This window comes from Hippopotamus amphibius, chromosome 8, assembly GCF_030028045.1.
Source record: "Hippopotamus amphibius kiboko isolate mHipAmp2 chromosome 8, mHipAmp2.hap2, whole genome shotgun sequence".
NCBI classification, from domain to species: Eukaryota; Metazoa; Chordata; class Mammalia; order Artiodactyla; family Hippopotamidae; genus Hippopotamus; species Hippopotamus amphibius.
The window spans coordinates 109,505,844-109,794,201 of record NC_080193.1 but is presented as its reverse complement, the minus strand read 5'-3'; positions in this window follow the sequence as shown (position 1 = coordinate 109,794,201).

The following is a 288,358-nucleotide window of genomic DNA, read 5'->3' as shown; positions in this document are numbered from 1 at the left end:
TGCAATCGCGTTAAAATCAAATCTCATAAATGCTAGCTGGGTGACTCACAAACTGGAGAACAGTTATACTGCAGAAGTCCACCCACTAAAGTGAGGCCTCTGAGCCCCATGTCAGGCTTCCCAACCTGGGAGTCCAGCAACGGGAGGAGAAATCTCCAGAGAATCAGACTCTGAAAGCCAGCGGGATTTGATTGCAGGACCTCCACAGGACTGGGGAAAACAGAGACTCCACTCTTGAAGGGCACACAAAAAAGTGTGCTCACCAGGACCCAGGGGGAAGGAGCAGTGACACAATAAGAGATTGAACCAGACCTACCTCCTGGAGTTGGGGGGTTTTCTGCCAAGGTGGGGGGCAGCTGTGGCTCACCAAGTCAACAGGGGCACTGACAACAGGGGTTCTGAGAAGTGCTCAGTGGTGTGAGCCCTTCCACAGTCTGCCATTAGCTCCACCAAAGAGCCTGTAGTCTCCAGTGCTAGGTAGCCTCTGGCCAAACAACCAACAAGGTGTGAATACAGCCCCACCCATTAGCAGACAAGCAGATAAAAGCCTGACTAAGCTCTGCCCACCCAGCCCTACCCACCATCAGTCCCTCCCATCAGGAAGCATGCATAAGCCTCCTAGACAGCTTCCTCCACAAGAGGGCAGATAGCAGTATCAAGCAGTATCAGCAGTATTTCATCTTGTGGAACTGAAAACCACAGCCACAGAAAAACAGAGAAAATGAAAAAGCAGAGGACTTTGTACCAGATGAAGGGACAAGATATAACACCAGGAAAACAATTAAATGAAGAGGAGATAGGTACTCTTAGGGAAAAAGAATTCAGAATAATGTTGGTGAAGATGATACAGGACTTTGAAAAAAGACTGAATGCAAAGATCAAAAAGTTTACCAAAGACCTAGAAGAATTAAAGAGCAAACAAACAGAGATACGCAACACAATAACTAAAATGAAAAATACACTAGAAGGAACCAATAGCAGATTAACTGAGGCAGAAGGACGAATAAGTGACCTGGAAGACAGAATGGTGATAATCACTGATGCAGAAAATAATAAAGAAAAAAGAATGAAAAGAACTGAAGACAGCTTAAGATACCTCTGGGACAATGTTAAACGCACCAACATTTGCATTATAGGGGTCCCAGAAGGAGAAGAGGGAGAGAAAGGACCTGAAAAATACTGGAAGAGATTCTAGTTGAAAACTTCCCTAACATGGGAAAGGAAATAGCTCCCCAAGTCCAGGAAGCACAGAGAGTCCCAGGCAGGATAAACCCAAGGAGAAACACACCAAGACATATAGTAGTCAAACTGACAAAAATTAAAGGCAGAGAAATGTTATTAAAAGCCACAAGGGAAAAACGCCAAATAACATACAAGGGAACTCCCATCAGGTTAACAGCTGATTTCTCAGCAGAAACTCTGCAAGTCAGAAGGGAGTGGCATGATATATTTAAAGTGATGACAGAGAAGAACCTACAGCCAAGAATATCCTACCCAGCAAGGATCTCATTCAGATTCCACAGAGAAATCAAAAGCTTTACAGACAAGCAACAGCTAAGAGAATTCAGCACCACCAAACCAGCCCTACAACAAATGCTAAAGGAACTTCTCTAAGTGGGAAACATAAGAGAAGAAAAGGACCTACAAAAACAAAAACAAAACAATTAAGAAAATGGTAATAGGAACATACATATCGATAATTACCTTGAATGTAAATGGACTAAATACACCAACCAAAAGACACAGACTGGCTGAATGGATACAAAAACAAGACCCATATATATGCTGTCTCCAAGAGACCCACTTCAGACCTAGGGACACATACAGACGGAAAGTGAGGGGATGGAAAAAGATATTCCATGCAAATGGAAATCAAAAGAAAGCTGGAGTAGAAATACTCATATCCGGTAAAATAGACTTTAAAATAAAAAATGTTACAAGAGGCAAGAAATAACACTACATAAAGCTCGAGGGATCAATCCAAGAAGAGATAACAATTGTAAATATATATGCACCCAATATAGGAGCACCTCAATACCAAAGGCAAATGCTAACAACTATGAAAGAGGAAATGGACAGTAACACAATCATAGTGGGGGACTTGAACACCCCACTTACACCAATGGACAGATCATCCATACAGAAAATTAATAAGGAGATGCAAGCTTTAAATGACACAATAAATCAGCTGGATTTAATAGATATCTATAGGACATTACATCCAAAAACAGCAGGTTACACTGTCTTCTCAAGTGCACGTGGAACATTCTCCAGGATTGATCACATTTTGGGTCATAAATCAAGCCTTGGTAAATTCAAGAAAATTGAAATCATATCAAGCATCTTTTCCAACCACAACACTATGAGATTAGAAATCAATTACAGGAAAAAAACTGTAAAAAAACACAAACACATGGATGTTAAACAATATGTTCCTAAATAACCAACAGATCACTGAAGAAATCAAAGAGGAAATCAAAAAATACCTAGAGACAAATGACAATGAAAACAGAATTATCCAAAATCTATGGGATGCAGCAAAAGCAGTTCTAAGAGGGAAGTTTATAACAATACAATCCTACCTCAAGAAATAAGAAAAATCCCAAATCAACAATCTAACCTTGCACCTAAAGAAACTAGAGAAAGAAGAGCAAACAAAACCCAAAGTTAGTAGATGGAGAGAAATCATAAAGATCAGAGCAGAAATAAATGAAATAGAAACAAAGAAAACAATAGCAAAAATCAATAAAACTAAAAGCTGGTTCTTTGAGAAGATAAATAAAATTGATAAACCTCTAGCAAGACTCATCAAGAAAAAGAGGGAGAGGATTCAAATCAATAAAATTAGAAATGAAACAGGAGAAGTTGCAACAGACACCACAGAAATAAAAAGCACCATAAGAGATTACTACAAGCAACTATATGCCAATAAAATGGACAACCTAGATGAAATGGACAGATTCTTAGGCAGGTATAACCTTCCAAGGCTGAATCAGGAAGAAATAGAAAATATGAACAGACCAATCACAAGTAAAAAAATTGAAACTCTGAGTAAAAATCTCCCAACAAACAAAAGTGCAGGACCAGATGGATTCACAGGTGAATTTCATCAAACATTTAGTGAAGAGCTAACACCCATCCTTCTCAAACTCTTCCAAAACATTGCAGAAGGAACAATCCCTAACTCATTTTATGAAGCCACCATCACCCTGATACCAAAACCAGACAAAGATGTCACAAAAAAAGAAAACTACAGACCAATATCATCAATAAATTTAGATGCAAAAATCCTCCACAAAATACTAGCCAACAGAATCCAACAACACATTAAAAGGATCATACACCAGGGTCAAGTGGGGTTTATCCCTGGAATGCAAGGATTCTTCAATATATGCAAATCAATCAATGTGATACACCAGATTAACAAACTGAAGGATAAAATCTACATGATCATCTCAATACATGCAGAAAAAGCTTTTGACAAAATTCAACACCCATTTATGATAAAAACTCTCCAGAAGGTGGGCATAGAGGGAACCTACCTCAACATAATAAAGGCCATATATGACAAACCCACAGCAAACATCATTCTCAATGGTGAAAAACCAGAAGCATTCCCTCTAAGACCAGGAACAAGACAAGGATGTCCACTCTCGCCACTACTATTCAACATAGTTTTGAAAGTCCTTGCCACAGCCATCAGAGAAGAAACAGAAATAAAAGGAATCCAAATTGGAAAAGAAGAAGTAAAGCTGTCACTGTTTGCAGATGACATGATACTATACATAGAAAATCCTAAAGATGCCACCAGAAAACTACTCGAGCTAATCAATGAGTTTGGTAAAGTTGCAGGTTACAAAATTAACTCACAGAAATCTCTTGCATTTCTATACACCAACAATGAAAGATCAGAAAGAGAAATTCAGGAAACAATCCCATTCACCATTGCAACAAAAAGAATAAAATACCTAGGAATAAACCTAACCAAGGAGGTAAAAGACCTGCCTTCAGAAAACTATGACACTCTTGAAAGAAATCAAAGAAGAGACAAACAGATTGAGGGACATACCAGGTTCTTGGATTGGAAGAATCAACATTGTGAAAATGACTATATTACCGAAAGCAATTTACAGATTCAATGCAATCCCCATCAAATTACCAATGGCATTTTTCACAGAAATAGAACAAGAAATTTTATGATTTGTATGGAAACACAAAGGACCTCGAATATCCAAAGCAATCTTGAGAAGGAAAGACAGAGTTGGTGGAATCAGGCTTCCCAACTTCAGGCTATACCACAAGGCTATAGTGATCAAGACAGTGTGGTATTGGCACAAAAACAGAAATATAGATCAATGGAACAGGATAGAAAGCCCAGAGATAAACTATGGTCAACTAATCTATGACAAAGGAGGCAAGGATATACAACAGAGAAAAGGCAGCCTCTTCAATAAGTGGTGCTGGGAAAACTGGACAGCTACATGTAAAAGAATGAAATTAGAACACTCCCTAACACCATACACAAAAATAAACTCAAAATGGATAAAAGACCTAAATGTAAGGCCAGACACTATAAAACTCCTAGAGGAAAACATAGGAAGAACACTCTTTGACATAACAGCAAGATCTTTTTTGATCCACCCCCTAGAATAATGGAAATAAAAACAAAAATAAATAAGTGGGACCTAATGAAACTTCAAAGCTTCTGCACAACAAAGGAAACTATAAGCAAGATGAAAAGACAACCCTCAGAATGGGAGAAAATATTTGCCAATGAATCAACAGACAAAGGATTAATCTCCAAAATATATAAACAGTTCATGCAGCTCAATATCAAAAAAGCAAACAATCCAATGAAAAAATGGGCCTAAGACCTAAACAGGCATTTCTCCAAAGAAGGCATATGGATGGCCAAGAGGCACATGAAAAGCTGCTCAACATCACTAATTATTAGAGATATGCAAATCAAAACTACAGTGAGGTATCACCTCACACCGGTTAGAATGAGCATCATCAGAAAATCTACAAACAGTAAATGCTGGAGAGGGTGTGGAGAAAAGGGAATGCTCTTGCATTGTTGGTGGGAATGTCAATTGATACCGCCACTATGGAGAACAGTATGGAGGTTCCTTGCAAAACTAAAAATAGAACTACCATATGACCCAGCAATCCCCCTACTGGGCATATACCCAGAAACACCATAATTCAAAAAGACACATGCACTCCAATGCTCATTGAAGCATCATTTACAATAGCCAGGTCATGGAAGCAACCTAAATGTCCATCAACAGATGAATGGATGAAGAAAATGTGGTACATATATGCAATGGAATATTACTCAGCTGTAAAGAGCAATGAAACTGGGACATTTGTAGAGACATGAATGAACCTAGAAACTGTCATACAGAGTGAAGTGAGTCAGAAAGAGAAAAACAAATATTGTATATTAACACATATATGTGGACTATAGAAAAATGGTACAAATCAACCAGTTTGCAAGGCAGAAATAGAGATACAGATGTAGAGAACAAACAAATGGACACCAAGTGTGGAAAGAGGGGATTGTTGGGGGAGGGGGATGAATTGGGAGATTGGGATACCAAATTGTATACTCTAAATATATGCAGTTTATTGTAAAAAATAAAAAAATTAAAAGTTGAAAAAAAATAACTATATGGATCTTTTGAATTACAATGTAATGTAATTCCTTTAAGATAATAACTATGGATATTTAACTAGATCATTAGGAGACTATCTGATGATTGTAGTGCCTGCAATTATAGCAATATATATTATTGTCTTTTCCACTATGTTTACCTTTATAAATAACATCACTGCATATATATCGGTGTTATATTATTTTAATACTGTGTTTCTACATCTGCACTCAGCAAAATATCTGTATTTGTATATTTCATCCAGTTCTATTTGGAATTTACACTTGGTAGAAGTGCTAACAGGCATGACAAAATTCTACATAAATTCTTTGTATCACTAATTTTACATATATTGAGAATCAAACATTGAGAGTCAAATATTTATTTACCACAGTGTCTGTTCCCTTACCTCAGCATTGATGTCTTATTAGATATTGTTTCTGGAAGCTTCCTATCCCACTGAATGATTAAACTGAGGCTTACTTTGCATTACGATATATTTAAATCCTTAGGGTACAGCTTCTTAGAGTTTATAATCGGAAAACATTTCCTGGATGCACTTTATATTCATTATGTATAGATTACAATGGATTTCCAATAAAGAAAGCTAAACCAACCATTAAACTCATGTATGACAAATACAAAGCAACTGTGCTTATTCTAGCTGCAAACCATCACCACTTGTCAAATGTGGGTGCTGGGCTGGTGCAAATTCCTTGTGTGGTGCACACTAATTACAGTAACTCTGAGCTCAAGATTTTTGAGAATAAGCTTATTTAAACCCTATATACATTACAAAAATATCTGCTCATGTTACATCAAGTCTTTTGTTTTAGGTTGGCATACTTGTCACCAAGATACATTTTCTTAAAAGCCATAAATTTACTCCATGGGTCTTACTTATACTTTATTGAAAATATCAAAATTATCTATAAGTTGGTGATAAAAATGTTCATAAATCTAAATATACATATATAATTGCAGATGAACTTAATAAAACAAATCCTATAACTCTGATTTCTGAGAAAGTTATTTTAATCAGCAGAGTCTGTGTCTTTTGAGAATTATTCCCAGACAATGCAGTGGTACCATGTACAATCTTTTTAATTCCCCATAATGCTATTGCAATTACATCTCATTTTTTAATAGATGCATAGTCTGAGGGTTAAAAGATTCAGCATGATGTCTAAAATCACAAAACTAATGAATGATAGAATCAGGTATCAAATCAAGTTCTGCTGATTTTTAAATTTTTTATCTTCCCCCATGAACCTGCCTCTCAGAACTGAAAATGTAACCCAAAATTCATTCACATCAGCACTAAAGTATCTTCAAGTAAGGTACAGATTATCAAAAAATTGCCAACACTAGTGCTTTGAGTATATTTAAAGAATTGTTCCTCTCACATCCTGGCTTATTGCTGGATTTTTCTCCTTTAAACACAAAGATCTATGCTCCTTGGCTGCAAGAGATTTTATTACAAAACAATCAGTAAAGATATCTTGATGTGCCATCTGGAATTAAAGAGGACTGAAGGGAAAAAATGAGGAAAGGTTAAAAAACAACCAAATCGATGCAGTGTAGAAAAAAAATTGCTTGAGGTGGGATGTAATTGAATAAAGACCTACATAGTGTAGATAATGTCAATGCAAGTTATTGCTTTTTCCACAATGTGTGTGATAGTTGAGAAGCCACATACATAAAGTAAATATAAGTTCGAGTGAGACAAATTCTACACAAGAGTGGCCTTTAGTCATTCTGGGTTAATCTGTTTTTTAGACTAGCTTCTCAAATGCTACAGAGCAATTAGGATTTTAGCTTGCCTGTATAATGAAGTCTAATCCTTTGCAGCAACTTAAGCCACTGCATTAAATAACTATCATCATTTCATAGGATTATTTTCATATTAGTCTATTAGACACTGAATGTAAAACTTTAACAGATTATTATTTAATGTAAATTTTGATATGGTTATATTAAAAAGCCCTTCATTTCTATCTTATAAATATGTCAAAATGTAACTATAACAGTACCTTTTTGGTGGTTGTTTCAACCACACAAGGGTGTGCACAGAAACTCTTGTAGGTGATCTAGTTTTACTGCTTACTTTCAACTTCACAGTGACTTGAAAAATTTGATATTAATTATCTCCATTTTAAGATGGAAAAAAAAAAACTTCAGGGATCTTAATAATTATTCCAAGGTCAGATAAATATATATTAATAGTGTGATTTGAATCCAAGTTTATCTGGCTTCCCAGTCTACCTCTGTTCTTTTCAGGCTTACTTTAATTATAAAATAATGGCTGTAAAGGCATGCAATTAGTATGCAAATTCTAAATTAAATTCTCACCAATGGTTTATTAGATTAGCAATGTGTCTAGTACTCGGATATAAATATGTTCTCTTCTTGAGAATATAGGGAAATATGCAATATTATTTTCATTTTTGAAGGTCTCACAATCTAGATTGGAAAACATAGTAATTAAAAAAAAATAAACAATTCAATACAAAGAATCATGTAAAACTTCCATACAGTGGAGGCTGGCATTATGTGCAATAAATGTGTGGAGCTTCCAGGAAAATCTTTTTTTTTAAGAACTTTTATTGAGATACAGTTAACAGACAATAAACAACGTATATTTAGAGTGTACAATTTGGTATCCCAATCACCCAATTCATTCCTCACCAACCCTCCCCGGTTTCCCCACTTGGTGTCCATATGTTTGTTCTCTACATCTGTATCTCTATTTCTGCCTTGCATTTCCTCTTTCATAGTTGTTAGCATTTGCCTTTGGTATTGAGGTGCTCCTATATTGGGTGCATATATATTTACAATTGTTATCTCTTCTTGGATTGATCCCTCGAGCTTTATGTAGTGTTATTTCTTGCCTCTTGTAACATTTTTTATTTTAAAGTCTATTTTACTGGATATGAGTATTTCTACTCCAGCTTTCTTTTGATTTCCATTTGCATGGAATATCTTTTTCCATCCCCTCACTTTCCGTCTGTATGTGTCCCTAGGTCTGAAGTGGGTCTCTTGGAGACAGCATATATATGGGTCTTGTTTTTGTATCCATTCAGCCAGTCTGTGTCTTTTGGTTGGTGTATTTAGTCCATTTACATTCAAGGTAATTATCGATATGTATGTTCCTATTACCATTTTCTTAATTGTTTTGTTTTTGTTTTTGTAGGTCCTTTTCTTCTCTTATGTTTCCCACTTAGAGAAGTTCCTTTAGCATTTGTTGTAGGGCTGGTTTGGTGGTGCTGAATTCTCTTAGCTGTTGCTTGTCTGTAAAGCTTTTGATTTCTCTGTGGAATCTGAATGAGATCCTTGCTGGGTAGGATATTCTTGGCTGTAGGTTCTTCTCTGTCATCACTTTAAATATATCATGCCACTCCCTTCTGACTTGCAGAGTTTCTGCTGAGAAATCAGCTGTTAACCTGATGGGAGTTCCCTTGTATGTTATTTGGCGTTTTTCCCTTGTGGCTTTTAATAACATTTCTCTGCCTTTAATTTTTGTCAGTTTGACTACTATATGTCTTGGTGTGTTTCTCCTTGGGTTTATCCTGCCTGGGACTCTCTGTGCTTCCTGGACTTGGGGAGCTATTTCCTTTCCCATGTTAGGGAAGTTTTCAACTAGAATCTCTTCCAGTATTTTTCAGGTCCTTTCTCTCCCTCTTCTCCTTCTGGGACCCCTATAATGCAAATGTTGGTGCGTTTAACATTGTCCCAGAGGTATCTTAAGCTGTCTTCAGTTCTTTTCATTCTTTTTTCTTTATTATTTTCTGCATCAGTGATTATCACCATTCTGTCTTCCAGGTCACTTATTCGTCCTTCTGCCTCAGTTAATCTGCTATTGGTTCCTTCTAGTGTATTTTTCATTTTAGTTATTGTGTTGCGTATCTCTGTTTGTTTGCTCTTTAATTCTTCTAGGTCTTTGGTAAACTTTTTGATCTTTGCATTCAGTCTTTTTTCAAAGTCCTGTATCATCTTCACCAACATTATTCTGAATTCTTTTTCCCTAAGAGTGCCTATCTCCTCTTCATTTAATTGTTTTCCTGGTGTTATATCTTGTCCCTTCATCTGGTACAAAGTCCTCTGCTTTTTCATTTTCTCTGTCTTTCTGTGGCTGTGGTTTTCAGTTCCACAAGGTGAAATAGTGCTGATACTGCTTGATTCTGCTGTCTGCCCTCTTGTAGAGGAAGCTGTCTAGGAGGCTTCCTGATGGGAGGGACTGATGGTGAGTTGGGCTGGGTGAGTGGGGCTCAGTAAAACTTTAATCCGATTTGGTGGGTGGAGTTCAGTGACACTTTAATCTGCTTGTCGGACAATGGGTGGAGCTGTGTTCCCACCCTGCTTGTCATTTGGCCTGAGTCGATCCAGCACTGGAGCTTATAGGCTCTTTGGTGGAGCTAATGGTGGACTGTGGAAGGGCTCACACCAATGAGAACTTCTCATAACCCCTGCTGCCAGTGCCCCTGTCTCCTCAGTGAGCCACAGCTGACCCCCACCTTGGCAGGCAACCCTCCAACACCAGCAGGTAGGTCTGGTTCAGTCTCCTATGGGGTCACTGCTCCTTGCCCCAGGTCCTGGTAAGCACACTTTTTTGTGTTCCCTCTAAGAGTGGCATCTCTGTTTCCCCAGTCCTGTGGAGGTCCTGCAATCAAATCCTGCTGGCTTTCAAAGTCTGATTCTCTGGGGATTCCTCCTCCTGTTGCTGGACCCCTAGGTTAGGAAGCCTGACATGGGCCTCAGAACCCTCAGGACTTCTGTGGTATAACTGTTCTCCAGCTTATGAGTCACCCACCCAGCATTTATGGGATTTGATTTTAACGTAATTGCACCCCTCCTACCATCTCATTGCAGCTTCTCCGTTGTCTCTGGATGTGGGGTGGTTTTTTTTGGTGAGTTGCAGTGTCTTTCTGTCGATGGTTGTTCAGCAGTTAGTTGTAATTCTGGTGCTCTTGCAAGAGTGAGAGAGCACATGTCCTCCTACTCTGCCATCTTGATTCTCTCCCTTATAGTTATTTAGACCTCGACTATGGCTTATTTAAACATGCTGTTACTTTATACTTTATTATTTTTGGATTTAACTGTGAGTTTTGATTCTTTAAGGAACTGGAAAGATTTTAGCTCTATCAATTGGGTTGGTAGGCTATTCTATTATTCCTCACCCATGTTGTCACCTGGTGGCACATTTGAGTGCATATCTTGATGTTCCAATCAACTTCAGTGAAGTTCGTAGTGCAGAGAAATCCATGTATTGAAAGCAATGGTAAAAGTGAATGTCATGTACTGGGGAAAGCATTTGAGAAAAAAAAATCCACATCTGGTGAATTGATGATTTGTAAAGATAAATTTTCAAGCAGATCAGAATTCATCATAAAAGTTATTTAAACTTAAACACAACTATTGATTCTTTTGACAGATTAGGAGGTAGAGGCTAATTATAAAGCTAGTTTAGGATTAGCAGTCTTTTTTATGAGCACACACATCACAAAAATTGGCTGACTATAAACTTTTCCCAAATGCTGGGTTACCTAACAATTGACATCTTTAGATTCCTTACTTTAAAATGATGATGAAACTGTTATTAACTGCTTTTGCTGTTTAATGGCTCCCCTTTGCCAAACTTTCTTAAAATGATTTATGATGTTGCATGACCAGCCTACCTTCTGTCCCTCCAGCCTCTCTAGACTCAGAATTATGAAACTCTGTTCCCTGTATGCAAACATGCCTTGTGCCTCCAAGATTTTATTTGTTCAAGTTCTTATTTTTGTTCCCTCCACTTGTTCACTATGCCCCATGGATACAAAATAAAACCTGATTCAGATGTTATTGTTTCTGTTGCAAGATTCCTTCCTTTATCCTCTCTAATCCTTGAAAACATAAGTGTATCTGCAATTGCGCATATGTCTGATGCTGTTCTTACTTTACACATTGACATTTTAAGATCATGCCCTGGTATCCTCTAGGCCATTGATAGTTAGAGTACAGAGTATGCTTATTTATCTTTGTGCACCTTGTACCTGACATTTGGAAAGTACTCATTTATTATTTGTTAAATTTTTGAAAGGAATGCATCTTTATATTATCTTAACTTTTTTTTCTTCAGTGAGATTTTTCTCCTCAATTTCGTGGTCATTTTTAATTTTCTTTATCACTTGCTCTACTTATCTTAATATTATTTAATCATTTAATCTTCTTTTCCCATAATAACATTTAGAAATAATACCTTAGACAATGACTTTAGAGTAATAGTAGTAAAGATGAATCCTGAAAAATAAACAGCTACTAAAAATTTGGAAAAAAATTTACTTAAAAATATTTTGGTCACATGTATGCTATTACCACAGCATTATGAAATAGATTCTTTAAATATGTATTTTAGTGATCAATCTACTTCTGTTAACTATATTAGCTTTATATATATTTTAGTATATTACAAAATGCCTTTTTTTTCCCTAAATAGAGGAAGAATATCCTCTATGCTAATGTTTTCTCAATAATAAAAGCACATATGTATAAGGGTAAATTTTAGCTAACCTCCATAATAGCTATTTTCAATTATAAACTTAATGAATCCAGACTTGAGATTTTGCTATTGGGTGTATACTACTTGTATGATGTCTTGGGGATATTTGTGAAGAATAATGTAACTCTAAGAACTATAAAATTATTTTAAATGAATCATAGGCATAGAGAATTAAGGAGGTTGCTTTCAAAGAGAAATCTGTGTTATACAATATGTCAGAACTAAAGATAGACTCCTGGCAACTCAATTTTATTGAGTTGGAGTCTGGAAGAGAATTGATGATGATAGAGCCTGTGTGAAGAATTGAGGCAGACTATGGTCTGGCAGAGAAGATAAATATACTGCAGATAAACACTGAAACAAAATATAGATTTATACACATAGGCATCAACTCTGGGAAAAGGCAGCAGCAGACATATCATGCTATCATAGGGTCATCTCAAAGGAGCCTATGATTCATTCAGTCTGTGAGGCAAAATGCTGCTTCTAAAGCAGCAGTTGGTCATGGTCTTGCAGTAGTGGCTATTGGTGGCTGAATACAGACTACATGTGTACACTGGGTGGAAGAAGCCTCAGGTAACAAATCAGTCCGATCAACATGTAAACAGGACAGCAGCACAGACAGTTCTTGTCCTTACACTTATATATAAAGGATAGCATTGTATGAAATATAAAAAAGGTACCCTGAAATTCCTAAATGAGGTAATATTAAGTTTGCATACCTATCACACGATCTCCTTAAATTTTTATTTTCATATTTCTAAAATTCAAGACAAAGTTTCTAAGAACGTTATATTTTAGAGGATCGCAAAAGCTTTGAGGTAGTTTTTACTAGTAAACATCCGCAGAATTCAACTGTATCACAACTGTATCACATTTCCCCAAAATAATTTTGGTTCATTTTTATACACAGAGTGGTGTGTGCACATAAAGTGACATTGACCATATCCCTATACACAGGCTCATCAAGGGAAGGGAGTTTGTATTAGGAGCTCTCTGAACTTCAGAGACTTCAATCATGCTGTCTACAAATAATGTTTTGGTAATCAATTTTAAGCTATGAAAGCAATTATGCATGGATTGTCAATGAGACTTCCAATGGACTTAGATTTAGGATATGGTCACAACATGTTTTGGAAAACTCAGGAAGTGTACAGAATGTTTATGAGAAAGTGATTATTTAGATTTAGTGTATACTCACCACTTTTAAGTGCAAATACATTAAACTATTTGCAATTACATTTGTGTGTAATTATCCATAATTAATATAGCTACTTGTTTACAGGCTATTAACTACTTGACAGAGAGTTTGAAGCAGAAAACTGAAATTTTAACAGTCTCTGTCAATTGAAAAATAGAGTCAAATCATCTTTTGAGTTATGCACTTTCACTATAAAATATGACTAAATTTACTAAAATTTCTTTACGCCTGCATTTTCTTTCATATGTTTCATGCAAAAAGTGCTATCACTTCTTTGTATCAAGCAAAAGAGAAAAGGTACCTTAAACCTTTAATAAAAATATATTCAATACAAATATATTATCTATTAAATACAAGGTATTTGACGGCCACAGTGGTAAATTCAGACACACATAAAAAGTACATAGTTAATACTTTATAGCAGCTTGCTTTCTAGCAGGACAAGTAAAACATTTTGCCCAGATTATCATAATGTAAAACAAAATAGAGATATTATATTAAGATGAATCAAAGAAAGGTTCATAAAATTAAAATGTAGGAAGACATTATTTCTTTTGATAGAATTGAAGGAAATAGATAAAGGTGGAAGCAAAACTTTAATCTTTATTATGGGAAAAGGTATTCCTGGCTTCAGAACAGCTTAATTCCAGAAGACAGTGACAATTCTGGGGGAATACAGTCACTCGAGTGTTGTTAGGCACAGGGTCATAGGAAAGGAATTTGATGACAAGTTTGGGGTTATCCAAGCTATAGTTTTGATCATTGGTAATAGAGAACTATTGTTTTTGTTTGTTTGCTTGTTTGGTTTGGTTTGTTTTTTTATAAGTGATATTTATTATTCAGTTCTAGGCTTTGGAAAAAAATGTCTTTGCATTCTAATTTGAAGATGAAAAATCTGGAAACATTAAGTACAGTCAGAATTTCATTACAACTCTCCAGGTAATAAAATAAATAGACAGGGACAGACAGGAGTTGGTGGAAGGAAACTGTAGAACATGATAACAAAGGGATGAAGAAGAAGGAGTATTCAAGGATAACTTGATATTTCACAGTGAATATTAAATGATTTAGGGGGAAGAGAAAGAGGACAGGATGCCAGAGTGAATGTAAATACAGATCTTGGTCTTTTAAATAGCTGCAAGGGTCAGGATCAGACTCAGAAAGGATATGGATTTCTGTTATCTACATGGAAAAAAGATCCAGGAAGGTTTAGTTTTGCCACTTGTGAAGCCAAAATGGGTGCCTGGGGAGAGTGAATAATTTCAGCAGTTTTGGCTCCATTTTTCAGTATTTTCCTTCTTGCAACTTTTTTTTTTTCATATGCGAACACATTTACCTCCAGAAATCTTTCATATCTCTCTGCAGCTACTTCAGAGCATCCTTGATTGCTTCCTCCTTATTAAGAAATTCCAAGATACACATTACCAAAGAATTCCCTTTGTCTGACAGAGGAAAGCTGCCTGGAAAATGTTAAGATGCCCTGCCTTTGCACCACAAACCTGTGAATTTTTGAAACTCTACTTTTGAAAACAATACTGGCAATAGCCTGGCCTCCTTGGCTTCTCTCCTGCCACTTGCTTCACCTTAGTTTAATCTGAGCAGACCTGGCCTGGTTCCAATCCATCACAGATGGCCAGGTCCTGAGCTCCAGTCACAGTGCCCCATCAGTTGTTCCTTTTGTCCTAGACTTGTTAGAGATCCTATTGTTGCAGATGACAAAGACCTTGTTTGGGTTTTTTATCGACTATATAATCAATTTTCTCTATTAAATGACTTTCATTAAAAATAAGTTGAGCAGTTTCTGAAATTTTTCCAAAATGTGTAAAACTATTTTCATCAAGGGCTATGCCACCTGTCATGAGAAAGAAACAGTTAATCCTTATAGAGAACCAACACAAATTTGATGGACTGTTTAGAACTGAAGAAGCTTGAACACTTGATATCCAATCTGCTTATTTTACAAATGATAAAACAGGTAATGAGAGTTCTATTTGCAGTTATAGGAGAGATCTATGCCATCTGTCAGAGGGAGAATTTTTCTTCATTTAAGGTGTATTGATTTAGTACTAGAAACCAAGAATTTAGGAGGACATTTGTCAAAATGCAACTATATTTCTAGAGGTTGGGGTGAGGATGCAACAAATATTGGTAAAAACAAATTGTTCATTAAAAAGTTTTTTTGTGCATTGGTGTGTTAAGAAAAATTAAGGTCTTAATTTTAATATTTCTAAAATATAATTAGCTAAACAAGCAAACAAAAAGGATAGCTTAAGCAGGCACAGCCTTGAAGGTACTGCAGAAATTTGTAATTAATGGCTATATAAAGTTTCAATATCTGGATATTTCATTGGATCTCATTAAATTTATGTTATAGAATAACTTGGCTGGAAGTGAAGACCAGCAGGTACTATTACAGTCATTTTCCCCACAAAATTACATCCTATGTATAATGGCAGTTTATTCAGAGCGAGTGTATTGACTCTATAACCAAAAGTTCCGTTAAAACCATTATGAGAGGTTGTAATTTTGTATTCAGAGATTCTTTAATAGTGCTTATTGACCCATGAGAATGTAGTCATTATAAACTATAAAGATTTCTTTATCATTGTAGTTATGGTTTTTTTAAAGGAGGAAAATACTGGACAAGGAATCAAAGGAACTGGTATTGACTACAGCTGCAAAAATTAGCCAAGATAGCAGCTTGAGTAATGCATTTAACTCCTCTGACCATCACCATCTTATCTATGAATTGGGGCTGACATCTATTCTGACAACCTCATGGAGCTGCTATAAATATAAAAAATAAATAAATAAAAAATAAGACAATTTTATACATTATATATAGAATTATATATGGACACTGTATATAGTTGTGTATATATGTATATCATATATTATAATTATGTAAACTATATAGATATTTTGGAGATACCATTATTGGCATTATTATTTTTTAACAGTCTCCTTTGTATTTACTGAATAGTTTTGGCATTATTATCGACATTATTATTAGCTTTGGTAAGTATAAGGTTGAAGTAAAAACTTTAGCTTCTGATTATAAATTTCTATGCTGTATCTGAGACTGCTCTATGGAAGAACTTTGACTAAGATGTTGAATTTTTTTCCTTTACTTCCTTTATTAAAACAAGTTAACAAATAGAATAATGAAAAGATAGGCAATAAGAAGGATGAGTGAATATCAAAATGAATTATTTTCAAAATAGTAAATCAGTGAGAGATTTATGAGAAGTTGACAGGATTGCACTCACACCTTCACTGTTTTTATCTGAATCTGCTGTTGCATGATTTGAGCAGTCATAGATTGTGAAGCAGAGGTATGCTATCTCAGTGTTAAATGATTTTGGATTTGGTTGCACATTCTTGAATGTGGTATTTGAAAAGTTGAGGGACAATGAGGTATCTGAATCCACATGTTTTAAACTAGTTCTATACCATTATTATTACTCATTTTATATCAGTTTGATACTGACACCTTAAATATCTCTTATATTCTCCTTAATCTCTTTTATACTTTTCTCATTGATTTAAACACTGTAAAAATTAAATAAGTTGTCATAAAGAATTATAGTGCATCCAATACCTTTTCATATCTGAGCTAAAGAGGAGGTTGACATTTCAAGGTAATTGTGTAGGGAACATATTGGAGAAAATTGCTTCTCTTTCTATACAATGCAACTATAGTGTAGAAATTTAGTGGCTATTCAGAAAAATGTTGAATCATCACATGCTCTCACATTATACCCTCTGACAGTATGGCTTTATGAGACTATAGGTTGGGAAGGGGTTCAAAGTGATGACTAATATAAAGCCCCAAATTAGAACAATCTGTCCTACTGTGTACTTTTACTCCAAGAATGTACAAACTGCTTGCCAGTTTTCTTCTCCAAAAAAAAAAAAAAAAGAAGGAAGGAGGGAAGGAAGGGAGGAAGAAAGGGAGAGGGAAGGTTGATTAACAGGAAAAAAATCATTTGTTCAGGTAGTTAATTTGCCATATATAATATATACATAATCTTTTTCAATGGACTCTGATATTCCGCAAAAGGAAGGAAAGGAGGTTCTGTTTGCAAGCAGATAATGAGATTAAATGGCCTGACTGATCTTGGAGTCCTAATATAGATTCAGAAGTCCCTAAGATACAACTCCAAAATAATTTATGTACTGGGAAACTAACATGTGATCCCATGAATTTAGTATAGCAAACCAAAATAAAGTTTTCAGTTTTAGTGTGTTATTCTTTCAGAACTTTGGATATTAACTATTTACCAACTTTGAAAACAGAGTTGAAATTTAAGCCATTTACTTTTTCTTTTATAAATTTGAAATTACTAATCATCTATCCTTTACACTTAAAAAAAATTTCACTTCTGTATTTTTTGTGAAGACTGTTGATAAATAATAGATCCTGAAAACTCAAGAATTATGTTGCATTTAAGACTATTCCATTTCTTAGGCATAACGAATAGTCTGAAAATACAACAAAACTTGTTGGTTACAACTTCAGGTATAACAGTGAATCCAGAAAAACATAGAATATAACAGTTTTAGTGTGCATTTTGTTTGGACTCTTTTAAATAACAAAAGCAGTTTTAAGTGATATTGGTAATTTTTTAAAAAGTTAACTACCTAACCAGCTCCTGTAGAAACAATGGAGGTATTGGATATTACCTGTTTACCAAATTATTTAAATTTATTATTTCTTCTTTTTAAAATTTGTTCACTTAACAAATATATTAAGTTCTTACATCCTTACCCAGGCCATATGTTGTTCTTGGTATTGGGAATGCGACATTGAATAAAGGACAAATGTCCCTGTCTTTATGGACAACAGGTCTTCTCATCAAAAAGCAAGTGAATGGCACTTTGAAGAAAAACAAAGTAGAGGAAAGAGAGTGTTGGGAGTGCTATCTTAGTGTTTAGGTGGCAAATTTTAAGGAAATGACAATACACATACTTATCAAAACAAATTATGGTAGATAATTTTCATTATCATTGCTAATGGAAGCAACAAAATGATACCACCCACAACAGTCATCCAAACCTATTGAGGCAATCATTGATGAAAGGAACTGAGAGATGTACTTGCTCTAATTTTGAGCACCTTATCTTATCTGTGCATTGGGAAACAAATTGATTAAAATCTCAATATCATGGATTATGATTTCTTGTTTATAAAATCAGGCATTTTCCCTTGAAATATTTATCTTGACTGCCATTGAAATGGTAAAATACAGTCTTCACCAAAAGAATTTCCTTCATTTTACTCATCCATTTAAAAATATATATTATATGTAATATGCACAATATCATTTAAATAACATACAATATTATAGCTTCATGATAGTTCAACTAAATCAAAATCAATTATTCCTGATGATAAACTGAAATCATGAACAGCTGTATGATCAATTTCCCGGTCAAAATTCTATGGTACTTTCAACTTTCCATACCCTAAAATAAATGTGATAGATTGATTTTGTTAATGACTCTTTCTAAATTTCTAGTCCTCAGGTGTACTTCTTTACCTTCCTTCAAACTTCATGAGGAAACTGGTGGAGAACATGTAGCTATTAGGTAGGATGCAATAAATTTAAAAAAAAATCCTTACTTATTAGGACACCTAGTTTCTGTACTAAGATAGTTGTGTCATTTTGGGGGAAAACATAACTACAAATTTTATTTTCTAAAATTAAATTGAACAAATAGCATTATTTCTTGGTAGAATCTCAGTAAAAGAAATAAAGCATATACAATCAAGCTTTTAAAAATTATGTTATAATAAATACATTAGTAGGCAATAAACAGTCAAAAAATATGAATATTTAAGAATTACATAATAAAAGTGCCTTTTTTACTGTTTTTGGTAAGGTGCAAGATATGTATTTTAATGAGTAAACACTTTTGAAATGTATTGAATTACAGTCTAGAAAACTAAGTAAAAGTACAGATATAAAATTGTCACATAAAGACAATTATTATAGGCATGATTTTCATTTCTAAAAACAAATAAAAAACATTTTTATACCCTTAAAATTTTCTCCAGGATAATATTTTGAGACAATGAATCATTATCAGAATAACATAAACAGCATTTATATTGATTAAACCATTTTACAGTCTTAGCAAGGCTAATAATTTTAATGTCAAATGAATAAAGCATAGCAGTTTCCAGTGAGGAAATGGCCTTAATTGCTATTGCAATACAGAGGAACAATTACTAGACACCCACCATCACAGTGACCAAATTATTTTTGATGATAAAAGTGATGATCAAATGGACTGTTTACCAAAGTATGACTGCATTAAATGCTGTATATTGATCTACTTATACATAGGCTGTCATTTTAAAATTAGAAAAATAATGATTAAAACACCAATAAAAATCTTTGTTTTTCCCTGTAAGTTTAAATGTTAATGTTAGTCTGAAAATTGGGTAGTCATAAACCTTAATTGTCATATTCATGTTTTTTGTATTATTTGTATAAAAATCAACTTCATATTATTCTGCTTTTTAAAGCTATTTCTTAGAATCCATGGAAGATTACTGAACTTTGGTTTTCATCATGCTTTTAAACACAATAGTATTAAGCTACAACTAATTAATAGCAATCATTTTTTGCTAGAAATGTAATTTATTACTTATCATATTTAAGTAATAAAAGTGAAACATAACAAAAATCATGGACTTTCCAAGACTGCATATGCATATGCATGTGTCCCAGGAGCAATAAGATAACCACGGACTCCAGACACCTGATCCAAAATGTCATTGATGGCATATACATCAGAACTACATGATGCTATTGTATGTCTTCTTTGATGAGCCTGATATGCAATTACATTGAATTTCAATATTTTGTATTGATAAGATACTCCTTTAAAATGTGTTTGAATAAACTCATTAAGTTAAATGTCAGATTGGTTATGATGACTTTTAGAACATTTATAGTTTACAATATGTCAATTATAAAACTTAGAGAAAAAGGTCTTCCTTATGTATCTATTGCTATTTATAGGGAATGCAGTTATCTACAGAAGCTTAGAGCAATAAAAGTAGGCCATTTTTAACATCATTTTTTCCTTTGAATTTGAATGTTTTGAGAAGGAAACTAATTGGCCTAAAGGACTGAGTATTGTACAAACATTTGACAGTTTCCTGTCATGCTCCAGAATCTGGAGAGTTTCTACTTTTAAGCAGCCTAAACTGTTTGTCATTAATGCACAAAATTTTTTGTTTAGTTTATTAGTTGAACAATTATTCTCTACCTATTCAAAGGGAGTACTACTCTAGCACTTCAGAGGGATATGAGAGACCCATCCAAAGGTCTCAGTTTACTCATTTATAAGTGAGCATTGCATCATTCCTAGAGTATTTCCTGTAGTGACATGACAAAAAGAGAGTTTCTTATGACATTCCTGTATTGAGCTATCTTAGTATATTTTTTCCTGGAGGAAAATGTCCAAAATATTGTGGTGTTTTAGGATTGTGCCCTTCCAGGAGTTAGTGCCTCTCCTGCTAGACCAAATTCATCCCTAGTAATTTGTTTAAATTACCACTTAATGTTCCTACCCATTTATGGCTTCAGCAGCTTTTGTTCATTCTAAGCAAATCTCAGTTGTGGTATCTCTCTAAGATGAGCTTGTCTCTAGGTGAGCTTGATGAACTTGTCTCCAGATTTCTTGCTGGTCATTTCCCCTGCAGCTTGGTTCTCTGATTGGTTGAAGAAAAGTCATTGATTTTCAGTTTCTTCAGTTTTTTCTTATTGTAAGATCAGGTGTGAGGAATTCCCTTTATGTGTCTAAGTTGAAACTGGAAGTCCCACCTATTGTATATTTTTATATTTAGCATGTTTTATTGAATATGCTTATGGGTCTACATCTCCAACAAGGTTACAGGCTCCTCAAGGATACCATATATTTATCTTTGTATATATAACACAAAAGCCTAGAATAGAAGCAGACATATATTTTGTACTCTAATTCTGTTTGATGGGAAGTTTTAAATATTGGCTTCAAGATATATGGCATTGAAAAAAAAAGATAAATGGCATTGGATTTGACTGAATGTTTTCAGCAACTAAATAACCCTGGTGAAAATGGTGTTTAACAAAGATCATTCTGAAGAGTGGATATATGTATATGAATAACTGATTCACTTTGCTGTACAGCAGAAACTAACACAACATTGTAACTCAACTATACTCCAATAAAAATTAATATTAAAAGGTGGGGGGAAACAAAGATCATTCTGGCCATAATACCTACCGTATATTTTAAAAAAGGAAGGTTATTGTAGTAATTGAGAGGTGATTGGTGCCTGTACAAAAATAGACACATTGGAATTGCAGAAGAAATGATCAGTTCAAGAGTTACACTTAAAGGTTAAAAAAAAGAAAAGACAATAACATGCTTGTTTAATAAATGAATATTTATTGGACATGGTCTATATCAGGATTTTAGAAACTTCTAAAGAGATAACGTGAGATTATACATTAGTTATCAACAAACTGATCTAGAACCAAAGTTGAATAAAGAGAATTGGAAGGACTTCAGTAAAGACAGGGGTGAATGAAAAAGTATCTGTATGTTATAGATGTGTTGTTGTTTTTGATATTTTGTATCACTTGATATAAGGGAAAATAGTTTTAGGTTGTTAAGGATCTACACACACAGTCAGTTTACCAAATCCATTTCTCCCACAAACAATTTATTGAGCATCTAATACATAGATGACTCTGTACTATCTGAAGGGATTTAAGAAGGAAGAGGAGTTGAAGAAAGAGAAGAGGAGAAATACACAAGGAAAGGAGATGGGAAGAGAAAGGCTCAGCGCCTGCCATAAAAATCTTATATCCCAATCCATAAGAACACACTTTAAAATAATTATAAAGTAGATTAAATGCTTCTGGCTTTACCTTAGACTGTCACAGAAGATGTTTTAAGGAGTTGATGTTTAAAGCAAGTCTCAAAGGATGAGTGGAATGAACATAGAAGGATCCAAGCTAGGTGAATTGAATGAACAGTCTCAAAGGCTAGACATACCTTCAGATGTAAATAATCACACATCATTTGAAGTAGCTGGAATGTAAACATCCAGTTGCTTATGGAGGAAGTTGAGACTGGAACCCTGAACATGAACTGGATTATGGAGAATATCTTACGTCATGATAAGAATCTTGGATTTACTTTTTAGGCAAGAAAAGAAAAGGATTGTAATGTTTTTAAAAAGGGAGTGACATGATCAAATTTGAGCTTTAGATGGATCATTTTGATAACTGTATGGTGACATATTGAAGGAAACAAGGCTGATGGTAGGGAAAATAAAAACACATTTGATTTAGTTGTCCAAGTGAGAGGTAACAGGAACCAGAAACATTTATTTCTTGAGCACTTCTTTAATTCTCTCCATTCATTCTCATCCAATATGTAACTTCTAGTAGATTTATTATTATGTTAGTTCCATTTCAAGAATTCTGAAATAACTGAGTTAGTACCTATTAGTTGTATTTTCTAGAATGACATTACTCCTTCAAAAGATACTCTATTAAGACAATATGAAAGTAGGTGTTTGCTTTGTTTTTCCATGTATCTTTGTTTACTGATTTATTGGAGAACACTTTAAGCATTGTATTACTTTAAATTTAATTATTTTTAGTGGCTCTTGCATGTTTCCATAAGTATCTTTTACAATTTAGCATTAATGGACATTCAAAATCCTTTCAGCAGGCAGCATTCTTAAAAAGTGCTATTTTGACATTAAAAGCGTATAGTATATTGAATATTATAATTTAGTTTATCAAGAATATCAACATTATATACATAAAAGTATAAATGGTTGCCTTATATTTAGAGATTGATATATAACTCATATTTTATCTGAAATGCATAGGTGTATACAGTATCTTGAATGGTGCTGATGAGTACAATTATAAATAAGATGCACTTGTAGATTTTCTGAGAGCAGATTGTTCTGAATAAAATATGATTAATATTTAGTTTTAGCTTGAAAAGTTATACTGTATTATGTTATTTTTATCTAATAAAAATATAGTGAAATAGTGAAAATAATAAAAGGATCTTATTTTCTTCCCCAAAGTTGAAAACAAATAGCACAGACAAGATACATATCACATTTACTCTCTGTCCCTCCATTATATATAAATAATGTATAGGTTTGTATATTTTAATCTACATGACAAGTTTGTGAGAATGATACAATCTTGCATTTAATAAACTGGTCTCATGAAATTTGGATTTTCTTGTTTTATTTTATTATACTGTGTACGCTTTTTAGAAGGAAAAATCCTCATACACATTCATTACAAAGTTAAGTCTTTTAATACCTATCATCAAAGACTTGGACACTAGTTAGTGCGAAGAGACTTCAGTACGCTTCTTCTTTGATCTCTAAATCCTTCACTGACTTACATTAACTTTTCTCTCCACTTCTATTTCACATTAAATAGTGTTTCATTATTCAACAATAAGTCTTTTGAATGTCGCTGTAAATCAGATACACATGCTTTTGATAGTGCCATCATTAACAGGGATATTACTCATTGACATCTATGAACTTGAATTTACACAGTGCCCCAGAATATCATTACAGCAGCCATGCAAATCATTATATACTCAAGGCCTAAGGGAAATAAATCTGAGTCTTAATAAAATTAGTCAGCAATTTGAAGTCCTTCAATGGCTGCAGACAGCATTCATCATAAAACCCAAATTCTTTACAGAAGACCCCTCATGATTTCAACCCTATCTGTCTAACTTCATCTCTTTCATCTTCTTTCCCTTTTGTCTAGCCTTAAATGACATTCCCTAATACTCATGGGCTTTGCACAGTCCTTCCCTCTGCCTAGAATGTCTCTCTCAACTTTTATTCCATTTGGATAATTTTTGCTATTCCTTCAAAGGTCCACACAGAAGTAAATTTTATTGCAAAATAATAATAATAGTACTTATGTAAATAATCACCCAGCACTAGGGATATTACAATGAAAAAAATACTCTGTCTTCGAGTGGCGATTCACTGGTAAATCTTTTGACTCTTCAGTCTGTGACAGATGCCCTCCTTCTGTTCTCCCAGAATAACTTTTGCATATTTCTATGGCAGCTCTCAATTCCTTAATTATAATATTCATCCACTTGTTAGAATCTCTGTTAAATTCCAACCTGCATTGTAGTAGAGAGTAGCTTTCATTCTCATATCCCAGAATCTAGCCCTGGCACTGGCAAGCAGTAGGTCAACTCCAAATATTTATCAAAAAGATTAATGCATAAATTGGGGTGTCACAATAAATAACCAGTATCTAAGGAGATGAATATATATACACATGAATTTTTAAAAAACTACCTTATTTACAGGCAAACATTTTTACATTTAACCATTTTAGATGTAAACATTTATAAATTCCTTTCATTGTAAGTGTAGTGTTTTCCACTATAATGTAACCAGGTTTTTATGTCTTTATTTATCATTTGTGATGATACTTTCTGTATTCAACCAGTGAAGGCTTTAAGGACATTGGAGTTAGTAGGTTATTTATATTTCCATTTATAATCCCAGAATGTCTTTACTTCTTTTGAGATATTGGTTGAAGATTTTTAAAAAATAATCTGTGCTATTTCCACAATTACAGTATGAATGGGGCACTTGCTAATTATGCTGATGAGCTCCTAAAAATCTTCTATGAATTCAAATATATATATATATATTTTCAAGGTGTAAATTTTGCTGACTGAGAAAGCACAAAGGAAAGAACTAAATAAAGTCTTGAAAGGAACTCCCGTTATTTAACACATGGAAAAGGCTCTACTCTCTGGAAAGAATTTTTTGATTTCTATATTCTCCCATGCTATCTGACATGTGACATTCTAGGATGACACTTTTTCATAAGATAGCTGCTAGCCACATATAACTATTTAGACTAAAATTCATTAAAAGTAATTAAAATGTAAAAGTTAGCTCTTCTGCTGCACGAGTCACATTCCAAGTACTTGATAGCCACCTGTGACGAATGGCTACTCTATTGGATGGTACAGAAATAAAACATTTCCACTATAGTATTTCCATCCTATTGAAAGTACAAGTTATTTGATAAGTGAAATGCAAATAAATAAAATGCTGAAGCATAAACTAGAGCTCTCTATATTTTTGTATTTTATCATAATATATATGAGTTGTACCTTTTATACTACCCATTGTTTCATATGGGCATAACATTTTGTTTGAAATCACCCATTCAATGACTCATCTCATAATGTATAATGCATAATAAGCATGTGAACTATTAAAAATGAAGCACTTACCAAAATCAAAAGATTCAAAGTAAGTGGAATCAGATCCAATTAAAGATTAAGAATAGATTACTAATTTCCACTTAATAAAAAAAAAGTCATGCTTTAACTTCTTTCTCTAGTGTGTAATTCATTTTGTTTTGAAACTATGTCATGTGTATAATATAGTATACTTTTTATGTACCCATAAAGTTATTTAATTTTCAGGCTTGATTTTATAAAACTTTCCAATAAGTGATATAAAAGTGAGTATACATCCTTCCAAAATACAACTTTATTATTTCAATAACATTGGACATATCAAAATATAGTATAACATTATATCAGTTAAGTTCATTAGAGCTGCTGGGCTATGTAGTAAAGGCAAACATTGATCTGGTTTTCAGATTATTGAGAGAAGTTTTGAGAAGCTTATTTGTGCCCTTTGGTTTATTCATTTAAGAAATACTTATTAATGTGATAGGCTTTTGTTGCTGTTTGTTTAGGGGATCAGTAATGAAATAATCAACATTCTCTGCTTGTGAGATTTCAATCATGTAAGATACAATCTCCTCCTCTTTCATTGTCTTCATGAAAATTTGATATGCAAATGAAAGCCCAGAAAAAATAATCACTTTGCTCCTAGTCTAAGGATTTTTTAAAGCTTAAGTTTGTTCAGTTTAAGGTATGATATAAGAAAGAATGTGAAACATAAAAATTCTTTACATGCTTTGTATTTGGTAAGCAAAAATCCACCCCTACACAATTAATATAATAGTGGAATATGTTATGATGAAATAGTCTCCTTTAGCCTATTACATCATTCCTTTATAGTTGGAGGAGAAATAAAATGAAAGAATAGAGGGAATAATTCCCATCTCTGAGTCTCAGTCTCACACTCTGTGCCAGCTCCACATAATATCTGTGACTATTGTTCAGTTAACATTTTTCTTTAAATTGACTCTTTTTTAAAAAATTTCTATGTAAAGAAACCTTATATCTCTACCACATACAGAAAACTAGCATCATCTCTGATTTGGGATCAAAAATAAATCTGTATTAAAAAAAGAAAGAGGGAATAAGATGAAGAAAGGAGAAAGAAATAGAAATGAAAGAAAGAACAAGAAAAAAAGAAAGGAAGAAAGAAAGAAGCAAGGGGAGGAAGGGAGGAGGCAGGGTGGAGGGTTGCAGAGAAAAACAAAGAAAGCATTTCTGAGAGTGATAAATTGCCTTCATCTGAATTTGAACCATTTTGCTGGTGATCACGATAAATTCTCACAAGGCCCTCCTAAATACACGCTTTAAACAACTTGACAAAACATGACAGGTTGGATCCTCCCACTTGCTGCATAGGTGTTTGCAATGAGAGACGTGATGCCACTGGTTCGAGCTGTACTTATGCAAGCTGAAGAAAAGTGGCAGCTTGGCATAAAATCAGATGGGGTTAATGATAGTGAAGCTGGTGGGCTGACAAATGTGGGCAATCTGTAAGCAGCTCGTTGAAAGGTTGGCTGCTGAAATGGTAGGCAAAGTGATTCATTTGCTAAAAAGGAAAATAAAGTATAATTATTTATACCAAATTATAGTTAAGAAAAGAAAACGCCTTTAGAAAATAGATTCCATCTTAATTTGCAAATCTCTAGCTTTCAGAAGCAAAATAAACTTCTCCAAAGTAAATTTTTGTCTTATGGGTTTAGCATTGCCACACGAGGATAATTAGATCCAGGTTTTTTTTTTTTTTCTCTGTTCTATAAATTATATGGTTTTTAATTTGACCTTTAGCTGACTTTTCTACTCAAAATGCTACATAGAAAACAATAAGAAAAAATAGATTGGCAATTTACATAAAGTGATGCGTATTTTGTTGTTCTGTTTAAGCCAGTACATGGTAAGTTTTACAGTGCTTCCCTAACATATATTTAAAAGTAATTGGACAGTTCTACCCAGATGAAATTGGTTGTACAAGCATACCAATACAGAACACTGCTGCTAATTGTGCTACAATCATCCCTGAGTGAGTTAGTTGGGTTTATTCGGTTACAAATCATGTGTTGTTGCTTCATTTTTGTATTATAGGGGAAACATATTCACAAATATTCAAACCATGTAAACTAAGAGAAATTCATGTGAAAGGTAAAATAGAGAAAAGCAGGATGGAATCTCATAAATTAGGCCCACCCAACATTTGAAAGTAATTGTTCATCTATTCAAAGATGGTTGTTTCCTAAATTTTAGCTTTTGAGTAGTACCTTCTACTAAGAGAAGGTTATCTATAACTGGGAAATAACATGGCAACTCATTAATAAGAAAACTATATCTTTAAGGAAATGTCTTTTTTGTGTGTCTTTTTCACATAAAAATTAGCAAGCATAATTTTCCACTTTATGACTATCAATCATTTTGCCTAAAAAAATTTATTTTGCCACTGCCAGCTAACCCTGTATCACTAAGCCTACTAAAACTGTTAACTATCTTAAAAAGGAGCCAGAGATAGGAATAGAAGTTATAGCACTGCATCCCTCACTATTTCTAAACTCTGAACTGATAAGTTATTTCCAATTATCCCCAGTGTAACAAAATTTGTCAGAAGGACATGATAGGACATTGATTTAAATAGTTTTTGAAGCATATTTTCTCTACAAATAGAAATATCCACATTGGGAATTTCAAAAAAAAAACTTTAGTGACTAGAGCTGAGAAATAAATTAGTGTTATTAATGTTTTTCAGAAAGTTCTAGTGCTGAATACTAGTAGGTTAGCTAACTTCCAGCCTTGACTTGAGCAAGAGATTTTAAAATACATAAATACCAAATCTTCAAGTGTGTATCCTGGTGGGAATATATTTTACCAGGTTTTGCAAAATTTTAAGGAAACTGATGTTCTGTATGCTAAAGAGCAGAAAGCTTGAGCTTTAGAATTCTTTCTGGATGATTCAATGGAATGTATTACCTCTTCCATTTTATTCTAGTCCTTACATTCAGTGTCATTTGATTTTCAACAAGGATACTAACACAATTCAGTTGGAGAAATGATGCCTGATTTAATGGTGCCTGGGCAAGTACATATCCACATGCGAAATAATGCTATGGAATCCATTCCTCGCACCATACATAAAAATTAACTCAGAATTGATTATTGGCCTAAATGAAAATTTAAAACTCTTAGAAGAAAACTTAGGTATAAATCACATGACCTTGGTTGAGGCAATGTTCCTGCAGATATGACACCCAAATCCCAGTAAATAAAAGGAAAATAACCCAATAAATTGTGTTCCTTCAAAATTAAAACAGTTATGTTCAAAGGATAAATACAAAGAAACTGAAATAACTTACAGGATTATTAGAAGAAATATTTGCAAATTACATATCTGATAAGAGACTTGTATCTAGAATATGTAAAGAATTCTTGCAACTCCATGATAAAAGGACAGATGACTAAACTGAAAGTGATCAGAGGATTCGAATGTACATATCTCCAAAGAAGATATAAAAATGGTGAACAAACACATGAAAAGATACTCAATATTTTCAGATATTTGAGAAATGCAAATCAAAATAACAATGAGATACCACTTCTTACCTACTAAGATGGCTAACATCAAAAAGAGAGACAATAGCAAGTAAGGAGATTGGAAGCCTACTGAATTTATTTGGAAATGTAAAATGGTATACATACATTGGAAAATAGTTTGGCAGTTCCTCAAAAAGTCGAACATAGAGTTATAAAATGACACAGCAATTTGACTCCTAGGTATTTATCCAAAAGAAATGAGAATATACGTCCACACAAAAATTTGTGTATGAGTGGTTTGTAACACCATTATTCGTAATAGCCAACAAGCGGTAACCCTACAAAAATGCCCATCAACTGATGAATAATAAAGAAAATGTAATATATTCATACAATGGAATATTAGTAGGTGATAAAAGGTGATGGAGCACTGATAGTTGCTATGACATGAATGAACCTTGAAAACATTATGTTAAATAAAAGAATCCAGCCCAATAGAACACACATTGTATGATTCCAAATATATGGTATACCCAGAATAGGAAAATCTTTACACAGAGGAAGTAAAATAGTCATTATCTAGAGTGGAAGGAGGGAATAATAGAAAATGATTGCTAATGGGTACAGCATTTTTGGGGGGTGCTAATTAAAACATTTTAAAATTGGAGTTCTGTGATGGTTGTACAACTATGTGATATATTTGAAAATACTAAACAGTTCATTTTAAATGGGTGGATTTTTTTTTCACATGTGAATTATATCCAAAAAAGATGTTAAACTGAACAAAATAAACACATATGCATACATAAAGTTTAAATTTGAGAATATAATTTAACTATAAAAGTTAATATTACATAGGGTTCATTTAAATCATAAAGAAGGAGTGAAATAGAAAACAAAATCTTTTACATGTGTTATCCTTACAGCCATGGAGGAGTGGAGAAAAATATTTATTAAAGTAACACACCATACTATACAAATCTATTCAAAATTATATCATTTATGTTTTTTAAGGAACCTCCAAACTGTTTTCCATAGTGGCTGTACCAACTTGCATTCCCATCAACAGTGCAGGAGAGTTCCCTTTTCTCCACACCCTCTCCAACATTTATTGTCTCTAGATTTTTTGATGATGCCCATTCTGACTGTTGTGAGGTGATACCTGATTGTGGCTTTGACTTACATTTCTCTAATGATTAGTGATGTTGAGTATCTTTTCATGTGTTTGTTGGCCATCTGTCTGTCTTCTTTGGAGAAATGTCTATTTAGGTTTTCCACCCATTTGTGGATTGGGTTATTTGCTTTTTTGGTATTAAGCTGCATGAGCTGCTTGTATATTTTGGAGATTAATCCTTTGTCCGCTGCTTTGTTGGCAAGTATTTTCTCCCATTCTGAGGGTTGTCTTCTTGTCTTGTTTATGGTTTCTACCATATGATCCAGTAATCTCACTACTGGGCATATACCCAGAGAAAACCATAATCCAAAAAGAAACATGTACCATAATGTTCATTGCAGCACTATTTACAATAGCCATGACATGGAAGCAATCTAAATGCCCATCAACAGGTGAATGGATAAAGAAGATGTGGCATATATATACAATGGAATATTACTCAGCCATAAAAAGGAATGAAATGGAGCTACATGTAATGAGGTAGATAGACCTAGAGTCTGTCATACAGAGTGAAATAAGCCAGAAAGAGAAAAACAAATACTGAATGCTAACTCATATATATGGAATCTAAAAAAAAAAAAAAAAAAAAAAGTGGTACTGATGAACCAAGTGACAGGGCAAGAATAAGGATGCAGATGCAGAAAATGGACTGGAGGACACAGGGTTGGGGGGCAGGGCCCAAAGGGGAAGCTGGGATGAAGTGAGAGAGTAGCATAGACATATATACACTACCAATTGTAAAATAGATAGCTAATGGGAAGTTGCTGTATAACAAAGGGAGATCAACTCGATGATGGGTGATACCTTAGAGGGCCAGGACAGGGAGAGCAGGAGGGAGTCATGGGAGGGAGGGGATATATGTATAAATACAGCTGATTTACTTTGGTGTACCTCAAAAGCTGGTATAAGAGTGTAAAGCAATTATATTCCAATAAAGAGCTTAAAAAAAGACTTTTTAACATGTTCATAAGAAATATATATTTTTTCTTTGCCAAAAAACAATATTTTAATATACTGATTTTATCTCACTGAATTTGAATGTGTAAATTGAAGTGCATTTTTTCTAAAGAACTTTTTTCCAAAGAACTTGATTACTTTTTTCTTTTTTGTGGCAAATCTGATATTTTCTTTAACAATAATGAATATGAATCTAAATTGCCCATGCTCTTGAACATTCAATTTTCTTTTTCCAGTGAAAATATAAAGAAAAATGCATATTATCACTTGTATTCATATTTATTTAATTGTAATTGATCTTAGTAATTACAGGAAGTAACTGACTCATGAATAAAATAGTCAAATATACACATACAAAGCGAGAGGAATAAAGATATTTCATTGTATTATCCTTTCCGTTTTAATATCCTTTAAAACACTGTTTCTGAAGCTACCTCTTATAAATAAAATATAACATTCTAATTAATAGCTAAGCCTTGTGGATTAAAAATTTGAAATATAATTTTCCTCTTATCTGTTTGGTACATGCTTGACAAATGATGAACAGTGCTCAATCATCCTAATTAACTGTCTCTATCACTATCCATATGGAAAAGAATTTCTCAAGTTGCTTTTCTTGGTTAAATAAAGAAAATGTTGGGAATACTAAGAACACTACATTGATTTATCATTATTTATTCCAGATTATGGATAATTTCCCCTTTCATTTTCTTTTCATGGTAGAGTATGAATTTTATTAATATTGAATTACAAGGAAAGTAAAAATTTGAGTTTAATGCTACCTTTTTCAATTGGAAAAATTTCATTGCCTAATCTATTCTCTCTGACCCTACCTTCACCCATCTCTCTCATGAAGGTAAGTTAAAAAATAACTTTTTCTTTCACCCAACACATTTATTTCACCTCTTATATCACTTGCCCATAGTATTTCTGCAAAGTTTCAAAATGTCTGATTTTTCTATTCAATGTTTAGTTGGTCATGACTTCCATTTCTCTCATCAGCAGTGAATACATTTTTATTTTCATAATTGGTAGTCCTCAAGGAGGGCTGTACCTTCTGAAGGGTGAATCTGTCAGCTCAGATTTCTACTTGATTTCCCAGAAGGCTGACAAATTTGCCCATTTTGTCTTTTCACTCTTTTCATTTCTCAGCTTTTGTTTCAAGTTTCTGTCTTACTGGCCATTAAAGATGTTGTAAAAGGCATGCCATTAACAGCATTAGTAACGTATGCTACTGAATGGGAAAGCAGAAGACAAAGAATTTGTATTCTTCTTTTACTTTCTGCCAACAACTGACATGTTCGGTGGTAGAGATGCTTATGGTTTTATTCTACTATTATTCTCAATATGCTGAGACATGATATTCTGCTGTGAAATCTATTCAAGACAGTAACACATTCTTGCTACAGTTAAACATACATAAATTAATCTTGCAATAAATATTTATAAAGATTTTGTTATACTTAAATATATCTTAATCTGCACAATGTTCATTTTGTTAAATGAAATAAGAACCACACCTGTGAACTCTTGATGAACTGGAATATTGAAAGTTGATTCTCCTTTTTTGTGATATGTTTACACTTTTATGATATTTTCAACAATTATTTAATGAGTCCCTATTATGTTCAGTAAAACAAACAAGATCCATGCCCACATACAATTTTCATTAATTGAGAGTGATTAAAAAATAAAGAAGCAAAATGTTTAGTGTATCATTCTAATAATTAGAATGATAATGTCATACACCTAAGCATGAAAGAATACATTATTTAAAAACACAACCACATGAAATGAATTTATGTATAAACAAGTGTGGAATGTATCTGTGAGTGTGAGAGGGAAAGGGGAGAAGGGTAGGGGTGGGAGAGGTTTGTTGGGGAAAGGGAGGTCAGAGGCAGCCCTCATTTACTGAGTTTCTATATTGATACATGAAAGATTTCCTGGCAAACAAAGCAACCCAATCAGAAACAACAACTTTTTTAGACAAAATGAGTAATATTGATTCTTTTTTAAAAAATGTATATTACAGTGTTGTTTCTAAGTACAGAAAAGACTATTGAATATAATTTTAAGCTCCGTAAAATATCCTCCTTTTTTACTCATATAAGAATGTCTAAATATGTGCCATAGTTGCATTGTTCTCTTCATTCTCATGACTTTACTTTTCACATGTCAATCATCTCCTTGGATTTTCTTCAATTTTCCTCTTTTAAAATGTCATCTTGCCATAGTGCCTTGTTGACTGTGACCTTGTTATCAACTCCATTGCCACAAGAAAAGATCTGATTCAACCTCCGACTGAAATGCAGGTTAATTCCCAAGCTCTTTCAAATGTGTTCTCTTCTAGGCCTGCTAAAAATATAAAATTATTTATGTCTAGTTTATAAACTTAATAGTGAACTTATTTCCTTTCTTTCAAAACTTCTTGAGAATTGTGCCCCCAAAATATTTAGACTATTTTACACCTCATAGAAATCATAATAAATTTAGGTAAGTTCATACTATTGGTTAAACTAAAAATAATTGTTTGGAGAGCTTTAAATACACTCAAATGAAAAGTAAAGGAATATTACACTCTGTTTTTTAAAATTAAATCGCTGCTAATTTTGAGTTCAACTTCGAAATATTAACTCAAGAGCAATAATAGGCTCTGATATGATGATAGTTCAAGCTGTAGGCAAAATAGAAAGTAGGTGACATTTTTTCCCCTTTTGGTACTCTACTTCTCCATGAGCCATTTCCCCTATTAAAACTTACTAAATTTGTTCTGTATCCCCTAACTCTGTAAAACATCAAATAGCTAACTTATACATGAACCATGATAATATATTAATGAAATAAGGCTAGAGATCTGCTTCCCAGGCTGCATTTCATTGTTTATTTTAAAATACCACATTTTCCTTATTATGAAAGTGATACGTGTCCATTATAAAATATTTAGAAAGCAAAGAAAACCTATAAGAAAAACGTAAATGATTTATAATTCAACCAGCCGTCATAACCGCAGCTGGAGTTACCAAATGAATAATTTTCATATGCCTATGTAGAAGCATTTTATTCAGAACACCTGCACAGCACTGAATATACTCCCATATAACATTGTGTTGGCATGTTTCCATTTAGTATTATCTAATATTATTATTTTTAGAACTCATTAACATGAAATTATATGGATCTAAAAAACTTTATATAATTAGTAACATTAGATTGTTTTATTCTAATGTGGCTATAAAGTATGTCATATAATTAATAACAGTGATGTTTGTTCTAATCATTTCTCCTCATATGTTGCTCAGAGGTAAGTGCATTATATATCAACAGTACATGTCGATTTCATCCAAGAAATAGAAGTGAAAAACTGTATAATCTATGGTTTTTATTTTTTATACAAAATTCTACAATGTGTTCAGATACTTCTATATTAGAATGCAACATAAATGACACTAAATAATACACTTCATTTTAATCTTTGACAATCTGGAGACAAAATATATATCTTTGCTTTTCTAATATTAAAATCAAACATTTTTATTGCTTTATTTTTTATTTATTAATTTATTTTATTTATTTATTGGCTGCATTGGGTCTTCGTCACTGCACACGGGCTTTCTCTAGCTGCTGTGAGAGGGAGCTACTCTTCATTCAGGTGTGCAGGCTCCTCATTGTAGTGGCTTCTCTTGTGGAGCACAGGCCCTAGGCACATGGGCTTCAATAGTTGCAGCACATGGGCTCAATAGTTGTGACTCAGGCTCCGGAGCACAGGTTCAACAGTTGTGGCACACGGGCCTAGCTGCTCCGCAGCACATGAAATCTTCACAGAGCAGGGCTCGAACCCGTGTCCCCTGCGTTGGCAGGAGGATTCCTAACCACTGCGCCTCCTAGAAAGTCCCCATTGCTTTATTTTTATTGCTTATTTTGTTTTGTGAATTGCCTATGCATCTAGTTTACCCATAGTTTACTTAGGTGTCATTTACTCATTGATCTTGAAAATTCTTTTATTTCATATGTTAATATCATGCATATTTAACATTTATTCCCAATTTAATGTCTCAGTTTTTATATGTATCAAACATAGCATAATTGCTTTTTTTTATAAATACATTGTTAACTTTTTTTTAATTTAAGCTTATTTATTTATTTATTTATTGGCTGCGTTGGGTCTTTGTTGCTGTGCATTGGCTTTCTGCAGTTGTCCAAGCAGGGGCTGCTCTTCCTTGGGGTGCGCGGGTTTCTCATTGTGGGAGCATGGGCTCTAGGCACAATGGACTTCACTAGTTGTGGCTAATGGGCTCTAGAGTGCAGGCTCAGTAGTTGTGGCACACAGGGTTAGTTGCTCCACAGCATGTGGGATCTTCCTGGACCAGGGCTGGAACCCATGGCCCCTGCATTGGCAGGTGGATTCTTAACCACTGCACCACCAGGGAAGTCCCAGCAAAATCACTTTTGAAAAATAATGTATCAAAAAAGCCATGAGTATGACTACAAAACAATCAAGTTGTACCAGACCGAAAAACAAACCAAACCAAAACAAAACAAAACACAACAAAACACCAGTTAGAATCCCTTACTTAATGACATGATTATAGCTATGAATACACCTAAAAATTACTATCTTTATCTATCTAGTTATAATCTATTTTTTTGTGTTTTGTGTTTCATTTATCTAAGACATCTATCTTGAAAAGAATATTTGGAAGACATGACCAGCTAAAGCCATATGGGTTAGAAGACAAAAAGTTCTGGAATGTTCATAGCAATAATAATACTTATGCACAATACCCCCCCCCAGAACATTTATAAAAATATTGAATTACTAAGAATGAATATATATTTAGAAATAAGCCATCATCACTTTTGCTGTTTGTTTCAATGAAGTGATTTTTGGTTATCGGAAAGACAAATTTATATGGTATATCTCATTGCTTGTTAAGCTTCATTGGAATAATCAATATCAAAAAACTAAAGAAAATGGTTTTCTTTTATATCATTTCTGAAAAAATGGAATAAACTTCTTTTCTTCGTTTGGAATAAGCTTCTTACAAAGAAAACATGAGTTTGAAAATATAGTTTTTAATGCTAATCATCATGATACATTGGATATTTAAGTTAATTACAAGCTTCATTTTATTTTTATTTTGCTTTTTTAGACTTTAATAAATAATAAAAATAAAGAAATGATCTATGCTGAATTTTTGTAGCTCTCTGGCTCATTATAACACTTCTGTCACCAGTGAACTAGAGGTGAAGTTGTTTAGACATTTGTGCCCTCATATGTATTCTTACATTTTCTGTATGAACTCTATATCATTAATTCATTCAATAAGTATTTCATGGGTATTTTAAAATATCCATTATTTTGTGTGCTTCTGGGAACAACAGAGAACAAGAGTGAGGTCTTATATTCATGGATTATATGGGTCAAAACTGGTAGTAAGTAGATAATCATGTTAACAAATTTATAGTTGTTCACCTGAACTAAGTGCTCTGAAGGAAAGACACAGGATCTATGTGAGCTCCTAAGAAAGCAGCATTACCTACATTGTGCAATGGCTCTATGTGGGACCCAGAGGATGCTGAGGTCTCAATGGTAAGCTCCTCATATGCAAGTGTTACCTTATGTTTATCTTCATATCTCCAATGACAAGCACTGTAACTAGGCATGTACTGAGTAATCAAAACTGTCAATCAACTGACTTTCTGTAACAATAAAATTTTAAATGACCTTATGTGGTCAGCACTACAAAAAGACTGCTATTATTGAAATTAATTATTGGCCCAAAATAAGCTAGCAAAAGAAAATATTTCATTGTTGGTAAAATATATTTTATTTTATAGAGACTATTTAAAATGAGGTAACATACACGGTCTCCAAAATGTCAAGAAAATATTTTTTGCACCTAACAAGCATAAAACATATGATTTTTAAAGCATGACCAGAAAAAAATCTTATTTAGCATTTTTCTGCCCAAATTTAAGCAGTAAATTTCATTGCACTCATGAGAACACCAATCTCCACATATGAAGATTAATTACAGCTGAAATTTCATCTGTGCTAATCACATGCTGCTCCTGTAAATAGTTATAGGATAGATTAATGAATGAGGATCACTGGTTACCCTGTAAAATATGACAAATAATAGTGACTCACCCCACTCCATTTCAGTATACAATCTTTGGGTCAATGTTTTCCCTTCTGTAAAGTTTAACAAAATAGAGGACAGTCAGAGAAAAGCAAGTATGTTGTTGTGGATTGATTTGTTTCTTTTATTTTGTTTGAATAGATAAGTGGTAGAAACTGAGTACTATAGATTAGGTAACTAGGTTACTGTGATAGCCTACTTCCTTTACATCATTTTGCTATTACCATCAGTCACTTACGGAAATGTAGCCACAGTCAGAGGAAGTTAGGAATCACTTAGCTTTAATGGAAAGGATATTCCCTATGGGGAAAGGAGTTGAGAGGAGTGGGAGGGAGTAGGAAGGATCTAGGGGAAAACTATTTCTTTTATGCTGTTAGATTAATGAATATCACCTGCAGACCTCAGGCCTGGATTCAAAAGCTAATGGGCTAAAAGTGGGAGTAATTTGTTCAAATATTAACAAACCTAGAAGATTGCAGGCACATTCAGGGGTGCATTTTGTGGTATTACATATTGGCCTTTTGCATCACTTAAAGATATGTTAGTTGTTGAAAGATATGCTATTCATACCCTTTTAAGATGCTTACAATTGTTCAATATCTCATCAACATCTTTAATAGCCATGTAAGTATATTTTCTTACAAGATATATTTACATAATAGTCGCAGTTTAATTTCTGCAGTTTCTTATTTCAAGCGCTGCTAATAGGGTGTTAATCCACATTGCATAAATTGTGTTCAGTAAAATCACTAAGCCTATTTTTTAAAACAATTGAAAAGGAAATATTCAAACAGAACAAGAAAACACTCATAAATTCAAGCAATGGTGAATTTTCATACTGATTGTTGAGCCACTGTTGATAATGGTGATGACTGACTTAGAGTTCCTTTCTTGATTTCAGGAAAATATTAGTAATGTAAAATACATGACTTGTATTTACCAAAAATTTCTGCAGGACTTCCCTGGTGGTCCAGTGGTAAAGAATCCTCTGCCTTACAATGCAAGGGACATGGGTTTGATCCCTGATCAGGGAACTGAGATCCCACATGTTGGGGCAACTAAGCCCAAGCCCATGCACCACAACTGCTAAACTTGCATGCCTCAGCAAGAGAGCCTTCATGCTTCAAACTACAGAGCCCACGCACTCTGGAACCCGCACACCACAATGAAAGATCCCTCATGCCTCAACAAAGATCCCACGTGCCACAACTAAGACCTGATGCAGCCAAAACCAAATTTAATAAATAAATAAATAAATTGTTAAAAAATTCCAATCTTCAGTTTCCATTTACATGTTTCTGTCTATAAAGATAGGTTTTGTTAGACCTTTAAAATAAAAGGAATTTTTATTTAGACATGTTTATGTTAATTGTTATCAAAGATTCCATAATAAAGCTCTACAGGAGGTACTTTTCAGATTTTTTTGCTGTATAAATTTATGAAAAACATTTATGAAGTCCTAAAATTGTTGATGACTCTTGGATGGTTGCATATTATCTATGGGAGTCAAATGAAATCGGTAGAAATTTTGTCTGCACAAAGTTAGAAGTTAAACTTCAGGCTTGGGCTGAATGTGTGGGCCTTTCAGTTTGAGTGTAAACAATAATATTAGATCATATAAGGTTAAGAAATATTCATGGAAACAGTAAAAATGTTTCCCTGTCTTTCTTCTTTTGATGAGGTATTCTTTCAGAAAATGTTGAAAGTATGCTTTCTCATTCCTTCCATATTTGATATTGTCACATAGAGATAATCTTGCTGGAGCAATGTTATTCTAGGTGGTTTTCTTGTATCCAAAGTATATACTAGTTCCCAGTCCTTTGTGTTTTTTTCAAATAGGACTGTGAGAGTTCCCAAAAGTGAACTGTATTTATTCTGCTATAGCTAGAAGGTTTGGCAAATGTCTTCTAATATAATATTATAATATACCTTATTAGGTTTCTAACTAAAAAAAAAAAAAAAAAAGATGGAGATCTGGAAGAATAAGTCAAAGGAATGCCTTATAAACACTTTAGCTTGATTTTCTAGTAAGGAAAATGTATTAGACTTACCTTTTTAAAATATATGAAGATAGGGATTGAACATTATTTTAATAAAACTAATTTCTCTTTGACAGAAATTCCCTCTGCATATTAGTTGCTCCTACTAAAATAGTCAGTTGTGAAAAAGCATGATACAATTTGTTTTCTTACTAGGATACACTGATTTTTGATATTTTACATCAATTTGTCCTATTGAAATAAAAGGAATAAAATTTGCACTTATTTTACCTGTGAATACTGTAGGATTCTTGGTGCGAATCTACCCAGACAAATTTCTCTGGACATCCAGCACAGGAATATCTCCCACCCTAACAGTCTTATTTCTATGAGGAGGCCCACTTCCCAAGTTCTCAATTGACTGAGCCAGGGTTGGAGACTTCCTTGCCTCCCCAACTTGAGCTGTGTCAATCAGACTTTCTCGCCCAGGAAACTAGAGTCAGAGCTCCGAGACTGGAGTTTGCCTTTTATCTGTGACTGAGCCTATTGCTTGTTACCTTGATGCTGGTGATACAGCCTGACTTCAGGAGAGAACTGGCTTATTTCTAACTTTAATGGAACCAGGAACAAGCCTATTAAGTTTTTTGTTGTTTTTTTTTTTTTTTCTTGGCTCTGCATTTACTGGATCACTGTAAACTTTTGACCATTTTCTTGATTTATTACAAATTTGATTCTGACAGATTTTGCTTCATTCTTCGGTAATTTTATGGAGGGTCAGATCTTCAGAATTATCTACTCTGTCATTTTCACTGATGGCGTACTATCTGCTTTTGTACTTTGTATTATTAGTCGCACATGAATTGAGAATTGAAATATTTTCCTGCCTGATTCACATTTTTATCATTTTAGAATATATATCCTCATCTCTAGTAGGACTTCATAAGTTAAAGTCTAATTAGTCTATAATATATTCATCAGATTTTTCTTTGGCTCATGTTTGCAGAGTATAGCTTTTTCCATCCTTTCACCACCAAACTGTGTCTTTATATTTAATGTGTGAATTTTCTATGCATCATATTTATTTGTAGTTTATCTTACTTAATTTAAAAAAATTGCATTGAAGAGGAATTAAAGGAGATCTGCATAAATAGTAGGACCTATTACATTAGTAGATTGGAAGACCCAAAATTGTGATGTTATTAAGTCATTCCAAATTGATTTTTATGTTCAGGGCTATTTCATTAAAAATCTGAGCATGAGAAGAGGAAGGAGTTTAACAAATTTATTTTTAAAATTTCATTTTTTTCTTTGGTTCTTAGGAATTTTGCTATGCACATGGCCAAATTTGTGTTTATCTGTGTTTATCCTGCTTGGGGTTCACAGAATTTGTTGCATCTCTGGATTTATGCCTTTCATTATCTTCATTTTTATTTTTACTTTTTTTGGCCACACCACATGACTTGTAGGATCTTCATTCCCCAACCAGGGATTGAACTGGGCCCTGAACAGTGAAGGCGTGGAGTCCTAACCACTGGATCTCTGGGGAGTCCCTGTACTCTTCATTACCTTTAGAAAATTTTGTCCTGGTTGACTTCAAGTGTTTTGCTGCCAAATTCACCTTCTCCTCACCTTCTAGTGCCCCAATAATCCACGTTATGCCTTTTCACTGGTTCCCATGTATCATTTTTTTTGCTATGATTCAGAAGAAATATTTTTCATTGACTTGTTTTCGAGCTCACACATCTCTTTCTCCTGTTAGTCTATTATTAAAACTCAATACTTTACTAATGGTACTGTTTGTTTCTGGCATTTCCATTTTCATTTTCTATTTTCTGTGTAATGTTCAACCTTTCTAATTGAGCATTTTGCATGATTCCATTTTCTCTCCTTTTTTAGCATATGATTTATCTTAATTTTTCCACTTTTTTTTAAGGAGGTTGCTCTAGAGTTTGCAATATATTTTACAACCAAGTCAAGTCAACTTTCAAGTAATATTATGCCATTCCACAAGCTTGTGTAAGCTAGTGCAACTCACAGAATGATGACTATCCCTCCCTCTCATCCCTTGATCATTGCTATCAGTTTTATTTATTCATAAACTATAAGGCTATAATCATCAATACATTATTGCTATTATTTTAAACAAACTATCTGTTAGAACATTTAAGAATAGGATAAATAAAAGTTTTTATTTTACCTTCATTTATTACTCTTCCTATGCTCTTCCTTTCTTGTATATATCCTTACATAAATCTCTCTCCCTCACTCTGTCTCAGCAATGATCCTATAGGTAAATGTACAGAAATTAAAAGCTGAAATATTTAACTCTACTCTGTATATGCATTATTTTTTGATAATTTAATCTTAAAAATATTGGGAACTGATTCACTTTTTCTGGCACTCAGTTACCTCTAGGGGAGTGAACACAATTCTATAATGTATTTGTTTTTTAATACAACACATGCCCAACTGTACCAAGAAAGGTTTAGGCATGGTTCTGGTTGGTTTACTTTCAGTGTCTGTGATATTAGTCTGATGGATTTTTTTTTTTACCTCTGTTGTTAGGTTCAAATAGAGTCTCTGCTACTTACTAAGAATCTCTGCATCTTTAAATAATTTTAATACCTCCTTAAGCCTACTTTGTACTCCACAAAATGGTGATAATATTACCTATCTTACTTGGTTTTCTTAGTATTTACCTAGATATAGTGCATACTGCACACTGCTTAATGTACTTACTACACTGCTTTGCAAATATGAAACACAATACATGATAAATTTATGAACAGTACTGTAATTATATTCATTGCTAATAGTAGATGAGTTTTAGAATCATTTCATCTCATACCTTAGAGAAAAAATTAAACATGACATCGAAATAGAGTTGATCAGTCAGTTTTACTAACTTAAAATGTGGGTTACCACCCATTTTTTAGATCTAAAAAGATGGGTAAAATTACTCTGAAATAGTCTGCATCTGAGAACATTCAAGGGTTTTAATATCATAACTTGTGTTTTATGCCAGCTTGGATTACCATAACTAAGCAGTAACAAATATGTAAATCCTTTATTACATAGTTTGCTTCTTCTTTTCATTCTCTTTACTTTTTTATACAATGCCCAATTGAATGAGCTATTTCTGTCTAATTGACAAATGTAACAGTTTATTGGGCTAAGTGCTTAGAGGATTGCGATGAGGGTTTTAAACATCAGTGTCAAGATCCTGTTACTGCTGTAGGCTACTCACCTCTTTTCAATAGCAAGGTCACCCCAAGGGTCACTTGCTTTCTTAGATGTGCAAACTTTGTGGCAGAAAAGGGGTTTGGAATCCTCATAGCTGGTCAAGAGGGACAAAGTATATCAGTATTCTGCACATAACACTCACACAGGCTTTTTTTTTCCTACCCAGCTGATTTACAACTTCATTTCAAGTAGTCTTGTTACATCTGCCTCTGCCAATATTTGTCCCTTGGCTGATTGGCACAAGAGACCCCTGTCTGTGTTTCAGCCATTCCCAGACAGGGCACATACACAGTATGATTTCAGCAATGTATTTGAACAAAATTTACATGTCCTTGTTCTTACCTTCGCTTACAAAGTTTTCTTGTTTTTCATTCATCTCTATGTTGTCTTTTATTTCACTTTCTGCCACACAATTTTTTTCTAAGCAAATATATGTGTAATCTGTCTACAAAATACACGTTCTCACTTGTCAAATTATCACCCTTTATTCATTATTTATGTTATAAATATTTCCCAGATGTGATTTTCATTTTTGAATGTGTTCTTAAATGTTAATGGCATTATTATTAATAAAAAACACAAGCATTTAGGAAATGCACTAAACTAGACAGCCTAGAGATCAAAGAAGTATTTTTAGCTGGCCCTTTCCTCGTATTTTTAAATATGAGGGAACTAGTACCTTTAGTTCTCAGGCTTCAACTGTTTGGCATACAACACAAGCATCAACTGGCACAAAGTTAAATAACAGCTTCAGCTTTATCTGCTTAATGAAGACTGGGATACGTCTTGGTGGCTGAAGACCCCCTATTTTGTGGATCAAGTTTAAACTATATTGCAGATCCTTAGCCTTTGGTTTCCAATAACCTCCCTCTTTATCCCTTTTGTTATATTGAGTCAGGTTATCATCCGATATTTCTGCTTCATTTTTCAGTTCCTTAGCATGATAATTCCTCTTCAAAACTGCAACTTATCATGAACCTCGGCACCAGTGGGAAGAAAAGTAAAATCTCTCTTCCTCTTTGGCACAGTTCAGTTTAGGACTTTCTTGACTCTTGGGAGGCTTTAAGTTTCCTAGTTGTGGGGAAGAGCAACTTTGGGATGCTGGCTCAGGATGTGACACAAGAGGACAGTGGAAATAAGGGCTATAAGCTAGGAAATGTTCCAAGAAATTCCAAACCTGGAAACTGATTCAGACTGTTTGACACAAAGAAAGAGGTTGGGTACAGCCAAGGCTGCAAGACTCACCCCTGTGTGGCTTGCTCACTAAGTCCCAGCTTCCCAGTGCTTTTCAGGTGTGAACTTTTTCACTCCTCACAATTACAATAGACACTATTGTTCTCCCTGTTTTACAGTGAGTGAATCAAGTCACAGAGGGGATAAGTAACTTGTTTGAGTTTGTGCAACTAACAAATAGTCAAGGCAGAATCTGAATCCTGGCAGTTGCCTGCCCCACAATACATGCTGTTAACCACTTTTTATGTCAATATGTTGGGAGTAGTGGCAAAAATCAGACGCTATAGCAACAGTGAGTAGGAAGGAGAAAACTGTGTGACATAGCAGTGCTCAGACTGAAAAGTTACTTTCTATGATAGCTGTGATGGTTAAGACACAGAAGTCTGCATCACAAACCTCTGAAAAGGGGGGGAGGGGCAATACAATTTATCATCCAAATTTAGGCACTTTTAAGAACAAAAAGAGGGCTATTAATAATTATCCTGAGACTGCAGGCTTAATTCAGGACCATCCTAGGCAATCTGAACATGTAATCACTAAATGCATAATGTCCCCAATATCTCAGGTGGTCAAAATGGGGTCAATGTAGAAAATTGCTATGTTGATCTGGCCAGTGGAAGTGAGCCAAAAAAATCACTGTTTTGTACTAATTTTTATGTAGACATTTTGTGCCATAGGTGGGTTACCTACTACATCTATTACAGGTTCTCAGAGAATAATATTACACTTTCCAGAGTATCTCTTCCAAAATTTCACTTTAATGCTGCTCCCTTGATTTCTGTTTCAGGATATGACAAGAAATAACCATATGAAATCTCTTTCTGCGCCTGTTTAAAGATGAGTTTGCGACAAGTGTATATTATATTACCCAGTATCCTTGCTAAAAATGTCACACTTGAAATATTACATTTAGAAATCGATATTAGGAAAAAACTATTTCCTCTAAAATATAGCGAGGTTTGCCTTTCTCATGAATATTATGTAACTCTTTATTTTAATTTGGCCTGTAAACAATGCTGACTGTTGTAACCTACATAGTTGTATTTGCGTGTACTGGGTCTTCACTTTCTCTGTATATTTATATTTCTTTTTGTCTGGATTTTCTTTTTCAATTTTATATTTTAAAAATATAATGCTTTTTTGCCAACAGCTTTAGCTGTTTCCTGAAATGAGATTAAATACAGTATCATAAGTGCCTTTCAGTTGTAGCCAACTAGTAGAATCTGAATACACCTTTCACAATTATTGTCCTGTAGACAACTGTTGATAATGTTCTTATTTTTTTTAATTTCTTTCCAGGGAATTATCTAAAATAATGCCCACTGATTGCATCATTAGTGTTTCTGTATAGCTAATTTACCTATACTCGGTCCTCTAAATCAGAATAAGGGTAGCCTTGCTCAGAAATGCTTCAATTCTTGCCACTAGCTCCCCTAAGTGGGGAAGGGTGGCATAACACTGATCTGAAAATCATGTCAATTCATCTTAGCACAAAAGTCAGCAAGAATCGTCTCTACCCCAGAGATTTATTTTTATACCTCTGTATAAATATTCGTGACCTCCACTCTAGATGCAATCTAGATTAAAACATGCTGGACACAGGAGAGAATAGGTCTTAGTGAATTTAGTGTAAAAATTCATAGTTTGTGTCAGAAAAGGAATTTTGTGAGGGTTGAAATTTGAAAGAGCATAGACCTGTGTCTGAGTGAATGTGATATATATGAAACTGAAGTGAACAAAGAGTTGTCAACTGCACCTACACATTTATACCATACTAAGACATGAGTATAAAGACCATGACTTCAAATATAATTAGACAGAAAAGGATTGGAGGGCAGAGAAGAGATTAAAGTGCTCCTTGAACACTGACAGAAACTCTGTGTGTGGGGGTGGGGGTGGGGAACTTAAATGATCTATTCTTATTCGAAGGAACATAAATATGAAAAGACAAGTATGGATCTCATAAGTAATTTTGCAACCACTGGAAAAAGAAAAGTGGCCCTGAAGATCCAGAGAAAAAGCACACAATTTTAAAAAAATGCTTTTTGTGGCAAACATAAAAATATTATGATAGCAATATTTTCTTTAAAGATCCTGAGGACCAGGGTAAGTAAATAAACATAAAGAGAACTTAAATGAGAAATATTGGGTCCAAACAGATTAGATTTAAAGTATAGATAAATGGAAAGTAGGTGGTAGTTTATTCAGAATAGAGAAGTAACAACAATTAAGGACACATGCATCTTCTAACATGCTTTCAAGATATTTTTATCGAGGTATTTAAACTAATTGAAACATACACTACATGACCATATTGATCTTAATTGAAAAGCCAATTCTCATTTCAAAATGAATCATTCATATCATATTTATGGTGAGAAAATATCTGCCCTCATTTTTCAATTTCAATAAACATGCTAAAGTGTGTCCCTGAGACACTCAACTTCTTTTTTTTTTTTTAATTCTAACTCTAGTATTTTATTAGGTAGATTAGGTGAAGATAGATAGATAATAAGATAGGTATTTGGATGTATAGGTGGATAAATGACAGATAGGTAGACAGATAGACAAGATAGAGCTGTGGCTTGAGTTGTGTTCCCCCAAAAGGTATGCTCAGGTAACATTTGAAATAAGGTCTTTGCAGATTTAATTCAGTTAAAATAAGATCACATTGGATTAAAGTGGATCTAATTTATAAGTTTATAAGAAACTGCCAAATTGTTTTCCAAAGTGTCTATGCCTGTTTACTTTCCCCACCAGAAGTGTATGAGTACTCCACTTTCCCCACATCCTTGTTGTCACTATTTCTTTTTAATTTTAGCTATGATAGGTACATAGTCATATTTGATGGTAGTTTTAATTTACATTTGGCTAGCGATGTTGATATACCTTTTTATAAACTTCTGTGCCATCTGTACAACCTCATTGGTGAAATAACTGTTTATGTCTTTTGCCCAGTTTGTAATTGGACTGCTTGACTTTTTATGGTTGATTTTTGAGAATTTTAAAATATATTATTGATACTTCTTCTTCATTTGTTATGTGGTTTGCATACATTTTATCCCAGTCTGTTGCTTGTATTGTTATTATCTTTACATGGTCTTGTTCAAGAGAAAAGTTTTTAATTTTAAGTACAATATATCACATTTTATTACATAGGTCATGCTTTTGATGTTAATTTTAAGAACTGTTTGGACATCGTTAGACCCCAGAGATTTCCCCTGGAGTGTTTTTTATAAAATTATTAGTCCCTAAGATCCCTAAGACTTTTTAAAATCATTTTATTTTGCTTTGTTTTTAAATAAATCCTATTGCTCTTTTCTTGAGCTCACTGATTCTATCCTGTCTTCTCCATTTTATTATTGAGCCCAGAGAGCAATTTTCTTACTTACCGTATTATTTTCAGTTCTATGATTTTTATTTCATTCTTATTATAACTTTTCTCTTTCCTTAGATTTTCTATTTTTCATTTGTTTGAAGATCATTTGAAATTGTTTATTGAAGCATTTTTATGATGGCTGCTTTAAAATCCTTGTCAGGGGCTTCCCTGGTGGTCCAGTGGTTATGACTCTGTGCTCCCAGCCTGGGTTCAGTCCTTGGTCAGGGAACTAAGATCCTGCATTCCACACAGCATGGCCAAGGGGAAAAAAAATGATTGGATTAAAATCCTTGTCAGATAAATCCAAAATTACTGTGGCATTGATTTCAATTGATTATCTTTAGTCTATTTGTGATTTTTGTGATGTTGTTTTTGCGGATACTTCTTACCAAACAGCCTAGACATCTTGGGTATTATGTTAGGAGATTTAAACAATTTATTCAGAAACCAGTCCACTTGTATAGGTTTAGCGTGCAGGTCTAGGTGTACATTTGTGAGCTGTGATTTCAATGAAACCTAATTTTCAGAGCCTTTGTGGTTATATTTTCATCTGCTTGGTTTATCTCTTGCTGGTGGAATTCCCATTGCTTCTTATGGGTACTGTTTGACAAGACAGATTTTCTTTTCAGTCCAGGCTGTCTGGTGCCTCTTGGTGGAGAGAATGTGTCACCAGCCTGGAGAACTTAAGAACTCTTCCCAGATCTGGTGCTGGTTGTAGCATGATCTCTCCTACTTTGGGGGGATGCAAAGTACTTCCTAGGCTGTGTACCTGTGACTAGATCAAGCTTGCTGGTACTGCTTGCTTGCCTGGTATCTCTAATTGAGTAAAAAGAGTCTCAGGTTTATGGGGACAAAGAGAATTCCTAGACTGGGCACTCATTGTGGCTGCAACTTTCTTGCCTGCCTATCCCACCACCACCACTGCCTTGTGTCTCTTGGTTGGGGAAGGGATTCTCAAGATCAGCAGAAAACAAGAGTGCTTTAAGAGCTGGATTTGCTTATTGTAGTGGGAGGTCCCTCATAGGTGCTCCAGGACCACATGCTGTCTCTGAGTGTGGGAGGTGAATTTCAGTCCCAGAAGTGAAGAACTGAACTTTTCCTAGCTTCTTCTTGTCAGCATGGGTTTCCATTCTCTCTACCTTGCTGGTTCTTGAGTACTAAATTCTAGTTAGGGAGGGAGAATATACACTTTAGAAAATATGTAATTAGGAAAATCTGCTGAGGCACATCATAGCAAATAAATAGTGTACTGACTCCTATTAATTAAAAGTTAGAAATATAAGGATATTTGTGTCATTGGATATAAGTACCTTCATATAGTTCAGTAGACTCCACTCCAGTTCCTTTTTAGTACATGTAGATCTATCCAAATATATTAGAGCTCACAAACAAAAACAATTTGATACAGCTCAAATTATACATGATGTCTGAGCATTGAGGAGATTTTCAAATAAATCAATTTGTAGAGTAGTTCATTTTGAAATTTTTAGTTTGTTTCTTAGTAAGTACTAACCTTTAAGATTATTCCTTAAAAAGGTTGTAAACACTTTATATAACAACACTTTTAGGTACCCTTCTCAACACAGTAACTGAGAGCTACATGTATTACTTATTATTCTAAATATATTATAGTAAATAATAACAGTAAAAAGTTATTGAGCTCTTATGGTGTCAGTCACTCTTCTAAGTATTTCATATGAACTCAATTCCTATATCAGTCTTATGAATGAAATACTAATTATCATTCTTTGTATATGAGAAACCTAAGGTACAGGAGTTAATTAAATACCTTGCCTCAGGTCACATAGCTGATAACAGAACTAGGATCCAAACACAGGGATTCAGACTCATATTCCTGTGGCTATTGCTAGTAGTTAACAAACAAACAAAAAGCCAACCAACCAAACAAACAAAAAAAAAAAACACAGCAGACAGTAATTACCAAATTCAGACAATTTCTGGGGCAAAGAGAATAATATGTGAATAATATGGGTATACCATATTTAAGAAAAATTATACATTTTGACATAACTATTTTGTTACATCTCTTTCTTGATACATGAAAAAGGAAACACATATACTGATTTGCCATGTTAAGGCAATTTTTCTTGTTAATGTGAGCATGAATATTCTGTTTTGTCAATGCCAAGAGTGTTTTTGCATTTTGAGACAGTTTTATATAGGAAAGAGGACTTCTTCAAGGGAGCTGTGATGTCCTCTTTTACAGTAGTTATCCTCTTTGTTTGCTCAGACATCCTGTGCTCCCTCACAGTCAATGTCTGAGTATAGTGCATTGTTTGTCTATTTTCCGTTATACATATCATCTTCGGCCTCTTGAAATTACTCATATGCCTATTAAAAAATGAAAAGAGGGATTTTTAAAAAATGCTATCCACTTTGATAACATTACTCTAAACCTGTCCAAGACCTTATGATGTTCTACTTTTGCATTGAAACTGTATGAGAGTATAAAAGAAAATTTAAAGATACTGCTTATTGCCACATTTTAATTTTGTTTATTTTCTATTTTCTCATGTTAATTTTATAATCCAGGATAAAACAATTTTTTGTTGTTGATTACTAGTAACTGACAATATTATCAAATCATATTGAATCACAGAAATGTTGCCAAGCTGAAATCACTTGTGATTATTTGGACTAATCTATGTGTTCACTGATGTATGTAAAACATTTGTAAGGAAATAATAAATGCTGTGAGTTTGTGATTATTACTGTGACAAGGGGCAGTACATAAATTAGTAAAATTCTGCACTGAAGAAAAATAATTTAGCTAGAAAAATGCATAATTAAATGTAAAATGATAACCACAGTCTTATTAAAAACATAGGTTCCTTAGAAAACGTTTTACCAAGGAAAAGTCATTTAAAGTTTAAAAATTATTTTGCATTAATGAAATTAATAAAGATAAATTAATAAAATCAATTTTGAATTTTATTAACTAAACAGTAATACTATACAATTAATTGTTTTCATTGAGGCTACTTTTGCAGGCATGTATTTTTGGCACTTCCTGTAAATTTCAAAGAGGAATATGGGGAAAACTTTTTAGGTTAGTAAATTCCATGATATCTATTTTTTGCAAACATTGCCTTCTTTTCTTGATGAATCTTTGACTAATTGTGTAACCATACCTCTTTGCATGTAGGAAGAGGATGGCAGGGCACAAATGATGTAATTCACAGCCCTTATATATTTAAATAAACATTTAAAAAATGTAACAGATTACTGAAATAAAGAGGGCCATTTTCATACCTGCAATATTTCCACCTCTAATAGAATTTCATTATTCTTCCAGTTGTGGACTTGAAATCATAAGTGTTTTTAATGAAAATAACTTTACAATCCTGTTTCATTTGTTCTAAGTCAGTTTGTGAAACACCTTTATTGTTTCATCTAAAAGCAGCAGGTTCGTAATATACTATCATCACAAGACAGAAGAAATTTTTCTTTGCTCAACCATGTTGTATTTTCTTGTGCTCCATTGTCATGGTAAATAATTCCAGTATTTGAAATTTATTTTTTTAATTTATTTATTATTATTATGTTTTTAATCTGTTTATTTTATTTTTTATTTATTTATTGGCTGCATTGGGTCTTCATTGCTGCACACGGGCTTTCTCTAGTTGCTGCAAGTGAGGGCTACTCTTCATTGTGGTGCTCAGGCCCCTCACTGTAGTGGCTTCTCTTGTTGTGGAGCACGGGCCCTAGGCACATGGGCTTCAATAGTTGCAGCACATGGGCTCAGTAGTTGTGGCTCACGGGCTTTAGAGCACAGGCTCCATAGCTGTGGCGCATGGGCTTAGTTGCTCTGTAGCATGTGGGATATTCCCAGGGCAGGGCTCGAACCCGTGTTCCCTGCATTGGCAGGTGGATTCTTTACCATTGCACCACCTGGGAAGTCCCCAGTATTTGAAATTTAGACTTTGCTTTAAAAAGGGTAGTTATTTCAAGTTATCAGTATAGCCACAGCTTAAATAGTAGGAAATATAACAAATTAAATGTCATCATCCTAATATAAAATTTAAGTACAATTTTGATTGTAGTACTAAACCAAGGGCAACTAATATTTAAAATTAGTTGTTTATTACTCAATTCAAAAATATAGGAAGAAGGTAATTGACGAGAGCTAATGTAATAATAGTCATATGGAGCTATATCTGGTATATTTGTGGAAAACAGTCTATCTTTCAAATACTCAAAAGTAAAGTAATTGTACTGCACTATTTATGGCAAGCCCTTAAATTTTTGGTTACTCCAATCATTTCTTATGTTAAAGTTTGATTAAAGACAAAGAATTAATAGATGGAAGTTTATTATGCCAACCCAGCTAATTCACACTTATCTTTAAAAAGTGTGGTTATTTCAATCCACAAATGGGCAGAAGACCTAAATAGACATTTCTCCAAAGAAGACATACAGATGGCCAAAAAACACATGAAAAGATGCTCAACATCACTAATCATCAGAGAAATGCAAGTCAAAGCCACAATGAGGTATCACCTCACACCAATCAGAATGGCCATCATCACAAAATCTGGAAACCACAAATGTTGGAGAGGGTGTGGAGAAAAGGGAACTCTCCTGCACTGTTGGTGGGACTGTAAGTTGGTACAGCCACTATGGAAAACAATCTGGAGGTTCCTTAAAAAACTACAAATAGAACTACCATGTGACCCAGTAATCCCACTCCTGGGCATATACCCAAAGAAAACCATAATCCCAAAAGAAACTTGTACCATAATGTTTACTGCAGCACTATTTACAATAGCCAGGACATGGAAGCAACCGAAATGCCCATCAACAAATGAATGGATAAAGAAGATGTGGCATATATATACAATGGAATATTACTCAGCTATAAAAAGAGATGAGATGGAGCTATATGTCATGAGGTGGATAGACCTAGAGTCTGTCATACAGAGTGAAGTAAGTCAGAAAGAGAAGGACAAATATTGTATGCTAACTCACATATACGGAATCTAAAAGTGGTACTGATGAACTCAGTGACAAGAACAAGGATGCAGTTGCAGAAAATGGACTGGAGAACTCAAGGTTTGGGAGGGGGCGGGGGGTGAAGGGGTAGCTGAGACGAAGGGAGAGAGTAGCACAGACATATATATACTACCAACTGTAAAATAGATAGCCAGTGGGAAGTTGTTATATAACAAAGGGAGTTCAACTCGAGGATGGAAGATGCCTTAGAGGACTGGGACGGGGAGGGTGGGGGGGACTTTAGGGATGGTGGGGGGGAGTCAAGGGAGGGAGGGAATATGGGGATATGTGTTTAAAAATAGATGATTGAACTTGGTGTACCCCTCAAAAATAATAAATAAATAAATAAAATTAATAAAAAAAAAGTGTGGTTATTTCTGGTATGGACAAGATGGTATAGATTGCTTAGTAAAACTATAAACCTCAGAAATAACACAAAAGACAAGCAAAGGTGATAAGGCAGGGGACTCCAGGGCTGGAAGAACAATGGTGCCAGAATGTCTTCACATTCACTGCACAACAGAGAAAGAAACCCTGGCTTGGGATTTCCTGTCCCCCAACCTCCTACCTAGAACAGAAACCAGCACAGGTAGGATCATTGCTCTCATGATTCAATCAGGAGTCCCTCTGACAACACTAGGAGAATCAGAATATATATATATATATATATATATATATATATATATATATATATACACACATGTATACACACACTCACACCCACACACACACACGTATACACTGGAGTTACAGTAATCAAGACAGTGTGGTATTGGTGGAAAGGTGATAGATCAATGGAGCATGGTGGAGAACTCTAAAATAGACCCACACAAATATATCCAACTAAATTTCAACACACAGGTACTAAAACAATTCAGTGAAAGGAAGAGTATCTTTTCAACAAATGGTGTTGGAAGAACTGAACATCAATAGGCAAAAAATATGTACCTCAAGGTAAATCTCAGACCTCATACAAAAATTACATAATTTTTCACCCAGACTTAGATGTAAAATGTTAAACTATATGTTTTTTTATAAGAATAATATAAGAATATATTTGAGATCTAGGAATAGGCAAATAACTCTTACTCCTGTATTATTCAGAATATTATTCACCCTTGAGAAAGAAGGAAATCCTGCCATTTGTGACAACATGGGTGAAATTTGAGGATATCATGTTAAGTGCAATAAGTCAGACAGAGATAGATAAATACTGAATGGTGTCATTTATATTTAGAATCTTAAAAATGTTAAACTCAGGAAACAGTAGGAAAGTGGTTTCCAGGAGCTGGGGCAGAGTGGGTGAATAGAAAGGCATGTATTTCTTGACCACTTATAGCATTCAGAGTTAGTGACTGAAATAAAATTGTCTCTAGATATTTCAAGAAGAAAGGACTTAATGCAAGAAATGAGGTCATGAAAAAACATAGGACAGGGTGAGAGGAGCAGAAGTTAAATAAACTGTTGGAATGTTGGTTTTGACATCAGTTACAACCGCCACAAGCCAGTGGCCAGCATGCTGCTGCTGCTGCTGCTGCTGGTGTGCTGGGCACTGCCAGGACTTCTCCCAACATGAAGGTAGTGAACAGGCATTGGCGTGTGCAGTCCAGCCACTGAATATTTTGAGTCTGTCAGAATCTGTCACCAATCGCCATAGTAGGAAGATGGCCTCTGTCTCACTTCCGCCTTCTAAATCTGTTATGGATTTATGTCCTTCTCCAAACCTTATCTCATTTAGGACTCAAAAAGCAAAGTCTTCTGAGATGTATGTTTTGAGCGTGACAGTGCCAGCAATTCATGTGTAAAATAGAAGGTGTGAAGGATGCCCCTTTATTTAATGTCCTGCCTTAGCCTACTCTCTCTTATCCCATTATTTTGTATACTATATACTTTATATCATAGTGTTTTTTTGTCCATTATAAGTTGTCATGTTAGCTATCAATCTTCCCCACTAACATGCTGCATGAAAACAAAGATCTTTTTCACTTGATCATTACACACAGAATGAAACTGAAACAGACATATGATAGTTGCTCGGTATACATTATTAAATAAATACATGATTTTTGATTAATAACCCCAAGTTCCCTTCTCACCTCACATTCACGCATCAGGGAAGCTTGCTAATAGATTAGTAACAAGAATCTATTTTCCCCAACGTCACTACTTTCTGCCCTCCCATTTAGCTCCTTTTCTTCTTAATCAGCAAATAGTAGTAAGATTTTGCCGACTCCCAAGAAGTCTACTATTTTGTGAACCAAGAGAGTGGTTTGGTTTTCTTTCAGTCCAACTTGCCAGTGCTATAATTGTGACATATTTGTCAAATTTTCTGGGTTTTGTGCACCAATATTCCTAGTTCAGAGCATCACAGCATGTTCTGTCCTCATTTCAGTTTTTTATGTCTTATAAGAATATGGACATATTAGCCTCTTAGGGGCATCTCTTTTGTTTTGTAGAGCATAATTCATTATGTGCTCAGTACCAAAAAAATTTTCTCACATGTAGAAAGTAAATAAATATTGGTCAATTAATGAATGAAAAGACATATGAATAAAATGAATGAATGAATATAATAGGAGAATCATACTTCCTTGGCTAGGTTGCTTATCTTTCCAAGAAGCTTACTCCTCTGATGAAAGCCTTAAAGTCTTTTGTCTACAGAAGAGGAAAATTAAACTTTTAAATTTTTAAATATTTTCCTTTCTGCTCATTACCTATTGATATTTATAAGAGATTATTTATGGTGAGTGATTGCTTGCTTGACTTACTAAAAAAAAAAAAAAACAAACAAAAAACCCCAGAAAATGAAAGGAATTGTATAGGGTATTTACAATGAAATACAAATTAATTGTAAATATTATTTTGTAGGCTAATATTCTTTAATAAATTAATGATTAAAGCCTATGTTTTAGGCTATAATATTTAATTATGATGAAATCACTCTTCACCCAAGCCCAATGTGTAATGTGAAGTAAAATGAAAAAGTCTGCTTTACTCACTTTATCTGAGTTAAAAACCTGGAAGTCAGGGGTGGCAGGTGGCAGTGCAAGGCCTTTGTGAGATTTCATTGCTACTGAGACTGGTTGGGCAATGTCAAAGACAGGGAGATTGCTGGATTTCAGCCTCACATATTAACTGTCTTTCTTTTTTCCTGGAATAAAATACACAATGTGGTCTTTTAATAATAACCTGAAAAGGTAGGTAAGTTAAAGTTACATATAACCCTTTTAATGCTTCTTGGCTTAGTTACAACTTGCTTACCATTGCTGAGGTTTGAGAAGAAAATCATTCTTGTTAGTCCAGATGATGTTTTATGTTTTTATCTTCCAAAATAAAGAAATAATCTACCTTCCTATAATCATATTCATAATGGCTTAGTCTGTGGATTAAGAGATTTCCACTGTGAAATCAGTGGCCTCACAGTGCAAACAGATAACTTAGAGTGTAGTAAAATGCCAGCCTCAGACATACATTCACAGCTTGTGATTATTTTAATGGAAGCGGTTTCTTTGTGCTACTTGTGGAAACCAAAATTTAGCTTATTTTCATTTATTTTTTCATTGCCATAGAAGCAAAATCAAGATAACCAGGATCTCTCATTTATGCAACTTAAGATATTTACTTATAAAAACCATAAGGTTTTTCAAAAATATGCAATAAAAATCTTAGCTAACTTTCAGAACATAGAATTTTGATTATATTTCTAGACTCTAAAACTGTTTTCATTGTATATATATAATATATATGCCAAGCAAATATTACTTTTTAAATTAGTTATCATTGTCTTTTTAACTAATTAAAATAAAGATTTGATGTAAAATTATTTTTCTTATATTTGAGAATTTATCCATAGACTCAATTCCACCAAATTTTATTACCTTCAAAATTTTCCGTGAGATTTGTAGAAATTATTGATGATTGTCCACTTATACTCTTACTAGCAGAAAAAAGTCACAAAATGAACTTTTAAGTATCTCCCATTTTATTATAGGTGAATCTTTCTTTAAGTAAGTTTTATTTGAAATGTCACTGAAAAGTGTAACAAGTGAAAATGAAAGAGAAACAGCTATTTGTAACAACACTAAAATAACATCCAACTGTGGAGTCAGGGGGTCGCAGTTCAAGAAGACAGAAAGAATTATTTTATATAATCAAAATTTCTGGTATTAATTTTAAAAACATTTCCTTTTCATATAGAAGATCCTACTATCAAGTGCTTACAAAAATAATTCTAATAGAGTGGGAAAATCATTCCCACCCATGACTTTATACTTTCTACAAATGATTTCTTGTGCAGTGTGTGGAAATAGAACTCCACATGTGTTGGAACCACATATTACAAATGTGGAAATATAGTAGTTCCCACAGTTTAACTGCAGTGAACCTGACATCTGGCAGCTACACTGCTGGGACTCTCCACTTGAGAGCAATTCTCTGCTCATTTTTAGGTTAGTGTAACATTTTCCCTGTGCAGTAAGTTGTTGTGGCCATAGTATAATTTGCTCTGAGGAGAATAGAAAAGCCAGACATGAACTGATGGCAAGGTGAGGGAGCTCACAAATAACACCATTCTTCCTTATTCTTTCCCTCTCTCAAGAGGAGCATATGTTATATACAGCAGATCACTGATAAAAGGCAGGGGGTAGGAAGGATGGCAAAGTTTTTCTCATTTATTATAGGTTATAATATGTTCTAGAATTTACTACTCTTTGATTTATTCTATATTTTTATAGTTTGATTATCATAAGTTGTTTTAAATAATTCCAGAAAGCTATAAATGAGTAAACCAACATTCAAAGTTTCTAGTTGCAAAAGGTACTGCATGAGTTAGTTTCACTGAGATGAAATAACCTCAGAATATTCTGCATTTTATACCTCTTTTTGAAAATGCACAATGGCTATTAGCATAACAAAAGCTATGAGAAAATCTAAGTTAAATTTTCACTTGTTTTGTTCACCAGAAGTTTATAAATTCAATGGCTCTTTTGACATAGATTTGTTCCACACGGAAGAAGTTGGAAAACATTGGAATGAATGATTTGATTAATGAATAATCAAAAAATGTATAGCCATTGCAATAAATTTTAACATGATAGATTCAATTCTTAGTGAAATTTGTACAAGTTTAATAAGGGTAGTAAATAATATCAAGTGATTTCAGGCCATCTGCTTTACACGACATATCCATGGGAAATGCTGGAAGACAGGCTGATATTTTTACTTCCCATGAATATTCTCTACAGGTATGGTCATTATAGTGCATATTAAACCAGATGGAGTCACAAGATACATAATACTAGCTATTTTTTTCAAATATTTTGAATACAATATGCTAGTGTGGGCATAGATTAAAAAAAATAATCATCAATATTATGGAGCTGTGTGATGTGTTATTCTCAAGATCCAGAGGCAGAAATCTTGACTTTCTCAATACTGGGATGCACACATGCAATTTTGAACAGCAAGAATGTCTTTCAGTAAATTGTGTGTTCCATCTGTCACAGTTTCCACATTTTACCATTGATAACATTTGTGATGCAATCTAAGAAATTGTTCCCAGCAGGTCCCATCATATTGAATAATAGTCTCTTTTATATGAGCAGGTTGTTAAATCAGCAACACTCCCAATTTCAGAATAGAAATGAAAATCAACTCTAAACTTACCAGAGGAGTGAAACTGATGGTTTCCTACAGAGAACTATATGCGTGGATTCAGAAATGTAGTTAAAGCAATACAAATCATTTAAAGAAAAATAAAATAAGGATGGGTTCTTCAGATTCTCTATCAAAATCTGATTCTACCGTAGAAAGGAAAAATGTGACTTCCTGCTATGTATCTTACTAATTTTGATAATTAACTCAATACATCTTTTGGTTGGTTCAAGCTCACTCCAATCTCTAAGCCAAATATAAGAAATGTTGCAACTGATGCTTAGTTTTGGTTATCTCTTGCTCCATAACAAGCTACCCCAGAATGTGGTGGTTGAAAAATAGTAATTTTGTTTTAGTGGTATTTTTGTAGGTGAATAATCCAGGCAGGTCTCACCAGGTCTACTCTCCTGTATGTGGTATCTATAGGGGTCACTCAGTAGATTTGGGCTAACAGTTGAGTGGTGTAAAAGGTCGAAGATAGCATCACTAGTATGCCTGATGCCATGGTGCAAAGTCTGGAAGGCTGTGCTCGGATAGGCCTGTTTCCATCTCCTTGTCATATCATTGCCTCTCCAAATGGTCTATCCAGCAGGATAGTCTCACTTCTTACATGGACTCCAAAGTGAAAAAGAAGAGGTTTCTAGTCCTCTAAAGAGCTAGGTCTGGAACAGATTTATTCAAAGTAATCTTTGAACAAACCCAGAAACACAGAGAGGGAAATTAGATCTTAATTTTTGATGGAAGGAGTATCAAAGAATTTGTAGACTTTTAAAATCTACCACAGTCTACTACCCAGTCACAAAATATTTGCCATATGCAAAATATACTCAGCCATTCCTAAGATTCCTGAAGATTCATCTCATTAGGAAGTTGATGCAAATTCCAAGATATCATCTAAATCAAGTCTAGATGCTGATTAATTGCCTTGGTTGGGGTTTCTCAAGTACAATTTCTCTCTTTCAGAAAATGGGAGAAAGGTAGCATTCATTGGTCCATATCAGTTCTGAAATCAAGCAGAGGACATGATGCTAGTTCCTTGATTAGGGCATTGTTCTATTTTGTGAGTGGTTCTTCAATGCTTTCAGTTCACTTTCTGGGATCTTGTCTGCAATCTCTGAACTACATTTTCCGTAAGGATGGTCTGTGTTTTTGGATGGGCTGAGCAATTTCTCAGTCTCTTTTGTGCCTACAGAAGGGTTGAGGCATTCAAGGTTGTTTTCAGTGCTGTTTCAAACCAAACTGATAATACTTTTGCAAGGAAAATTCTCCTAAGTATCTGTGGATGGTATCGAGAGTTACTACATTAGACAAAACTCTATACACAAATCTTTTCAGACAAGCCCAGTTCTGCTTTGATCTGAGTTACACACTGTGGGACAATAAACTTAAGAATCTTCAAAATCCTGAGGCATTTTCTTCATTTTTTCTCAGGTGTCAATAAAGTATCTTGGACCTATACCCTTGGGATATCTATCTTTATGCTATACAATACTGCAAGTGCCCTGGATTTTATCTTTTTCTTGAATCTTTCTTCCTTTGCAAGTCTTTCACCACATAGAGGGATTGTGACTTAGGAACAGTTTTATTTTAAACAATCTGGCCACTCTGGATCTTTTATATTTTCTTTAGATTTTGCTCAACAACTGAGTATTCCTTCCTTAGCACATTTCTTGTTTCTCATATTTTATCACAGGAAGTTAGAAGAAGCCAGTTGGCACTTTGTACTTACTGTGTGGGAATTTCTACAGCCAATCCATGAGTTAAGTAGCTTTTCTATTCTTCATGAAACTGAAAGTCACAGTGTTTACAAATTGTCTGCTACTACATATCAAATGTCTCTTATACTTTCCAGATTCCTATAACAATTTTTGTCTTTGTCTCCTCAAGACTCTCTTTGCCTTTATAAAGCTTCCTAAAGGTCCTTGTACCTCTTTCCCATCATCCCACCCCAAAGTCAGTGTCATAAGCTTTAGGTTTTTGATCCAGAAACAAATTACACATTATCTGGTCCCAAAACCATACCACATGCTCACTGACTCAACAGTGATTCCACTTGGCTTTGACACATTCCCAATAGCTGCTTTCTTGCTGCTCTGACAAATGCAGTTTTGAGTTAGGTAGAGTTCTCTATAGAATAAAGTCACATGAGTTGATCTAGGGATATCACTTTGATTGTGATAACACATAATAATCTGTAAAAGATAAGAATGGCTGTCATACCACAGATTATAGATGAGACTAACTGCTTTGGTATTTCCTTCTTTTAAGTATGTTTCCTTTCTTTCTTTTTCTGATCCTTAACCCATAGGAAGGAAGAATAAGATGTTGGTACTGTGTGTTTCTATTGATAGTACATGATATAACACATTTCACTAGTTTCTTCTCTGTCTCTACTACATTCACTATAAAAAAATGACTCAGGCCAATGGTTGTATATAATGACTAAACAAGGAAGTTTACTTAGATATATTTGAGGCATGCTGTTATGGAGTGAATGTTTGTGTCTCCCCATAATTCGTATGTTGAAGTCCTAACCTCCAATGTCACTGTATTTGGATATGGGAACTCTGGGAAACAATTAGGGTTAGATGAGATCATGAAAGTGGGGTCTTTATAGTAGGATTAGTGTCCTTATAAAAAGATATACTAGGGATATCACCCTTTCTCTCTCTCTTCCTGTGTATGCACTAAGGAAGGTCATATGACAGGGTTGGCACCCTGAGCTCAGACTTATCAGACTTCTCCAGAACTGTGAGAAATAAATGTTTTTTGTTTAAGCCACCTAGTCTACGTCATTTTTTAATGACAGCCTGAACTGACTAGTATAAGAAGGTTTGGTTTTTCACATGGGTATTTACAAATTAAGTTGTATTGTGCAGTAATTCTAAGGAATACTTATGTGATGTGCTTTTAATTATTTTTCACTGATCCTAATTTATGGGAATCCTATTTATATTGTTTCTATGATTATTATATGAGGATGAGTCAAAAATTATCTGCACTCTGGTTATATTAAAACTTTTGTTGGCTGCACTGTCTTATCAGCACTTTCTGTTCAAGGCTACAGTCTCCCCAGTCACTGCTGTGCAGGTGTGAACATGTTACATCAGTTCATTTGTAAGTGTGGTGCGAGCAAAAATGGATGCCCTGCTTATGACTTGCACGAAAGAAGGACAGCATGCAGTGATTTGTTTTTTGTGGTCTGAGGGTGTGCCTGGTGCTGTTATTTATCAAAGACTTTGTGCACAGTATGGAGAAAGTTTTTGGTTGTGAAGAAATGTATATGAATGGATAGAGAAGTTCAATGAAGGTCGCACAAGTGTTAGCCATTCACTTCTAACGAAGAAGTGAAGACAGCAGTGCATTCATAGCTCACAGCTCAGCCTAAAACATTTGTTTTTAATTTATTTTTTTATTTTTGGCTGTATTGGGTCTTTGTTGCTGCTCACAGGCTTTCTCTAGTTGTGGAGAGTGGGGGCTACTCTTGGTTGCAGTGCACAGGCTTCTCATTGTGATGGCTTCTCTTGTTGTGGAGCACAGGCTCTAGCTGCATGGGCTTTAGTAGCTGTGGTGTGTGGGCTCAGTAGTTGTGGCTTGAGGGCTCTAGAGTGTAGCCTCACTAGTTGTGGAGCACAGGATTAGTTGCTCCACAGCTTGTAGGCTCTTCCCCGTCCAAGGATCAAACCCATGTCCCCTGCATTGGCAGGCAGATTCTTAACCACTGCACTACCAGTGAAGCCCCCTAAAATATTTTTTAAATGAGGGAATACTAAAACTTGTTGAGAGATGGACAAAGTGTATTGAAAAGCAAGGAGATTATACTGAAAAGTGATGTACTTGTCTTTCCTAAAAGTTAATTAAGATAAATTCTACAGCCAGAATGTGGATATTTTTGACTCACCCTCGTATAATAGTCATGGCTCTCAAATGGCAAAGGTCTTGAGTACGTACTTTATCCCTCAACTCCAGCAGAAATTTTGGTTTGGTAAACAAGGAAGAATAATTCTAATTAGAGGGACCAAAAGTATAGAGTATTTGGATATCATTCTCTGAGAAGGTGTTAAAGAATGCACAAATTTTTGCACTTGAAGGAAGCTTGAAGTGTACCAGTTTCCAGATGTATGTGCAGATGATAGAGGCTCTATAGCTTTTTTCTACCAAATAGAACAATTGAACTACAAAGGAATTTTTTTTAGGATATCTTAAATCATGGTTTTCACTAAAAATAATTATTTTGTGAAATGTTCTAAGGTTAAGATTTATAACTTACACTTAATGTTTTAAGGAAATCCTTTATTTTCTGTTAGCACTACATTTTTGATGGTAAAGAAATGTATGGTACCCCTTCCTCTCCTGGATCTTAGCAATAATGAAAAAAGAAGTCTGAATGTCAAACCACAATATTGATATGCAAAATCCATGTAAAATACTTTTTTAAATTTAATTTTTTCCAATACAAGGCATCAATTAAACAAAAAAACAAAGTATGCAAACCCCCATTGAATGTGTTTTTAGTTTAGATAAAATTCCACTTAAGGCAATAATAGAAATAATGTATTAATTAGAGTTAAGTTTGATAAACTATAGAACCATAGAAAAGTAAAGAGTTCAAAATGCATATTGTTAGAGCCAAATAAAGAAATCTCCAATAAGAACAAAATACAGCACAATCATCTTCAAGAACTGCAGTCCTGTATGCAAGGTTGTACTTCTTGAGCATGTTGATACATCAATATATTTCAGTACAATTCCACTTATAGTCACAAAAAACATAAGAACTATACTCCATTTTGTTGTTGTTGTTGTTGTTTTTCTTTTTTACTATTAATCTTCTGATACAACTTGACCTCTCAGGAATGTCCAGTTAGAATAAGTCAAGCTGACCTTATTATTCCAGTTAAATGATAGCAATATTTTCTAGTGAAAAATAAGAAGTTGGCATGCTGGTGTACGTCCTAATTTCTGTGAGCTTACTTAACATAATTCTCCCATGGAATCACTTTTGTTTTGCCTAACAGAGCTAGTTTCGAAGTCACTTTAGTGGATAGTAAAAGAGGAAAAGCAACAAAAGATATATTTTTCTTAGTTATTTTTCTTTTACTTATCATTTTATAGAAAACATAAGTGAGTTAATTGTTTTTATTACAAGATAATCATAGTAATACATATTTATGTTTTTAGAGCAGCTATAAATGAGGAAAACACCAAGTAACACCAAGTGATATATAAGTATTTCTACCTACTCTACATATGTTAATGTGGTTGCATCATGTTCCAGAAAGAAGGTAAAACAAATTGATTATACAATCCCTTCATTTATTTTAATGTGGAATTATTTTAATATAGGATTTCTATGTAAAATTATAGATTTACTTCTGTTATCTAACTCCAAATATCAATGACATTTTAAGAATTGTGATACACATAGTAGAAACTTTTCTAATTGACTTTCCCCTAACTTGACAGACTATTGCTTTCAATTATCTTAAAGTAAATACTGAATACTTAAACTGAATGTTTATGGTTAATTGGCCACCCTCTAGTCTGCATGTGTATTTACATGTCTAGGAATTGAGTTAATTACATTTGTATCCAAATCAACTATTCCAGTTATACAGGTTTACTATATAATTTTGCTTACAACTAACAAGACTGAAGAAATAAGTGTAAAAATATATCTGTGAGAATATTATTGAATATTTGGAAACAGTAAATTAAATCATCAATAGAAAATTGCTATGTAACTATTGGTAGGCAAGACATCTATAAAAGATTGATAAAAATTTGAAAAACATCCTGAGGTTTCACTGAAAGTGACTTTAGGACAATTTTAGGTGTTTGATATGAGATTTTGTAGCCTATGTAAATAAGTGCATTTTTGTAAGAAAAAAAGAAAACAAAGCAGAGATAGGCTCTAATTAAGAGTTCCCCATACAAAGAATTTATAGACCAAAAAAAAAAAAAAAAAAAAAGGTGGTTTTGGTCCTGCACCTAGGAGTTGATGAATAAACACATTATTTGCTTTTGTCTAAAACCGTTAATGTAGGAATGTCAAATACTTAATTAACCTACTGATCACTGATCCAGATCGTCAGACAAGAGGGCTTCTAGTGTTGCCAAATTGTCCTCCTGAAAGTTTGAACAGATGTACACTCCCAGGAGCAATACAGGAAAGTGGGTTTCCCAGTCCACTGCCAATTCCCAGTATTGGCATAGTTGAATATTTGTGGATTGGATGGATGAAAGATATCTATCTGCTTTATTATAAATTTTATTTACTTTTAATAAAAATTCACATTAATATATGTGTGCATAGACAATCATAGTTTTGAATTGCTTATTAATTTACTCTAGCAGTATTTTTACAATTATTTTGATCTTTCCTAATATTTATGAGCTAATTTTATATTAAACCTTTATAATAAAATATTTCAGGAATAAATAAATTATTATTTTTTAAAGCTTTATTGAGATAGAAATGACATGTTACACTATGTAAGTTTAAGATATACTGTGTAATGATTTTAAATATGTATTTATTGCAAAATGTTTACAATAATCAGGTTAGTTAATACATCCATCACTCCCCATAGTTACATTTCTGTGTGATAAGAATTTCTACAATCCACTCTCTTAGCAACTTTCAAATATACATGATACAATAATGTTAACTATAGTTACCATGCTGTACATTATATCCCCAGAATGTATTCATTTTACAACTGGAAGTTTATTCCATTGGACCACCTTCACCCATTTCCCCCACACCCTGCCCCTGACAACCACCAATCTGTTTCTATGAGTTTACGTATTTTAGATTCCACATGCAAGTGAAATTATATATTATTTGTTTTTCTTTGTCTGACATTTCACTTAGCCTAATGCTCTCAAGAATCATTCATGTCAAAAATGGCAAAATTTGCTTTGTAATATATTTTGAAATCAGGAGGTATGATATCTCCAGCTTTATTTTTCTTTCTCAGGATAGCTTTGGCTATTTGCAGTCATTTCTAGTTCAGAGCAAATTTTAATATTTAATATTTTTTCTATTTCTGTAACATTGCCATTGGAATCTTGATAAGGATTGCATTGAATCTATAGATGACTTTTGGTTAGTATGGACATTTTAACAATGCCAATCCTTCCAATCCATGACCACAGGATAACTCTCCACTTTTTGTGTGTATTCCTCAATCCCTTTCATGCAAGTCTTACTGTTTTATGTTGAGGTACATTTCTTTTATACCCCATTTGTTGAGAAATTTTATTATGAATGGCTATTGAATATTTTTCAGTGCTTTTCCTTCATCTATTGAGATGATCATGTGATTATCTTTTATTCTATTAATGTGATGTGCCACATTGATTTATTTGCATATGTTGAATACTGCTTGCACCTCAGGGGTGAATCCAACTTGATTGTGGTGTATGATCTTTTCAATGTCCAGTTGAATTCAGTTGGCTAGTTTTTTGTTGAGAATTTTTGTGTTCATATGCATCAGGGCATTGGTCTGTAGTTTACTTTTCTTGTGGTATCCTATCGACCTTTAGTATCAAGGTAATGTTGGTCTTGTAAATCATTTGAGGAGGCCCCTCCACTTCAATTTTTTGTAAGAGTTTGAGAAGGCTTGAAAGTAATTTTTTTAAACATTTCATAGAGCCATTTGGTTCACAGTAAAACTATTTGGTCCTGGAAATTTCTTTGTTGGTATGCTTTTGATTACTGATTCAATCTCTTTAACATAATTGGTCTGTTTAGATTTTCTATTTCTTCATGATTTGATCTTGGTAAGTTGTATGTTTCTAGGAATTTATCCATTTCTTCTTTGTTATTCAAGTTGTTATTATACAGTTATTCATAGTGCTCCCTTACAGTTCTTTGTATTTCTGTAATATCAGTTGTAATGTCTTGTCTTTCATTTATAATTTATTTATTTTGTTTCTCTCTCTTTTTGTCTTGGTTTTTCTAGCTAAAAGTTTGTCAATTTTGTTTATTTTATCAAAAAGGTAAGAGTTGGTTTTGTCAATTTTTCCCACTGTTTTCCTATCCTCTATTTTATTCATTTCTGCTCTAGTCTTTATTATTTTTATTTTTTTCTCACTTTGGGCTTAGTTTATTCTTATTTTCTAATTCCTTTGAGGTGTAAAGTTAGGTTGTTTATTTGTGATCTTTTTTGTTGTTGTTAATTTAGGCATTTATCACTATAAACTTCCCTCATAGAACTGCTTTTGCTCCAACCCATAAGTTTTGGAAAGCTGTGTTTTCATTTTTGTTTGTCTCAAAATATTTGCGTAACGATATGGATGTACCACAATTTGTTTAGCCTTTCACTCATTGCTATATACTGTGTTGTTTCCAGGTTGGGTCTGTTATAAGTCAATTACTATAAACATTCATGGCTTTCTTTCTCTGAGCTAGTAGATTTTTTCTGGTCTCCAGTTAAGGCGTAGTTATGTTTTGTGACTTCCAGCTTTCTTGGTAGGTAAGGTCTTGCATCCAATGAACATAGGTGTATAGTTATAATTTTTCTTCCTCCCCAAACATTAAACTCCATCTCCAGCTAATAAGGATTAAACATATCCCTAATTCTCTGATGAACTTCAGCAAGCACACTCTTCTCTGATGTTGTTATTTCTTTGTATTTGTTAATTGGGAGATTTCTATTTCCTTGATCTCATTCAACTGGGAACTCCGACTTCATTAATTTCATCTAGCATTTCTATGTCTTTGAAGCAAATGAAGTTTAATATTCCATAACAACCAAATGCCTCACATTTGTTTCCATTATAACTGATATCACTATCTGATATTCATTTTTATTAATTTATTATTTTGTGTATATACATCTTTTCCACTAGAGAGATTTATAAATGCCAAGACCTTATATACCTGGTTCTCAAATACATATATATATGTATACATACTCACCATTTAGAGGAGTTCCTGATACATAGTAGATAATGAATATTTGCTGTTACTTTGGTTATTATTCATTGTTAATTTTATCAATAGCTTTATAAAAATCATCATTTTTGCCTTAAAAAATGCAAGTTGAAAATTAATTTTTCTACCTTGCCTTTCTTTATCATTTAGAACCATTAGTTTCATATCAGATATCTCTTTTCTTGCATTCCTTTCTTGGAATATTAACAAGATAAATATTTTATTGTTATTAGAATTACAATTAATGTTGTAAATTATAATTAATGTATATAAATTTGGTAGATCTCTTATCATGTTTCTATTTTACTGATGTTTACAGATTTATACATACATTATTATAATCAATTTACCATAGGTAAAGTACAAAATATGTACTTAAATCATTTTTTAAATAAATTTATTTATTTATTTATTTATTTATTTATTTTAATGGCTGTGTTGGGTCTTTTTTGCTGAACGCGGACTTTCTTTTTAGTTATGGTGAGTGGGGGCTACTCTTCGTTGTGGTGCGTGGGCTCCTCATTGCCATGGCTTCTCTTGTTGCAGAGCACGGGCTCTAGGCATGTGGGCTTCAGTAGTTGCAGCACATGGGCTCAATAGTTGTGGCTCATGGGCTCTAAAGCGCAGGCTCAATAGTTGTGGTGCACGGGCTTAGTTGCTCCGCGGCATGTAGAATCTTCCTGGAGCAGGGATCGAACCTGTGTCCCCTGCATTGGTGGGTGGATTCTCAACCACTGCGCCACCTAGGAAACCCCTTAAATCATTTTTATTACATATAAGGTGAATATATTATCTTTGCATTATTAATCTTATAAATTTACTGACTGTAAATCACAGGAAAAGGCAAATAAAGCTCTACAGTGATTTCTGAAAAGGAATTTGAAGAGAAACAGCAATGAAAACCTGAAGAAACTATCTTTTACCCTGTTTCAAATGCCAGAAATGATTGTGACTTGCTTGTCAATTTTAGATTACCTGGAAAGTATATAGTCACTGTGAAGTCATAAATTCCTGGAGTGAAATTTCTACAGAATGACTGAGGAACATGCTTCAAGTGAATTGGCTCCAGTCCTAAGAATTATCTATTCAAATACAAGAGAGAGCAAGTTAAAATATTTCATATGTATCTATTATTGTTTTTTACAAGCACCTTTCATGATCATCCTTTTTTATACAAATTTATGACATCTAATACAACATTATATATATATAATGTTTAAAATATTCATGAGGATACTAGAGATCACTGTATAGTGATAAATTTTGTATGGAAGTTAGAGCTAATCAACCATTTTTTCCAGGGCTAACCCCTTTTTTTTTCTGTATCATTTATAATATATATCAAGGGGATAAAGATAGTGATGATTCATTACTTTTTGTTCTTATAAAATTTTTACATGTCACCTATCACATCTTAGACTTAAGAATTTTAAATTGTACCAAACTAGCTATATTATAACTGCAATTCTTGGAATAAAAAATAGAAATTCATGGCACTAACCAATTAAATTTTTAACACTTTCTAGGTTATTTGGAAACAATAAATATATCATAATAGGCAAAAAACAACTCAAGCTGTTGTGATTCCTATCAAGGCTGTTCTTCCTATCTTTTCCTCTAGGAGTTTTATGGTTTCTGGTCTCATATTTATGCCTTTAGTCCATTTTGAGGTTTGTGTGTGTGTGTGTGTGTGTGTGTGTGTGTGTGGTGTGAGAAAATCTTTTAATTTCATTCCAGAGACTTTTCATGATTGTCTTTGTTGATTCTGACCAGCTGTACCATCAGAGCAGATTCATGAATTGTAGCAAATGTCCCACTGTTGTCAGGGATTTTGATAATGGTGGGGGAAGCTGTGCTTGTAAAGCAGGGGGTATACAGGATATCTCTGTACCTTCCCCTTAGTTTTGGCTGTGGATCTAAAAATGCTCCAAGCAGTAGTCTTCATAAATTTACAACAACAACAAAAAAAAGTGATAGGGAACATGTACATAACGACTCTATAGCATTAGGTGAGTAAATTTTGTGGCCAAATATTAAAACTGAAACTGGTTTTATCTATCAGGGAAACAGGAAGTGAAGAGCACCAAAAGGAATGGCCAGTTTAAAAGCAGGATTTAGGGGAAATAAGGGTAGACTTAACATTTCAGAGGTGGAAAATAATCAAATTGTGGCCATTAAGAGAAAGATTTATAGAAAGATGGAATCACTAGTGTGATTGTAACACTCTTTTCTAAGACCTCTGAAGGTGTCTAGTGGATATTTCTGGTGCACAAAATAGCTCCCAGAAAGCTTAAGAACATTATGCTACAGGAACTTAAGGTACAGAAATTACTCATAAAGTAAGTCTAGAGATAAAAAAACTAAACTGTCTCTTAACAAAAAAAAATTGTATGTGTGGTTCTGGGACATGAAGTTGACTTCAGTGGACTCTTATACTCCTGGGTTTTGCCACAAGAAGATGACTTGGGGAGATTTTGTTTCAAGGAAGATAAGACACATGGGCAGAAAACCCAAATCTTATCTGCACTTTTGAGCTAAACCCAGGCATACTCACCTAGATTAAGTGACTCCAATCTAATTTGAAAGTAGGAGAGCAAGAAATAAATGTTTGCTGCTGTAAGGCAGTGAATTTCAAGTTTGTGTTTTACAAAGTTGTAATCTAGCAATTGCCTCCTGGCATAACAGCAAAATCAAAATTTATTAAATAACTGCAATATGCCAAGTTTGTGTTCGATAATGTGGATATAAAGATGTGTGAAAAATTCTCCTTGCCTTTGATGAGATTTTAATCAAAGAACTAATGATATCAAAATAATATAACATTCATTTCATAGTAGGATTTTTGAGAAGAAGGTGGCTAAAGAATTAGGTTCCTTAATGCAGGTCATTTCTTCCCTCAAACTAGTTATTGTCTGAATGTGCTTGTCTCAATGTTTTTCCCTTTCTCTAAACCTGTGATTTAGCAACCCCACTCTGAACAACATGCTTTTAGGCAAGTTAAGAGTTTATATGTGGTTACAGTCAAATTTTGATGAACAAGTAGACATTATACACATAAAATGATTTGTGTATAGCAGAGATCTCGTGTTATGAGCAAATTGATAGTTTGTCACCAATGTGAGGAGTATTTTCTTTCTAAAATCCTTGATTGAGCAGGACCTCAATGTTCTTTGAGGGTACATAAATACACAAATATGTTACTCTAAATATGAATACATAAATAAAATGTTTAAAAATGCAGAGTAACTAAACTTACATATGCTGTATAATTAAATCTTGTTAATTTGCTTACCTGTTAGTGCACTTTGTGTGGTGTTTTAGGTTCTCAAGATGAATTTTAATAGTATAAATCCTAAAAAAAAGAGAAGAATGAACAAAAGTAATATATTTTCTATTACAATGATATAAAACTCTTAATAGACTTTGAAATAAGTAGCTGTTGTATAAGTGCATTAAGTATATATATATATATATGTATATATGTGTGTTTTGTCACCTTTATTAATATATATTATCTATTATATAAATAACATATATTATTATATATATCTTTATCACTCCAATAAGTGATTTTTATATAGTGACTAAAACATAAAATCCAACTTTCATTTCAAAGGTTTTATTTATCTTTTCAAACTTATTTTCTTTAATTTTTTGTTCAGCCCTCATTGGCAATAGTTACCTATTTGAATAAATAGATGAAACTACCTCCTGAAAATTATTTTGGTGAGTTATAATGGAGCATATAAGTAGGACATTCTTCCATTTTTTAAATAGGATGAGAAAAAAATTATACTGTATATACTTTATATAATTTATACTTTATTTTAGACTTTAACAATCACATTAGAAAATATGCATCATTTTTAATATATTAAATCATAGATAGCCATAGGACGTTAAGTGAAAAGGAAAATGAAGTTATTTAACAATTATCCCAAACCTTCAACCTCCAAGTTTTTAATGCTTTCTTTTCAAAGACAGGATAATCAAGATACTACTCGTAATATATCAGTGTCATTTGCACAATTAACTCAGTCTCAAGTTTCTAATATATTACTCATCTTCATTATTTGCCATATATTGTACAGATTTACTTAGCTTTCTTTTATTACTAATTTTGCATTATATTCTTAGTCATTTACAGTTAAATATTCATAGTACTTTCACATAATTAATAATACATTATAAATCATTAAATAAAAGCCATATTTAATACCCCTAAATTTCAATATATTAATTAACAATTATAGATTGAGTATTCCAAAGAAGAGGATGACAGTTTAAAAGAAAGATCATCATTGAGTAGTAGAGGAATCCATGGAAAATAAGATTTCTTATGACTTTAAAAATGACTATAATTAATGGCCCACTCTCTTGAGTGGACAGTTTAGTTGCTATCTGGATTCAAGTTGACTGACATCTTTATTGATTAATTTTATTTTGTCAAAATACATATGTCCTGAAGCTATAAAAGCTTTCATATCAGTTAGTCTGAATTACTATCTGAAAACAGCTACAGGGTAGAATGTTTAAAACAAAATCAATATTGAGTTGCCTGTTGTTGATAAATAATACTTTGCTGACCTCCACCACTCTGAATGACTTTTTTTTCCTTCTTGGCAAATAAGGCACAGGGGCTAAGGATACTCACTGTCAAATACTCCTTGGTTGCTGGAGGTCAACAGAAAAATGAAGGTAGTCAAAGAGATGCCACCAGTTTACGTGCCAGACTAGCAAGATTCCAGATTTAGGTTATGTTTATGTGACATTTATCTAATAAGGAAGGCCAAGCAGAATGATAAATGCTTTTCACTGTGTCTGTGCAGAAATGGGTTTATAAACAAGCACCTGCCATAAATCACAGAAACAGCTTTGTCAAAAGTAACTAGAGACTAGATGCATCTTTATAATTACTCAAGATATCTTGTGTCCTGCTTTCATATCTTCCACTGTTCCCTTAGATCAACTGTTTAATCCTGCTTTAAACACAGATTATTTTCATTCTATTTAATACATGGGTTATGGCCAGAACACTTTTACAGCAACTCTTGATTATTCTATTAGAATCTATAGGTATGTCTGGATATGGTGGTTAGATGCCAATAATAAAATATCACAGCTGAACCTGCCACCTTCTGCCAATTTTCCAGTTCTTTCTACCTCACTAGACATCAGTCTTTCCCTTAACATAACATTTGATCATTTCATGTGTTTGTAGTAAGTCAGTGACTTCCAGATTTGAAAAGAGAAACATTCAAAGAAATCAATACCTTATTCAGGATAGTGGCCAAAAGGTTATATTTGGAAGTTTTAATTGTGTTAAGCAATATGTAGCAGAATAGAACAAATGAATACTTAATAATAGAAATGACACCAAAAAATTTTGTAAAAGTGTGATACATTGAAAAGTAGTATATCTAGTCCTAGCAGTTTTTCACTCTACAGTATTATCAACCATCAAGAATTGGTCTGAGCGAAAGAAAATACTCAATTCTTAATAGATATTTGCAGCACAAAGAATAAAAGATTAGAGAGGATAGCAGCTTGAACATAAGAGCAGATTGAATTTGACTTCCTTTAAAATTTTATTTGTGTTTCCTCCTGTGGCTACAATACTTAATTGATGCACAATTGCCCTAATAGCTTTTCTTCATATTGGTTTAGAAAAGAGCTTTGCAGTACTCATAGAACAGAAAGTGCAGAGCTACACAATAAATGTCTTAGCACTTGGGTCAGCCCATTTAATTTCTCTTTCAAATTCAATTGTTCACCTGCTGTGCTTATTAAATACAAGCATACTGTCTGTATTTGAATGCACTGGCTGTGTTATTTTGGCACAGTCTACCTACTGCCTTTGCCATCTCTAATGAGAGCTGCCTCTGTCAGAGCAAATCCCCAGAATTTAAATTAGGTATACTTTTCCACATGCATTTTTTAGTTATTTAAATTACCATATAACTAATTTATAATCATGGCATTGCTACTGGCTAATGAACTTATTATTTTTATAGTAGCTTGAGGAACAACATACACTGCCAAAGGGAAAGTTTTAAATTAGCCAGGTTAGTGAGTTATGTGAGTTGCTTGGTTATTATGAATAATTAGGAACGTTTTTGGATTTCACTACATTTAATGTTTGGACACTCCAATATTTGTTGATAGACTGATGGAAATAATATATAAAAAAGAACTATTTTTTATTATAAGCTGGTCAGAAACAACAAAGACAATCATTAAAGATCTCTGGAGAGTGATAAAAAGGCTTAAGTCAAATTGGGATATATTTGTTTAACAAAAAACTACTGAAACTTTGTAAGAACTGTGGGAGGTTGTAGCATTCAAGCTAGAGGCTGCACACATTCCTCCTTCCACCTCACCCACCAACACACCTGTGCCCTATAGCAGGACTGTTCTAGAGGGCTCAGAAGCCATGTGATAGTTTCTTTCTCCCTCAGCTCCCTGAAATGGAAGAGACATTCTAGATGGATTCACCAGCCATTGAATAAGGACATATCTTGCCTTCCATAGTTAAAAGGGAAAGGAAGATTTTCAATAAATGATGTGAGAATAATTGGATATCTATATGCAAAAGAATAAAACTTGGTCTGTACTACACATTACATACAAACATTAATACCCAATGGATCTTAGACTGAAAGCTAAGAGCTAAAGCCAAAGCTATACTATGTAACTTTGCATTAGGCAGTGATTTCATAGATACAACACCAAAAACACAAGTGACAAGAGAAAAAATATAGATAAATTGGACTTCATCAAATTTTTAAAATTGCTCTGAGAATAGAACAACCAAGAAGGAAAAATTTAAAACACAGAAAGTGAGAAACATTTCCAAATCATTTATGTTATGATGGAATTGTGTAAAGAATATAGAAAAATTCTTACAATAATAAAAGAACAAATAATCCAACTTACAGATGGGCAAAAAGTGCAAATGGATATTCTCCAAGAAGATATACAAATGTTCAATAAGCATATAAAATTTGCACATCATTAGTCATTAAGGAATGCAAATCAAAACCATAATGAGATACCAATTCACATCCACTAAGATTCCTATAATAAGATAGGCAGTAACCACTGTTGGTGTTATGAGATGAATGTGTCCCTCCCCAACTATATGTTGGAGTCCTAATCCCCAGCATTTTCAACTACACCTTATTGGAGACAGATCTTTTAAAGAGTTAATTGAGTTAAAATGTGGCTAATCCAATATGGCTGTTGTTCTTATAAGAAAAGGAGATTAGGATGCAGAAAACACAGATTGAGAGACACCAGGTTCATGTGTGTAGAGAGGGGCAACCACGAGAAGAGGCAGCAAGAGGGTGTCTACCAGCAATCCAAGAAGAGAAGCCTCAGGGGAAACCAACTCTGCTGGCACTTTGATCTTGGGTTTTGGCATCAAGAACTGTGGGGAAATAAACTTCTGCTGCTTTAGCCACCCAGTCTGTGGTATTTTTTAATGAAAACCTTGTTAAACTATTATAGTTGGTAAGGATGTACAGAACCCTCACATACTGCTGGAGTGAATGGTACAGGCAGTTTGGAAAATATTCTAGGGAATTCCTGGGTGGCACCGTGGTTAAGAATCTGCCTGCCAATGCAGGGGACATGGTTCAATCCCTGCTCCAGGAAGATCCCACATGCTGTAGAGCAACTAAGCCTGTGTGCCACAACTATTGAGCCTGTGTGCTGCAACTACTGAAGCCTGCGTGCCTAAAGCCCATGCTCCACAACAAGAGAAGCCATCACATTGAGGAGCCCGCACACCACAATGAAGAGTAGCCCCTGCTCACCACAACTAGAGAAAACCCATGTGCAGCAATGAAGACCCAATGCAGCCAATAAATAAATAAATTAATTAATTAAAAAAAGAAGTGAGGGAAAACATTTTAGAACTTCCTCAAATTCTTAAATATATAACATTATTATCTGTCACACAATTTCACTCCTAGATATATACCCAACATAAGTGAAAACATATGTACGTGTACATGCCCAAACATATACATCAATGTTCATAGCAGCCTTATTCACAATAGCCATCAACTGATGAATAAGGAAACACAATGTGATACCTTTATGCCATGGAATATTATCCAGGATTGGATTAAATGATACATTTAATAACATGGATGAAACTCAAAATGTTATACTAAGTGAAAGAAGCCAGTCTCAAAATACCATGTAGTATAAATCCATCTTTATGTAATTTTTAAAATAGGTAAATCTGTAGAGACAGAAATTAGATTAGTGATTGCATAGGGGTGGAATGGTGGCTGGGTTTGGGGGCGGGTTTGGAGTGTTGTGATGAATATTTTCTAAAATTAAATGGTTATGACAGTTTTACAACACTGAATATACTAAAAAACATTAATTGTACACTTTCAAAAAGTAACATTTATGTTATAATTTTTATATCTTAATAAAATGGTTGAAAATTACAATATTTGTCAAAGTCTTTTCAAAGGTATTAAAAGCAATTCATTCATATTTCAAATGTTGACAAAACTTTATTTGCTCTGAATCAGTGGAAAATTATTAGTATAAGATCTGAAAGAAGAAGAAACCTAGAGATTTCAGCCCATTACTTGAGACTAAGAAGCTGAGACTTTAAAGACCTCATGATTAAGAAAAGAAAATGCCTGTCATGGCCTGCAAGGAAAATGAGGAAAAGTAAACATTCCTCCACCTGAGTTGAGACCTCATGGCTATACATGATATGTACTTATAAAGCTGTACTAAAAATTGACCAGCTCTCATAGTGAGTAAAATTCTTGTTCAAATCATGTCAATCCCTGATAAGATTAAAAAGATTTGGGAATCCTGTTATCTTAGCCTATCCATCTTGCAGAGCAAATTTAAATCCTCTTTGGAGTGAGACTTCACCATTCAGAACATTAAATTGTATGTAATTTGCCATACAGTGTACTGACCAAAAAGAAAGAACACACAAGAGAAATAATCAAAGGGGATCCAGAGGATGCAATTACCAAACAAGGACTCTGAAATAACTATTCTTTCAATGTTCATTTAACTAAAAGACAAGGATAAATAATTTTAGCATAGAATTAGGGCACAACAAAATAAGAAAAATAAACTGTAGAAACATGTATTAAACTCAGTGAATGACTTAGTATTTTAGTCACAGCTTGTGAGAAAATGAGTGCTTGATGATATCAGAAGAAAAGGCCTGGACAGACACACAAAAAAGGATAATACAGAAAAAAGCACAAAAGTATTTTTTGAAACATCATGAAGCATAACAGTATATATTTACTTAGATTTTCAGGACAAAGGGAATAATAGAGGTGGTTGATGGAAATCATGAAGAGATAAAGGCAGTGATGTCAGCATCATGGTAGCTTGAGATGTCTTTTTTGTCTCTCCCCTTCAATTCACCCCTAGCAAAATATCCATAACTACTCAACTCACCAGGATGCCGGAGAGATCCATACATCTGTACATCTGAAGGTGGGTAGATTGGAACATATGGGGAGGCAGAACCTAAGGATCATCAAAAGCAGTACCCACAATCCCAGTCCCCAGCTGTAGCAGCTAAGCCCACAGCCCCAGCAAACCTGGTAGTAACAGCAGAGGTGGTGCTCACAACCACAGCCTCCTGGTCACAGTGAAACCAGGTAGCAGGGCTCCTAACCCTGGTCCCTCCAACTGTGGCAGTACCTATGACTCCAGCTGCCTGCCAGTGGCAGAGGTGCCTGTGAAGCCAACAACCCCATACATGGTAAAGGAATCCATGACTCCAGCTCTGCCCCTACCCTCTTCATCCCCCAGCTACAGCAGCAGTGCCTGCTACCAAGGTGACTTCAGATGCAACAGAGATGCCATCATTCTGGTGCTCCTAGTAGCAACACCAGTGACAGCAGTGATGGCAGCAGTGAGGCACCAGTGACACTGGAAGCACAAGAGTGATGATGAGGGCACTAGAGATGGTTCTGAGAGAGGCAGTGGGGGGAAGGAAAGTGCCAGTTCTCAACTATAGCCAGTCAACTTAGGAAAAAACAAACATAAACTTGTGCTATAGCTCCACCTACTGAAAAACAAAATGAAGGCCTCTAATTATCAATCTATTGAATTATTAGAATCAAAGTAAACAAAGCTTTACCTAAGTAAGAAAGTTGTTTGCTACTTCAAATGTGTCAGCAGAGGAAGAACTCATCAAGCATCATGAAATACCATGGTAACATGTTACCACAAAAAAGAAAATGACAATTATCTAGAAATCAAAATTAAAGTCATGGAAGACTGTGAACTAACTGACAGAGAATTTAGCATAGCTGCCATGAAGAAACTTTATGAGCTACAAGAAAACTCAGAAAGGGGGCTCAGTGAGTTCAGGAATAAAATTAATGAACAGAAGGAATAATTTACCAAAGTATATGAAAGAACCAAATAAATTCTGGAGTTGAAGAACTCAATACATGAGATTAAGATTGCATTAGCAAGCATTGGAAATAGAGCATATGGAAGAGAGGATTAGCAATCTCAAAGACAGAAATGTAGAAATGAACCAGGTAGAGGAGGAGAGAAAACAAGATTTCAAAAATGAAGAAATGCTGTGAGAACAATCTGACTCCATTAGAAAAATCAACATAAAGATAATGGGTCTCAGAAGAAGAAGAGAAGAAGAAGGAAGCAGAAAACTTATTTAAAGAAGTAATACCTGAGAACTTTTCAAACCTAGAAAAGAATAGGATATACAAGTCCACAAAGTAATGGAAAACCTAATTATCTCAATGCAAAAAGATCTTTCATAATACATGTTATATTAAAACTGTCAAAAGTCAAAGATAAAGAATTTTAAAGGAAGCCAGGAAAGAATCTATAATCTACAGAGTTACCCTCATTAGGCTATCAGCAGATTTCTCAGCTGAAACTCTGCAAGCCAGGAGAGAGTAGAATGATATACTCAAAACATTAAAAAACAAAAACAAAAAACCAAAAAAAAAAAAAAAAAAAACCTGTCAGCTATGACTACTTTATCCAGAGAAGTTATCTTTCAAATGTAAAAGAGAAACAAAGGCTTTCCCAGGCAAACAAAAGCTGAAGGAGTTCATCAACACTACACCTACCTTACAAGAAATGTTGAAAGGATCTCTTCAGGCTGAAATGAAAAGGCAAAGGTACAAAAAACTTTGAGTAAGATGATAGACAGACAGAATAAAAAAATTGCAATTGTATATTAGAATAGATATTTGAACATTTAAAGCATAAAGGTTAAAGGGAAAAAGCATTAAAACTAATGACAGCTACTTCAATTGGTAACAAACACACAACATAAAAATATGCTACAAAAACATTAAAGAGGAAGAGGAAAGGGACAGAAATTATATAGGTAAGTGAAGGTAATATGCTATCAGCAGAAAAGGACAATTTCATCTGTGAGATGTTTTATATAAACTTCATGATCACCACAAAACAATAATCTAGAGAAGACACAAAACATAAAAAAGAGGAAACTGAGAAAAACATAAGAAAAGACCATGAAACTAAAATGGCAAATAAAAACAGAAGGAAAATGCAAATCAAAATCACAATGCAATATTACCTCATATACAGTAGAATGACTACCATCAAAAAGACAAAAACAAAAAGCAAAACACAGAAAAACAAGTGTAGGTGAGAATGCAGAGAAAAGGGAACCCACTGTTGGTGGGAATATAAATTGGTGCAGTCACCATTGAAAAGTTAATAGAATTACCATATGATCTAGCTATTTCACTTGTGGCTATTTATCCAGAATACAAAAACATTAATTCAAAAATATATGTGCACCCCTCTGTTCATTGCAGCATTATTTATAATAACCAAGATATGGAAACAACTTAAGTGCCCACTGACAGATGAATGAGTAAAGAAGATGTGTTATATACATACAGTGGAATACTACTCAGCCATAAAAACAATGAAATTTTGCCATTTGTGATGCATGGATGGACCTTGGATGTTTTATATGCTAAGTGAACTAAGTCAGATGGAGAAAGACAAATGCAGTATGACTTCACTCATATGTGGAATATAAAATACACACACAGACACAAAGTAAACAAAGCAAAACCAAACCAAACACATAGATACAGAGAAGAGATTTTTGGTTATTAGAGGGAAAAGGGGGTGGGGGAAGATGAAATGGGTAAAGAAGTTAATCGCTTGATCATGGATGGCAACTAGGCTTTTGATGTTGAGCATAATGTAGTGTATGCTGAAGCTGAATAGTAATGTGTACATGAAACTTATATAATGTTATAAACCAATGTTACCTCAATTAAAAAAAGTGAGAGATAATGGCTGCAATTTTTACAAAATGAACATGTCATCAAACTATATATTTAAAAGCACTAGGAACTCTACACATAGCTCTTAGTGGAGAGAAAATATGTATATGTATAATCATTGAAGAAATGATAGTGACAGATGACTTGTCAATGGAAACAATAAGGTCCAGGAAAAAATGGAATTTTTTTCATGATAATTATAATTGCCAAACTAGGAAGAAATAAGAACTTTTTCCAGGAAACAAAATTAAATTAATTCATCACCATTAGAACCATATTAAATAAAATACTCCAGAAAAAAAGATTGTTGACAGAGGAAAAGATATTATAGTAAAAGAAAGCTCAGCAATTTAGAAAATAATAGTAATGGAAGGATAAAATATGTGAGACATTTAAATGTATATTTATTGTATGAAACAGTAGTGATATTTTTGATGTCTAAAATATGTAGTGTTAAAATATGACTTGAACATAAACCAGAATGGTATAAATAGAATCTATGTGTTCTTTCTTTCACTATATTGGAATTTGTGAAAGAATAATTTATATTAACAAGAATGAATTATGGAAATTATTCAGTACTGTCTAAAAATAGCAAAAATAGGTATAACTGAAAGAATAGTAAACAAGTATAAGGAAAAGGAAGATATAACAACATAAAATAAATCAGTTGAATGAAGGCAAGAAAATAGAGCTAAAGGAAACTAAAGTAGCTGGGATATATAAAAAAGTAAGTAGTAATGTGGAAGGTTTAAATTCAAATATATATTACATAATTGATTGGATACTCCAAATAAAGGATGAAGACTTTCAGACTGGTTTAAAAATTAACACTTACAAAAAATGTTAAATATAACATATTTAGAAAGTTTCATAAGTATAGAAAGATTTAAAGTAATTTTGATACAAGAAGGAATCAATCCACCAGCAATATGTAATAATTCCAATTTGTATGTATACAGTAATATAGTGTAATTAACATGAAGCAAAAGTTGACAGAACTTAAAAGTTAAAGACAATTATAGCAAAAAGTTTTTAACATAGCCATATTAATACCTAATAAAAGAAGACAGTATTGTATAACAATAAGTTCAAAAACTAAAGTGTGTATTATTTTTTAATTTATGTAAAACATACTCAAAATGTAAAATGACAACATGCTGGGCCACAAAGCAAGTTTCACTACCTTCAAGTGATTATAATCACAGAATATATGTTCTATGACCATATAATTTAGCAAAAATTCATAGCATAAAAGATAACTAGGATCCCCTGAATATGTAAAATCTAAGTACATTGTTAAATAACTGCTGGGGCTTCTAGACGACAATAACATGAATTGTGTATAAGCCGAAGATTTCTCAAAAAGGAAACAAAAAACACTAAGCAAAAGAATAAATGATTTAACTAGAAAGCATGGAAGAAATTATCTTCCTAAAAATAAACCGATAATAAATAATGATCATAAGGCTCACAGATGTAGTGGATTGAAACACTTCAAATTTGTTTTAAAAACATCTGACATTAAAAATACTAATTAGACATTATTGGAAAGTGTCACTGAACTGCTGAAATGCATCAATATTTTAAAAACTGAAAGATGAAATAGTTAAGTATTCTTTCTACTATATATAAAAAATTCTATTTTGTAATGAAAGTGTAAATGTCAGTAAGTTTCTCTTCATAAAATAATTTCAGCTAAAAAGTGAAGGCATTAGAAAATCACCAATTTGTAATCCCTAATAAAATAATGGACTAGGCATTGGCCACTAAAAATCACTAAGATAATAAGAAGAGAAACAAGCCTACATTTATCCCTGTGAGCAGCTTGATGTGTAAAGTACAATATTCGATGCTTCATATTTTTATTTAGATATGTTAAATTTTGATAGATCATATTTTTATAATATTCAGTGTACCATTATTTGTAGTCAACTGAAAACTGTTTAGATTTTCATCAGCAGTAGAATAAATATACATTTTGTATTATATTCATATAATGGTACACTATTAAAAAATATACATGAATCAACCATAATTAACGATGATATTTAGAAATGAAAATCAATTACAAAATAATGTATATATATGTGTAATTCACTCACATAAAGCTTACAAAAAGGTAAAAATGTAATAAAAGATAATGGTTACCTTTGCGGTGAAATGGAAGACAGTGATTGGTCAAATGTAGGAGTGAAATGGATGACTGCACCTTGTAATAGTTTATTTTTAATTTGTACAATTTTCTTAACATATTTAATACTTCAACGAACTTACAGAATAAATAATTCCCTCTATTATATTAATTTTCATCCACGCATATTTTTGCTTTGGTTTTGAAGTTACACAATCTTATTTGCATTTCATTTTTTAAAGTTTAACTAACAGAATTTAATTTCATATGTAATCCATATTTTAACCATTTGCTAATAATTTGAGAAATTTTGAAACCTCTTAATATTTTACGATGTATCCTTATAGAATTTAAGGTCATTTCTCCAATTTAAAAAATGAAAAATAAGTGATAAACATACTTTTTTTAGAGTTTTGACACTTTGAAAAATGAAATCATCATAATACAATCGACTGAGATTAAAAAAAAAATAGTAGCTTTCCTCTGTCCAGTTCCAAAGATGCATCAATAAACTTCAGCTGAGAATACAATCTATCCATGTATTGTATGTCTTGAGTATACTATAATTATCTACATAATATATTTATCTTAACAATTGTTGTAATTTATTTTTAGACCATTTCAATTCTCTACAGCTGTTGCAATAATTGTATTTAATAGCCATCATACAAATAATTTTTCAAGAGTAAGGCTATGAGAATGGGATATTCTTGTTCTATGCTTTCATTTAATTCTGTACTGTGGATGAGTGCCAGAATTTGAGAAAATTACATATATTTTTGGCTGTAATCTTAATCTGAGTAGTTTTATTTAGGCCTAAACAACTCTTTGAATGCCCATGACTAGTCTTATAGCCATAGAGCCTTATAATAATTATTATAACAAATACTACTAATAATTAACATATATACAGTACTTACTCTGAACCAGGCAGAGTTCTAAAGGTTTGCATATCATCTCACCCTCACAGATACCCCACAACTATTATGATGCTCATTTTAAAAATGAGGAGGCTGAGGCACAGGAAAATTAAGTAACACCTCTATGGTATACAACCAGTCAATGTCTAAGTGAGATTCTAATTTAGGAAGGCCCAGTTCAAAATACACTGCCTTTAGTTTCTAATCTCTCCCTAACATTTAAGGAGTGGTAGACACTGTATGTCTTTTAAAAATAGTGTTGAAATGCCAATGTATGGTCTGGCAGAAAGAGCAATTAGTTAGCACTCCCATGTCTACCCCTTTTCAAGCTAGTTGATGGGGAATAGTTTTTAACCTTTTAGTTTCAGCCTTAACAGTCATAGGGACTCTGGCTTTTGTAGAAGACACCAAGAATACATCAATTTCCAGGAGGCATGTGAAAAGTTACAAGGTGGCTTATAATTTGCAAATGAAATGCCCAAGTGTGTTTGGCGCATCCATTATTAGATTTATGAATCACTAAGGCTCAGTTTTGGAGTTGAGAATCCTTAGATTCAAGGATATTTGGCAGAATTTAGCAGTCCAAAAGCTCATGTAGCAGGTTTATCCACTGCTGCCTATTGAATGTCTAAGTATTCCCTTCTCTGTCATCTGCTATTCATTTGTTCTACCCTTCTGTGGCCATACTCTTTAGATTTACAAAATACTGATGGGAGGGGAAGGCTTTTAGTCTCTCTGGAAGAAGTCTGAAGACAGCATATAATATATAATAGAAGGACATTACACTCCTTCTCAAATGGAAATTGTCTCATTGTCTCCTGGGATGTATCTTAACACTAACATTAATGGAAGTAGTCAGCTTTAAAACCTAAGTTAAAAAGAAATAGTGAAATGGGCATTATCATACACAGACTAAACATAGATTAATGGAGACCTTATTTAAACACTGATTCAGCTTGTGTTCAGAGCACAAGTAAATTACAAAAACATTTCTACCACCTCTACTATGTAGTGCAATCTTAAGGAAGCAGAACTTAAAAAGGGGGATCGAGGCAGGAAAAGCAGGAGAACAGATGTGATGGGGTACATTCCTGCTCCTGCTGTAGGTAGAGCAGATTGCTCCATCTTGGGGGGTTATATAGAGACAGGCTTTATGAATTGCTGAAAAGTCCATCTGGATGCAAGAAGGGAGAAAACAATCCACCAGTATCCTGCCTTTCCCTGCCTCCCTTGGGTTCAAATTTGCCCTACAGACATCCATTCCCCACAGTTCTAGATTGTATCACCTGGCACCTACTGGTAGCAGCTGGGGAAGCCAGTGGACAGTGGGGAGGTGCACATGCTTGGCTCTGCTTTAATGAGAAGAGTGCACAAAAGCTGTCCTTGGGCCACTTCAAGCCACAAAGCAAGTGACACACACACATCTGTGATGGTAATTACTGAATACCACACACTAGAGCACAACCCTCCAAGAAAGAAAAAAGGATAGGGTACCTCTCCAAGAAAGGAAAGGGTAGAGAAAAGAATATAACCTATCTCTCTACAGGTCTTCTGGAGAACAGTCAACTATGAAGACTCAGATTTTCCTCTTGTGTTCAGGGTAGAACCAAGAGGCTATGGAATCAAGTGAAGGATGTCCCTCACCTCATGCTGGTGTCACAGTGCCCCCAGACAGGTACTAACAGGATCAGCTTTCAGTATCTGGTATTAATCCACCTTACAATAAATTCACTTTTCAATTTGTCCACCTAAATCCTGACTACATTCCATCTTCTTCCTTATCTGTCTGCACAAATAGCAGATTCTACTGTTTGACTTTAACTTAATTAGAGCTTAATAGCCCAATAAAACAGGTCCCCCCAAATTTGCAACTAAATCAGAAAACTTTTCTTTTTCCTTACAAACCTCTTCTTTGAGGTTTAAAAAATTATGAAATGGAAAAATCACAAAATTATAAATAACAACTACACTTATGGAAATATATTCAATCTCAGATGTAATAAGGAATATGTAAATGCAAAAAAATATAAATTTTTGCCCAAAAGTTTGCTAACAATTATGTCAGGAAGTATATGGTGAGATGGGCATACTTATTCATGAGGATGTAAAATATTAAAGCATTTTTTGGAAGAATCTGGCAGCATACATGAAATCACAGAGACAAATCCAAGACCATGAGTATTTGTGCATGTGTGTGCATGTATACATTCAATGATTATTGAATCATTATGTAATATTGATAAAATAAATTGAAATATCTTATATAGCCATTAATAGGTGGATAATTATATCATACTTTGGAAAACTCAGCATGCAACAATTCATAATAATGGGACAGATCTATATGACTTGTTATGGAAAATCTCCAAGAAAGCCAGTGACATGCTAAAAGCAATTAAAGTAAATTTAGAACTTCATTTGGGTTTTAAAAAAAATGCATAATTTCATTTAGAAAAAAATATATAAGCTAAAAATTGCATCCCTTTTGGTGATTACAGATATATGATTGTATGCACAGTGTTTGGATAGAAAGAGTTACAGAGGAATTCACATTATGCAATATATACTTTTATATCCATTTTTACAAGAAATATAAATTCATGTCTTATTTATAGAATATTAAAACTGATTAATGCAAAAATATTAGAATGAAAATAATGCCATTTACACTCCTGACAGCTATAGAGAATTATAACACCTCATTTGATATTCTGTCCTTTTGTAAGTCTATGAAAATAATAGATTATTGAGGTAACCAATTGTTGATACTCAGTGCTTTGTACTTATGAGGGGAAATAAAACCTCCAGGTGAGTTTCCTGGGGAACAGTAACCTTAACCAAACAAATATAGTCTATTAATTTTCATCATATTATTAAATATATGCTTTTAAAGTTAATGTTATATGAACTTTAAAATAAATATTAAGTACACAAATGTGCACAAACAACCTTGTATTTCTGGGATAATGGCAATTTGGTCATAAGATATAATCTATTTTACATATCACTGGGTTTGATTGATTAAATTCTATTAAAGATATTTATTTATATGTTTGAGAGTGATTGGCCAAATATTGCTTTCTTGAAATATCCTTGTTGGTTTCAGGGTTACTCTGGCCTAATAATGCAAGTTGCCATATGTTCCATCTTTTCCCAGCTTCTGCAAGTGTTTGTGTAAGCTTCCTATTATTCCCCTCTTAATGTCTGATGATATCAACAAAGTCATACTAGTTTGGAGATTTCTTTTTTGTAAGGTTTTAAATTGCCAATGATTTTTAATAGATGCATGAGTGTTCAGGTGTTTTGTTTTGTTTTTTTCTTTCTGTGTCTTTATTTGTTAGGTTTTTTAAAGGAATTTTTTTATGTCATGTAAACTTTTAAATATGTTGGCACAAAGTTGTTCATTTACATTATCATCAATTTAATGTCTGTAAGTGTGGTAGTATTCTCTGTTTTTCATTCCTCATATTGTGGTTTGTACCTTCTCTCCCACACTTTTCTTTATCATCTATTGTTGTCATCTTTTTAAGAGAACGTCTCACTGAATTTTTGAATTGTATATATGTTTTCAATGTCATTACTTTCTGCTCTTGTTATTCCTTCCTTTTATCTTCTATAATTTTAATTTGCTCCATTTTCTAATTTCTTGGAAGAGGTACAAACATCATTGATTTCAGCATTTTTTCTTTTATATTTCCATAGGCTATGTATTTCCTTTTAAGGATAGATTTAGATGAATCAGACAAGATTTCCTAGGGACATTTCTTTACTAACATTTAATTCAAAATATTTTGAAATTTCTGTTGTAATTTTTCAGGAATTTTCTAGCATTTGGGCATTTTGTGGTTATCCTTGCTATCCTAATTCCACAATGATGAGAAAATGTATTTGCTAGTACTTTTTAGATATTTTTTGGCCCATTTTGTAAACAATGTAAATGTTTCATATAAATTTAAAAAGCCTGTGTTTCACCATAGTCTACTTGTTGAATTATTTACTAAGAGAGAAGCTATAAAATCTTCAACAATATGTATGGATTTTAATATCTCACATATATATTGAAGCTGTGTTATTAAGCATATAATTTTTAAATATATTCCTCTTGATTTGACTCTTTATAATTACAAGTGTTCCTCTTAATATCTAGTAATATTTCTTGACTTAAGGACTATATGACCCTTTTTTGATAAGTGAATACACATGGTAATATGTCATCTTTTCATGTCTCTTACCTTCAATATATTTGTATCTTTAAAGTACATCTCTTATAAACAGCATATAGTGGGTTTTTTGAAAATTCATAAAGAGAAAATATTAACCCACGGACTAGAAGGTAAGTGTTCCATAAAATAATTAGATCAAAATCTAACACAGTAACGTTCTTCTATTTTACGGTGAAATTAACATAAACAGTTAGTATGCAGTTTAATAAAAAACTCATAACCCTAAGGTGAAGATTCCAGTTCTGGGGACAATAAATTAAGCTCTCTGCAGCATTTCTCTCCCAATGATTATAACTAAAACTTTTGTCCAAATGAAACATATCACACACACACACACACACACACACACAATGCCTGAAGATTCTCAAAAGTAAATAATATCAGGGAAATTAGGAATGAATGTAAAAATTTGAAGAAAGATATAGTGAAGGAAGTGAGTTTTCTTTATTTTTATTTCTTTTTTGCCCTTTTTTATTTCCCAGCTGGAAGGAGGGGCCTCCCAAAGGAGGACAGTCTTTCTGGACCACAGGCAAGGAGAAAAGGTGCCCATGAGCCAGAGTGTGAAGAGATAACCCATGTTATTTCTTTTTCTTTTTCTGTTTTTTTGTCCTGAACCAGCTCTGAAGGCTGTTTCAGTCCCAGATCTGCCCTGCCATCGCCATCTTGCAGGTGCAAACACCTTAGAGAAAACTATGCCTCTGGATCGAAGAATCAGAAAAAGAGCCCTTGTTGTGTAAAAAATATGAAGAAAGAGTCCTGTTATGGATTGATTGATTTAATGGTTGGATGAATTTCTTTCTCTCACTGTTCTGCCCTGACGATAGCCTCAATCATGAGGAAATGTGGGACAGCGCGAAATGCTAGAACTTAAAACTCTAAGAAATATCAGTATTTCCAGTCCTAACAACTGGTGAAAGATATCCCTTGCATGCAGAGAATGTGGAGGAGAGCCCCGAGAGGAGGGCCCTGGAAAAGGAGGTCTCCTGGTCTGTGTATGAATGAACACATATATCAGGATCAGTCCCAAGCTGCAAGCATGCAGAAGTAACTCAAAGAACTATAGCAAAGGCTTTGAGAATTGAATTGCAATAGAAACACTGTTGACTCCTAAATGGACATTTGAGTAGAGCATAGAGGGGCAAATTCAAGTAGCATCTGCAAACACTTTCAAAACTCAATTGCTGTTGGAATTACCACCGCAGAAAGTCAGATGGTAGTTGCATTCAGAAACTGATCAGCTTACCTGCCTACTAAAATGAAACTGGTAACATCCCCAGAGGACTCTAACAGAACCCAAAGTCTCAAAACAACTATTCACAATGTCCTGGTAAGAGGCAATAAGCATATTTCACCTATGTTTTCCCACTGGGGGAAAAAAGAAACAAACTGTAAAACCAGGACAGAAGTTGTGGGGAGAAGCTTATTTGAGGAAACTGAAGTGAGCACTGTGGTGCTGACAGGGAAAGCTCATGGACAGGGTTTTTAGTTCTGGCTCAAGAAGCAGAAAAGGGAACTCCTGAAGTTCAGAGAGAAAGTGTGGAAATCGACTCCTCTTTCTAATTTCTTCTCTTGTTTTCCCTATTGTCTTACAACTCATCACAGGCAATCCCTCACATTCTGTGGCAGTGGCCACTGAAAGGGGCAGCAGGAGCCATAATTCTGACAGAGGGAAGTATGACCCTCCATTTGGTTGAACTGTAGGAACAAAAACCAAAATAGGCAAAGTCACAGAAGCACAAAGGTCCTTAGTTTGTCTTGAAAAGACAGAAAGCTCAGCATGGTGACAAGAGTCAGGCTGGTTAAAATGAAAAATAAACCTCAAAAGCAAATGACCCTGTGTATCAGGAAATGGAATAGAGACATTATTCTGTAAAAATTCTGTAATGAACTCATGACACCATCTAAAAACTCCAGGTTAATACAATAATCGCATGCACAAAATCAATATCTGTGTGAAGACAGAAGACAGAATAAAGGGCATTGAGTGGGACAAATAAGATTTACCCGCAAGGATGAGAGAAAAAGGTGTCAAGTTTGTAAAAGCCCAAAAGTAAGTTTTAGTCCTATGAGAAGCAGATGCCAAAGTAGGATGAGTTGTGCAGGAGACTTATTAGAAGGAGTGAAGATAAAGGATAAAATGGGAAGGAATAGGTGTGGGTAAGGACAGCTTTCCCACCATAATGAGGCTTGATATTTGTAAAAGGAGAGAAGGACCAAAGGATTGGGTAGAAAGTTATTCAGACCACACTTCAGTTCTGAAAAATTCTCAGCTGACTGGTACTAGAATTTAGAAAAAGGGGGTTAAAAAGTCTAACTACAATCCACATAACTGAAATCAGCCTCAGGGTTACAACGTGTACTTATCTCTCCTTCCTGCAAAATCCATTTGAAACTCTCCCCAGCTGTCAACTTGGCAGGACGTGAAGGTATAACCTAAAACATTATACCTGAAGGCTCAGAGATCTTGGGGATTATATTTATGTCATGGTGGTCTCTGGACACAGAGTCCAACATGGCCTGGTAGAAGATGTAGCTTGTAGGTCCATAGGACGATTACTGTATTTCCTGGTAAGATGACACCACCTTTGGGCATCCTGGCCTCTAACTAGGCAGAGTGCAAAATCTCAGGGAGAGGAAGCACAAAGGTCTCTAGTCGGAAAATAATGTATATAATTAAAATAATGTAGGTCAAAATAATGAAGTAGATCATTCCTTCTTTCATCGTTGGTTCCCAGACTCATGTATTCTTCCAATAGGGAAAAAGCTTATAAAGAGATATCTGGTTCAGTGCCTGTAATGTGTCTGAGGGTTGGCACTCCATCCTTGCAGGGTACTGCCTATGATCCAGCGCTACAACTGTGCCTTCAGTAGTTCATTCTATCCAGTTGTGAGGCTAGTTACCCCTGGATGGAGGAGGGGCATAACTTTGAGTTCATTTTTGTTTTTAAAATTTGTGATTGTATAGAATTTGCTTATATTTTTACATGCATAGCCCATGTATAAAAGCAGATACACAGAAAATTGTATAATTATAACGTCTGTAGACCAGGTAAAGAACAAATTATCTGTCCATCTATCCATCAAGCACATGATGTATTATTCAGAAAAAAAATTTAGTAAGTGGGGTACTGTATTTTCCACTGAGTAACTCATGACACCTCCAAAAATAAGATTATTGGTAAATTTTTATGAAAATGCTTTTTGTACTATAAGTCATTATATATATCAGTAATTTTAACACTCCTAATATATAATTTATCAGCTACAACATAGGTGAAATTTAAAAACATAATTGCCTGTACAAAACAGTGTATAGAGCTTTATATTGATTTCCTTTATTGATTCTACAAGGAGGTCAGTTTCCTCTCTGTTTCTATATTTCTAGAGAAGGCAACACAGAGATTGCCTAATGAATATATTAGCTGCAATTTGAATGGAAGACTATTACAATAACAACAACTCTAACAGCCAACACCACATGGATATCTACGGTAAACATTAGCTGTATTGATATCTACATCTAGTCAATCACTGAGAGCATAAGTCCATAAGTCTACAAGTTCTAGAGAGAGACATTTAGAGGACAAGGCAACAAAAGCACTACCTTGATGTTGTTTCTGTCCTCATTTTTGGTTGCTGGTGATCTAGGCTGGATCTTGAAAATTCCTTATACCTTAACTGAAGCATGTCTAAGCCCAACCACACTCTAACTCAAAGCAAATTACCATTTCTCCCCATCTTCAGAGCTTGTGTTAATTCTCTAAATATTACTATCTTTCTCATAAAGAGAGTTAAGAAAAATAAACTCAAAGAAAGGTGCACTGAAAGAAAGATCCAGAAGGAGCATTTCTTCTTATGGCAACAGCAGCAGAGCTGAGACATCTGCTACAAGATTCCTTTCCATAGTACTCTGCTCTCATTTTTACAATATGTACATTACCTCAAAAGATTCTATCAGTATTTCTCAACCCTGAACAGCATTAAAATACTTTGAGGAAATATATTTTTTTAATTTCATTGCACAGACCACACCTAAGGCTGGCAATTTGAGGATATAATATTCTGTACACCGATAGCCTTCATTCAATTGTTCTGACACTCATTGGTAATATTCGTTTGAGTTAATAATTTCTTAGGAATTGAAAAATGATGGTTTTTTAATTTTATTATTTTTCTTCCTACATTTATTATGTGAACTTCAGTTGCAAAGAAGACATTTCCCCACTTTCTATTTCTTCATGTCATTATGTACCCCCAAATTCTTTTCTACTATTCAATATAATTCATTACCATCACTATTATGCTGATGTTCAAATTATGCCAAATTTGGCCAGTGAATTACCTTCAATTTAGCTCCTGTGTTCCTTTGATATATTCAATAGGATCAGAAACAAGATAAGAATGCCCACTACCTCTATGACCACTCAACATTCTATTGGCATTAACCAATTCAGTTAAATGAAAGAAAGCAATTATAGGCATAGGAACAGAAAAAGGAGAATTTAAATAACCTCCATTTGCAGATTATATATTTTTCAAACAGAAAATATTAAAAATAATTGAATTTACAGTTAAATTTAAGTAGACATAAAATGATAGATTAAAACTAAAGAATTTAAGGAAAAATATTAAAATAAAAAGTAGAAATTAATAAATAGAAAAAAATGAACAAAAGGGTTCAATAATACATAGGCTATTTTTAAGATGATCAAAGAATGGCAAACTCTAAAATATATCTTAGGCAAGTATGACCTTGAACCTGCTGTAAGGATATAATATGGAAAATTGTTGTTCTTCCCTACTCCCGTCTCTTCCTAACCCCTCAGAAAGGGGCTGAGTTTCTTGCCTGCCCTTGGCAATAGAGATGTAGCCAAAAACTTCAGAAGCAATTGGGTAGATCACAAGGATAAGACAAACCTCAAGAAGATGAATAAAAGATCCTATGTGATCCTCACCAGGATCAAGCTACTGGGAGTCTTCATGGGAATTTTATCAAGATGTGATTGCTTCTCTGTAGCAGGAATTATTGCTAAGTCTTGAGTGTCCTCTTTCAAATGGTTAAATTGAACACTTTACCCACGATAGGATAACTTTCAGTCTTTCTTTCATCCCTTACCATCATTCTTGTGCATCCTTTCAAACTTTTAATAGATTTTATCAAGAAAAAAATATTTAGAGGATAATTAGATAAACAATCCTAAGCCAGCTATAGGTGATTGTTAATTAATACATTGAACAACTCTATGCTAATAATTTTAATGTGAAATAAATTAAAAAATAAATTTATAAAGATGAAAGATAAAAATGAATGTATAATGAATATTAAATATGAAATAAAATTCCATACCAATAGAAAGGTTATATATCTTATTTCTTTTGAGGATGAGTTAATCTTGATATCAAAACTCAGCATGGAGAGGAAGAACGAGAGACAAATTTCAGACTAATCTCACATATAAACAGAGATGCAAACATTTTAAATAACACATTAGCAAATCAAATAGAGCAGTTTTTAAAGAAGTAAATAGTGAATAAGTATGACATATCAGAATTCAGAATCATTTTAACATCTACATGATAGTAAAGGTAGTATTGGTGTGTACAGAAAAAAGTATTTGATAAAATTGTACCTTAGTTCACATATTGAAAATAAAACAAATATTAGCAATCTAAAATTTTAGCAATCTAAAATGTTAAGGGAACTTCCTTAACATGATAAACATCTTCCACAAAACATTATGGCAAGCAGCATAGAAGCAATAGGACAAGTAAGACAGCTATAGTGAAAGGCAAAGATAAACTATCCATATTTGCAGATTACAAGATTATTTATGCATTTTAATATAGAAAATATAGAGACAAAATATTTCATTCATTAAGAGTATAGTAACATTCCTGGTTGCAAGATAAAAGTGATTGTAATCACTGCAATTTTATTCCTCATAAGGGAAGGTAACTCCAGATGTCACTGGAGGCTCCTTTCCTCTCTAATTTAAAGTACTTCATCAGTTTTCAGTTTTCTGAGTCTTGTCTAGGCTGCATCAGCACCTAAACTTTGTAGATTCCTTCCTAAGAAGGCCATAGCCTAGATGAGGAAGTTTCTATGTGCTCCTCTCTGCAGCACTGTTCGAGTAAGCTCCTCTCCTAGAGTATTCTCTGTGGTGTTTCCTGATAGGACTGGCCTAAACACAACTCTTTCAGGATAATGAGAGTTTGTGGAATGGTGAGTTCTTTGTTGCTTCTCTGCCTGAATATTTACCTAATATAGCTTACTTTACATTTAAGTTGTGGAGTTAGTATGTATCAGTGATCCTATGTATGATACCATAATTATGCATTTATAGAATAAAATAGGGAGAAATATACATACCATTTCAAGAGCAAGTCTATAAATTACCTAGGAATAAACTTACAAAAATATATGCAAAATCTCTGAAGAAAATTACAAAGTATTTTGAAAAATAAAAATGAGGCATGAATGCATGGATACTAACATTCAAACTGCAAATTACAAAAATGTTCCCATATAAATTTATAAATCTATAAATGAATTAACCTAGAAATTAATAAATTATTTTTCCAAAATGAATAAGATTTGAGTTTAAAAGTCAAATATTAATTTTTTAAAACTTGGTCATTGGTATATAGATGCTCATTATATGCTTACAAAGATTTCCATACATTTGAGATATTTTACAATAAAACATTTTAAAGAGTGATGGTGTGCCAACTGAGGACAAATTTTACATCTGAGATTTAAAATTGAGAAAAGAGAACTAAATGATGCAGGTGTTTTTTTGTTTTGTTTTGTTTTGTTTTTTAGAACCATTATTTTAGAGCAAATTTAGTAGAGAAATTGAAGGCAACATATAGAGACAGCCCCTCTGTCCTGCTGCCCCCACACAAGCATGACCTCTTCCTTCATCAATGTATCCCACCAGAGTAGTGTATTAAAATTGATGAGTCTACACTGACACATCATTATCGCCCAAAGTCCATAGTTTACATTACAGTTCACCCTTGGAGTTGTACATTCTATGGGTTTGACAAATGTATAATGATGTATAGCCACTCTGGTGGTCTCTTAAACTCAATAAGAAATAATGTTTTTTTCTGACCTAGATCTCCTTATTTCTTTCAGGCCTATAGAAGACACACTGAATAATATAATGATATGTAACAATACAATATAGCAGTGAATGAGAACAAAATCTGTGTTTGAGATTTAAAATAAGGCAAAAGGAAGAAGAGAAAGAACTACATGAATCTTATGGCTTTAATATTATGAATATAGATTGAATACTAAATCAAGATTTTCCTGACTGAATTTCCTTGAGGACTCCAGAAGACACATTGAATACCATAACGGATAATATTCTCAATAGGAAATATAACCTCCACACAAATTTTGCAGAGGTGAACCATTTATGGCTATATCACATTTCACCCTTAATGAAATCTGATTGTGTAATTGTCTTAAAATACACTTTTCTAAAGTAGGATTTAGATATTAGAATTATTGTTAGCTTTGGATGTGACTTTTTGTTGATCTTTAAAGGGTAGAGCTTGTAGAATCTTGAAAAATATATATTTAATAAGTCATGAAAACTCTTCTCAAATCCCAGCCATTTTTGCAGACTTGACAGCTGCTGGAATGTAGCCAAGCTGCCAGAAATGAAGTAATGTAAATTCTATTGAACACACCAGAGGAGTACAGACACTGCATGAAAAAGGGCATCCAAAAAGTTACTCTGTAGGGATTATTCTAAGCCTTTGCATACAGGGGTGATAGATATACAGACATGACTAAAGTCCAGTGAAATTACCTTATTATTAATATTGGATACATCACTTTAATGGGAAACAAAAGACCTTTGCTTTCTCTTCTCAATATTATCACTGGCAATTGTTTTTATTTAGGTCACTATACATAAATAAGATTAAACCAGTTATGTTTTTACTTCCTATTATTCAAAATAATATTAGATCCTAATTACTTAGGAGTGCTGTGGCCAGAATTATTTCTGCTTTAGTTTATTCTTTAATAATATTTCATACAAGTTTTTTTGGATTAATAAATTGATTTACCTATGCCCACAGTAACAATAATAACAAATATAATATTTTTATTCTCATCCAGTGTGTGTGTTTCCCAGTGATAAAATCAAGCTAAATTGAAGAGAGTGATTTGTTTACATTCATGTTTAGCATTTTTGAAAAATCACCAAATTCTGTTTTGTAGAAAAGCTACTTTTTTGAGCCACTATTCTATGAGCTGGCACATCACCTAATCAAGAAAAAAAAAAGAAGGTGGAGGAGTCTGCCATGTATGTTGATATACAAGATTTTGATTATTCTTTCTAGCAGCAAATACACGACATTACTGAAATGTGAGAAAAATTGTAAATACAAGTGATAGTAATTTTTGCTTTATTTACTATATTCATTCTTCTAATGAAAGAATAAAAAGATTTTTTTTTTTGGTCTCTTCATAAAAAGGTGCATGTTGGTTTATGAAAGGCAACAAGTGTGTTTGTTAGACTCTTGCTTGGGGGGTAATTAATGATTAAGGATGTACACAATAAAGGAAATTTTTTGTGTGTTATTGCCAAGGCAGCAAATTCTGCCTGACATTTCCACAGCAGATCCTCCAATTAAGAAGGCAGCTGTCATATCGACTGAATTGATCACCTGTTTCTATGTCACCAGAGAATGAGAGGTTTCAAGTTTAGAAAGTAATGTTTCCTTGGATTTTTGTCAGTGACAACAAGAGAAATATTCATCTCAATTTTCTTTCTGGCTTTGGAGAGTTAGTCTTGTTTTCTGTAGGTCTGAATTATTAATACTGGTATAGGGCAGGAGTCTTTTAAAAAATACAATAAAAATAAGGATTATTTATCTGTCATTTGCCCTCAATGAAGACAAAAAAAAAAAGATTGAGATGTCTGATAAAATGGTATATTTGAATGAAAATGTCTGTATGAAGTCTTGTGAAGTTTTAGTCATACTAAAGCTGATTTTAGAAATTGAGCTAAAGTATTAATAGTAAAGTTTACAAATCCTTCTACTATAGGTAGAACATATCTTCTCTGAATGGGTCCCCAAATACTTTTAGCCTGTGTCTCCAGGTTCTTCACAATACCTTTGCTACTAAACATCATGTCATATAACAGAAACACACACACACATGCATATAGACTGAGAAAAAAATCAAGTTGTCCATTTTTGTGTTTTATAGTATGTGCAACATTAATCTCTGTACCTTTCTGTCCCTTTAAAAAAATTTTGTTAGTTTCAAATCTAAATGTTGACCTGATGACAGAGTGCATCAGGTAGAATAAAATACAAATGATGGGAAATCAAGTGAGAATGTGGAGAGGAAAAGTGAGAGAGAAGTACAAAACTGGATAAAAGAGGAGGAAAGAGAAGAGGAAGCAGATAAAGAATGGGGTAAAGAGGAAAAGAGAGAACAGAAAACAAGAAATGTTGAAAATCTGCATACTTTGAAGACCCTTAGTTGGGGAACATAATTTAGAAGACAGTTGAAAAACTTTAAAACTAAATTTTAATTGGTTTGGAAAATTCATATTACTCCTACTTATTCTCTTAAAATATCACTTCTCTTCATATCAGTTTCCACCATTACAATTTCTCTGTATTCTGCCTATCACTCATTTGAGCTACATCTGTCTAATATAAACATTTTAGATCTTGGCAAATACCAGAATTGCAAATGAAAATCAGTTGAAAATTCAATCCTAAAATTAAGGTATATGTCTATTTCTGGGACAATGTGAGAGTAAAATAAAATATTAATTTACACAATAAAATAGTTTACAAAACTTAAAAGAAAAAAGATTCCAAAAGTGTAATCAGAACTGGAAAGACATTCTCATCTATGAACGCTGGAGGTTAGACCTGTCATGAAGCGGTCAGTTTGAAACTGAGTATAATGCTTCCCTGCTGCTATTGTTGAATTCAGCGGTGAGCAGAAGGAATGTGTCATAAGACACCAAAAGCATCTGCTGCAGGAGTTAATAATTACTGCAAAGGTGGTTAGCCTGAGTAGCTGGAAAAATGAAACTTCAAGCAGTTGAAATGAGAAAAGGAATACATGGGGCAGATTTTTGGACAGAGTGAGTTTAAAGGCTCTACTTTTGTTCAAATAGAGAAACAGTCAAATAAATCTGGATATATGCAATTAAATGTCATCAGCAAGTTAATGATATGTTTTGATAAATAATTTGATTCTTTTTCCTTAATGCTATCCATCCATTCCCCAACTCTTTAAGTTTTACCAATCAATTGACAAATGATGGCATTTTTTATATCTGAACTCCATTCTAGACTACCTTGAACTCATCCCTATTCCTTGATTTTGAGTTTTCGTTTCAAAATCTCTCATGTTATCCAGTGAAAAATTCCTGGCCTTAAAGAACCCTATTCTTTGGAATGTTGCAGAGTAGGAGGACATGCACTCACTCCCTCTTTCAAGAGCACAAGAATTACAACTAACTGCTGAACAATCACCGATAGAAAGACACTGGAACTCACCAAAAAAAAAAAAAAAAAAAAAAAAGCCCACATCCAGAGACAAAGGAGAAGCCGCAATGAGATGGTAGGAGGGGTGCAATTGCATTAAAATCAAATCCCATAAATGCTGGGTGGGTGACTCACAAGCTGGAGAACAGTTATATCACAGAAGTCCTGAGGGTTCTGAGCCCCACATCAGGCTTCCTAACCTGGCGGTCCAGCAATGGGAGGAGGAATCCCCAAAGAATCAGACTTTGAAAGCCAGTGGGATTTGATTGCAGGACCTCCACAGGACTGGGGGAAATGGAGACTCCACTCTTGGAGGGCACACAAAAAAGTGTGCTCACCAGGACCCAGGGGAAAGGAGCAGTGACCCCATAGGAGACTGAACCAGACCTACCTGCTGGTGTTGGCAGGTTGCCTGCAGAGATGGGGGGCAGCTGTGGCTCACCAAGGAGACAGGGGCACTGGCAGCAGGGGTACTGAGAAGTGCTCAGTGGCATGAGCCCTTCCAGAGTCCACCATTAGCTCCACCAAAGAGCTTGTAAGCTCCAGGGCTGGGTCACCTCAGGCCAAATGACCACCAGGGTGGGAACACAGCCCCATCCACTGTCAGACAAGCAGGTTAAAGTGTCACTGAGCTTCACCCACCAAATCAGATTAAAGTTTTCCTGAGCTCCACCCACCCAGCCCAACCCACCATCAGTCCCTCCCATCAGGAAGCACTCAGGAGCCTCCTAGACAGCTTCCTCCACAAGAGGGCAGACAGCAGAATCAAGCAGTATCAGGAGTATTTCATCTTGTGGACTGAAAATCACAGCCAGAGAAAGACAGAGAAAATGAAAAGGCAAAAGACGTTGTACCAGATGAAGGGACAAGATAAAACATCAGAAAAACAACTAAATGAAGAGGAGATAGGCACCCTTTCAGAAAACAAATTCACAATAATGATGGTGAAGATGATCCAGGACTTTGAAAAAAGATTGGTTGCAAAGATTGAAAAGTTGCAAGAAAAATTTACCAAAGACCTAGAAGAATTAAAGAAAAAAAAAAAAAAACAGAGATATGCAACAGAATAACGGAAATGAAAAATTCACTGGAAGGAACCAATAGCAGATTAACTGAGGCAGAAGAGTGAATAAGTGACCTGGAAGACACAATGGTGATAATCACGTATGTGGAAAAGAATAAAGAAAAAAGAATGAAAAGAACTGAAGACACCTTAAGAGACCTCTGGGACAATGTTAAAAGCATGAACATTCGCATTATAGGGGTCCCAGAAGGAGAAGAGAGAGAGAAAGGACCTGAGAATATACTGGAAGAGATTATACTTGAAAACTTCCCTAACATGGGAAAGGAAATAGCTACCCAAGTACAGGAAGCACAGAGAGTCCCAGGCAGGATAAACCCAAGGAGAAAGATGCCAAGACATATAGTAGTCAAGCTGACAAAAATTAAAGACAGAGAAATGTTATTGAAAGCCACAAGGGAAAAACGCCAAATAACATACAAGGGAACTCCCATAAGAGTAACAGCTGATTTCTCAGCAGAAAGTCTGCAAGCCAGAAGGGAGTGGTACGATATATTTAAAGTGATGACCAAGAAGAACCTACAACCAAGAATACTCTACCCAGCAAGGACCTCATTCAGATTCGACGGAGAAATCAAAAGCATTGCAGACAAGCAACAGCTAAAAGAATTCAGCACCACCAAACCAGCCCTACAACAAATGCTAAAGGAACTTCTCTAAGCAGGAAACATAAGAGAAGAAAAGGACCTACAAAAACAACAAAACAATTAAGAAAATGGTAATAGGAACATACATATTAATAATTACCTTGAATGTAAATGGACCTAATGCACAAACCAAAAGACACAGACTGGCTGAATGGATACAAAAACAAGACCCATATATATGCTGTCTACAAGAGACCAACTTCAGACCTAGGGACACATACAGACGGAAAGTGAGGGGATGGAAAAAGATGTTCCATGCAAATGGAAATTAAAAGAAAGCTGGAGTAGTGATACTCATATCAGATCAAATAGACTTTAAAATAAAAAATGTTACAAGAGACAAGAAAGGACCCTACATAAAGATTGAGAGATCAATCCAAGAAGAAGAGATAACAATTATAAATATATATGCATCCAATATAGGAGCACCTCAATACATAAAGCAAATGCTAATGACTATGAAAGAAGAAATCGAGAGTAACACAAAAATAGTGGGGGACTTTACACCCCACTGAAACCAATGGACAGATCATCCATACAGAAAATTCATAAGGAAACACAAGCTTTAAAGGACACAATAAATCACCTGGATTTAATAGATATCTATAGGACATTACATCCAAAAACAGTAGATTACACTTTCTTCTCAAGTGCACATGGGACATTCTCCAGGATAGATCATATTTTGGGTCATAAATCAAGCCTTGGTAAATTCAAGAAAATTGAAATTTTATCAAGCATCTTTTCTGACCACAATGCTATGAGATTAGAAATCAATTACAGGAAAAAAACTGTAAAAAACACAAACACATGGAGGCTAAACAATATGCTACTAAATAATGAACAGATCACTGAAGAAATCAAAGAGGAAATCAAAAAATACCTAGAGACAAATGACAATGAAAACACAATGATCCAAAACCTATGGGTGCAGCAAAGGCAGTTCTAAGAGGAAAGGTTATAGCGATACAATCCTACCTCAAGAAACAAGAAACATCTCAAATAAACAATCTAACCTTACACCTAAAGAAACTAGAGAAAGAAGAGCAAACAAAACCCCAAGTTAGTAGACAGAGAGAAATCATAAAGATCAGAGCAAAAATAAATGAGAGACAAAGAAAACAATAGCAAAAATCAATAAAACTAAAAGCTGGTTCTTTGAGAAGATAAATAAAATTGATGAACCTCTAGCAAGACTCATCAAGAAAAAGAGGGAGAGGACTCAAATCAATAAAATTAGAAAGGAAACAGGAGAAGTTACAACGGACACCGCAGAAATAAAAAGCACCATAAGAGATTACTACAAGCAACTATATGCCAATAAAATGGACAACCTGGATGAAATGGACAGATTCTTAGAAAAGTATCACCTTCCAAGACTGAATCAGGAAGACATAGAAAATATGAACAGACCAATCACGAATAATGAAATTGAAACTGTGATTAAAAATCTCCCAACAAACAAAAGTCCAGGACCAGATGGATTCACAGGTGAATTTCATCAAACATTTAGTGAAGAGCTAACACCCATCCTTCTCAAACTCTTCCAAAACATTGCAGAGGAAGGGACAATCCTAAACTCATTTATGAAACCACCATCAACCTGATACCAAAACCAGACAAAGATGTCACAAAAAAAGGAAACTACAGACCAATATCACTGATGAATTTAGATACAAAAATCCTCAACAAAATACTAGCCAACAGAATCCAACAGCACATTAAAAGGATCGTACACCATGGTCAAGTGGGGTTTATCCCTGGAATGCAAGGATTCTTCAATATATGCAAATCAATCAATGTGATACACCAGATTAACAAACTGAAGGATAAAATCCACATGATCATCTCAATACATGCAGAAAAAGCTTTTGACAAAATTCAACACCCATTTATGATAAAAACTCTCCAGAAGGTGGGCATAGAGGGAACCTACCTCAACATAATAAAGGCCATATATGACAAACCCACAGCAAACATCATTCTCAATGGTGAAAAACCAGAAGCATTCCCTCTAAGACCAGGAACAAGACAAGGATGTCCACTCTCGCCACTACTATTCAACATAGTTTTGAAAGTCCTTGCCACAGCCATCAGAGAAGAAACAGAAATAAAAGGAATCCAAATTGGAAAAGAAGAAGTAAAGCTGTCACTGTTTGCAGATGACATGATATTATACATAGAAAATCCTAAAGATGCCACCAGAAAACTACTCGAGCTAATCAATGAGTTTGGTAAAGTTGCAGGTTACAAAATTAACACACAGAAATCTCCTGCATTTCTATGCACCAACAATGAAAGATCAGAAAGAGAAATTCAGGAAACAATCCCATTCACCATTGCAACAAAAAGAATAAAATACCTAGGAATAAACCTAACCAAGGAGGTAAAAGACCTGTACTCAGAAAACTATACGACACTCATGAAAGAAATCAAAGAAGACACAAACAGATGGAGGGACATACCATGTTCTTGGATTGGAAGAATCAACATTGTGAAAATGACTATACTACCAAAAGCAATTTACAGATTCAATGCAATCCCCATCAAATTACCAATGGCATTTTTCACACAACTAGAACAAGAAATTTTATGATTTGTATGGAAATGCAAAAGATCCCAAATAGCCAAAGCAATCTTGAGAAGGAAAGATGGAGTTGGTGGAATCAGGCTTCCTGACTTCAGGCTATACTATAAGGCTACAGTGATCAAGACAGTATGGTACTGGCACAAACACAGAAATATAGATCAATGGAACAGGATAGAAAGCCCAGAGATAAACTATGGTCAACTAATCTATGACAAAGGAGGCAAGAATATACAGTGGAGAAAAAGCAGCCTCTTCAATAAGTGGTGCTGGGAAAACTGGACAGCTACATGGAAAAGAATGAAATTAGAACACTTGCTAACACCATATACAAAAATAAACTCAAAATGGATAAAAGACCTAAATGTAAGGCCAGACACTATAAAACTCCTGGAGGAAAATATAGGAAGAACACTCTTTGACACAAATAACGGCAAGATCTTTTTTAATCCACCCCCTAGAATAATGGAAATAAAAACAAAAATAAATAAGTGGGACCTAAAGAAACTTCAAAGCCTCTGCACAGCAAAGGAAACTATAAGCAAGACGAAAAGACAACCCTCAGAATGGGAAAAAAATATTTTCAAACAAATCAACAGACAAAGAATTAATCTCCAAAATACATAAACAGTTCATCCAGCTCAATATCAAAAAAACAAACAAACCAGTAAAAAATTGGCAGAAGACCTAAACAGGCATTTCTCCAAAGAAGGCATATGGATGGCCAAGAAGCACATGAAAAGCTTCTCAACATCACTAATTATTAGAGAAATGCAAATCAAAATGACAATGAGGTATCACCTCACACTGGTTAGAATGAGCATCATCAGAAAATCTACAAACAGTAAATGTTGGAGAGGGTGTGGAAAAAAAGGAACGCTCTTGCATTGCTGGTCGGAATGTAAATTAATACAGCCACTATGGAAAACAGTATGGAGATTCCTTGCAAAACTAAAAATAGAACTACCATATGACCCAGCAATCCCACTGCTGGGCATATAGCCAGAGAACACCATAATTCAAGAAGACGCATGCACTCCAATGTTCATTGCAGCACTATTTACAATAGCCAGGACATGGAAGCAACCTAAATGTCCATCAACAGATGAGTGAATTAAGAAGATATGGTACATACATACAATGGAATATTACTCAGCTGTAAAAAGCAATGAAACTGGGACATTTTTAGAGACATGGATGGACCTAGAGACTGTCATACAGAGTGAACTGAGTCAGAAAGAGAAAAACAAATATTGTATGTTAACACATATATGTGGACTATAGCAAAATGGTACAAATCAACCAGTTTGCAAGGCGGAAATAGAGACACAGATGTAGAGAACAAACATATGGATACCAAAGGGGAAATCAGGGAGGGTTGGGTGGGAAATGAATTGGGAGACTGGGATACCAAATTGTACACTCTAAATATATGCAGTTTATTGTAAAAAATAAACAAATAAAAAGTTAAAAAAAAAGAACCCTATTCTTTGACTTAGTCCTGCTAGATTACCTATAATTCGAGTAGATATAAGCTCTAGGTTTGAGATTCCATATATCTATCACTGCTGCAGAATACATATATGTCCAATTTTTGAGCTCCACTTCTGCCTAAAATTTAGATCCCTGTTATCAGTCCAGCTGGGCCTCCTCTGATTGTCAGACATGAACCCCTACTTGTATTTTATTTTGCCTATTCTCAGTTCCCTGCCAATGGTTCTGACCAATGCCATCTATATACTTGGCAGTACATTATGGATGATTGGTCATGGAATACAGGAAGACCACATTTACCTAGTGTTTAAAAACAAAACTCGATTTCAGCCATTTTAAATGCACATTTTGTTTTATACAAATAGTTTGCGAATTCATACTTCACCTTGTTTGTCAGTAACTGATTAAAATCTTATAATTATGTAAAATAAATAAAATTGTATAAACTCAAAATGTTCTGATACCTGCATAATTGAATCCATCTTAATATTTACACATAATAAATCCCACATTTACAACTCTATTAACATAGCATTAGTGTTTAAAAAATCTTAGCTCTAAAACTTTTCATTCCATTGGCCATTTTACTCCTATAACTTGTCATCTCTTAATTGAACTAAATGAATAACACAATCTAAGTAGAATATCAAATAATAAAAGCTTCTTTCAAAATGTTGTAGTATCCTATTGCAAGAAACTAGAAATTGAAGACCAAAATAAACCCAAAGCAATTGGAAAGGAGATAATAAAGATGCTAGCCAAAACCATTTTTTGTTGAAATTAGGAAAACAATAGAGAAAAATCAATGAAACAAAAAGATGATTCTTTGAAAGGATCAATAAAATTGATAAACCTTTAGTAAAACCAACAGCAGTATAAAGAGAAAAGACACAAATCACAAATATCAGGAGTGAAATAGGGCATATCACCACAAACACTGAAGCCATTTAAAGTGATAAGGGATGTTGTACAGCAGAAACTAACACAACATTGTAAAGCAATTATACTCCAATAAAGACCTGAAAAAAAATGATAAGGGAATACTACAAGCCATCACTAATAAGTCAAACAACTTACATGAAATGGACAAATTCCCCGAAAACCACAGGCAACTAAAACTCAACCAATTTGAAAAGGATCATTGAATAACCCTATAATTAGTAATTTATTTCAAGATATAAAAAGCTCCCAGAAAACAAATCTCCAGTTCCAGATAGTTTCATTAAAAAATTCTATTGAACATTTAAAGAACAATTAACACAACTTCTGCACAATCTCTTCCAGAAAATAGAAGAAAAGAGAATATATATTAGTTTCCCATTGAGGCTGTAACCAATTTTTTATAAACTTAGTGGCCTAAAACCACACAGATTTATTCTCTTATAATTCTGTGTCTTATGGGGCTAACATCTAGGTGCTATCGGGGTGTGTTCCTTCTGAAGACACCAGAGGAAAATTCATTCCTTGACTCTGAAGGCTTCTTGTGACTGCCAGCATTCCTTAGGTTGTGGTCATGTCACTCTAATCTCTGCCTCCATCTTCACATCTTCTCCTCCAAGTGTATCTAATATCTCTCTACCTTCCTCATACAAGGGCTCTTGTGATTATAAAATACTTAGGTATATACTTAACAAAACATGTGCAGAGTCTGTACATTGAAAATTACAAAATGTTGGTGAAAGAAAGCAATGAAGATCTAAATAAATAGAGACATACTATGTTTATGTATTGAAGTCTCCATATAAGAAAGATGTTAATTCTCACAAATTGATCTATAATTTTAAAGCAACTGCTATTAAAATCCCTATAAATTTTATTTTGTTATTTTGTAAATAGACAAGCATACTCTAAAATTTATATGGGGAGACACTGGTCCTAGAATAGCTAAAACTATCTTAACAACAACAGCAATTTAAAAAAAGTGAAAAATATCACTCTCCCAAATATTAAGGCTTATAAATCATCATAACAGTGTGGTTGTGAAAGCAGGTTAGAAATATAGAACAATGGAATAGAATGGAATACACAGAAATAGATCCTTAAACATATGTTCAACTAATTTTTGACAAAAGTGTAAAAGGAACTCAGTGGAGATAGAAGAGATGTTTTCAACAAATGACACTGGAACAAATGAACACCCATAGGCAAAAACAACAAAAAACAGAACCACATAAACCATTGATCATGGAGTCAAGCATAAAATTGTAAACCTTAGGGCAAAAAAGAAAAAAAAAACTTTAGAAAAAACCTTCAGGATAGCTAAGCAAAGAGTTCTTAGATTTGACACCAAAACCATGATCAATAAAAGGAAACATTGATAAGTTGGACTCCATGAAAATCAACACATTTGCTCTGTAAAAGCCTGTGTGAAAAGGAAGCAGACAAGATACAGACTGCAAGAAAATATTTATAAGCCACACATATGACAAAAGACTAGTGTTTAGAATATACAAGTCACTCTCAAAATGTAAATATAAAACAACAAAAAATCCAATTAGAAAATGGGCAAAGGACATGAATAGATAGTTTACTTTAGAAGATACATAGATAACAATAAGCACAAAGAGAAGATTTTTAACATTACTACCCATTAGGGCAATGCAAATTAAAACCACCATGAGATATTACTACAAAATCTATCAGAATGTCTAAAATCAAAAACTAAAACAGTAACACCAATGATATAGAAAACTGGATTACTCATACTTGTTGGTGGAAGACAGTTCGACAATTTCTTTTAAAACCAATCGTGTAATTACCATATGACCCAGCAATTTCACTATTGGACATTTATCCCAGAGAAATAAAAAAAAACTTTTGTTCACCCACCAAACAAACAAACAAATTCCAAAGTCAAAACAAAAATTAAAGTAAAATGACTTGTAAAATAATATTTATACAAGCTTTATTTGTAATGTCCCAAAACTGGAAAAAACCTAGATGTCCTTTTTGTTTGGTTGGTTGGTTCATTTTTTGTTTGTTTGTTTCCACAAAAAGATATATTTTCCTATGACTTTCATATAACCTTTCATATAGCCAACTGAATGGTTAGGGAAACTGTGGTACATACATACCATGGGATACTACACAGCGATAACAAGAAACAAACTGTTGATCCTCAACAATTTGGATGAATCTCCAGGGAATTATACTTAATGGAAAAGATTTATGGGTAGTGGTGCTGGTGGTGGCAGTGGCAGTGGTAGAGCGAGGACAGAGAGAAGTGAGTGTGGTTATAAAAGGACAGCAGGAGGAATCCAGAGGAATTCTTGTAATGTTGAAACTGTTCAGTATCTCATTGTAGTGGTGGAGACACAAATCTATACAGGTGATAAATTGTATAAAACTTAATGTAGACACACATACACACACACACAAGTACAAATAAAATTGTGGAAATCAGAATAAAATTAATGAGTTGTATCAATAGCATTATTCTGATTGACTAAAATAATTTTTCAAAATATTACCATTGGAGGAAACCTGGCAAATTATACAAGGAATTTCTCTGTCTCATTTTACAACTGTACAGTAATCTACAATTATTGCAATAAAATTTTTATTTTAAAAATGCTGTAATACCTGGAATGAATATTTAATGAAGAGATTTAATAATCTGTGTCTCTTTTAGCACCTTACTCTAAAATTGTCTATTTTTACATGTAAATTTCTCAATGACTATCAGAGTTAAATTATTGCTGTATAAATTAGATTGTATCCATCTTTGATAGCACAATCATTTAACCTGATGCTTTCTTATACTGTATGTTCTTACTGGTAGAATGATAGATAATGACTAGTTTCTACATTTTTATCTGTTCTTTCTGTTATAAAGCTTTATGATATTCACTTAAAGCATATTCTTGGAATTGCATTATTTGAAAATTTAGTCAACATGTAACTTATACGACACTTAGATCATCTCTCAGAAATATACTTTACTTTTTTTGCATTTAAATTATCTTATACATTTGTGTTTCAAAGTGCACATACTTCATAAATGATTTGGTCTTTCACTTTATTTTTTCAAAGTTTCTTCAGAGTTAAAAAATAAAATATAGAACATAAGGAAATTTATTTTCATCTATGAAAGGTAGCAACTCATTAAAATCATATAGGATTAATTAAAAATGCTAATTAAGCATAGTTCAAGAACAGAATAACATTTATTCCAGTAATATTATACTAATATTTCATAATTGTTCACTTGATACTGGTAACACAAAATAAATTATTTTAAACATGATACTTAGGCAATTTATTTTCAAATGTATTCACATCAGCTCTAAATATATATGTATTAGCTCTAAATATACATTGATAAACCCATTTTTTTGAAGTTTGTATAGTGTAAAATTCCCTAAATATCTGATTCTATGACAGTGCCATTCTGTATCTTTCTGTATTGGTGACATATTGACTTCTAAATGAAACAGACAATTTCGTTTACCTATATTTTTATTTGCAAGTGATTCTCTAAAGATGTGGTTTTCTAAAGATGCTCGGATTAATATCTCTAGAAGCAGATACCAGAACCAGTTTTGAAATGCAAGAGACCATCTGTGAAAGATAAAGTATGAAGGGGTAGGAGTAAGCAGAGAGAGAAAAATGGCACCTGTTACCTATGAAAGGAGAGAGAGTAGGAATGATTGGATAGAAAACAGCTCAAATCACAGCTGAGATATTAGAAAGTTTTGCCCAGGTAGATGGAGGGTCTCAGTACAGTTTCCATTAGAGGAGTCGTCTTTAGAGCAGGAATGGACTGGCAGCCTCTGTTTTGCTCATGCCCAGTTGGCTAGGAGCTGCTTGGGAAAAGTATGGCTTGGTGTGAATATAACATAGGGGTAAATTTAAGTTGTATTAGTTACAGACTATCAATCAGCTATGCTCACCAAGAAGGTGCCCTTGAAAAAAAAAAAAAAAAAAAAAGAAAAGAAAGGTTGACCCAGCAACAAAGACCCAACACAGCCAAATTAAAAGAAACTCTTCCTTTGTCCAAAAGTATAACTATGTTGTTATTAGAATAAATCTTATTTCCTAATTCATATCTTCATTTAATTTTCAATATTCTCAATGTCATTTTTAACTTACCATCCACCCACTCAAAAACACAAAACTGTTGGAATTTATTACAGACATCCATTTCCCTCAAATTCCATATCCATTACCTAAGTCATTATCAGCAGTATTACTTACATTGTTAATTATACCTGCTTGATATTTTTCCTGTTATTATTCTTCCCTCCATCATCTTAATTGTGGCCTTAGGGTCTGCATCTTCTTTTTTTTTAATTTGACAGTACTATAAACAATTCTCCCTGTCTTCAGCATTTCCCCCTTCAACTTACCACACTGCCAATTAAGTAGTCTTTGTAAAAGAGATATTTTGCTTTAAGAGCTCAGTGGCTGTCCTTTGCTAAATGTATTCTCATGGAGAAAATATTCTTCATTGACAGTGACTTTTCTATCTCCCTTTATAGTTCTACAAGATACCACACTGTTTCATATTTCTGAACCTTTGTAGATACTATTCCTTCTTCCTGGACTATCTCTCCCACCCTGTTCATTTAAAGCATTTGAGCTTTATACATTCTTACCTTTTTTAAGACCCTGCTATAATCTTTTCTACACTTAGAAGTCTTTCTTGATCAAAGACCTAATTCCTTAAGAGGTATTCATATCTCCTTTTTGAAACCACTCTTGTTGTCTATACTTAATTACAAGTCTACCTCTTTCATTTGACTATAGAGATATTTATAAAAGAATCATGATTTATTCAGATTTATATCTCAAGCACTTAGCCCAGGGTGTAGCATGTAATAGATATATAATAATTATCTGCTGGGGAATTTATAAACAAATTTATATTCTTATGAAACAATGCTTTATTTTATGTGCTCTTTTACTACTTGATCATGGGATTTATAGGGGAACTAGAAAAGGCATTAACCTTCTTCTTTCCAGGTGCTGCACTCTTAAAAGCTCACATCTAATTAATTATCAGAATTCTCAATCTTTATGGCTTCATCTCTAGTGTGGCTTCTATACAGATGCATAATATACTAATGGGAAGTGTAGTTTAACTTATTTTACAAAACAATGTGGAAGAGGAATATTGGATGACGAACCAGAAGCACAGTAACTCAGAAAGCCACTTGGTTGACATTTGGGCTATTCTTTCCTAATTTCACAGACATAAATTAATGTCACATCTTATATTATTGAACTGTTATGAAAAGAGTGTGATAAGTTGTACAGAACTCATTTATGATAATTTTTCTATTTACTTAGAAAGCATCTACCTTTATTTAGTGGCCAAAACTATTAGACAAAACTATGTGTTAATGCAATATGTAATTTTTTTTAGCAATCTGGCATATTGTTGGCTAGACTTAATTTAGTATTTGTAAATGCCAATCATAGCACAGACTCTCCACTCCAATTTCTTACTTAGTATTTTCCTTATGTTTAATTTATTGAATGTTCTGTGAAAACATTTTCAAGAAGAAATAATAACATTGGATTGTGTCAGAGAAATCCTAACTGCCTTGCCATTTTGTCACAGATTTCTGAATAAAAATGCACTAACTGGTTTTTATATTTTCTTAACCATTTAGAAGTCTAAATTTTCAAATTTTCTAATTCAATGAAAACACCACTCATTGTGGCACCTGACCCACATTACAAGTATCACAGAATAATTTGCCTTTTAGTTAAATGGCTAGTAGGTTACTTAACCAAAGGCTTAATTGTTGAAATTAAACTCAAAACAATAAGCATCAGTACACTTATTAGAGAGTAGTTTTAATTATAGTTGGCTATATTAGCTCAAGCAAGAAAATAGACAAGTTTCTCTGAAATGCAAATATTTAAAGAAAACAAATATAAGACAATTTAATAAAATTAACTACTGTGTCAATTTGGTTTTCATTACCACAATGCTCGTTAACATGCTGTAGTGTAGTTAAGAGTCTGATAGACTATTCACATAGACTGTTATTTAGAGATAATTAAAATAGAATTTCAAGAGGGGAAAAAGGACTTTTTTTAAGATAAACTCTGGATATAAATTTTTATCACTATAGAGAGAAGCCTTAGATATCTACAACTACTGGCCCAATTCTCCTTAAATCCAACATTCATAGACCCCAAAGTACCTTATTTAAAAAAGTTACTTCATGCATTTCTCAAAATTTAAATAACTCAATGAGTTTTGCTTTTATTTTCTGTTTTAGGGAAGGAGAAAGGGATGGCTTGCTTTACTTTTATGGCAAATGAACACATACTGTTGCTTACACTTTATGTATATTTGTACATTCTGATATTAAAATATTTGTAAGCAATTTAACTATTTCCAAATTTCTAGCAAAGTCTACCTTAATTAATAGGAGGTTTTTAAAAAAAAATTAGAGATGCTCACTATCATCTGCATTCTGTATTTTTCTTATTTGATAATGGAGTTTCTGGTCACATAGTTTCTAATGAAAACAAATTAATTGAATTTCCTAAACTGTCTTTGTAGAATTCACACACACACAAAAAAAGAAAATGGAGATAAAAACTGGGTTACACATATTTTGAAGACAATTTGTCATTAAGACATTTGATTCTGTCAAGATTCAAACCACCATAGCATAAGGGAACAACAATGAACTTATAATCCTCTAAATGACTATAGACTGAGAATACGTGTAATTTTTAAATGTATATTAGATGTGAGAAATTTGTGTGACTAAAGATAGGATTGAAAGAAATAATAGAAGGGTAGAAATATAATCAGAACTCTATAAATAAAGGTATATTTAGGAAATTGTTTGCATTATACCAGGATTACTATAATATTTAAAGGTAAATGATGCAATAATTTCAGAAATATGTAGTTTAAACTACATTCTCAATGGTTTTGTTTTTCAATGAATGAGACCAATGAGTGATATGAATATGTAAGATTGATATGATATTTGACTAAATTCTACTCTCATTTACAGTAAACTCTATGTATTATACACTTTTGTACACAATTTTATAAATGGATTAGAATAATTAACAGTTGCCAAAATTATTACAGATTGTAAATGACAGAGCTGAACTTGAAATCATGTCTATTTGATTGCAAAGTTTGTCTTTTAACTTTTAAATTTTATTACAAATTTTGTCTTTTATATAAAGGGAGAATCAATATTAAACTTTAAAAAATATCTTAGTAATCACTAAGTAGTGACAGTCCTGTAAAAGAAGCAGTGCTGTTTATAGTATTGGTACAAAGACCTCATTAATAATATTTTGTTATGGATAAAATCAAATGTGAGCAACTTATTTACTTATTCATTGATTCTAAAATGTCACTATTCTTAACTTAAATCATTGTTTCCATAACATTCCAAATATATACCACAAGATAAAAGCTGCAGGATTATTTAAATTTTTGTGTGTGTGAATTGCATTCGTTCTTTTTAGCACTGTTTTTTTTTTTTTTTTCCTCAGCATATGTTCTATTTATTTAGTACAGGTGAAAAAAAGAATATTAGAAAATATTCAGAAGTCTTCAAGATTTCCTGTATATTAGTGCAAAAGCAAACTACATAAGCGGTTTCTTTTGCCATGTTAAATTTGAGATTAAATTTCAATCTATTAGTTTACTTCTAGTATAGCTAACTTCTTTATTGATCCTATCTTCCACAAGTAACACCTCTAAAATTGGATAGAGTTAAAACATTTTTTAAAAAAGAAAAGAAAAAAAAGAAAAATGGAAACAACAGCAACAGCAACAAGGAAAAAAAAAAAAAAAAACCCTGACGTCATGGGAGAATGCATAAAAACAGGAGACAAATTCTGGGGGAGAATAAGCAATCAGCATGGCATGACTTACTTCTCTATTTCCCTTTTTGACTGATGGAAAGCCAAGTTAGTACAGCATAAGGAGACTGAGATTTCATTAGAAAATCTGAGGCTTCCTGCCCTGAAGAAGCACTGCATGGAGCTGGGACACCCATACTTGCTGGATAGTGAGGTGGCAGCCAAGGAGAGGAGACTCACATGCTATATATAAACTTTGCCCAAAACTTTGCATAATATCGACCCAGGCACGCATAGGCCAGAACACAGATGATGGTAAAAGAACACAACTGAGATTTTAGCCACCAAATAAGATATAGAAATTGAAGTTTGAACCAAGTTAATTGTCTATTTAAAAAATTAATCAACACACTTCAAAAAATATAAGAAATCTAGAGTTTCTACAATAAACAATAAAGATATCTGGGATAAAATCCAGATGTACTCATACAAAGAATTTTTAAATGTGGCAATTCTCAAAGAAAAGACATTGAGTCTCAAGATGACATATATATTTAAATTAACAGGCACAAATTTTAAAGCACCCACAAAAGCTATACTCACAAACATAAGTAAAAATATGCTCATAAGTTAAACACTAAACACCACTATATATTGCTATGAAAACTTTAAAAGACCTATATAAACAGAGAGATATTCCATGTTCATGGACTGAAATAGTCAATATTGTTAGGATATCAGCTCTCCTTCAAATGACCTATAGATTTAATGTATGCCTAAAACAAGTATAATATTTATATGGAAGTGAAAATATTTTAGTATCTAATCTTAAAAAGAAGAAAAACATTTCAAAGTTTACATTATCTTGCTTCAAGGACTGTAATCAAGATAGCATAACACTGATAAGAAATTACAGATATCAATGCAAGAGTAGAGAGAGACAGAGCTGAAATAAACCCAAATTTAGAAAACCATTTACTTTTGGATAATGATGTCAAAACCATTTAATAGAGAAAGGAAAGCCTTTCCAAAAGATTTCTGGAATAATTGGGTAACCATAGGAAAACATAACCTTGACTTTCCCTTACATTATACTCAAAAATTAATTTGAATAGATCTAAATTTACAAGCTAAAATCATAAATAATTTAAAGAAAAATAAAAGATAGATAATACTGCATTAAATAGATAGCATTGAGGAATTCAGCCTCATAAACTAAAAATTACCCAAAGGTTTCCTAGAATAGTACTACTAAAATATGGACTATATACTTGTGCTGATTCATAAACTGCTTTTATTTCATATCTGTGACAAAGTAAGTTCAAACATTGAAAATAAGTGTTTTGAAACTTTATAGCAGTATGACGTTACCAAGATATTATCCACAATTCTCCTAGAAGAGATTCCTGGAAGTTGCCAGGAAATTTATCCTAGGGTCTTCCAGAACAGCACCTCAAAAAGTGTGGTCTGTGATGGCCCAAAAGAATACATGCACCCCAACATTCATTGCAGCCCTGTTTACAATAGCCAAGACATGGAAACAGCCTAAATGTCTATCAACAGAAGACTGGATAAAGAAGATGTGGTCTATGTATACAATGAATATTACTCAGCCATTAAAAAGAATGAAATAATGCCATTTGTAGCAACATGGATGAACCTAGAGATTGTCATACTGAGTGAAGTCAGACAGAGAAAGAGAAATATGGTCATAATATCCCTTACATGCGGAATCTAAAAAGAAATGATGCAAATGAACCTATTTACAGAACAGAAACAGACTCATAGACTTAGAGAATGAACTCATGGTTACCGGGGGAAGGAAGGGGGGAAGGGACAGTCAGAGAGTTTGGGGTCAACATGTACACACTGCTATATTTCAAATGGCTAACCACCAAGCATATACTGTATGGCCCAGGGAACTCTGTGTAATGTTATGTGGCAGCCTGGATGGGAGAGGAGTTTGGGAGAGAATGGATACATGCATATGTATGGCTGAGTTCCTTTGCTGTGCATCTGAAACTATCACAACATTGTTAATCAGCTATACTGCAATATAAAACCAAAAGTTAAAAAAAAAAAGTGTGGTCTGTGGATAGATGCTGATTCATGATTTTTTTAAAAAAAACTTCTCCATGACAATGTAAGCCTAGTCATTGAAAGTAAGTGCTGTAAAATTTTGATAGCAATTTGGCATTGCTAGGATATTGACTGGTGTGTAGATCAGTTTGGGTTTGTTGAATTTGTATGGTGTCAAATGTGGGGTAACCTGTATACTAGTGAGAAACAGAAGGATTACATTACAACATTGGTTATTTTAAGGGTAGTCTGTTAGATGTATCCCCAAAGCATGTGAAAGTGAGAAAATGCATTTATTTTTAAATATAATTGCTTATTTTATAATCATTCTAAATTTAGAAGCTTTCTTTATCATTAAAAACAATAGATAATTGTTTACTTTAGATCCTAACTTAAAAAAAGGCTACAATCCACTGGTATTTTTTGTCAAAGGGAAAAAGAGGAAAAAAGAAATGGATTTCTGAGTGTAACAGTAGCAGTAAACAGGACATGATAGCAGTGATTTTGAGAATATGGAGACCAAACTGTACTGGTTTTATAGAGAATGTGATAACACATATTGTTCCATTTTGTAATCATAAATGAAGTGCTAAAACCAATATACATTTTCTGTCAGACATGTACTAGCTAATGATGTAACAAAGCCATCAAAAAATTCAGCAAAATTTAGAGGCAAATCATGAAGAATTAAGTTCAAAACAAAGCAATAAAAATTATTTGAAATAGTTTTGAATTTAAATGCTGTAGTAGCATACACGCAAGTACTTTACTGGCCTGTGAAAATATTAGTTGAAGGCAGTATCAAAGATGTTTCCTGAATATTTGGTAATGCTGTGACACTGCAGAACAAGCCCAGTCATTGTACAATCTTCATTTACTCTTCTTTTTGTCAAATTGCCAAGAAAACAAGCAATAATGGTTGTTTAGATTAAAATTTTTAAATGCATACCTTTCCATATAAAATGAAGCATTTATGATAAAATTCTAATAGTACTTTTCATATGTTGATTACTTACTACCAATAAATTCAGGGATCAGCACTCTGCAAGTATTGTCTTTTAATTTTCCTATTATGCTCACAACTGGGCAATCTCTCTCTTCTCTCTGTCTCTGTCTCTGTCTCTCTGTGTATATATACATATGTATATATACAGATATATATGTTAGACTATTATATATTATATAATCAGACTATATTAATAGAAATATGTAATCATAAAATACATCAATATTTGAAATGTATGTCTATACTTATATTTCAAACTACACATATATCTATTTCCAAATATTTATGACTACAGTGTACCTACATCTTTATGAAAGATTAAGTTCTACAGTAATCATACCCAAGACTGTTTAATTTCACTGCTAATGATTCTATTACCATTGTCTTTTATCTCCTGGTAAGAAATATTTAAACATATCCAATAAACCACATGGCTTTTAAGTTACACTTTCAATGCCAAGAACAGGTATCTCCCCTTTTTGAAAGTTTGCTTTGCCCTATTTTGCTTTTACAAAAGACCTACAATAGCACCTCTTTTCATTACAAAAGAAACTGAAAGAGGATTTTTGCTTTTACAAAAAAGGCAAAAAGTTAAAATAGCAGTCAGCTCTTGTTTTGCAGCAGCTGTTACAGAGGTAGCAGGTACCTTGAGCAGAGTAAGTGGCACCACCAAGCTCCTTCTCCAGGAGTTGTACTCAGCATTTCAGCATCAAGCCATCATAGCTTTGAACTGTGTCTGTGGGCATCTGTGCTTTATCTCGGTTTATTTTGCTCATTTTTTAGCAAGATGTACATAAGGTAATTGCTTCTTCACTTTACACCATTTCAGCTTAGAAAAGCTTTCATAGGAATGCTCTGCTTTTAGGTAACAGGGGAAACCTATACTGCCTTTCTAGCCATTTTGTGTATATTTTAAAAACATGCTATGAAAGATATATAGCTTAACTGCAAATGCTTTGTATACTCATGAAAATAAACAGATCCCAATAGCAACTCACTGCCCAGTGTGTGTCTACCATACTGTGGAGATTTGTCTTTTTTATGCTTTTGACACAAGTAAAGAATGGGAAATATAGCAATCCCTAAAGCTCTAGCCTTAAAGACTTCAGGGTTCACTCAACAAACCCTCATAAAATTCAACCTCTCAGTAGGTGAGACTCATGTACAGTAAGTTAGGAAGAAAAATAAGGACACACTTATCTTGGATGTAGCATCTGAAAGCCAGTCCTGGGATATTCTTTGCATTCTACAGTTTTAGTCTGTGTTATGCTAATACATTAAGCTGTCACAGTTTCATGAGTTCTTTTGTTACTTTGAGGTATTTGTTTGGCTATTTCTGCTGTTTTATACTCAATAAGATGAGTGGTTATAATTGCAAGATCAATGAAAAAAGTTGAATTTCTGAAAAGAAAGGACAGAAAAAAATAAATAGAACACAGTTTTAAAAAATTATTTTGTCTACATTCAGTACTTGTAAAAAACAGTAAATGTTAAAATGCTAGGATAAAAATTGAGTTTACTATTTTTATTAGCCAATTATATTTGGCCGCAAATTAAATTCCCATGATTTTAATATAATCTTGGTATTGACCTTCATTATAAAATTGCAGAAGTACCTGATCAGACTAAAATTCTTTATGAGAATTAAATATCATATTAAGGTCAGTCAAAGATTTTCTTGAGGAATGATAGTATAAAGTGTTGCTATATGCAAAATTTTGTACCCCTGCCCCCAATCCCTATGTTGAAGTCCTAACCCCGCAGTGTGACTGTGTTTGGATTAAGAAAGTAAGGCTAAATGAGGTTGTAAGGGTGGGGCTCCCTGGATGGGGCTCTTCTTATAAGAAGACACACCCAGAGAGCTTGCTTTCTGTCTCTGCATGCAAACAAAGGGGCCATGTGAGAACACAGCTTGATGGCAGCCAACTGCATGCTAAGGGAAGAGGCCTCAGAATGAAAACTACCCTGCTGGCACCCTGATCTTAGAACTCTTAGCTTCTAGAAATGTGGGAAATAAATATCTATTGTTTAAGTCACCCAGTCTATGGTATTTTGTTACAGCAGCTCAAGTTAATATACTGTATCTGTCAGAAGTAATAGTTTACCTTGCCTTTTTAATATTTTCAGCATTTAGTGTATTTTTAAGATTTTGGCCTCCACTTTCTAAGTTTGTACTCTATTATGGGTTTTTAACTGATAACAATTTTTGCACTTAGAAGATTATTTATATATATAAATATCCCTCCAAAAGCACATGGATTACCTCATACAAATTGGTGCTAAGAACCATCAACTGCATATTCCTATAGACAGAATAAAATGATTATGGTTCTGAAATTCACCATGTAGGCTTAAACTTGAACCCCTTTCTATAATACTGTAGACTCAATTTTATATTTTGCTCTGTTAACACTTTATCATGTGTTTAGCATATTGTAATGATACTATGCTTTTTACTATTGTTCTTTAGGATTATTATATATAAACTAATGTTCAATGATTATAACTTTTCTTAACTCTCTTTTTAAGGTTAAATATTTAGAAATTTAATATTTTTATTATTAGAAATGATACTGCAATAAAATTTCCCCACATTTAGCTTTTCTTTATTTTGCATTATTGTATTAGGAAATGCCTGGACTTGTGGTACAAAGTGTTGTGTTACTGCATGATTCTGAGCAACTTTGGAACCCACCAGCAGTACATGAAAGTAATTGATTTGACTGTAAATCACCAAAATTTGGTATTATTTTCCTTAAAATATGTGCATACGGTGTCTCATACATGTAAGGCAGAGTGAGAGAAAAATAACACACTTCCTGATTTATAATAACTTCACAATACAAAACAAAAATGTAAGCAACCAAACACATCTAAAAACTATATTGCAATACAGAACACACAATGGAGAGATAAACATTTTTAAAAAGCTGAAGATCAATGAAGAAAAATTGTGCATCCACTGAGAATATAACAAGGATTGGATTTTTTGCTTTTGTGTTTGATAGAATAGGATGAAAACAGTCGTGGGAGTGAAACAGTACAAGTCATATTTAGAGAGAATTGAATTGTCCAGAGTTAAGTATTATGGGATGTTTAGAATCAACCAAAGTTAGGTGTTTTTGCAATGAATCATACCATAGAGGGGATGAGGTTGATAGCCTGAAATTCTTAAAGTAAAACTGATACAGCAGTACATTTATCCAAATTCAAATAACTGTTTAGTTTTATTTTTCCAATATTTTTACTATAAAATTTTTCAAACAATAAAATTGATACTATGAAACTCTATATGTGCTAACTAAATCAAGGTTAACTTTTTTCCATATTCGCTTTATATATATACACTTTAACAAATAGAAAATACATTGCAGACATCAATGCATCTTCTAAAAAGAGAAGATGGTGGTTTAGAATCACCCAAGATATTATTTTTAGCTGTGCTTTTCAAACAGGATCCTATCATAGTTGATGCACTGCATTTGTTTTCTGAGACTCTTATATCTCTTTTAATAGAGAACAATACCACTTTATTTTTTATGATCCTGGCTTTTTAAAATAATTTGACTGATAGTGCCTATTATATAATTTAAATTGTTCCCCTCATCTGGATTTTGCTATATAAACTGAAAGTTATGTCCAATGGCATAATTAGATTCAGGTTAACAGTTTTTTGGCATGAGCACTTCATAAAGTATTCCACATTTTATACCCCATCACATCAGCAGATGCTTATGGTTAGGATGTACCATTGATAACAGTGATCATTTGCTTGAGATAATGACAAGAGAATCTCTCCATTGTAAAGAAATGGTTTTCCTTTAAAATTAGCAAGTTTCTGGGGGTAATATTTTGGCAATGTTGGAATATCTTATTTTTCAAAGTGTTTCACCAAGTGATTGTAGCGTCTATTGATTCTTTGTGCCTGAATCAATTACAATAAGTCCCCTACAAATGAATGAGTTGCATTCTGAGAGCATGTTTGTAAGTCCAATTTTTCGTAAGTCCAACAAAGTTCACCTAGATACCCAACTAATACAATCGGCCATATAGTACTATACTGTAATAGGTTTATAATACTTTTCACACAAATAATACATAAAAAAACACAAAAAATAAAGAAGATATTTTTAATCTTACAATACAGTGCCTTGAAAAGTACAGTAGTACAGTACAACAGCTGGCATATGGGGCATGTTCACATCTCTGAAAGTTCACAATATGAAGGTTTGTATATAGGGGACTTACTATACAGTTGCTTCTGCTATTAACACATTTTATGTGTTCATAAAAAACCTCATGATCTGAAAAATGATTCATAAAATATAATAGCCTCATGTTTATTATTCTTTGAAGTTCTTTGGAATGTTCTCATCAAATAGCTAAAAGGCAATTGTAATAAGGTAATTGAAACAGATGTATGTCAGCCAGTGTTTGCCCTTAGCCGTTTTCAGTTTTGCTAGTATGGTAATTATCACATTGTGATTTCAATTTTCATTTCCTTTACTAGGCTGAGTGCATTTTTAGTGTATTTACTGATCAATTGGTTACCTTTTTTTTTTTAACATTTGATTGTTTATGTTTCAGCAAGGTCTGTTCTATGTTGACTTCCCTACATATACGATATATCTTTTTTATATATCAATACATATCTTCTTTTATTTTGGGTAGAATTCTTGAGCTTGAGTTTTTAAGATATCAGAATGATGATTTTGTTGCATTGTTTTACTGTTTTTCTCAGATATTTCAATTATACTTATGTTGGACTTTTTTACCTGGTTATATATTACCATTTTAATGCTAAACATTTTTTAAATTTTAAAAACATTTTTTGGGTCTTTTATTCTTATCTTCTACATTCTTTGATAATGCCTATGGTTTCACCTAATATCCCTTGTGAATTTTTTTTAAATTTATTTGTTTGGGCTTCCTAGGTGGTGCAGTGGTTAAGAATCTGCCTGACAATGCAGAGGTCACGGGTTCGATCCCAGCTCCAGGAAGATCCCACATGCCATGGAGCAACTAAGCCCGTGTGCCAAAATAAAAAAATAAATAAATAAATAAATAATAAAATTTATTTGTTTATTTTTACTTATTGGCTGCATTAGGTCCTTGCTGCTGCACACAGCTTTCTCTAGTTGCAGTCAACAGGGGTTACTCTTCACTGCAGTGGGCAGGCTTCTCATTATGGTGGCTTCTCTTCTTGCAGAGCATGGGCTCTAGGCACGTGGGCTTCAGTAGTCATGGTTCATGGGGTTAGTTGCTCCATAGCAAGTGGATCTTCCCAGAGCATGGCTTAACCCCATGTCCCCTGCATTGGCAGGTGGATTCTTAACCCCTGTGCCACCAGGGAAGTCCCAATCCCTTGTGAATTTTATAATTAGTCTTCATTGTATATTAAAACTGTGATCCAGGTGCAAAAAATAATTTATAAAGGTAGGAAGGTGTCTAGGGATTCAATAATATTGAACTTAAATATAAAGTTTTACTTTCAAAAATAAGTTATTTATAAATAATGATGCATAAAAGTGGTTTGAAAGTAGCTATGGAGAGCAGCTTCCCCTTTATCTTTTGTGTGTAAGTTAGGCAAATAATGGGAGGAATAAGTTTCAATGAGCATATAAGAAATACGAATGGCAAATTAAAGAAAAATCAAGTTCATAAACTTAGGAAAAAGAGAAGGTTATTGTAAAGGAAGTGGTGATAAAATGATTTTCTGTTGTCAGATAATATAGAAAGGAATAGGATAACATATTCACTCATAGGAGGACTATAGTGAATTAAAATGAAGAAAGAGAAGGAAAGGGTTTGTAACCAAGATATATTGTCCACTGGGTTTCTGGATATTTCTTCATCCCATTGCTTTAGATCTTTGCATTTCCTAAAACACACTGAGACAGAAGGAATGATTCTAGAAACTGTTAGCTGTCAGTTACACTGTAATGTGATTTTATTTCATATTGTTTTGGAGAGAAAAAAATTTAAATATGGAGACAAGCCACACCGATGATGGAAAGTTGTCCAAGACTGGTATCCTAGACTAATCTTTCACTCACTCAAAAATTTCCAACATCTTCTTTAATAAAATATGCACAATCAGTTTTTATTTAAAACAATGTTGTCAATTGAATTTTTGCTGTATCTCCTTTTCTTCTCTTTTTTTCCTGAAAAACTATTTGGAAGAAAAATGAGCAATAGCTAATGTAAATGTTTGTACAATTTGAGCATTTGTCGACTCCCACCAAGTGATTATTACTTGGTTTAAACAGCTATGATGTGTTTGGGTAAATCACTCAGTTTGTACTCCTGAAAGGGAAAGCTGACAAATATCAACATTAAGCCTATCAATTCTAATTTACCGCCTTTTGAGACAGCACTCTCTTGGTTAGTGTAGATTAGAAAAACTACAAAGGGACCAGCATTTCATCACCCAGAAAGGGATGACAGCTAAAGTCACCCAAGGATACATAAATAAACACAGAGCTGTCTTAACAACTTGACATAAATTAATCATATACCCCCTTTCGTTATTCAAAGAACAAAGTATCCAAAAGTAGCCTGTGGAAGAACATTGAGAAGAGGCAAGTATGTAGAGTGCCATTTGGAAAATATTTATCCTCAGCAAGCTATGAAAGAGTGTTGCTCCATATAATTGGGACTAAGGCTTCAATACCTGGGCGTCCAAACAGTGAAAGTTAAGGTAATATGCATTATCACCAATAAGAACATGATTCGTGGCTCATCTCCAATATAACACTTCTATGTCATTGGAGAAATTTCTAAGTTACTTTTGCCTAACCTGTAAAATATGAATAAATACAATATCTTGATACAAATTTGTAAGGATTAAGTGACATGGAAGAGCACCAATTATGTAATTGGCATGTAATAGGTTTTCAATCAAGGTGAGTTTCTTTCCTGCATTATATTTTCAAGTAACCTGTTGTTCACATCTTGTGATGTGACTCGTTCATATCTTATGAAACTTAACAGCTATTTGCAATGAAGAAAACCGATCTTAGATGTAATTATAATGAAATGTCACTCTAATAGTAAGCAATGAGGTACACACATTTAATGCCACACTTTAAATTGTAGGTCCGGAAAATAAGCCACTTCATTTCTTTATGCATATATGTGCTTTTATTCTGTTAATTCAGTTTCTCTTTTGAATGTTTGTCTTATAGTGCATTTATATTAGTAGATAACCACCTACAATTAATATATGTACATATACTGTGAGTGTGTGCTAATATTTTATTTTATTGTGAATAATAACAATTTTAAAGATCACCAGTTCAGTTAGTATTAGCAAACGCAAATGCTGGGAGTATTTGCAAGGTCCTGCATAGAGGTCTATTATACAGTAAGTTGAAATTAATTGCCAAATTTCTGTGTTAATAGAAATTTATTTCAAGGATGAGGAAATCATTTATGAAAAGAAAACAATTAATAAGACCACACACACACACACACACAGAAAACAAACACCAAATAATCCCTGCCTGAAACTGGTTAAACTGCTGACAAGAAGAAAGCAAATTAGATTGCTCCAGGGCTAGAATGAGAGGCATGTCCTGAAGAATAGTAAACCTGTCTGCAAACGAGCAATTTTCCACTTGACCTCCTTGCCATATAAAGTAAATATAGCAAGGAAAATGGCTAAACTGCAGGCTAATGTTTAGAGGTTACCTAACATCAATATTGGACCCCTCTTTTCACTTTGAATCCTTTTTAACAAGTTATTAAACTTTGATGAAGTTTCTTTTTGCAGAGCCAAATCAGTAATATTTTTGTTTGTATGTTTTTCAGGAGAAAAAATATTGCATTCAAAATAGAAAATACTATAAATTTTTTTTTTAATTTTTGTCCAATATTCCTCCTTGGATTTCTCTCCAGAGAAACATATGGAGCTAACATTTTTCTCTTCTGTGTCTCATTAGATATATCAAATCTCCAAACCAATGATGTGCCAAAACCTCTAAACAAAATAAAATAAAATAAAAAGTATATTTCTTTAGGATTTATGAAAGTTCAATACTATCAAATAAGAATTTATTACCACTGATCAAGGAAAAACGTAACAAAGGCAGCAATTGTGTTTTCTTGCATTATCTCTAGTGGTGAAAATAATCTTTTTGTATTCTTCATGTTAATTCCCATTGGAATTAAAAATGGCCAAATGAATATACTTTTCTATGTTCCATGGAATGTTTTTGGTGCTCTTAGAACTTTTCCTTCTACCAATTATAGGTACAACAAGATAGGTAGATGTCTTTTTCTTAAGAAATGCTGTGCTCTTCTGGTTTGCACAGTATTAAATACAAACTGAAATAATATAATTTGCATATCTGAAGATAGATGAAAGATAGGACAAATTCTAATAATGTCATAATTATTTATGTTGGCAAATAGCTTCTGTTTAGCTTACCATATGTTAGTGATTTTAATGCCAGTATAGTGCCATGTGCATAGACTCAGACATCACCTCACTGACAACATATAATATAAATGTAAAAGTGCCATCACTTGAGGAAAAAAGAAATTATACAGTGAGTAGCATAGCATCTATGATGCCCCAACTTTTATTATCCCAGAGAAGGGTGCTTAGTCCACACACATCAAAATGTATGCATCTTGGAATGGGCTTTAGAAGAGGGTGCCTGTCCCATGAATCTCCCATAATTGTTACAAAGAAGGTTGAAGGTAACCATGTATCAGAAGGATAAATCTTTTTGTTCAAGAAAATACCCTGGTTAAAAAGGGGAGCCTCCTGAGCACAGTGATGCCTCATTCTGTTTTTCACTTGATTTGATGAGACTGAGGCTCCAGGGTATGTCTCTCTTAAAACAGCTGCTCTTAAATAACTAGAACTAGAACTATCCTCATAATGCTGCTACCTTAAATTTAAACTCCAGGAATCAAGAGTTGGAAGTGGCTTCCACTTCCACGTTCCAGCTAATGAATACCAATTCTATGAAGACCATTTTAGCAATTTATAGGATATTCTAAAGTTTCTTTAATTAGGAGTAACAGGAAGTTCTATAGACAATTTTATCTCCTTGATTCTACATCAAACTGCATTATACATTTGGAGGTTTATAAATTTATCTTCTAATTTCTTCTGTCTAAACCTATATAGTGTGCTCAGATATCTTAAGAACATGATTTAAAATATATAAACAGTTACGTTTGAGAACCAATGCAATATGAATTGTTTAAAGCTTGTAAGTTGCAATGCATTTCATATTAATCTGCTGATTAGTAATGCCATGTTTTGAAAATCTGTGAATTCAACTGGCTTTGCTTTCTTTGATTAATTTATTACAAATGTATGTGATTAAAAAAGTAATGTTAAACTTCATGAAATATTTATGGAGATGAAAATAACTTTTCATATCTCTTTTTTTACAAGTATTGCAAAACTTTTAGAAGTCAACAGTGCTGACAAGTAAAAGCAAATCACTCAATATTATAGAGATAAAAGTATGTTTCAAAAATAAATAAGTAAACACAAATATTCATGAACTCATATTTTATAGTCAAAGACTTTTTTACATATTTTTGCAATGTCAATCCCTAAATGATTGATCAGAATCAATCATTTTCATGGTTTTAATAGTCTATTACTGTAATAGATTAAATGATACCCCCCCCCAAATTCATACCCACCTAAAGCCTAAGATTATGACCTTATTTGCAAATAGGGTCTTTGCACATGTAAATAGTTAGAGATATTGAGATGAAATGATATGACTCCTGTCTTTATAGGAGAAAAGAGGGGGAGCTTTGGCAACAGAGACACAGATACACAGAGAAGAAAATAATGTGAAGATATAGGCAGAGACTGGAGTGATGATTCTACAAAGCAAAGGACACCAAAGATTGCCAGCAGCTACCAGAAGCTAGGAGACAATCATGGAACAGATTCTCCCCCAGAGTTTCCAGAAGGAAGCAACCTTGATTTCACCTTGATTTTGGACTTCTGGCTTCCTAAACTGTGAGAGAATACATTTCTATTATTTTAAACAAACCAGTTTGTTGTAATTTGTGTAATTGTGTTAGGACAGCCCTAGGAAACAAATACAATTACCTGATACACCCTATACACCATACCCTTATTACTTTTCTACCTGATGCCTGTTCTTGACTTGTCAATTCTGCAACATGTTAAATATCTACCATGTTCCTCATTGTCATAAGGATTTTCTGTTACCAAATTACTGTTTTCTGGTGGTTGAGAAATAATGACTCACTTTAGAGTTAACAGTTCCCCAGTGAAAATGAAATATATGACTTAAATAGTCCAACCTTTTTCTGTATATAAATTCTAATATCATTTGTTCAATACTGTTGTTCTTTAAAATATGTAAAAGAGAGTTGCTCTTATTTAAAAAGATAAAATATTTAAAATATAAGGAAGTAAATTAAAACCTCCCATAACAAGAGAAAGAAATGCTAGATGGATAGGTAGACAGATAGATAAACATATAGGTAGACAGGTAGATAGATAGATGGAAAATTTTAGTTTCCATTTATATTCTTTCAAATTTGGGGTCACCTAGTGTATACTGTTTTATATCCTGACTGTTGAAAACACACTGTATTGAGAACATTTTTCTTATAATTAGATTCATATTTTATGGGTCCAAAATATTTCCATCATGTAGCTAAATCTTAACATTCTAATTACTGTATTCTTTTTTTAGGATAAATAGAACATTTCATAGAAAGCATTATTCCTGTCTGATTATTTTCAAAGATAACTACCAAGAATTAGAATTACTTAATCAAGTGGTAGAAAACTGAGTAATATTTTAAAAAGTTATTTTGCTTGTGATAAACTTTATCTATCACTGATAGAATAGTCAATTGCAAAGGAAGTCTTCCTAATGTGATCTTCAGCCAATACACTAAATAATCTTATGATTGATGATACTTAGGCCAATTCAATTTTGTTAGATGAGCCATCTTTCAACATTTCTTCTATGTTAGCTATTTTTAGTGAGAAGGTGGCAACATGTCTCTTTAGATAGACTTCAGTGTTCACAAAGGTGCACAGTTTGTACATATCCCTTCCATATTCATCCTGGCCCCAAGTTTCCTCCAGGTTTGCCAACCCTCACTTAGCTAGTTTGAATACCCTCCTATGAGGCAGAGACTAATATGATTCTTTTCCACAGCTGTCCACAATTTCAGGATACAAAGTACGGTTTCCACAGGCTCTCTCTATCCCTAGGCATAGATATTTTTGTTTATGGGTATTTTTGTTTGCATATTTTAATACTATGTTACTACATAAAAATTTTTTTAACAACTTTGTGTTCTTAATGTTAAAAAAATTTATTGTATTTTATTGTATTGTACAATACAACTTATTGTATTGTATTGTTTTGCTTTTAGGGGTCACTAATTATTCATTCTTATACCATCTACTTTGGAAAAAACTAACATCACCCTAGCATAAGGTGTGGTCATGTAATCTAATGGAAAGTAATCAATTTATGTTATTTTTCTGGAGACAATGATTAGCTCAGAGAGTGGCTGATCAGTCCAAAAAAAGCAGAGGAATCCCAATTTTACTACTTTTTAAAAAGCTATTTGGAAATGTGTACTTTCTTAATTACAAGACCTGAATCTAGAAATATAAAGCTAATACTTTGAAATCAACAGAAAAGATTTGTTTTCGGGAAAAAATAAGCTGATAGGGTTACTTTTTCCTAAAACCTGGTAGAATGTTTTCTTTATTAGCCCTGTGGTTTACAAATTTAACCAGAATTTATGTACCTTTTTATCTGACCTGACACTTAGAATTACTTCCAAGCTGTGAAGAAAGCCTGAAAAACAATAAAAGAAAATGAAATATTATATGCTAATATTTCTTTCTTCATTGCTCAACCAGGATCTGTGGCATACAGGAATTTGACCCACTAATCTAACTTCAGTGTCTACTCTTCCACAGTTTATACTTTTGCTTTGTGACATTTTATAATTCTTCAAGACATCCCCAGTTTCACCAGTGCCCATTCTGTTCTTTATCTTCTCAACGTACTTTTAATTTCAAAACATCTCTTTTTTCAAAGAATTCGATCATGTGCTCAGAATATTTCATTTATATGAGTAACATCTTAAATGTCATTAAATGTGTGTGTGTTGCTGTTTTTAAAATGAAATTTGCTTTAACATGACTCCTTTTTCATAATTGTTCTGCTTAGTACCTTTCCACGACTTTAAATCAGAGTTGTTTGCAAAACTGGCAGTTTACTGGAATCAACTGAAGTGTTTTCAACAACTCATGGCCTGGCTGTGCTCTGATTAATTGATTTAGAATCTCTGGGTGTGGGTCCCCAGGCACCACTATTTCTTTAATTCCACCAGATGATTCAGTGCTCAATAAAGTAGAGAATGACTGTGCTGAATGGTTAGTAATCTTTCTTTGACCACATATTTACTTATTCTCTCATACTGAAAATTTCAGATGTGTTATGCTATTTATCTTTCAAAATTATATTCATGATTATTTTATATTGCTTTTTGTTTATTTTCATCAGGACTAATGTTAATTCACCTCACATTAATCTTTTGAATGTTAGTTCAAAATAAGGCATAGTCATATTTGATCATTGTTAATAGACTAAATTTCATGTGGAGCAGCTCTGTTAAATCCAGAGGAAATCTGTATCCCCACAAATACATTTAGCATTACTTATACCTTTGTTTCAATACTGAGGAATTAAATTTCAGAAGCTATGCCTCCTGCAGAACTATATTACTGTCTGTCTTCTCATACCTGATTTCTTCTAATTTTCCCTCTCATAAAGTCTGTAAATCTAAGAAACAAGAACCTAAGTTAGATAATACAGTAATTGGCTCAATGAAAAAAACAAATACATTGAGAGATGGAGAAGAATGGTTGTTCGGTATTTCTATAGATAATGGAAGAAGGATGTGGTATTTTTCACTTTTTCAGGAGCTCAAAATTATTTTATGCTTTTTCCTTCAAGTCTTATCACCCTCCAAGTTGTCATATATTCCTTTCAACATATTACTGATACTGAGCAGGATGCTGTGGGGCTCCTGGGCATAAAAGCCTTTCTGTGTCCCTCATTTCTTGATTATAGGAAATAGACTTCATTCAGCCTCCATGACCTTCCCTGAGTTCCAAAGGGCAGGTTCAAACAGATGCTAATTAGGAAATGGAGGGGTTGTGGAGACAAGGGAGGAACAGTCAAAAGAAACAATAGCACAGACTTGGGGAAGAGTCCTGGTTCCCCCTCAAAGAATATACATAATAATAGCTTTGAACTGTTTTGCAGATACTGAAACCCTCTGCCAGGTATGGTGCCAACAAGCACATAGACACAAAACTGGTTGGAACAAGAAGGTTGATGATGCTGACTCCCACTTACCTCACCATTAACCAATCAGAAGAATGTCCACCAGCTGATCACATCCTCTTTGAACCATTACTATAAAATTTTTCACTACCCACTCCAGGTCAGGACACAGTTTGTGGGCGTTAGCCCATTGTGGCCCCCTTCACCTGGCAAAGCAATAAAGCTATTCTTCTCTACTTCACCCAACACTCCTTCTCTGAGATTTAATTTGGTTTTGGGGTACAGAGGCCAGATTCAGCTTCATTACCTATTTATTTTTTGTGCTGATGAGAATTTTGTTTCATTTTTTTAAGATAATTTGTGATGATTTTAAATAAACTATGACAGGACTTGATATTTGGATTATATTTTTGCAAGCAGGCCATGGGATATATTAAAAAATATATTAAGATGTATTAGTTACTGAATTTAATAGAACTACTACAATAGAACTACTACAATGATCTTAAAACAGTATTCTTGATTCATCATTTCTGTTACAGATTAGCAGTAAACAAAATGAGGTTAAAATTTTTCAAAACTTAGGCTTTATTTTACACAGGTAAAGACTAACTATCAGTAACTCAAAAATATGTATTTGCACACATTTAATAATGGATTAAATATTTTAAACACAGCCATGCATTAGAAAGCAGTAAGATATTTCTGTAGATGGGAGCTCATCTCTCTCTCTCTGGCAATTGATTATTTTTCTTTCCTAAACTGGTACTTTCCCCCTCACATTTCTCTAATGAATTACTAATGAATTATTTCTCTAAGTTACTGTTTGACATAAGTCTTAGAAAAATTTTGAAGTGCCCCCTCCATTTTTTAATTTGTATATGCTAAAAACCTAATTGTATCTAGCCACTCTAGATAAAACAGATTATTTTGAAATTTTGAGTTAAATGTCTTCTATAGTTATTATTTCTTGATCATGGAGTTGAATTATGAGCAGCACTTAAGTTATTTCTATTTCTAAATAGCAAATTGAAGTTAAATATTATACCAAACACAATTTGTTCATGCTTATATTGACCTAAAATAATGCACAATGTGAGAGTTGCGAGTTGAGTTTATTTGGGGCAAAATGAGGACTGCAGCCCAGGAGACAGCATCCCAGATAGCTCTGAGAAACTGTTCCAAAGAGGCAGTGGGGAAGATTAGTATATATGTAATATTGGTGAAGGAGGAGTACATGCAATCAAACACATATTTTTGTAAGGGGTTTCTGCTAGTCATGAGGAGCAGATATCACCATGCAGGGATTTAGTGCTTTTCTAGATATGAGGAGATGCAAGTGTTGGGCTCATAAAATCAGCTCTTGAAAAAAATCTATCTGAAGACCTGTTCTGCCCATTTTCCAAAGCACAGAGTGCCTCATTCCTGGTCTCCCCTGAATTCCCTTCAGGGGATGTTGAAGGTCAGCAACTGCAGCAGCACACATGATTTAATCTTTGTAGAGGTAGATGGCAAGTGCCAATTTAAGTTGACATAGGTGATCAGTCAATATTCTGTTTCTACTTGTATTAGCATAGACACTATGAAGGAAATAATGCAATCTCAAGTACTCATTGTATGCAGAAAATGATTTGTATGCAAATACCACTCCTGTTTTGAGAGTGATTTCTTAAGGAGCAGAGTTCTGAGCAATTTCCAATTAACCTTTAGTTAGAAAAAAAATTGAAACAAACTTTTATAAGATATCAAGAATATATAGTTGCTAATTTGAAATAAAAGTACTGTGGTGATGAAAAACTTTTAAGACAAAGTAAAATTTGAATGTATTTTTTTTTTAAAGAAAAGCATGTAAAAGAAATTCAATTTTGATTTTTTTAGCAATAAGTATTTTTTGTTTAAGTAATTCCCTTTTTTGCCCAATGATGGAAATATTAGAGAATAAATATATAGTATATATCAGAGACCCAATATACGGCATTATTATATGAAATTTTACACTCTAAGAATTTTATAACTACATTATGAGAAGGAAAATATTTAAGGTCCAGAAAGAATTTTTGCTTACATTGAGAAATTTCACAGTAGATATAATTGTCATTTTTTATATTTCCACAGTGACTTAAATGTCTTCTGAAACACACTAAGGCAGGAGACAGATGGGTCCCCAGGGCAAACAGTCTGAGTTCCTTCCCTGTAGAGCAATACTCAGGACAATTGGGAGAGGAGTCTGGGCCTTGCCCAGATAGAAGATAAGAGACAACATATTCCTCATTTTTGAAGTCAGGAGACCTCCCCCGACTACACATGCACACAAAGACTCCTTGGAGGTCAAAAGGGGAGTGATGCCAAATGGCCAAACCTACTCATAGGCATCTTCAGTGGAATCCACCTTGGCTAAGAAATGCATGCACACATGGGAAAATCCTGAGATACACCAAATATGGATGCTGAACCAGGCAAATCAAAATGATTGGTCAAAGGAAACATGGAAGAAATGCCCCACATAAGTGATTCAAACTGCCACAAGGGTGCATCTCCCTCTCTGGGCCTGCCCGTGTTCTATCCAAGTGTACTTTTTTTCATAATAAATATTTTACTTGTTTCAGTACTTTCTATCTTTGTGGGAATTCTTTTCTGCAAAGCTGTAGGGCCAGGGCCTTGTCACTGACCACTGGTCTAGTAACTAGAATTCGGTACTCTCACCACTGAGACCCAACCTCAATCACTGACTGGGAACCAAAACCCTGCTTCAAGCTTCTGTGGGCCAAGGCCACCCAAGACCAACACTACCTTTTAAAATTACTGGTTTAATTGCTACCAGACAATAAGGTCTACAATAGAAATTATTACTTTTCTATTTTTCATTTACAATGACCCAATGAGTTTGGTGTATATTTAGTTCCATTTTACCTGTGAAGAAGTTGAGACACAAAAAGTTTAGTAATTTGCCCAAGTTAATGTAGCTTGGTAAATGACACAGTCAAACCAAAGCAGTTTTAACTTTCATCTAGGAGTGTCTAATATAGTATCTGTTGATTAGTGGATCACTCTGTAGTGATCCAATAATAAAAAGTCAATAGCTACTTTGTCTTACTGTTAGAATAAAGTACAATATTCTATAGTTAATATCAGTTTTCATATTATGTTTGTCTTTCTGATCAAAACTCTTTATTGAAACAATTCCTTATATGACTTTTAAGCATACAAAGCAACTAAGGTTTTTTTCTTTGTTGAGTTTAAATTCCAAACTTGTACCAGAAGAGGAAAAAAAGAAAAAAGACATACAAAAGAATTCCAAGCTCAGCCTCAGTTTTAACAGAGCTATGCAAGTCCAGTTACTGGGGTGAAAATGTGCAGTAAAAGGGCTGTGTTATAAGCTTATTGAGTCTTTGAAAGGAAATGTAAGTTTTTGAGAAAAAAAGCAGCAATATCTAGAGAACTCCGACAAAATTAGAATCCTTCAGGTTGGGTTGTTTTCTTTAATTTTCTGTAACACATAAGTTTTTTTCTTTGTGTCCCATTGGTGTTTGCAGCCACAATATTTATAGGCACAGTGGCTTACGAATACTGGTTAAACTTCAAGATATCCAAGTACTCCTTAATCCACAGTGATCTAGAAGTGAGATTTTAGACAATCAGGTTAAAGACTCTGGGGCAACATTCATTCAGATTCGTAAGTTGCTCCTTCATTGGCATTTATTAATTTTTTTCTTTAAACAAGATTTTATTGGATAATAGCAAATAAATAAGAAATGCATGAAAACATATCTCTTTAAAAAGCAGAATATTAAGAAAGTTCATCTGCAAAACTAAAGTCTTGGCTTAGAATTATAATGTACTCTGAAAAACTGAATTAGACTAATCTTTTCTCTCAACTGAGGTACCTTTCTCTATGCTATTTTATTTTTCATAGCAACAAGAATTATAGAAACTTAACTCCTTCTATTTAGGGCAAAATAAGAAAATTCAATATAGTATTTGAAAGTACTTCAGTTTAGTCTATCTACTACTTGAATGTACAATGCCTCTGATATTGTTTTGCTCTTAGCCCTAGTAGTTAGCTAGGTCATGGTTGACATGATTTGAGTAATGTTAGAAAAGGTTACCATTTCTCACAAATTATTTTTCCAAAGTGTTTCTTTTACCCCTGAAATCCATAAAGATTTACTTCAATTTATAACTAGTACATATATTTAGTGGCTAGTTATTAAATGTTAAGTGAGCGAATCAGGCAAATATTCAATACTATTTGAGGTAACACATCACTATACTATTGATTATTAATTCAATTCGAGACTATCAGATATCTATGAGAAATTATATATCAGACTGTCATGATTTTCTCAGAAGAGGTGAGTAGATTAAAGGAACTGAAACACTAGAATAATGGTGGGAACAAGAAGTCTTTTAAAGCCTAAAGTATGAATAAGAAGGATTGACATTTTCAAAAGTAAAGGAAGGGGATTAAAAAAAAATGGATTAATACTGAACTAAATTTAGGTACTTCTAAATTTTAACATGAGCTATTATTTACCATCTGCAAGTATTTGGAGAACAATTTCTATTAAAAAAAAAAAAACCCCAAAATTGCAGCTCAGTGCTAAATTTCAGAAAAATTCATAATAGGAAAGTAATTTGATAGATTCCAAGAATGGAGAATTCTATGACTAGCATTGCAATCCAAGTCTCTGCATATATCTTATCTAAACAGAATCTTCTCTGGAATAATTCTTCCTGGGAATCTCTGAAGGTGAGAAATTTGTTTAAGCCCAGCATGGACGATTAAAGGCCATTTTGTGTACTTTAGGCACAATTATGTGAAAAGCCTCTCCAAAGTCACTCATAGAAGATCTTGAGGTAATTAATTGTCTTACCACTTCACAGCCTTGAAAATGGCAATGAAAAGGAAAGAAAAATTAATAAAAGAAAAAAAGAATAAAATCACTCTATTATATTCTATCATCTATCTATCTATCATCTACCTATCTATCATCTATCTGTCTATCATCTATCTATCATCTACCTATGTCTGTAGAGATAATAGATATCTAGCTATCTATTGCTGAGCAACAAATTGTCCCCAAACTTAGCAACTGAAAATGACAAATATTTATTATATCACAGTTTCTAGAAGTCAAGAGTTCTCCCATGACATGGATTAGCTGGGTGCTTCTGGTTCAAGAACTCTTATGAATTGCATCCAAGCCATTAGGCTGGGGCTGTGGTCTCACCTGAAAGCTCAGTTCAGGGGGATCCACGTTCCAACTCACTCACATGGAGGTTGGGAGGTCCATGGTACTGGCCACAGACATCAATTCTTTGCCAAATCAGTCTCTCCAAAGAGCTGCACTTAGTATGGCAGTTTGCTTCCCAAAGAATGAAGAATTCAGAGAGACAGAAAAAGATATCCCTCAAGGAAGAAGCCACAGCCTTTTGCATAACCTAATTTGAGAATTAACATTCCATAACATCTGCCATATTCTATTCATTAGAAATTAGTTACTAAACCCAGATTCAACACCCACTCAAGAGGAGGAGATAACACAAGGGCATAAACATCACAAAATGGAGATCATTGAGGGCTATCTTATTAGAGTCTGCCTACAATACTCACACACAATAACACAACATGAACTGTTGGGCTATTGAAATCATGCCTTTGATATATGAGCTTTTATGTTTTGAAGACTTAAGAAGAAAAAATACAGATTTTTAAAAACTGCTTTTGGGGTCTAGAAATATTTTCACCTTTTTTCTCTGCTTATTTCTAGGCTTCCTTGAAAAAAACTTGCACGTGTGATGAGCTCGACATACTGCAATCAGAGCATTTTATCATGGCTTTCAGAAAGAAATTACCTCTAAATTATGCAAATTGCCTTAATCAACTGGATAAATATGAGTGTGAACAAAACGCAAAGTGTTGTTGGAAATTCATTGATATGCATGTTATCATATTCACCATTCTTATTGTTTGTGAATGGCCTGTGAGAGCCCCAGGAAAATATGGGTTTCCTGTTCCAGTTTCTGTTCTCTGCTATTTATCTATGCTTTATTGTTTTATTATTGTTACTGTCAGTCAATTTGACAACAATGTACATAAAGTCATGAAAAAATAAGTGGGTGTAATGTTGCTTGTTGACTGATTATGGGAAAGAGCAGTTTGATAATGTTTGGAGTTTTTTCAGTTTTACTGATAGCGATGTTGACCTAACTTTCTGTTTTTTGTATTAAAAGCAGAAATACACACACACAAACATTTTCTAAAAAGGAAAAAACACGCTATAAAATAGCAATCTAAATATTAGTAAAAAAAATACTTTCAAAATCATGAAAATATACTGACTCAAAGATACAAATAGAAAAAGGATATTGTTTAGTCTTATGATTGTACAAAAATAATCATTGAAATTGGAAAGGATGTTTGCTTAGTTTTATTCATTGTTATTCCTAATTGAACAAGAATGAGAAGTTCTTGAGATTAAGATTGCAAGATTATTTATGGCACATCCTCTCTCCCATCTCAGAGACAGTGTATTACCCAAAAATATGCCCCGAAAGGATGGTTGATTCTAACATTTATTTTTAAATACCCTCTCTCATGCATATAGCTAAATTTTGATGACAAAAATTTTATTTCTTTCTGAATTTCACATGTTGATCTTTCCCAACCTTTTAACTTAAAAATGTTTTTATACAAAAGCCTTTTATTTTACACAAAAATTTGCTTTATACAAAAAACAAAATTTCACAAGTATATATTTTCCTCCCAAACTCAAAATTTCTAAATATTAAGTCATTTTTCATAGAGACTGTCCTACAACTGCTTTTGTTTCCCTATAGTTCCTATCTAATTACTCCACAGCACATCACTAGTATTAACATGTTTTGACCATCCACAGGGAAACATAGTACTCAATAAGGACTTTGAAGTTTAAAAAGTTTGTATGTATTCTTGACCCTGAAGGAAAATTCTAACTGCATTTAGAATTCTAATAGATTTTAGTTTGATATAATGTTAGCATGCCAACAATACTCCTACAGGTTGTAGTAAGGAAGGGATAAGATGCATATAGGGTCAAGAGGTAGAACCTGAAACAGAGGAGAAGAATGCATCTGGAGAGGATTTATTAATTGCTCTCAGGTTTCTGTGTGACTGGCTTAAAAATCATTTTACTTCAACCAGGGTTATATATTGCCTACATAACAAAATCATTTCTCCTTTTGGCAAGAGCTCTCAAATATATGTCTTTCATGAAGTAACCATCATGTGCTACTATTGCAATTTATGTATTACACAGACTGACAGTATATTCAGAGATAGGGGCCTTGTTCAGCAAATTTTGCCAAGACCTCAGCACTGTATAAATTACCATGCATCTAAAAATTATTAGTATTGGGTCTGCTTCTTGGGAGTGTGTTCTTTATATAGTTTTTGATAAAGTATTCTCTCTGGGAATAGTCTTGTCTTTCCTACTTTGAGACTTAAATTGAGTATTCCAATTACTAATGTAATAAAATAAATAATAAAGTAGATGTGATTTTTTAAATCAATGTCTTATACTATAAAATATAACCATACACACGAATATTTTCTCTCTCTGAAATTTTATCAGACATAATGCAATAACTTAGAAAGAGAAGAAATAGCAGCATAAGATGAAAAGAGCAGCAAACTTATAAAGCAGAATTTATGAAAGACTGCACACTTTCAGTTGGTTCATGAGTAAAATATATTTTCTGTTAAAGATCAATTTGGATTTTGAATAATTTAAAAATTGAATCTGAAGAGACATAATGAAAACACTGTTATTGATTTATTCATTCAGCAATTTGCAGTTTTCCAGCAGCATTTAACAAGTGCTTCCTATTTTTCTGGATTGTCTTAAGCTAACTAGTGGAATGAGTGTTTACAACCTTGTGAGATGAAGAGCCAATAAAGATGGTTTTGAACTTAGGACAATTCCCAGATTTGTAGACAAGTCACATGGGATTGTGAGCAACTAGAGCTGTCTTCTCTAAGACCTAGCCCACTCTGGTGTTGTTTGTAAGCACTCAAACGGAGCCTAGTTTCCACATGGTTTCAAGACTCTGGCCTTGGTTCCTGGGTTTATGACTTGCACTTTACCTGCTTGACCCTATGGGATCATGGGGAGGTAATGCCTAATTGTTAGCACAATGTTCTCCCCCATCTCCCACGTGTACCTCCAGGCCCTCAGTTTAAAAAACACAAATTAAGCAACCAAACATTCAATCTCTAAAGCAGCCACCTTTTCGTAGGACTCAGATTAAGTAGGAGGTACTGGCACTATCACCTGCAGCCTTCCAGTCACAAAGACCATGTTGGTCTCAAAAAGGCACTCCCATTGTGTGGATCCTTTATGAGGGTGCTGATGACTGGATAGAGTTGTGATGGGAGTGACAGCTCTTCAGTTCAAGCCCAAACATTTCTTGGGCTCTCAACTTCATAGCTCATTTGAGGGGAAATACAAGTGAATGGGGACTAACAGCATCATTTGGACAAGATGCAATTGCCTTCACATTTTTATAGACTTTTTACTTTTCTACCCTCAGAAATAACCTTCTTTCAGCTTATAACTGATTGCAGGGAGAGCTTGCTCTATCAGAACCAGGGTGTCACTTTTGACTGATTTTTTACATATAAACCTAATTCACTTTAAGCAGGGGACTATTTCAGATCAACTACTGCTTTATATTGTTTACTAACAATAAATCAAAGACTAAAAACCAATATGAACACTTTTAGATCTACTTTCTTAACTCAATAATATATTCAAAGCTAAATATTTTAAAAATTTTGCATCATTACACTTGCCTGAAGAATATATAGCTTTGTTGTTTTGAAGTATGCTTGGTCTAAATGCTAAATAATGACTCAAGAGATAGATTGTTTATCCTGGCATGTTTTCAATTGAATTTGGAGTTAGTTTCTTACATGGTTGATACATTAGATGAGATAATGTAAATAAAATGCTTACCACAATGACTGGTATGTAGTAAATGCTCTTTGCATGATTGATTTGATATTAAATGATAATCCAAGAAGATAATTTAAGGAATCTCTCTAGAAATTAACACTCTGATATTAATTTTAATATATGTGTGCATGAAAAGCCCACATACTTTAATTCCCTAAAAAATTCTCAACTTCATGCCTAATAAAACAGTTGACAGCTTTTGCCTCAGAAAGTTGGCAATCCTGAGAGTATAGTTGGGCTAACGTGGTGCCTGATTGCTTGTGCCCTCTGCAAGTGAAGGCAGGGTGAGGAGCATTTTTCACTCTCCGAACCTCAGGAAACTCTGACTGGACTCTCAGAATGGTCTTTAATAAATGGCAAAGTAGCAGGATGGTGTACTTGTAGCCTAATAGAGCACTGTATCTTTTAACACTGAAAATGCTTAAAAATAAATCCTTTCCCACCAATACATCAGCAAACCATTAGTTACCTTTAGTTCAGCAAAGAGAAACTAAACAATTTATTTTTATAAACTTCAGATTCTATCTGGTAGGATTTGCTGCCTATAAGAAGCTCATCATTGATGAACCTGGCCAGAACTGCTTGTAATCTTTTTTTTTTTTTTTTTTGGTGATTTTCACATTTCTCTGAATAATTTTCCTTTTGTTGATGTCATTGACTTTAGGATGAAACCACTTTATATAATGATAAAATCTTACTATGCATGATATAAATAGTTTATATTTATTATAAATATTTATTTATATGTCCTTTAAATTTTCACTCCTAGAACTAAGATTTACAAAACTTCATCAGAAGCAAAATTGTTTTTGAAACTCATGGGCATTATGGCTCTTTGGGGTACGTTAGTAGCAAACTTTTATTTAGAAAAAAACCTCATGATTTCTAAAGGAGCAGAGTTAAGATCAAGAGAGAAAAATTAAAGGCATGCCTCAGAGATATTGCGGGTTTGATTCTAGACCACCAAGATAAAATGAGTCACAAGAAATTTTTGGTTTCTCAGTGCATATAGAGGTTATGTTTACACTATACTGTAGTCAGTTAAGTATGCAATAGCATTATGTCTAAAAAAACAATGTTCATACGTTAATTAAAAATACTTTAATGCTAAAAAATGCTAACTATTGTCCAAGCCATCAGGGAGTCACACTCATCTTGCTGCTAGAGGGTCTTGCCTCAATGTCGATGGCTGCTGACTGAACAGGATGGTGGCTGCTGAGGGTTGGAGCAGCTGTGGCAGTTTATTAAGATGAATCAATAAAGTTTGTCACATTGACTAACTCTTCCTTTCACAAATTATTTCTCTGTAGCATGCAATGCTGTTTGATAGCATTTTACCCACAGAGAGCTTCTTTCAAAACTGGATTCAATCCTCTCAAACCCTGCTGCTGCTTTAACAACTAAGTTTATGTCACATTCTAAATCCATTGTTGTCATTTCAACAATCTTCACAACATCCTCACCAGGAGTAGATTCCTTCTCAAGAAACCACTTTCTTTGCTCCTCCGTAAGAAGCAGCTCCTCATCTGTACAAGTTTTATCCTGAGATTGCAACAATTCAGTCCCATCTTCAGGCTCCACTGACGATATTAGTTCTCTTGCTATTTCTACAGCAGTTACTTCTTCCACTGAACTTGAGCCCTTCAAAATCATCCATGAGAGTCAGAATCAACTTCTTCCAAGCTCCTGTTAAGGTTGATATTTTGATCTCTTCCTATGAATCACAAATGTTCTTAATGGCATTTAAAATAGTGAATCCTTTCCAGAAAGTTTCCAATTCACTGTGCCTGGATCCATCAGAAGAATCACTATCTATGGCAGCTATAGCCTTATGAAATATATTGTTTAAATAATAAGACTTGAAAGTCAAACTTATTCCTTGATCCATGGGCTGCAGAATGGCTGTTGTGTTAGCAGGCATGAAAATAACATTAATCTCTTTGTACATCTCCATCAGAGCTCTTAGGTGACCAGGTGCATTCTCAGTGAGCAGTAATATTTTGAAAGAAATCTTTTTTTCTGAGCAGTAGATTTCAACCATGGGATGAAAATATTCAGTAAATCATGTTGTAAACACATGCACTGTCATCCAGGCTTAGTTGTTCTGTTTATAGAGCACAGACTGGGTAGATTTAGCATAATTCTAAAGGACTCTAAGAGTTTCAGAATGGTAAATGAGCACTGGCTTCAACTTAAAGTCACCAGATGCATTAGCCCCCAACAAGAGAGTCAGCCCATCCTTCAAAACTTTGAAGCCAGGTCTTTTCTTTCTAGCTGTGAAAGTCCTAGATGGCACCTTCTTCCAGTATAAGAGGCTGTTTTGTCCACATTGAAAATCTATTGTTTAGTGTAGCCACCTTCACTAATTGACCAGCTGTTTGGCACAAGAAGCCAATTATAAGTAAAGCTGTAATGGGAAAATTCCTATACAAGTCTTAATGCAGATGTGTATATAGTTTTATTTCTTTAGGGTCAATACCTAGAAGTGGAATTGGTGGATCATGTAACATCCTGCCAGCAGTATGTGAGAATCCCAGTCGCTTCATATCTTAACCCATTGTTGTATTATCAGTCTTTTAAAATTTTGCCTATCTAGTTGGTGTATAATTGCTTTTATTTTCATTTTACTGATACTAATAATTTTGAGCTTATTCTAATTGCTTTCAATTCATGTATCACTTTTGTGAAAGCAATTGTGCTTTCAATTGTTCTGTTCAGTTTTATTGAATTGTTTGCATTCTACTATTAAGATATAAGATCTCTATATATTCTGCATATAAATGTTTATCTTTTCATAGATCATCTTAATTTTTAATTTAATGAACTCATCTTTTTATTTTAATTTTATGGATATGCTCTTGGCATCAAGTCTAAGTACTCTGTATGCTCTCCATTTCCTTTTCTTAACTTGTTAAGCTGGCTAAAACTCCTAGGACAATGTTAAAGAGGAGTGGTAAGAGAGGACATACTCATCTTGCTCCTGATCTTAGGGAGAAAGCATTCTGTCTTTCATCATTGATTATGACATTTGTGTAGGTGTTTTGTGTATGTTCTTTATCAAGTTAAAAAAGTTCCCTTTGAGTCCTAGTTTGCTAAGAGTTTTTATTACTAATCAGGGTTGGATTTGGTGAAATAATTTTTCTACATCAATTGATATGATCATATGAGTTTTCTTCTTTAGCTGGTTCATGTGATGATTATGTTGATTGATTTTTGAATGTTAAACAATGTCAAACAAGATTTTTAAATAACAAAAATCTCCCTTGGTCTAGTGTATAATTCTTTTTATACAAACTTGGGCTTGATTGCTGATATTTTGTTGAGGATATTTGCATCTATGTCCATGAGAGATACTGGTCTGAAGTTTTTCTGTCTTATAACACCTCAATCTGGTTTTAGTATTAGGATTATTCTGGCCCCATAAAAAGAGTTAAGAATACAGACTATAAGAGGTTTTAATTGTATTAAAAATGTACAAAATAGTTTCACTAAAAGTGGTGGGGGAAAATGTGCCGACTTAAGTAATTTTGGAAATGAATGGAACCTGGAGTCTGTAAGAAAACAGTGAAAAGGAACAGTTTATAAATCGTGTATACTAGTCGGTAAAGTTTTCCCACAGGGTTTAGGGACAGCAATTCTGATGCTCTCTATGTGTATACTGGAATTGAATAATTGACTACATAGATGGTGGATCAGATTTCTCATTATTTCTCACTGTTGAGGTGGAAATTTACTGATCAGCAAAATGAGTAGGCTAGAATGATCCATGTGGTAATAGATTAGAGTTGGAAACATCAATAAGAACTCATGTTTAACTTAATATACGTATATGTGTATGTGTGTGGTATATGTATATTTTATATATATTAATGGCTACATATAGAAATAGTTAAAGATACATGTATATACATGGGTTAATATTTGCACATATACTTATTGCCTCTGTTAGCTGAGACCACTAAAAAAATGATACTCCAACAAGCACATAGAGTACCCAGATCTTTGTTTATAATACCAATCTCCAATAAAAGAAAACAGGGCTCCTTAGGGAAATGGACGATTCTAAGAGTGTGGCTGGAAATATATGTAAGATGAGCCTAGAGCATCTTGTAGTGCCAGAAAGTAAGAAAGTGCACCAAAAAAACAAAAATATTGTTATGTTATGTCAAAGGGGCACAGGAGCCAACTAAAAGAGTTTCCAAGGTTCAAAGATGGAATAATTTGAGCAAACAAAATAAATAACATAGTATTGGATTATAACTCAAATTATAAAATACATATTCATGAATACATATCTATATAATTAAATGAATAAATGAATGGGGTAAAACCTCCTATGCAGAAGAATTCCAAATAAATTATGTAGACACTCCATGCTAAAGAGGGAGGGCACAATTCCTCACATCTTAAATGTGGGATATGACTTCCTTCTAAAGAGCACAGCATGGAAAGCAGAAAAAACAAGAGTAATTTTGTGAGAAAAACCTGACAAACACCATTTCAGCCAGATATTTAAGACTGATATTAACAGTCAGAAATGACATTGATAATAAGCACCCTTGATACAATGTGATGAAAAAGCACTTTAACCCTATGATTTTCCTCCCTCAAGCTCATACCCCAGTCTATCAATAAGAAAATCATCAGATAAATTACAGTAAAATGAAATCCTAAAACATATCTGACCAGTACTTCTCAAAACTGTCAAAGTTATCATAAACAAGGAAAGTCAGAGAAACTGTTACAGCCATATGGAGCCTAAAATGTTAAGGACAATTAAATATGATATGAGTGAGATCCTGGGAGAGAAAGAGGATAAAACTAAGGCACTATGAATAAACTATGTAGTTAAAGTAATAATATATCAATATTGCTTCATTAATTGTAAGAAAAATACCTTCTAAGATATTAATAATAGGGCAAACTGATTTCAGAGGCATATACAGGAATTGATTACACTATCTGCTCAATGTTTCTAATCATAAAAAGTATCATGGGATTGGCTGATTACTTTTAAGTCAAATCATATCAAAGTGGAGCAACACAATGTATGATAATAAATTCTAAATAAATACTATAAAATAATTTTTCTTAATGTATTGAAATATTTATCAAGGTATATATTTTTTCTTATTGGTTGGTAGTTACTGTCAACAAAGTTAATTCTTAAGGCATCAGCATGTATTTCACTTTCTGTATCCAATCACATTTTCCTCTCAAGCCCATAGTATTTCCAGACTAAAACTTAAATCAAATCAGTGCCTTAGGTAAGCTTAGTATTCAGGGTTGTTTCTGCAAGTTAATTAAAAAGAAATTAACAATAAAATTTTATTTAACACTTTGTTAAAATTAATCACTCTGTAATTAAAATATGATTTGCTGAAAGAATTTTTAAAATGAGACTTTGAAATAGCTAAAGATAAATCTAAGCCCTTCTACACCTAATGCAACAGCTTTTGTCAAAGCTATAAATGTGGCGTAATATTTTTGTTGTTTCACTTAAATAAAACCTGTAGGGTATATCTTCCATCTAAAAAAATCACCATATAACCTGAATATATTTTTATGAGCAATCAGGCCACTTTTCAGATAGTTATTAGCACTCTGCAATTATTAGACTATTTTTCATAGAAACTAGCAGAAGCTAACTTTTAGTTCTCAAGACAATTAACACATTTCAGTGTGTAAGTTTAATCTACAGTAAAAGATATCACAAAGAGCAGAACAAAATTTAATTTAAAAATGTATTGTTATTGTATTAGTTTACTAGGACTGCCTTAACAAAACACCAGAGACTGGGTGGCTTATACAACAGAAATTCATTTTCTCATGATTCTGGAGAAATCCAAGATCAAGGTGTAAGCAAATTTGGTTTCTCCTGAGAGCATTCTCCTTGGCTTGCTGGTGGCTGGCCTCCAATTACAGTCACATTGGGGATTAGAGTTTCAGTATATGAATTATGGAGGGACATGAGTACATTCATAACAGTTATCAAAATGAAAATGTTTTACCACTTTAAAAATTAAATGGATTTTGATGATTAGATTTATCAAGGAATTAAACAATGATTGTGGTATAATTTTGGAAAGTCTCTATAGGTGCTATAGGCTGAAATTTGTGCAACTTTTGTTTTGCACAAAAATTTGTGAAAATTGTTATTTACAGGAAAAACATATATTTGGTCATTCAGGTGATATATGAGAAATATATGCTTTGTCTTCATCCACAGTTCCTGCCTCACAGTTCCCAAAACCCTTGGAATTTCCTGAGCAATAAAAGCAATGGGTTAATATTTGTCCTTTTGTGCATAGTTTGTTTCTTTCTTTCTCTTTCTTTCTAATAAATTTATTTATTGGCTGCATTGGGTATTCGTTGCTGCATGCAGGCTTTCTTTAGTTGTGGTGAGTGGGAACTACTCTTTGTTGTGGAGCACCATCTCTAGGCACGCAGGCTTCAGTAGTTGTGGCATGTGGGCTCAATTTTTGTGGATCACAGGCTCTAGAGTGCAGACTCAGTAGTTGTGGCACATGGGCTTAGTTGCTCCATGGCATGTGGGATCTTCCTGGACCAGGGATCCAACCCATGTCCCTTGCATTAGCAGGCAGATTCTTAACCACTGCACCACCAGGGAAGTTCCTTGTGCATAGTTTCTGAAAATGCTTCAGGGATAGATTTTTGGATCCCACCCAAGGGTGGGAGCTGGTTGCCAGGAGAACCAACCATGTGATGAAAGGATTGGAACTTTCAGTACCACCCCCTGATTTGGAAGGGAGTAGAGAGGGGCTGGAGGTTGAAGTAATCACCACTGACCAGTGATTTAGTCAATCATGATTGTGTACTGAAGCCTCCATAGAAACCAAAAAGAACAGCTTTTTGGCCCTTTTTCAAAAAGTTCCCATTTTGGGAAACCATTAGCTTTCAGGGGCCATCATTCCAGGCCCCATGCTCCAGGAGGACAGAAACTCCTTTCTTTGGGACCTCTCTCTATGTATCTCTTCATCTAGTTGTTGATTCCTCTCCTTTAGCATCCTTTTACAATAAATCTTTAATCTAGTGAGTAAATGGGTTTTCCTGTGTTCTGTGAGCCATTCCAGCAAATTAATCGACACTAAGAAGGGGGTTGTTTGAACCTCTGATTCATAGCCAGTCGGTCAGAAGCACAGGTAACAATCTTGTGACTCAAGTCTGCAGTGAAGGGATTTCTTGTGGAACTGAGCCCTTTACCTGTTAAATCTGATTCTGTCACCAGGTAGATAGTGTCAGCACTGAGTTGATTTCTTTGACACTCTGCTGGGGGTTGAAAATTTCTTGTCGGTTTCGGAAAGTTTCCACACACATATTGGAATTGGCCCAGGAAACCTTTGCTATCTGTGTCTCCCCAAATTTTATATGTTAAAATCTTAATACCTAATGTGATAGTATTGGAGGTGGGACTTTGGGAAGTACTTAGATTATGAGGGTGGAGACCTGATAAATTTATGCCTTTTGTTTTTCTCTTTTAAATTAGTTTTATTTATATTTATTTATTTATTTATTTATTTATTTATTTATTGACTTTGGATAGCTTAACCTATTATTTATTTATTTATTTATTTATTTTAAAGCTCTTTATTGGAATATAATTGCTTTACACTGTTGTGCCAGTTTTTGCTGTACACCAAAGTGAATCAGCTATATTTATATATATATCCCCATATTCCCTCCCTCCCATGACTCCCTCCCACCCTCCCTATCCCAGCCCTCTAAGTCATCACCCATCATCAAGTTGATCTCCCTACGTTATGCAGCAACTTCCCACTAGCTATCTATTTTACATTTCATAGCGTATATATGTCAATGCTACTCTCTCACTTCGTCTCAGCTTCCCCTTCACTCCCCCCAATCCAGTGTCCTCAAAGTCCTCTGCATCTGCATCTTAATTCTTGCCCTGTCACTGGGTTCATCAGTACCATTGTTTTAAAGAGGCCTGAGAGAGATCTTTCACTGGTTTCTACCATCTGAGGACAGGGCAAAGCGGTTGGCTATGAACCAGAAACAGGGCTATCACCAGACCATGATCATGCTGGCACCTTGATCTTGGACTTCCGGCTTCCAAAACTGTGAAAATAAATTTCTGTTGTTTATAAGTCATCCTGTCTGTGATACTTTGTTATAGCAGTCTGAGGGACTAAGTCTCTGTCCAGTTATTTTTCATATATAAACTGCATTCTATATCTCAGATTTTTGGGGGGTAGTAAATGAAGTCTTTCAGGAATTGACAACTCTTTAACCAGTTTGTTTTTGATGTTATGTCCATTGATGTTAGTATTTTGCATCAAATTAGCAAGAAACAATATTTTTCTAATGTTTACATATAATCCAATATTCATTCACAAATGTATCTCATCTTTAATGAATTACTACTTTTTGTTTAATATAAAAATGTTTCAATTAGCTCCTCAAAGTCAAAATAATTCCTGTTTATGTTTTTGTTGATTTTATCACTTGTTTCATATTTTTCCCATTACATTTTTATTTGAAACTTTCTCTCAGTTCTTTCACAAATTTAAGTGTAATAATAAATGAAAATGCTACCATCTATAAATAACAAATCAGAATTTAATTTCTCAGTTTTTATTGAAATATTCCAAAGTTCTTACCAAATTGATTTTAAAATTTTTTGAGTATAATCAGCATCTTGAATAAACATTTTGTATCTCATTTGAATTTGAGTTTCTCTTCCAAATCTTTAAAAATAAAGGTTAAAGTCTTTAAAATGTTGCTTTATGCATATTGTAAGATTTAGAGAACTTCCTAATGTGCAAACTATATCATTATGATTACCCACTAAAAATTCAACTTCAAGTGTGTTTAAAATACTCCATCTATCACTGAAGTGAAAATAACACATAATTATTTCAAAATACCAACTAGTCAACAACTTCAGGAGCTGTGCATTTTCTTCAATAAGATTAAAGCAATGAGCTGTGCACAACACGTTATGCATAATTAAGATTTTAAAAAGTCCATCAGCCCTTTTTCCTCACCTTTCAAAACAGCTTTGTGTTACTTGACTGGCACTAAATATTGTTCAAAAGCAGGATACAGTCATCCAGAACTCCTTTCACTTGGCTGAATAAAGTCACGGATAGATTGTTTTCTTTAATGAAAATTTTTAAAATCACTCACAGAAATTTCTGTTATAATGAAAGGGCACAAATTTCTCTAACTGGTCAGTATTTTTGTGTCCAAGTTCATTTTATTGTTTATTTTACCTTGTATGTTAATTTATTTTATATTTTTCAGTTATTTTGATTACTTCACTATTTTCATGGAAACAAGTCACTTTTTTCATTTTAATAGTTTTTGAAATACCTTTGCAACAATTCATCAGCTTTGGCTTTTATTTAGATTAAATTTCTGTTAATTTGAAAAGAAACACTTTTGGAAAAATCTCACTATTAGAAGTGAAAAAATAATCATTGCAACAACTATTGCTTTTTTCAAGCTTTCAAGATAATATTGAATATTTTTTTATTTGTCCTTAAAGATATTGATCTACTGAATTGTATTTGATTAATGTAAAATCCAAATAAGCACAACATTCTGTGCTCTAAGGAATCTTCATGTTTTTTGAAGGTTCTTACCACATTTATTCACTCTGAAATATCACTTGAAATATTATCTGTTTTGTTAAAATCTATTTACAAGCTCATTAAAGTTTGGAAACTGTATTTTTTATTTTATTATTTTTTAACTTCGTTTGAAAAGCATCTATTGTTTTCATTGAATATCTTGTTTGAGGATCCTTATTATAATCACTAATTTTAAACAAGATATTTTTCATTAGATAGTGCTGTACAAATTATCATTCCTCATAGTAGGCCATCATGAAAGAATATGCTACTTTTCAAAGTCATCACACATCAAAATGAGGCTACAGCTAATATTCATGCATTCTCTACTGACTATCAACTGTGCTTTTCTTTACAATCTTGTAAAATTTTTGTCGTCTTAGAGAGTGTCCTCGTTCTTACAAATTTTTGAAAATTTCTTCTATTATCATTTACATTATGCATATTTCTTTTTTTAATCTTCATGTATTTAGCATTTATAGTCAATTGTGATAAACAATGATTTTTTACATTTTCAGGGCCTATTAGTTCTTGTTTAAGCTTACATTCTTATATTTTCCATTGAGATAGTTCTGTCATAATAAAAAGTAAACTAAAATTTAGTCACACACACAGTCAATTTAAATGAATTTCAAAAATTGACACTACATATGTCATATCAGTTCACTAATGAATATGTGCAGTTTTACAATTGTGACAATTGTTCCTTCAGGTGATTTTTACTGTATTTATCACAATTGTGTGGGGTGTTTCATCCAGAACCCTAGATTGCTTAGAGAGGATTCATCAGACACTAAAGACCAATCCAGTGTGTTGGGATGCATAAAACATGAACCTTCCCAATTCTATATTATTGCATATTTTCCTTTTATAGACACAAGAGTATTGATAAATTCTCCTTTGCATGATCCCAACAAAACTTTAAGATATTTGTATGTGATACTATATATTACATTATTAAGTAAATTCCTCTGAGGAGAAGACCTCTATTTTAACTAAGTGTATAATGTCTGCTTACAATTTTGTATGTCTGTTGATAAGAAGCATTTCCCACACACTAGGATTATTATTCTTTCTCCTCCACTATCCACATAGTTCCCATACTAGGTGGCTGCCATAAGGCATGTGATATTGAGAAAAGACCAATGGCCCCACTTCTGCCAGGATGCTGGTGAGTCTGAATGAGTCTATATTGTGTGTAAAGTACTTATAGAAGTCATTCCTGCTCAAGATGTTCACCAGTAAACCAAATATACATGGAAGGTATTAGGAACCACACCAATATATCCTGTTAAATCAACTAAACATATTCAAAACCTTAATTCTACTTACACATGTCAAGTGATGGTGGCTGCTTCAACCATGCCTGATACAAAAAGGAAATGTGACAGAAGTCAGAATGGAAAGGGACAGCACTCTAACCAAGACATTTCATTAAATTTGCAAATTTTACAAAAACTAACACATGGACATGCTTTTATGACCCCTCTCAGTTCTTTACAAGAATGGTATAGGACACAAAAATGAGTAAGAGAGGGTAAATGAAACTGAAGCTTCATTATTTTCAATATAAATTCTCCTCAACAACAGGGTTGTCAATAAAGTGTTTATTGCTAAGGAGAGAAATAAAATATTGTAAATGACAAAAACTGATTGGATAATCAGAAAAGACCTGAGTAGGAGATATTGTAATGCTCTCTAAATGATGAAGCAATGTCAGTGATGGCTAATATCTGTGGAAGCAGATGGAACAGGCAGTGCAATTACCCAGAGACTGTCCTCAAATCTAAAAGTATGTAAAGTCTAGAGAAACTAGGAGGGAGAGAAGAGACTAGAAGATGGATCACAGTGATAGACCAGGACAGGCATATGTCAGGTTTGGTGACCCACATGAATGAGTTTAGGAAAGACAAAAGTGATAGGGTCAGAGAGCTGAGGGACTTTATAAAAGTGTGATAATAATGATGGACCACAGAATCCCAGCTACATTTATCTGTTAAAGTTACTAATTTTCTAATTTAGTTCTTAATTACTTTCAACTGGAGTTGTAGATAAAATGTAAATGAAAAAATAAAAATAAAATTGAATATATATTTTTGCTGTTACTATTGTTACTTTATATGCTTACAAGTTCTTTTTCAACAACTTAAGCATGATTTTATTCACTTAAAGTGTTGATTTACTCCAAATCTATATTTATGTAATCTCAGAACTATATATTTGGGAAAAGTGATAGATGTATTATGAAGTTAAACATTCAATAGCTAATTATAGATGGTATCTAGTCTTTTGTTATAAAATATTTAAACAAAATAGGCAAATTAAATTTGAAAAGAGAATGTATGAGACAAAGAATATTAACTTGCATGCTTTCACTGTACTAACACCATATTCTCCAAGGTAATCATGTGAGATAAACAAAAACTGGTACAGATTTATCAGTGAATTGCTCACTAGGTAGAAAGTGTGTGAGCAGACACCTGCAAAGAGTGTAGGAATGATATATGAGGATCACTGGGAAAGACCTCTTAGACACAAGGATCAGCATATATAAAATATCTAAGGTAGAAACCCACTTACCATGTTCAAGGAACAGTTAAGAGATGTGTGACTAAGTCAGAAGGAGAGAAAACCATGAGACGAGTTAAAGAGAATAACTGCAGATTACACCAGCAGAGAGAGCATCACAAATGCTCTGCTACATTTATGCATTAGAACTAATTGGAAGGTCAGATCATGTTTGTTCTTATGAAATATTTTAAGGGCATTAGTTCTTACTTTAGACAAGTGAGGTGCTGTTGAGGATTTTGAGCAAAGGAGCAATGATACACTTTAAAAGTATAACTCTTTTAAATGTAGACTCTAGAAGCATCTCAAATAATTTATGTTAATGCCGGGAAAAAAAATGGATGTAATTCTTATGTGATAAACTATGAATTTTTGAGAAAAAAATTACAGTAGTGGTAAACTACCTATTTGATTATGAAGTTCAAATATATTAGTAGTATTCTAGTAATCTGTTTTGTAGATTTTTGTAGTTTATTATATTATTAACTTTTGTAACAAATTTCTGCAGTCTATAATTTTTATGGATTAAATATCTCAAATAGAACTATTCTTAAAATAACTAAGAAATTATATTCTAAAATAAGTAATATTTGATATGAGAATTTGCTAAAGATATTTATTTGACTGTATTGACAACAATTGAGGTTGCTTACTTATTTTCATACTTCAGAAAGCAGACTATTACTTGGACATATAAAGATAAATAAATGTGTTAAAAGCATCAGGGAAAACATGAACTTTCATTTAATTACATAATCAAAGTATTTTGTTATTTGACAGTGCTTTCCGTTAAGGCTAAATTGAGAATACTGCAGAAGTTTACACATCTATTCTTTGCAAATGCGTTCGCTACCAAAAACTAAGAAGAAGAACAAAAAGCATTTAAAAAGAGAAAAGAAAAATTTAAAAATATATACACAACTAAATGAAATCATTTATATATACATAATGCTGTATACATATATACTATACATGTACTTTCTTAGCTCATGTTTATATCCTAAAATTTTGTGGTTCACAGTTTTTTTGCAATGTAATGTTCTGGTTGAAGGTAGGATTATTTTTAAAGTGCTTAGTAACTAGGTAGTAAAATTTAGAGCTTGAAGTTAAAATATTATGGAATATTTACTGAACATAAAATAGAGGACAAACAGGTATGCTTCATCTATTACAAGGGAGTCATTCAGTCGATCCCACAATCAAAGGGAGGGGATTAAAAAAAGCAAAAACACCAGGAAGTAGAGAGTTTTGTAAGGCACCATGGAGGCGCCATTCAATGGGAATGTTTTTAGAACCTTCAGGCCAAAACATTTAACAACTCAGAAGAATAGACACATTTTTGAAAAACCCCAAATCCTTTATGTATTAAATAAATTAAATACACAAGTAAGAGCTTTCTCCAAGAAATCCTAGTACAAGATGGTGTCATTGGTGAATTCTTTCAAACATTCAAAGATGAAATGATAAAAATTTTACAGAAATTATTTTCTTTTTTCAATTAATCAATTTATTTTTATTTATTGGCTGCATTGCATCTTCATTGCTCTATGCAGGCTTTCTGTAGTTGTGGTGAGTAGGTGCTGCTCTTCATTGCGGTGCACAGGCTTCTCACTGCAGTGGCTTCTCTTATTGCAGGGCACAGGCTCTAGGCACGTGAACTTGAGTAGTTGTGCTACTCTGGCTCAGTAGTTGTGGCCCATGGGCTCTAGAGCACCTGCTCCGTAGCTCTGGTGCATGGGCACAGTTGCTAAACTGGCATGTGGGATCTTCCTGGACCAGGGATTGAACCTGTGTCCCATACATTGGCAGGTGGTTTCTTAACCACTATGCTGCCAGGGAAGCCCCCACAAATTCTTTTCAACTTTTCAATTCAGCTTTTAATATTGCATATCCTTGATTGTGAGACAAAAGCATTACAAGAAAAGAAAAAGAGCAGTATGTCTCATTAATAGTCTTTCAATGGAATAATAACAAAATTTAACCAGTAAAACATGATCAAATTATCCCAGTAATCCAAGGTTGCTTTAATAGTTAAAAAAACAATCTTTGGGAGAAGAGATACATCTCCTTGGCAGAAGACTTCCAAATAATTCAAGTAGATCTTTTGCCTTCAAGGAAATGAAGCATTATTCCTAAGTGTGGGCTGCACGCACTTCCCTCTAAGAGTGCAATATGGAAAGGGTACAAAAAAGTAACTTTTCAGTGGTGAAACATCACAAAACTATCTTAGCTAGGTACTCAAAGTTAACATCCGGAGTGCTGTCATGTTGATAATGTGTACTCTTGTCATTATGGGATATAAATGGCACTTTACCTATGTGGTCATCCTCCCCAAAACCCAAATGTCAACTAATCATGAGAAAAACATTGAATAAATACTAATTGGTGTCATTTTACAAAATACCTCATAAGTAGACTTCAAAACTGTCAGTGTCATAAACAATGGAAATCTGAGAATATGTTCGAAGAAAAGGAGCCTAAGCAGACATGACATAAAGTGTTGACACAAAGGAGAAAAAAAAAAAAAAAAGAATTGACAACTAAATGTAATATGGTATCTTAGATGGGATTCTGGAAAAGAAAGTGATGTTAGATACAAACTAAGGAAATCTGCATAAAGTATGTATTTTAATTAACATAATATATCAAAATTTGTTCATTAATTGTAAGAAATATACTGTAGTAATTTGAGATGTTAATGTTAATATGGGAAGCTGGGTATGGGGTATAAGGAATCTCTATATTATCTTCATATTATTTAAGGAAAAAACTATTCTAAAAATAAAGTTTATTTAAGAACAGGTATAATTTACCAATTAAAGGAATAAAAATAAAAAGTTGTGAAAATGGATTTAACAACCTTCAAAACATATTCTAATAAACGTCATAAAATAAGGTGACAATTTGAGAAGATTGTACTTGACAAATCTACAGCTAATATAAATCTAATGCTAAGATAAATCTAATGCTAAATGAAGTATCCTTTTCACCTAAGACCAGGAAAAAAGCAAATATTCCCACTTTCAGAACTAATGTTCAATATTTTACTGAAGCATTTGTCTAGTGCAATAAAAAAAATAGAGATAATGAATAGGAATTCAAAACTCTCCTTATTCATGGATGGCATCATTTGTATGTAGAAAGTTCAAAGAAATTAAAACAAACAAATGAAGAAATCTACTAACTCTAATGAACGAATTCAGCAAGATTGTAGGATGCAATGTCAATTTTTAAATATCAACTGTGTTTTTATACACTTGAAATTAAAAATTGGAAAATAAAATGAAAATATCTTTTACTAGAGTTTCCAAAAATGTACTATAACTAAGAGTAAATTTAACCAAGACGTCTACCCTCAAAAACTATAAAGCTTAGGTGAAAGACATTGAAGAAGATTTTTAAAATTTTGACATGTGTTATTTTCAAGGATTAGAAACATAATATAGTTGATATACAATTTACCTCAAACTGCAATCCCAAACAAAATCCAAGAGATTTTTTAAATTGAGTAGTCAAATTATAAATTTTATATATAAAAAGGTATTGAATAAACATTAAAAAAATTCAGTGAAAACTGGAAACTTCTTTTCATCAAAGGATGCTGGAAAAAGTGGGTAACTGTGTAAATGAAAAATGAACACCTTACAGAAATATTATTTTGAGGTGGAAAATAGACCTAACTTGTAACAGCTATAATCATACAATTTATAGCATGAACAGAAGAAAATAACCATCCCAATCTTTGGGAAAGCAAATGTTTCTTCTGACAGTTTAAGTACTCTTGTAGATGGAATAATGGCCACTCAAAGATGTATTTGCCCTAATCCCTCAAATTGTGAATATGTTACTTTACATGAAAAAGGTGATTCTGCAGCTGTAATTAAAGATATTGCAGGCTTATCTGGCCAGGCCCAAAGTAATCACAAGGGTCCTAATAAAAGGGATGGGGGAAGGTCTGACTCAGAGTAGGAAATATGACAAAAGAAAAAGGAAGACAAGGAAGACACCACCAGGTACAGAAAGCAGGTAACCTCTAGAAGCTGGAAAAGTCAAGGAAATGGATCTCTCCACAGAACCTCCTGAAGGAAAACAGCTCTGCCCACACCTTTTAATTCTGACTTACAAACCCATAAAATAATAAGTTAGTGCCACTTTAGGCCAGTCAATTTGTGGTAATTTGTTATGGCAGCAATAGGAAACTAATATAAGTACAAACCATAAAAGAAACACAGATGGGTAAATTTCACATTAAAAAAAAATCTGCTCATTGAAAGACATCAATGAGAATATGAATAGGTAAGTCACAGAAGGGATAAGATAATCACTGCATACTTTTATATGTATATAACATCAGACAAAAACTCTCATTCAGAACATAAAAGAATTCCTATAATTCAATAATAAAAAGACAAACCAATAAAAATGAGCACTATAACAAAGAGGATATTTAATGGTCAATATATACATGAAAATATTTTCAATATTATTCATGAAAAGAAACATATAACTTTGAAACCATAATGCAATACCCCTGCCAACTCACATGTTTGGCTAAATTTAGAAGTTGACAGCAACCAAATGATGATGAAAATGTGGAGCTACTAGAAATCTAATTCACTGCTGATGTAGTTATAAAAGGTACAATTTCTTTGGAACACTGGCAGTGTACTACAAATTCAAATTTACATCTGTTGACTTAAAAAAAGTGCACAACATGAGAGTTGTGAGTTGAGTTTTGGGGCAAAATGAGGACTGTAGCCCAGGAGACAGCATCTCAGATAGCCATGCCCATGAGGTGAAATTGTTGTGGAAATTGAATTGATCTGTGGAGAAATTAAGCACCACACTTGGAGGGTTGGAGAACTCAGGTTTATTAAGCTGGCAGTCCCAGATGAGCTAATGCTCTAAAGTTCTGGGGCCCCAAGCTTAGGGTGAGCTTTACTTTTATAGGGGTCTGTGTACAAGATTACAATTAGCATTGGTTGATTGGTTACCTGGTTACTATAGGTTATAGGCAGTTACAGAGCACGGGAGCTGCTATGGGTTACACGCAGGGGGTTTCCAAACAGAAACTTGTAGGAGCAGGAGCAGAACATTCCATACTTATCAGAACATCTTAAGGTTAGAGTTGATTGCTAGGTCATCTTGTTCTTATCTCGGCGCAGCAAGCAGATTTTACAGAAGCAGAGTCAGCATGAAGTTATTTCTAGCTGAGTACAAACTTCTAATTTTCCTCTTCAAAATATCCTGTGGAGGCCCTGGTTGAAAGATACCAGGGAAATACCCACCCAGTGGATAAATACTGGGTGGGGGGGGTGCTCGGTAGAAAGATACCAAGGAACACCCATGAGGTGAAAGAACCTGTGGAGGCCTGGTTAAAAGATACCAGGGGAATACCCACCCAGTTGAAAGATACTGGAGGGAGCTTGATTGAAAGATATCAGGGAAAACCCACCTAGGTGAAAGATCCTGGTGGGGGTCTGGCTGAAAGATACCAGGGTTTGCTCAGTTCTAGGAGACTGAGTGGTCTTGGCTTAGATAAGGGGTTAGATAAGGGGCTGATCTGATGCTTTTCCTCAATTCTGCTGCCTTAATTGAATTTGTTGGAATAAAAGTGAAGCTATTACATGAGAGCTTTGCTCCAAAGCCAAGGGACAAGACTCCTCCCAGCCAGTATGGCTCTCTCAGGTGACTGAGAGATTTCACAGGAGTGCTGGAGGCACAGCCCTCATACCGTGCAGTGGTCCCATAGGGAAACCCACTCATTAATTAAAACACTTGTTCGTCAGGGGTCGCAGAATAAGAATAGGCCATTCAGTGAACTGAGCAGCCACAGTGGTCTTAGACTACCTAAGGGAGGACCAAGGCATGTAAGAGAGCTGAAACAACTCTGGGGTGATGCTTAAAGGAGTTAAGCTCACAAGCAGCACACTGGCCCACCACACAATTTCACCAGTGTTTTTTTATCCCAGAGAAATTCAACTTTAAAATGGGAAATAGAGCCTGTCACAGAAACATGGGGCGTCAGAAGGCCAGCTTCTTTCTAACACCCCAGCCAGGTTTATGTATGTACAAAATACTTATATTTGCAAGTACCTACTTAATTGGGAGTTATACTAAGGGAGATCTCAACCTAAAATGACCAAATTGGGGGGGTTCTTTTGATATTACAAAAAATGTTTTTGTGCCCACAGTTAGAAGAAGAAGAAAAAAAAAAAAAAAAAAAAAAAAAACAAGCCAGCCATAAGATCAAAGACTGAATGGAATGCTTACTTTCATTGTTATCCAGAAGCTTCTAAAAGAGGAAACCAAAGAGTAACTTCTTTGCAGGAAACCTAACAATTAATTACTTGAAATTCTATCAGATCAACTTTTGAAAACCATTTTTAAAAATAGCAAAAGGGGGGTATCTATGAAAATTATGAAACTTCCACTGCATCAATTAAGTACACAATGCCAGTCAAAGCTTTAATTGACCCCCATTTAATTCCCAACCAGTAGAAAAAGCTAGCTTGAACAAAAAAAATTCTCTGCAGAATTCTGACCGTAAGGAAATATAAGTCCTACTACAGAGAGCCTGATTTTCTCTCCCTCCACCTTGAGACCAGAGCTCTCAGGAACAAATATCTTATCTAAACCATCTCTAATCCTTGAGATTGAAAAGGAAAAAAAAAAACTGGAAGGAGCCCTTTAAAATTTTTCTTATTTCAACTGTTTATAAACTAGTGAGTTTTTATATTGTAATATCTAATTCATGACTAAGTTTGGAAAATGAAGCTTTGAGCTCTCTCATTGTGTCTGGATATATGTATATCTCAGTGTGTATCTGTCTTTGGATATTGATTGTTGCTGAAATTAATTTGATTGGCTTAAGGAAAAATAGGTGCTTACAAATCAAACAATTCTAAGTACAAGAGAAATTAAGTTAAATAAATTTCAGGTTCACCTGAACTGGGAAATATTTAGTATCAAATTAATAACTGGTATTAATGTTTGTTTGTTGACCTAATTTTGGCTCCAAAAATAATCCAAAGTCCACCAATTCTTTTACCACTCCCCAAACCTTCCCTATTTATGTTAAGAGGCTTATAAGTATTAAACAAGGGGAAACAAAGTCATCTTAGGTGGAACTTGCTGTACCTTTGAGAGATAAATGTCTTATCTGATCATCTAAGGAATGGCTAATCTCTGCTATCCTTTTAAATGCAAAAAAAAAAATGTAAAGTAATTTAAAACTTGACTTCTTAAGGATAAATAGAAATCCTAAGTGTCTTTTCTGTAAACAGTAAAAGGGTTTAGCCATCTAGATAGGTGACCTCTAGATAGGTGACCTCAATATGTTCCATCTGCTAGAAGCAAATTTGAATCCATCCCCTTGTGACTGATGTCTTTTATGTTGTACCTGACTCAGTGCTGACATTTTGAAATGAGAACTAAGAGGCCTGTGTTTGTTTGTCTGCTCATATGTATCTATGTTTGCTGTAGGTGTATAGTATTGCCAAAAAGGAATTCATAAAAGAGTTCTAATTGGCTTTAAAAAATTAATTAAGCACTTACATAAATGCTCAGAAATAGAAAATAATCTGGCCAGAATTAATTTCAGGTTCATGACATTCTGGAAAATTCAGTACTAAACTGATATCTGGTATTGAAGATGGCTTAAGCTTGTTGGTTTGATTAATATAGACATGTTTTAGAGTTATCAACATTAAGTATGATTTTTATATATATTTTATTGTGCCTAGGTGTAATATAAGCTAAATAAAATCTTGTTATGTCTGTTACAAATTTGTCAGCCAGGAAAGTAACCTGATGTGAAGAAACCTCTAAGGAAATAAAATGTAAATAAGATAAGAGCTTTTAGACAAACTCTGTCAAGAAGAATTGTGCTTTAGGAATATCTACCTAAAATAGTCTCTCCAGATCCTGGTAATTGAAAATTCTGGAATTGCCCTAAATTAAGTGATGAAAGCTTATTGACTAGCTAGATCATTCCCAAATAAGATAGGGTACTGAAACATTAATTACTGAACATTGTCCTCCTTTTACAGAGAAACCATTTTTGAGGTTTTTTTTTTTTTGACAAAAACTTCCTAAAACAAATTCTGATGAAGTCCTTTTGACCTCCAGCTAACTTTGGGATGCTTCAAAGGGTCCCTGAAACATCCCAAAGAGAGATACAAACTAGGTTCACTTGGTACATTAAGTTACATAGGAAGTATTGTCAAATGAATAATAAATCTTAGATTTTAGTGCATGGTAATTGTTATTAATATAGATATTCTAGAAATTATATGGAGTCCCTAAAATTCTGATATGTCCTGCTAAAATGTTATCTTAAAGTGTTGTATGTCACAACAGTAACCAAATTGATGGCTTCATAAGGTGTTAACAAAAAATATGTTACATAGGACTGAGTAAACTGGTGAATAAATGGTCATAAATTGTATGGTTTCTATCTGAAAAATTAGTGGTTTAAGTTTGTGTTTTCCAGGTGTAAGGAAAAGCTTCCCTTGAAACTAATTATAATTTACAATAATTTGGTAAATTGTACATTTGTAAGCAGGATTGAAACATTTATCTTTTCTAACTGTTCCCTCCAGACACTGGAAACTCAGGTTTCCAGCAGCTTTATCAGATAAATTATAAAGGCTACCTCACTAACAGGTATAGAAAACTCAAGGTATTTTGGGAACCTTGAAAAGAGAGGAATTCACCTACATCTGTTAGGCAAAAATCCGTGATAAGCCCAAGCCCTTGGCATGGCTTTCCTAGCCCTGAGAGGTCTTTTAAAAGTTCAGTCTGAGACTCCTTATAAAGGTTTCAACAAAGCAAAAGCCTATATGATCAATTATAGTTACATAAATTATCAGGCCAAGTTTCTTTTGAGATCAGTCTTATTTTGCAAACAAATTAGTCTTAATTTGGTTATGTTGGGTAAAAATGAGGCTAATTTTAGAGAGAAAAAGATTATATTCCAATGAATATTAAGTGCCAGTTTTGCTGATGGAGGTTTGTATTTACTGAGATTCACTCCCTCCATAGTTCTTTGCTATTACGCTATAGTAATGTAAAGTCCATCTGAGTTTTTAAAAGGACACTCTGTTTGTTTCTGAAGCTTATCTCAGTAATCTATTTTTGGATGAAAATCAGATGCCCAGCAAACTGCAACCAGGGGATTATGCATACTAAAAAAGGACATAATTTAAAGGACAATCTCCAACCTAGATGGAAGGACACATCAAAGGAGAAACTACACTCACACCAGGATGAGAAGAAGCTGACATCAGAAGCAGACAGCTAGCCCAAGATGATGGACCTGACTCATATGAGCATTTACAATGTTTCTTGACTTCTTGGACCTTTACATATAAATCAAATGCTTTTCTATCATGGGCACAATCCTATGCTAATTTAAAAAATCAACCCAATTGTTGGGTTTGTGGCCAATTACCTGTGACTAGTACTTTTGGGTTGCCTTGGTGGATTTCTCCCTCTCCCCAAGGCTCTAATTGGATGGCCCTTAAGAAATTTACTCTAGAGAAAGAGAAAAAAAAAATTTTAGTCCTGTTCAGGGGATTCCCTCACCTGGTCAGTTAATAATACCTGCTCTGACCCTGGCCATAAGTTAAAATTTTCTTTTAAGGTCACTCAGGCTCAATCAGAACGACAGCTAAGTCTCAAACAAAAACTGTTACCTCTTGTCTATTAAAGGGAAACTTCCCACAAATTATGGGATGGATTTATATGGTTAACAACAGGTTATGATCATTTAAGTTTAAAAACACCTTTGTATTGGGAACTATTAAATCATACTAAGGATAATCAGCCCATTTAGATCAGGAAATTGGGCTGGGTGCCTTATGAACAATGCCTACATGTTATTACCCTTAGAGACAGTGATTGGTATGGAACTGACTGAGTCACATGACCAGAGATTCACTGGGTTGCCTCTAATGGAACTCACTGGATTTGTGGTACTAATTTATGACCTTGGCTTCCACTGGAATGGGTGGGAAGATGTACCCTAGGATTCCCATGGACTCAAGGTCATTTATGTAACAAATTAGAGACCATTGGTATGAGCTGATGGGTCAAGAGATCTGCATTCTGCTGATATGATCATTAGCAGCTATTTTTGCCATATCTAGTCATAGTGAAGCCTTAACAAAATTCACTCAACAGGCCTTAAGTGATAGTAACCAGGCTATTAGCCTTTTGAATTCTGAACTCTCTATGATGAGAAAAGCAGTGCTATAAAACCGCATGGACCCTGACATCCTTACAACATCTCAGGGAGGCACCGGTGCCACAATTCAAACTAAATGCTGTGTTTTCATACTTGATGAATCCTCTAATGTAACACATTTAATGAAACATGAAGAATCATATTTCTGCCTTAAGCAACCCCTTCCCAAGTCTCGACCTCTTCAAAAACTGGTTTGGCATTGGAAGCTCTTGGCTTAAGTATTTACTTATAACTCTATTAATATTATTAACTATATTGTATTTTGCCTGTTTCATAGGATTATTGTTTTTTGTATTACCAAATGTGTGACTGAACAGCCAACAAAAATAATGATGACTAGGCTACTTAAAGCAGTTGTCGAATATATAGTTCTGTATGTGATCAATGATTGTAATAGTGTAAATCTGGATATAGGAAGATGCAACAAGAGGGAATTTTTCCTGGACAATAACAGTTTAGTAATACAGGTGGTCCAGAGAACTTTGACTTTTGTTACAAAGACCTAGCCCAGTACTAGCACATTGAGTGGCTTATCAGTAAAACCTTCATCAGACCTAGGAATGAGCCTTCCTAGCACCATGGGATGAAATGATCATCAAATGCCTCCCAAAGCATGGTTGAATTTATGACCATGAGGGGGCCCTGTTAACTATAAATTGGAACTTACCATCTGCCTATACAAGAATTAAATCACTTTGTGCTGCTATAGCTACTGACTTCCCACATCCCCTGAAGGAAATTCAGGGTGGAGACCAGAAATGAGGCACTCTATACTTTGGAAGATGGGCAGAACAGGTCTTTAGATAGTTAGATGTTTTCAGGAGCTGATTTTATGAGCCCAACCCTTGCATCTCCTCATATCTAGAAAAGCACTAAATCCCTACATGGTGACATCTGTTCCTCATGACTAATAGAAACCCCTTACAAAAAATGTTTGATTGCATGTACTCCTCCTTTACCAAGAATACACATATACTAATCTTCCCCCCCTGCCTCTTTGGAACAGTTTCTCAGAGCTATCTGAGATGCTGTCTCCCAGGCTGCAGTCCTCATTTTGTCCCAAACAAATGCAACTTGCACCTCTCATGTTGTGCATTTTTTAAAAGTCAATGCATCTATCCTATAACCAATAATTCCACAGCTAGCTTTCTAACCCAGAGAAACATAAATGTATGTCCTCAAAAACAACCTAAAAACAAAACCAAACAACACCTTTTCATAGCATCTTTAATCTATAACAGCCCAAAATTAGAAACTAGCCAAATTATATACTTACAATAAAATATTACACAACATTAAAAAGTAGTGAAAAACTAACAAATACAGTAATGAATTAATCTCAAAAGCATTATATTGAGTGAAAAGAATACCATAATTTATAATTCTACTCAGATGAATTTTAAGAACAGAGGCAGAAGTATGTTGTAATAGAAATCAGACCAGTGTTTGCTTCTGGAATACTGGTAACTGACTGTACAGGGGAGGAAAAATAACTTTCCTTTTACCCTTCTAGATTCTTGGCTGAGACCATCCTGCAATAAAAGGGAGATTAACAAGAGAAAAACAAGCAGAAGTTTAATAGCACGTCTACCTCCTGTGTATATATGAGACACCCAGGAAAACTGAGTAACTAACCAAAATGGCCTAAGCCTCCCCTATAAATACTATCTCCCTCAAAAAGCAAAATAAGATGTAAGGGAGTGGGGGAGCCAGTTACAGGCAGTAATTAGGGAAAACACAGTAAACAAGGGTAATGTTGTTAATCAGATTTAGGTCATTGCCTTCTCCTTTGATAAGTTTCTAGAGCTTTAGTCATTCTTCTCTTCCTAGTACAAGGAGGGAGACACCCTTACATATGGAGATTTCTGTTATAAATGCAACTGTCTCTTACAAAAGGGTATCTTCTATTCAATTTTAAGAGCTTATCCTATATCTGCTGTTTGTTAAAACTAATCCTCATGCAAAAAGGCATGGTTTGGAGTGGCAAATTCTGCTCCCATTCAACTGTAAAGAGTTGTAAGGGAATTCTCTCAGGTTGATAAAATGTTCTATATCATGATCAAGAAGTGGGTTTAATGAGTGTGTGCATTTGTCAAAAACTCACTCAAATGAACTTAATATCAATACATTTACCATAATTATTTAAAGACAGAAAGAGTAGGTTCTTCTTGGGAAAATGTTTTTGGAATTGTTTAGGTTAGAGGAGAGAACTGATGCATTTTATTATAAATCTTGTATTACTCGTATTTGTAAACTATTCAATATTTTTAATTAAAAAAGAAGATTAAGAGGCATGTACAAAGCATAGCATTAAAGTAAATTAAACATGAAGAATAAAGTCTTAGGCAGATGTGATGAGCCTTTAAATAAAGCACTCTAATAGAAGCAATTGATTTTAAAATTACATGTTTTCATCCTCCTGCTTTCCTGAGTGTCTGGCCTTCGCCCTGGACTACCCTAGGCATCCATCTGCTTAGCAGAAGATTAAAATTTGTTACAGCTGTTGTGAAAAGAGAAATGCTGAAGCAATATTAATTTTTTGACTTTCAAATTGGATTACGCACAAGACAATAGTTTGGCAAGACAGGCTATTATCTTGAGAATGGATTTTCCAAATTCCTTTATTCTTCTTTCCCATATCAACTGTACTCCAGAGAACTCAAAAAACTGAATTTCCTTAAGGCAAGGAGAGGATGCAGGATTCACCTGTATCAGCTAAGCAAAAAGAACGGAGGAAGAGTGAGAGTAAATTCAACTCCTTTCCCAGCTTGAAGGTATTGGGGACTAGGAGGAGAGACAAGTGAGTATCTAAAATATTGTAGATACTGATTTCACTGTTGACTTAAAACACACACACACACACAATGTGAGAACTGTGAGTTAAGTCTTACTTGGGGCAAAATGAGGACTACAGACTGGGAGACAGCTTCTCAGATAGCTCTAAGGAACAGCTAGGAAGAGGTTGGTGGTGGGGAAGTCAGTATATATGTGATTTTGGTGAGGAGGGATACTTGTAGTAAAGCACACATTTTGGCAGAAGGTTGCTGCTAGTCACAAGGACCAGATATCTCCAGTGATGATTTTAAATTTATTTATTTATTATATTTATTTATTGGCTGCCTTGGGTCTTTGTTGCTGCACACGGGCTTTCTCTAGTTGCTGCAAGCAGGGGCTACTCGTCATTGTGGTGCACAGGCTCCTCATTATAGTGGCTTCTCTTGCTGTGGAGCACAGGCCCTGGGTGTGTGGGCTTCAATAGTTGTGGCACATGGGCTCAGTAGTTGTGGCTCACAGACTCTGGAGCACAGGCTCATTAGTTGTGGCACACAGGCTTAGTTTCTCCACAGCATGTGGAATCTTCCCAGGGCAGGGCCCAAACCCATGTGCCCTGCATTGGCAGGTGGATTCTTTACCACTGTGCCACCTAGGAAGTCCTCCAGTGATGATTTTAGTGCTTTTCTGGATATGAGAAGATGCAAGAATTTGGGCTCATAAAATCTTCTAAAAAGATCTGACTATCTGAAGGACTGTTCTGCCTGTTTTTCCCAGAGTGCAGAGGGCCTCATCCCTGATCTCTTCCCTGAACTCTTTTCAGGGTGAGTTGAAGGTCAGTGACTGCAGTGGCCAGTAACTTAATCCATTTAGAGTCTGATAACAGGTGACAATTTTTAGTTGGCATCACACTTTTTGGAAAAGAGAGTGGGGAGACAGTTCAAGATGGTGGAGTAGAAGGATGTGCGCTCACTTCCTCTTGCAAGAGCACCGGAATTACAACTAACTACTGAACAGTCATTGAGAGAAAGACACTGGAACTCACCAAAAAAGACACCCCACATCCAGAGACAAAGGAAAAGCTGCAATGAGATGGTAGGAGGTGCACAATTGCAACAAAATCAAATCCCATAACTGCTGGGTGGGAGACTCACAAACTGGAGAACAGTTATACCACAGAAGCCCACCCACTAAAGTGAGGGTTGTGAGCCCCTCGTCAGGCTTCCAAACCTGAGGATCCAGCAATGGGAGGAGGAATCCCTAGAGAATCAGACTTTGAAAGCCAGTGGGATTTGATTTCAGGGCCTCCACAGGATGGGGGGAAACAGCGACTCAGTTCTTGGAGGGCACACAAAAAATAGTCTGTGCACCAGAACCCAGGGGGAAGGAGTAGTGACCTCACAGGAGACTGAACCAGACCTACCTGCTGGTGTTGGAGGGTTGCCTGCAGAGGTGGGGACAGCTATGGCTCACTGCGGGGACAAGGACACTGGCAGCAGGGGTTCTAGGAAATTCTCATTGGCATGAGCCCTCCCAGAGTCCAACATTAGGCCCAGCAAAGAGCCTGTAAACTCCAGTGCTGGGTAGCCTCTGGCCAAACAACCAACAGGGAGAGAACACAGCCCCACCCATTGGCAGACAAACAGATTAAAGTTTTATTGTGCTCTGCCCACCCAGCCCTACGCACCTTGAGTCTCTCCCATCAAGAAACATGCACAAGCCTCTTAGATAGCTTCCTCCACAAGAGGGCAGACAGCATTATTAAGCAGTATCAGCATTACTTCATTCTATGGAACTGAAAACCACAGCCACAGAAAGATAGAGAAAATGAAAAAGCAGAGGACTTTGTACCAGATGAAGGGACAAGATAAAACCCCAGAAAAACATCTAAATGAAATGGAGATAGGCATCCTTCCAGAAAAAGAATTCAGAATAATGATGGTGAAGATGATCCAGGACTTTGAAAAAAGACTGGATGCAAAGATCAAAAAGATGCAATAAAGTTTAACAAATACCTAGAAGAATTAAGGATCAAACAAATAGAGATATGCAACACAATAACTGAAATGAAACATACACTAGAAGGAACCAATAGCAGATTAACTGAGGCAGAAGGGCAAATAAGTGACCAGGAAGACAGAAAGGTGAAAATCACTGATGTGGAAAAGAATAAAGAAAAAAGAATGGAAAGAACTGAAGACAGCCTAAGAGACCTCTGGGACAACGTTAAACACACCAACATTCACACTATAGGGGTCTCAGAAGGAGAAGAGAGAAAGAAAGACCTGAGAAAATATTAGAAGAGATTATAGTTGAAAACTTCCCTAACATGGGAAAGGAAATAGCCACCCAAGTGCAGTAAGTGCAGAGAGTCCCAGGCAGGATAAACCCAAGGAGAAACACATCAAGACACATAATAGTCAAACTGACAAAAATTAAAGACAAAGAAAAATAATTAAAAGCAACAAGGGAAAAACAACAAATAACATACAAGGGAACTCCCATAAGGTTAACAGCTGATTTCTCAGCAGAAACTCTGCAAGCCAGAAGGGAGTGGCATGATATATTTAAAGTGATGAAAGGGAAGAACCTACAACCAAGAATACTCTACCTAGCAAGGACCTCATTCAGATTCGATGGCAAAATCAAAAGCTTTACAGACAAGCAACAGCTAAGAGAATTCAGCACCACCAAACCAGTCCTACAACAAATGCTAAAGGAACTTCTCGAAGCAGGAAACATAAGAGAAGAAAAGGACCTACAAAAACAAAAACAAAACAATTAAGAAAATGGTAATAGGAACATACATATTGATAATTACCTTGAATGTAAATGGACTAAATACACCAATCAAAAGACACAGTCTGGCTGAATGGATACAAAAAGAAGACCCATATATATGCTGTCTATAAAAGACCCACTTCAGACCTAGGGACATATACAGACTGAAAGTGAGGGGATGGACAAAGATATTCCATGCAAATGAAAATCAAAAGAAAGCTGGAGTAGCAATACTCATATCAGATCAAATAGACTTTAGAATAAAAAATGTTACAAGAGACAAGAAAGGACACTACATAACAATCAAGGAATTAATCCAAGAAGAAGAGACAACAATAATAAATATATAAGCACCCAGTATAGGAGTGCCTCAATACACAAGGCAAATGCTAACAACTATAAAAGAGGAAATCGATAGTAACACAATCATAGTGGGGGACTTTACACCACACCGAAACCAATGGACAGATCATCCACACAGAAAATTAATAAGGAAATGCAAGCTTTAAATGACACAATAAACTAGCTGGATTTAATAGATATCAATAGGACATTACATCCAAAAACAGCAGATTACACTTTCTTCTCAAGTGCACATGGAATATTCTCCAGTGTAGATCACACTTTGGGTGACAAATCAGTCCTTGGTAAATTTAAGAAAATTGAAATCATATCAAGTATCTTTTCCAACTGCAACACTATGAGATTAGAAATCAATTACAGGAAAACAATGTAAAAAAACACAAACACACGGAGGCTAAGCAATATGCTACTAAATAACCAAGAGATCACTGAAGAGATCAAAGAGGAAATCAAAAAATACTTAGAGACAAATGACAATGAAAACACAATGATCCAAAACCTATGGGATGCAGCAAAAGCAGTTCTAAGAGGGAAGTTTATAGCAATACAATCCTACCTCAAGAAACAAGAAAAATCCCAAATAAACAACCCAACTTTACACCTAAAGAAACTAGAGAAAGAAGAGCAATCAAAACCCAAAGTTAGTAGAAGGAGAGAAATTATAAAGATCAGAGCAGAAATAAATGAAATAGAAACAAAGAAAACAATAGCAAAAATCAATAAAACTAAAAGCTGGTCCTTTGAGAAGATAAAATTGATAAACCTCTAGCAAGACTCATCAAGAAAAAGAGGGAGAGGACTCAAATCAATAAAATTAGAAATGAAACAGGAGAAGTTACAGTGGACACCACAGAAATAAAAATCACCATAAGAGATTACTACAAGCAACTATATGCCAATAAAATGGACAACCTGGATGAAATTGACAGATTTTTAGAAAGGTATAACCTTCCAAGGCTGAATCAGGAAGACATAGAAAATATGAACAGACCAGTCACAAGCACTAAAATTGAAGCTGCGATTAAAAATCCTCCAACAAACAAAAGTCCAGGACCAGATGGCTTCACAGGTGAATTTTATCAAATATTTAGAGAAAAGCTAACACCCATCCTTCTCAAACTCTTCCACAATATTGCAGAGGAAGGAACACTCCCTAACTCATTTTATGAATCCACCATCACCCTGATACCAAAACCAGACAAAGATACTACCAAAAAAGAAAATTACAGACCAATATCACTGATGAATTTAGATGCAAAAATTCTCAACAAAATACTAGGAAACAAAATCCAACAACACAGTAAAAGGATCATACACCATAATCAAGTGGGGTTTATCCTGGGAATGCAAGGATTCTTCAATATATGCACATCAATCAATGTGATACACCAGATTAACAAACTGAAGGATAAAAGCCACATGATCATTTCAATAGATGCAGAGAAAGCTTTTGACAAAATCCAGCACCCATTTATGATAAAAAAATCTCCAGAAGGTGGGCACAGAGGGAACCTACCACAACATAATAAAGGCCATATACAACAAACCCTCAGCCGACATCATTCTCAATGGGGAAAAACTGGAAGCATTCCCTCTAAGATCAGGAACAAGACAAGGATGTCCACTCTCGCCACTACTATTCAACATAGTTTTGGAAGTCCTTGCCACAGCCATCAGAGAAGAAAAAGAAATAAAAGGAATCCAAATTGGAAAAGAAGAAGTAAAACTGTCACTGTTCACAGATGACATGATACTATACATAGAAAATCCTAAAGATGCCACCAGAAAACTACTCGAGCTAATCAATGAGTTTGGTAAAGTTGCAGGTTACAAAATTAACACACAGAAATCTCCTGCATTTCTATGCACCAACAATGAAAGATCAGAAAGAGAAATTCAGGAATCAATCCCATTCACCATTGCAACAAAAAGAATAAAATACCTAGGAATAAACTTAACTAAGGAGGCAAAAGACCTGTAGTTAGAAAACTATAAGACACCCCCGAAAGAAATCAAAGATGACACAAACAGATGGAGAGATATACCATGTTCTTGGATTGGAAGAATCAACATTGTGAAAATGACCATAGTACCCAAAGCAATCTACAGATTCAGTGTAATCCCTATCAAATTATCATTGGCCTTTTTACAGAACTAGAACAAAAAATCCTAAAATTTGTATTGAGAAATAAAAGACCCCGAGTAGCTAAAGCAATTTTGAGGGAAAAAAGTGGAGCTGGAGGAATCAGACACCCTGGCCTCAGACTATACTACAAAGCTACAGTGATCAAGACAATGTGGTATTGGCACAAACACAGAAATATAGATCAATGGAACAGTACAGAGAGCCCAGAGACAAACTACGGTCAACTAATCTATGACAAAAGAGGCAAGGATATACAATGGAGGAAAGGCAGCCTCTTCAATAAGTGGTGCTGGGAAAACTGGACAGCTACATGTAAAAGAATTTAATTAGAACACTCTCTAACACCACAGACAAAAATAAACTCAAAACAGATTAGAGACCTAAATGTAAGGCCAGACACTATAAAACTCCTAGAGGAAAACATAGAAAGAACACCCTTTGACATAAATCACATCAAGATCTTTTTTGACCCACCTCCTAGTGTAATGGAAATAAAACCAAAAATAAACAAATGGGACCTAATGAAACTTCAAAGCTTCTGCACTGCAGAGGAAACTATAAGCAAGACCAAAAGACAACCCTCAGAATGGGAGGAACTATTTTCAAACAAATCAACAGACAAAGGATTAATCTCCAAAATATATAAACAGTTCATGCAGCTCAATATCAAAAAAACAAACAACCCAATCAAAAAATAGACATATATATGCTACCAATTGTAAAATAGATAGCTAGTGGGTAGTTGCTGTATAACAAAGGGAAATCAACTTGATGATGGGTGATGCCTTAGAGGGCTAGGACAGGCAGGGTGGGAGGGAGTTGTGGGAAGGAGGGAATATGGGGATGTATGTATAAATACAGCTGATTCACTTTGGTGTACCTCTAAAACTGGTACAAGAGTGTAAAGCAATTATATTTCAATAAAGAGTTAAAAAAAAAAATAGGCAGAAGACCTAAATAGGCATTTCTCCAAAGAAGACATATGGATGACCAAGAGGCACATGAAAAGCTGCTCAACAGCACTAATTATTAGAGAAATGCAAATCAAAACTACAGTGAGGTATCACCTCACACTGGTTAGAGTGAGTATCATCAGAAAATCTACAAACAGTAAATGCTGGAGAGGGTATGGTAACCCTCTTGTGCTGTTGGTGGGAATATAAATTGATACAGCCACAATGGAGAGCAGCATGGAGGTTCCTTGCAAAACTAAAAATAGAACTACCATATGACCCAGCAATTCCACTACTGGGCATATACCCAGAGGACACCATAATTCAAAAAGACATATGCACTCCAATGTTCATTGCAGCACTATTTACAATGGCCAAGACATGGAAGCAACCTAAATGTCCATCAACGGGTGAATGGATAAAGAAGAAGTGGTACATATATACAATGGAATATTACTTAGCTGTAAAAAAGAATGAAATTGGGACATTTGTAGAGACATGGATGGACATAGGGACTATCATACAGAGTGAAGTGAGTCAGAAAGAGAAAAACAAATATCTCATATTAACACATATATGAAAAATATAGAAAAATGGTGCAAATCAGTTTGCAAGGCAGAAATAGAGACACAGATGTAGAGAATGAATATATGGACATCAAGTTGAGAAAGTGGGAGGTGGGGGGTTAGGGTGGAATGAATTGGGAGATTGGGATTGTCATATATACATTACTAATAAGAAAAAATATCAAATTGTACACTTTAAATATATGCAGTTTATCGTATGTCAATTGTATCTCAATAAAATTTCTTAAAGAAAACAGAAAGTAAAGCGAGTGATGCTTCTAATGAGTAAAAGAACTTCTGAGAGCAAAGAGCAGTGCCATGGGCCCTGCTGTCCATTTAGGATCTGAAAAGAGACCCCTCCCTTCACAACAAATAGTATCCATGGTGAGTGGGACACAGCAATATTTCAGCAAAGCATGATCAGGCAGAAGTAAGGTCTAAGGCTTAGAACTCTTTTGAGTTGCCTTTGATTCTGTTGTAATATAGAGAGACTGCAGAACTCCATGAGAGTCAGAAGGGATCTCCAGCAAGGAACTAAGGTGGCACCAGGTCAGCAGGGGAATGGAAATCTATCCAAATGACTAAGAATTTCTATCCCAATTAGACAGTTTGCAAAAAGAATTAATTGAATTATTAATTCAAAGATAATTTATAATTTGCAGAGTCCAACATTATTTCTCTCCTTGTGACCCAGTAGATGGATGAGGGTACAGGCAGAAGGACAATTAAGTCATAGAAAATTTGTGTTTTTATAACAATTTTCTGAACATCTGACTTTTTATGGAGGTAAATTTTGCAGTCACTATATTCCCATTTTTAACCTCATTTCCCACTACATATTATTTAGATTTATAACCATTTTTTTGACCTTCTGTTTATATTCCTCTTGATTTCTATTCTTTTCCTGTAATCTGACTTTTGATTATTTACCCCTCTCTAGAGTCTCTCAACACGTTATCCAAAAGAGAAGAGACAAATTTTTTGGAAATAAAGTACTTGAAAGTAATAATTTGAATATGATTTTATTTTCCCTTGTTTACATTATTTGTGGATTATTTTCTTCTTGTTGATTAGATAAAATATGCCAAGACATTTTTTTATTAGTTAAAAAAATGTTGTCCTATAAGAGTCCATTAAAATCTGGTATCCAATGTATGTAGTCTTTAAATGAGCAATACTGAATTCCAGGTTCCTTACACTCAGTGGTGTGAAACCCCAAAGTTACTGATTTATAGTCCTTGACAAATTACAGAAAAAGAAATAATATCAAATGAAAATAGTTTATTCATGAATTTATGTGTTCCTTTGTAAGGTTTATGTTCATTTAGTTTTAAGCATCATCATTAAATATCTACACAGTTAGAAATACACGAGACACTAACACAGGAATCCACAAAATACCCCTACTTGAGTCAGGGATTTGTGCTGGTATTTTTTTTTCAAAGTCAATATAAATTTAACTTACACTGAGAAACTTCACTAACTGGGTTTAAAAATAAGTAAAATATTTTGTTATAAACTTACTCTGACAAGAATGCCCCAATTTCAATAAATTTAACCACCTCCTCTCCCTCCAGCCCTAAGCAGAATCATGTCCCCCTCAATTATCTTAAAGGTTTTATTTCTCGTGTGTGTGTGTGTGTGTGTGTGTGTGTGTGTGTGTGTGTGTGTATAATCCTCAGAAAACAATCTATCATTTTTAATAATCAATTTGTCATGTTTTTTATCCTCCTTTAGTTGTCACATGTTAATAATTCCCATTGATGAATTTCCTTGAAGACATTGTAACTGCAATTTTCAAAGGCTATCATCATAAAAAATGCAAAGTCTGTGCAAGAATTGCAATCCAGATGTTCACAGAGCCACCAGGGTGCCATAAAATAACTTAGATCCATGAAGAGGCAGGCAACTTAGTCACTTCTATAACTAAGGACACACTTTGTCACCAAACACCAAAATAGTATCGCACAAAATGTCACCAGCTTTCAGACCTTGATTCTTCAGAGATAAGAAATTGAATGGAGAACCAATATCAAACCACCCAAATCTATTGATCACCTTGCTTTTCAGTTTTGTTCAGTTTATCTCGAATAAAAACATTTGTTGGGATTAGACTTGTCATGTCTTCAAAATCTGTGTGTGAGTGTGCAAGGCTGTGGGTGTGCTTAGGTGTGTGTGCATGTTCTCGCATACATGTATGCATGTGTTTTTGTGTAATGATGGAGGTAATGTTAGTTTTGTTTGTTTTCCTCCTCTCCAAAGCAGTAGTTGAAATCCCTGGGCTCAATTCTGAAACATTTTCATTTCAGTTTGTTTGTTTTTTTCATGTCTGGAAGAACAAATTGTTGTTTTTCAGGGCACCAGTTTCCTCAAATTAAAAAAGTTTCTATCACTATTAAAGTAGAAAACTGTTGGATGCTTTACACATTTCTCTGTTTTTGTTTTGTTTTGTTTTCCTTGTACATAGCCCTCCTTATAATAGCAAAGATCTTAAAACTAGGTTTTGGCCAAAGATAAAAAAATGCATACTTATTCCATCTTCAACGATCTCTTGAACAACTATTGTCCTTTCTCATGTTTCACAAAATATGAATAAATGAAGGTTTTTTCTTTAGTTTTGGTAAAATTTATTTTAATAACATTATCACTAGGCCATTCAATGTACTTAAAGTAATAAACATTGTTATGAGTGGTTTTAGGTTCACAGCAAAATTGAGTAGAAGTTCAAGAGAGTTTTCATATATGTTCTGTCCCAGCCCCCTGCAGTCTCCCCCAATTTCAACATCCCTCATGAGAGCAACACATTTATTACAATCATTGTACCCATATTGACACACTTTATCACCCAAAGTCCATAGTTTACTTTGGAGTTCACCCTTGTTATATACTCTATGGATTTGACAAATGTACCATGAAAGGTATCCACCATTACAGTATGATGCAGAATACTTTCACTGCCTTGAAAATCATGTGTTCTACCTATTCATACTTTTCTCACTACAAACCTCTGGCAACCATCAAGTCTTGGAAATTATGAATAGAGCTGCTATAAACATCTTTGTACAGGTTTTTTTTTTTTTTTTTGTGGTAAGAACGGATAACATGAGGTCTTCCCCCTTAAAATTTTAAATATACAGTACAACATTGTTAATATAGGCACAATGTACAGCAGATCTATAAAAGTTATTAATCTTACTTAATTGAAATTTTATATCCATTGCACAGCAATACTTATTTACCCCTACCAGTAGGCCCTGTCAACAACCAATTTACTTTCTATCTCTATGAGTTTGACAATTTTAGATATAATCTTATGTGAGTGGAATCTTTCAACAATTGTCCTTCTGTAATTGCCTCTGCATAATGTTCTCAAGGTCCAACCAAGTCATGTATGGCAGGATTTCCTACTTGTTTATGGCTGAATAATATTCCATTGTGTATATATATGTGTGTGTGTGTGTGTGTGTGTGTGTATGTATACACACATTATATTTTTAATTCCTTTTCCAGTGATGGACATCTAGATTGTTTCCACATCTTGACTACTGTGAGTAATGCTGCAACAAAAATGGGGTGTGGGTGTTTATATCTCTTTGAGATCCTGATTTTAATTCTTCTGGATAAATACTCAGGAGTGAGATTGCTAAATCATATGGTAATTCTAGTTTTAATATTTTGAGGAACCTCCATTTGTATAGGTTTTGGTGTGAGCATAAATATTCTGCTCATTTTGGTAGATACCTAGGAGTGTGGTTGTTGATCACAGGGTAAGAATGTGTTTAGTTTTGTAAAAAAAAAAAAAAAAAAAAAAAAAAAAAAAACTGCTAAACTGATTTCTGAAGTGACTATTCCATGTTGCATTCCCACCAACAATGAATGAGAATTCCCATTTCTCGACATCTTCACCACAGGGTTATGGTGTTTTGGGTTTTTACTGTGTTAGCAGGTGCGTAGTGGTATTTTATTGTTTAACTTACAACTCCCTAATGATATATGATGTTGAACATCTTTTCACAAGTTTATTTGCCATCTTTATATCTTATTTGGTGAGGTATCTGTTCAGATCTTTTGTTCAGCCCTATTCATAAGTAGTCACACAACAAAACTCAACCAAAATTTGTTATCAAGAGAGAAGTTGTTTCTTTGGAGTTTTTGATTAGTTTTAATTGCTTATGACAATTATATTTATTGGAAAGAAAAGTCTACTTAAAGAATAACTCGCTGCCATCTCTTTTGCATATTAGGAAAGAGAACAATAAACTCTTAGTAGTAAGATGATAATTTATATGGAGTCGACAATGGATCTTGAGTGATGAAAGGTGAGTAGGCTATTGCCTTCCCGAGATACTGTTCTCAAAAGAAACTGAAACAAAAAAATGAGCTGAATCATTTAATTTAATAGATACAATGGATGTTGAATTTCTGAGGCAACGTAAAGACTAAAGGATAGTAATGTTTGATAGTAATATTTGGGATACCAAATTGTACACTCTAAATAAATGCAGTTTATGGTATGTTAACTGTATCTTAATAAAAGTTCTTAAAAAAAAAACTAAAGGATGGTAATATTTGAGGGGAAAAATGTATGTGGATAGAGAGAGGAGGGAGAGGGAGAAAATAAACTCTACAGAAAGACTAAGTCAGTGGAATTTTACCTGTGGTGTGCAATGACTGCAGTTTTATCTAATATGAAAATGTACGCTTTTTGGTATTATGTTAATTTTATTAATGTCATTTCAATAAATGTCTAATAAAAACAATAATTCCTGGGGTTCTGTATTATAAGCTAGTAAAAAGAAATGAGGTAGTGCAGTGCAAAGATGGCCAAAAAGAGAAAATGTTGGACACAGGTACTGAAAAAAGATGACAGTGAGAAAATAGGCTGCGGTGTATGTGACAAGAGAACAGAAATCTCTTAGAAGAAAAAGGGAAATCCTGACCAACAGAGTAAAACTCTCCTAGAGGTGTGCTGGAATATTTTTTGAGACATCCCAAAGTTATAACATGGAGACATGAGGCATATTTGTGGATAATAAAAATTATTCCACAGCTGGCTGATTTGTTTCATATGGATTGGAGATGTAAGTTATTTTCCCCCCAAATGCTTAGCCATAGAAAGTTTCCAGTTAAGTTAAATATTCATACATTCAGCTTCAGTATTTGACCTATTTAATTCCTTGACTTTTCTTTTTTATCTGATATTCTTAACAACCTGCATATGAACAAAGATATAAATTATAATTTATAATAAAATGTACATGATAGTTTAAAATATATTGTAACACAATTTCCCTTTGTAACTTTCTTCTTTGCCTAACTATATTAATAGACAGGTTTAGTTTACTTTTACCTTATACTTTGCCTATATGAAATGTACTTTTTTTAAAATTTGAACTATGAAAAAAATAAACATACATTTACCAAATTTAAAATTCTTTTAACTTTAAATGTTTTTGCTTCCTACTTTTTAATTTTAATTTTTCTTCTTCACATATTTGCTTCCACAATATAGGAATTGAATTTTATGTAAGTGAAGAATACTGATTTCCTTGCTAGGTCTTTGTGATTATATTTAAACCCTTTCTCTCCAAAGCATTAGAAAAAAACAGATCATGCAAATATTACCTGCTTGGAAAAATAAACACATAGTCACCCAAATGAGTGAGTTCTAATGAATTGACTCTGGTGACTCAATTAAAGTAACTAAGGGATTGGGGACATCCCTGGTAGTCCAGCGGTTAAGACTTTGCCTTCTAGTGCGAGGGGGTGAAGGTTCAATCCCTGGTCAGGTAGCTAAGACCCCACATGCCTTGCAGCCAAAAAACCAAAAAACAAAACAGAAGCAATATTGTAACAAATTCAATAAAGACTTAAAAAAATTAACTAAGGGGTTGAATATTGCAGTCAAGAAAAAAAAATACATGTTAACATGTTTATAAAAAGACTTTATAATGAAAAGAAATCTTTTACATGATCACACTGCCCCTGAATTGTTATTAAAAATGTGGAAAGGAGGTAAAATTAACATCTCCCTCCACATTCCACAGTGGATATTTTTGGAATGTAATGGACTTTTATATAGTGTTCATTTTCCTTCATAAACCTTGAATCATACTTGATTACCCCTTCATCACATTCAATCAGTCATCAAGTTTCCTTGATTCAACTAGTGAAATATCTCTCTCTCCTTCCTCAGTCATTTTCTACTTCTTTTGCTCCATTTGAGGTGCTTACCGTATTTTACCACAGTTGAAATAATTTCTTTACTAGTCTCCAGATCCCTTGTACTGCCACATCCCAGTCTTTCATATAATGGGAAAAAAAAGCTGCATAAATTCCAAATACATACTGTTATAACTTAATTCTCAAATAGATTCAGTTCTTTCTAAATGTCTACCAAAAAGTAGCCTGATTCCTTTTGCATTCTATCATAGCTAGGATAACATCATCATCATCATCATCAAATATTCTGTAAGGCCACTTTCTTAACTCCTGAATCACTTTCAAACCAAGAGACTTTAAGTCCTCCTTCCATTTAATAATTTATTAACAAGTCTTCTGCACTGTGCTGTGTTTTATGCTCTGTGTTGAATCGCGCAACCACAATGGTAAACAAATTCCAATTCTGTCACTGAGGATCATGCAGTCATGAGACATACGTGTAAATAGAAATTTAACAACACAGTTGATGGCAGAGGGGTATAGATACCAAAAGACCTGAGCTTGGAGAGTATTTGGCTTATCTGGAAACAAAGCCAAGTTAGGAGAAGTACTTCAAAAAAGAACACAATTCAAGTGCCCAAGAACTGTATTGAATCAGAATTCTGGTAAGTCAGCAAGCTCAAATTACTTGCATCTGGCACTTGGCCAGCAAATTTTCTGCTCTTTGTAATAGGATCTTTGCACCATTTGTACCAGAGCTTTTCACTACTGTCTAGCCAATGACCATGAGAAGAGTCTAGTCCATAGTTTGATGCCCTGATCCACCATCGTCTACTTATTTAGTTTGTTACAATTATAACAATGTCACTCAAAATAAAAAGTTTTTTAAAAATTCCCAAAGGGACCCCTGTACACTCAGCTGCTATACACAACTCCTATACACTCCTGTACACTATAACTTTAAGTAGTGCTTAAAACTTCCATAACTATATTACATAATCAAATACAAATCAAAAGAAAACAAAACCCTCAAAGCTGGGACAAATGGCTGAGCAATGCATTCACAAACAAAAAAGCAATAAGTATTTTCACCCAATTTTCAGAAAAAATACTGTGTCATGGGCATCTCCTAAACTCACTTTTGAAGATACTTAAAAAAACTTGACACTTACTGTCTAAAGACAATGTGAATGATTTCAGTAAGAAAGTAATTTCATTGTTAAATGAGAAAGAATGATGTAATAATAATATAAAATGAAGTATTTTAAAAGTGTCTCCCAAGATTATGCAAAGGTCACATGCATAAACTTGCTTTGTCAAGTAATCAATAATATATGGACTGTTTGCTTTTACTACATAGATATTTGAATAGCCTGGAGAACTCTCTATTTAAATAAACACACAGTCAAGGTCCTTGACTACAATTTGAGGTCATGGCCTTTAGATGTGAAATGTTAAATAACACATGAAAATCAATTCATTTAGCCAGTCATTTGTTTATTCCCTCAACAGATGCCACAATTAGAAATATGGAAATGATTATCAGTCCATCACATCCAGTTTCTTCTAGAAAATTATAACATCATACTAAGCAGCTTGTGTAAAATGACGCCCAGTGAGGTCATATAAAAAATAAAGTTTCCCAGCCCCTTCTATATAAAGGGTGAAGGGAGCAAATCACTTTGGAGCACTTTTTTACTATTGTGGGGCAAAAATCCTCTGAATGCCTTTTGTTTTTAAGCCAGAAGGAGTCCAAGAGTCGTAATTCACCTTATTTTTAAAGCTGAGAGCTGGTCATTTTGGAAAAGAGGAGTAAATTTACATGATCCAAAGAGCTCCTTTTGAGGAAAATGGGCTAGATTTTAAATCTTGCTTCTGTTGGGATCAATATTAATAGAAACTTAGTGATGGACTAATGATGGTATAAAGAATCACTGACAGAAAAACACATGGAGGCAAAATAAGGTAACATCATGAGAGAAGATGGGAGTTGGGTCATGGCCCGAAGTTTCATCAAGGAAGATTAGCACCAATTCATCAGTTACCTGAAGCTTGAAGCCTCAAGAGTACAAACCACAGACAACTCTATGTTTTCAATATATTTTGAACAAGGCACAGATAATTTGAAGACATTTAGACAGTTTACCCAATATGTTAAACAAGTTGTTCTTAAAAAGATTTTTTTTTTTTTTTTACTGGTTAGGTTACCCAATCTAACTAGTTTATGCAGATGTATATTACCATAGGAAAACCTACCTGATTAGCCAGTAAGGCAATAATGGATTTCTTCATATAGAAGTGTCCCATTACATGGCTATTTCTAACCCAAACAACAATTCACTATGTTACATAAATGTTATAACTGAAATAAATGGCGGTTCTGAGGGTTAAAAGAGAAATGCATGTATATACATCCCTAAAATGTACACTTTATATATTCTTTTATTGACTGTTTCTAAATTTACATGTTTTTGTTTGCTTCTTGACCCAGTAATGTTTTTAATACATGACTTAATCACCTGGTTATAGATATCTAACAACTTAAAACACTCTGATGGACTAGTAGTGGATTATGATTCTTTTAAGAGACAGATAAGACATACATAATAAGAAATATACTTTTTAGAATGTTCTATAATTTTAGATAATAAAACTGATAAAATATCAGTGTTAAATATCAGTGGTTCTTGCAAAAATAATGTAACATATAAAACTGGCACTTTTAATTGACTGCCTTGGCTTTACCCTGACGTATCTTAAATGACTAGTAACATTAATTCAAATTATAAAGGACAGATAGGGATTCTCTGATATATTTTATTAAAAATATAATACTATTGAATCAAGTAATTGGGATATAGGCATTGTACTGAATTCTGCATATTCTTTTAACTACATTAAAACTGACTGGAAGAGATTTTATAGTACAGCATGTTAATAGGAAGACACTATTCCAAGTACATGGTTTTTGTTGTTCATGATACTGATTTGAAAGTAGACTTGAAGAAGGAAACATGATCAGATGTCTTCCTAACTAATAACATAAAATATGTTAGAAAAATCTCAAAGTTTAAATGTAGAGAAGTTTAGCACAGTAACTATCACACTGTTTCTTAGAAAACCAGAGGAATTATATTTTTTCAATTTTTACTGTATTTCCAAACCATCAACCAAACCATGCATTAATTTACCATATGCATTTTAGATTTATGACTTGGATATTTCAAAGTTTTAATGAAGAATCAGAACATATTGCTGATTCCACAAGATTCCAACTCCTAGAGTTCATTGTATGCTCTAATGAGTCCAAAATTCCCTGCATGTTTTACCCTAGGGAAGCATCCAGCCACTGGGAGACATACATCTTGTGCAGGGCTAAGCTGAGGAAACTCACCTGTCTTTTTATGAAAATACACAATTGTAAAATTAAGTATGAGAGTATGAAGGGACAGTAAGTGAAAATAATGAAATAATGGAATCACTATTAATTCTTGGCAGGATTTTGTCTTACTATATATTCTAAAATCATGGGGGTTATATTTAATTTAATATCAATGAAATTAAGAGCTTTAATTTCCTTTGTCTGGTTCAAAAATTTAACTTAATCAATGCTGTGGTTCTCATGAAAATTTTCTTAATGGAATAAAGTCAGAAAAATCAACTAAGTAAACACAATTTTTCATGATATTTCATTTTATTGCCTATCCTCAAAGGTGATTAGTTTGAAATAAGAAAACTTTTTTGAAAGTAATAAAGATTCTCTTTATTATGACAATATTAAGGTAATCTTTGTAACAACCTAAAAGGAATATGTTATTATATCTAGATGAAGGGGAAAAAATGTTAGTTCAGAATATGTTATTTTCCCCAATCTGACATTGAATGGTTGAGTATGGATTTAGTGTTTTGCCCATGTTGTTTGACAGGGCTGCCACCTACCTGTAAGGTTTTTGTTTTGTCTTTTTTTGTTTTTGTTTTATGGAAATTATAAAAAGTTGCCTCCTCTGAGTGAAAATTTATAACTGTGCTTTTTGTTGGGGGGGGTAGTTTTTAAGAGCTGATGCAACCCTGTGCTGTAGACTGGATTTCAGTCCTCAACTGCCCACCTATCTAGAGCCTTTGTGCCCTGAGTTACCACACCTGGAGGTCCCCACTATTCCACTACACTATGCTGCTCTTGTAAAGAATTTATCATTATTATTTTGAAAAAAAAAATTTTAAAGAAAAGCACAACAAATAATATTAATGAGAAACCCATGCATCTACTACTCTGAGGTAACAAACATTAATTTTAGCATAAGAACATTTTTTTAAAAAGCACAACATTATTACAGATATATTTGAGGTCTCTTTGCTTTCCTTCCTTGGTACAATTTCCTTTCTATAGGAAAGTCTTATTGTACATTTGGTGCAAATTTTTCTATTTCACTTTTTATGGTTTCACACACATACATATTCGTAGCTGTATACATACATGCACAAAGTTCATGGAGACAAATATATATATATGTGTGTGTGTGTGTCTCATGTATTATTGATGGACAAATATATTTATAGATATATATTTACACATACATACTATGAATACAAATATGTATATATGTATCCATAAAAAAACTTCCAGATTTAAACATACAAAGTACCAAAAACATCCTATAGTGAAAGACTTGCACACATCCTGAAATGTAGGATTTTTCAAAGAAAGAGAATCAATAGGAGATAGAGATGATAGAGATAGAAAGAAAGATATAGAGAAGGTGTATACATATATATATAGAGAGAGAGATTGAGAGAGACAGAGAAAGACTGAGAGAGGGAGAGAGAATTGGTTTTCATGGAATTGTTGGGGCTGGCAAGTTGGAAATTCGAAAATTCATCGGGCAAGTTGGCTGGCTGCAGCTTCAGGTAAGAGCTGATACTGCAGTCTTGACTCAAAACGTTGAAAACTCAGGAAGAATTTCTATGTTTCAATGTAGATGTGGAATTCCTTCTTCAGGAAACCTCAATCTTGGCTCTTAAGATCTTCAGCTGATTGGATGAGACCCACCTATGTTATAAAGGATAATGTGCTTTGCTAAAGTCATTGGAAATTACACTGAATTTGTAGGCTTTTGGGGTAGTATGAACATTTTCAAATACTAATTCTTCGAATCAAGAACAGGGGATGTCTTTCCATGTATTTTTGTCTTTTTCAATATCTTTTATCAACAACTTATAGTTTTCACTGTACAGGTTTTTCATCCTTTGTTAAATTTATTCCACAATATTTTATTGTTTCTGATACTGCTGTGCATGAGATAGCTTTCTTAATGTCTCTTTCAGGTAGTTTGTTGTTAGTGTATAGAAACACACACACACACACACACACATGCACTCCTACTGATTTAAATGTTAATCTCACCTTAAAAATACATTCATAGAAGTACCTAGATTGATGTTTGCCCAAACAATTGTGCACCATAGCCTAGCCAAGTTTAGACATAAAATTAATCATCACAGCTCACTTTAAATGTACTAAGTATCTGTAGGAACTAATGCAATTCTAAGTCATCCTTTGCAGAATTTTGTCATTTACAAAAATAGACACATCTATTTAGGTTATAGTGAGGAAATTCTCTTAGGAGAATTTGAGGCTTAGAAGTAGACAAACTCACAACAGATGCCAAAGAAAATGTATTACAGTTGTAATAAATTGGAAGTGTATGTGATGTTTTAGTGAATAGGTCTTACTCTATTTTGAGCTCTCTCCGGAGTGTGGCGTTAGGACCAAAATTCATGGAGCTTAATAATTGAGACAAGCTTTTACAAGAAATCAAAAGATAGTCTCAAAATTGACACAGAGGGGCTTCCTAGGTGGCACAATGGTTAAGAATCTGCCTGCCAATGCAGGGGACATGGGTTCAAGACCTGCTTCAGGAAGATCCCACATGCTGCGGAACAACTAAGCCCATGTGCCACAACCATTGAGCCTGCACTCTAGAGCCCATGAGCCACAACTATTGAGCCCATGTGCTGCAACTACTGAAGCTCACGCACCTAGAGCCTGTGCTCCGCAACAAGAGAAGCCACGGCAATGAGAAGCCCGTGCACCACAACGAAGAGTAACCCCCACTCACCACAACTAAAAGAAAGCCCACACACAGCAACAAAGACCCAACACAGCCAATAAAATAAATTAATTAATTAATTTTAAAAAATTGACACAGAGACCTTTAACAAAGCAGTCATTGCCTTATAAGATTTGTTTTTAGTGATCCAAAGCAATGAATCAGTAACCTAAAGTTTACAGTGAAAATCTGCATTCATAGAAGAAGATGATGCTGTGGGGAGCAGCCCGGAGAAAGGGGTCCTGCTCCCAGGACATGGCCCTGGGAGCTGCCTTAATTCAAGGATTTGTGTAAAACAAACATGGCTCTCTGTCCCGCCACCCTGACCTTGAGTATGTGCTTAAACAAAAAACATGTGATTCCTTGAGCTACAGTATGTGTTCCCACAGACTCCTTATCGTATAAGAACATCCTGAGACCATGTAGGGTACAAGCTACTACGCAAGTTCCTGGTGCCCTTGAAGAGATAGAACAAGTTACAACAAAAAAAGAGTCATTTCGTTTGATGACCCCCTTTGTTCTAAAAGTGTATTAAAGGCCACTGCATAATAAAAAAGTTTGTCAGTTGCCCTAGAGGCTTCTAATCCTCTCGACCCCATCTTTTGTCTGTCTTTCTTTATTTCCTAGCCATGTCGTGTTTGCCTAAGGACCTGATCGATTTTGCCGGCAGGCTCTGGCATGATGCCAGTTTCATGGGGTACAAAACCCCAAAGTCCTGGAGCAGACTTGGGCAGTAAGTTTGGGAGTTTGGGAAACATCTATTTCCTATGAGCAATTCTTAAGACAGTAGGATAGCAGGTAGGATAAAAACAAACAAATGAATGAACAAACAAACAAAAAAAAGTGAAGGAAGTATGGAATATCACAGAGTAGATTTTGATTTAAATTTGTGACAGTTTGTTGCTTTTTTTTTTTCTATTGAGATGTATTTTGGATTATTTCTTCTAATATTTTGTGTTTTATTTTTAGCATATTTCTCCTATGTCTTTTTTTTTACTCTATTCTTGCCTTCTTTTGTGATCAAAAGGTTAGCTCATTTATGTTTTCTGCTACTTTGGGAATTGATAGCCTTTATGTTGTATTTCAGATAATTTTAATTGTTAAACCTATATATCAAGTTTTTACAATGAATAGGACAATATTTTGTAAGAATATTTTATTATTTAAAATTTTAATTCACTGTCTAACCAAAATAAAACTAGCTATTTGTATTACTATTACTAGTGTGGTTACTATTGCCATTTTTATACTATTGATAGATAATAAATTTGCAAACTAATTTGAACATTTTTTGGACACAATTTCTTCTTACACATCACTTTGTCTGGGCTCACTCCTTGATGATTTATTTCACTTAATTTCTACAGTGATAAATGATTGATTTCATTTTAACCACTGCCTTTGAAAAAAGTAAGTGTAAAATTCTACATTTAAAAGCATGTATTTCTTCTGGTTGTGTTGTTGTTGTCTTTTCACCACTATTATTGTTGATGCAAAATCTGCTGTCAATTAAAAAGCTCAATAAATAAAATATAATTTTAAAGAATGCACTCAACATAATGCATTGTAAGATGACATTTTCATTGGTGAAACATAATGGGAACAATATTGCTCTATCAGTGCTAAATTAAAGCCCCACAAATGTATCATTAGGCAGTTGTGGGACTAAGCCATGAGATTGATATATGAAATAATAATCTTGGACCACTAAAAACCCTCAATCAAAATGATCTGGCTAGGAGTAGTCCTGCGAGGAAGAAAAATGGCATTATATAGACTATGTAGAATTTTAAAATAATAATAAGCTAAGTAAAATACAGCCTGCTTTTTATTATCATTATGTGCCTGAAATTCTAAACAAAATATTTTATTTTTCTGAGTTCTAAACAATCATTGTGGTTACTATTAATTTTTAATAACATGTAAGTATCAAATTGTCACATTTTATTTCTTTTTCTTTCATAAATTTTATATTCTACATGGAATTAAATTCTAATAACTGTCAATTATACAGGCTATCCCCAATGCACACAAACTCAGTGACGTATTTGTTTTGAGATTAACTTCAAAGAGATTGAAATTGCTGAGCTTGCTTTTAGAGAAATGTGGGTCTCCAAGCTCTTATGATTCTTTTTATTCCTGATTTTAAGCTGTAGTTTCAAGATAAACAATGATAGCACAGTGATTGTAAATGCAGAGGACAGAACTTGATTCACTTAAATGCTGTCATAGTCTGGGACCACATGAAATTTTTATATGTGTTTTTAATTTAAAACCAAAACATTATTTAAACTGTAAGAGATCATCTTTGTTTTTAGTATTTTCAAATATTAGTCCATATTTGAATATTAAATAATAGTTTTAAAAGCAAAATCTATTCTTTTAAATAATTGCTTTTAAAATAATGAATCAAGAGCATGTTTATTATTATTATAAGATTCTTCTGAAGATAATTTTGCTGTATTGAAGAAGGGGAGTCTTAAAAAAATATCTACTTCATGCTAGGCATGCCACTGAAATTGTCATTCTGAGACACATACACACACATGTAATATCTATCAAATATTAAGTTTCTTGGACAAAAAACCTGTGAATCACACATGAATCATGGCAAATTCTCCAAAGCAAAAATCATCATGTAAGATGCCTTGGTAAATAAGCAGTTAACTCCCCTGGGCAGCTGCCTGACTTTCCCTTGTCCCTTTCCTTCATAGTCCACCAATTAAAAGATGGGCAAAAGATCTAAACATAAATAGGCATTTGCCACATGAAAGAAGATATACAGATAAATGTGAAAAGATAAACAATGTCATATGTCATTACAGAATTTCTATTTAAAATAACAGGATACTACTACACACCTATTAGAGTGGCCAAAGTCCAAAACACTGACCATAGCAAATGCTGTTGAGGATGTGGAGCAACAGGAACTCTCGTTCATTGCTGGTGGAAACATCAAATGGAACAGTCACTATGGAAGACAGCTAGGCAGTTTCTTACAAAACTACACATACTTTTACCAGGAACTGTACTCCTTGGTATCCACCCAAATGATCTGAAAAATTATGTCCACACAATAACCTTCACATGGATGTCATATTCACTGCATTCAAAACTGTCAAAACTTGGAAGTAACCAAGATGCCTTTCAGCTGATGAATGGATGTGTAAACTGTGGTTCATCCAGACAACAAAACATTATTCAGCACTAAAAATAGATGAGTTACCAAGCCACAAAAAGACAAGGAGGAACTTTAAATGCATATTACTAAATGAAAGAAGGCAACCTGAAAAGTCTATATAATGTATAATTCCAACTATAGGACATTCTGGAAAAAGCAAAAAGTCAGTAAAAATATTAGTGGTTTCCAGGTGTTAGAGAGGAGGAAGTGCTGAATAGTCAGAGCCATTGGATGTTTAGGACAATGAAACTATTCTGTGTCACACTGTAATGGTGGATACATGTCATTGTACATTTGTCAAAACTATAAAATATACAACACCAAGGGTGAACTTCAGTGGACTTTGTGTAATAAAGATGTGTCAATACACTTTCATTGATTTAACAAATGCACTGCTTTGGTGAGGGATACTCATAGAGGAAGAGGTAATACCTGTGTGATGACAAAGGCTATATAGGAACTCTACTTTCTGTTCAATTTTGCTGTGAACCTAAAACTTCTCTAAGAGAAGTTTATTAATTTTAAAAATATATAAATAAATTTTTTAAATGTCCACAAAAAGACATTTTCCGAATGTCCCATGAAATTATGAGCAGCACTTGGTTTCAGCATTTTAGAGAACCAGGCTCACTTACAGTGAATATAGTGATTTAGAAAATGAAGAGAAATATAGTGTTTTCAAAAAGACAAAGGTGGTGACTTGCTCAGAGTTGAGCTGCCCGTGTTGAGACTGCATGGAGCCTGCACACCAATTTCCCCCTACTGTGGTCTGCAACTAGCACCTCTTCTCTCTAATCACAGAATTTCATACACACGTGAATTTTTCTGTCACCAAATGGGAACTGCAGCAGGCCTGTCATCAGGGATAAAATGCTCTAAAAAAACGTTTGGATCTAGTTTAAAGAAAATTATTGGATACATATGATTTTATAAAGGAAAAATAAAAAGAATAAAGGGAAGAATAGGTTCAGGGAAACAATGGCAACAGCTAACAGGTTTAGATAATGTGCCCTAAGAAAGAAAGAAAAAGATTTTTCTCAGGGGAAGAAGAAAGCTAGTAAATACATTCTTATGGACTTGTTAGAAATTGACATTGTTACTGTCCATAAAGGAAGGAAACCTTATTTTTTTTTCTAAAAATGTTATAGGAACCAATCCTTTTCTTCTCTGCTCATAGCATAATGATAATTCAACTAGTTCTGTTGGAAATTAATTATCTGACATAAACTATTTCCTTCTAAAATAAATTTTAGTGTTAAAATATCTCTGTTATTTCTTAAATAACGATTTTTTTTTGTATTATCAGTTTGAAATATTCAACAGCTTATGGGTGCAATTATTTTTTCCGGACTAGAACTCTGAAATTCTTTCATGAATCTCTCTCAAAATGAGTAACTTGGAAACTAATGGCTGACACTGATTTCAATATATTCATTCAAAACTAGACACAAGCACACACATTCACACACACACACAGAGCTGTGGACTTTGTCCTTTAAAAATATTTCCTCTAATTCTATTTTGCAGTTTTCTCCCTTTTACTCAGTATCTTCTGTTTTCAGATTTCAGGAAGTCATATCTTTATATTTGAATTTTTGAACTTGTCATTTTCTAAACATCCTAGGTCATTGTATATAATTTCCTATCCTCACTGGCATATGCAAACACCTAGCAATTTATTTCATTTGGAAATCATTATCACTTACATCAGAATATAGACACTTTAAATAAAAATTGTGTTGCCACAAACCAACTCTCCTTCCAAATTATCTGCCTTGATTGTCTTGCAAAAGTTGCAGTAATTACAACAATGTTTACATTCACTCAAATATGTGTGTATACAGATATGTGTGTATACAGGTATGTGTGTGTATACTAACCTGTATTTTTTTTTAATTTAATGGAAACATCATTCTCTTCTGTTCTATGGGTGTAACAAAACAACCAGGATACAATTCTTGGTCCATAGGACCTCTGGAATATAGCAGATGGTTCTGAATGTGTACTCTGGATCTTGATGACCTAGGCTTTCAGCCTGGCTCCTGCCTTTACTAGTAACCTTGTATAAGTTTCTTAAATTACCTATATTTTAATTTCCTTATCTGAAATAGGGGTAATTTAGGATTAATGCTTTACTCCAAATAAAATACTATGAATACTTATGTGGGGGGGGGGACAGATGAAAATGAAGATGAATAGTTATGGGGAGCAACATAGGAAGGTCCTGAACTCATTTCCTCCCATGAACACAACAAATCTACAACTACATATGAAACACTTGCCTCTGAAAAAGACCTGGAAAGTGGATGAACAGAGCCTTCATAACAAGGGGGAAAAGGCAACATCGAGATGGGTAGGAGAGTCAGAGACACAATCTTGCCCCCAAATACCCCATTCCACATATGGTGATCCACAATAGGGTGAGATCTCAAAAATACAGAATTTTTCTTAAGCAGCAAGAGGTTTATGCTCCACATCAGGCATCCCAACCCTTAGATCCTACACAGAAGAGACAAGTCCTCAAAATGCCTGGTTTTGAAAATCAACTGGGATTACATCCTGAAAAACCATAAAGCTATAGGGAATAAAGAACTCCCTCCACTCTTAAAGGGCTCATGCTGAGACTTACTCATCCCAGTGTTTAAAAAAAAACAGTCTGAAAAACAATAGCATGGCTGAGACCACACATGAAAGAGACAATTTACTAATCTTAAAGTATATGCCAAAGAGGCAGGAACCTGCTGAGACTCTCTCCAGGGATGGAGACACTGGAGGGTATCATTTTAGTAATCTCATTCTACCTTGCTAATGCCGGCACTGATGGCTACCATTGTGGAACTCCTCCTCCAACCTGCTAGTACCAGGAGTCATGCTCCACTGAGATCCCTGCCCACCTCAAAGCTGCAGTTTCATGCCACAGCTGGGTGAGGCAAAAGCCCCACCCACCCCTGCTCCACAGTAGGTGGGCTTGCCCAGCCCAAACAGGGGACATCCCTTGAACACCTGTCTTTAATGCCTGGTGGGGGAGAGGATTGCACTTCTGGGTCCCACGGGTCATTTCTTACACAAGTCCCTCCTTCGAGACTGGGAAAGGTAGCTGATTGGCCTAATGCATAGGAACAAACACAGAAAGTCAGGCAAAATGAGGAGACAGAGAAATATGTTCCAAACAAAAGAACAAAACAAAGCTTCAGTAAAAGCCCTTGATGAGATGGAGATAAGCAATCCACCCAATAGACTTCAAAGTAAAGGTCATAAAGATGTGAACCAGATTCAGAAGAATGGAGGAACACAATAAGAGTTCAACAAAGAGACAGAAAACATGAAAATATCATACAGATGTTACAAAGCTAAAGGATACAATAACTGAACTGAAAAATACACTAAAGGGGGTTCAACACAGACTGAATGAAGTAAAGCAGAAAAACGGATCAGCAAGCTGGAAGACAAAGCAATGGCATTCACACAGGTGGAGCAGCACAAAGGAAAAAAGTATTTTAAAAAGTGTAGATACCTTAAGGGACCTTTGTGACAATGTCATGCAGAATAACAACATTTGCATTATAGGGGTTACAGAAGGAGAAGAGTAAGAGAAAGGCCCAGAAAATTTATTTCAAGAAATAATGGCTAAAAACTTCCCTAATCTGGGGAAAGAAACAGACATCCAGATCCAGGAAGCCCAGAGAGTTCCAAATAAGAGGAACACAGTGTGATCTATACCAAGACACATTACAATTAAAATGGTGACTTAAAGATAAAGAGAGCATCTTAAAAGGAATAAGAGAAAAATAATTTGTTGTGTACAAGGAAATCTCCACATGGCTTCAGCAGATTTTTCAGAAGAAACTTTGCAGTCCAGATGGGAGTGGCATGACATATTCAACGTGCTGAAAGGAAAAAAATTCCAACCAAGAATTCTGCAACTGGCAAAGTTGTCATTCAGAATTGAAGGAAAGATTATGAGTTTTCCAGATAGGCAAAAGCTAAAGGAGTTTATCACCACTAAACTGGCCTTACAAGAAATGTTATATAAACTCTTTAAGCAGAAAATAAATGGCACTAATTAATAACAAGAAAACCTACCAAAGTAAAAATCTCACTAGAAAAGATATATATATAATAAAGGTAATAGACCAATCACTTATAAAAGAAGTATAATGGTTAAAAGATAAGAGTTGTAAAATTAACTAAAACTATGATCATTAGTTAAGGGATGCATAAAATAAAGATATAAAATGTGACAAATTATAAAATATGATAGGGTGAGTAAAAATGTAAAGTTTTGGAACGAGTTCAAATTAAAAGTGCTACCAACTTAAAAACAGACATTTAAATACACAGGATGTTATATGTGGACTGCAGGGTAACCACAAAGCAAAACCTTATAGTATGAGGGTGAGTCAAAAATTACCCACACTCTGGTGGTAGAATTTATAGAAGTTTTAATATAACTGGAGTGCAGATTATTTTTGACTCACCTTCATAAATATACAGAAGAAAATGAGAAAGGAACCTAATCATATCACTAGGGAAATCCATTAAGCCACAAGGCAAGAGTGAATACTTACTTGGGACATAGTAAAATTAATTCAATAAATGTTAGTTCTGTTATTGATTATTATTAAGTATGGGTTAGAAGAAATAATCTAGGAATGAATTTAAGAACATGATCACATTGCTGGCAATAAACTTTACTTTTTCAGTCAGGCAGCTTAAGAGAACAATTCATTTTGGACTATGTCTCTCAGGGAAGGAGGCATATTTGCAAATGCATCAGCTCCTTGTTGTTTAGGGGCTCTGAGTTCAACCTAACTTTGATTATGTTAACAGGTAAAGAAATAGCCACTAAGGCCCCAAGTGTCATAGCAGAGTCTTTGTCAAAAGAGTTGTGCAGAAAGGAGTAGGTAGAGATGTCACAAATCCCCTTTCATAGAGACACTGCATGTCTTAAGGAAGGCTGAAGACAGGCAGATTGAAAAGCAGAAGACCTGCTGTGGAGAGAGATGGAGTGAGATTTCAGACAAGAAGCGCTATACTGATGCCCTTGATGTCCGAATTATCCAGCACTACTGATAGAGGATTCAAAAGTTTGGTATGATTTTAGGAGATTGTCTTTGTAAGTAGAAAGATGATTGCTTATCTGGAAAAGTGGAATCCCCATTTTTTAGACAGATATGTCAATAAACTGATACATAAAAGTTCTTAAAAATGATCATGAGAATTTTTCAGGCTGTTCAACTTACTAAATGAATATATCATAGAATTAAGCTTCTGTACTTCAAATTTTTTTCACATTAAATAATTTTTATAATGTTATGTCTATGTGTATTAATTACTGCTCCTGGATGAACTGAACAACACTGAAAATCAAAATTAAAAATTCTGCTAAAACTAGAAATGAATTTAAAATATTATCATTTGTAAAATTGTAAGGTCTTCTACCAGAGTAACTGCAACAGAATAGAAATCTGATTTCATGTTTTTCTTTTACGGAAGGAGCTCCATACATTTCTTGCCTGTTGCTTATCACAAAAAAAAGAAAAATATTTATACATGTTAAATATGATTTAGAAATAAACAAAAAGTAGTTTATCTTTTATAGCAGAGAAACAAGTTTAAGGAAAATATATTGATTGAAATTTTTCCTTGTCTGAAGTATTTCAAACATGAATTCACTTGTCTTTTCATTTCCCTGTCAAGTTGATTTTTACTTACTGAAAATCAACTTCTTTATTTCCAGCTCCCAGAAGAACTTAATGATCTGGTTGAGAGAACTACATAAGCTCAATTCAAAATCTAACTCTCTTCCAGTTTCAAAATATGTTTGTAAGAAAGTCCAGTATCATCAGAATCAGGATGACAATAAGGAAGGAAGGACAAGTCACTACTGGACCTGCCATCCAGAAGATGACTTTGATGAAAATTTGCAGTTCACTCATGGTCATAGGAGGATGTTATGGTTATCACAACATACAATTTCTCAGATAAATTTATCTATAAAGCTAAAGAGCTAAAATCAGGTTAAATGTGAATATATGTTTTCATTAGAAGGCAAAAATATATAAAATGGATAAAATTTTCAAAATATTTTAAGGTTGATATATGTTCCCTAAATGTTTTGTTATTTGCATCCTATACTTTTTAATCTTTAGAATTCAGTGCTCTTAACACAGGGCCTAAATCATAGCTTAATAATTATATTTTAATAAATATACTGTTATAAATGTATTTTAATTAAATAGTTTAATGAATATTTTAATTAAATGTTCCACAGAATTGAGTATTCATCTATACTTATGTGAGTAGCACACTCTCTTAATTACTGTAGCTTTGTAGTAGATATTGAAATTGGAAAGGGTGAGTTGTTCAACTTTGTTCTTTTCAAGACTGTTTTTTGCAAATCTTAGTAGGTGGCATTCCCACATAAATTTTAGGATCAGTTTGTCAAATTTTTTTATAGAAATTGTGTTGAGTCTACAAACCATTTGGGGGATTATTGCCCTCTTAACATTTAGTTTTCCTTTCCATGGATATGGGATATTATTCAATTTATTTAAGATTTTAGTTTCCTTCAATATTGTTTAATAATTTTCAGAGTACAAAATCTGCATTTTTTTTTGTTTTTAAATTTGCTCCTATTTATTTTATTCATTTTGAAAATTGTATTATAAGTGTATAAAATGCATTTTTATATTGACCCTTTTCATGTAATTTTGTTGAATTCATTTACTAGTTCCGAGGGGTTTTTTGTTTGTGTGTATTTTCAAGTTTTTCTATATATAAGAATATATCATCTACAAACAGGTATAATTTTATTTCTTCCTTTACAATCTGTATGATTTTTTATTCATTTTTCTTGCTAATTGTAACTTTCAGTACAATATTAGGCATAAATGGCAAGAACAGTTATCTTTGTATTGTTCCTAATCTTAGTGGAAAATCAACTCATCTTTCACTATTAAGTATGATAGTAGCTATTGGTTTTTAATAGATGTTCCTTATCAGGATGAAGAGGTTTCTTTCTATCCTTAGTTTTTTTGTTTGTTTGTTTGTTTTTCTTTTTAGCGTTTTTATCATGAAAGGGTGTTGAATTTTGTCAAATGATTTTCCTGAATCATTTCTGGGATAAATATTTCTCCATTTATTACATGATATTAAGACAATTTCCAGAGACTAGAGCAGTGTGTGTGTGTTTAAATTTTCATGTGTTATAGTTGCTTTTCTGGGGAGAATATCCAGGAAGTTCATCACATTACCAGAATGTCCCCCTTCTTGCATGCTACTTCTTTTATGACATCATTATTTATTTATTTGCATAATTATCTAAACCTTTCATTAATGTATGCCTTCTTCCACAGGTAGATCAATATTATGGATCTACTAAGTTATACAAGATGTACAGTTTGGAACAGCATTTGACCTTGAGAATTAACTCACATCCTTTTCCTTCTTTATAATCCACTGGCTTTCCCACTAGTTCATACTTCATGGTTTAGAATATAATTGGAAGTGAGCTCTGGCCCAGGCCTACATTTACAGTGGCATTTTTAATCTCTAGCTTTCTTTTTTTGAGTGTATTTGCAATTTTTTATAGCTTAGTGCTTCTGGAGATATCACTCCATTGCCTGGCATGCATTTCCTCTATGTATCTTTAATCCCCCTGAACTTTCAAACTTCAATGTAAATATAATTCTTTAAACACTGACTAAGTTTATCACCATCTGATTAACTTTCTCTTTTCTGAAATTTTATATGATGCTATTGAGGAATAGCTCTATCACTTTTCATAGTTTATCAAAATCTTTGATTCATTTTGTGTCTCATTACTAGACTATAGCCAAGAGCATTTTGATCTTACAGTTCTATAACTCTTCATTTGACCTCAGTGTTTGTCATTGTAGGTGCTAAAAATAAAACAAAATACAAAACTTATTCTCCCCACCAAACCCTTCTATACACATAGACCCTAATGGTCCTCAGTGCTTATTTTAATGCAGTACTTTTTCCATCAGTACAAGAGACCAGACATTGAAAAGTTATGGAAACATAATTACTTTCTTTTTGGTTGTTCAAGTTGATCCTTGGTTCCTCTGCATCTGCAGATTTAACCATCCATGGACCATGTAGTAATGTATTATTTACTCTTGAAAAAAATCTCCCTATATGTGGACCCAAGCAGTTTAAACCTGTGTTGTTCAAGTGTCAACTGTATAAATATAGAATTTTATAATTTATAAATAAATTTATTTTGAACCACCTCATTTGATCCTTCACTAGACCTGAAGGATTATTGTTATGGTCTGAATATTTGTGTCCTCCCAAAATACATATGTTACAATCCTTACCCCTTAAGGTGATGCTATTAGTAGGTGAGGGCTTTGGAAGGTGTTAAATTCATGATAGTAGAACTCTCTTGAAAGGGATTAATACCTTATAAAGGAGTCTCCATAGAAATCCCCAGGCCCTTCCATATATGAGGATACAAGGAGCAGTCTGCAGACTAAAAGAAGTCCCTTACCTGACCATGCTGGCACCCTGATCTTGAATTTCCAGTCTCCAGAACTGTGAGAGATAAATTTTCATTGTTTGTAAACTACCCAGTTTGTATTGTTTCATTATAGTAGCCCAAATGGACAGAGACATATAATTTTTAGTAATTATTAACCAATTTTATATATAAGGATATCAAAATTCTTAGGGATTAAATGACTTTTCTAAAGTTTATGACAAAACCTATCACTGTACTACTCCATTATAATAATACTCACCAAAGCATATCCCAATCTTTCTTCATCAATATTGAGAATATCTATTTTCTTCAAGCTCTATCTTTTACATTGCAAAAGAAGATAACAGGGAGAAATGACAAATTAGAGCAGTGGTTAACTGATATAATAAATCTTATTTTTCACCTACTGGGCTTTCTAGCATGGAGGGAGTCCACTTGGTTTAGGTTTGTTTGACACATTTAATGTCATCTTTACATTTTTCAAAAGCCAGCATGAGATTGTTACTAGGAAAGAGATAGCATCTCCCCTTCACAGCAAGAGACATTCTTTTAGATAATCCTTAAGACAAGCTAATGCTGAAAAACCTGATGGCATGAGGGAAGAGACCCATGTTGGAAAGGGAATAGGGTTTGTTTACTAAGGGAAGAAATGCCAGTATCAGGTGCAACACTCATCTAACAGTAGGAATACTTGTTACATTAACAAGATTTACTGACAGACTCCATCTGTGTCTTCTCACCAAACAAGGTCACTCAGTCAGATACTATGGAGCCTAATGGAGGGAAGTGCCAAGTCTCTGGAGTGATAATGTAGGTTCACTCTGACTTACGCCTCAGGCACTGGCAATATTTTTAGGTCTAGAAAATAAAATAAGGTACAGAAAAAGGTCATAATTTTTATCGAGCTGATCCACCTTGAGACATAGCTGTGCATGTAACTGAGTATGTTTAGTATTTTTTTTTCTCTTTCCTGAGACTCAAGGTTACTTTTCTATTCTTCTTCAAAGTGGTCCTTAAGGGTTTTAATACTTTACCTGAACATTAAATTTATAAATGTTATTGGGATAAGGGTCTCTTCCACAGCTTTAAAAATTTTTTTATGTCTAAGAAAGGAACTATCTACAAAATGCTAAGGGGCTGGTTGTATTTTAGGAGGGCTTTTTTTTGGGTGGGGGGGGTGGAGTGCATGTAAAATATTATTGGCTCTTTTTTGCAGAAAAATTCCCAAAAAACTTTTCTGTGCTTTGGGTATCACACTTTTTTTAAACTTGGAAATTATATACCTGGATTCACGTCATAGTGATGGCTTTTAAACAGCTTTTTGACTTGGGCAAAATAGCTTACTCTCCCTGATCCATCATGTCCTTAATGGAAAAATAATGGATTTAGAATAAATAATCGTGGAGGTCCCTTCCAATGTAAATATTCTCCAGACTCATTAGGTATACGTGACTTTATGTACTCTCAAAAGAATTTCAGCTCACTTCTCCAAATATACATTTTATTTAGACCTGGTTTGTTCACAATAACTTCATGATATTAGAACATAGCTGACTTCTTGATCTGTTTTTATCATCCTTGCACTTTATCTCCATGCCACTTACTAATTTATTGTTTCATATATATTTATAAAAACCTTGAAACATTTACTTCAACTTTATTAATTCCAAATTTCATAATAAAAATTTTAAAAAATACTTTTCTCAAACTGCCATCTACTTCAACTCTTCTCAGATAAGATTCCTTCATTAAAAGCGAACCAAACAAGTAGAAACCCACTTTGATATTAGTCACAAATCAATCAATTGCTTCATTTGCTATAATACAATCAAAGAACACTAAAAGTACTTGATTTTAAACTTAATGGAAAGGAAGAATTTTTGCAAAGACTAGATCATAGATGATCCAGATTTATCAAAAACAAATCTAGACTAGTGAATTTGCAGACCTACAGCAGTTCAACTGAGTAGAGATCTCCATAGAACAATTTGAAATTTTTTTATTCAGCCAATATTTCTGAAAAGCTACTGTATGTCTGGTTCTGTGTCAGGGGAATCAGGAAAGGCAATTAGTTTTAAGACATTTTGAATCTGAAGTATCCTTGATCTAGAAGATACCATAGAGTTTGAAGGAGAAGTGACAGATTAATTGTATTTTTTATATTTTTGGACCATTTCCTTGAAATTATGGTGCTAATAATCTTGGCTTAAAGAAATAAAATGCCTGAAGATGAAATAGAATAATTATTAACTATCATATATTATGAAGGAAACAAAATGATCAGTGATAGAGAATAAGTGGTTAATGAGAGGGGACAGGCATGAGGCCCTACTTACAGAAGGTGGTCAGAAAAGCCTGCCTAAATAAGTGAGAATATACCGAAGCATGGTGGTTGAGTAGGAGTCAGTCACGTGAAAAATAGTGAGGAGTAACCTCTACAGAAGTGAATGTGAAATTCTAGTCAGGAAATAATATAGTAGGGACTATTTTTCATCTAGGGGACTTTCTAAAAATGTCACATAACAAACTAATTGTTTTGATTGAATGAATTTATAATTTAATTTACACAGATTCTCTTGGGATAGCTCCCATTGTGTTATATAAAAGTTAAACTCTGTATTTCTTACGTCCATAACAATTATTATTACTACAAGAAGCATCTCAAAAGTCAGCATTCTGGGGACAGAGTTTCACGGACTTCTTTTTTGTTTCCGTACCTTAGGCAAAAACACTTCATTCTCTGTACTCTTCATATTTCATGATGCAAATATATATTTTATTAATTTTCTCCAACCTTCCCACTCCCAATTCCTCCATATTTAGACTCACACATCCTAAGCTATTATTGCCTTCAAGGAATGACCATTTCTGGAATATGCTGTTAATTTCAAGGCTCTAGCCTACCAGTGTTTTTTAAAGAGCACATTCTTCTTTCCATTCTTGATTCTTTATCCTTCAGCACTAAAGTAGGGTGAATCCCTCCTTTATCTTGGTATGTTGACCATAATTCTATTGTCCACGACACATTTTTTCATATTATTTTCCAAGAGCCTACATCTAACTAGGAGGTAAAATGAGGGCACCCCAGAATCATAAAATATCTCATTCACCTTTTTCCACCCAGTGTTTATTCCATTCATCTCTTTATTCTAGAACCTCATCAATAGCAGTTATTAGTAAAAGTTTGTTAAGTGAATGAATTTGCCAAAAAATGTGAAGAAATATGAGATAAATATCTTGTTTATGTGTCATTTTGATTTGACCATGCTTTTTGAAAATGAAGCAGTCAAATCACCCTAGATAGCTCAAAATTCATTATATTCTTATGGAACCCAAGGAGAAAGACCTTTCAGCCCTATGTAGAGAAGTGTTTTTATTTCTCTTTAGTCACAAAGTATTTCAAATTTAATGCAGGAATTTCTTCAGAAAATGATCCCTCACTAGGGAAATATGATTAATGCATAAAGTACAAAAACACTGGCATCCATATGGAAAATAAGCATGAAATATTTAGGGATCAGATTTATATTTTAAAATTCCAAGGTCACTTGTTAACTGTAACATGCTATTTCCTCAAATATGTGGCTGTCACTTCAAATCCTTTTCTACAATTAATTGAGAAATTAATTGTCAATAAAATGTATGCAAATGCACACAATTAATTTAGAAAAGCTTGGAATAAAATAACAGGAATTGATACCAAATTTAAGTATAAATAATTATAAACATATATACGATCACAGAAAGCTGTTGGGTTATGCATGATTTACTCAATAGTGTCTGTATGAGTCTAACACTGATTGAGTTTTCTAGTTATTATGAATAGTGTAAGAGTTTTGAGAAAATTTGGTACTCCACTTCAGCAAATATTTATTGAATAAGAAGTCTGGAATTGAAACTGTTCTCCAGAATTGTTTTCTACAAATTGGTACATAATGTGAAGCACAGATAAATATTTTAGCTTTTGTTTTGTTCTATAGTTTTTCTTCAGAGTAAAGCTATAAAAAACTTTTAAAAATCCAGTGTTTACAGAAGTAATTGGATATGACAATTTTCACTTGGACTTATGCAATCTAAAATATAACAGAGAAATACTAAATGTTTTTATTTCTAATTTAAGTTTCTATTTCATAAGGTTATAGGCTATTGCATGGTTAAGAGAGTTCCAAATATCATACAATTGTTTTCATAACTCTAAATGTATCAAATGATGAACGTTTGAAAATATTTTAACTTTCCAGATTTCTAATTAGAATTAACTACGTACATATTAACTAATACATACTTAAAGTATAAAAATTAAATTAAATTAATTGAAAATTTGTGCAATCTTTTTTTTTTTTTCACACTTTGGGAAAGGGCATTGTTTGCATATTGTTTTTAGAATGGAGAAATAAATGGTACCCAAATCAATCATTACAATCAAGGTTATTCCCAGACCAAACTGTAAAAATGAAGTTTATTTTCACATTTAATGCCTCATTTTTGTCTACTTGGCAATTGTTCATTCTTGCACAGACCTTTCTAAATCAAAATTTCCAACTTTTCTTTGTATAAATTATTCTAAGAGTTTTTGGCCACTATATCATAGATAGATGATATCATCTAGGTAGATGATATCAGTTAAAGCATTAGTAATCCAGATATAATTTGCCTTTTAAATAGGACTTTCTAGGGTTAAAGGCTTTATCCGAAAGTAAAATGGGAAGCTTATGGTATAGACTACTTTTCAGAGACTCTTAAGTTAAAAAATCTAAATGGTAAGACTAATCTAGAGCAGGTTGATATTTCAGTGTAGTTAATCTGTGAATGTATTTTTACTTGTAATTTCAGAATATATGAGTAAGAAAATTGATTATTAACCTTTGTAACTGTAACTACTTAAACTGATTAATATTTATAGCCAGATTGTTTGTTTGTATAAGAACTAGGAAGGAAGAAAGGCTGGTAAAGAAAAAAGGAAAATTTTAAAGAAATTTTAATATAAAAATAATACATTATTATTAATGTTTTTGAGTATATGAAAGTATGTTGAAGTATTTACTTTCCTAGTACTTAGAAACCTACAATAATAACTATGAATGTGCTTACAATTCTGTAATTCCAGCTGGGCTCAGCAACGTGGTTCTTCTGGTGGTTCCCCTGAGGTTACTCACCAGCTGCAGTCTTGTGATGGTTCCTCGCAGCTGCAGAGTTCACCACTGTCTCATTCTCACCCACATCCCTCAAGTGATAGAAAACCAGTTCTGACTGTGGGCCAGACTGTATCCCTTCTCTTCCATGTATCTTCTATCAGAATATTCAGGTCTTTATGTGGCAGTGGCATGGACCTAACAAGGCAGGAGAGGAAACTGTGATGTCCTCCCAGGTGTTTCTAAGAAGTGACACTAGAGTACTTATGCTACATTCTATTCATCAAAGCTACTCACAAACCCCATCTCAAAGGGCAGGAAAACAATCTATATCTTTTGATGGGAAGAGCTATGAGGTAGCTGTGATTTTGTTTAACCCAAATATTGACTATATTTCTTTTTAAATTTTATTTTATTTTTAAAATTTTTATTGAAATATAGTTGATTTACAATGTTGTGTTAGCTTCAGATGTACAGCAAAGTGATTCAGTTATACATATATATGTAAATATATGTTTTCTTTTCTGAGTATATTTGTCATTCTTGGCTCATTAGGAAATTTTTTTAGAATTTTTATTTTCATCATAAGTAAACTGGGTTTTAGAAAAGGACAAATTATCTTTTGAGGAATGTTCATTTGCCCTCCAGTGCATGAACTACCTATTTCAGAAAATGTCATATTAAAAAATCTCACATAAATTATTATGATTTAAAAGACATACTCTTTGACATTTAAAATTTTCCTTTATAATTGCTAAATTACGAGGAGAGAAGAGATTCTGATGAAGTAACATTATTTGCAATCTATTACTTAATCAGTAAATCCTTGAATGTCATCTAAATAGAGTTAAACATCTTTTTAATTAAATATTTCAGTTTCATTCTGTTTTTCATTCTGGTGTATAAAAGATAATCATAATAAAGACAATTTAAATCTTTAAAGTGAATAAGAGAAAAAGAAAGTTCTCCATAAGAGTGGGATAGGGGCCAGGTTAAAATTTTTGTCCATAAGTTTATCTAAGTTACATAATGGTCATTAGGATTATGGGCAGAATTTGGAAGATTAAAAATATAATAAAATATTAAAATATATTCCCATTATGGACTGAAAGTACATATACATATACACACATATGTATACATATATAATATTGTGTAAACCATTTTTAATAATCAGGATTCACATAATCTAAGATAATTTTTATACTATAGACATTCTGTTAAAACAAACAAAACTCCAAGAAACCAGTTTTTGAGAAAGGAGGTGAAAGGAAGTGGAATATAAGGCCTGTGACAATAAGACTGTTTTATAAGATTTGTAGATTTGCTGGTTTATAAACTGTATAGCACTTAAAATCTGTAAATAAAAAAAAAATCACTTTGATTCTTGATTCTCTTTTATGAAAGCACAAGACACAGATTAATCTTTGACCTGGTCATACAGAATCCTAACAGAATGGCTCTTCCTCAAGTAATTTTTGAAAATCAGGTTAGTCAACCTGTTGGTGCAATTAGGAGGGTATTGATTATATTTATGTATTTTGGGCCTCTCCGGGTTTGTATGTATGGTTTCCACCTGTGATATCCCTAGTCAAGGATACTGATGAGGCAAGCAATTGATATCTCTAACTCATCCTAAGAACTGTCATAAAATAAAACTATTTTAAACTGTAAGATACATGGTCATAACGAGGGCAGCTCAATGTCTTTATTAACATACAACTATACTCGTGTAAGCACATGTAACATATATTTTATTTAAGACAGAATGATTATTAGTGTGAGATCAGAGACTTTTTTTTTTAAGATGCACTGTAATTTTATGTCGAGGCATGGTCCTGGACCTTGCAAAGCAGTCTTAAACTGATGGAATTCAGTGATTAAGTTACTCAGCTCTGCTTTTCTCCCTTGATTCTTCTTGTTTAACTCTGATGATTCTTGAATTTGGCTTTCACTCCAAACCTTAATTCTTGAATTGACCACTTTGGATTTGGCAGATTTGCCCTACAAGGGCTGAGTTGAGGAGCAAAGCTTATTAGCAAAACCCATTCACACAATTATGTTCTCTCAAGTCATTTAAATAACATTTCATGCTTGATATTCAAAGCACTAAGCATTACACCTAGTAATTGCATCATTAAGTACAATAAAGGTCTTATGCTTGGGTTAAATGTCATACTATATAATGATTAGGGTAGTTCACTGTCTCTACAATCACATTCCATTTGTATTGTTAAAAATGATACCCTTCCAACCTTCCCCCATGATCATATTTTATAGACTACATCAAGTTTTTTGTGTTATTTTCACCCAAATCTATTTGTTATTGTCCTAATAACCTCAGTCTTGGCCTGGATCATCTATAATCCTGACCTCAGTACTCCATGTGAGTTTACCCAGGGCCATCATAATTATTTATACAACAATTACATACTGTCAGTGCATTTTTTTTTCATGGCAGCCTGTAACTCAGTAACCATGAACACTGTGAGATTCACTAAACAAAAGTTAAGGTAAAAAATTTGGATTATATAGGGTTTTTAATAATTCTTTTCTAATAATGGTAATAACGTGTTTTAACCATATGACATTTAGAATAGCATAAAAAGTAGGCAAAGATGATCCTTCTGGATATTTTGGATATTTTTATTTCTTTTAAGGGAAATGATAAAAATTAGCTAATACTAGTACTAATAATAACCATAGCTGTAATTTAATGAGAAATTTTGAATGTTTGGCACTTTTCTCAGTTTTCTGTATATTTACTTTTTTAAACTTCCAAATAATACTCTAATTAGGTATTGTTTATCTCATTTTACAGATAAGCTAATGATCAGAAAATTTAAGCAAATTATCACAGGGCACAGAATTATTTAGTATAGTAGTCAAGATTCAAACCGGTATCTCTTCGATTCCCAAAACTTAATATATGATCACTATATTTTAGCAAAATAATGGAATGATTAATGACATATACTTTTAAAAATTATTATAAAGAAGTGAGGAAAGTTGGAATGAGGAGTAAAAAAGACAACAAAGAGTACTGCTCTAGGCAAATGGGCTTAAATCTGCAGAGGACTTTCTGGGCACATATGTAAGCATTAGGTGGCTCAGGATACAAGTTGGTCAATATGCAAGGGACAAGTCACCCAGTATATAACAATCCCCTCTGCGGTGGAGGTTTTCTGATGAACACTGATATGTCTCCAATTACCTAAACACTTTGTGCCCAGTAACATAGGAATAGCCACATGGTTGGTAGGCAGAATAATAGCTTCCTCAAAGAGGTAAGTTCTAATTCTTAGATCCTGTGAATACATTAAATTATACATCAAAAGAGAATTAAGTTTGTTCTTCAGATGAGCTTAAGATGAGGAGTTATTCTGGATTATCTGGGTGGCCCCAATGTAATCACAGAGTACATTCATAAGTGGAAGAAGAAGGCAGAAGAGTGTCAGAGTGAAGCAATGTGGGAAAGACAGGAATGGCTGTTGCTGGTTTTGAAGATGGAATGGGACAACAAGCCAGGGAATGGAGGCAGTCTCCAGCAGTAGAGGAGACAAGAGAAACAATTCTCCCCTAAAGCCTCTAGAAGGGATGGTAGCCCTGCTAATATTTTTATTTTAGACCAGTCATATTCATTTCAGACATCTGACCTCCAAAAATGTTGTGATATACTTGTGTTGTTTTAAGCCACAGTTTGTGTACTTTGATAGAGCAACAACAGAAAACTAGTACAGCATGACTTTCCCTCAGATCTCCCTTTTTTCCGATCATCTAATCATATTTCCTTTAGACCCTTGACATACATCTAAGCCATCAGCTAATCCTCAAGCAGACCACAATTCTCTCCATACCAAGATAACAACATGTATTACTTCTCTGCTATTTTGGTCCAGCCTTGAATTAGACTGTAGTGAGGCAACAGTTTATTTTCAGCTCAGCATCATATCAAGGTGAATCCATGAGCTGGTTTTGATTTTTTTTCTTCTTCTACCAGCTTGCCATAGGAAAATTCTCCATGGGGCCATAGGTTTGAGCTGAGTAAAAGGTGTTAGTGCGACAGAAGTAAATGGCATGGTATTAGAACCACCTATTTGTATAATTTACTTAACCCTGTGGACATGCTCAGGCCAAATCCTGAATAAGATTTTGCCATCATATTACAAACTTTTGACTTGACTGATTTAAAAACTCCAGCTCATGAAGGTTAGTACCTATTATGTAGTCACCAGATAGTTCATGATTAGCTACTATCTCTAGTTGGGCCTAGTATCCCAGGAGAGACTTTTCTAGTTCTAAGTAGTTCACTGCTGCTCAAGGAATTTGTCATGAACTCCATAAACATCTATATCTAGAATCCTGGGATCAGCATGGCCTGAATGGCAAAATAGCTTGTGGGAGAATCCCAACCTGCTACAGAATGCTCTCTTCCAAGGGCACCACTCAAAACTGCAAGCCTTTTAGGCCATAAAATATATGCTTAAAAATATTTCTAACAGTGATATAGGCTGTAACTTCAATGTATGGAATATGGTATCTCCAAAATCTAAAATGGTTCATCAGATAGTGTTTTTACCTTAGAGGGTGATTTACATTCTGGCATAACAAAGATCATTAAACTTCTGAAAAAGTGCATCAATTTATACCCCTGAATCTCAGGTTCACAGCAAAGATTTTTTGATTCATTTCTCTTACAAGGACATCCAAAGTATGTGCCCTTTTCTTCACATTAGGTCCAACAAGCACAATGTCATCAATAGAGTGATGTTTGCAGAATGTCAAGTCAATCAAAGGTCCCTTTAGACTATATTGTAATAGGGAGCAGAATTAACATAGCTCTGGGATAACCTAGAGAATATGAACTGCTCCCTTTCCTATGTGAATGCAAACTATTTTGATCTTTCCTGATGGGGATTGACAAAATGTGTTCACCAGATCAGCAGTCACATACCAAGTTCCAAAGGCTGTGACAGTTTGCTCCAATGCAGAAATTATATCAGCACAGCAACTATGATTAGAATTATCACTTGGTTACATTACTAGGAGTCAACTGTCATTCTCTATTAACCATCCAGGTTTTCCAGTGGTCATCCTGGTGAACTAAACAGACTATGATGAGGACCACAGAGCCTAGTAGGGTGTTGATTGTTTCTGCAACCAGGATGAAGTGTTACTTTTGACTTAACTAGGCTATGAGGGATGGGGGAGGGGTATTTGTAAATATTTTCCCGAGCTTGCATTTGAGCTTTCTACCAACGTGGCTTTTACTCTATAGACCGCAAAACTAATGTGAGTGTTCTACATATCCATTCTGATTATGCTGTCAGGACCAGGAAAATAACCATAGGGTAGTCCTTAGATCCATTGGACCATTAGTAAATTTTTTAAACCAGAAATCAATCTGGTATCTTATTATCTCAGACTCTGTATCCACAGCTCTGAAAGGATCTGAATATCCTTTTTTCCCCTGTATACAGTTACTCTAGCAAATTTCCATGGGTCCATTTGAGAAATGAGTGAGGAATGCAGCAATACTTCAGAGTCCTTGTTCAAAAATAAAGGAGCTTCTCTTCATTTGATGGCCTAGGTCTGAAAAATGGCTCAGATCTAGAAAATTAGGTGAGAAATTTTCTGTTTTGGTGGCCATCACCAGCCTTCTATTCACCAGATTTTGATAGATTTTAGTCATATAAATCAAGGAATAACCTTATTTGCTGTCAAAATATCCTGTCTTTTGAACATCATGGTCTATTAGTCATTGCAACAGATTTCTGAAGGCCAGTGTTCCCTAGTTGCCATTCTTGTCTTACTGGCTATTATGGTAAATATGTCACTTTCTTGCTCAAGTTTAAATCATGTCTACTGGCCTTTGCTCTTCCAGATTCCTATTACCATTATTAAATGTAAAGAACCCTTTTCATGGCAACAAGACCTAACCTCAACACTGACAGTAAAGATAGTCATCACTGAGATTCTCAATGATGCCATTAATTCCTCACTAGTACATACCATAATGCTTCACTGAAAGAAGTATCCTTAGGTTATTTCTAGGAACCAGTCAAATCAAAAAATAACCTATTCTAATACATTCACATCCACCTCTCATAGGCACCAGACTTTTTTTTTTCAAAACTTTGTCAAAGTGGTTCTGACAAGTCCTCCTTATTTCCTCTAAGCCACTATTATGACCAAGCCTTCAAGGTACTACCCGCCAAATCATGGTAAAGAGCCCCCTTGCCATAGCAATAGTATCTAGCCTATATTTTGTTTCTCCCCAGTGTTTCTCCCTCAAGATCAATACTCTTTTTGTTTCCCTTGTTCTCATTATACATATTAGCCAGGTCTATAGCTCTTTTGTTGAATAAGTTATTTCTGTAGAGGGACTGGATTTCTCTACTCACATCACATTGTGACAATTATAACTATTAGAGGCACAAAATGTAGGCATGAGTGGAACTTGAGGGAAACAAACATCATCTTGTGAGGCTTTTATCTCACAAAGCCTTTGAATCTTCTCCAAATAATGGGAGGCTGCTAAAATCTTATGAGATGGAAACAGCAATTTTTATTGGTCTGAAGGGAAGAATAATCTGTGGCCTCAAGTTTATCAGGTACATCCATCCAAATGCCCTTATCCTATTTCTCTGGGACTCACTCCTTTTCCCACAGCCTTAGTTTAGCATGGAATGCCTTCCAAGTTTGTACCTTCAGTAACATTTATAACTCTGTAACTTTTAAAACCAAATTTTGGTCCTGATTTGTCATACAGTCTTCAGATAACTGGTGCGTTAGACCTATATTGTCATACTGGATGTTCAAATCATAAATTAATGAAGGCAAGTGCTTACATCACAAATTCCCTTAATGAAAAATGTTCCTGTAGGCACCTCTTAGTGAACATACCATGTAACTTACTCAGATTTCAGGACATTTCTAATAGGTGACTGAAATCTTTCCCCCAGTCTTCTGCCTGACTCCAGCCACCTGGTTCCAACCAAATGTCAATCATGCAAGGACACATTTCTTGACCTTTCCATCTAAAGAAGGACTCCTAAGTTTCTCTCTCTCTCACATTTAGTGCTTTTTAAAAATAAAAATTTTCATTAATTGAAATCCCCATTTATATCTTATTTGCTTATATTAGTCTTCTTTCAATGAGGAATAATGTCATAAGATCAGTGATTTTTCCAGCTTTTTTTTTTTTTTTTTTTTTTTCATTTTTCATTTCTGCAACTTGAATTCCTGGAACAGACTACAACATACTAGGAAATGTTACTTGCTAAAATCAATAATAAAATGTACCTCTCTGAGACTCAGAACATCTGCTTTTCCTGAAGGTTGAAGTTTTGTTAGTCATAAGGTTATCTATAGAAGAAGAGTCAACTGGAGATAAAAATATCACCATTAGTCATGATTAACTGATTGGAAGATATGCAGACAAAGCGTTGGCTAACATTCCCTGATTTAGAAAAACTCATCCACTGAGTCTCAGGAGCAACTGGACAAGCACAAAATTCCCCTCAAGTGCAACCTTTCAACTTTGTAGCAGAGAGAAGTCTAGAATGAGCCTTCTTTATCTATAGGCTGAACTTAAAAATGAAAGAGAGACCAGAGGGCCTTAGCCTTTCCTGATCATTTTCATGAGAACAACCAATCGTATATGCTAGCCTTCATCCAGTGCAGAGGTGAGAAGAAAGACAAGGAACTTTGGAAGTTGGTAGAGGAATGAGTGTTCTAATCAAATTATAGTTTTAGAACAGCTAAGACTTCATAATAAATTGAACATTGAAATGCTTTATTGAATCCCCAGTACACTAATCATAATTACAGTGTAAACTTGAATAGATTCAGTAATATTAGTCCTGCCTGATTTTTCTTTTGATAAAATCCCCATTTTTCTACCTCTAACTGTTGCTTCTTGATTTCCTTCTCCCAGAAAAAAACACCTGACATTCCATTCCTCCCTTACAACCTCATCCAGCTTCCTTGGTCAAATCAAAACTGAGCTCAAAGATGACTCTCTGTATTCAAACTTTCTTAACCCTACTTGTGTTAGATTAGTCCTGTGTATTGCCCTCACTTCACTCTCCTGTTCCTTGTAAGAGCATTACATTCTTGCCTGTGACCCTGTGATTTTCTGTGATGCTCATGTGGGAGTGTACTTCCACTCCTCATTCCCCTTGGGCTTAGCTGTTTGCTTTGGCCAATAGGATATGAGCAGACCTGATGTAAACCATATTTTAGCAGATAACTTGGAGCTATTATATGGTTGGCTGTTCTCTCTTTCCCTCTTGTTTAGTGAAAATCATGTCTTAAATAGGAGATGTTTCTTATCCTGGGTCTTGGAATGAGAAAACTCATGGAGCAATCTAGCTGATTCACAACCACTCACATACAATGTGTCAAGAAATAAATGTGTGTTGTTGTAAATCACTGAAATTTGAGAGCTTTTTGATACCATAGGAAAGTTGGCTAATAAAATTGCATATGGACATGTTTCATTTTATTTAGGTCTTGGAACAATCTGTTTGTGAATATGATAAATAATATATTCTGTATGATTTACCTATTTTCATCTGTTTGTGTATGATCAATGTTTTTTATCCCCAATCCTTTGGGATATGCTTTTGGAAAAAGAAAAAAAAAACACACATCTCTATTATGTCACACATTTTTTAGATAAAGATTTGAAAATCAATCCTAAAAGGAGGCCTTGTATAGCAGTTTCAGATGTAGTACATTTTTACGTGGCATTTTTCCATGCCTCTAAATTTCCTATGAAATTTGCTGTGGCTAAAGACACTCCATTTACAGATAAGGTGTTGGGAAGCTGATAAAAAACAAAAAATTCTCCTTACTATTACTTTTAGTTCTCAAGCTTACAGTTCCAATCAAGAAAGACACACTAACAAATAAGCACTGGTATAAGGAAATGTTTGATATTAGACCTTTCTTGTTCTAGGGTCAAATTTAACATCAGCAAAAAAACACATCATTATCCAAGAAAAAGGATAAAAGGAAAAGTCAGTTTTCTAACATCCCTGAACATTCCTGCCTTTTATGTTTAATTGGCCCTGAAAGCCTGTATTCTTACAAAGACTGATTCATAAAAGGATTTGACCCAGTATAATATGCATTGTCTCATCAGTTTCTGAATTTCTGTGCTCCTTGAAGGAAAGAATCAAATCTTATTCTTTCTTGAATATCCACTTAGTGCCTAACCTGTTGCTCCCAAAGCACTGGGTATTTGGGAAATGTGTGTGAATAAATGTATAATGTTAGTTTAATATTGTTTGTAAGCACAGTTAATATCTTGTAAGAGAAGCAATAATAACTAATATTTTACATATACCAAACTAAAAGGATGGTTAATGAAATAAAATTCTGTATTATGCCGTATATTAGTAAAAGCTGTTTGAGTAGCCAAAAGGCTGGGTCTAGAAGTTATACAAAATTATGGAATGGAATTTTCTTCAAATAATAACTATGAAATTTTAGAAAATATTCCAATGGTGAATCAATACAGCATGCCAATGTGCAACAATTTTGTGGAACTACCTGTGCAGACAAATCTTCAGCAAAGAAAACACTTTCCTGCAGTTCATAATCGTTGCACTTAAACATGAATATTTCTCTCAATAAGGATATGGGTCATAAATTATTTTTGTGGCCCTTGTGTGAATATGCATTCAAACACTGTCAAGTATGAAAGTAATCAACAGAGTGACACATTTGGATAAAGGAATATTTCTTTAGAAATCCTGTGTTCTCTATGATGAAATGGTGCTACATCGGCATAGAAAAATAAAAATTAAGAAAACTAATACAATTTTCTTCAGTAACAGGATGATGAAGGGAAAAGAAAGTCATTCTTATTAGAAATGAGAAAGGATGGGTGGGCTGGATAGTTTTAAAATTAATACAAGAGCTCTTCATATTTTTAACCAAGTGCAGAAGCCAAAGGAATGTAAGCTAGAACTTTTCTGAATTTTTTTCCCACAGATAACTCCATTGATACTATCCTTATTAAAGGAGAGTAAATTGCACATCCCCAGACATTTTTGATTAAATAACCAATAAAACTGAGATTATTGGCTACCTCTCTGAGGCATTGGAATACTTCTAACAGACTGAAAATTAACTCCCCATTGGAAAGGATATTCTTTGTTTTATGAAAGCTTTGTATAAAATATTGCTACCTGATATTTTATTTATTTCTTCATCCTTACTGTCTACTTTAAACACTAAAGCAGCAACCTGAATTGCTATGGCATGTGGCAGAAAGCTTTGTTTATCACACACTGTTAAAATATTACTCTATTTTTTAATACGTGGTAGCACTTACTTCTGTTTTATTTAATTGTATCCTTTCTAGTCTGCTTGCTTACAGATTTACCATTAGATAATGATTAAACTGTGATGATAAACAGCATTTAGTATACTTTGAAGGGAATACAAACTATTGAATATCACATAATCTAATATTAACATCACTATTATTAGAAAGAGAAAATATGACAGAGAACCTCAAGTCAATTTAAAGTTAAGTTGCACTTACTCTGCTATTATTACTACAAACTATACATAAACAGAAGGATATATAGATATAAATAAATAATTGCAATTCTAAAAATGTGTATGGAAAATACTCTATTTTTACTTATATCTTTGATAACATTTCATTGCTGTTATATTGTCTTCTCAAAGATAACTTCCAAGTAAATGCCAAATAATGTATATTTAGAATTCTTTATGCAGGCCAATTATTACTTACATATTTTATTCTTATATATTTGAATTCAAGTGTAAGGTAATAAAAGTATGTCAACTCTCACAGAGTAGTCTAAAACATTGAATTTGGAGCTGATAGGAAATAAATAGATAGCTGGTATATATGCCTCTGATATTAGAAATATTCATTTGTACTTTGTCACTTTTTAAAAATATATTTTAGTGTGACATACTTAAGTATACAATTAAAACATTTTAAGATAGCATGGGTGATTACATAATATGACCCTCTCTTCTTTTACAAACTTTTGTTTCTATTTTAACCTTTATTGTTTTATCAAATAAAGCAACTGGGAACACAAGAAAAATATTTAGAATACTCTTATTTTACCATCCTCTTGTCTGCTACAGTGGATAACCAGAATTTAGGAAAGAAAGCATATTTTAAGTATGTATTCAAGACAAGTACCTTCATTATGTCCGTGATAAAATGGCCCAGTCACATGTCTATTTTGCTCTTTCCTAAAGTGAAAGCTATTATCTCAGCACTACAATTTCATTACCTTCAGCTTGTGTTTAATTTAATGTTCTCCCTATTGGTCTGCAAGGCAATATCTGCAGCATTTTATGCAAAAATATTTAGATATACAAGTACACAGATATAGAATTTTTTTAAAAAGTTAATATCATGAATAATGATTTCAAATAAAAAAAGGAAATAACCACTTCCCTATAATCTGTGTGAGTTGTTTCTTTTCTTTTCTTTTTTCTTTTTTCTTTCTTGAATAAGAGAGAAAATCATTCAGTGATTTCAATTTATCCTGTGAAAGTAAGTAGACTAAATTACACTTTATTACTTCCCTCAAGTAGTTAATTAAAGTAGGTTGCTCACTGACTCATTATTGCAAAATGATGTTTTATTTAAATGTGAATGAGCAAGAATCTTTAAACTACAAAAACCAAACAAATTCAGCTTAAGGACTTGAGCAGTGTTTTGTTTCCTTCCAAGAGACTCATAAAGAGTGGGCAAGATAAGACATTTTAGAAAAAATTAAATCTTAATAACTTCTATTACATTAGATGACTAAAAAATATTTATGTCTCATATGCTTTTTTCATCAGTAGAAGACAAGGATTGGGTACTAAGGCTTCATTGATTAAGATGCGGCAGTCTTGATTTGTCATTGGCAGTGACTGTGTGTTAGAGTCAGGAAATTGGTGGGATTTGAAAATTTTGAAACTTGATAAATCAAAGCTACTGTCATTCAGAGAAAAATTATATTTTTTCAGTGGCCCCTCTCACACCAGAAGCCAGGGTAGATACATATTAAAATATTTCCCTAAAACAAAAATAGTGACAAAGGATAGATGTTTAATTCTCACCTAAGCAAAATGCTTATTCAGTATATTTTATTGGTGGATGGCTCTCTTTACAAGTGGTGATTCTGGGATCAAGGCCACTGCTCTCATCGTGGGCATGTGAATTCCAGAATCTCAATTTGTCTGCAGTGAGCCAATTCGCAAGAAGGAAAAAGCATGGAGAATTGTAAGTGGGAGTTTTTTTTTTTTTTTTACAAGACCACAGCTGGGTACAGTGCACTCTATTTCTATTCACATTTTATCTGCTAGAACTCAATCACATGGCTCCTAATGACTGCAAAGGAGACTGGGGAAATGCAGCCATGTACCAAGAAGAACAAGAAATGGGTTTGTTGTACAGTTACTCTCTACCTACAAAGACTTATATTGTGTTGTCTAAAACCTCATAAACTAAAATTTAAAAGTAAAAGTCTGATTACTAATTGCTCAATCATTTTTCTATTTATTAAGGAAATAAATTTAATAAATTTCATAAATGAAAATGTTCCTTGATTATTTACCACTAACAAACTATTCTCATTTTTTATATATTCTGAGGCAAATTATACTTATTAAATAACTTTATGTCTCATTACAACCTTTGTTACTATTTTTGTAAGATGAGAAATACATGAATAGCTAAATACTTCTACAAAGCTTACTATGTTCCAGACATTGTTCTAAGTGTTCTACAGGACTTAGCTATTTAATCTTTACAACAATCCTCTGATGTAGCATCTATACCATCTCCAGTATATAGATGTGACAATGGCCCCAGAGAAGTTAAGTGATATCTAATAAGTGCAAAATCTTGGATTTTGAAGCAAGGATATCTTGCTCCAGAGTCTATACTTTAACAACTTTATTATAAGTTCAGGAAATTAATACTTTTCTTCTTTCTTTTTTCATTTTGACTTTCAAGGTTAGTAATTGTTCATAGAATATTTCAGGTAGGAGACTTGTGAATCACTTAGAGACCACATTAGCTTCAGACACTACTACTTGTTAAATATACTGCACATTAAAAATGCTTAAAAATAATTTGTAGATCATTTCCTTACATACTTGTGGAGCTACATGCAAACTTTAATCTTAAGATTGCTATTTGACTTCTTTACAGAGTTGCATTTTGTCATGTCCTAGAAGATACATCATCAGCACAGCTACTTGATCCCAAGAAGTTTTAGATGCATAAGCAATGTTAGCAGACCTAAGTCTATACAGCTGGCAAGGCTCTCTGGCCTGAGGAACCCACAGTTATTCATAACCAGGGACTCAGTCTTATCATCTCTCCTATTGTCAGGGAAAGACACCTTGGAAGAAACAAGAGATGGCCACTAACCTTATTTTAGGTATCACAGAGGGACTTTTGTCAAGCTGCTTGTCTCACAAGAAATAAACACATTTTTCAGAGTGTTTTGATTTAGTCCCTGGTAAATTTTCTGTGATTATCCAGACACATTCATTTTCTTGCCAAGTTTTATATGGTATGTATATGTCCGTGGTCTTTTCTTCTCTCTTCAATATGTGCCAGTGGCAAAGCTAATTATTTGTGAAGTTATAAATTTAAGGACTTGCCCAAAGTTTCTACTAAATATGCCTAGTTTATTTATTATTTTTATTTTTTAAGGACGCTTAGTTTAAATATCAGATTTATCAACAAATCCTTTAATAAATCAAATTTATTATTTGCAAGGTAGTATTCTGTATAAATCCACAAGATGATTTACCCACATCTCTTTTTTAGAGCTCTTCCACTGCCTACCATTATTAAGACTAACATTAATGACAAAATAATAATTATATTAATACAAACATTGATGTGTCTGTCAGAATGTTAAGCAATTAAAAATATAGATCCTGTATAGCTTTAAAATGGCTAGGACAGATTTGATGGAAAGTAGACATTTCTCTTGTTTGTTTTTACTTTGGACATTGCTATAGCCCAATGTTTCCACACAAAAAAATTCAAGAGAAAATTTATGTCTGAGAGAATAAGATGGATTAAACTGTTCAAATGTTAGGATTTTTTTTTTTTTTTTTGCTGAGAAATAAGTAAATCCTTTTATTTCTGGCATTAAAGATGAAAATTACTCTTGCTTTGCATAATGGCCGCTTGAAAATAAAACAAATTTTCACTTAAAAAAAAGTTAAAATTTTCTCTGTCATAATTTGTACTTTGATCACTGTCATCTTTTTGGATAGCAACACTTCTGAATTCTTTTTAAGTTAATGACTATATATATGCATTATATATATACAGCATACAAGCATATATATATAACATGCTTGTATGCTGCTGGTCGCAATTATGATTGTAGTCATTTTGAGTATAAATGCCCCTTGCATCTTCCCCCTCTTATTATTCCTAAATTGATGTAAGTTAGGAAATCTGATAAACATATCAGTTTGTAAAATAAGAGTAAGATGGGTATGAACTGGAATCTGATAAACTTTTTCATGATTATTTTGTATCAGCTTTATCAGACAGGATTTTGCCTGTTTAATTTCCTTGTCTGGGGAGACTCAATTCTTTGCAGGTGCAGTAATTTAACATAAATGAATGAAGTGATCCTCAGTAAGACAAAAGATTCATGCCATAATTGTATTACATGAAATAGCAATGCCTAATTATACTGCTTTTTAAAACCCTTTTTTGGCATTGTAAAACAATCAAACAACTTGTATCATCATATATTGTCCGTAGTTTGCTACCTTGGAATAGATGCTTTGTTTTAGTTTCAATTTGTCACTTATATGAGTAGGTGATATTGCTATAAACCAACCTCCAGTTAAAAAGCTTAGAAGCTAAACCCTAAAGCCAAGCTTGTTGTTTAAATCCTAGATCTACCATTTGCTTGGTGTGAGACTTTGGGAAAATTTATTGACTACCGTCTTTGCATGTTATTGTGAGGTCTGATTTACTACATATTGTATTTAGAACAGTACATGGAAAACAGTAGGTTTCAAGGGAATGGGAGTTGTTTTAAGTACATGTAATTATTTTTTACTAATATTCCTTTTAGGGTGATATATCTTTCTCTGGATTTTTACTTTCAAAATGACATCTTTGATTTGTGTGGATATTCTGTATTTCCTTTATTTATTATAAGGACTTTGAACATATTTACTTCTGCCATTGAGGACATTAATGGTAACAAGCAAATTTTGAAAGAACAAATTACTAGGTTTTCTTTAGTTTAATGCAGGCATCAAAAATTGGTGATTCTCATATACCATCAGACAAAATTGTAAAAACATTATTTCTTTCCAAAAGCATGAAGGGGGGATAGCAAGAGATGTTATTAGTGATTACTATATAAGTAAGTGTACACCTGCAGATGACCTTACACAGTACATGCATGTGTTCCTGTAACTGTTAGTGTCTGAGTTAAGGGAAATTATTAGACTTGAGGATATGGCCAAATGACAGAAAAAGGTTATTTTCATAACGATCTATCTGGATACACATCATCATCTTGCACATTTACTTGTTAAAAGAAGGAAGAAAACATAAACATTACTTACAACTTTGAAAAGAAGCATATTTTATTTAAAAATATGTAAAAAATATTGTATTCAACTCAGTCCATTGTCATTATAGGCCTAAATAAACTTACACAAATAATAGAACTAATGGTTCAGAGTGAAAATCTAAGAATCTCTCCTAGAGTGCATGATGAATTCAAATCATTTAATTTTAAATATGAGAGAAGATATTTATATGAGTTAGTGGGAAGGAAAGTGCTGCAAAACTTACTCTAAACAATACTGTCCTCATACATTTTCAGTATTTAGTCATAATGAGACCATTTCTATGGAAATGAGGCTATCACTTAGTAGTTTCTTGCAATTGATTCATTCATAATAGTTCTTTGAGATCAATGATATATTTTAATGCACCTTCTCAGGAACTTCCTTTGTCATAAGAACCAAAGGCAGCAAAGAAGTATATTACACAGATATAATTCACCATGTTCTCAAACCACCTTTATATTTTCAGATTGCATTAGAAAGTTTAAAGATGGAATTTTATATAACTATTATAAGAATTAATAATAGTAAATACCTCCTGGGACTCAACATGTTTCTATCATAACTCTCTATACAGAGTGTACTCCATATGTCTGGGTATCAAAATCAGAACAATAACAACATACATATTGACCTTCATCAACCTCATACTATAGTTATGGAAACTCATTTAGTATGAAATGGATGGGCAGATTCTTTTAAATCAATATTTTGTTTATTTGTTTCTGTCAGTATCAGTACAGCAAATGTTTAATAAAATGGGTTTTTATTCAGGTAGAATTGGATTTGAATTTGGCTTTATAAACTCTTCACAGGAAAAAATTCTGAATGTCCTTTTACCTTATTAATCTTTGTTGCACATATAAAATCTGGTTCATAACACACCTCCACTATGGGTTTATTTCTGGGACTATATGCCTGAGAATTAAATGAGATAATGAGTCCAAAGTACATACCAGAATGCCTAGAATATACTAAGTGCTTGATAAATTATATTTTATTAGTATTTATTAGTATACTAAGATGACGTGTGTATTCCTGTTTTCAATCCAGAAAAATATTATAAAAATAAGACAATTGTCACTCAATTCAAATTCTCTTTTCTTGAATAAATTTTCATTAAGGAAAAAATATATAAATCATCCAACTCTCCTACCAATAAAAAATAATTTCAAGAAATGTGTTAATAAAATTAATTATTTAGCAAAAGCCTGGGAGGGATATCTTAACATGCAGCAAATATAGTCTCACCTTCTTATATCCATATCCTTTAGTCACTGCAGGCCCTCCAAACATAGAAAGACTGATTTAAATGAGCATATCAAATTGTTTCTCTCTTTCTCATAGCATTTGGAATTAAAATACAAAAATATAATTAAAATGTCCACTTTATGTTAATACTCTGTATCAATTTAATAAAATTGAAAAATACATTCATTAAAACTGTTTGAAGGGGGGGATTGTATGAAGGTAGTCAAGAGGTACACACTTTCATTTATAAGATAAATCAGTGCTAGGGATGTAATTACATCATAATAAATATAATTAACACTGTTGTATGTTAAATATGAAGGTGGTTAAGAGAGCAAATCCTAAGAGTAATCATTACAAGGAAAAAATTTTTCTTTTTCTTTTATTTTGCATCTGTATGAGATAATGTATGTTCACTAAAGCTATTGTGGTAATCATTTCATGATGCATGTAAGTCAAAACACTATGCTGTACAGATTAAGCTTCTACAGTGCTGTTTGTCAATTATATCGCAATAAAATTGGAAGGAAAATTAATTAACTAATTAATTAATTAAAGCCAGTTAACATCCATTTAAGAAGATAGTTCATTGTTAAATTTAGTCAAAACTCCATTAATATATTTAACCATAGTATTAGAAGTATTTTTCTATATTTCACATTAAATTATTTCACATTAAATTTATATTCAATATTTACATTAATTTAGTCAGAGTACTATAGAAAAGAAACTTTAAGCTGTAATACTGCATAGAAAAATACCCCAAATCCAGAATTTGTACAAAAATTTACATTATTATGAATAAGGTTGTACAGAATTGGTTTAGTATTGGGTAGCATGACATACATGCAAATTCTCTCATTCCCGTGCTCAGTTTTTTAGGAAACTGTGTTTGGAACCAACATTAGAGCAGAATAATTCCACTTTTTGGTTTTTATCCCATTTCTGTTAATCCCTTCTTATATTTTATGAACCATTTAAACACTGAAGATTCTAGGCATTTCTCTTATGTTTGACCTAGTATTGGGCATAGGGAAAATATCCAGCCCTCCTCATTCTACAATCCCAAGCTGAGAGCCACAATTAGGTCTGTTGTTTCTCTTTCATACCTCTTGTCAGTTGAGAGACAACATTTGAAGGGCAATATTTGAAAATGGTACTGAGTGTGGAGATTCAATGGATTCAAGGTCTAGCTCTTCTCTTATCACCTCTGAGTAAGTATGGATATATGATTTTACCTCTCCATGCTTCCATTTCCTCACCTGAAAAAAAGGCAGATCACAGCAAAGGATATTTACTGAGTACTTACTGCATGCTGGCATAATGCTAAGCAATTCACGTATGCATTTTTCATTTAATTCACGCCAATGAATACTGGGGATGGGCAAAGTCATCAATACCTTTTTAAAGAGGAAACTGGGGACCTGAGATATTAGTAAACTTATCAGAGGTTGTAGGACTAGAAAGTTGCAGTACTGATTTCAACCAGGTCCACTTCTATCCTAAATCCATACAGTTCTGCTACTAATAATATCTTCCTCAGAGATATCATTAAATAGTGATGGTAAAAATATTATTAGAAAATATAAAGTTATATAAAAGTGGTAACTATTATTGGAACTTACAGTCCTCTGACATTATTTAGTCTCTTCAAGGCTTATGTATGTGAATTGAACATTCATCAGCACCCAAGTTTTAAGTATAAAGATAAGATACAAATTCTCTTGGGAAGGTATAAGTTATTTATAGTAATAAGGAGACAGTGTAAAATAAGGAAATCATTTAGACTAGGCAGAAAATAATATGATCATTAAAATTATTAATTTAAAAAATACAAAATTAAAGAATCATATTTATTTATTTGCTGTTGCTTGCCAAAACATTGACATTAAGAGAACAGTTTCATGAACTGTATACTCAGTATATGTGTGGGTGGGTGTGTATACATGTGTTTTCAAAAAAGCTAGTTATAAAGTATATATGTTCTGAGTGATAGGTTTTGTGAGATACATTTATGCCTGTTTATAATATATGTATATATATATTACATATTTTATGTATTTTATCTATACAGTATATATCATAGACATGGGCAAAAGTTTAGAAGGATCCACTCCAATGAGATGATTCTTCTTGGATATTTTAAGTATTTTTTGTTTTCTTTCATTGAGATTTTCTCAGTTTTCTTTGCCTTCTGAATTAAGTAGAATTATTTAATTAAATAGAAAAATACTCTAAATATTAATAAAAATCTCTATTAGCCAAAAAAAAAAAAAAACAAAACAAAGGAAAACTATTTATTTCTCAATTTGCACTGAACCATTCATGCAACTGTCTTGTGTACAAGTGTATCTATATCTTCTACTATAGAATTAGAACGTATATAAACCAAATTTATTTTAAAGCTTATTTGAATCAGGGTTTTTCAACCTCAGCACTATTGACATTTTAAGCTAGATAATTATTTGTTATGGAGAGGTTGGCCTGTGCATTGTAAAATGTACAGTTGCATCCCTGGCTTGTACCTAGTAGATTCCCTTTACAGCCTCCTCTGCTCCCATCCAGTTATGACAACCAAAAATGTCTCCAGATATTTCCAGTTTTCCCCCGGGGGGTAAAACTACCCCTGGTTGAGAACCACTAGTTGGAACTGAGATCCGATATAGCCAATAGATTGTAATTGGTTGAAAAGCCTTGTTTAATATATAGGTTCCTGTACACCCTCTCCATTCTTTCTTCTTGCAATTTATTTGTTAAGGAAACCAGTAGTTAATCTCAAAAGCATTTTCACAGCCTGATGTTTTTGTGGGTGACCTCCCTGTGGTATAACTGAACACATTTCTTTGCCCCTTCTATTTCCTATAAATGAGGAGTTGGACCTAGAGAATCCTGATAAGATTCTGGGTCAATTTTCTGGTAAGAGTACTTCAGAGTTGTTATTGTGTGCTTCCATTAGAAGGCATGTAATGTCAGGTTATTTCTACATTTATGATATTAGATCATTGCCCAGAAGCAGCATTTTACTCAAGCTTACAAAATTGAGATATTTTAATGTTATTATTCCATTTTTAAAATATATGACCTTGACTTATAATACCATAATAATATATTTACTCTCATCAAGAACTTGGTTACCTTAAGGTACAGCTCATCTAGAAAGATGCAGGAGAAATTCTGGATTTTTACTCTTTATTTAATGATTTTCAAAATATTAAGTAAATTCATTGAGCTTCCTTCAAAATTGAACAATATTTTTTCCTATTTTAAATTATCTTTTCACTCAAAGATTTAAACATATTTGATATATTTTAATCCATCACAGATATTATTCTTATTGATGTTCATGTTTTCTATTTCTGACCAGGAAGAGCCTTTCCAACTGAGATCCTAAGTCCATTTGATGTAATCATGATAATATTTGTAACTTCCATGCTTTGTACTCTGGCTAGATGTTTATGCTGCCTGTAAAATAGATCCTTGTGTTATATGTAAAGTTGTACAACATTATTTGAAGATAGACACTTTCTAATGAAAGATATATATTATAAACCCTAGGGCAACCACTAAAAGTAGTAAGAAAATGAGATCATATTATATATACCCTCTGCTCCCTCCAGACCATGCTGAGTCCATTCTACCTACTTAATGACACAGTTGCTATTAAGCAGTATTTTCCGTATACTTTAAGTTTTGGTAGCCACTCTCTCTTCTTGCCCTTTACTCAATTTGGAAACAGTCTTCTAATTAAATTCTTCTTATTAACCACTCTGAATATCATATTGTAATCAGGATATCAAATAATTCAAGAATTATAAGAGTATTTATTTGGGGAGGAAGTATTACTGAAACTAATTTGGGTCTATTTGCCAAATGCACAGCAAAGCCAATCTACTGACACTGGGTTGTGGTGAAGGAAATTACAGTGTTTATTGTAGGGTGCCAAGCAAGGAGAACTGGTAGTTGGTGCTCAAAAGGACTGAACTCCGTGATGGCTTTCAGGGGAGGGTATTTAAAGACAGTGTGAGAGAGAGAATCACAGGGTATGTGATCAGCTCATGCACAATTCTCTGATGGTGAGATAACAGGGTGATGCTTCAGGAAAATCAATCATCAATCTTTTGGTTTGGACTGGTCTGGGGTCTGTGCTAGTGGTCAGCATGCAGTTAACTTCCTCCACCTGGTGGGGGTTTTAGTATCTGCAAGACAAACTCAAGGATATGGCTCAGGACATTCTCTTGAGAAGGAGAAGCCATTGAGAAGGAATTAAAAGGTCCTTGACTTTGTTTTATTATTATTATTTTGTCTTTCTTGACTGCTTTCCTTTGTTTCTGTTTTTTCTCAATTCTCTGGTTAAATTTGCTCTTTGGAACTCAGGGAATGCCTAGGAGGCTAAAGATTTTCTACAAACAAGAGGTAAGGAACATGGGGTGGGTTGTGTGTGTCTGTCCGTGGGGAAGGGCCCACAGGGTCCTACTGGGTTTCAGAAGGTGGGCATGTAAACTCAGTGATGGAGAAACCTAAGTAGAAAAAAATTAAAAGCTAAAACATTCAGATTAAAATATATTTCTAAAAGAAACAGAAAAGATGTGAGAGAAAGAAAGAGAGAGAGAGAGGAGAAAGAATAAACATTAACGACAAAAAACCAAATAGATTAAAACAGAAGGAAGAAAAAACAAACATCAAAGAGCAAAATAAAGCTTAGTAAGGAATATTATAAAATAAAATATGCATGAAAAACTATGCCAATTGTTTAAATATTTAATAACAAAATTGCTATTACTTATCATACAGAGTTAGATATTTTTCTATGCCTCATAAAAATCACAGGAACAGAGGAAGCCTAAACTCATGATCCAGGGTGGTGCATTACAGAAGGAAAAAGTACATGGACCAGGAAAAAAAAAAAAAAGAAAAAAATATAAAATAAACAAGAGACAAAACTATACAGGAGTTTCTCAGCAAGTAAGCCTAGGGCAAGGCCAACAAAGTATAAATGAAAGACACGAAATTTAAGTAAAAGAAACTAATCTGAAAAGGCTACACACTATATGATTCTATTTATATGACATTCTTGAAAAGACAAAACTGTAAGGATAATAAATAGATCGCTGGTTGCAAGGGGTTTAGGGATGAAGGAGGGTTGAACAGATGACCAACAAAGTATTTTTAAGGGCAGTGAACTATTCTGAAATGATAATATAATTGTGGATAAATGACACTCTGCATTTGTCAAGACTGAGAGAACTTTAGAGCATAAAGAGTGAACTTTACTGTATGCAATTTAAAAAATCATTTAAGATGTCAGGGAACACCAAAATGAAATGTAGACTATGATGAACTAATCTAATTGTATTACAAATGTACTAACCTCACTAAATGGAGTTAAGAGAAAAATGGCTGACCTAAGTAATTTTCAAAATGAGTGGAGACTATAAGACTAAAGGCAAAAGGAACTGTACATAAGCACTGTACTCTAGTTGGCAAAGTTCTTGACCATGGGGTATGGGTTAACAATTTGAACCCAATAGTCTTATTTACTGGAATTAAGTTAATGGATGGCAGGTGCTAGGAGACAAGTTTCTCATTGTTAGTATGGTGATTACAGAGAGGCAAAGGGGGAAGTAAGTCTAGCATGATCCATGTGGTAGTAGATTAGAGTTGGAGACACCAGCATGAATTCATATGCAGTTTAATATAGATCAAGATCTATGTTATGTATATGTGTCTAAATATCTTTAGCTGTGTGTATATAGGCTATTATGCACAAACATCTCATTGCCCTCTCAGTTGAGAGGTCCTAGGAGCAAGGACACTGCAGTAGCAATAAGCACACTCATCACCCAGATCTTGATTTCTAATACTATTCTTCAATAAAAGGAACCAGGGCCCCATGGAGAAAAAGGAAATGGCTGATACTAAGGCTTAAGGTTGGAACAGGGAATACACAAGATAAATCTAGAGAACTTTATAGTACCAGAAAGCAAGGAAGTGATAAAAAACAAAACAAAATAAAATGTATCAACCAAAAGGAACATGAACTATAAAGAGGCAAAATGGCAACTTATTTGAGTTCTTAGAATTACAATTCGGGGATAGATCACAGATTCTGGAGGAACCCAGAAAAGTGTCCCACTGGAGGAAAACAGGCATGGATTTTTATGAGAGAAAGGGGGTAGCTAATGCAGGCTTACACAAGTTGTTTACCAAGAATTTGGACTGGAGGGTAAAATTGTTCCATACATACTATTGGGTTATGGAAATCATCTCCTCTGTTACTAGGGAAATGTTTGTTTCCCTTAGTCCAGAAAAAGCCCAGGTCTCAGCATTATTCTTTCCTTTTGGCAATTCAGCAACAATTCAGCAGTTTTATTTCAGAGTGTTCAGCACAAGTCCAGCACTGGCAACAAACCCAGAGGTCCTCAGATCACATCTCAGTCATTCCTGACGTAACTCGTTTCACCAAGGAAAACAAAACTATGGAGGCATGTCTAAGGGACACTCTAGATAACCAAGAGCGAACGGTTTGAGAAGCAAAATATATAGTGTGTAGTGTGGTATTGGATTATAATCAAAATGATAAAATAAATATCCATGGGTCCATACTGATATGCATAAATGACTATAACAAAGAAATAAATGGAAAGAACAGTCAAAACCCAAGCTACACATTAGTTTATGCCATCTCCAACTACTGATATAATCCAGTATCACATGAATCAGTGCAGAATTCCAAATAAAATGTATATCTTGCCCTTTCAGCAAGGTGGAATATAACTCCCTACCTCATAAGTGTGGCTTGTGCGTAATGAGTTCCTTCCAACGGGTACAGCATGGAAAGAGTGAGGGGCGGAAGAAAAACTTTTTGATAAAGAAACTCAACAAACACTACCTCATTCTCATCAGCGATATGAAATGATTTAACATGACCTGATGAGAATGTCACTTTACCTCTGTGATCTTTTTCCCAAAAACCTTAACTCCAGTCTAATCATGAGGAAATCATGACTCAACAATCTGAGTGGTATGCTGCAAAACATCTGAACTTGTGGAAAACAAGGAAAATCTGAGAAACTGTCACAGCCAAGAGAAGCCTAAGGAGACATGATGACTAAATGTAATGGGGTGTCCCAGATGGGATCCTGGAAAAGAAAAGAGACATTAGGTAAAAACTAAGGAAATCTAAATAAAGTATGGATTTTAGCTTAAAATATGCCAATATTGCTTCATTAATTTTAAAAAATGTATTTACTAATGTAAGATGTTAATAATAGGAGAAACAAGATGTGAGTATATGGATACTCACTGTTCTATGAATCTATAACTATTCCAAAATATAAAAGTTATTAAGGCATACCTATTATATGCTAAACACTGTATACATTTTGTCTGCCCTCTTACTTGCTGGATATATTTTTCCCCCAAATTTCTATATGAGGAAACTTAAGTTCCAGTAAAAGTTCAATAAAATCCTCAACATCACACAGTCAGTATGTATTCCACCAGCATCCAAAATAAATTACCTGCAAATCTAAAGTCTGCTCTCTTTTCACTTGCGTATTATAATTAATAAGCTTGTGCCTATGGAGACATCTTTATTTAAAAGGATTTTTTGTTTGCCCTCAAGCAGCATTAAACATTTGACACTATGGCGGAACACATAATCAGATTGTGAGACCATGTAATAAGGAAAATGATAACACTAAGAAGTTATAAATTAATGAGTAAGATAAATACATCAGAGTTACCTTTCTTGTTTTACAATATCACTACAGTTCATGGAAAAAAAGATAGGACTTCTACATTTATCAGTTTTAAATGTTTCCATGAGACATGAAGCAAGTAGTTGGTACTCATGGTATTTTTAGAGCTGAAAATTTTGCAGTTTACTTAGGCTTTTAGACTACATTATCTGATCTATACACCTTTATAATGTGAATGAAACTGTTTGACGTCTTTGATTGTTATTTTAAAAAAATTTAAGTGCTTATGAAATTTAGAAATCTTATACAATCAGATAATTCTCTACATCCTAACTTTTACATGAGAAAATGTAATTAAGGAAGAAACTGTGGATCATTATGACTTTTATGCACCTAATAGCACTGGTAAATTTAAATGCATGCCTTTTACTTTGACTTTTAAAGGAAAGCGATCCATTGATTAATGATGGTTGAAATTTCTTTTCTCCTTGTGTCACTCTAATTCCTGAAAGTTATAGCAGGTCAGAAAACATCTGAGTGGTTTGTTCAGGAGCCAATTACTTTTCTGAATACATTAAGAAGGAAAGAATTTCAGTATATCACCAGAATTTAGTGGAGGACTGAAGTGAGGCTTTCAAATGCTTCCTTCCCAAGTTGTCCTTATAAAAGTAAAATAAATACTTATATATTTATATTTCTGATGCTAATTTTCTGCTGAATTTTGAGATATAGTATATATTTGAAACTAGCATCTCATAAACAATTTAATTGATGTATGAGTGTGCACATTAAGCTTCACTAGATGCCAACATATTTGAGTTAGATCCTTCACATAAGCACAAAATAAAAAATAAAAAAGGTTTCCTATAAATTTGTCATCCTTTGCTACTCCACTTGAAAAGAGTGGTAGTAAATTTACTTAGTTTTGTAGCCAATAAAATAAGTAATAATACAAAAACATATGAAGGGAAAACAGTTCAAATTTAAGGATTTTCAAAATAGTGTTTTCCAATTGATTTAGGCAAGGATTTCTAATATTAAAATTTCTAGTGATATTCACAAGCCTAGGAACATAACACACATTTACAAAGACTTCAGGTAAAACAGCCAAGAAAGTCTTGTCCCTTCCTGAGGCTAATTCATTAGCACTTCACCTATGACAGTCACCAGCATTAACTTTCAAATGAACTTTCCTAACTGCTAAAAATAGTGGGAACAATTTATTATTCCTGGAATGGTTTTGGATGTTGAATATTCATTTTAATATTCAAAATAATGCATTAAAGATACACACAGATATACACGAGTATACCCTGATAGTTTTGTGTCCAGATATATTCAGAGACACTTGTTAAAGATTCTGAATAGAAAAAGCAAATAACTAAAAAGTGAGGTATTCTTATGTGAATGATAATCTTCATAAACAATGCTGCTAATAAATTACTATGTGAAATTGCCATTAAATTTCAAAGAGGCAATATCCATTATTTGTCCTGTCATTTAAGCCATTCATTAATTGTGACCTCCATTTCAACATGGCGATGTTCACAATGGCATACACAATTAATAATGTATGAGGTTTGTTCAATACTTTCCCCTAAAAGTATTATAATTTCCAACTGTACTAATAGCTTTCAATCTAGTGAGCACTTTATAGGATTGAATATCTGGGAAAAACTTACAGATGAATAAATTCAATATTTTATGTGTGAGGTATTGTCATTATATAACCTTTCATTTGTACAATGTAATATGGCTTGCCAAACATTGTTCAGTACATTTACATTTGTGAGCTATTCAGTGGGCCATACTGCTATTTTTATTTTAACAAATTGAACAAAATCATAAGAAAAGTGGTTGAAGAAAGAAGCAAAAAAGTAATGGTTGAATAAGCAGCAAAATAGGCAACCACTATTAATGAGGAAATACATGTGGAGCCATAGTAAAATTGGGGGAGCTGGATATTCAATAGGAGACTAATAACTGATGTAGTCTTACTGAAATTAATCCAGCGGATATTGTTTTTTAAGGTCCTATTTTTAAGTCCTAGCTTTTTGAAATTTCTTTCCCTTCCCTATCTTGTCCATGGAGAAGAAAAGAAGCATCCTAGTGATCTCAAATGAGCAATATTTGCTATGTGCCCATAAGGAATACAAGGGGAGAAAGTGAAACTGGGGATACAGAAATCTGGGATTCTTGTCCCTCGAGTTATAAATACAGGCAGTTAGCATTTATTAAGTTCTCTTTCTGTATAAAGTGCTGCAGGTCTAATGTAACCCTTTGTTCCATGCTACAGAAAGGAGTTTACAATTTATGATTATCAAGCTTTCAATTTGTTATGTAGTGAGAAATATTCTTCCTAATGGTGAAAACCAACTAATGGAAGGCAATGCAGTTGTCGTTAATCAGCATTAACAAAAACCTTTCTTAAAAAGTACAGAATCTTGACTGTAGTACGTTTTTAACCTAATCCTGTTATTACTGGTTTTACAGTTCTAATATCTTCATTTCATTAATAATTTAACATTATGCACGTGTTATTCTACTATCCTTCCTATTTTCCGAAGCTAATGCTTGACATATTAGAGTACTAGAAAATTAATTCAGTCTTATTGCCAGTTCTTGGCAGGAACTGCTATGTCATCAGAGAAAGAGAGTGTAGGAGTAAAACAAAGAAAGTTAAATAGTAACCTACAATTTATTAGCATTACAATTACTGATTTAATATTTTAAAAAAATCTATGAGTGAAATACATGACTCAAAGTTATAAATGCAAATTTGTGTTGTTAATTCAAATCCATTTACTCATTATAGGTAGCTATTTTATAAGTCTGTTCCCAGAATTTGCTTATGTTTTTATGGAAAGTTTTTCATCCTCTCACACAAAGGTCATGCAGTTTTTATTGATTCTAAGGTACACACACTCCAGGGAGTAGTTAACTTCAGAAGAAGACTGTCTATGCCACAGTAATCAGACATAATGGGAAAAAAAATTAAAGAACATCTACAGTAAATTCCTACATGTTAATCATTATGGCAGTCAACTAGCAAATTCAAATTCTATATTACTAAAGTGCAGACATATGTGATAAGCTCTTTCTTCTATTCTTTTGGCTATAGATTTATTTTAGGAAAAGTTATCACTGGTTTTTCTATCTTTAGCAAGAAGAAATAAAATTTTCTCATGTTTAAAATGATGAGTATAGGACTTTTTGGAACATGGTGGCAGTAACAAAAGCCTAATTTTGAATCTTCTTGAATCTGTACATAAAAACAAATAGCACATTAATGGACAATATTTAAAAGAAACTTGATTGCAATGCATCTCTTCAAAACCCAAAGAAGTAGGGTCAAATCATGAAGAGCCACAAGACCTGCCTGGTATCATCATCCAAGGACAAACAGAGGAAATTAACAGGACAAATGAAGGACCTGAGAATAGGAAAACCCCCAAAGAACCAATAGATACTCATTGAAATGTGAGCCAAGGTGAGCTGAATAATTATAGACCTTATTCTTAGAAGGATACATTTGCTACCACAATGGGAGTAAATGAAGCAAGAGATTTTGCGTTCCTCTGTCACTGTTGATAAGACAACCTAGCAATAGCTTTATCATTTTTCTCAACAATGCCTCAGTGAACATCCTTCTAGCTAAAAGTCTGCATACATGCATTATTTTTTAAGACTAGTTTCTTGAATGCTATATTCCTGAATCAAAGATATTCAAAACTTTTGATACACTGTCTTTCAAGAAGTTTAAACCAATGTATACTTCATCCAGCAGTGCACTGAAATTCCATGCTCCTAAAACACTGCAAAGAATACTCAATACATATTTACTGACTAAATATATAAATGATAGATAGATAGATGATAGATAGATGATAGATGATAGATAAATTAATTTCAGATGAGCATCTCTGGGAATCATATCGGTCATTAAATTATATAACACTACCAATTCCAGAAACAATGCCAACACAAATATCCACTTTCCTTCTTTTTTATTTTCCCCTCAATTGGCATTTTATTTATTTATTTATTTATTTATATAGTTTTAATCATTTTCTGGTTTTTTATTTTTATTATATAAGTTTCAGGTGTACAGATTGTAATTTGGTATCCATATGCACTACAAAGTGATCACCACCACAAATCTAGTAACCAGCCACTTTCCTTCTTAATCAATGAAAATTAGAAATTGCATGTTTGGCAAATCTTTGCACAAAACTTTTTGCTTTTTAGTATTTGCTGCATTGAAGTTTTGATTTTGAAGTTACCACATAAATGAAATTTTTATCATTTAATACACATGTTTAGCTTGGGATCAAAAATTATGTATTAAAATTGATTTTTTTTTCATAATCCAAGTGAGTCAATAATAGAAATGAAATCATTAGTACCTAAGATTTCTCTATACTTCACAATGCTAAATATTTTATAATAATTAAATGACTAAGTAAGCAAAAAAAAAGGTACAAAATAACTTGCTCTTGAGAAGTGATTTTGATTAAATGTTAAGTATCATAATTTAGTTTGATTATATACAAAATACTGCCAATAGTCAAAACACATTTCATGAGAAATACTCTGTTAATTACAATAACTTTCCTAATGGTGAGTCCTAAATTCTGGAATCTCATCCTTTGACATGAGTTCTAAGTATAAATTAAAAGTAACTGAAGGTGACAATTATGTAATAAGGTTACTTATAAATTTTCCTAATGATAATTAATCAATTAGGGACTTTAATCAAAGCATCTTGACATTTTTAGTGTGTATTTTTAGAAAGTAATCAAAATCATGTTATAGTCTTTTATATAGTCAGAATATTAGGAAACATTTACCAAAAAAGATTACTAGGTACAAGGCAACTTTTTAAGTATGAATTAGAGAAAAACAATTAATTGTCCTAAGGGAACTTAAAATCTAGTCACAGAGATTATGCAACAATATACAAGTTATTAGTAACAAGTATAACCTAAAATGTGGCATACAAATGAAAAAAAAAATTAAAGAGATTGATATGAGTGGATGAATACTTCCAGTCAGAAAAATCAGGAAAGATTTTGGCATAGTTTATATTTTTGATCATTAAAAGGCAAAGATTTGAACAAATTAGGAAAATTTAAAATCTATTTGAAAGAAATGAAGCAAGAAGAATTGTGTACTTTCTAGAAAAAGTCTATATATATGGATGCATAATGATAAAAGAAATGACATGTAAAACACTCTGCTGTTAGACTGTGTCTTGGGATTATCTATCTAAATATTTAGTAGAGAATGTGGGAATATAAAAGAGAAGAGAAATGATAGTTTTTTATTTAGTAAAAAATTATTTTGGTTTAATTATCCTCATATCATTAGCTTCATTGTGAATTATACTTGCAGGGTGACTTCTGCCTATAACTTTTAAAGTTGTCCTTTGCCAACAAATAGGCAGTGTTTCCAAGCACGATCATTTGCAGGGAATATTAAAACACATTGGTTGACAATTTACAAAAAGCCACGGAGAGTTTCTACTTTCTGCTTTCAAATTCTCATAATAAAAAACTGCAGGTTTGAAATGAGTTAAAGTAGTTTCACCCTTTACTATAGACTTTTTAGCCAACAGAGAGATTCAGGAGCAATTTGGGATTACATTTTTATCACTACCTCTTTAAACTTGATTACTTTAACAAGTACTTTCAAATTTTACAATACTTCTAAAAACTACCTCTAGGTTCTTACATTTCTAATCAACTTTTATCTTGAAATATTTGTAATTTCTCTTGAACTTCTGAAGCTTTCCATATTTTGCCAGGAATGGTATGTTAGAGAACATATTTCCTTTTCCCCTCTAGGTTTATTCAATTTAGGCTTATGAGAAGTAAACTGAATTTTGAGGTTTTATACGACCTTACAGAAAATGTAGTGATGGCTGTAATTTTGAGAACTATTGGTTGGAAATATGTTCCTATAATTGCACAAATGTGTGATCAACAAGTAGAACAGCATATATGAATCCCTCTACCTACTTTCTATTTATTTTTTTACTGTATCAATCCTCTTATCTTCCATTACACTTTTTCAAACATTTTTCAAACAATGTAACAGTTTCAAGAGGGACTTTTATTTCTCAGCAACACCCTATTTATATTTAACACTTTCTTTTGATAACTACTATAAGCATCTCTATTTTTACCTTTGTAGAAGGAAAATTTAGCATGATCTCTTTACTCTGTAAAGCTATGGGTATAAGACTGAAGTTTAAAAGGGAACAAATGGGGGTATAAATTTGGCATGAAAAAAATGTTAGAAAGATATCCCATGTATTTGGGAGCAACTAGTGTTACTGAAATGGATAGACCTGAAATTCAAGAATCAGCTGTTCTGTTTATTCTAGGCACTCAGCAATTATTGGGAAACACAAACTCTTTAGACCTAGAGGCTGTGCCGTGCATGCCATTCAAATATGCATGGTCCACTTGCTGTGTACTGTTGGGTATTTTAAGCCTTTTAAAACTTTAGGTCAATAATAAATTCTTCTATTTTCCTAAATTGTGATTTGATGTATAGAAAAGAAGAGCTGTATCCTTCCTGATATAGCTTAAATGTGTACCAGATCCTTGTGTAAGATTTCCACACAGTAGGTACTAACTAAAATGTTATAGATTCACAACTCTCTAAACAGGGGTGTTAGTGGTTTAAAAGAAAAAGACAATAAAATTAGAAGTAAATGTATATGAAATGATAGGCAAATGCATACTTGTTTGTGGCAATGAGAGTTTAGTATTAAACACAACAAAGTCCCAGCAATCCTCAAGGGGGTTAGATTCTAACGGAACACATTGAATTCAAGATAGATGAATAGGAACGCTGTTCACTCGCATAGTGCTGATCTGCTTACTTCTTGAGCTAAAATGGTTATACAAGTCTATCTAGAAAATGTATTTTCTATTTTTATGGATTTTCCTAACACACAGTACTTCCAATGAATATTGTTCTGATAATTGCTTCCATTAAACCAATTTAGAAGCCATATATTTTATGTATGAATAAGAAAGGAAACAAATTAGATTCAAACTCATACTGTGCTAAGTTCTGTGGCTACATATGGAAATTAAGGAGTATTGAGAAACACTACTTTCTTTAGGATTCCATTGTCAATTGTGTGACTCTGCTAACAAAGCAACAGTAGGAAAGACCTGGCTTCACATCTTGAACAACAGCAGCACAGTGGTCTTTTATTGAACAACACTGCAGGAACAAGGTTGTACTGTAAATATTTTCAGAAACCACAATTCATTTTCTTTCCCTGAAAGATGTTTGCAGCTTTTCTTACAAGTCAATTCACACTATTAAAGAGAAAATAAAGTTCAAACTTTGTAATATGACCAAAATAGGACAGTAATATATATATATATATATATGTGTGTGTGTGTGTGTGTGTGTGTATATGTATATATATATATATATATATATCACTGGTTAAATTGCTTAAGTCCTTACTTAAGGACTTTGGATTGAAGTTTGGTAATTATGCAGGTATTCTTTTTTCTATTATTCCTTTGCATTGGCCCTGATTGTCTTTGTTCTTGTTCCTGTTTAAACAAAAAAAGTGTGCTTTAGAAAACTAAACATTATCATAACCTCAATTTGAAGAAAAGGTGTTGTTTTATATAAATATAAGGTACTGTTTATAGCTAATGTTATCCCTCATTTCAAAAGAGCAAGTACAAAGTAGGAGAGAATCATGCTAATGTCTTGGGAAACTTAGAGAACAAAGGAGAGAGTGTCTCAGTGGTGTCTGAGTCTCCTTGCTAAGTTTACCAGGTGCCCAGCTTTACCTCTGTCTCTCAAATAGTTTGATCATGCACTCCTTCCTTAGATTCCATGAAACAATAAATTTCTTTTGTTTGCTCAAACTAATTTGCATTTGATTTTGTCACTTGTGGCCAAAAATCTTAATGAATAGATTAATATGTTTTCATCTTATGTTAAAGGCAGATGAAACACTTGCTGATAAGATATTTGATTCAGGATTAACCTGTAATAAACTTTTAGCTTAAAAAGGAACAGAGATATACCATAAAGTGTGACTCAAAGAGGAAATTTAACTTGCAGTTAAATGTGATGCAGTGATGTAGCTGAGAGAAGCAAAGCACTAGAAGAAAGGCAATGACAGTCGGGATGGAGATGAGGAGGCAGAGCCTGGGAATACTTACATGAGAGTCCACAGAAGTTGACAAGTTGACTGTGGTGAGGCAGAGAGTGGGAATGAAAGAGAATGGGATACCTGTGACTTTTCAGGCTTTGGCATGCAGAAGAATGACACTACTGTACATTAAGTCTTGTGTTGGGGAAGACTATTTAGATGAGTAGATGATAACTTTTATTTTGTTTAGGATGTTATGAGATTTCCAACTACTACTACTATTACTTCCAACTTCAACTACTAGAAATATCTAATAGGTGATTATTTGATTCAGGAAGACAAGGAAAAGAGATCACCTTGGGATTTAAATTTTGGATCAACTATCATATATAAAGTAGTGGAAGGATTTGAAGTATATGAATCCTTGAATTGTTATAGAATATAAAAAGTGCAGGAGACCAAAAACAGAACCTTGAATAATGGCTAGATTTCAGGAACAAGTAGAGAAAACAGAGTGATCAGAGATTAGAAAAATGAGCATTTAGTGGTATTTTTGAAATCAAAGAGTAGTTTCCTACAAAAGTAAGTGATTAACCAGAAAGATCTACAGATACAAACATGATACCCACATTATTGAGAAAGGGGTAAAAGAAATGTACACAATCATGGCAATAAGACTCAAACTACCAATAACACAGATGCTAGATTGGGAGGTGGAAAATCTTACTTTTTGTCCTTGCTTCAACATTAATTAATGGCATGATATTTAACAAGCCTTTTATTTTTTTCTAAGACTTGGTTGGTAATAGAAGGATGACCTAGGAGATTTTAAGGTTTATTTCAACTTTAAATTCCCATGGCTCCTCTATTATTTCTCCAAAATGTACCACACTAGAGAATTGCAATAATATTTGAATGCTAAATCTTTAATCACATGCTAATGTTTAGCCCCCTATTAGTTTATTCAACAATAATTTTCTATGCCTATTATCAGTTAGCCCAGTGCCAAATACTGGGAATAGAAAAACAAACAAATAAATTTTCTGGATTTGTATTCCTTAAAATCTAGTCAGAGAGAATGAGTATAAGCTAATAATTACACAAATAACACTAAGATAAAAATGGTATAAATAAAAATTACTCAGAACACTGTGACATACAAAGTCATAACAGAAAATAATCTGTAATAGGCAATTTAATAAAACAGCATTTGATTAGAATTTGATCAGAAGATGGGTAAGAACAAACCATGAGAAGGTAAGGGGTAGTAAGATACACGTGGCAGTGATGGTATGACAGAAGCAAAGCGAACAAAAGGAACGTGGCTTGAAAAATTGGAGAGATATTCAGGGAAAAGAACATGCAGACATCTGTCAGTCATGTTTAAGATTCTTAATATCATCCTTAGTTTATTACAAAGCCATTGGGGGATTTTAAAACCAAGAATAACGTGATCCAATTTGTGTTTTTCAAAATTACTCTGGTTACTATAATAAGGAAGATCTGTGGAAGATAAGAGTAGAAGTTGAAGGAGGTATTGTCAGGCTAGTGAAGTAGCAGAGATAAGAAGTGATGACAGCTAGGGCTAATGTGACAGTGACAGTGTAGCAGTGACAACAGGGAAAAGAGGCCTACTTGACATACAAGCAGAGTAAAAGAAAACAGCACAACTGGGGATAGCTTGGACACAGGCAGTGTATGTGAGAGAGATGTAAATGATGACACCCAGATTCCTAGTCTGAGCCACATGAAAAATGAAAATGTCATTTTCTATGATTGGGAGCATTAGGGGAGGATCACATTTAGAGAAGAAGATCGTAAGTTCAGTTTTGAATACATTAAATTTGAGAAGTTAATTGGATCTTGTCAATTCTGTTGCTTGTCTAGTTTTTGTAAATATATTGCCTTGCACTAACAGTGTTGCACTTCATTCTTTTATATTTTTTCATTAATTTAATATCCTAAACTTTGGAAAATTAACCTTATACAAGCAGTAGTTTAATGTGCATTTTCTTTAGTTAAATAAATTTTTGCTAAATTTCACAGATCAAAAAGATGATGTGTATATAGTCTTCAAAAACAATGATATGTATTCTGAACATAAATGGAAATTTTGTATAATGTTTATATTGACAACCATTTTTGGATTTATGCAAATCTATAATGGACCTCAAAATTTTGAGCTGATATTGTGAAAATATTAATGGGAAAAAAACCGTGGAAAAATGCTTATTTGTTAACATCATGAAAAAGAAAGTGGAATAAGGACAGCTATACTAGCAAATATTATCCGAAAATGGTTTCATGTAGTTTCATACAAACAGTTAGATTAATTTTAAAAGGCATTCTCCCCATTCATATGGTACAATAAGTCAAAATCCATACATAATCTCAATACATTTAGGATTTACCCTCACAAACAAAAGTAGCTTAGTTTCACTACTGGTCTCTTAGTTTAGTTTTCATTTTTATTTTGTTGTTGTTGTTTTCCTTTGAACACAATAAAAATTTGTAATCCAAATTTGGACAGGATTTGCTTTGAGTTTTTGCTTTATTTTCTCCATCAGGCAAGAAGTTGTTTATTCACTATAACACTGAAAGTTGCTGCTTTGTTGAGTACATTAGATGCTGCCATGTATAAGCCTTAGGGTTTGTTTTGATTTCAACATTTGGTCTCTTGGTCGAAAGTCAAATAAAAATAAAATTAGATCTTTTTTTTTAAATTGTTGCCAAGCTTTCTCAATCTACTTTATCTCAGGCCCTATCCTACCTCATCTGTAATGTGAATTTGTTATTAGTTGAGTGCCAGAAGCTAAATTAAAAAAAGAAATAAAAATTTAATTGCTTTATTGTGTCTGTCTGTTTCAATTATCTTGAATCTCTACTTTGCGTTGTTAGTGGAAGGAAAGTGCTATCTTTCTTTTGTTGTCCTTGTTCTTTTTCTCACCTCTGTACCTCACATGAGGATTGAGATTGAAATAAACACCAACCAAAAAGAGCAGTTAATATAAATGCTGAAACTCATGGTGTGCCCTGCCTTATTCAAAAAAATTGCTAATGCATGACATTGCTACACTGGGACAGAAATTGTGAAAGTTCATAGGCAATAGAAAGCACTGAAATACAAAGACAGAAGAAAAAAAATAAAAAATGAAAACTATCAAAGCAAATGAGTATAGTGCCTGATAGATTTTGTTAAAATTAGCATAATGAAATAAAGATGATGCCAGTTATAAATTGATAATATGTGGGAAGCCATATCATATAGAAAATATGCCATTAAAATAAGCCACAAAGTCCTGATATTTTTCATTGCCAAATACAAGCCTTTGTATTTTATTGATGACCTGATTTTGTGAACAAAAAAAAAGTGTACTGTCTAGAAAAAAAACAAAAACAAAACTTTAGACATCCATTTTTCTCAATAATTTAATTGGTAAACAAGGCTTCACTTTTATTTTTCCAGTAAATAAAATGTCAGAAAATGTCTTCAGCTTATTCTTCTTCATAGAATAAAATAAAACGTGTTCCTTTAGATTTTGAGAAAAATGGACTCTGGGATTTTTGTTAAATGGGAGAGATTGAGATATTTCAGAGCCTAATAGACTATAAAAAATATTTTTATTACAGAAAATCTGTTTTCAATCTATCAACTTTCAGTACTAACTTGTTGGCTCCCAGTGATAATTCTTGTATGATTTCCTCTTTTTGAGTTTTGGTTGTTCTTATAACTTGCTTCTAACCAAAAGAATATGACCAAGGTGTAGAGATTCCACTGCCTTGATTAGGTTACACTATATGGCAAAGGTGATAGTGTTAGTTTTATATATGTGTGTGTGTGTGTGTGTGTGTGTGTGTGTGTGTGTGTATACATCTCCACTAGAGAATCTCTCCTACTGGCCTTGAAAAAAAACTCTCATACACTAAACTGCCTTAAGGAGAGAGCAATGTGTGTGGCAGGAAAATACTGCACCAAGCATCTAGGAGCTCAGGGTGGCCTCCAGCCAATAGCCAGTAGGAAGATGGGCTCTTGGTCATACAACCACAAAGAAATGAATTTTGCCAATGGAATGAACTTGAAATGGATTCTTCCCCAGTATAGTCTCCAAATGAGAATACAGTCTAACCAACACCTTGATTTCAGCTTTGTGAAGACAAGAGCAGAAGATTCACCTAACCCTTGATTGGAATTCTGACCACAGAAACAGTGAGATAGTAAATGTGTTGTTTTAAACTGCTAAATGTGTGGTAAATTTGTTATATAACAATAAAAAATAGTTCAGAGGACATTATAAAACTAATACAGTTCTTGTAAATAACCATATACTTTAAATACTATTTATATACTGGAGTTTTTTGTGAATATTTTATAACTTGGAAAGCTATATATGCTCATTTTAGTGTAAATCAACATTGATTAATAAAACCTGTTGTTTGTATCTTCCACAAAGTTCTCATTAAATAAATTAGTTTCCTATGATGTCCTTCACACAAACTTTGATTTTTAGTTCTAAGCCACTGTTTTTTTCTCTATATATAGAAATCATGGTGACATGATTTGCTGGGATTGTCCTATGATGACATTTGGCCAACTGACCTAAGAATAATGGAATCCTGATATAGAATACATGTATCACAAGCTGCAAAGTTTCAGAGAAATCTAACTTTGACTTCAGTTGCAGAACCCTACACAGAGAATCCTGATAACTGGGCTGGGACATTTTAAGGATGGAGGTTCACTTAAAGAAAAGCATGAATCATATTTCATAACTAATATTGAGTTTAAAAAATAAATATTGTGACCAACCATTTTTCAAAAGCTGAATTTTCAAATTATTTCTGATGATTTAATGGAGGATTTTCAAGATAGGCATGTGCATGCCTCTTCCACTTAGTCTTCTTTAATGTTTGATGAATAACTTACTACCCCTAACTCTTAAGAGAAGAACAATCTGTGTCTCTCCAACTTGCTGTGGAGCTATATATCACAATTTATTACTCACCAGAAAAATACAAGTTGATAAAAAATTATGCTTGCTTATTGAGAAGGGACTTGAACCGGTGAAATTTTCATTTTTAGGGACTAAATTTTCACTTCATTGGAAATCTACTAAACTATTAAAAGTCCATTAAATTAAACAAATATTTATTAATGTCCTTATATGTTAGGTATAAAACCACATGTTATGTAAAGATAAGGATAATATATCCTCTGCCCACAGCAACTTATAGTCAAACTAGGAAAACCCATATATATGCCTTAATAGAACACATAACTGAGTGATGAATGTAAAAACAAGGTAAATCAGATAATTATTAAAGTATATATGAAAAAATTATTAATTTTTGATGGAAATTATGAAATGCAAGTTACTTTTCAGTTTTTATCTTAAAGTATTAGTAGGCATTTGCTAGAGAGAAGAGGAAGGAGCATGCAAATGACAAATTAGCAAACAAATGAGCAAATGTAATCAACTGGTCTAGTCTTATTATTTTATTAATAAATTAGGTTTTACTCCACTCCATGTGTAGAATCGTAAAAAAAATATGCTTGTTTTTCTTCCTATGCAAGTGAGGCTCTGAAAACTCTGAATCAAAGCAGTCAAAAATGTGTTTGTTTTCTCCAGGCAAAGTCAAAGTTTTGACCTTTATTATTCTGTTATGAGAAATGGTTATGTTAAAGGAAAGGAAATAAGACAGGGACATCTTATAATCAGGAAAGACTGTTTTTCATAATGCATTGAGCTGTCTGGCCAGGAAGGGCAAATAAAGACTACTCTCAAATGTGCAATAGATAATGGAGAGAACAAATTAAAAAGATAGATTCTTCAGCTCTTCCACAAGAGGTCTTTTAAATTCTAAGAGGAAAAGGATCCAACAAGTGACAAAGGGCAAGAGAAAACAGTGGCTTATCCCCCAGCTTTGAGAAAATAAGCAACACTTGCTCCCATTCTGATTGTCTTAAAGCAAGAACCATCTTTCAGGAAAACGTGTGTGTTTAAAGGGGGAGGAGATGGGAAAAAAGAGAAAGAGAGAAAAGCAACAAAGATTACCATTTATCCATGCTATTTACCCATGCTATTTAAAAGTTTTGCCCACTAAGTATGGCAAATAAAATGTTTTTACACCTTGCCAACCCAGAGAAATGTCTCCTTCTTAAATACAGAGGAAAGTCAAGGGAAGAGTTTTGAGTGACACCGGAGTCAATTTGTTTTTAAAGTATGTTAAAATATCTGATATAAAGGTGTTTATGGGTGATAAGAATAAATCTATGAGTAAAGAAGAAAATAGGAAGATAAGCAAAGTGCTCCAAAAGAATTGTGTACTTACATTTCATAATATACTTAGATAAATTTGATTTTTGCTAAATGGGCTTTGGAAGAAGAAAACATTTTAATTTTAGTGGCCAAAAACAAAAGTCAGATATTTCAGAATACAGCAGTTAATAGGGTTGAGTTGTCTAACATGTTGAGATGAATGAGATGGAGGGATTCTTCAATGTTTGTTGTCCATATGTGGCTTGCAAATAATGGTTATAAACTTTTTTTTGTATAAAATTATTTGGCTGGTGAAAAGGTTTGCTCATTTTTTTCCTGTACGATGGCTCTAGTAGTGCTTAGTTGTCTTTAACTTCATTCAAAACAATTTTGTTAGATTGTATTCTGACAGCTGTCATATCAGCAAGCATCTAAGAAAAAAACTTATCAAAATTAGTGAATTTTTGTGTAGCCATTTTAATATTGAAGATGGAAGAAAAAAGCAACATTTTCAGCATATTATGCATTATTATTTCAAGAAAGGTAAAAACGCAACTAAGATGAAAAAAAGAAAGATTTGTGCAGTGTGTGAAGAAGGTGCATGAATGATCAAACATATCAAAAGTGGTTTGTGAAGTTTCGTTTTGGAGATTTCTTGTTGGATGATACTCCACAGTCGGGTAGACCAGTTGAAACTGATAGCAATCAAATTGAGACATTAATCAAGAACAATCAACATTGTACCACATGGGAGACAGCCAACATACTCAAAATATCCAAATCAAGTGCTGAAAATCATTTGCACCAGCTTGTTTATGTGAATCGCTTTGATGTTTGGATTCCACATAAGTTAAGCAAAAAAACCCTTCTTGACCATGTTTCTGCATATGATTTTCTACTGAAACATAATGAAAATGTTCTGTTTTTAAAACAAATTGCAATAGGCAGTGAAAAGTGGATACTATACAATAATGTGGAATGGAAGTGATCATGGTGCAAGTGAAATGAACCACCACCAACCACACCAAAGTCCGGTCTTCATTCAAAGAAGGTGATGTTGTGCATATGGTGGAATTGGAAGAGAGTTCTCTATTACAAGCTCCTTCCGGAAAACCAAACCATTAATTCTAACAAGTACTTCTCCCAATTAGACCAACTGAAAGCAGCACTCGACAAAAAGTGTTCAGAATTAGTCACCAGAAAACTCCTAATCTTCCATCAGGATAACGCAAGACCACATGTTTGTTTGATGACAGGGCAAAAACTGTTACAGCTTGGCTGGGAAGGTCTGATTCATCTGCTATATTCACCAGGCATTGCACCTTCAGATTTCCATTTATTTCGGTCTTTACAAAATTCTCTTAATGGAAAAAATTTTCAATTCCCTGAATACTGTAAAAGGCACCTGGAATAGTTCTTTGCTCAAAAGCATAAGAAGTTTTGGGAAGATGGAATTATGAAGTTGCCTGAAAAATGGCAGAACGTAGTAGAACAAAACAGTGAATATGTTCTTCAATAAATTTCTTGGTGAAAATGAAAACTGTGTCTTTTATTCTTACCTAAAAACAGAAGAAATTTTACTTATATACATATAAGTATATATTTATAGATAACTACATATAAGTACCTGTATATGCATATATACATAAAACAGGTACACACACATACTTATTTAGACAACAAATGATAAAAATGTGTATGACTCTGGGTAGAAGATTTCAATGAAATAAAAATGTTTTTCTTTTTTCTTTGATTTGTTACATATTTTCTAAATATGTCTGGATATTATCAGGTCCTAACTCTATTCTTGGGGCAGCATTATGAGGAAAAGAAATCTATTCAAGTGGTTTCATCCCAATGGTTCCTTCTTATGCAACACTCATTGCTAAGAGCCAAATATACACCAGCCACTTTGCTAGGATAGAACAATGAATAAATGAGTGAGAGAAAATGATTGCCCTCAATTAGTTCTATATGGATCTAAAAACAAATGGTTGAACTATAAAGTGCTAAAATTATTGAGTAAGGTTATGTATATATACAGTCCCATGGGATTGCAGGTGGGCATCGAGAAGGCAGAAACTTATTTCTGGGAAGTATCTGCAAAGAAAATTTATAGCTCAAAATGCACAGTTCAAAACTCTAAAATTCAAAAAGAGTAAAGCAAAACAAAACTCCTCCTCATGAGTAAAGGAAATCCCTCCAAAAAGAAACCCCCCAAACCATAAACACAAATCACAATATGCACACAGTCTTGAATGTTCTGGAGACTCATGTAACTTCAAGCTGCGATTCTAACATCATCTTGGGTAACTGAGGCAAAGCCTTGGAAAAGTGCCAGGAGAATAGTCAGTTGAGAGACACCTGCATAGATCCATGTGCCTCAAAGGACACACTCAGGGAATGAGCATTCTCTGAAAGTCAACCCCACAAAAATGGACAGCAAGGAAATGCACTTGCTCATATCTTGTCTCAGAGTAAAGAACAAAAATGTCTCCACTGAGAAACTCAACCTTCTCTCAAGTGGGCTGCTAGCCTGAATCCATCCTAGCTGCATGGCACAACAACCTTCAAAGCCACATAAGCCTATTTTTGCACTGTTTTTGGTAGTATATTTAACATGGAGAATCAGTAATATATGAGATTACTGAAATAAATATGTCTAAGAAATTCCTTTGTAAAGTAGCATGCTGGAAACTGAGTCATCCTTGCCTAAGGGGCATACGATTTCCTAATAAGTTAGGTTATTTCCTTGAAGGGGGGTAGGAGGTTCCTAAGAGATACCCTTTGGCTTCTACTGTGCTTTATTCATTGAGTGGAGATTGCCCTTACAATTATTTTACAGGATGGGCTGTGGACCAAATAAATGAGAACTACCCAGGATAATTTTTTTAATTGCATACCTCTGTACCCTACTCCAGGCCTGAGGATAAAAATTCCTGATATCAAAGTTTGAGAAATTGGACCACAGAGTGGGGCTGCTCTTCAGAAAGCTTTGGAGAAGTCAATAAATATTATTTTTAGCATGAAAAAGAGACATTTATAAGAAGTGCAGCTCCAAAACTGAAGAAGAAAATTTAAACTGTGGTTAGAGAGTGCCCCTAATTTTAAGGTGGGAGCAATAACAATTATTCAGAAGTTGCCTCCAAACAGAATATCACAAGAGAAAGAGCTGCTGGCTCCTCTCAAACTTAACCCCTGGAGGTGGTAAGGAAGTGAGAGAGAGTGTGATAGACTCCAGGGGCAAATAACAACTATAAAATACACACTCAGCCAACGATGATAACAAAACCTTGGGAAACACTCATGCATGAAGATGAAATGTGTTAAGAGCCTAGTGTGTGGGGGGTAAATGACAGCCCAGTTAGGCAGAGAACAAGATATCATAAATGCAGGACTGGTAGCATTCTGGATTTCCAGTTCTGCTTCTCTCTCTCTCTCTCATACCCTAGGGGGTATAATGATACCTGGCACACTGCCACCAGTAAAGGAGCTGTGTGAGACACAGACTCTGAAGGCATTGCAACATTAGAGGAGTTGGGATGTGGCTTAGGTTAAGAGGTATTTTAACAAGTGCAGTTTGGTTTTCCATTATTGATACTGATATTTCCTTTGCTACCCCAGGAGAATAGATTAGCTCAATAGGAGGTAGTTTGTGGAAAAGAGAAGGACCTTGGTTAAGTAATAGGTGACTTCCTAAGATCAGAAAAGATAAACCCAGGCTGCAACATGAAAGTTTATCAGACTCTGAGGAATTCACCCTCTTTAATTCACCATTGGGGTCCAAACCCCACTGGCACAGTGTGTCATAACTTTCAGGTGAGGCACACTAACAAGTAAACATGAAATCTTTGAGGAATGCAAGCACTAGAAAAAAAAAATGAATAAAACTAAACCTCACAATAAACTAAACCATTTAAAACAGAAGAATCAGAGAGAAAGAAAAAAAAAACCACCCAGAACAAGAACTCAAAATATGCAAAATAAATATCCTTGGAGGGGAAAAAAACAAACAAAAAACAATATTGGAAACTTAAGCAAAGGGAAGCCTAATGAAAACAATGTTTGGCTTGAACAACAAATGAAACACAAAGAATGAATTAGAGAACTAAAAAATCAGTAAATGTTCTATTCCAAAAGCCATCTAAAATTGATAAAAATGTGGAAAACATAAAACACAATGTAATATCTATGGAAGACAAAAGTAGTGTTCAATACTTAACATGAGTTCCAGATGGAGAGGAAAAAAATACATGAGAAGAAACACTTGAAGAAATAATGGCTGGCTGTCACCTAGAATTAAAGAGAGACAAATTATCAGGCTGGTGGGTTGCAGAAAGTCAAGAGACTAATAAATAAGTAAAACAAAACATAACAAAACCTCATGATTAGGTATGGAAATAGAAAAATAAACCATTAGAAACAAACCACCAAAATATCAAATGTAGAATAAAAGAGCAGGGCAAACGCAAAGAACAAACATCAGATTGATGACAGATTTAACATAAATGCTATATTATAAAGTGGACATATATTTTCAAAATGTTTAAAAACATTTTTAAATGGTTTAAACTTAGGTAAAACGTTATCTGGAATATGAAGCCTTTTAAAATTTACCAAAGATTCTCTTTAATTGCTGTCTAGACTTCTGTCAAGAATTTTTTTTTAAAGGTGAAGGTGGGAGATCCAAAAGGAATCAATGAAATATGGAAAGTAATGTGAACAAATAATATAATACAGTATATTCTCTAACATGAATGTTGGGTTGGTTTAATAGAAATTCCTTTTTGTTCTTTGCCCTTTCAATGTGACTTTGTGGCTTCACCCAACAAACTTTTCTTCATCTCTTGAGTTGGGCTAGCCTTGTGACTTGATTTTGCCAATGGAATGCTGCAGAAGTGATAGCACCCTCTTTCCCTGCATGGGCTCAAAACACATCCCTGCTTGCTCTCTTATCCTTTTAATAATGACACCAGCCTGTTAGGAAAAAAAAAATGCATGTGCCCTGGCCTTGAATGACCCACTGCTTGCTCACTGACCTTATATTTTCTTATATATTCCATCACCTTCACAAATGGATGGCTCCAATTCCTTGCAGAGTCCATGATAGGGTCTTCTGCCATAGTTTACTCTCAACCATTCTTTAGGCTCAAGTTTTATACAGAACATTGTAGATGCTCAGAATTGAAAGAAAATTTAAAGGTCATCCTCCTGTCTAAGCTTTTAGATGCTCCTCTTAATCTAGGGTATTTAACAGTTTGCCTGTGAAAGATCACAGTGTTTCCCAGGTCAGATCTTGGTTCCTGTTGAGAACTCTTTCTTTACTTCCACTCAATGTATTGTGTACTTAGAAGCAACAGATAGAGACTTAAAAAAAAAAAAAAAAAAAAAAAAAACTTTGGTTTACCTTGCCCCCTTCCCCCCCAGTATATATCAAATTCCTCAAGTACTTTTAAACAAAATACCTACAGAAAAGACAAAATGATTGTCTTCAAAGTGCTTTAGGGAAATAATAGGTAATTAGCTAGAAGATCCATTCTTCTCCTAATTTGATGTTAATATGAATGTTTATGCATGCACAAGAGCAGAAAAATATCAATAGTACAAATTTTTTTTTGGTGACAAAAATAAAAGATAGTTGTTGACTTACAAACCCAAACGCCAGGAAGAGTAAAGATGGAACCAGCTAGTTGCCACTTTTTTTTCAAATTAATTTTTATTGGAGTATAGTTGTTTTACAATGTTGTGTTAATTTCTGCTGAATAGCAAAAGGAGTCAGCTATATATATACATATATCCCCTCTTTTTTGGATTTCCTTCCCATGTAGGTCACCATGGTGCATTAAGTAGACTTTGGGGATTTTTTTTTTTTTTTTGCTTTTTTTTCTCTTTTTTAGTTGCCTTCTTTTAAATAAAGGATTCACCATTTCCTTTTAGTCAAAAACTAATTGATTTACTCAGAAACACCAACTTAACAGGACTATGACTGGGCCAAAATTCCCATAAATCTCCCTGAAGGTAGAATCTTGTGAGGAATTAGCATCGGTGGAAAACAAGTTTTATGCTTCCCTCAGGGTTCTACTTGTGGGTAACCACAGGGCATCAGGGTGTTGGTATCACTTTGCAGTAAGCTAATAGGGATCTGTATATTGGCTATCATTTTCCAAAACACATTAAATAACCCTAATGCACTCTAGTGAGCTTTTTTTACCATCTGTAACTGTCTTAAGGCAAATAGAATCAGATCCCTGAAAATCATTGTTATTATATATTTACCAAAAATCTATGCTGTTATAAGTAAATGGAAGTTACTGGTAAAGCAAATCTGACACAAGATATGACAGCTCTGAAAAATTCCACAGGAAAAGAATCATTTTAAATTAATACAAATTGAAAATCTTTATATTGTTTGTAATTTTTTAAAGTCCGAGCAGATTAAGTATTTCAATCTAAATAGATTTGATAGTCCTGACTGTTTTTTGCAGAGAATCTGATGAAAGTTATCTATATTTTATTTTATTTTTTTTCTCTTTATTTAATTATTTATTTATTTATTTATTTATTTGAGGGTACAGCAGGTTCAATCATCTGTTTTTATACACATATCCCCGTATTCCCTCCCTTCCTTGACTCCCTCCCCTTGAGTCCCCCCACCCTACCTGCCCCAGTCCTCTAAGGCATCTTCCATCCTCGAGTTGGACTCCCTTTGTTATACAACAAATTCCCACTGACTATTTTACAGTTGATAGTATATATATGTCTGTGCTACTCTCTCGCTTCGTCTCAGTTTCCCCTTCACCCCCCACCCCCTCCCATACCTCGAGTTCTCCAGTCCATTCTCTGTATCTGCATCCTTATTCTTGTCACTGAGTTCATCAGTACCATTTTTAGATTCCGTATATGTGAGTTAGCATACAATATTTGTCCTTCTCTTTCTGACTTACTTCACTCTGTATGACAGATTGTAGTTCTATCCACCTCATTACATATAGCTCCATCTCATCACTTTTTTTAGCTGAGTAATATTCCATTGTATATATATGCCACATCTTCTGTATCCATTCATTTGTTGATGGGCATTTAGGTTGCTTCCATGTCCTGGCTATTGTAAATAGTGCTGCAATAAACATTATGGTACAAGTTTCTTTTGGGATTATGGTTTTCTTTGGGTATATGCCCAGGAGTGGGATTACTGGATCATATGGTAGTTCTATTTGTAGTTTTTTAAGGAACCTCCAAATTGTTTTCCATAGTGGCTGTACCAACTTTCAGTCCCACCAACAGTGCAGGAGAGTTCCCTTTTCTCCACACCCTCTCCAACATTTGTGGTTTCCAGACTTTGTGATGACGGCCATTCTGTTTGGTGTGAGGTGATCCCTCATTGTGGCTTTGACTTGCATTTCTCTGATGAGTAGTGATGTTGAGCATCTTTTCATGTGTTTTTTGGCCATCTGTATGTCTTCTATGGAGAAATGGCTAGTTAGGTCTTCCGCCCATTTGTGGATTGGGTTATTTGCTTTTTTGGTATGAAGCTGCATGAGCTGCTTGTATATTTTGGAGGTTAATCCTTTGTCCGTTGTTTCATAGGCAACTATTTTTTCCCATTCTGAGGGTTGCCTTTTAGTCTTGTTTATGGTTTCTTTTGCTGTGCAAAAGCTTTTAAGTTTCATGAGGTCCCATTCGTTTATTCTTGATTTTATTTCCCTGATTCTAGGAGGTGGGTCAAAAAGGATGTTGCTTTGATGTATGTCATAGAGTGTTCTGCCTATGTTTTCCTCTAGGAGTTTGATAGTGTCTGGCCTTACATGGAGGTCTTTAATCCATTTGGAGTTTATTTTTGTGTATGGTGTTAGGAAGTGTTCTAATTTCATTCTTTTACATGTAGCTGTCCAATTTTCCCAGCACCACTTATTGAAGAGGCTGCCTTTTTTCCATTGTATACTCGTGGCTCCTTTGTCAAAGACAAGGTGCCCATATGTGTTTGGGCTTACTTCTGAGTTCTCTATTCTATTCCATTGATCGTCCTTTCTATTTTTGTGCCAGTACCATACTGTCTTGATCACTATGGCCTTGTAGTATAGTTTGAAGTCAGGAAGCCTGATTCCACCAACTCCATTTTTCCTTCTCAAGATTGCTTTGGCTATTCAGGGTCTTTTGCGTTTCCACACAAATCGTAAGATTTCTTGCTCTAGTTCTGTGAAAAATGCCATTGGTAATTTGATCGGGATTGCATTGAATCTGTAAATTGCTTTGGGTAGTACAGACATTTTCACTATGTTGATTCTTCCAATCCAGGAACATGGTATGTCCCTCCATCTGTCTGTGTCATCTTTGATTTCTTTCATCAGTGTCTTATAGTTTTCTGAGTACAGATCTTTTGCCTCCTTAGGCAGGTTTATTCCTAGCTATTTGATTCTTTTTGTTGCAATGGTGAATGGGAGAGTTTCCTTAATTTCTCTTTCTGCTCTTCCGTTGTTAGTGTATAGGAATGCAAGAGATTTCTGTGCATTAATTTTGTATCCTGCTACTTTACTAAACTCTTCAATTAGTGCTAGCAGTTTTCTGGTAGAGTCTTTAGGGTTTTCTATATATAATATCATGTCATCTGCAAAGAGTGACAATTTTACTTCTTCTTTTCCAATTTGGATTCCTTTGATTTCTTTTTCTTCTCTGATTGCTGTGGCTAGAACTTCCAAAACTATGTTGAATAATAGTGGTGAGAGTGGACATCCTTGTCTTGTTCCTGTTCTTAGAGGGAATTCTTCCAGCTTTTCCCCATTGAGAACGATGTTGGCTTTTGGTTTTTCATATATGGCTTTTATTATGTTGAGGTAATTTCCTTCTATGCCCATTTTCTGGAGAGCTTTTATCATAAATGGATGTTGAACTTTGTCAAAAGCTTTTTCTGCATCTATTGAAATGATCATATGGTTTTTATCCTTCAAGTTGTTGATATGATGTATCACGTTGATTGATTTGCGTATATTGAAGAATCCTTGCATCCCAGGGATAAACCCCACTTGATCATGGTGTATGATTTTTTTAATGTGCTGTTGCAGTCTGTTCGCTAGTATTTTGTTGAGGATTTTTGCATCTATATTCATCAGTGATATTGGTCTGTAGTTTTCTTTTTTTGTGACATCTTTGCCTGGTTTTGGTATCAGGGTGATGGTAGCCTTGTAGAATGAGTTTGAGAGTGCTCCGCCTTCTGCAATATTTTGGAAGAGTTTGAGAAGGATAGGTGTTAACTCTTCTTGAAATGTTTGATAGAATTCGCCCGTGAACCCATCTGGTCCTGGGCTTTTGTGTGTTGGGAGATTTTTAATCACTGCCTCAATTTCCGTACTTGTGATTGGTCTGTTCATGGTTTCTATTTCTTCCTGGTTCAGTCTTGGAAGATTGTATTTTTCTAAGAATGTATCCATTTCTTCCAGGTTATCTAATTGATTGGCATATAGTTGCTTGTAGTAGTCTCTCATGATGTTTTGTATTTCTGAGGTGTCCGTTGTGACTTCTCCTTTTTCATTTCTAATTCTGTTGATGTGCATCTTCTCCCTTTTTTTCTTGATGAGTCTGGCTAATGGTTTATCAATTTTGTTAATCTTCTCAAAGAACCAGCTTTTAGTTTTATTTATTTTTCTTATGGTTTCTTTCCTTTCTTTTTCATTTATTTCTGCTCTGATCCTTATGATTTCTTTCCTTCTGCTCACTTTGAGGTTTCTTTGTTCTTCTTTCTCTAGTTGTTTGAGGTGTAAGGTTAGGTTGTTTATTCGATCATTTTCTTGTTTCTTAAGGTAGGACTGTATTGCTATAAACTTCCCTCTTAGAACTGCTTTTGCTGCATCCCATAGGTTTTGGGTTGTTGTGTTTTTGTTGTCATTTGTTTCTAGATATTTTTTGACTTCCTCTTTGATTTCTTTAGTGATTCCTTGGTTGTTTAAGAGTGAATTGTTTAGCCTCCACGTGTTTGTATTTTTTGCAGTTTTTTTCCTGTCATTGATATCTAGTCTCATGGCGTTGTGGTCTGAGAAGATGCTTGATATGATTTCAATTTTCTTGAATTTGCTGAGGTTTGATTTGTGACCCAAGATGTGATCTATCCTGGAAAATGTTCCGTGTGCACTTAAGAAGAAAGTGTAGTCTGTCGTTTTTGGATGGAATGTCCTATAAATATCAATTAAGTCGAGATGGTCTAATGTGTCATTTAAAGCTCGTGTGTCCTTATTTATTTTCTGTTTGGATGATCTGTCCATTGATGTAAGTGGGGTGTTCAAGTCTCCCACTATTATTGTGTTACTGTTGATGTCCCCTTTTATAGCTGTTAGCATTTGCCTTATGTATTGAGGTGCTCCTATATTGGGGGCATAGATATTTACCATTGTGATATGTTCTTCTTGAATGGATCCCTTGATCATTATGTAGTGTCCTTCCTTGTCTCTTTTAATCGTCTTTACTTTCAAGTCTAATTTGTCTGATATGAGTATTGCTACTCCAGCTTTCTTTTGACTTCCATTTGCATGGAATATCTTTTTCCATCCCTTTCCTTTCAGTCTATATGTATCCCTTGGTCTGAAGTGGGTTTCTTGTAGGCAGCATATAGAAGGGTCTTGTTTTTGGATCCATTCAGCCAGTCTGTGTCTTTTGGTTGGAGCATTTAATCCATTTACATTTAAGGTGATTATTGACATGTGTGTTCCAATGACCATTTTCTGAATTGTTTTGGGTTTGTATTTGTAGGTGTTTTCCTTTCCTTGTGTTTCCTACTTAGAGAAGTTCCTTTAGCACTTGTTGTAAGGCTGGTTTGGTGGTGCTGAATTCTCTTAACTTTTGCTTGTCTGGAAAGCTTTTGATTTCTCCCTCAAATCTGAATGAGATTCTTGCTGGGTAGAGTATTCTTGGCTGTAGGTTTCTCTCTTTCAGGACTTTCAGTAAATCCTGCCATTCCCTTCTGGCCTGCAGAGTTTCTGTAGAAAGGTCAGCTGTTATCCTTATGGGTTTTCCCTTATATGTTGTTTGTTGCTTTTCTCTTGCTGCTTTTAATATTTTTTCTTTGTGTTTAATTGTCGTTAGTTTGATTAATATGTGTCTTGGTGTATTTCTCCTTGGGTTTATTCTGTATGGGACTCTCTGTGCTTCTTGGACTTGGTTAATTATTTCCTTTCCCATGTTGGGGATGTTTTCCACTATAACCTCTTCAAATATTTTCTCAGACCCTTTCTTGTTTTCTTCTTCTTCTGGGATGTCTATAATTCGAATGTTGGTACATTTAAGGTTATCACTGAGGTCTCTGAGACTGTCTTCTAATCTTTTTATTCTTTTTTCTTTTTCCTGCTCTGTGGCAGTTATTTCCCCCATTCTATCTTCCAATTCACTGATTCATTCTTCTGCCTCAGTCATCTGCTGGTTATAGCATCTAGAGTATTTTTAATTTCAGTTATTTTGTTATCCATTGCTGTTTGCTTTTCTGAGTTCTTATGAACTGCTTCTTGTACTTTCTCTATTTTGTTATCAAGATTTTGTATCATTTTTACTATCATTACTCTAAATTCTTTTTCAGGCATTTTTCCTATTTCCTCTTCATTTCTTTCGTCTTGTGGGTTTTTTTCCTGCTCCTTTGCCTGCATGGTGTTTCTTTGTTTCCTCATGGTTGTCCAAACTTTTGGGGTTGCTTGTCCTGGCGATAGAGGTGTTTATAGAAGACTGTCCAAGCCTCAGACTAATGTCCAAGTATTGGATTAAATGAATATTAAGTCTAGGAAACACATACATGTATAAGACACACAATTACTGAATCTGTTAGGTCATAAGGCTCTAGAAAGACCTGACAGAACCCCAGTGTGCTATCAGATATTCAAGGAGAAACCCAGCAGAAATTGACAACTGAAACAGAACAAATCAGAGACAAAAGCAAAAGCAAACAAACAACAAATAACACCCTACACATACAAACATCAATCCAGGGAGATTTTGTAAGCTAGGATCAAATATAGAAAAGAGCTGGAGTACCACCAGAGAGAATGGAGATTCTCAGAATGTAATTAGACAACTGTACTAAGAACTAAGATAAAGACAAAAGCCTAATATTAAATACCAAGGCAGTGCGTCATCTGGAGAATAGAGCAAGGAGTCTGAGCAGACTGATAGTGTTGCTTATAAGTATGTTAAGATAAAATAAACTTAAAAAGGCTGATAGAAAGGGGAACAGAAGAGCGTAATGTGGTTGGAAATATGCAAATAAAAAGAAAGGAATAGAAATGTATAAAAGATAGGGATGAAAGGAAAGTATGAGAGATATTTTGTCCGTACTACCAAAAACTTAGCTAGATATAGAAGTATATAAAAAGGCAAAAAAAAAAAAAAAAAAGAATAAAGAAAAGAATAAAAAAAGAATAAAAAAATCATTAAAAAATTATGTTATAAAACTTGTAGATCCCTTAGGGCTAAGGTCGTATTTAATAAATCAAAAGAAAAAAATCCAGAACTGATCCCAGAATGGACCAGTTCAATAGGTATTGATGCTACTATTTCTGTTTCCTTAGCATCTCAGCTGTAAGTGTCCTTCTCCTTGCCTTGGGTTTTTTTTGCGTTATTCTGTGACCAGCAGGGGTTCCTTTATTGTTCGTCTGTAAGCGTCAGTGTGTGGGGAGGGAGAGGGTACAATAGTGGCTCCTTCTCCTGGGAGTGAGTGAACAGTGGCGCACTGTTGTTTCAGTCAGGCTTGGAGGTGCCTGTTGCAGTGGGCGCTGGTGGCTCAGGCGTAAACAGAAAGTCTTAGAGTTGGGCCTCTCTCGGGGTTTCTTTCTTTTTGATGCTGTTGTTTTTTTTTGTTTTTTTGTTTTTCTCTCGGCAGCCTCCCTGCTGCTGGCGTTGCAAGGGGTTTTAATCTAGCCCCACCCGAGTGCCTGAGGGTGCTTGTTATCCCTGAGTGCCTTAGGTGGCCTGCAGGGCATCTCTCCACTGCCTGTTGCAGAGGCGCCAAAAGAGAGGGAGAGTCTAAGTGCGCAGCTCCTCCCACCCCCGCCCGTGAGCCTGCAGCCTCCAGCCTCCATCATGGCCGGGCAGCTCTCAGGGACGGGCACTCCTCTCCGTGGACCTCCTCCCTCCTGTCCTCTCGGTCCGTCACCCTACCTGCAACAATGTTTCTCACCCTGCACCAGTTCTCCGGTTCCCACGCTCTCGCTCCTGGACCCTCCGTTCAGCCGCAGATCGATGTCTCGGTCCGGGAACACTGAGCTGTGCTGCGGACCCTATGTATGTTTCTCACTCCCTCCCATCTGCCACAGCTCCGCCACTTCCCCCTCTTTGAGCCCTCATAGATGCCTCCCTACCAGCTATGTCAGGCTCCCCGCAGCCCTTTCTGGTGTCCGAGGCTGTCTGCTGGTGTTCAGCTGGTTCTCTGTGGGAATGACTGCGTCCTTCCGTGCATTCCCAATGCATCTGTGGAGAGGGATGCACTCCATGTCTCTCTACTTCGCCGCCAGCTTTTCTCCCTCTAACAGTAGTAGCTTCTGTCTGCCAAGGTGTACTCAATTTCGGAGTATTTCTATTTTTCCCAACTCTGAGTGTATCAAGTTCAACATGGTGCCTCTTTACAGACTGTTCTCAATGGATTTCCCTTCTTTGCTGAGCTTCAAAGCTCTTCCGCACCCTCTGCACTTGTTTCTACCTCTCTCTCTCTCTCTCTCTCTCTCTCTCTCTCTCGCACGCTTTTCCCAGCTCTCCTGCAGATCACTTCACTAGGCTCATTCCTGGGAGAGGTTGGACAGAGACTGCCAGTGCTTCAGGGTTGAGAGAAACAGCCTTATTCCAGCAGGTTCTAGCCACTTCCTCTGCCTGTCCTCAGGGCTCCAAGCACTTACACAGACTCCAGCTTCTTGGCGTCACTCAAGCATCTCCTGGCACAACCAAGCACATACCGTCCTTCTGAGATCTTGGCAGCTGGGAAGAGAAAGGCAGAGGGAGGGAGTGCGGGGCAGGAGCAGCGCCTGGGCGTGTGCCCACGGGGGTGGCTGCCTGAGGGACCCGAGAGCATAGGGCCATTTACATCCTATTTAAATTTTGATTTGGATTTAAGATGTGAAAGATTTCTGTGAGTAGAGAAATCTAAATAACCATAAAATTCAATTAGCATTAGAAGTTTTAATGTTTTACAAAATAGTAAAGTGAAGAATGATCCACATCAGTAAACAAGGACCCTCACTTTACCGGTTGAAGAATGAAAGCCAGCCAGTGGCTTGCCTATGATATGTTAAGGAGTTACCAAGTCTTCTCTTAATAATGTTCTCTGTTGTAGTACTGTAACTCCAGATTGTTTGATAGTAGTAATTTGAAACAAAATTTTGCTTTTTTAAAAAAAATTTTAAAACAGTCCATAGTACTCAAAATGAATGCCAAATTTAGTTCACAGGAAACTTTAAATGTAGCAATATAAAAAATACACAGAAAATCATATGGTCCAACCTTGTAATGTTTTAAAATCTCATTATGGCTTCTTTTATATACATTTTTAAACTTGGTTTATTAGACAGCTAATACCTTAGCTGATCACATCCTAGTGAAAAAAACCCTTCTCCAAATATCCTCATAATATGGCAGGAGGAGCAACAGCAACAACGAATGTGACCAAAGAAAACAGAATTTGTTCAGACAAATTTTCAGGCTGTTCCTCACTAATTGTTCACCTCCATTTCCCCGCTTGTCTCCTTGGTATCCCTTTCTATGTTCCTAAATTGGGTTGTGTTTTTCTGCTCTTCGGTTTTGTTGATATGTTCAGATGATATGTCCCTTTACCCAATGCCCTTGAACTCAGATGCCCACCTAATAATATCCCATCGTTTTTGCTTGTTTGTTTTAACACCAAGGAAGACACCTGCGTGCCAGAGCGAGATGTCTGTTCCGGGTGGATGGAGGGTGGGGATTCCCAGAAAGGCAAACAAGGCACAACTGGACCTCAAAGTGTGTGCTGCGTGGCATCAGGAGTGCACAGGGAATAAGTGCAGGTCCTTTTGGAGGAAGACAGGGAGAGGATAAGGATAGGCTGCAAAATGATGAATGTCGGGGTGGCTCCCAGAATGGAAATTTCAGGCCCAAGGGGCGGTAGCTAAGACCACTCTCCAGAGGAAGTCTGATCTCGCGGGACCTGGAGAGATCTACAGGGCCGGCAGGGGACTCCTGGGATGAGAAACACCAGAGTGCTGGTGGCCACCAGTCTGTAAGGATTCTGGCTCACACCACCTATTGCACAACCGCAGTCCTCATGGAAACCTGGCCTGGGTACAGGAGTATATATACCTTGTTTTCTTTATCCATTCACACTCAAAGGACATTTAGGTTGTTTTCGTAGCTTGCTTATTATGAATAATGCTGAACCTGATATTTCTTTGAGATCCTGATACTTGTTTGGTTGTTTTAGAATCAGTGGTGGACTGAACATAATACAAAAATTAGGGAAATTAACTGAAATTTAGTTATTTCTCCCTAAGGGTGTGAAACACCTATGTTTCAATGGTCAGAGGACAAAAAAATCATCTACTTTCACCTCAGTAGAGTTTGTTTAATGACAAGAGTCATCGTCTTACCTCACCATCAAGGATACAAAATGCAACGCAATTTTTTTATTCATTCTTATTTTCAAATACACTTATAAGCTGCCAGTAATGAGTCAAGTGCACAATATTTATTAACATTTATAAATATGTTTGAAAATAAGCACTCCTGGGGTACAATAGTTCACTTAAATGCAGTATCAGTGGTTTAAAAGTGTGATGTGTTAGCTTTCAAAGTTATTACTCTTATGAAAAAATGTGCTCCCTTTTCTCATTTCTCTTTGAAAAATGCTAACACAAACTGTTTGTGACTATACAATTCCCAGTATAATTTCATAAGCCTTCATGGATGTATACAGTAAAGAGGAAAGTCAGAGGATTATCAAAGTCATTAACTTAGGATTTTTTGATTTGGTCTTGACGATTCTCAAGAATCAATACTGACAAAATTTTTTGGTTTTCTTTTTTTCCTAAACTGGAGCACCCTTATTCCTTCAAAGATTTGGTATAAATGATGATTTTTTTTATCCAGTATTAATGAAATATATTTAGCTTCTGCAAAGTAAAGGAAGAAAAGTGAAAAGTAACAAAACTCTGTGTGCATCTGTGTGTGTGTGTGTGTGTGTAACATCTGTTTAAAAGTTAAGATAAGCTAGTTGATGAGTAGCTTACTTCGCTATTATCTTCATATGCATATTTTGCTACTTCCCTCTGTAAGGGATATTCTCCTATAGTAATATACATTCAAAGACATAAAAATTAATACATACATACTGTTTTTATCATATCAGGTAAGATTTTCATCCTACAGTTTCCCCCTTCTATTCCTAATAAATTAATCATTGAATTTAGGCTTTTCCTTGAAAAGTTAGTCATGTAATTAAAAGCATAACACTGTACCTTTTTTTGGTAAACTTTAAAATTATATTTCTAAGTGTTTTGTACTTAAGAAGTCCACGTGAAATGTACAATTCAATTACTGTGATGTTGAGAGAAGTCTAAACACTTTTATTCTCTTCATTCAAAATTGAAATGTTTAAAGCCACAATACCTACATTTTTATTATACTAGTTATATGTTTATTATTTAAAATGTATCTAAATGAATAAATTTGATAGATAATATAATTATCAAAGACAAATTTAAGTCTTCACTAATATGTCAAGTTTACATATGGTCTAGAAATATTTTTATTTTTTATATCACAAAATAAACAGTCTGCTTTTATATTAATGATGTTCCTATTTAAAAGCTTCATTTTACCTAATATTTTTTCCTTTTTTTCTGGTAATGTTAACAAATGTACTATTTGTTCCTGTAAGATGTAATATTTAAAATATAGGGGGGAGAGAAAAGATGGCGGCGAAGTATAGAGACGTGGAGTGCATCCCTCTCCACAGATGCATTGGGAATGCACAGAAGGACGCAGTAATTCCCACAGAGAACCAGCTGAACACCAGCAGACAGCCTCGGACACCAGAAAGGGCTGCGGGGAGCCTGACATAGCCGGTAGGGAGGCATCCACGAGGGTTCAAAGAAGCTGAAGCGGCGGATCTGTGGCAGACGGGAGGGAGTGAGAAACATACGGAGGGTCCGCAGCGCAGCTCAGTGTTCCCGGACCGAGACATCGATCTGCGGCTGAACGGAGGGTCCAGCAGTGAGAGCGTGGGAATCGGAGAGCTGGTTCAGGGTGAGAAACATTGTTGCCGGTAGGGTGATGGACCGAGAGGACAGGAGGGAGGAGGTCCGCGGAGAGGAGTGCCCGTCCCTGACAGCTGCCTGACCATGATGGAGGCTGGAGGCTGCAGGCTCACGGGCGGGGCGGGGGGGGGGTGGTGGTGGGAGGAGCCGCGCACTTAGCCTCTCCCTCTCTTTTGGCGCCTCTGCAACAGGCAGTGGAGAGATGCCCTGCAGGCCACCTAAGGCACTCAGGGATAACAAGCACCCTCAGGGGCTTGGGCGGGGCTAGATTAAAACCCCTTGCAACACCAGCAGCAGGGAGGCTGCCGAGAGAAAAACAAAAAAAACAGCATCAAAAAGAAAAAAACCCCGAGAGAGGCCCAACTCTAAGACTTTCTGTTTACGCCTGAGCCACCAGCGGCCTCTGCAACAGGCACCTCCAAGCCTGACTGAAACAACAGTGCGCCACTGCTCACTCACTCCCAGGAGAAGGAGCCACTATTGTACCCTCTCCCTCCCCACACACCGACCCTTACAGATGAACAATAAAGGAACCTCTGCTGGTCACAAAATAATGCAAAAAAAAAACCCAAGGCAAGGAGAAGGACACTTACAGCTGAGACGCTAAGGAAACAGAAATAGTAGCATCAATACCTATTGAACTGGTCCATTCTGGGATCAGTTCTGGATTTTTTTCTTTTTCTTTCTCTCTCTCTCTCTTTTTTTTTTTTTTTTTTTTTTTGATTTATTAAATACGATCTTAGCCCTAAGGGATCTACAAGTTTTATAACATAATTTTTTAATGATATTTTTTATTCTTTTTTTATTCTTTTCTTTATTCTTTTTTTTTTTTTTTTTTTTGCCTTTTTATATACTTCTATATCTAGCTAAGTTTTTGGTAGTACGGACAAAATATCTCTCATACTTTCCTTTCATCCCTATCTTTTATACATTTCTATTCCTTTCTTTTTATTTGCATATTTCCAACCACATTACGCTCTTCTGTTCCCCTTTCTATCAGCCTTTTTAAGTTTATTTTATCTTAACATACTTATAAGCAACACTATCAGTCTGCTCAGACTCCTTGCTCTATTCTCCAGATGACGCACTGCCTTGGTATTTAATATTAGGCTTTTGTCTTTATCTTAGTTCTTAGTACAGTTGTCTAATTACATTCTGAGAATCTCCATTCTCTCTGGTGGTACTCCAGCTCTTTTCTATATTTGATCCTAGCTTACAAAATCTCCCTGGATTGATGTTTGTATGTGTAGGGTGTTATTTGTTGTTTGTTTGCTTTTGCTTTTGTCTCTGATTTGTTCTGTTTCAGTTGTCAATTTCTGCTGGGTTTCTCCTTGAATATCTGATAGCACACTGGGGTTCTGTCAGGTCTTTCTAGAGCCTTATGACCTAACAGATTCAGTAATTGTGTGTCTTATACATGTATGTGTTTCCTAGACTTAATATTCATTTAATCCAATACTTGGACATTAGTCTGAGGCTTGGACAGTCTTCTATAAACACCTCTATCGCCAGGACAAGCAACCCCAAAAGTTTGGACAACCATGAGGAAACAAAGAAACACCATGCAGGCAAAGGAGCAGGAAAAAAACCCACAAGACGAAAGAAATGAAGAGGAAATAGGAAAAATGCCTGAAAAAGAATTTAGAGTAATGATAGTAAAAATGATACAAAATCTTGATAACAAAATAGAGAAAGTACAAGAAGCAGTTCATAAGAACTCAGAAAAGCAAACAGCAATGGATAACAAAATAACTGAAATTAAAAATACTCTAGATGCTATAACCAGCAGATGACTGAGGCAGAAGAATGAATCAGTGAATTGGAAGATAGAATGGGGGAAATAACTGCCACAGAGCAGGAAAAAGAAAAAAGAATAAAAAGATTAGAAGACAGTCTCAGAGACCTCAGTGATAACCTTAAATGTACCAACATTCGAATTATAGACATCCCAGAAGAAGAAGAAAACAAGAAAGGGTCTGAGAAAATATTTGAAGAGGTTATAGTGGAAAACATCCCCAACATGGGAAAGGAAATAATTAACCAAGTCCAAGAAGCACAGAGAGTCCCATACAGAATAAACCCAAGGAGAAATACACCAAGACACATATTAATCAAACTAACGACAATTAAACACAAAGAAAAAATATTAAAAGCAGCAAGAGAAAAGCAACAAACAACATATAAGGGAAAACCCATAAGGATAACAGCTGACCTTTCTACAGAAACTCTGCAGGCCAGAAGGGAATGGCAGGATTTACTGAAAGTCCTGAAAGAGAGAAACCTACAGCCAAGAATACTCTACCCAGCAAGAATCTCATTCAGATTTGAGGGAGAAATCAAAAGCTTTCCAGACAAGCAAAAGTTAAGAGAATTCAGCACCACCAAACCAGCCTTACAACAAGTGCTAAAGGAACTTCTCTAAGTAGGAAACACAAGGAAAGGAAAACACCTACAAATACAAACCCAAAACAATTCAGAAAATGGTCATTGGAACACACATGTCAATAATCACCTTAAATGTAAATGGATTAAATGCTCCAACCAAAAGACACAGACTGGCTGAATGGATCCAAAAACAAGACCCTTCTATATGCTGCCTACAAGAAACCCACTTCAGACCAAGGGATACATATAGACTGAAAGGAAAGGGATGGAAAAAGATATTCCATGCAAATGGAAGTCAAAAGAAAGCTGGAGTAGCAATACTCATATCAGACAAATTAGACTTGAAAGTAAAGACGATTAAAAGAGACAAGGAAGGACACTACATAATGATCAAGGGATCCATTCAAGAAGAACATATCACAATGGTAAATATCTATGCCCCCAATATAGGAGCACCTCAATACATAAGGCAAATGCTAACAGCTATAAAAGGGGACATCAACAGTAACACAATAATAGTGGGAGACTTGAACACCCCACTTACATCAATGGACAGATCATCCAAACAGAAAATAAATAAGGACACACGAGCTTTAAATGACACATTAGACCATCTCGACTTAATTGATATTTATAGGACATTCCATCCAAAAACGACAGACTACACTTTCTTCTTAAGTGCACACGGAACATTTTCCAGGATAGATCACATCTTGGGTCACAAATCAAACCTCAGCAAATTCAAGAAAATTGAAATCATATCAAGCATCTTCTCAGACCACAACGCCATGAGACTAGATATCAATGACAGGAAAAAAACTGCAAAAAATACAAACACGTGGAGGCTAAACAATTCACTCTTAAACAACCAAGGAATCACTAAAGAAATCAAAGAGGAAGTCAAAAAATATCTAGAAACAAATGACAACAAAAACACAACAACCCAAAACCTATGGGATGCAGCAAAAGCAGTTCTAAGAGGGAAGTTTATAGCAATACAGTCCTACCTTAAGAAACAAGAAAATGATCGAATAAACAACCTAACCTGACACCTCAAACAACTAGAGAAAGAAGAACAAAGAAACCTCAAAGTGAGCAGAAGGAAAGAAATCATAAGGATCAGAGCAGAAATAAATGAAAAAGAAAGGAAAGAAACCATAAGAAAAATAAATAAAACTAAAAGCTGGTTCTTTGAGAAGATTAACAAAATTGATAAACCATTAGCCAGACTCATCAAGAAAAAAAGGGAGAAGATGCACATCAACAGAATTAGAAATGAAAAAGGAGAAGTCACAACGGACACCTCAGAAATACAAAACATCATGAGAGACTACTACAAGCAACTATATGCCAATCAATTAGATAACCTGGAAGAAATGGATACATTCTTAGAAAAATACAATCTTCCAAGACTGAACCAGGAAGAAATAGAAACCATGAACAGACCAATCACAAGTACGGAAATTGAGGCAGTGATTAAAAATCTCCCAACACACAAAAGCCCAGGACCAGATGGGTTCACGGGCGAATTCTATCAAACATTTCAAGAAGAGTTAACACCTATCCTTCTCAAACTCTTCCAAAATATTGCAGAAGGCGGAGCACTCTCAAACTCATTCTACAAGGCTACCATCACCCTGATACCAAAACCAGGCAAAGATGTCACAAAAAAAGAAAACTACAGACCAATATCACTGATGAATATAGATGCAAAAATCCTCAACAAAATACTAGCGAACAGACTGCAACAGCACATTAAAAAAATCATACACCATGATCAAGTGGGGTTTATCCCTGGGATGCAAGGATTCTTCAATATACGCAAATCAATCAACGTGATACATCATATCAACAACTTGAAGGATAAAAACCATATGATCATTTCAATAGATGCAGAAAAAGCTTTTGACAAAGTTCAACATCCATTTATGATAAAAGCTCTCCAGAAAATGGGCATAGAAGGAAATTACCTCAACATAATAAAAGCCATATATGAAAAACCAAAAGCCAACATCGTTCTCAATGGGGAAAAGCTGGAAGAATTCCCTCTAAGAACAGGAACAAGACAAGGATGTCCACTCTCACCACTATTATTCAACATAGTTTTGGAAGTTCTAGCCACAGCAATCAGAGAAGAAAAAGAAATCAAAGGAATCCAAATTGGAAAAGAAGAAGTAAAATTGTCACTCTTTGCAGATGACATGATATTATATATAGAAAACCCTAAAGACTCTACCAGAAAACTGCTAGCACTAATTGAAGAGTTTAGTAAAGTAGCAGGATACAAAATTAATGCACAGAAATCTCTTGCATTCCTATACACTAACAACGGAAGAGCAGAAAGAGAAATTAAGGAAACTCTCCCATTCACCATTGCAACAAAAAGAATCAAATAGCTAGGAATAAACCTGCCTAAGGAGGCAAAAGATCTGTACTCAGAAAACTATAAGACACTGATGAAAGAAATCAAAGACGACACAGACAGATGGAGGGACATACCATGTTCCTGGATTGGAAGAATCAACATAGTGAAAATGTCTGTACTACCCAAAGCAATTTACAGATTCAATGCAATCCCGATCAAATTACCAATGGCATTTTTCACAGAACTAGAGCAAGAAATCTTACGATTTGTGTGGAAACGCAAAAGACCCTGAATAGCCAAAGCAATCTTGAGAAGGAAAAATGGAGTTGGTGGAATCAGGCTTCCTGACTTCAAACTATACTACAAGGCCATAGTGATCAAGACAGTATGGTACTGGCACAAAAATAGAAAGGACGATCAATGGAATAGAATAGAGAACTCAGAAGTAAGCCCAAACACATATGGGCACCTTGTCTTTGACAAAGGAGCCACGAGTATACAATGGAAAAAAGGCAGCCTCTTCAATAAGTGGTGCTGGGAAAATTGGACAGCTACATGTAAAAGAATGAAATTAGAACACTTCCTAACACCATACACAAAAATAAACTCCAAATGGATTAAAGACCTCCATGTAAGGCCAGACACTATCAAACTCCTAGAGGAAAACATAGGCAGAACACTCTATGACATACATCAAAGCAACATCCTTTTTGACCCACCTCCTAGAATCAGGGAAATAAAATCAAGAATAAACGAATGGGACCTCATGAAACTTAAAAGCTTTTGCACAGCAAAAGAAACCATAAACAAGACTAAAAGGCAACCCTCAGAATGGGAAAAAATAGTTGCCTATGAAACAACGGACAAAGGATTAACCTCCAAAATATACAAGCAGCTCATGCAGCTTCATACCAAAAAAGCAAATAACCCAATCCACAAATGGGCGGAAGACCTAACTAGCCATTTCTCCATAGAAGACATACAGATGGCCAAAAAACACATGAAAAGATGCTCAACATCACTACTCATCAGAGAAATGCAAGTCAAAGCCACAATGAGGGATCACCTCACACCAAACAGAATGGCCGTCATCACAAAGTCTGGAAACCACAAATGTTGGAGAGGGTGTGGAGAAAAGGGAACTCTCCTGCACTGTTGGTGGGACTGAAAGTTGGTACAGCCACTATGGAAAACAATTTGGAGGTTCCTTAAAAAACTACAAATAGAACTACCATATGATCCAGTAATCCCACTCCTGGGCATATACCCAAAGAAAACCATAATCCCAAAAGAAACTTGTACCATAATGTTTATTGCAGCACTATTTACAATAGCCAGGACATGGAAGCAACCTAAATGCCCATCAACAAATGAATGGATACAGAAGATGTGGCATATATATACAATGGAATATTACTCAGCTAAAAAAAGTGATGAGATGGAGCTATATGTAATGAGGTGGATAGAACTACAATCTGTCATACAGAGTGAAGTAAGTCAGAAAGAGAAGGACAAATATTGTATGCTAACTCACATATACGGAATCTAAAAATGGTACTGATGACAAGAATAAGGATGCAGATACAGAGAATGGACTGGAGAACTCGAGGTATGGGAGGGGGCGGGGGGTGAAGGGGAAACTGAGACGAAGCGAGAGAGTAGCACAGACATATATATACTACCAACTGTAAAATAGTCAGTGGGAAGTTGTTGTATAACAAAGGGAGTCCAACTCGAGGATGGAAGATGCCTTAGAGGACTGGGGCAGGGAGGGTGGGGGGGACTTAAGGGGGGGAAGTCAAGGAAGGGAGGGAATACGGGGATATGTGTATAAAAACAGATGATTGAACCTGCTGTTCCCCCCAAAAATTAAAAAAATAAAAAATAAAAAAATAAAAAAAAATAGGATGTACATTTTATGATAAATCAGTTAACATTACTTTCAATTGGTTTACATGGTAGCATTTTGAAGGAGCAAAACATCACCTCAGTATCAAAAAGCACATGCATTTTACTGTTTTGATTTCATGTTAGTAATTATATAATCAGTTAAATTGATCATTCTGATATTAATTCTGCTGAGGTTTCCCAAACAGTGCTCTGTGAGAATTCTCATTCATGACATTTTACAATGTTCTGATATAATGATAAAAATTTGTCTTAATTGCATTTTTATGCTAAAAGACATTTGTGCATTTTCTGAGCTTTTAAAAAGCACTATTCTGCCTCTTTATTGATACTGTAAATTGATGCACTAATTTTTCTCAGAACATTATAAGTATTTCCCAAAATAATTAGATGAGAGACTAGGTAATTATTATCTAGTCAGCTGAGATATGTGTGTGTAGTTGCAACAACAACCATAGACTTTTTCAGCAACACAGAACTAAATAAAAATGCCACCTTATTAGGCATCCCTGCTTTTATTTATTTAGTTAAGTTTTGTTTATAGAAACTGAAAGTTGCCTCAATTTATTCATAGGTTAAATTTGTTGAAGTAAGAAACAAATTCTGTATGTTTGGCAGAAAATATTTATATTACAACTTCTTTTCACACAGGCTAAAATATTAGCAATGTCTTCAAAACTTTAGTTTGTAAAACAGGAATATTTAATTCTACATATTTTTAAAGTTTTCTCTTCCTAGTAAATTTGATATGTTTTCTCAAAACACATTTTTGGGTCAGAAGTATCACAACTCAAGTAAAATAATCAGGTATGCAATTCTTTAGTCAAGGACAATTCTCGCATAGATTCTCTGAATCTTATTTTGATCTTTTGTAGCATATGCACATGTTCTTAAACACACCCATAAATTATTGTTGTCACTATAATTTTAAAAATATCCCTGGAATTTTACTAAAATAGTGATAAAATGCCTACCTAAATATTTCTAGGACTACAAACACATAAAAACATTGATTCTTACAGCAACATTCATTCCTCACATATTTCATAAGGCAATTTTGAAACTAGAAAATAGAACAGTGGGTTTATCAGCTCAGGCTTAATTTGTGCTTCATTCAATGTAGAGAATTTTTTTTTTTTTTTTTTTTTGCCAAAGGGAACTTGTGAAGCTTTAGCGCACAACTAGGAAAGTAACCAATAAAATGTACCTCTTTTTAATTTGGTTCCATGTTATAGCAAAATTGCAAGCTTTTCTCAATTTTGTTTATTCCACTTTCATACCACTCATGGTAACCCTGATAAGAAAAGGTACACACACACACACATACACACACGCACACACACACAAGCTGAAAGAATCTGAATGTCTGATTAAATGGAAGCATTTATGGATGTTTACGTAATATTTCCAGAGCTTCTCTTTTACTAGGCTCACCAAGGTTTATGTTGCCTGATGAACAGACTTGTCCAAAAGTGGCCCCATTTGCTCAGTCTGAATTCCCTATGCTAAATGGGATCAGAGCATCCTCTTTCTCCCAGCAGGAGGGGAGTGCAACTGAAATCCTCCCCTGGATCAGAGTGGCTTCCTCACCCCTATAGGAGGGTACAGTAATTTCTTCAGGTACTTTAAAAACTAGGTCATTCAAATTGCATGTATCTAAACTAAACTGTATGGATCTCAAATAGTTCTCCAAGTAAAAAAAGTATTTTTCACACTCCAATATGAAATGAAAGAAACAACATGGTGGTCTCTCCTGTAGCTCACAGGCCCCCTGAATGTTTGATAGGCTAGTCACAGCATGCACCTTGCAGGCTGATGGAAGGATTGCAGGATCTGGCCCTTTCTTACTTACCTGTGGCTTTTAAGCTCTCTCAATAAATACTATTTCTTAAACCATATCATTAACACTGTGGATTTTGCACCAAGTTCTATGTTATCTTATTGGATGCATGATTGTTTTTTAAGAATACAAAAAAGTTATTTTCAAAAGGCTATAAATCTTTAAAAGATCAATAATTCATGATTTTAAAACAAAGATAATATTTTTATCTGTCAGATACTTTTTGAATAGATCAGAATAATTCATAAAGATGAAATTAATTCTAAATATTTTGACCTTTTACTATTGTATAGGAAATAAAATATCTATCAAATTTTCTTTGGTATAAAATTAATTACAGACTTCCCTGGTGGTCCAATGGTAAGGAATCTGCCTTACAATGCAGGGGACTTGGGTTAGATCCCTGGTCGGGGAACTAAGATCCCACAGGTCGCAGGGCAACTAAGCCCATGCACCACAACTACTGAGCTTGTGCACCTCAACTATAGAGCCCACGTGCCCTGGTGCCCGCATGCCACAACTAGAGAAGAGAAAACCCGCACACCACAACTAGAGAGAAGCCCGTGTGCGACAACAAAAGATCCTGCATGCCTCAGTGAAGATCCCCTGTGCCACAACTAAAATCCAATGCAGCCAAAAATAAATAAATAAATAAATAAATAATAAATAAATAAATAATAAAAATAAATAAAATAAATATAAAAGATTAAAAAATAAATAAAAATAAAATTAATCTTCAGAATTATGCCATCTATAAACCAATTAACCATTTATTAGAGATAAAAATCTTTTCATTATTTTTCTATTTGTGTATGTGTGTGACATTCCAATATATATATTATAGCCCTCTTTTGTTTTCTACATGGAATTTTAAATAGAACACTAGTAGTTTTAACCTTTCCTTTTTTGTAGCAAAACTTTGTTTCAAATAAAGTCTTACACACCATCACAATACATTAAGCATTAACACAGTTTGAAATTTATTTTACAGAAATCATTCCCAATTTATGACCATATATTTATTTTGTACTCAAGTTTCTAACTACAATTTCTGTAATCTTTTTGGAGATAAATTATAAAACTTCCCTAAATATATCGAATACTTATTTCTTCATTGTTGCAACAAACACTTGAAGACTTTTCCTTTGTCAGTACTGGGGCACTAAGCCAGAGTTAGTATAAAAGGGAGTCAACTCTAAAGCCATGTGTCCTGGATTCATATTTCAGCTCATCTACATGCTCACCTACTGAATGAGGTAAGATATTTAGCTTCTCTGAGACTCTGATTTATAATCTGTAGTAATAATGTAATAATATAGGTTTCTTTATAAATTATACTTTTTATAGAAAAGCAATGTTACCAGTTTGAAAATAAACCACAAATATTTTTGAACTGTGATAATCCTTTTTTGTTGGTGTTCATGTTAGCATTTAGACATGTTCATCAATAAAATGTCTTTTGGGGCAAAGAGAACAGTAAATTGTGAATCTGGTTAAAAGCATTAGCCCTGGAGCTGTATCAACTGGATTTAGATAACAGGCAAAATGTGTATTAACTGCATCATCTAGGCAGGATACCTAAGCCAACTCTGTCTCAATATCCTTACTTGTAGAATGAAAACATCAATAGTACTTACCTCGCAGAGCTGTGAGTGTTAATAGAGGTCTACTTATGTGACCATTAGAAGCATGCTTGTGCTTAATAAGTGTTCTCTGAGGATGGCTATTCTTAGGGCAAGTATATAATCAATGATCCAAATCATGACACTTTTGAGATGAAAGTGTGCTCCATTAAAATTATTCCTGAACATAAACCAAGATTCTCCCAGTCAAACTGGGATATATGATCAACTTAGGTAACAGACACTTGCTGATTTGAAGATGTCTAAAATATCTGGTAAAATAGAAATATAACATTAATCAATTATAGAGAGTTATGAAGAAAATTAGTTAAAATATGGGAATTTGTGATGAACTCTGATGTAATTATTGTTACAGAAATGTTAGGATTAAAAGTAAAGCAATTGAAAATGAAAGTCTGACACAGTTGAACAAATAGTAATGAAGAATAGAAAATCTACAAAGAAAGTTATAAAATATACAAGAATGTATATTTCAAGAAAACATACATTTTACATGTCAAAATTGATAAAGCCCTTAAACATTTCTTACAGGTGTTTTTTAAAATAATTATACCATGAAAGTAAAGTGAGGTAATGAACGTCATGTTTTGTGGTTGTATACTACTCTAAAAACTACACCAAATATTATTCAGTCTAAGAATTAGCATATAGCGGCAATTACAACCTACCTTTCATTAAATGAAAGGTAAAATAAACATTTTGATTGGCAATTACTTTTATTTTTATTTTCAAGCTAAATTCCCAATATATTTTTAACGTTAAATATGAAAATTTCTTTTCAATTTTAAGTGGATTTTCTTTAACTTTCCACTTTCCAATGCCAACTATCATTGAAAAATGAGGACCTCCTGGCCCTTCCTGAATAAGACCACTGGAAAAATTAAATAATATGAGTCAACAGCCATACTTATCAAAGTGCTTTGTGCATGCAATAAAATTTAGTACAGTTTAAAGTTTATTATTTATACTTGCTCCCATGCTAAACAATGAGATTAGAAAAGTGAATGAAATACAGATGCTACTCTCTGAATGCCTACTTTATATAGGTGGAAATTCTGATATTCCAAATGCATAGTACACAACCATCTAATAAGTACTATGATGGAGATTATACTATGATGGAGATTAGCTAAAAATTCTGGCTAGGGATGTGGGGGCAGAGAATTGACAGAAAAATTTTAAACCATTTAAAATCATCCAAGTGCGATTATCAAAGAGTTGATGAGAACTGCAGATCTCCCAACTAAAGGCGTGACCACTGCACTAATGGTGTGACCAAACTCTAGCAATTCTTTCATACCCTTAGAGTGACCCCAGGACTCCTTAAAATACCTGTCAGGAGGATTTACTATTTGCTCCAGCCAAAACCTGATGATAGACAAATAGACTGTGAACACCTTCTTAAAGCAGTTATTTTAGAAAGCTAGTAATTATAAATCCTTTTTCTGCCCTTTGAGATGTAAATCTACCACCACAAACTGTTTCCCCAAGGACTTGAGAGTTGTCTTTTTGAAATGTGAACATTCAGAGAGGCAGCTCTCCCTCTCCTTCCCAGTCCCTGTGGAGGATAAAGACCTTGAATTAATGGGAGACTTGCTCTAACTTTACAGGACTGCCTCCTGTCCTGAAGATAGGAGGTTTGTTCTCTTCTTTGGATGAATGCCAATTAACAAACCCAGATCGTCTAGTCTATCACATGGACCAACCCCCTTAATACACCTCAGTGCCTTTCCTTGCACACATTTCAGGCTTTAAAAAGTCTCTAGCCTTTTGTTTCAGCAAAATTGATGTTTTGTCTGCTGGACCCTCTTCCCTGTTGCAAAAGCTATTGAATAAAATCAGTCCTCACTAGTTTTATTTTTATTGAAGTATAGTTGATTTACAATGTTCTGTTAGTTTCTGGTGTATAGCAAAGTGATTCAGTTATACACACATTCTTTTTCATGTTCTTTTCCATTATGGTTTACTACAGGATATTAAATACTGTACTGTACCTTATCGTTTATCTATTTTATATATATAGTAGTTTGTGTCTGCTGATCCCAAACTCCTAAGTTATGCCTCCCATACTCCCTTTCCCCTCTGGTAACCATAGGTTTATTTTCCATGTCTGTGAGTCTGCTTCTGTTTTGTAAATAAGTTCATTTGTGTTATATTTTAGATTCCACATATAAGTGATATCATATGATATTTGTCTTTGTCTGACTTACTTCATTTAGTATGATAATCTCTAGGTCATCCATGTTGCTGCAAATGGCATTGTTTCATTATTTATGGCTGAGTAATATTCCATTGTATATATATACCACATCTTTACCCATTCATCTGTCAATCAACATTTAAGTTGCTTCCATGTCTTGGCTATTGTAAACAGTGCTGCAATGAACATTGGGGTGCATGAATCTTTTTTGACTTATGGTTTTATCTGGATATATGCCCAAGTGTGGAACTGCTGGATCATACAGTGACTCTATTTTTAGTTTTTTGAGGAACCTCCATAGTTTTCCATAGTGGCTGCACCAATTTACATTCCCACCAACAGTGTAGGATATCCTTGCTACTTTTAACTAGTGCCCAGCTTTGCTTATTTTTTACACAGTAAAAGTACCAAAGAGAATTTAAGAAAATTTCACATTCTTTAACTTCTCTGAATGGCTTTAAGAAAACCTGTCATTTTGTCTACTTATTATCTGTAAGCAACAGAACAGAAATATCTTCTGAGTATAACTAGGTCACCTAGACTTTCTTGTTGAACTGATCTAATGATTCTGCTCAATGTTGTGTCATTAAGGAGAAACAACATTAAGTACTCAGCTCATATATTATTGTTTTTTAATTTCTTAGAAAAATATTGTCTCCAAGGTGGAAAGAACTGTACCTTTATGTCATTCTAAACATGAGACTTTCTTTACAGAGGAGTCAGAGCAGAATCAGAGCTGTCTGCGCAGAGGGAAAGGTAAGTGCAGAGGGAAAGTGTAGACTACTTGGACATTGTGCACATCCATGGCCTTCTTGTCCTCCTTGTTCTGCTCTGCATCTTAGGGTAGCTGATCCCTTTCTCAGACACTGTCTGTTTACTTTCAACAAAGGCATTTAGCAAAATGAGTGTGTGGAACCTAGACAAAGCCAGGGTTTTTCTCCCCTCTCCTCTCTTGCCCAGGCAGTGTCTCTCCAGGGTCTGGCTGTGGAGATGAGCACACCTGATTCCTTCATCCCCACAAGATCCAGGCCTTGCCCTCCAGGAACACTGTGTCCTCCTTGCTCTTCATCTAGGGAGAGTACTGGCTTAATGGTTTCCTGCTCTTCTAATCTCAAGTGTGCGCTCAGCCTTTCCGAGACTGTGCAACCAATTCCCTGCATTACATTTTCTCTTTTTTAAAATGTAAAATTGTGTCTGTGTTCCTGCCTAAACCCTGATGGATACAAAACCCCCTGCAGGAAAAATGCAGTTAATAATGTGAGCAAGCAGCAGGAGATAGTCAGAGGTGTCTTAAACTGTAAAACAAGTCAATTCTTGTTCTAAAATAGCGATTTGTGTCTTATAGTTTCCCTATAATTATATGATAAATTTCCATTTATGTGCCATTTTAATAAAATGAATAGTTAATTTTAGAAGAGAAAAATATAGAGTGAGTACATATTTCTGGGATCACAGTTCAGCTTATCATACATGTCATGTCATCTAAAACAGCAATGCTAATAATAACCATGATAATATGCAGTTAGTAGATCCCCATCTGGGAGTTTCAGGAGTTCAAAACCAGCAATGACAACAACAACAATGAAACTATACATAGCTTTAGCTGTCATTCCCCTACCCAAATCAGTTTCTAATTCAGTTTCTAATTAAAGCTAATTATTTTCAATTTTCCCCTCAGTACAAACACATTTATACAGCCATTATTCATTCATAAATATGCATTGTCACCCAGAGCAGTGTGGAAGAGCTATTTATCACTTAAAAAAAACATTATAATTTGTACTTTATGAATTACCAAATATAAAATCTATTGTCTTATATTTATTGTATTTGTATTATTTAACAATTAGCCAATCTTATATAATAATTTCTAAAAACGAACCAAATAAACCTATGCCTTTTTTCTTTCTGACACCTCATCACCTAAAATCTATAGCTTCCTTAAGTATAGCCTGATATTGACCTCATGTAACAGAATCACTTGAAATGCTTAACAAAGTGACAGATTCCTAGGCCTGATCCTATAACAATAAAACAGGGTATCTGGAAGTGGGCCTAGACATATGCACATTTAACAGGTTCCTCCAGACATTCTGATACACATTCAAGTTTGAGAAACACTGATATAGAGAAATAAAGTAAATGTATTCAGCTCCAGTTGTAGCTCATTTCACAAAATGGGCTATAACATATTTGGAAAATATCAATATGCATATATCTATGTAGATATTTAACTTAATAATAGTGAATACTGAAGGATTTGTGGATGTAACAAATGCTTTGCACAGAAACATAAAAACTTTTTGATGTGTCTACCTGCTTATGAAATCAGGTCAGAAATTTAAAAGATGGAAGATAGAGAACAAATGCAGGACACAAGACTGACATAGAAATTTCTATCCTCAAAAAGAAGCACACTGTGTGAATGGACATTTAATAAGCTAAACTGGATAATAATCAGAGAGAAGAGTCTAACACAAGTGATTACATTAGCAGAGGCAGTTGGAAAATTTAGTGCCAATTTTATTTAGTGTTACATAAGGACTATATAAAATAAATTTCAACAGAAATAGCTTCTGCTTTATATCAGCTTTCAGTTTTAGACTGTTCCTGGCAATTGACCTATCTAACTGGTGTTGAAAGTTTTAGTTTGGCCATTTGGGCATGGAGCCTCCTTAAGGGATCAATATAAGGCAACTTTATAAGATTGTAAATTAGATACACCATAGTTTGCAACTCAAACGAAGGTTTAGTCTACTTACTAATGGTTTTAAAAATGGAGATTTACTTCATAACCCTCTGTGCACGCATCATCTTTGTCTGTCACACTCACCCTTCTATTGCCATACTAAACTCCAGTTACATGGTAGTAATTGCAATTCCTAAAATAAATATGATTCTTTCAAATAACCATTCATTTCCACAGGCACTGTTCTAAGTGAAGTGCATTTCTCCCTTCCACTTGGATTCCTCATGAACACTACCTCTTCTATGATCACTTTACTAAGACACAGAACACAACTAGCATTATTATATTTTATTTTTTGTGGGGTACTCAAAGTATCTTCTAAAAAAAGAAGAAAATAATATTTTAAGCATAATTTAGCACACAATATTATAACTGTTTATTTCTTCTGTACTTGCTGAAGGATAGGTCTTTTCATTTTCCTTTCTGTTTCATGGTACTTACAATAAAGGATGGTGAAGAATTGCCATTTGATAAATGTCACCCCAAGTAATGCTTCATGATACCCAATGATATCTTCTATGCTGTAATAATTAATTTTGTTTAACATTTAAAACAATGAAAACTAATATACATGCATTTGGTGAAATAAAGAATAAGAAAGAAATCAGAGAATTTGCATATCATGAAGCCTCATTTTTTTTTTTGGTAAGATTTCCTGGTAAAAGTTAAATTACAGTAGTGTTTTAATTTCTGTAAATTAAATATATTTGTGAAACATGACAGAGGTTAATAGTTATATATTATTTGGAGAATGATACATTAAATATCTGAGCTAAGTTGATTTTGTTAAACTCATACAGATAATAAAGTTAATTTTATGATGAAAGCATAGCAAAAAGCATATTTCAATTGGCTTTTTGAAAGAGAGACAAATACGTACAAATTTTAAAATGAATAGAAATGATAATCAGATTGAGCTGAGTTCACCTGTGAAACAACATTATTTTTTTTGTAGGCCTGGAGGCTGATTCCAGTGCAATGATCCCAGTGCAACAAGTATGTAAAACCAGGTAGAGAGTCTTACCATTTAAGCAAATAACTTAGTCCATGTAGCCGCTGAATTTTATTCAGAAATTTCTGGTCTATTTCCAGGCACAAAATGCACCTGTGTAATATACGCATTTCCTTCTTAATGCCCTCAGGCAGTATTTAGATGGTGATATTGAAATGAATCCATTTTTAAAAACAAGAACTATCATTAAGTACAATATACAAATTTGAAACAAAATGCTTTGCCAGCATTTGGGATATTTAATTTTATATATACATAATTAAATAATATATAAAATATATTTATATATTATTTAATTATATATAAATATATATAAATTGTATATAATATATATATACCATTTATCTTAGAAATTATTTTAAATAAGAATGTACAAAACAGCTATGATCACTGACTTCTTGAAACATCTACCATGTATCAATCAACTATAATTCACTTGTTTTAAGTGCAACAGTCACATGTTCCCTTATAACACATACATTTATTTTGCAAGGACAGGACATTCTTAAAGAGTAATGATTTCTCACCCCCATTTGTACTGATTCCTGAGAGCCTGATGTCACTTAGAAATAGTGAGCTAAACTAAAGAATGTCAAAACAAGTTGGGATCACATAGACAGTTCTGTCCAAGCAGTATTTTAAATCAGTTATTTTTTCCTCTTTCTTGTAGAGAATCTGTCAAATATATATTCTTTTAGGAATCAAGAAATTTAAAGTATATTAAAAAGTATCAAATTCAAGTTTTATGAATGTGACTTTTAATACTCAAATTGTCCTTCAGGAAATGTGAAATAAAGCGATTTTAGGTTCAGTTAGATAGTCATACATAACACTATATAACTCTTCTAAAAGTCAAGCACCTTTAATTTTTAGCTAATTAAAGCAATTTTATTAAAAAAGAGAATAGAAAACTGTTAATCTTTTAAAATAATGAAAAGAATCTTCAAATTCTTACACAAACCTACTGAAACTTGTATTTTAGTTTTTACATGCTACCATACACCTAGATGGAAAATTTTATTTTGTTGCATTTCCTTAATATACTGAGTTTTTTAAGAATTTAACAAATATCATAAATATTTGTATATTCCTACAATGTCTGAACTATTTTAATGACTTCATATAGAATTAGTGGATCGTTTTGTCTTGTTTTGTATTTTATGCATGGAAATCCCAATAAATAAATGAGCAAACGATATTATTAGACAGTGCACATAAAGAAAAAAATAATTTTTACTGTTTTATTTAATAGACTGTACTTAACAGGTCTCAAACAGAAAATTATTTTAATTTGTATTCATAGTATAGCCTTTCCCTTTTCTTGTCACATCTTCCTACCATGAACATGGTAGGCATTTGGAACAGAACCCATACACTTTCAGGTATGAGCAGTCCCTTTTTAATTCCCAAACTGAATATGTAAACTTCAAATCACAATTTTAACCTGTAATCCATTTCAATGACCCCATTACCAGCAGCAGCAGCAGCAGCAGCAGCAGCAGTTTAAGCCCCCTGGAGAATTCTGAAGACCAGCAGTAAAGCAGTGAGTTGATGTCTGTTCTCTCATAACTCTTGCTCCATATCCTCCTTCACTTACTAGGGGCTCCAGTACTCTCTCACTCCATCCTTCCTATCTTCTTCCCTTACTCAAATTTCTTCTTTTATAGAAACAATTAAGGAAGAGAGATGGGAGGAAAGGGTGTAAGGCCGTTTACTTACATTATGCTATTTGTTGATTCCTCTTAGCTTTTGAATGCCTGTTTTCATGCAATGAGATATTCTTACAGGTTCTTAAGTGGACTCCTATAGGTGTCCCAAACAAGTTTCCTGCAGTACTGTTTCCATGTAGAAAAGACAGCTATGCTTGCAAATGTCGAAACATGACCCTCATTAATCAAAAAATTATCATCATTAATTACATGATTGCTGGTTTACCAGCGGGGCTGACTTTCTTCCATAACTTTAGATAAGTAAACATTGATTATCCAAACAATGCTTAAAGCTTTTCTTTCAGTCAGTCTTTATCTACGGGTGACATTTTTTTTTCACACTGTGGATGTACTAGTTAATTGCAGAAGTGGAATTGAGACAAAGAACTTGTTCCCTTTATGGCTAAATCTCTCTAGCAAAGTGCTGGTTATGAACAGAAAAGGTATTGTTATGATGGCTCATTGTTCTTATCATCTATGATTTTAGAGGTCTAAATGTGGACATGTGATTGGTCATAAAGCTTAGCTATTGAGATTGGATGTCCCTGAAAATGCAGAAGAATGTTTTGGGCTTGGTAGATTGGTAGTAATGTTGGATCTGTGGGAAGAGGTCCATGTCCACTTGATACTCTTGGTAAATGAGGAAAAGAAGAGTCACTCCAATGAGCCAAGTTATTCACAGTGTGTTTTTGACTCAAAATTCAGATTATTCTGACAGATAACATTCTTAGATAACAAAATTAAAATTGAATAATATCTTATAACATTATTCTATGTTCTTTACATATGATATGCTATAAAAATCTTAGAACAAACACATGAGGTTCTGATAATATTTTCATTTTACCAAAATGAAAAGTGAAGCCAAAGTGGGTGACTTTCTTTTAGTGTGATAAAGCTAGATTTGAATTCTACCTGTCTGATACCACAAACCACAATCTTCACTTTATCTACAATACTATGTTGTCTAATTTACATATGATGTTAAGTTAAAACAAAAACTTTAGAACCACAGTTTGGAATTTAAACAAATGCTATTTTGAGCAGATCGACTATTTTCAGATAGTGGTATATTAATGTTGCATGCATATTTTGTTCTTTTCAACTCAAATTACACAATAAATGCCTGAGATCAAAGTAAAAGATACTACAAAGGACACACAAATCCTGAAGACAATCAGAGCTCTTACCAAAACCCCTAATAAAATCAAGAGTCAGGGTGAATTCTAGATCCTCAAACTGGTTTCCAGGTTCTATTCTTTCACATTAGATGTGTTAGGTCTAGGCTGACGTTTTTAAGAGAGATGTGCAGTCACCTCATTCACATGAATGAATCTAGGGATAAATATCATTTTATACTTAGACTTTTACATAATTTATATGATATTTTCCAGGGAGCCATTCACCAGAAACCATAGATTCCAACTATTTTTACCATAAGTAATCCTATCTGCTATAAGTAGTCCATAGATGAGCATTTTTCTGCCAGATTTTTTTTTCTAGACAATTAGCCATTAGTATGTTTTTGAGAAGACAGGACTGGGTCTCCAGAATTCTTTCTTTCCCTGATGCACTATTCTCACTCTTCCAGGTAAAAAGAGTGAATGAACTGTATAGTCACACTTTTAACCATTTTGTCCCACAAATTATACTGCTTACACATTCAAATTTTAGTTTTGAATACACGGTATTTAACAAATGTGTGTTGACTTACACTGAAGTTAAAAAAGTTGAGATGGCATGAAAATCATCCTAATAACATTTTGCTAATTTGGAAACTTACATTTTAAAATTGTTACATTAAGCACATTTTTGGAAACCTACATTAACAGCAATAATTTTTTCCCCCTTATTCTGCCTTATGTATCATAACTCATTGTCATTACTGTTACACACTCCTCTGCAGTTGAAAAGTTTAGTATAGTCAGTAGGTGATTTTTTTAAAAAAATTATAGAACATAATAAAAATATAAAGCATATGACTATTTCAACAGAGATACTGATATTTGGTATTTAGTATTTCTTATCAATTACAAATAAATTGTGTACGCTAACATGATAAATAGGCCAAACAATCATCTGCAATATTCAATTTATTTCTCACAGTATTCTTAGTTGTTTTTATTCCTTAGAGATTATAATTCAAATTGTTTTTGCTACACAAGACACCCAAATTATTGTAATTGCAAACATAACACAATAGACATAATATGTTATGCATATATTATATTAAAGTTATTTGTGTAATTTCAGATGAATTTCTTTTTATTGCTCTTAAATGTTCTGCTTGGTGCATTTTTAATATTTTTTCATTTATGATAAACTATTAGTGATTATAGCCTCACTTAATTCAATGATACTTTTGCCAAATGACTTCTATTTATTTAGTGTGTATATACTAAATAGTGCACCATTTTTTTTTGTAGATTGTCATCTTTTCTACTCTTTTCAGTGTCTATTAGCCGAATATAACTAAATGACTCAGAATAATCATTTGATATTTTCTTCTTATGATAATAATTAAAGGTCCCAAGTCATTCCCAAATAATTTCTTACTTTCACAGCACCTTTGCAAAGTGCATAAAGAATCTAAGGGTAAAAGAGCAAACATAGCATCTATTTTACATTTTTGCATAAAAAATAGAAAAAAGATACAGTGGGTAGAAATCAAAAGGACATTTTATGACCCTTATTGTTACTCTTTTATATTGTAGTGTATGTAGGAGAGCAAAACTTGTCACCCCAAAATGTTTCTTTGGCATGATGATTATTTTAAGCTGAAAACAATCAAGACCCAGAAGACTCAGGAAGAAACTTTGACCTGACCTCAAACTGCTAAAAGAATTTAGATAGAGGCCCTATTAAAGTATCATCAGAGACATCTGCAAAGAATAACGGGTAGGTGTGCTGTGGGAAACTCTAGGCAGGGCCTAGAGATTAGATCCACTCTGTGTCCCAGTGTCTCTGTGAGACCCAGCAAGCCCTTCTTTACCAAGCACTTGCTTTTCCATCTCCATGTGAATTGCCTTTCTTACCTCTGAAATCCCAAACCACTACCCACCTCACCAACAGCCTCTTTTGTTTTTACCCGAAGATGGTATTTAAGGTGAGGGTTTCAGCCATTTTGGCAAGTTACTTACTTTTGCTAGGTCTTCCCCATGTATACATGCTATTAAACCTTAGTTTGATCTTCTACTGTTAATCTGTCTCATATCAATGTAATTTTAGTCCAGCCAGAAGAATATAGAAGGGTAAAGAAAAATTTCTTTCTCCCCAGCAGACATTAGGGAACATAATACAGTTAAATTTTCAAAATTAAGCTTTCATTTTATTTTATAATGGCAGATAGGTACAACATTACTTGAATGAATTGTCTTTGAAGGCAAGTAGAACTTCCCAACAATTTAATCTTTGTCATCTAAATTGATAAGACCTGTTATTACATCTTATACTGCTACATTCAACTAAATATTTTTAAAAGTGTTTTGACATAATTAAAAAAAAATCTAACTAAAATGTAAAATTTTATGACTTACAATATTTTCAGATAAATAGTATATTTTTTCTTTGTGCTGTATGTATAAAATGATGCCTGAGATGACCCAGGTAAATGCTCTCACGAAAGGAAGACATGTGCTGACTTTTTATAAACTGGAGCGTATTATTAACCAGGCCTGCAGCTACAGAGCTGTGCTAGGGTTTATAGACAACAAACTGAAGGACTTCATGACCTTGAACTGCTCTTTGACTCATATAAAAGGTACATGAATAAGTACACATGCACATACACATACAAACATAGATTCATACACATACACACATATATAAACACATGTACATACATAATAATTTAGTCAATAATTTTTTTATTTGTTCTTTTTTTCAGATCTTTATTGAGTATAATTGCTCTACATTGTTGTGCCATTTTCTGCTGTACAACAAAGTGAATCAGCTGTATTTATACATATATCCCCATATCCCCTCCCTCCTGAGACTCCCTCCCACCCGCCCTATCCCACCCCTCTAGGTCATCGCCAATCATCCAGTTGATCTCCCTGTGTTATGCAGCAGCTTCCCACTAGCTATTTTACATTTGGTAGTGTATATATGTCAATGCTACCCTCTCACTTTATCCCAGCTTCCCCCCATCCCCACCGTGTCCTCAAGTCCATTCTCTACATCTGTATCTTTATTCTTGCCCTGCCACTGAGCTCATCAATACCATTTTTTTAGATTCTATATATAGGTGTTAGCACACGGTATTTGTTTTTCTCTTTCAGGCTTACTTCGCTCTGTCTGAGAGACTCTAGGTCCATCCACCTCACTACAAATAGTCAATTTTATTTCTTTTTAAGGCCAAGTAATATTCCATTGTATATATGTGCCACATCTTCTTTATCCATTCATCTGTTGATGGACATTTAGGTTGCTTCCATGTCCTGGCTATTGTAAATAGTGCTACAATGAACACTGTGGTACATGTATCTTTTTGAATTATGGTTTTCTCAGGGTATATGCCCAGTAGTGGGATTGTTGGGTCATATGGTAATTCTATTTTCAGTTTTTTAAGGAACCTCCATACTGTTTTCCGTAGTGGCTGTACCAATTTTCATTCCCACCAACAGTGCAGGAGGGTTCTGTTTTCTCCACACCCTCTCTAGCCTTTATTGTTTTTAAATTTTTTGATGATGGCTGTTCTGACCAGTGTGAAGTGATACCTCATTGTGGCTTTGACTTGCATTTCTCTAATAATTAGTGATGTTGAGCATCTTTTCTTGTGTTTGCTAGCCATCTGTGTATCTTTTTTGGAGAAATGTCTATTTAGTTCTTCTGCCCATTTGTGCATTCGGTTGTTTGTTTTTTGATATTGAACTGCATGAGCTGCTTGTATATTTTGGAGATTAATCCTTTGTCCATTGCTTCATGGGCAAATATTTTCTCCCATTCTGAGGGTTATCTTCTTGTCTTGTTTATGGTATCTTTTGCTGTGCAAAAGCTTTTACGTTTCATTAGGTCCCATTTGTTTGTTTTTGGTTTTATTTCCATTATTCTAGATGGTGGGTCAAAAAGATCTTGCTTTGATTTATGTCAAAAATCCCTATCAAATTACCAATGGCATTTTTCACAGAACTAGAACAAGAAATTTTACAATTTGTATGGAAACACAAAAGATCCCGAATAGCCAAAGTAATCTTGAGAAGGAAAGACAGAGCTGGAGGAATCAGGCTCTCTGACTTCAGACTGTACTACAAGGCTACAGTGATCAAGATATTATGGTACTGGCACAAAAACAGAAATATAGATTAATGGAACAGGATAGAGAGCCCAGACATAAACTCATGCACATATGGTCACCTTATCTTTGACAAAGGAGGCAAGAATATACAATGAAGAGAAGACAGCCTCTTCCATAAGTGGTGCTGGGAAAATTGGACAGCTACATGTAAAAGAATGAAATTAGAACACTTCCTAACATCATACACAAAAATAAACTCAAAATGGATTAAAGATCTAAATAGGCCAGACACTATTGACCTGTTCTTGTTCGAAGAAACATCTCCAATTTCTCTCCTATACAATTCAACCATTGTTTTGCTGGATGTACGATCCTGTTTGAACAAAAATTAAATTTTGCTCTTCAACCATCTATCTATTTCAATTTCAAATTTTACTATTGCATCTAGTGTGCATAACTAGATCTAAGTCTCATGGAACCAGTGGGTTGGTTCTGTACCTTGTGGCTTCATCTGTCAGAAAAGCAAACGCTACCTCAACTCCAGAGCCCTACAGCTTGCAGGCATTACTAGAGGCTATAAATAGCAATTTCCTGTCCTCCATGCCCTGTGGTGCTGTCATATGTTGTTACACTCAGAGGAGGCCCAAACAACTATGGCCCCCCTATTTTTTACCAACAGCCAACTGGCAGGGGTGAGACCATACCAGCAGTTAATGTGCAAAAACACAATAGGTTTGCAGGACACTCCACTGGCCTAGGCAGTTTTTTGCTACAGATTTCATTTATTATTGTAAACTAGTTTCAGGATTTGGGTAGTATAGCAGTACTGTTAGTTGCCTATTCAACACTGACTTTCCTCTTCTTTCTTTTTAACTAAACCTCAGACTTGTACAGACAACTAGCTTTGAGTAACTCTATTTCCAGCTCAGAGGTTAAAGTCAGTCCTGGCCTTCTCATTCCCCTTGCTAATGATAGGTTTAGCAATTGGAAAGTGAAGCAATTCCAATCAGTTAGATAAAAAAGGACACTTGCTGGGTGCCTCTGGAAAAGGTCCTCATGAAAAGGGACACACATACAGGAAAATAGTCTCTTTTCCTTCAGTGAATGCTCTTGTATCAGCAAATGATGCCTGAAGCTGCAGCAGGAATTTTAGTACTTTAAGAGGGGGTAGCCGGAGGTCAAAGCTGATAAAGGCAGGGCAGAAAGATTCTGGATCCATGATAAAAGAGTTTGGTCATCAAATTAATCATCCTGTCTCTGGATTCTTTTTAAAAGAAGATTAGTAATACATTTTCTTTAAATGTGTTGACTTAAAAAAAGTTGCAAAACGTGAGAGTTGTGAGTTGAGTGTATTTGGGGCAAAATGAGGACTGCAGCCCAGGAGACAGCATCCCAGATAGCTCTGAGAAACTGTTCCAAAGAGGCAGGGGGAAGATTAGTATATATGTATTCTTAGTAAAGGAGGGGTACATACAATCAAACATTTTTTTGTAGGGGGTTTCTGCTACTTACGAGGAGCAGAGGTCACCATGTAGGGATTCAGTGCTTTTCTAGATGTGAGGAGATGCAAGGAAGGGTTGGGCTCATAAAATCAGCTCCTGAAAACAACAAACTATCTGAAGACCTGTTCCTCCCATTTTTCCAAAGCACAGAGTACCTCGTTCCTGGTCTCCACCCTCCACCCTGAGTTGCCTTCAGGGGATGTTGAAGGTCAGCAGCTGCAGCAGCACCTGTAGTTTAGTCAGTGTAGCAGAGGTAGATGGCAAGTGCCCATGGCAAGTGCCAATTTATAGTTGACAAATGATAAAAGAGGTGGTAGGAAAATTTCTGGTATTTTTTTGTTTGTTGTTGTTTGATTTATTTATCTCCTTATCTCTTTCTTGTTTATTGTCTAATTGGGATATAAAAGAATTGATCTTGCTACCCCATGCCCTGAAAGTTCATGAAGGTTTTTAAGGTAGTACAAATTCATAAATGAAATATTTGATACTCCACCTATAGGGTCTAACACCACAATCCATTGAGTATGATATCTATCAGTCTTGTTACATATGCTCATTATTTGTATACAAATTTGAATGGAAAGAAACATTAAAACCAGCACTGAAAAACATTTGGGAGGCTGCTTTTTGATTAAATGATCAAGGAACTTAATTTCCTTACCCTTCTTGAACGATTAGAAATTAGATAGAAATCAGAGACATGGTTCCGTAAATATTTACCCATTTCTTAATGCTCTAGTAAGACGGGAATCTGTGCTACTGCCATTGATTGATGATCCCACTTTATCTAGAAGTCTCAGATTGGGTGGAGACTAAAGTTCACTTAATATTGTCCTTGTAAATTAATGTAATAGGGTACCTATAGAATCTCTTTTCATAATTCTCACCATTCACCTCTTTGATATTCTCTCTATTTGTTCATTTATTTACTGTGGCAAAAAGTCTCAAATTTCTTTGTAGAAAAAGTCTTTTTTTGGGTGGGTTGGGTTAGAGTACTCAGGATGTAAGCTAATGGGGTTCAGGTCAGTCCTCCACAGTACTGCCACTTTGGCTCACAGATTATTTTCAGCAGAAGACAATCAAGGCCCCATAGACTCAGGGAGAGCTTATTATCTCCCCCCACCCCTTAACAGCCTAAAAGAAATTTAGACAGGGAGCGTGTACCAGGAAGAGAGCTATTACCAAAGATAACATTTTTTTTCACATCAGAAAGACTTCTCCCCATGATAAACATCTGTTTATCAAATATTTGCTCCTCAAAAAATAATAAAAAGAAAAAAAAATTTGCTCCTCATCTCTTCCTGTGAAATGTCTTCCTCTCCTTTCAACTCCCTGACCCCTACACCATTCTCCTTATCTCAGGATGGCATGTAAATCTCAACTTCCTGTCTAAAAGCCTCATATCTTTGGGCTTCCTGTATGTACAGAATTAAATGTACGTTTTTCCCCCTCCTGTTAATCTGTCTTATCTCAATGTAATTATTAGGCTAGCCAAAGAACCTAGAAGGAGAGAAGGGAATAGTCTTCCTCCAACACAAAGCTTTAGAATTTCTTACATCTTTCTTTGAAATTCAGCTTTTTTAAAAAATAACTTATCTCCTTTAATTAATTCATATCTGGAACTCTATCTGAAGACTCGTTTCTTCCTTCAAGATAATTTCTTTCTGTTGGTATTTAACATTTTATATTATCACCTCTGTTCTATCATCTTTCTGCTTCTTACATATAGATAGGAACTCCTAGAAATGTTCTTTACTTATTCAAGTTTAGCTTCCAGTGGGTTTTTTTTTTTTTTCCTTTTTCTTTTTTTTTTTTTTTTTTGAGTCCTAGCTAGTGTGTTCTACTTTTGTTTCTCAGTTTTCTGTACTAATCAGTCTACTGTTTACAGCTTCAATCAAGGACTGCATTCACCAATCAAGTTTTCCATTTACATGTAATTACTCTTTATCTTAAATTGATTTTTCTCCATAACTGCTTTCTCTATTTTTATGGATGCAGCATCTTCTTATATCTTTTAGTGAATAAAAACAGAGATTTTCTATAACTGCCTTGTGTTTTCTTACATATGTCTGTTTGAGGGAAAAAAGAGAGTGAAAGAGAACAAAAGAATGGCAGATTAATTATCTGAAATTTAAACATTTACCTAGGATCTGCAATATTATTAATATCTTTAATTGTTCTTGTGTTCTTTTGCTGTTTGCTCATTTGCAGAATAGTTCAGTTTCTTGTTCTTGGAGGAAGCTAAAATGTGCTGAATTTACTTAACAGTACTCAACAAATCTTAATGGAATACTTTCTGTGTGCCTGGAACTCTTCTAGACTCTACATATGACAGTAAAATAACCAGAAAGATTTCATATCTTCAAGCTGACATGAAATAGAGCGGCACTCTCCAATAGAACTTTCTGCAATGATAGAAATAATCTGTTCAATATGGTACCCACTAGCTATATTTAGATATTGAGGTAGAAAAGTCTTAAATTTCTTCTTTTCTTTTAAATTAATTTTATTGGAGTATATTGCTTTACAATATTGGGTTAGTTTCTGCTGTACAGCAAAATGAATCAGCTATATGCATACATATATCCCCCATATATTCCCTCTTTTTTGGATTTCCTTCCCATTTAGGTCACCACAGAGCATTGAGTGGAGTTCCCTGTGCTATACAGTATGTTCTCATTAGTTACCTACTTTATACATAGTAGTGTGTATATGTCAATCCCAATCTCCCAATTCATCCCCCCCACCCCTGTATCCATACATCTGTTCTCTACATGTGTCTCTATTTCTGCTTTGTGGATAAGTTCATCTGTATCATTTTTCTTTAAATTTCTTCTTAATGTGGATAATGTGACAAGGAAATACATTTTAAAATTTATTTAATTTATATTTAAATATGAAAAACCACAAGTAGTTACTGTCTATGTATAGGACCATCCATATATAGAAAATGAGAGATAAATAATAAATAAGAAAAAAAGGTATTTTTAGATTAGAAAGAGTTTTGAGAGCAAAATAAAGCAGTGAAAGAAGTGTAGACAATGAGTTGGGCGAAACATAGTCTTTAGATTGTGTAATAAGAAAAGCTAAGAAGTGAATTGACGCCTGAGTAATATGAAGGGGCCACGTATGCAAAGATTTACGGTAAAGATTTTTAAGCAAAGCAAAGAGCAAGGCCAAGAGCAGAGGTCCTGAGGTAGAAGTAAACAGATATACATATATATACATATATATATGTGCATATATATATATCTTTCTATTGCCTTCTTTCCATTAAAATCTAGATATATGGGACCATAAATTATGTAATTTGGGGAACTCTTCTTTAAGAGAAATAATAAGATATTATGGACAAAATAACTACATGAGTGAATATTTATTTAAAATAAAAAATAAATTAAAACCAAATAACACACTTTTTAAAAGCTGTGAAAAAATCTTAGGCATCAATGAAACACAAAATATATAAAAATTACTATAGTTTATTACACTAAAATACCTTAGAGTACTTTTATCCTAAAATTGTTGGTTGTATGTATTTTGTTTGTTTCTTCCTATGTCAACAATTTTGTAATTTCATATTCTATTGAATGAAGAGAAAATAATTCATATGTTCTCCTCTAGATTTTTTTTTAATTTTTATTTATTTACATTAAAGGCAGTATAGGAAAAACCAATAGCATCATGATTTGCTTTTGGCAAAGTTACTTTCTTAAATGACTCTTTCAGTTTTTACTCAGAATGTACTTCTTTTGGCATGGCCCACAACTCCTTCTGAAGAAACTGTACCAGCTGGGCTAGGTCCTCACCATTCACACTACCCTTTTCACTTTTTCTCTCCCATGAGCTGGGTGTGTAAGTGAGGGTGACAAGTTAACAGGAAGCAGAGAGCTGGCTGTTGAGAGCCAGGCAAATATGAAAGTTTTCTTGTCCAAGACAACCACAAAACTTTGACACGTGTGTGGAGCTTCTGCCCTCTCCTGGCATCTTGATGGAAGAGAACAGAACTAGCCTTGGGAGTGATGTATGTCAAGTGAAGGTCCCTACAGTTAAAGTTTCATCAATTTCATGGTTTACTTTTTTGCTAGTTATCAAAATCTATTCCTTCTTGTCCTGAAAGATGATTTGGATACTTCCTTGATTTTGCATTTTCATCATTTTTTTACCACATTTATTTCTCAAGAGATTAAAGGTAATACTTTTCAAAGCTGATCAAAGCTATTTTATTCTTGTAAACATAAGAAGCATGGAGTTCAATGCTGAATTTGTGGGCAGTGGTGACATTTGAGTTTTGTTCAAAGTTTGTGTAATTTTTCTTGACTTCTGGTATCGAGTGGTAAAAATGAGTGATAAGGTAATAATTTTGTGATCAGAGAAAAGATGGGTGGATAAGTGAAGAGCTAAGAAGCAAGAACAATTTCCTTGATTGATACTCTTACGGTCTGGTATTGACTCCCTCTGAGCACAGATGGTATATAAAGCTAATGCTTTCTCCTGTGGGGTTGTTGGAGGAGGTTATGAAGAGGACATGACCATCAATTGACCTGCTAGCTGGACCCAGGCAATCAGAGACTCACCCTCTCCCCTGTCCTTGGAATATACATTCTGTGCACTGTTTCCATAGCTGGAGCTGTTTCAGGGACAAAGCCTTGAGAAAGTAAAGTGTTGAGACCATCTGACAGAATGGTCACATGACAACCCTTTTAAGGTCACTGTATTAGCTCAGGATTCTAGCAGGTGGTTGCAGAGATCTATTCATCTTGTGGCCACCCAAGAGAAGCCTAGTATATAAGTTACCCTGATTATTAGACCAGCCATCTGCCAATCTGGAGTGATCCACCTTTTGCTTTGGCCTCTCCTTGCCCTTTGTGTACTCAAGCTGGTTTCATATTTCACCTGGGAACTCTTGAGGTTGGAAGCCAACAAGGAGCTCACAATTTTCCTAAACATTTCCCCACTGGAAAGTCCCCAAGTACAGCATACCTTGGGCTTTGTTTTTCATCTGGTTGCCTAATTCAGACCATTTCCTCCTCTAATTCTATGCACAGTAGTAACTTTCTGCTGATGTCACTGCTCACTCTTGGATGGGATTCTTTAAAAAAAAGTTCGATCTGATCCCTGTCTGCAGGGTCTGCTTCTAGTCATCAGAAATGAAGCCACACACTCTTGTTCTAGGACTTTACCCCACTATCAAGGACACTTCAGCCATGATCATTCCTGAATACTTTTTAGACATAAATTGGATATATTATGCTCCTCTGTAACTCAGATTTCATGGGAACTATATCAAGTTGTCTATGGTGTTAAAGCCAAATACCACAGCATTCTCATAACTCTCATAACAGCACTCTTCCAACTTTTCTATAAGAAGTTAGCTGTCTGCATCTTCAGACTTTTCTGTTTTCCCATCAAGGTGCAAGGTGTCTGTCTAAGAATCTCAAAGTGATTTATTCATTAGTAAATTTGTTTGATAGTTACTCAGGTTTTCTATATTCTGATTGATTTTTTTATCTACTTGTTCTATCAATTATTAAGCTAGAATTATTCAATATTTGAATAAAATTGTGAACTTGTCTGTTTCTTCTTTCAATTTTAACAAGTTTTGCTCCAGGTATTTTAAACTCTATTATTAAGTGCAAGAACAATTAGGATTGTTATGTTCTCTGGATTAAATGTCTCCTTTATAAATAAGAAATGAGCTTATTATCTCTGATAATATTCTTTGGTGTCATGATCTGTGTCTTATAATAACATACCCCAATAGCTTTCTTTTTTAAAGTAAACTTTTTTGGAATAATTTTAGATTTACAGAAAAGTTGCAAAGACAGTACAGACTCCTCCTCTATACTCTTGTTTCAGCTTCCCTAATGTTAAGATCTTATATCATTGTGGTACATTTGTCAAAACTGAGATCAACACTAGTTCATTACTATTAACTAAATAACAAACATTTTTGGATTTCACCAGTTTTACAAGTCATGTCATTTCTCTATACCAGGATACAATCCAGGATATCATATTGCATTTAGTCATATTTTAGTTTCCTCACATCTGTAACTTTTTTTTTGTCTTTCTTTGTTTTCCGTGATTTTGACTCTATTGAAGAGAGTTTAGTCTTTTATTTTGTAAAAGTCTCTCAGTTTGTGTTTCTGTGATGAACTTTTTAATGTTTAGACAGGGGTTATGGGTTTCGGGGAAGAAGATCACAGAGGGAAAGTGCCCTTTTTCCATCATATAAGAAGGTACAGAAATATCAACATGGTATCACCAAAGATGTTACCCTTTATCACACAAGTTAAGGTGGTGTTAAGATGTATCTGCCAGGTCTATTCACTTCGAAGTTACTATCCTTTCCTTTTCCATACTCTATTCTTTGGAAATGAATCACTAAGTCCAGCCCACACTCAGGTGAGGTGAGGAGTGGAATGGATGATTGAGCCTATCTCCTGAGAAAAGAAATTATCTAGATACATTATTTGAAAATCTTCTCTAAGGAAACATTTTCTCTTTCTCTCTTTTTATTCATTTAGGCAATCATTTATTTATATCAGGATGGACTCATACATTTAATTTGTATTTTGTATTAAAATCAATACTATGTTGTTTATTTTGTTGCTCAATTTGTTTTTCTTTATGTTCCTTTGGTAATTGATTTCAAGCCTTTATTCTTTCCTAATATAAACAGTTTACATAGTTAGCTTTAAAAGCAATGATTTAGGTGTGCTTCACAGATTTTGACATGATGGTTTATCATATTTGTTGTTCTAATGACATCTCTAATATCTCTTGGGATTTCTTTTTCATTTAAAAGTACATCATTTTCTTTTAAATATTTGGGGGATTTTCCAGATAACTATTCATTGTTGATTTGTAGTTTAATTCCATTGTGATCAGAAATAATGTCCTCTATGATTTCAATCCTTTGAAATATACTGAGCCTTATTTTCTGGTCCAGCATATGGTTCATCTTTGAAAAGAATGTCAACTGGAGTAGACGACAAGAATCCTAAATGTCAATTAGGTTAAGTCGGTTTTTACTGCTTCGGAAGTCTTTCATACTCTTAACTGATTTTTTGTTTACTTGTTCTACTAACCTCTAAGAAAGGAGTGTTCATAACTCTAACTACACTTGTGGATTTATCTATGTTTTCCTTTCAATTCTGTCAGGTTTTCCTTGGTGTATTTTGAGCTCTGTTATTATACTCACAAACGTTTAGGATTGTCTTCTTGATAAATTAGCCCTCTTTCCATTGTGTAATATACTTCTTCATCCCTATTAATCCATGTTCTAAAGGTCACTTTCTCTGATAGTAATATATCAACTCCAGCTTTTTTATATTAAGATTGAAATTAGTGTTTTTTATCTTTTAATTCATCTTTGTCATGTTATAAAATTTCAACTCTTCTGTAGACAGTATAGTTGGATATTTCAGTTTTAACCTATCAGATGATCTTTAGCTTTTCATTTGCATGTTTAAATAAATATAACACAATTTAGTGTAATTATTGTATGATTAGGTTTAAATTTACAGTCTTGCTGTTTGTTTTATACTTGTTCCATATATTTTTGTTCCTTTTTCTCTTTCCTTGATCTGTTTTGAATTTATATTAATGATCAATTTCATCATCACCACTGGCTTTTTAGGTTTTTTTTAGTGTCTGCTGTAGGTTTTATAATATACATTGGTAAATTTTCCATTTACCCACAACTTCATGTATTGTATTAGAAATACAGAATATACTTACATTTTCCCCTCCAAGTATTACATTTCCCCTCCAAGTCTAATTACATGTGTACTTTGCTGATTGATATCCCACTCATAATGGAAGCCATATTTATTTGTATTTAGTTTTCTTCTTGTTATCCTTCATTTTGTGTAAATCCTATTGCTATCTCTTTAGGTTCACTGGCCCTTTTTTCTGCAGTGTTTAATCTTCTTTCAATATCATATAATATATTTTTTCCAGATATTATATTTTACATTTCTAGGACTTCATTTGGTCTCCTTAATATCTTTCATTTATTTCCAAATCATGTATATATTTTTCTTTATGTTTTCACATCTATTTATGAGATTTATTATGTCTACTCATTTCATCATCCTCACCATTTCTGGGTTATTTCTGTTAACTGCTATTATTTTTATTCCTGATCGTATGTCATATTTTCCTGATTTTTTGCACATCAACTATTCTTTTACTGGACTTCAGATATTGGATTGTTACATCATTGGCTGCAGGTGTTTGTTGTATCCTTTTAAAGAGTATTAAGTTTTATTCTAGTTCAGTTCAATTCAGTTACTCATAGATGTATTTGACCCTTTTGAGGCTTGCTTTTAAAGTTTTTGTTTTTGTTTTAATAGTGGCTTCAGAGCAGCTTTTATTCCAAGTCTAGTTTAATCTTGTTCTAAAGACATATTCCTGAGAAATCTACCCAGTGCCCCTTACATTTCAAGATCTCTATGCTTTAGGAACACAGGTTATTCCTAGCCTTGTTTGATCTTTAATTGTTCATCTTACTATCTCTCGTGGTTCTTTTTTTTTATATAAATTTATTTATTTATTTTATTGGCTGTGTTGGGTCTTTTTTGCTGTATGTGGGCTTACTTTTTAGTTGCCGTGAGTGGGGGCTACTCTTTGTTGTGGTGCACGGGCTCCTCATTGCCATGGCTTCTCTTGTTGCAGAGCACAGGCTCTAGGCATGTGGGCTTTAGTAGTTGCAGCACATGGGCTCAATAGTTGTGGCTCATGGGCTCTAAAGCTCAGGCTCAGCAGTTGTGGCACATGGGCTTAGTTGCTCTGTGGTATGTGGGATCTTCCTGGAGCAGGGATCGAACCCGTGTCCCCTGCATTGGCAGGTGAATTCTCAACCACTGCACCACCTAGGAAGCCCTGTCTCATGGTTCTTTGCCCACCTTTGATGGTCTCCTCTTGTACATATTCACATCAGTACTCAGCCAACATCTTCAGCAAGCCCTCTGGAAGAATTCTAGGGCTTTTTCACTGTGTAGCACTGTCTTTTTGTTACTTTGCCATGCAAATTCTAAGCATCCCTCAATTTCTGATCTCTTTCTCCTCAACCTAAGACCCCAGGGCTGTGTTTCCGTTCTCCTTACCCGTGCTGTGGCTTGGAAACTGCCTTCAGGCCATAGCTGGACAAGAGTAGTGTCCCTTTTATTCATTTCTCTTTTCTCAAGTTGCATACTGTTGTAGTGTCTTCTGTCTATATTTGGCAAAGCTTTGTTTCATATATTTTATCTAGTTTGCTATTTGTTTATGGGGAGGTGCTAATTCCTATATGATTCATGGTAGAAGCAGAAGTTATATCCAGTTCATTAATTTCTAACAAGTGGTTTATTTAGAAATAAAGAATAATTTTTTAAACTACAAATTCTTCTAACCA